Raw genomic sequence first — 288,358 nt, 5'->3', positions numbered from 1 at the left:
TGTTTGTTTTTGTTACGATAGGCAGATTTAACAATAGATCTTTCATTTTCTGAGAGTGAAGAAGTATTTTCCCTCGACATCCTCCGTTCCCAGTGGCGACCTGACGACCTCAAAATAAAATAAGGTAACATTTTCCCCAAACTGTTTTGGGAGGAAAAATGAGGGAATACACATAAATAAGGAAATAAAGGAGAATGAAATGAATATTAATAGCTTTTGAATAAAGAAAAGCTATTGAATTGAACTGCCAATTTTTCTTAAGAATAGACTTTTGAAAACTAACTTTTGACTAAAAATTGCGACACTGTATAGCTCGGTGCAAAGAATTAAATTAATTAGAACAAGTTGAAAGAAAGAACTAAAATAATAAAAGAACTAAAGAGTACTTAAAGAATAAACTAGATATTGCTATTTATCATTATTAAAGATAAAAATAAATATCCTTAGAAGAACTAACTATTATTCTTGATGAATACTCCTCTTTTGATCCCCCTCTTCCCAGTTTGACAGATTTGCAGGCACCTAGTTTTTGAAAACCTCATTCTCAAAAGTTACTTTTCTTGTGCTTAATGCTTTAGTACCAATTCAGACTTCAAGGTGTCAACATCTAAATTGGATATTGCACGGATATTATTAACTCAGAAAGTTTTATGTGAAGAAGAAAAACAAAATTTCACAATAGGGATTACAGAGACGTATAATCCCTACATATACTTATTGACCTACATATTAAAGATATCGCTCGGACATTATTAATTCAGTAGATTTTTTACTTTAAGATTTATAACATGTTGCAATAAGAATTATAGTGACTTGGATCATGATTTTCGTTTGAAAAGCGACAGGCTTTATTTTTGTGTTTTAATTTTTTTACCGCGGTATATAGCGAAAGGTAATGATTCAATAATTTAAATAGCTAAAAAATTTGTTGGACAAGATGCAATTAAGTATGTGATTGAGACGTGCACAAATGCTTTTTAAGTGGACATTTTCGAAAAGCGAAGAGGTTCGCATCCTGGTATGTTTTTCCTGTCAGATTCGTATGAATTAATTAGCGACTTATTGCAACACGATGAGCCTCCACCACTTTTTTTCATCGTAGACCCTTCAGATGCACCATCATTTCCAAGCGATACGCCTACAATTGTGGCTTCGCGCTTAAACGAGTGTATCCGTATGCTGAATTTCTTAGTGGAAAAGCAAGAAACTTGCTCACAAGTTCCACTCTCAACTGTCTGGCTATCAGCGTCACCGCATCAGCCGTTCCTGTCGTGCTAACAAATATTTCTGCAAATATTAGCGTGCATAACCCGAAGAACCAGCGCGAATTTGTGCAGAAAGTTGCCTGCACAGATAAAGTAAAGCACGTAGTTAGTCGAAAAGTGGACTGGTCATTCATTTGATCGATTAAGAGTCGGCCACTGTAGCAGCTACAGCCACCACCCCCCATTAAAAGTTCGTGCCAGAGTTATTAAAACGGAACATACCAATATTATCAAGACTGATCCCGGTTATGATGTCTCTCAGATTCCAGGGCTTGATAGCACCGTTGTAAGTGCGAAAAGGTACGGAAGCTCTGAATAGTGCCACTGAGCTTTAAAACTAAAGAAAAGTGCCACTGAGAATAGTGCCACTGAGCTTTAAAACTAAAGAAAGTGCCACTGACCTTTAAAAGTAAAGCTTGATATCGCAATCAAGTATGGCATCAAGATTGAAAATCGCCTATTCCGAATGACTCTGCCGATTAAGAAGTCTAAGAAGTTTCGGCATTCGGGCATTTCGCAAGGGACTTTAAGAACCCTTTTAAATGTAACACATGTGGAGGTGATTACACTAACAAGGACCAAGCATGTTCAGCTCATATCGTTGAGTCGCTAATTATTGAGGGATAGGCCGTAGGAATAGCTTGGTGTGTCCGTAGCTTAAGAAGTACCTCCCCGTTCAAAGGCCCCAGGAAGATTTAATTCATCTGCCCGTGTTTAATCTTCAAGTGATGATGATTTCTAACGCACTCGTACCGTTATTTTATCAAAATATTAATGGTTCTCTTGAAAAGCTTGGAATTCTCGAAAGGTTTTTTAGTAGTTACGAAATTGTGTGCATCAGTGAACACCTTCAAAGTGCTTATAATGTCTCACAGCTAGAGCTCTCACGTGACCGCATGCTCTTTTTTCGGCCCACCAAACTGACATCTGGTCGTTCTTCTGGCGGCCTAGCAATTGCAGCGAATAAGAAGTTTTTTTACTCTCTTTTTGAATCTTCCGATGTATATATTTCAGTTCATCTTGCTTCCCTTGTTTTGATGTGTGTGCATATGCCAACGAACAACCGAAAGGAGTCCTCTTATCATAAATTCGCAACAGCTTGTGCTTCGCTTTCTAAATCCGTTCATAGGGTTCGATCATTAATTAAGTCAATATTTACTTGTGGTGATTTTAGATCGGATCTAAAAAAATGTTTATGATCTTGATCTCTCAATGTTTAGGATATTTTTAGGATTTTGAAATCACTACAGTATGGTTCTCAGATAGGCCAAATTAAACTTAATGAGATTCAACTATTTGAAATCAGCCTAAAAAACCTATTTTGATGCAGCGATTGTTATCAGTTCTATTATTTAGAGTTTCGGTTGGAAATCCTCTTTTCCAATTAAACAGGCTTCCTTTATCGCTTTTTTATTTTTGTTGTATATTGCGACTTCTTGTATTTAATGTATATTTTCGTTTTTTTTTTTTTTTTTTTTTTTTTTTTTTTTTTTTTTTTTTTTTTTTTTTTTTTTTTTAATAGAAACCAGTACTGAAAAAATATGGTTCTTTCGTCTCGTTTTTATTTTTGTCCCAGTAACTATTCTGCTCGTCTGCAAAACACTGAAAACTATTTTTTTTCCAAGTTTTCAGTTCTATGTTTTATTTCTTTTTGTTTCTATTTATCATTTTTTTTTAATTGTCTCTTTTATTCTTACTGATTTTTGAGACGCCTATAATAACGAAAATGTCTGAACGATGCGATGGCTAATACCATCAGCTATTTTAGATATTGCTAGTATTTCCTTTACACAACCAATTAAGAAAAAAAGTTTTTTGATTGTGTTTGTCATTCTTCTTTACATTTACCTAAGGTTTAACCTTAATTCTCTGTGATTTTTTTTAATTTATAGGATCAAATATACTCTCTTTTCTTGATAAATTTATTTAAGAAAACTTTTTCCACAAAACAATTTTTTCAAAGAAAAGTGAAGAGCTCCATAAAGCCAAGAACTAGCAAAAATAAAGTCAAATAATCTTTCGAGCGTAAAACTATCACAAGTTGCTATCAATGAATAAGTGGAACTCAAAACGAACTTGAAATTACAATAAATGACTGAGTCAAACTCAAAACGAACAGAAATTACAATAAATGGCTGAGTCAAACTCAAAACGAGCAAAAATTAACATGATTAGGGCTGGTAACCCCCATACCTTCTCAAGACCAGAACACAATTTGCTCTTTACTAAAAAAAAACAAAAACAAATGATTTTGAATTGTCGGCTTAATTGACATACACATATATTTATTTCTTAAACTTCTGATAATTTTTATAGGATCTTGATCTCTCAATGTTTAGGACATTTTTCGGATCTTGAAATCACTACAGTTTGGTTCTCAGATAAGCCAAATTAAACTTAATGAGATTCAACTATTTAGAATCAGCCTAAAAAACCTATTTTGATGCATCGATTGTTATCAAAGTTCTATTATTTAGAGTTTCGGTTGGAAATTCTCTTTTCCAATTAAACAGACTCTTTTCTATTTTTGTTACATATTGCGCCTTCTTGTGTTTAATGTATATTTTCGTGTTTTTTTTTTATATAATAGAAACCTTTACTGAAAAAATATGGTTCTTTCGCTTCGTTCCTATTTTATTTTTGTCCCAATGACTATTCTGCTCGTCTGCGAAACTCTCTGAAAACTATTTTTTTCCAAGTTTTGAGCTCTATGTTTTATTTCTTTTTGTTTCTATTTATCATTTTTTTAATTGTATCTTTTATTCTTACTGATTTTTGAGACGCCTATACTAACGAACAACATCTTTAGTTCCGTTAGTATCCGCCGATAGCAGTTCATATTTGTTCGGATTTTGTGCAAATCACGGATATTGGCGAATAACTCACTTTTGGTATTTGATTTAGCTATTTGATTTAATTCTTGTCATTTTTGTTTTTTTATTGAATTTCATTTATCTTTAATTTTTTGCGATTTTTTTCTTTGATTTTGTCGTACTTTCCGCATTCATTTTTCCGTTTTGCTTTTTCTTTTATTATAATATTTTGTTCACGCTGAAGAAGAGAGGTGGTTGTTCTCTAGAAATATTTGCTTTCCTTGTTTTCTTCAATATATTCGTTTGGCCTTTAAAACCCCCATTTTTGATCGTTTTCTTTCTTCATTTTTTTAACTGTCTCTTTTATTCTTACTGATTTTTGACTCGCCTTATACCCACTATTCATGCTTCAGTCGTAGCATTAACTGGCTATTTTTTTTTTTAGCTTAAGACAATTTTAATATACAAAATTATATCAAAATGAAACCCATTTTTGATCGTTTTCTTTCTTTATGTTTTTTACTGTCTCTTTTATTTTTACTAATTTTTGACTCATCTTATGCGCACTATCCATGCTTCAGTCGTAGCATTTTTTTTTACATATTTATATTTTTTATATTATATTTATATTTTATATTATTTTTTTTTATTTTTTCTATTATTTTTTTAGCTTAAGACACTTTTAATAAACAAAAGTCTATCAAAATGAACTTAGAGGATATAATCGAATATCTTACCCAGCTCTGTGCAGTTGGCAAAGTCATATTTATAGATCTTGAAATCTTCTCCGCCACAGACAAAATAGGTATTATCAGGCTCTAATGACGCCGAGTGAATGCGAGTTGTAAATGTAACTTCTTTTACCTTTTCGAATCTAAAAATTAAAATTAAAATAACAGAGGCTAGATACCTGACTGGAATTGGATTTTTGAGCGAGTAGGATGGCATTTTTGCAAGAGAATGCCGATTCAAAAAAAAAACAACATAGAAAGCAGGGTAGTATTGTGAAACAAAAACAACAAAATATAACATAAAGAAGAGAAAAAACATTATTTTTCTTTGGGGTGGGAGTCTAGACTTATTCTCACAGCGAAGTCGCTTATCTAAGAATTTAGCAATTAACGAAGGGCATTTGACTCTATTTTAGTGTTAGTCGATAATTTGATTAAACGATATATCGATATTTTTTTTCTTTCGACATTCGATAATCGATTTCGATGTTTCTGATCAATTTTCTTATTATGATTAACTCTTGGCTTTGCCGAAGCTAAATGAAATATTGGCTACGTATCCGTTAGCCAGTACACACTCTAGGATTTGGATCTATAAAATCAGACAATAAGTGGTTTATTGCTGCTTGTATACGGAGACAATTAGCTTCGTCTCAGTGAAAACTACATTGTAGCTTTATTTTAATATATATTTAGTTGATATTTTGGTTAGGGTTATATATTACATGCAGCCCTGCTATACTTACCCCTCCCCCCCCCTAATGCGCAAATATACAGCCCAAATTGTATATATCCTATCCATCTCCCAAGCATCTCAGTTGTTTTAACCCCATACCTGTAGGTCTATATTCTCGAGTGTGTACTGGTTAAGAGATAAGTACCAAAAATTAAAGAAGTTTATTTTTGTACAAGTTTTTTTTTTCAAACTTTGAATAATACAAAATCAAGAAATAAAAACAAACTTCTATTTCATAAAAGGATATCATAGAAATCTAGATTTGAAATCACATGGGCTCAGGATAAAGAAAGAAAACCTATAGGCTACTTTCGGCTTTTCAAACTCAGTACAATGTCAATGTTTTCCCCCGAGATTTAGTTCTACCTTCCAGTGATTAAACAAAAAAAAAACCGGATTTTTTAAACTAAAAGTAAGGTTCACCATTAAAACTTCCCTGTGTTTCAGGAGTTGTTTTTAAAGAATTGGGACAAAAAGTTAAAATTTAGCGTATAGAGCAAAGTATTGAGGAAAGGGTATCTCCCCTCATATACAGTATGATTTTTTGTTTTGTCTTAAGTCTCAACATTTCTCCCTAGATTTAGCCATAAAAACTCATTTTTTACTTAATTTTTTATCGTTGTCAAGGAATGCCAGGAGCTTGTTTTTCATTTAATTTCGAATCTCTTTTCAAATCATGCCAGAAAAACCGCTCGATGGGACATTTTCCCTTGAATTTCCATCCTCCGAATGGAAAGTTTCTCCCACGGAAAATTCTTCCTTGAAGAATTTCTCCCGCGGAAAATTTCCCCATGGAGAATATCTCCGGTGGAAAATTCCGCCATGAAGAACTTATCCCACTGAAAACTTCCCTGTGGAGATTTTCTGTTCATATTTAGTGTTTATTTTGTTCATTGCATTTTGTGTATTGTAGTTGGCTGTGTCTTTTACTTAGTTTTCTAGTCTGTTACTAACCGTTCCGTGTCAAAAAAGCTGACATGTTTTCCTTCAGCTACAGTAACATGTTTCTCATCCACGCTAACTTCAATATCTTCCACCATGGCTGTAAACTCCCGCTTCGTCACTGCCTAAAAGGACAGAAATAACGTCAAATGAGACGATTTTGTATAAAATCACACAATTTCATATAAAATTAGTCTTATCCTAAGAAGCAACATTGTTTGTGGAGAAAGCAAAATATTACTGCCCATCTTGTAGACTATAGTATCTGCAAAAGAATCTACAACTATAGTCTACATAGACTGCAAAGAATCTACAACTATAGCGTACATAGACTGCAAAGAATCTACAACTATAGTCTACATAGACTGCAAAGAATCTACAACTATAGTCTACATAGACTGCAAATAAATGCAAAGAATCGGATTCACTAGCTTTTGATAAGCCACAAATCTAGTTTAATGTCATTCAGACATTTTAAGAATACTCAGAATTCTTCCCAGAACCCTGAACCTGACAAATCAGGAAACATCGAACAGATTTTGAAGTGAATTCTTTATTTACTCCAAGTAAAGCAATTCGAAATCATTTTCTGCCAGATCAGATGGGAGAAAATACAAACATAATATTGTAAGTTTAAATACTAGTGTCATAAGAGCCAGAACATAAGGGTTAGAGTATCAAAACATTAGACATTTTTTTGGCATTTAGCCAAACGTGTCTTTTGTTTTTCAATTTTATCAGCGGGTCCCAGGACACAATAACTGGTAAGACAGGTGTGGGTCAACATCTTTCGCTTACAATATGGGGCAAATTAGCTGCATATTGTTGAGGATATTATAAATTACGCCTATATTTCTCGCTTATTAATTATATACTCAAAAATTGAGCCTGAATGAACATGAGTTATTTCTTAAAAGGTTATATTTTGTCGAAAGGGCTTTTAAATGGTTGAGGTAGGTGAGCAAACATTTTTGGGAACCAACAGCTTAAATTATGTACTATGGCAATTGAAAGCACTTACATTTATACCATGGAAAGAAAGCCTTTTTAACAAAAAGCACCATAGGTATGGTAGGCTGTTAACAGTATTGCCTTCTTATTACATACAACTTATTATTTTATATATATGAGTTTATGATTCCATTGAATGGATTAACTATCCATGCAAGTAAATTTTAAATGATACAGGCCTACAACAAATCCTTGAACCACTACCAAAACTGATGAAGCTAAGCTGTCTAAGGAAGTCCCACCAGCTGACCAATACCTAAGCAGTCAATCAAAAATCGTTCAAGCAAAGAATAAGAGAAGGAGTGGAAACAAAGCTAAAAAAAATACAGCAAGCATAAACTCTAGAGCAGTACAGGTTTAGCTAAACTTGAAGCTTTTGAATTAAGATACTTGCTTTCAGTGGGAACCTGACAAAGAACTTTCCTACCCAGCACGATCAGATCTCGTATTTACTTCCAACAGCCATTTCAATCTGTCGGCTTCAGGTCTTCAGACGAACTTGCCTCCTATTTCGACCCTATCCCATCTATCCCTGCTTATCCCTATATCTATCTATCCAATCTCAACCTTGCCTCCAGAAGCCTCCTCATGGTTCTAAGCCCTCTTTGAATTTTTACTAAGGATTCTTCTTCCGTTTTCTCGGCCGTCGTCTCTGTGAGGATGCTAACTCGCAGATGAGGGCGTTTCTACATATCGTATCTTTGGAGCGACGCAAGTTGTGTTCAGGGACCTTGATGCGGCGTCTTTTGATAAAAAGAGATATCTATATATGTTTGCCACAATAGCTTCTTACTTCACTATTAGGAATTCCAGACAACCTCATGATTTGAAGAGCATAACGAAGGCATCGTGATCGAACGTTTCCAAGGCTTTCGCCATTTAATCCCATTACAGAAAACAAGAAAAGGCAAGTCTACATACAGTATAACGCAATAAACACAATATAACGAAGGATCAGTGATCAAACGTCTCCAAGGCTTATCAGTGATCAAACGACTCTAAGGCTCTCGCCATTTAATCCCATTATAGAAAACAAGAAAACGAAAGTCTATACTTAATACAACGCAATAACAAAGGCATCTGTGATCAGACGTCTCCGAGGCTTTCGCGATAGAACACAAAAAAACAAAAGTCTATGCATAATATACCACAATACGCACGATAAACGCAATATAACGAAGGCATCAGTGATCAAACGTCTCTAAGGCTCTCGCCATTTAATCCCATTATAGAAAACAAGAAAACGAAAGTCTATACACAATACAACGCAATAACAAAGGCATCTGTGATCAGACGTCTCCGAGGCTTTCGCGATAGAACACAAAAAAACAAAAGTCTATGCATAATATACCACAATACGCACGATAAACGCAATATAACGAAGGCATCAGTGATCAAACGTCTCTAAGGCTCTCGCCATTTAATCCCATTATAGAAAACAAGAAAACGCAAGTCTATACACAATACAACGCAATAACAAAGGCATCTGTGATCAGACGTCTCCGAGGCTTTCGCGATAGAACACAAAAAAACAAAAGTCTATGCATAATATACCACAATACGCACGATAAACGCAATATAACGAAGGCATCAGTGATCAAACGTCTCTAAGGCTCTCGCCATTTAATCCCATTATAGAAAACAAGAAAACGAAAGTCCAGACACAATACAACGCAATAAATACAATATAACGAAGGCATCGGTGATAAAACGTCTTCGAGAAAAATCTTCAAATAAACTTACCATGTCACACCTCCTATCATGAACTCTGATAGTAGAATCATCGCTGCAGCTAAGAACTAACTGGGAATGTTTCAAAAAGCAAACCCTCTTGACGGTTCCAGTGTGGCTTTCAATTGTACAAACAGCTGAAAGAAATGAAATTTATAAAATAAATAAAATTAAATAAGAAATTCAATAAATAAAAAACAATTTAACAGAGTAAAAATGAATCCTAAAAAAGGCACTTGAAGGTCCTTTGCTGTTTCTGATCACCTTTTAGTGCCTTAATAAAATTCCCCTGTTCTGTAATTTCCCTAAAACTATGCAATCCTTTTTTTTTCAGTGCTTACCATTTCCGAAAGGACATCCCCTATTTAAATCTCCTATACATTCTGTCTTCTTATGTTCGGGCTTTCTAGCCTTTTTCTAATAGATACATCCATTTGAAACATAAAGAATATTTACAAAACAAAAACTGCATGAACAATCAAACAGGGTGTTTCCCCAAGAATTCCCATCCTCCCATTTCCCTTCTAAGAACACTCCTTAATCAGTCAACTATAGAAAGAAAGAACTACGGAGAAATTGAAAGAGTACGAAACTAAACCATTTATCAAGACCAGAAAAAAATTTGAGCTGAATAATAGTCAGTGCAATAGTAAACATTATTGTAGTAAAGCTCATACATAACATTTGTTTTCGGTTCGGGGAAGGTTGAGAAAAACCTTATGTTTATAGCTGAAATCTTTCTCTAAGAGTCGAAAACTATCATAGGGCAACGATTCATCTATCATAGGGCAAACATTCATCTATCATAGGGCAACCATTCAGCTATCATGGGGCAAGCACTTGTCTAGCCCTTTTAAATAACCATTGAGGAAAATTTTATAATGGAATTTTCGACAAAATAGAAAAACATAGGTACAAATTTAGCCCTGGAGAAAGCATTAACCATACAAATTCAGGGGCAAGAATCTCAATTTAAAATAAATTATATAGAACATACTTTTCATATAAAAACTCTAGTAACACTCACAACCACCTAACACCTCACGCAGACACGTTATACCTCTTCTGACTTAGATTGATCTGAATGGTCATATATGACAAATTATTAATCCAAGGAGCATAGGTAACTTACAAATGGGAGCTGGCGCTAGTGCAAAAAACTATCAGTGCCATCTACCGTTAGGTGTGTCTTGCAATTGTTTTAGTGTTGTAATAAAACAAAATCAGGGTAATTAGTGTCACTCGCAAAATCGGTATTTAAATAACTGTCTGATCTCAGTATCTGAGAATGAAAAAATGACTAGAACTCCAAAAATGCCAAGAAACACTAAACACTAGATGGCGTTTGTGGTTTTATTGTTGATACAAGTACCAGTTTCTATTCGACGATACTCTTTGTATTAAATCATTTTATCATAAAGATTGGAGAGTAACTGCAATAAATCAAAATAAAGTAAGTAACCTTAAGTTTTCACCATGTTTTTTTTTTCAAATGATATCTAAGCAACCTTAGTATTCAGTAACCTTAAGTTTTCACCATGTTTTTTCTTGTTTTTTTTTCAAATGATATCTAAGCAACCTTAGTTTTCAGTAACCTTAAGTTTTCACCATGTTTTTTTTTTCAAATGATATCTAAGCAACCTTAGTTTTTAGTAACCTTAAGTTTTCACCATGTTTTTCTTTTTTTTTTCAAATGATATCTAAGCTTGCTTATTATAGGTCAGGGACATATTTCGCAATATGAAAGTCCAATGTTAAAACTAGTAAGTAAATATATCAAAAGTAGTGTTTCATAGTGACCAAAGGCTGTATTGAAGGATTTTAGGATTTTTAAAGTCATTAATTACAAAACAATCGGCTCCAATTGCAATACTAGAATCGTAAAACAAAAGACATCATGTAGCTTATGTTTCCCAAGACTGAAATCCCACATCTATCACATTTCTATCCAATTTCTGGAAAACTGGGTTTCTGGTTTTATTTCTTGTTGATTACAAGACTAACATCGCAATATGGAAGTCCTGAATGAAAAGATGGGACGGGTTTATTTCAAAAAAGGGAATTTTGGTTTTCACGTATCTCCATACAAAATGGTTTCAAAATTAGTTTTATGAAAATCGAACTTCTTAAGTTATGAGTAATTTGTACGGATGAACAGGTCATGTTAGATATTTACTACTTACATGTACTTGGATCAGGGAGAATGGCCTAAGTGGTTTCTTAGGCCACTCTCCCATTCGATTTATAATTAGAATGAAATGCAAATATGTAATAGCGGGTGAGATTTTGCTTGATCTTCGTTGAAAATCCTGATCCCCCATTTCTGTCAAGCGGTAATTTATGCACTGTAAATCAGGCAGAAGTAGAGAAGTGGGAATGATTAAAAGTGAATGATAAAAATAATTAGACGCTCATTGAATGTTAGTATTTGATAAAATTTGTGGATCTTTAATGTTCGTAATGTTCAATAAACTGAAAAATGTGCAGAGTTTGTGTTGTTCAGTAATTTTCATGACGCGGTGCGAAGATAAGCCAAGTCCTGAAAATCTGCCAAGTCCTGACTGAGTAGAAAACGATTTCCAAGTGCAAAAACGAGCCAAGTCTAAGCTGTAGACTGACTCAGTCGCCATCAAAAGGTGGAAATTTTCTGCCTCAAAAGTTTGAGGAAAACTTTCCTCAAAAGTGTGAACCTACTACAAAAAAAACTCTCCCTGGCGACAGGATCTGGCAGACTGTTGAATTCCACAGGTTACACTCTTGGGTTAATGGGGCGACGATTTCGAGCCATGATGGGTCCCATCTGCGACCATGTCTCCAGAAGCCACCAATCGGCTCGAGGTCAGATTCGACACAGTTGAATCAAGTTTTGGGTTGTCCTCCGTGTCGTTTCCTCCAATCATGTGCTGGTTTGCGTCGTAGGCTTTGATTTGTAAAAGACTCGGCTGGTCTTCGGCAAACATGGCCGAACCAGGACAAGCGGAGGCGTCGAATGATAGTTGTGATTTCGTATTTCTGGTCACATTTGGCGGATGATCGTATTTGAGATGCGGTCGCTGAGACGTAACCCCAGTATGCTCCTTAGGCATCTGTGTTCAATAGCTTTGAGGGCGTGTCCTTCAGCGACCTTTAAGGGCCACGTCTTACGGCCGTACAGTAAGACCAATCGGACTAGGGTATCGTCAATACAAATTTTTGTTTTCTGGTAGATTTCCTTCCCTTTCCATAACAGCTTCCACATTAGTGCGAAGACAGCAGAGGCTGACACAATACCACATTGGATTTCTTCACAACATCCACCGTTGATGTCGACGTGCGATCCGAGATACTTGAATTTATTGACAACTTCAATGTGTCTCTGGTTAAGGGTTAGGGGGTAGAGTTTATTTCTGGGGCATAAGACATAGATTTATTTTTGTCAATATTAATCTTGAGCCTCACTGGGGCAGCAACTTCGGAGACTTTTTGTGTGTTATGTTAGATAATAAGACAATCGATCGAGTTGATAATTTCACTTAATGTACTATTATATAACACACCCATAATACATCATCTAGCCATATTCTATTTAAACCAATTTTGAAAAAGACAATATTTTCCTGAAATAGAATATTACCATCATCTACCACAGTTTGCTCCTATGTTGTTTTTTTCAGTTTAATGATTTCAAGACTAATATTAGAATGCGGAAGTCCTGAATCAAAAGATGGAAAGGAGTCTCAAAAGCAAATCTCTCGAGTTAGGAATAAATAATGAGTATGAGCAGATCAAATATCGATCGATTGTAGCCATCGGCCGTTGAAATGCCTAAGACAAATTCTGCGGATGAAGGATAGAAGATTCTCCGAACTTATCTTTTTCGGCTACCAGACGCAGTTTTAGGGAAGGGACTGAGGGAGCATTTGCCCCGAGTACAGAAATTTTAGGGGTACAAAATCTAAAGTAAATAATCTAGCGAATATAGTCATCTTGTACTTTTTTCAGTTTTGTTTTTATTGAAATTAAAGTGGAGGGCATAATTCATAAATGAAAATAATTTGAATAATAAACTTAAAATAATTAAAACATAAATTACTAATTTATCAATAACTTGAACATAATTTTGTAAATAATTTAAAATTTTGTTTATATCTGGCCTAGCAATTTTGTGGGAGAAAGAAGGGTGGGGGAATCAAGATAATGCCTCGGGCGCAAGAGAAGCTGGAATCACCACTGTCAGCCACATATCTAGGGCCAAGAAAAAAGCGAGTCATCACCAAATTGGATGGGAGGACGTCGTAAGGATGGATATAACGGAAATCAGAACTTCTTGGAGAGGTGTAAAGAGGGAGACTTTAAATGGACTGGGAGGGAGGACAATCTTACGCAGCTGGATTGGACTCAAGCATCTTGGTTCTGCAGTGAATTGCAATTAGTAAGGTATTTTTGTTTTTTCGTTGCAGTTGAAAAATATTTATAAGGATGGGAAGATATGTAATGGAACTAAATACGATACTAGAAGCATCAGTGATGACAGTGGTCAAACATAGCTCTGCAAAGAGGTGACACGGTATGCTAGATGTTTTCCTGAAGAACTGTCTAAGAATAACACCATCAATTAAATCTATAGGTATAATAAAGAAAAGTTAAGATGGTTAGGTTACGCTTCACGGACGAAGGATGGTCTCAAAGGTTGCCAGAAATAATGCCATTTTGGCAATACAAATAAGTATTATCGAATAGTACGAAATCCTCGAACGCAATGAGAACAGATCCTAAAAAATGATATAAAGCAAGTAGCAACTTTTCAGGAGGAAGTAAATAGCGAAATTCTGAACAAAGGCGGTTGAGGATTGTCTACAGTTGTGACAGCAAGTTGCTACTGAAACTTGTAAAGACTCGACGAAGTAGTGTTTGGTTATCACCAAATTACCCTGTCAAATCTTATTTCAACTGGAACCCAGCAGGTAAAGGTTTCAGGGATGAATCGCACCTCACTGCAGATACAGCTTATCATCTGAATAATAATAACAATAAAAAAAACAACAACAAAAACCAAAGGAAAACAATTTCTTTCATATACTTCTAAAACAACCCCCTCCCCCCGGAAAAAATAATAATAAAAGAGAGGCCGAGCCTAAACTTTCGCAGAAAGGAAAAATAAAATAAAATCAATATTTAAAAATCAATACTAAAATTAATATTTACGGACTTTTGAAATAAATCATTACAAACATGAAGCGACAATTGCCATATGAGCGTCCTCGAAATAAAACACAATATGTAGCATCACAATATGTAGTAAACACAATATGTAATATCTATTTTTTATACTATATATCGTATGATTGTATATGAGCGTCAACGATGCAATATGAGCGTGTTTTAGCCAAGACAGCATCGCTTGACATCTCATGATTTTTCTGTATCAATCTGGGCACAGTAACACATCTTCAGTTTGATTGGAATTATGGACACTGTGTTTTCAAATATTCGCCCTTCGTCTTTCTCTCTTTTTTTCTTCTTCAAGTTTTCATCTTTTTATATTACTTTCCAGTAGGTTTTAGCTATTTATTATAGTTTCCTTCTTCTTTTGCTGACAAATATTTGCAGCTATGAAGCCAAAATACTCTTTCTTGATCCCCTTTACGAAAATTTAGACGAATTATTTACGAATATTCTCCATATTAGCCGGCATATAGAGTTATATAGAGTTATATAGTTATATAGAGTTATTATAGTTATATAGAGTTATATATAGTTATATATAGTCATATAGAGTTATATAGTTATATAGAGTTATATAATTATATAGTTATATAGAGTTATATATAGAGTTATATATAGTTATATAGAGTTATATAGAGTATATAGAGTTAGTTCTTTTTTAAGAAATGGTAGAAGAAGCCTTGCCTGAGCTAAGAAAATTTTTTGCACTAATATTAACTCCTCTCGCTAAAAGAGTTTCAGTTGAGAGTTTTATCTAAGGAAGTTAGATAAATCAGCTATCTAAAAAATAAAACACAATATGTAGTCCAAAAGTTTCACAATAGGCAGTTAATCCCCTCACAGTTTGAACCAAAGGATTTTAGAGCACGTTTCATATAGATTAGAAACTAGTACTGTAAAAGCAAAAGCCCAAAATACAGTAAATAGATACACATTTCGTGCTAGTACAATAAATACGCAAAATACAATTTGCCGTATTTACAGTACATATATATTTTAAAAATGTTGTAGTTTGAAGTTTAATAAAAAAATTGTTAGATTTTTTTTTAATAATGCTCAAACCTCCAGATCTGTATTTTCTTTTGTATTTGTAATAAAGTTACTTAGTTAATAGCTCTAATAGCCTAATATACAACTAATTTTCATTAATATTTTCTTTCTCTTAAATGCATTCAACTGGCCAATCAACTGGCTAAAAAACCTTCAATTTCAGAACTCTAATCTAAAGTACAAATATATCTCCAAGCCAATCCTAGGTTTTCAGTAAAATAAAAACATCGGTCAAGCCTTTTATGGGGGCAGGGGTGTGAACAGGTAGAACCACCAAACTTATTTGGATAATTTTTTTTCTCATGATAAGTTTTAAATTCACATTTTATGAATCATGCTTTGTTTTTTCTTTTCTTACTGCAAGAGAACCAAATTAAAGTTACAACGCTTATATTTTCTTCTTTTTTATTATTTATCAATTTTGTATTTTACCTATATTATATTTATAATTATTTGTCTGTTTTTATCTATTTTGTAGATCTATTTTTTATACTATATATCGTACGCAGAATAAAGTTTACCCTCTCCTGGGCCGGGCTTCATTCCCATAAGATTATATTAAAGCAAAAATCCCGATTTCTTTTGTTTTCCTATTTTCTTATTTTTCTCATACATAGTAGATAAGGATTTGCTGCAAATATCAGAACGCCATTCATTTAGAGAGAATAATACAAATACCATATCGCTACTTATTTACAATGATTTTTTTTTTGTCAATATATAATATAATCCAGATATTTAGTAAAGTTACATGTGTAGCTTGAGGAACAAAAAACACTTACATTACGTTTTCAATTGCTTTAGATGGCAATGCCGCTGAATTTAATGCTCGCAATATTCCCAAAAGACACTTGAATTTGTCCTTAATTGCAATAATTAGTTGTCAATTCAAAAAATTAGAACTACGAGTATATGACTTGATGATAGTCAATATAAGAGCAACTGCGGCGACTTGACTGTTTACTAAGGATGGTCTTCCTTAGACCATCATTCCCGTCCATCCTTCCTTCCCGTCACATTCCTTTCCACTCTTACAACCACTTTCCCGTTTTTTTCCTTAATTGCTATGGAGTTGAACACTGAGCGAAGTTGAACTACGTGAATAAATACCATTTACTTACTATACCATGTAAAATTCTTTTCCAGGACAAACTCTATTTAGTACCTTTAACGGTACTCAAGACGGTACTTAAAGACTGCATTCCTTAACCCGTTGACTGCATCTACTAAATAGTCACCACGAAGGTGTAAAATGGCAACAAAGACGCCCCACAATTGGCAAGGGTGAAATCATAAAAAAACTTATCAATGGTTTCTGGGAAAACGATCAAAGTAGAAACTTTAAATATGGGGAGACAGAAAAAAAGCAAGGAAAAAGCAAAGAAAAAAAAACAAGTTTTTCGAATTGAAATAATTTATTTTCAACTCAAAGGTACATATACTATGTTGCGACGAAAGACAAAAATACAATTATTTGGACATGCGTGACTAACATGGATTTATTAACGTATTCACCACTCCAAAGCTACAGTTTCTTGTGCTAAGTCTTTTACAATTAAGAGAACAATTACTGTTTGCATTAAGGGGTGCACATAGCTCCGAGTATAGAGGTAGGGGAAGGGTTTATTGAGGTGAGGAAGGGATGTCGGAATCACTGAATACGTAGATGTTTATGTCAACATCTTCAATCTTCCCGAAGGGGGAATATAGTGCGTCAAGACAACTTGAGTTCTTACGTGTTAAAAGACGGTGACATTTAATCCCATGGTTCTAGGACTATTGGCTTAAAACTGCACGAAAACCTTTGAAAAACATACTGAAACACTTCTGGAGGTCTAAGATTTAAGGGAGGGCAAGAGGGATCAACACAAATAATTTTTGACACAATATTTTAACATCTTATATTAATATATTTTTTAATCTAATATTTTTCAATCATGACACATATGCCAACACAAATATTTCAATACATAGTTTTGGAAAGAAAGGTTACTTTATAAGATTTTAGTGGACCATTATACTGTGTCCACTTATAAATCAGTACCTTAGAGGGATGGAAGGTAAAGAGTGGCCCTGGGGGGAGGTGGTGCTCAAAATATCAAAATTGGTATTACACTTTTTCTGAGAAGATGGGTCTTTTGGTTCAATCTCAGGTAGGATACTCCAACCCCTATCTCCCTTTCTATGATGCAGATATAGTGTGAAAAAAAATATCACAAATGTTGCAAGGAAAACGCCGGTATTTTTTTTTTTTTTTTTTTTTTTTTTTGATTAGCATGGGAGCTTTGAGGCAATAAAATAAATGAAGAGATAAAACAAATTAGGCAATTAATGAATGAAAATGAAATTCAAAATAAATAATATACATTGAAGAAAATGAAACTAAAATTAAACAAAATAAATGAAATTGAAATAGTTCCATTCTGTTATGAAAAAAAAAAAATGATGAAATTACTTACGAGTTGCATCAGTCTTGTTGAGATCAAAGACACGAATAACTTTGTCAACTCCTCCAGTTGCCAATTCAGTTCCTTCCGGTGAGAAGCTAACAGTTTTGACGATATGAGGATGATTGAACGACTGCAACTCCTCCCCTGTTGATGCGTTCCAAACCTATAAAATATTACTTCTACTATCAACTGGTTTTCGACTAGTTGGCATTCTGGAGGATACCCAATTTTTTTTGTAAGTTCTTGGATATGAATTAAAAACAAATATAAGTTGAATATCAAAGCTCTAATAGTTTTATCGCGTATATCCAAGGTAAAATTTAAGAAGGAAAACTAAAATTAAATTAACTTTATTAATCTTAAATTAAATGAAAGAGGAGAAAGAAGGAAAATGAAGAAAGAATGAAGAAAGAAAGATTGTTCATTGACCACTGATGATTAAACATTAAAATATATTGTATGTTTGACGGCATATTTATTTTTGTGCACTCATTTTGAGATGGATTCCCAAGCCTCTCCTGCCCAGCATTTCTTTGTATTGAATATTTTTTGTTGTTTTTTCTCCACTATTATTGTGATAAATTTAAAATATTTACAAAAAAAATTGTTTTAGACGCATTTTTTTATATGTTTTAGATATATGTCCTACTATTTATACGCCAAACTTTAGGAGTCTTAGTCTCCGCTATAGATCAATACTCTTTGTAGTTATAATGAATTAAATAAAGCAGTAAAGGACTAAACTGATCAGCTTTGATTAAGTTTAAATAATAATACATATAATAATATAATAAAAATTATTAAATATTAAATAATGAAATTATTAAATAATAATTTTATTTAATAATTTGCTTAAGATTTGATTAATCATTAACTGATCAGCTTGATTTTTGTTTTTTGCCTTAGTTCTCCGTTTTTCGGTTTTGCAAAATTTGTCGTTTTCTTTGCTGATAACAATTCCAGGGCTCGGAGTGATTCCAGCTCATTGAAAAAGGGACCTTTATGGGCGAAAAAAGAGACCAAAGTGGGAAGAGATTTTGGTTGCCATTCACGGTCAAAAGATTACTCTGCTCATGAGTCAGAAACGGTGGCCAGGTCATCCTAAGAATCATCGTATTAGAAAAGCAATTTCGAGACTATTAACAAGTAAAAACAATCCATAAGACTTCAGTTTACGAGATAATTCATTCGCTTCTTCTATTTCTTTGAGAGATTAGTGAGCTTGCTTATCAGGTCCAACTTCCTCTTTTACATCTCCTTTTCAGCCCGCTCTTTTTCCTCTGTTTCGTTTTCTTCGGCTTCTCACTTTTTCATGGCAGCCTCTAGTAAGAAATTGACCAAGGCAATGTACACGAAACCATTTGAAGCCACCGCTCTCTGTAACCGATCAGTGGCCTATCAAAAGCACACCAAAAATAGCTCGTATTTGTTTTTCAGAGGCCCAATTTCCTTGCAATTACTCCTCAAGTCTATCTGGCTCTTTTTTTGCTAGAGATGTCAACTAGGTTCAGCTCCCATTCCTTCTATTGGTCTACAATGTTTCGTTCAGCAGCTTGTTCTTTTGCCTTGCTCTCCACATAGTCTTGGCATTTTGAGCAGGCCGACCTAGCTAAAGTCAAAAATTCTTTTGAGAATAGGAAACGTTTCGGGCTTGCCTCTATATATTTTCAATTCGTCAATCACACACAGTTTCACATTCAGGACTCTTTATGACGTGGAGGCTCTGTCCGATGGAAGAAGTCTTATTGAGAGCAAAAAGCCTCTCTCTACGTCGGCACTGCCGTGAGGTAGTGTCAACGCGGCTTTTACAAGCTTCAACAAAAGCATACACTTTTGCCCACCAAAAGAATCCATCATTGGGAAGATTTGATACCAGTAATGACCGACGTGTGATGATGTTGATTTTGCTGAGTTCTCGGCTTGCAGCAATAATCACTCAATTCTAATACCGTCAACACTTACTCCTACAGGGATTTCTCAAGAGAATTTCCGTTTATTCGATGGCACGTAACGCAAAAAAATACTCCAAGAGTACCAGCCACCAATCAACAGCTTAGCGAACAGCAGGACCTAACGTCAGCCACCGTGTTGGGACGTGCTGAATGAAGCTATTTTTTGCGACGCTTTTCTTTTTCCGGCATTCTAAAAAATCCTGACATCATGCAGGCTAGCTAAGTAAAAAATGCCTCAAGATGAAAACAAAGTCAAATGATTCCTCACCGAATTTCTGGAGCCCATTCATGAATGCAGTGTACACACATGGATGTTACGCGTTACAATATCAGCACGCTCTTTTGAAGGCTTTTTCTTCTTATACACCACCAGATGGCGTATGTATTGTGTATTATACACAATACACGCATCTACTATTCTATATACGCCACCAGATGGCGGCTCATAGCTTGATATCTTAAAGAGGACCAAAAGTACACTCTAATCTGTAGCTCTTTTTTTCTTCGCTCTTTGTTGTTTTGTTGTATTCAAGAACAAAGTAAGCTTCACCTATGTCCTTCATAAGATTCTGTTTACGGTGTGGATGAGGTGCATCATTTACATAACCTTCTTCTCACTAATCAACATCCCAGGCGGTAGCTTACCAGGGAATATGGCTTCAAAGACATCAACGATTTCGTCACATGAAGCTGCCGATATAGAAGCTTGCAAGAACCTTAGCACTCATATGATTTCTACTTTGTATGCAGAATTTTTGTCACAAAACATCTCAAGAGTTTTATTTCCATTGCTATATAATGGCTCTTCCCATTAGAACTGTTGCCTATTACATCCAAACAATCATAACTGTAACGGATTGAAATGGATCGCAACCTGTTTCTTGTGCTCGTCCGATGAAGCATACTGATTCCAGGTGCAAAAGCCTTTATGGTAGCTACGGTTATTCCTACATATTTTGCAGTAAAAAAATCTCATCATCAACAATCTGCCACCTATTGTATATCTTTCTGCCGCTCCTGTCTTCGTTAGTTAATCAGGAGCGTCAAAATTTATATTGCCCATTGTCTTTCCTAAATACACTTGGAAGACCTGAAAGACAAGTAGGTTCCATCAAAGCTGGAAAAACATTAAGATTTTTGCCATCTGAATATTCTATTCATGGCATTCTTCTCACTCAACCTGCTATTAGAGCATTAACTAACCTCAAGGAGATAATATATAATTTGTACCATTGGAATACAAGTCAAAAGTCATATTAGTATGGTTCATTTATGAGGCTATAGGAAATTATCTATCCTTGAATGTTACCAAAATATGAACAATCCATGCCACCCACCTTATAGGTCTATGCTCCTCTCTTTCAAACAGTTGATGGTAACGAACTATAATTAAGATACGAGGCAGCTTAATAGTAACCGAAACTACAAGAAACTAGTCTTGATAATAATAGATACATCAAAAGAATCGAATTTTGATGCTTATTTAAGATATATAAAAGACATGAAGTTTAATGTTACCCATCAAAAATTATAAGCCTGAGAAAATTTGCCTAATTTTTGAAGAAGGGGGAGAAATACCCCTAAGAAATGGAGTGATTTTAATGAAAATCGCTCCATGAGATTCAGAATATCAGAGAACCCTACAATACAGGTTTCAAGCTCCTATATACAAAAAAGTGGAACTTCTAATTTTTTTTTGCCCGTAGCAAGATCACACATGCGTGTTTTCTCTTTTTTTTTCAGGGGTGATCGTATCGAACCAGCGATCCTAGAAGATCAGGATAGGGCTCATGTGATCAGAAATCAGAAGTTCTAGTGCCCTTTTTTAGTGACCAAAAATATTTAAGGGCAGCTAGCCTCCCTCCTACTCCCTTTTTTACCCAAAATTGTCCGATCAAAACTTTGAGATAACCATTTTCTTCAGCATGGGCGAAAGATCTAACTTGGCGCAATGCTTACATATAGTTTTAGCTATTGGGAAGATCTTTCCATAGTTGAGTTTCAAAGGGGATTTTCCATGAGAGGGGGAGCTGGATTTCCCGGTATTAATTAAAAATGATCAGAAACTATATAAAAGAAACAAGATTTTTTCAACTGAAAGTAAGGAGCAACATTAAAACTTAAAAGGCATATAAATTATTACGTATGAGGGGGTCACCCCCTCCTCAGTACCTCGCTCATTATTCTAAAATGTTTATTACGTTATCATTATGACAAAACGTGTTTTAAATTATTTGGATTATTCTTATCCATCATATATTTATATTCTAGTTGACTTAAAAACAAGTCAGCTATAAATTGGCTGGCATTCCCCCCCATGGGAATTCCCACGATTTGCTTGTACAAATCACCACCAAATCTTATATAAGTATTGTATAAAACAAATTCTAATAACTCAAAAATCATATCCAAGCTGTAACATCTCAAGTTAACTGTGGTATTAAAGTAATTTGTCCATATAGCTTTTTTATTATAAGTGTCTATTTTTAAGAACCTTTTACTAGATAAGAGGAAAGATTTCTTGATAACAGTTTTTAAATTATCTAACACTACATTAAGTGGTAAATTAGTATACATTGTCGCAAAATCGAAAGACTCAATTCTTTTAGCTGAAACCAGTGTTATAATTTTACTAATTTATGGTCCAAACACTGCATCATAATACATACCCAAATACACTGCTTTTATACCCAAATTATCCTTCTCCATCCCTGAATTTCATGGCTACTTTAGCCACTTGTTTGATCGACTTTTTTCGCGAACATGCAGCAAAAAGAACATAAAAATTTGGCTAAAGTCCCCATACTTAAAATACCTAATACTTAAAGAAACAAATACTTAAGAGAAGTATTTGGCAGAGCTCCAAATACTTAAAAGAAACAAACATTAATATAAAAAAATAACACCTTATGTTTTTAGTTCCATTTTAGCGTGAGAGGGAGGGAAAAGAAGACGTCTAAGTTTAAGAAGAGACAGAAATATTATCGATTTTTTCTCTGAGACAAAATTCTTGATATCAGGATGTTTAAACCTTTTAAATTCAATATCTATAAAAGCCTTCACCATACTCCAAATAGGGAGACATCTAATATTTACAAAATTAACAGTACAAATAACGCAAAATTTTTTAGGCTTTTCTAAAGAATGACTCTTCATCCAAGATCAGATCAGATCCAAGACAGGATCAGAATATTAGGACTTGCATTTTGAGTTTTTTATATTAATGATTAGAAGTTTGTGTCAAGGTCACAGAAATATTCAGTTTGCTTTAGCCACTTGTTTGATCTACTTTTTTCGCGAACATGCAGCAAAAAGAACATAAAAATTTGGCTAAAGTCCCCATCCCTCCCTTTGCTCCAAATACTTAAAAGAAACAAACATTAATATAAAAAAATAACATCTTACGTTTTTAGTTCCATTTTAGCGTGGGAGGGAGGGAAAAGAACACGTCTAAGGTTGAAAAGAGACAGAAATATTATCGATTTTTTTCTCTGAGACAAAATTCTTGATATCAGGATGTTTAAACCTTTTCAATTCAATACCTATAAAAGCCTTCACCATACTCCAAATAAGGAGACATCTAATATTTTCAAAATTAACAGTACAAATAACGCAAATTTTTTTAAGCTTTTCTAAAGAATGACTCTATCCAAGATCCAGATAAGCCAAAATTTTTTTAAATCATTATTAAACCCATACTCTTTGGTGTGGGGCACATTACGCTATGAATTGTCGCCCTTGAACTAGAAGCACTGAAATATTTGTTGCCTTAATAATGACCAGTTCTCCCCCAGTTTTACCGGATGCCTGGTGAAAGACACCGTAGCTAGAGCAGATTTATTAGGGAAAATTCACCGAGGGTACAAATATACCCAAACGCTTATTTGAAGAGTTCTACCCTAAGAAAACCATCTTAGAGTCCAAATGTCTCCCATCTACCAACAATCCTGTCTTTCAAATATCTGCAAGTTTCTTCAAGTAAGCCATGCAGATTCCAATGAGAATCACCATTACAACAAAACTGGGACAAACTTGGAGTAGGGGGTCAATTTATTGCAAGAATATTTGCCCTTTTAGATTTTGGCATACTTTTTTCTATATTTTCATTAAAAATTAACTTTAAAAAAAATTTCATTGGAAAAACATCCTTTTCGTATTTTCATTGAAAATAAACGAAAAAACAAAACAAAATTATGGTCCCCCTACCTACACTATAAAAAATATATTTTGTCGCTCTACATATTGGTGAATTGGCACCCAATGCTTAGGTACCAAAACAAGATAGATTCTAAGTCTTCCTCCTCCACACGTTGGACAGGCCACATTACATTATCAGCAAAGATACAACTAGCATTATAGTTTAGAGAGAATACCAATTCTAGTTTCAATGCTGCAGCTTATCAAATGCTTTTACCAGCACCTGCAAATGTATAGATTGATGCCCCTGATTCTCAACTAGCCCAGCGAGGACACAATGTAAAGCGCGCTTTTGATTCCCTAATTGCGACCTTTCTTCCTTCGAGAGAATCAAGTGTGCTTGTTTAAGAATAGTGATTGTTCCCATAATTAAAAGGGGCAAAAACTTCAGGTTCAACTTTAACGCGGAAATAAAAGATGATTCACCTTTGCGGAAGCAGATCGTTCCTGATTGGGATAGGAGAGAATGCTAAGGAAGGACTTAAAGGAAATTGGAACTTTATAAGTGGGGATTTAGAGTGAGGCTTTGACTAAAGTAGGATGATGGAGAAGCGTGCGTGGTGGTATTGGCTTCAGACGATTCGGTGCTGCAATTAGTTGTTACCAGTACTAATTTTAATTACCTTTGCACAGAGGTCGGCAGCTCCAGTGGCAGCTCTTGTGGCATCTGCATTCAAAGAGACTCCCCAAACAGCACCTTTGTGACCTTCATAGGTCCCAATCCAGTCACCTGTGTGTCCTTGCCTTAGCATAGGTTTGCCATCTATAATAACAAAACTGTGACAATAATTATATCTTAAGAGAAATATAAGGCAGAAAAACTCTTTCTGTACAGAGCTATAGCTGACAGAATAATTTGACTAATTGTCCTAATGTTGCCCAAAAATTGAAGAATAATACAAGATTCCAGTTCTTAAAAGAAACTGAAGAACTTAAAAAGATATTTCACTAATAAATCAATTATAAAATTTTGCCAATTAAAAGAATTAATATATAAAAGAGTAAAAAAAAGTTTTTCCGAGTAATGTAAAGTCAAATTAAAATTAAAACATGCAGATATTACCATGAATTAAAAAATGAAATACAAAATGTATACATATTAAAATAAATAACCACATCAAACATGAAAACAACTGACGCTGCTATGGATGAATAGAAGAATACTAAAACGAACAGAAACTAAATTAAATAATCAAGCCGAGCTTAAAACGAACAAAACTACCACAAAATAAAAGAAGAGCTAACCCCCCCCCCCAGTCCTCGAAAGGCCAAAGTGTTATTTACGTTTTTATTTGTAAAAAAAAGAATGAGCATCCTCTAGAGCCGTAATTCCCAAAGTGGGGCGCAGGCCCCATTAGTGGGGCATGGCAATATTTTATTGGTCATGGGAAGGACGTGCACCCTTAAGCTGACTACTTTAGAGCCTTGATTCTGAAAAAAAAAAATTCACGCGAAGGATGTCGCAATTCATATGCATTTAAAGAGTGAGAAAACATATGATAGTTTTGCAATGATATCATACATTGTATAAAAGGTGTTGTATTCAGACAATACTTTTCATTAGCATAAAATATGCCTCAAGGACAACCCAAAAAAGATACCAAGTTAATGGCCTTTTAACCATCCTGCAGGTAGCACGTAAAATCTCGAATAAAAAATTTTAATATTAGATAAGGGATCAGGAATTAAAAAATTACCAGGTGGGGCATAACCCCAGATCGGATTTGAACCACTGCTCAAGAGCCATGGATATTTCAGTCGCGGATGGTTTTTCCCAGGGAGCAGTTAGATTCACATTAGAAACGACAACAAAATCACAATAATGATCAAAGTTACAGGAAAGACGGAAATACTACTTAGAATTATAACATTCTATTTACCACAACTATTCTTTTGGTTTCTTTTTCACACAAACATATCAAAGTTGATGCCTAAATAAAACTTTCAAATAAACGTTGGGAATGTTGTAAACAATGGGTATAGTTTGTATATAGGTAATTGATAGATATAGATAATACAGATAATTGATGCCAAAATAAAACTTTTAAACAAACGTCGGGAATTATTGAAACAGTCTGTCTGTTGAAGCAACATACTGAACTGATAAACCAATAAACGAGCTAATATTTGATTTTATATATTTTTTGATGAAATGTGTTTCATTGTGTGCAACACAAACAAATGTTGACTTATAGCGCATTCAAGAGTAGATATTTTGAAACATATACTCCCAACCTCCAAAGATTACCCCCAAAGATACCCCCTGGTATCCAATTGGGGGTATCCAAAGATACCCCCTCCAAAGATTGACGAAATTTGATGAATTCAACAAATTTTGAGTGACAGAGGTGAAACTTCTCAACACACCAAAGCCCATGAAATCAAAGCCATGTCTACAAGATAAACAAAATACGAATCTTAAAAATTTTGACGATGAAAGTATTTTGAGACTCGTGCGTTTACTAACTCATGATTTACACGATTTATAAAATTTGTAAAATGTATTCTAAGAATTGAGTTAGAAATCCTAATTTGGCTTAAAATCTGAATCCAACGCAAATCAGTAGAATTGTATTTTAAAACCTTAAGTAAAAAAAAGTAGATTCGAATCAAACTTGAAGGTGAATTTTATGTTGCCAAAATTCAGACTTCCAGGAAATATTCAAAGCCTCAAAAATGGGGAAGTTGTAGACATAGGGACTTGAAAAATTCTTTTCGTGGGATAATCCAAACTCTAAATCTATGCCTAAAAGTTTCATTGGCACAACTCGAGCTGCTTTTTAAAATCACTAAAAATCAATCATATTAGACCATCACATAATACTGCCTTAAACACGGTTGTGTTATTACACCTCTAGATTGTGTGAAAATCGTAAAACTGTATTACATTGGCAACATTGGTTAGTATACTGATTCTAATTCCTGGGAGTCTCCGATTTTTTTCAGTAATTTTTTTTCAGTAAAGCACAAATCACACTCTGACCTTGTTTTTTTTTTTTTTTTTTTTTTTTTTTTTTTTTTTTTTTTTTTTTTTAATCTTACTTCATTTCAATGTATCGCCGTTTTAAGATTCGTCAAGTGATCCATGGCAATATATAGTCTTAATGCATGATGTGAATTTTCCATTTTAACATATTGCTCATTTTTTGTTTTACTTATTCATTAATAGAAAATTTCAACTCGTTTTAAGCTTTAATTATTATGTGACTATTTCTGTTTTTATTATTATGTATTTTATTAAAAATAAATTCATTATTATGTACTTTAACATGTTATTTTATTATGTGTTTTATTGTCATTTCTAATTAATATGAGACTCTTTTCTACCCGTTTTAGGTCCTAATATGCTTCTATTTTTCTTGGGGGAAAACCTTTTTTTTAGAATTTTTTTTTTAATTGATAGAATTTTATCATTGGTTAATTGCATGATTTCTTGTGAGATTTTCTGCTTGAAAACTAGTACCTTTATATTTTGTACGAAGTTTGAGCTTCGGCAGTCACAAATCAATACAGCTAAGATTAGTTTCAAATCTATGAATCTATAAATTATATTTGATTTCTTTATCTAAAATTCTTTTCGAAAGTAAAACAGTTCAAAATAGGGATTTTGAAAATAGGGAATTTTCGAAGTTATCTAAAATTCTTTTCGAAAGTAAAACAGTTCAAAATAGGGATTTTGAAAATAGGGAATTTTCGAAGTTATCTAAAATTCTTTTTCGAGTACAACCTGTATCATTATATTTTTTCTAGGGAGGGGAGGTTTCAGAAAAGAAGATTAAGTTAAAATTTGCATTATTAGTAAACTAAAGCTGTTGCAACTTGTGTTGTTCTTGCACCAGTGGAGAAATTTATAACTTTACTATAGGCAAAACTTCCTCTGATACTAAAAACAAAAATTTTTAAATGAGAATTGTTAAAAACCCTGAAGTTATAAAAGGCATTTCTAAGTTTAAGAACTAAAAATGTGATTTAGAAGGCGTTAGAAGGTTAGTGCAATAATCTGCAAATGCAACCTCTCTCCAATGCAGTAATCTGTAAGTGCAACCTCTACAGTGCAATAATCCGCAAAACCAACCTCTCCAATGCAACAATCTGCAAATGCAACCTCTCTCCAATGCAATAATCTGCAAATACAACCTCTCCAATGCAATAATCCGCAAAAGCAATCTCTCCAATGCAATAATCTTAAAATGCAACCACCCCAATGCAATAATCTGCAAATGTAACCTCTCTCCAATGCAGTAATCTGTAAGTGCAACCTCTACAGTGCAATAATCCGCAAAACCAACCTCTCCAATGCAACAATCTGCAAATGCAACCTCTCTCCAATGCAATAATCTGCAAATACAACCTCTCCAGTGCAATAATCCGCAAAAGCAATCTCTCCAATGCAATAATCTTAAAATGCAACCACCCCAATGCAATAATCTGCAAATGCAATCTCTCTAATGCAATAATCTCACTGGCTCGTAGGAATTTTCAATTGCATACAAGGTGCGGTAGAAAAGCAATGAGCCTGATTTTTTCTTAATAAATATTTATTAAATTCACACACTAACGTTGTCACCTTCAAAGTAGTTTTCTTGGGCAGCAGCAAACCGCTGGAGACGTTTTTCTCACTCTTTGTAGCAGCACAGAAAGTTCAACTGTTATGGTCTTAAGCATGTCTGTTACATCCTTTTGGATGGTTTCGAAAGTTACAAATGAGGGAAAATTATTTTGGTTACTTCAAAAGGGTACTAGAATTTTAATTTTAGTTTGAATGAGCCTTCTCCTAATATTCTAAGACCATTGGTTTGATACTATTACCCCTGGAGCAAACACACAAAACAACACACTTCCGTGATTTTTCTTCAGGCAAAAGATACAAAATTTCACATTTTTGAAGATGAGAGCTTGAAATCTATACAGTAGGGTTCTCTAATAAGCTGAATCTTATGGGGGATTTTCATTAAGATTGCTTGACTTTTTGGGGATATTACCTCACTTTTTCAAAAATTAGGCAAATTTTTCCAGGTTTATAGTTTTTGAAACTTAACAGTTTTGTATATTTGGAATCCATATAGAAAGCCAATTCTTTTGATGTATCTATTGATGTTAAAATTGTGTTTTTTAGAGTTTTGGTTGCTATTGAGATATCCGATGACGCACAACTTCACTAATCACACCCTTACAAACCACGTAGAAGACGGATGGAGTACAAACTCGAACAGAGCTATGGACGAGTCCTGATACACGTGCTGTTGCCAGATTACTTATAGTATCGCCAGTCTCATTACTTTTCTACCGCACCTTGTAGAATTGATCAATACTTTATATTACAAGAACAGACTCTTGAGAAGAGCCAAAACCAAATAATGCTAATTTGATTGTCATGATTATTCAAGCTAGTCATCATTTTGAACAGACATGGATTAACTGATAATAGACCAACGTTTCTTAAAGTAGAATTTCAAGAGAAAGGAAAAACTAGACTTTTTCTATGTCCAAAATATCACAAGACCTGTAATACTGGTACCAAGTGTATTCCTTTTTATATACACTTTTTACGTTAAAAAAACAGAAAAAGATAGCTTAAATTTTTTTGTCACCTATCTTGCACTTCTGCTTATTCTTTCCACCAAGTTTCATCCACATCTCAGTTTCGAGGTCAAATTATTATTCACTCGCCTTGAGAAACCAAAGTATCGGTTTTAGTCAAATCTCATACTCAAAAAAAAAGAAAAGAAAAAAAGGTATCCCCTCCCCTCCTGGTAGAATGGGTACCTGCTTCATAAAGTGTGTTTAGTGGGTCACCACATCACACAATCGATTTGGGGACCCGGAGTTGCTTGTGTGGTAACGATAAGCAGTCACAAGATATTGTCCATTTTGTTCAGTTTTATCCCTCTTATTTCGGCCAAAACATATCGCCTGTCTTCCTCAAAAATGATAACCTGATAACCTGATAAATGATATGATAACCTGATATTAAGACTTAGGCTTACCTTTGCAGGCAGAAATCAGAAAATATTCATTATTTCTAACTTTGCTGAATGCTAAGTCCACAACAGGTCTCGTGTGGCCACTACAAGTTAAAGGAGTTTGGCGGAGCATGGTATTTTTACCAAAATGAATTGCCGACAGCCAGCAAATGATCTGTAAGTTAAAGCTATAGAAAACAAATGCAAATTAAAACAAATACAATACATGGGTTTTTAATTGCCTTACATTATAGGGGTTTTCCACTGACAAACAAGAATCTTAAAACAAGATTGTTGAATTACAACACGTGGAACACCTAAGTTTACAAAGTCATCTCAGGACTAGGCAAAATCAACAATCCAAATCCACAATCTTCTTTTTTTAGTGTCGTTGTCGAAGTCACATTTTAGATTTTAGAACTCAGAATCACATGTCTTATCCATTAGTTATTGAAAAAATTATGAGTTTGAAAAAAATATTAACTTTTTTTAAGTATTAGGGTCAGCCAAGGCTGAACCGGGGGGGGGGGGAGGGGGTTTGATTCCCTTCCCACAAAATTTTTTGTCCGACTCAAAAAAACATAACAAAGTGCATTAAAACAAATTTTAGATGCATTTTCAAAAAAAAATTTCAAAGTTTAAAATCACATTTTAGAACTTGAAATCCTTTTTGTCAGTGGAACAGAATTTTTATAATCTCGATTATCAGCAGAATGGCGAATTTACAATTCATATTGTGATTTTACAATTCGGTTTGTCAGTAGGAAAGGCCTTACAACTCACCTCAAACCATGTTCAAATTATATTTTATATTTTTATTATATTATTATATTTTTATAATCTCGATTATCAGCAGAATGGCGAATTTACAATTCATATTGTGATTTTACAATTCGGTTTGTCAGTAGGAAAGGCCTTACAACTCACCTCAAACCATGTTCAAATTATATTTTATATTTTTATTATATTATTATATTTTTATAATCTCGATTATCAGCAGAATGGCGAATTTACAATTTATATTGTGATTTTACAATTCGGTTTGCCAGTAGGAAAGGCCTTACAACTCACCTCAAACCATGTTCAAATTATATTTTATATTTTTATTATATTTTTATAATCTCGATTATCAGCAGAATGGCGAATTTACAATTCATATTGTGATTTTACAATTCGGTTTGTCAGTAGAAAAGGCCTTACAACTCACCTCAAACCATGTTCAAATTATATTTTATATTTTTATTATATTATTATATTTTTATAATCTCGATTATCAGCAGAATGGCGAATTTACAATTCATATTGTGCTTTTACAATTCGGTTTGTCAGTAGGAAAGGCCTTACAACTCACCTCAATCCATGTTCAAATTCAGCTATTTTGGCACAAACATGACACCATCAGGTTTAAGTGAGGTATTAAGCAAGAGCTAAGTCAAACTTACGGCATTTATGACAAAAAAATATTACTATTCACAGTTTCATGCTTAGGGTTTCAAATGCTCAAGAACATTGCTAATGTGTTGGGATAGCAAGAAATAAATGGTCTACAAATATTAAGGAGAGCTTACCTTACCTTACCAACCTTACCAAGCTTGGTGTTTCAAACTGGCCTGTGGGTGCATGAATTATCAGTAGGGATGAACAAATCATTAAAATTTAGATGCAAATTATTAAGGTATGTTCATAAACACGTTTCTTTTTCTTTCTCCTTTATTCTCTTTCTTTATATTTCTAGTTGTTCTATATTTCCAGTATGTTTCTTTACAATTTAATATTTTCTGTATATTTCCAGTTTCCCTATTTCTTTACATTTCTACTTTATTCTTCATATTCCTAGCTTCTCTATTCCTTTCTTCTTACAAAGATATTCCAAAGCTCTTTCAAAGGAGATTAACAATGACAATCTAGGGATAAACTTCCCAAAGAGAGAGAGAAAAAAAATTATTCAAACAAACAAACAACAACTAAGTTTAACGCATACCTCAAGATGTGGGTGGTAAAATATGCAACCCTCTTTTCTAAATGGGTGGTAAAATATACACTAAAATAAAACAAGAAAAATAAACGGAAAATTTACAATATAATTCCTAATCAGCATCACAGACCTTATAACAAACAATTTCATCAAATGTACTATCCTATTTATACCCCAAGAGTCATCAATTACCGATTTATTTACCAGGGTGGTGATTCAACAGTGCAATTTTTTAACCACTGTCGAAATTTTACTTCAAAACGGAATAGCTCTGCTTAGCCGTGACTTGGAGCGCCGTCTCTTGAAGCCGTGTTTGTATTTCAACGATAGGAAGCGTTGACACTATATCCAGTACAACCAGATCACAGAACGTTCAATTCAGTCAGTTATTCTTTTTTCGACAAGAAAAGAGATCCCAACATTTTTTCAGCTATGTCGAAATTTTCCTTCAAAACGGAATAGCTGTGCTTAGCCGTGACTTGGAGCGCCGTCTCTTGAAGCCGTGTTTGTATTTCAACGATAGGAAGCGTTGACACTATATCCAGTACAACCAGATCACAGAACATTCAATTCAGTCAGTTATTCTTTTTTCGACAAGAAAAGAGATCCCAACATTTTTTCAGCTATGTCGAAATTTTCCTTCAAAACGGAATAGCTCTGCTTAGCCGTGACTTGGAGCGCCGTCTCTTGAAGCCGTGTTTGTATTTCAACGATAGGAAGCGTTGACACTATATCCAGTACAACCAGATAAGAAAAGAACATTCAATTCAGTCAGTTATTCTTTTTTCGACAAGAAAAGAGATCCCAACATTTTTTCAGCTATGTAATGTCCAAACTTTTGTTACTTGGTTATTTGTTGAAGAAAAAAGTTGGGATTAGCCCCAATGTATCAAGATACATCTGATCTCATCTGAATTCTAGCCACATTAGCTTTTTCTTGATGAAATTAATTGAAAATGGCAACAAATATTACATTGTCGAAACTAGGTTCCAAGTGTCGAAAATTCTTGTTAATGTAGTGGAATACAAGGCGCACTAAAAATGTTCCTTCGGCCGAATTCAAACGTAGATAATGGCTTGTATAGATGGATTTATTTCTTTTGAGAATATCTTGTAGCAACCCGGTCAAAATTTTCGACAGACAGCAACAGACCTTGTCAAAACTTTCCTGAATATGTAAAACAGGTGAGAAATAACTGGTGTCAAAATTCAAGGGTCCACTGACGGAACTTTAGCTGTCAAACTTGTGGGTGCCTGCAACTGCCAAAAATTTCAGAGGTTCACGTGGAAGTCATTTTCCCCTTTCCTTAGCACTTATCAATGCAACTAAAAAAAATTCTCAAATTTGGAAAACCTTATTTTCTGGGGGGGAGGTTAACGCCTAAAACCATGTCATAGAAATATGAAAAGTGACCCCTCCAAATCCTAACCTTTGTTTTGGATGAAGCTATGAATTTACACATGAAAATAACATCAATTAAATCAAATGTAATGACAATAAACTTCTAAAATTTCCTGAAATCCACTCCGGTTTTCCTAGACCTTATCCCTTCCGAAATGCCAGTGAAACATGTTGAACTCCTTGGTGTCACAATTTCTGATAATCTTAAATAGGAAATATGGCTCTAGGCGTTTACCCCCTCCTCCGTGGACGATACCCTCACAGAAAACACCCCCACCCGTGGACAATACCCTCACAGAAAACACCCCCCCCCCCGTGGCAAACAAGGCTTTCTGAATTTTTGAGAAATTTATTTGAGTTTTGTTTTATTTATTTTCAGTAAGGGGAAGACATTTTGATACTCGTGTATTATATGCCACTCACTCAAGTTTACACTGTGTAAAACTCGAGAACAGACTGGTTTCTTTCATCTTAGCGTGAGACTGTGGCACAAGTGGCACTGAAAGCAGCGACTTCTGGAACAGTTGGGAGGAAGTTTTATCACCATTTATCAATCTTGACTATCGCCATGCAAAAGCCAAAAGACGAAACAAAGTTCATAATGAGGCGATAGTCAAGGATGACAAGTCACAACCATATTCTGGATTCGACTCCAAAATTCCGCCACCTGTTGGCGGAATTTGGCAGTATCCAGTTGGCGGTAATCCAGAGCTGAAAGTGAATCAGAGCAGACAATATACTTCTGATGTTTGCTCTCTGTTTGGCTTGATATGGCTAGAAGTGAAAACTTAATTGCCATAAGCTTTGCAGAGAAAATTGTCAGGTTAGAGGGTAAATGGTATGAAAGAGACAGGCTCTGGGAGGGTAAAACTACTACACAAATGCATTTTGTTACTGCCTTTAAGCCATCTGTATAAACTTGAATGTATTCCTGATATTCTGCCAGCTTTCCCAGGAATGATTTTCATCAGTGCTTGGGGGAGGCCCTCCTTTTTTTGATGGTGATCTTAGGAATAATCAATTTATTAATTCCTTTGGAGGCACTAGACGAATCATCATCCAGAATCATGCCACTGACTCCCGTTCAAATCAAATAACCAGCAACATTAGGATTCGAACCTCCATCCTTGTGGTCAAATTGCTACATATCTTGTCGCAATACATTTTTTTTCCTCGTCTTTCAGCCTGGACAAGTGTTTTTTTTTCTAATGCTAAAAAAGCGGTTTTTTGTGTGTTCTAGCGAAATATTCCTTTTATTTTTTTTATGTTGGTTCTTGAATGTTGGATCGGAAGTTGAACTACAGCTTGGCGAATATTATGCCGTTTTCTTTAGCGAGAAAAAAAGCACGGTGCTATATTTTGTTGTTAGGATTCTGGACTTTCCTGACAAAGGACAGTCCAAACTAAAAATTTTCAAGTAGGTTGGAATCGCAACAGCTTGGCGAATACTATGCCGTTTTCTTTAGCGACAAAAAAAAGCACGGTGCTATATTTTGTTGTTAGGATTCTGGACTTTCCTGACAAAGGACAGTCCAAACTAAAAATTTTCAAGTAGGTTGGAATCGCAACAGCTTGGCGAATACTATGCCGTTTTCTTTAGCGACAAAAAAAAGCACGGTGCATTATTTTGTTGTTAGGATTCTGGACTTTCCTGACAAAGGACAGTCTAAACTAAAAATTTTCAAGTAGGTTGGAATCGCAATAGCTTGGCGAATACTATGCCGTTTTCTTTAGCGACAAAAAAAGCACGGTGCATTATTTTGTTGTTAGGATTCTGGACTTTCCTGACAAAGGACAGTCTAAACTAAAAATTTTCAAGTAGGTTGGAATCGCAATAGCTTGGCGAATACTATGCCGTTTTCTTTAGCGACAAAAAAGCACAGTGCATTATTTTGTTGTTAGGATTCTGGACTTTCCTGACAAAGGACAGTCCAAACTAAAAATTTTCAAGTAGGTTGGAATCGCAATAGCTTGGCGAATACTATGCCGTTTTCTTTAGCGACAAAAAAAGCACGGTGCATTATTTTGTTGTTAGGATTCTGGACTTTCCTGACAAAGGACAGTCCAAACTAAAAATTTTCAAGTAGGTTGGAATCGCAGATCCCACTTTGAAATGGACAAGTGTTGATGACATTTACACTGTCAACAATGAACAAATCTTTGCTGGACCATTAAAACTGACAGGAAGATGGCCATTCCAGATAGCTTTTGTAGATGCTCCTCCTGTGGCATATTTGCTGGACTGTTAAAACTGACAGGAAGATGGCCATTCCAGATAGCTTTTGTAGATGCTCCTCCTGTGGTATATTTGCTGGACTGTTAAAACTGACAGGAAGATGGCCATTCCAGATAGCTTTTGTAGATGCTCCTCCTGTGGCATATTTGCTGGACTGTTAAAACTGACAGGAAGATGGCCATTCCAGATAGCTTTTGTAGATGCTCCTCCTGTGGCATATTTGCTGGACTGTTAAAACTGACAGGAAGATGGCCATTCCAGATAGCTTTTGTAGATGCTCCTCCTGTGGCATATTTGCTGGACTGTTAAAACTGACAGGAAGATGGCCATTCCAGATAGCTTTTGTAGATGCTCCTCCTGTGGCATATTTGCTGGACTGTTAAAACTGACAGGAAGATGGCCATTCCAGATAGCTTTTGTAGATGCTCCTCCTGTGGCATATTTGCTGGACTGTTAAAACTGACAGGAAGATGGCCATTCCAGATAGCTTTTGTAGATGCTCCTCCTGTGGCATATTTGCTGGACTGTTAAAACTGACAGGAAGATGGCCATTCCAGATAGCTTTTGTAGATGCTCCTCCTGTGGCGTATTTGCTGGACTGTTAAAACTGACAGGAAGATGGCCATTCCAGATAGCTTTTGTAGATGCTCCTCCTGTGGCATATTTGCTGGACTGTTAAAACTGACAGGAAGATGGCCATTCCAGATAGCTTTTGTAGATGCTCCTCCTGTGGCATATTTGCTGGACTGTTAAAACTGACAGGAAGATGGCCATTCCAGATAGCTTTTGTAGATGCTCCTCCTGTGGCATATTTGCTGGACTGTTAAAACTGACAGGAAGATGGCCATTCCAGATAGCTTTTGTAGATGCTCCTCCTGTGGCGTATTTGCTGGACTGTTAAAACTGACAGGAAGATGGCCATTCCAGATAGCTTTTGTAGATGCTCCTCCTGTGGCATATTTGCTGGACTGTTAAAACTGACAGGGTAGATGCTCCTCCTGTGGCATATTTGCTGGACTGTTAAAACTGACAGGAAGATGGCCATTCCAGATAGCTTTTGTAGATGCTCCTCCTGTGGCATATTTGCAGGACTGTTAAAACTGACAGGAAGATGGCCATTCCAGATAGCTTTTGTAGATGCTCCTCCTGTGGCATATTTGCTGGACTGTTAAAACTGACAGGAAGATGGCCATTCCAGATAGCTTTTGTAGATGCTCCTCCTGTGGCATATTTGCTGGACTGTTAAAACTGACAGGAAGATGGTCATTCCAGATAGCTTTTGTAGATGCTCCTCCAGTGGCATATTTGCTGGACTGTTAAAACTGACAGGAAGATGGCCATTCCAGATAGCTTTTGTAGATGCTCCTCCTGTGGCATATTTGCTGGGCTGTTAAAACTGACAGGAAGATGGCCATTCCAGATAGCTTTTGTAGATGCTCCTCCTGTGGCATATATGCAACACTTGGAAAGAAGAAGATTTATGTGATCTAAGTCACAATATCACACTCCTTTAATACTAAATACTACATACTTGAAACAATTTTGTTAGTTTTATTACTTCCAATTTTTGAATAGTATTTTATACTTCTATACATTAAATGAAGTTGAAGAGAAAAAAAAAACAAGAATATACATGTCAAATACACCAAGTTCCGCCCACAGGTATTCCCTAAGCATTTCGACACGTGTCGAATTGGGTTCCAAATTGCATCGAAAACAGGTAACTTTTTTGTTGTGTCGAATCTGTAGGTGAAGATGCTCTAATTTCGGAAAATCAGAGTTTTGTATCCTTTTCAGATAAAACTTCAAACTTCTCATCAAACATTTAGATTCCTAGATGTTTTTCCTACACACTGAAAACCTTTTCAAACCAAAAGTCTTCATATTAGGACTTCTGGAATAAAAAAAGTGTTTTTTTACAAAAACTGTCGAATCATTGGTACCTTTACCTGCTCTTCAAATTTAGTGATAAAGACAATCAGAAAATAAAAGGCTAATATTATTTGATTTCCTAATTCCAGCCCTAGGCTGGAAATCTCGCAAAAATTCTCCACAAAATTCTGCATAATATACCTGTTCACTGACAAAACCCGCAAAATTTTTCCGCACAAAATCCATACACATATCCTTTACATATTAAATCCCTCTTGAATTAACCAGGTTATTTACTAGGCTATGTTCAACAGCTGGCCTGCTTACAGCAAAAATTGTACTTGATCCAGTGAAGAAGTTTTTTGGTTTATGATTCCTTGTATTTCTTTGACCAAGCTAAATTGTGCATATTGTAAACTTCTCTTAATTCACTGACCTCTTTGAAATAATGGAAATTGTATTTCTTTTTCAGGAAGTAGATTTGAATAAAGGGGCGACATTGTCAAAAGAGAGAGAAGTAGAAGTGATACTTCTACTGAAACACTGTTGCCACATTGTTTACTACGGGAGAGGGAGTAAACAATCTAACTCTACTTATAATGGCATCAATTCTTATAATGGAGGGGGGCAAAATCTATTTTTTTAAATCCAGGGGAGGATGTAAATTTGCGGTTTTCTTTCAATTTTTCAATGGAAACACAAAAGAAAACAGCATTTTTGAATAAAACACTGACGTCACTGTTATTATACTACAGCAATAACTGAACAAGCTAAATTCAGTTTCAATTAATTTGCCTGCGCTAGCTTTCTCTTTGTAGCATCAACAAGATTCCTAATTGGAATTTTCGAACCCTTTCAACACAAAATGTTCATTAAACACATTTAATCTAATTTAACTAAACATATCTAGTATTAAAAAAGTATTTTTCAATGAAAACACAAAAAAATTATTTTTTTCAAAATCAGAGATCAGATAGTTGTTCCATATTCCTCCCCGAATTGGTGCCCCTGCATAGGCCTAATGATTCTCAATAGCCTAAAAAAATGTTGATACCAGAAATTATTTGATTAAACAGAGTCCCCTTCATTCAGGATTTTCACTTTGAGAGCTTTGGTTTATGTTTCTTGAGTGAGTTTTAACATATTACCAACCAAAGTTGTTTTGTTAATTAGTCTATCCAAAAATAAGCTATGTTTCTTGGCTAATTGGTGAATTTGAGTTAATTACCAATTACGTTGTATTGCATCAAATTACATTTTAGATCTACAAAAAATCTATAACTAATTTCAGAGCTAATTTTAGCAATTCACTTTGTTATCATGTGACTATGGATTTCATGCAGTGATTTCTTATGTTTCTCAAGAAATATTTTCCTTATTTACGTGCTAATAATTTCCAGCAACTTTGAGTCATTATGAATAATTTTTAGGTTAGAAATAAAAATATAAGCGATCAGCAAAAGAAAAACTTTTTCCAATATTACTATCTATCTCATTGTATACAAATCAACAGGAAAGGATTTACCAGAAGGCCCACTGTAAAATGACAGGGGGAGGCAATGAATTGTCACTGAGTGATTTTTTCCTTAACAAAACATGACTGATTTGATGTATTATCAAAGTGACAGGTAGTGTTGGGCAATATTGAATATTAATATTGGTATAACGATATATCCCACTAAATATCGATATCAAAACGTAAGTATCGATATCGAAACGATATTCTTTCGGCTTTCTTTTAATATCCACCATATTGATCAGCATAGTTGAAAAGTGAAGTAATTATACCATTGGGGATGACACAGCCCTGCAAGTCCCAGGGGGGAAAGGTTGTAAGTTACAAAATATGTCTAGTGTCTAGCCTACATTTAGTATTTGTTATTGGGAAGTAAACAGATATTTTTTGGGAGGAGAATTTTCTGCAGTGGGGATTTTCCAAGAGCAGATTTTTCTATGGAGAGGGAAGTTTCCGGGATGAACTTTCACAAGGAAACCATGCATGGAAAAATTTACCAGAATTCTTATACTAAGTTCTCTTTATTTGACTTACTTTCTTTTTGCCAATTTAATTTTACATATGGAGATATACCAGGAGAACTGCCCAAGCAACATTTTCAAAGGATTTGAAACTATCCGGGGGATTCTTCTGTGAGAGAGGGGGGATTTTTTGCTTGAGAGATTCTCTGTGGGGGAATTTTACGCGGGAGAAACTTTCCATTGAGACATTGAGAGTAGAGTTTCCAGGAAACATTTTCAATGGAGGGAGGATTTCTGGCATGATTTGAAAAACAATTAGAAATTGATTTTCCATGGAGAGAAAAGGAGGATTTTTCAGCATTATTTGAAAAACAATGCAATAAAAAAACTATTTTTTTCAACTAAAAGTAAGGAGTAACATCCGAAGTTAAAACGAACTAAAATGGTCTCTTGTATGAGGAGCAAGTCCTTCTCTTCAAAACCTCATTTTCTATGCTAATTGTAACTTTTCCCCCTATTATTTAGGAACTACTCCTGAAACAAAAGAGCCATTTAATTAGAGTAGGCCTAGGGAGATATTGAAAATACAAAAAGGAATTTTTGTGTGAAGAACAATGTATTGAGGAGGGGTTATCCCCCTCATGCACAGAGCAATTTTCGTTCTTTGAGTTTTAATGTTGCTCTTTACTTTCAGTAGAAAAAAATTATTTAATCACTGAAAGGCAGAACCAACTCTCAGGTGAAACTATTAACGTGCAGCTGATTTTGGATAGTCAACAACAGCTGGTACCTTTTTTTTTCCTGAGCCTCAGTAATTCCAAGCCAGGGTTTTTGTAAAATTCATTCATATAATGGAAGTTTTTTTGCATTTATTCAAAAGCTGGAAAACATTGCACAACATACTCTTTTATTTCAATTTTTGTTATTTTCAGTTTCGACAAAACCTAAACTTAATCTGAGCAAAAACAACTGATCAGATCAGAAATATCAAAATTGATATATCGATTATTGAAAGTAAAAATATTGATATATCGTTTAATCAAATTATCGCCCAACACTAGTGACAGGTGCAACACTAGTGACAGATGACCTTGGCATCAAAAGTCCTCCCTAGTGACTGGAAAAATACCTGTTTTACACTCTCTTTAAGAAGGGAGAATAGGACCTAGGTAGCGAATACCAACCCATCAGTTTTACCTCTGTACTTTACAAAACTCTGGGAGGTATATTAAATGATAAGTTGGCCAATCATCTAGATAATAATCAGTTACTCAGCAAAAGTCAGCATCAGTTTTGCAGAGGTCACTCCATTCAAACTAACTCCTTTGAGTCTTGATATTGTAATTAAATTTCTTGACAGAGATCTTCCTGTGGAAATCACCCTGCATGATCAGCCAAAAGCTTTTAAAAAGGTGCAACACAATCTCTTGCTCCTGAAGCTAAGCGCTTATTGAGTCATGCTGAGCTTATAGGCTGGATTGAGGCTTTCTTAACAAATGGAACATAGAAGGTTCTCATATATACCAAAACAATACCATCTTCTGTGAGTCAGCTGTGGTTCTCAGCAATCTCCCACAGGGAACCATCTTGGGGTTTATATTGTTTAGTATGTATGTCAATGATGTTCAGCAAACCTAAAGAATCCTCTGACATTGCATGCTGATGACTGTAAGCTGCTAGGGCTAGCCAGATGTAATGAACAACCATGCTGAGCTTATAGGCTGGATTGAGGCTTTCTTAACAAATGGAGCACAGAAGGTTTTCATACATACCAAAACAATACCATCTTCTATGAGTCAGCTGTGGTTCTCAGCAATCTCCCACAGGGAACCATCTTGGGGTTTATATTGTTTAGTATGTATGTCAATGATGTTCAGCAAACCCAAAGAATCCTCTGACATTGCATGCTGATGACTGTAAGCTGCTAGGGCTAGCCAGATGTATTGAACAACCCTTAATTGTTCATGAAGACCTCAACACACTTTCAAGATGGTCTGAAGACTGGGACTGCATATCAATGCATCCAAATGTAAAGTTCTTCATCATAGCCAAAAAAAAGAACAACTGATCATATACCTTTGGGAACAACCAACTTAAAGTGGCAACTGAAGAACTGAACCTAAAGTGGCAACTGAAGAACTTAAAGTGGCAACTGAAGGTATTATTAATGACAAGCTGCAAAAGCAAACTGGGCTCTTGAGCTCAAGACAGAGTTAACCACAAGGAAGCTCTGTGTGGTAAGGAACCTATATGAGGCATTAGCCAGCTCTCATTTACAATTCAATATGATTTTGGCATTTCCCTAATGGATGCTAAAGGGTTTGAGAATGTTCAACACCAAACCAACTAGCTTTTACCACACCTGCAACTTATGAAGATCATCAAGGCACACCCTCTTCCTGAAATCCTAGACTATTAAAGACATTCTTTTAAAATAAAAAATCTTAAAACCAGTAGTGTATACAATACAGGTGTTTAGTTTTTGAAGAACATTTTACAAAATATTTTCAACATTTTTTAGCCAGATAGGGCTTATAAAAAGATTACTGCACCAAATTTATGAAACATTATTCTTGACATTTGCCTTTTACGTTTTAGTCCCTTCCAGTTCAACTGTTTACCCTCCCCCTCCCTAACTTAATGCTTTGATACAATCAAAGGCCATAAGTAAAAGTTTGTTGCTTTTATTTGGCACTATGAGTAGCAACTTGTGAGTAATATGCTAATACCAAAATGGTGGAAAACTGTTAAAACTATTTTTTATTTATAGAAAAGGATATATCCAGGAATCAATCATGTAAATGTTAGAACAGGCTGTCCGTTCTTGCTTCTCTACATCCTTAGAACAAACAAATAGAACAAACAAAACAAATAGATAGTAATTTTTGCATGTAAGCATGTAATTGGGAATATTTAAAAGGAAACAAATTACATTACACATTTTCTGCATATTGTTGAGCATGAATGTTCCCTTTTCAACAGCCTAAATTCTAAGCTTACACAATTTCTTGAATGGAAAGGAATTATAATTTTGTTTGAATAGTTTTTTGTTCAGAATGATGCATAAAACAGAAAAGTAGGACTATCCTCTTTTAAAAATTAATGGGCTTGCATTTATTTATGGGCAACCACAGGAGGAGGGGGGGGGGGGCTTTGGGTTTGAGAACCCTAAAACTCTAAACTTTTGAACTTTTTGAACTTCTCAACAAATTATCAGATTTTTTTATACATTTTTTCCCCTCCCCTTGTCTGCAAACAAAATTCATTTATGACTTGACACAATTCCTCACTACTTAATCTTTCAACTGCAAATGGATAAAAAAGCATGTACAAAATTAGTACCCTACTAGTTATTATCCCTAATAGCTAAAAATTCTCTAACCGGAATTTTTAGATGACATACTTTAGTGTGTCCCTTGCTAAATTTAGTCCCATTTTGGAGAAAATGGTAGCGTGGACTGCTTTCTTTGGAAAAGTACCAAAAAAACAACATTAAGCAATAAATAAAACAGCTTTTTGGTGTTGTTTTGTCAGAAACAATACCATCATCGTTGGGAACAATGAGTCCTACTGTCCACAGGCATTCAGTAGGCACATCATAGGCATACATAACAAGAATGGAACGATGCTAATCAACTTTGCAATGGCTAATGATCTAGTCATAGGAAGCAGCCTTTTTCCTCATAGAGATGTCCACAAGTATTCATGGATATCCCCTGGTGATGCAGTTAGAAACCAGATTGACCACTGTCTAGTCAGCCAGAAGTTCCACTCTAGTATACCAGATATGAGAGCATATAGAGGCGCCAATGCTGGATCAGACCACAGCCTGCTAGTAACCAAATTCTCCCTGAAGTTCAGGAAAGTGAGAAAAAGACACCAAAATCAAAACCCCAACTTGATTCTGACAAGCTCCTAAACAAAACGACCAGGCACAAGTTCATTACCAAACTTAGCAACAAGTTCAAAGCACTCTACATCAATGACCAAGACAGCCTGGAAACAGTATGGGACCAGATAAAGAACCTCTACATTGAGTCAGCAAGCAAGACGCTTGGGCACTGCAGGAAACCAAAGGACCGGTGGCTATTGGACCACACTTCGCAGCTCATACAAGAGAGGAAAGATGCAAAACTTCAGATCCTTGCCTGTCATGACGCAAATCAGACCTACAAGACCAAGAACTACAGATGGATTGATAAATCTGTCAAAAAGAGTACATGCTAAGACAAACGCCACATATATAAAGCAAAGGCCATGAAAGCTGAAGAAGCTCCTAAGAAAGGAGACAGCTGGCTGGTATACAAGATAACAAATGAGATTATTGGGAAGAAGTGAGTCATCAATGGCCCAGTGAAGGACAAAAATGGCATACTGGTTACCAGTCCCAAAGAGAAGAAGGAGGTATGGGCCAACCACTTAGACAAAATCCTGAACAGACCATCCCCAGATAAGCCAATCTCCATCCCCAAGAATTCTCAGATTAAAGAATTCTCGTTAGACATCAACACCAAGCCCCCAACTGAAGACAAAATTCTGAAGGCAGTCAAAAAGCAGAAAAACAGCAGATCACCAGGAGACAACTGCATCATGACAGAAATGCTCCATGGCCACCTGTGTCACCTATTGGAAAGACTTCTTTGGAACCACCTGGACAACAGCAAAATTACCCACAGGATGGCACCACAGTACACTCATGAAGGTCTTCAAAAAGGGAATGCCATGCTCTGTAATAGCTAGCAAGGCATCAGCCTGCTCTTGATTCCTGGCAAACTGGTGTCCCGCATTATCCTATCCCAAATACAACATCACCTAGATGAATACCTGCATGATGAACAGCATGGCTTCCACCCAAACCACTCTTGCACAGACCTGATATTCACCCTGCAAATGCTCACAGAGGAGAGCTGTGAATGGTGCAATAGACTCTTCACTAATTCATGAGCAGATTATTTTAGATATGGGCCTAGCAGGTGTTGACCCAAGTATGTTACTTGGTGTTGACCAAGTATGTTGACCCAACCCGATGATGGGTTTCGTCAAGATTTCGTCAAATTTAGGGAGTGTTTCAGCCCTATTTCAAAAATCAGGCAAATTTTTTCAGGCTTTTAACGTTTGATGGGTAAAAATAAACTTGATGAATCGTGTATATTTGGAAGCAGCATAATATGCTGATTCTTCTGATGCGTCTATTGCTATCAAAATTCCGTTTTTTTAAGTTTGGTTACTATTGAGCCGAGTCACTCCTTACTTACAGATCGTTACCACGAGCTGTTTGAAAATCTATTCAGGTCATAGTTAAAGGTTATTTAAAAATGGCACTAAGCGATATAATTAACCAGTATCAAGGAGGCACACTCGTGCCTCTTTAAAGAGGCGAACCACGACAATGTTAAGCGATCTTCGGTTCCAGTGGTCGCAGAGGGATGGGGAGGGATGCATTTCGTAGCCCGAGCTCCAACTAAGAAACCTGCCAAATTTCATCCCCCTCCGACTTTTCCTTCATGGGGAAAATCTGGCCGAAAGTTTCGACCCCCCAACCCCAGCCCCAACCCATCCGATAACTCCTTCCCTGTTTTCCAGAAACTATGCATAGCCACTTAATGTTCATGTTCTCCTTTTGTTTTTTTCTGCCACGCCTACAGGTCACAGCCGACATCGGATCTGGGTGTACGAAGACTCATTCGACGTGGAATTCTCCGAGTAATTTTCCTGGAAAGTTTCGTCGGAAAATCTTAACCCCCCGATTTTCTAGCTTAGAAAAACCCATTTCCCCATAAGAGCCCATGTTAATTTTGAAATTCTTAAAAGTTATTTAAAAGTTATATTTATACACATGCAGGTATTTCGACTTCAAACATGCCCGGTTAGCTCAGTCGGTAGAGCGTGGGACTTTTAATCCTAAGGTCAAAGGTTCAAGTCCCTTATCGGGCGGTTTTTTTTTCACAAAATATGAAAAAAACTTTGTTTTCTTAAAGAGTTAAAGAGGCTGCGTCCCAAAGTCGAACCTTAAAACGTACAGGAATTAGGAGAGGCAGTCCTAATTCCTGTACGAGGAGTACAAGAATTATTAAATTACATCCACCATGGATTGTAGAAAAACGTACAGAAATAATATGAAAAAAACTTCGTTTTCTTAAAGAGTTAAAGAGGCTGCGTCCCAAAGTCGAACCTTAAAACGTACAGGGGGGCTGCCGCATCTGGCGGCAGCCCCCCAACTGCCTCTCCTAATTCCTGTACGTTTTAAGGTTCGACTTTGGGACGCAGCCTCTTTAACTCTTTCTATTTTTTCTACTACACCTTAAAATCTTCCTTTTAAGTTTGTTGGCGATATAAAATGCATTTGCGAATCTGTTCAAAGGTGTTGTTCAGTTTGGTTAATTGCTTAAGTTTTTTTTATAGGGACCAAGCTTTTTAATCCGGGACGAAGTGCCTTACTTTTTTCGTGCAATTCTAAGTTAACAAAAGCTGAATCATGTACCGTCATCATATCTATAGACTATTCATATCAAAACAACGTCTTTTCAAATAGGATTTTGTCATGAGTCTTAATACTGACATTGCTACCTGACTGGATTCACTATACTATCCTTAAGGACAAAACTAAAAATATGTCCAATTCGAATGGATCACAAAGAATCATTCTACAGCTGAAGGCATGGTTAAGAGCTTGTAACCAAAATTTTCAAAGTATAAGAACTATGGAGTCACACTACAAAATATCACTATAGCTGAAGGTTAAGGTTAAATCGTTTTCCCTAGTCGGTTATTCTTATATTCATCAAGACAATGGAATCACATAGAATCACTCTATAGCTGAAGGCACGGTTAAGAGCTGATCGTCTCCCTTCACCGGTTTATTTTTTAATTCATAAGAAAGATAGAAACACTCTATATAGAATCACTCTAAAGCTAAGGTATGCTCTCTATAACTAGAATCAATATATAGCTGAAAGTATGTTTAGGAGTTGGTCATTTCACTTAACTGGTTTATTCTTAAATTCACAAGAAAAAGAGCATTACTCTATAACAAGAATCACTATATAGTTGAGGGTATGGTTAAGGGATGGTCTTTCCCTTAGCCGGTTTTCTTTTAAATTCGCAAGAATTAGGGAATCACACACTAAACAGAATCACGAAATAGCTGAAAGTGTGGTTAAGAGTTTGTCGTTTCCCTTAGACAGTTTATTTTTGGATTCACAAATATTAGGGAATCACCCTATAACTAGAATCACTAAAGCTGAATTGGTTAACAATTGGTCGTTTCACATGGTCGGTTAATTTTAAGTTCATAAAAATCATGGAATCACTATATGGGATCACTCTATAGCTGAAGCTTTGGTTCAGAATTGGTCTTTTTCCTCAATTGGTTTATTTGTAACTTCATAACCATTATTAAATTTTACATAAAAAGGGAGGGATCCTCAAAGTTTATGAATAGAGACACAAAGGTAAAAAAAAGAGAAACAACAGAAACAAGACAAAAGAAACAAGACAAAAAGGGCAAGCTATATCACAGCAGCTTCGGCCTTTTGGGCATCGGGTTTTTCCATGCCTTCAACAGCTTTCCAGAGTCCGTAGCTCTTTCCTATATGAGACTGCCAGAGACGAAGAGTGCCATCTTCACTGCCACTAGCATAAATCTCTCCATCGGGTGAATACCTGACACAATGAACCGGGCCAAAATGCCCTTTGTAGGACTCTGAAAGAAAAAGCAACAAATTATTATACTTTCATACTTTAAACAAAACTGGAGCGAAGTCTCCCACCCCTCTAGATAAAAACAACATAGATTTAAAAAATCCAAGAACTACAAACAAACATCATTTTAGTCATGCTTCATATATTAGATGGCGTTCCTCGTATCAAACAAGATGAAGTCATTAAAATGGACCAGGATCAGTGGCGGTCTAGGCCTCACAATCCGAGGGGGGAGGGGGTATATCACAGGAGTGTAAAATATAAAATAAAAAGAATTTATTGTCAGAACCTGAGGAGGGCAGCTATTCTCCTCAACCCATGCCAAGAATTGCCGCTGTCCAGGGTCGTCGAGATTTCAGCAAACAATTGTATACCACTCTATGCTGGGCCATGAGCTACAAAGGTAAGTTTTTTAATTAAGTCTAAATGTTATTGCATGTTGTCACGCAGGAGATCTCACAGAATAGGTTCTAAGATACTGACTAGAAAAAAAATTAATAAAAAATATATGTTATTATTATAGTCCTTTTGTGCCAGGTTTAGTAAGTGTTAAAATCTTTTAAGCCTAGATAATTAAGCGTACAAAAAAAGCTTGCATATGTCGAAATATCTTGCTATAGGAACGATACTGCGAGAATGCAGGAACTGTTGAGTGAGTTGGGGAGCCAAAAAGAAAAGAAGAAATGTAGACAACTCTAGATAAGATTTGAATAAAGGACCACCAGCCCCTTCCCCACAAGAAACGTTATGTATATACTTCTCTAGTCTTATGGTCCTCCCCCCCCTGGAAGTACGAGCATATAGATGCTGCATCTCTTTTGAGTTATTACTAATCAGAATTTGTTTTAGATTTTTTTTTTTTAACCAACTGAATACTAACCGCGAAAATTAATCAAGATCACGATTTTTACTTCCTAAATCAAGAAACACTGAAAGTGTATTTCCCTAAATGTTTTTCAATTCGACCGAAATTAGACTTCAAAGATTTTAAAGCGTGTTGCATAGAAAACTGTGGCAAATATTCTATAACTGAAATCCAAAATCGCAAAAAAAGCACATAATTCACAAATATTTTTTTCTTTCTTTCTATCATATGATGCAACCCCGAAAGAATCAAAACAGAATATTCAATAACCACTAAATCTTAGACCATAGAATAAGAATGTACAATTAATGAGCTACTCAGTTGGTTTTAAGTTGAGTAGCGCACTGACTATATATTCCAATTCCGTTTCTGGGCCAGATTCACAGTTAATTCGTATTAAATTAGAAGAGGATACGAATTAAGTTGCAAATCCCACCTGGAAGCAATGGAAGAAATCAAAACAATGCATTAAATTAAATCTTAAGACCACAGAATGAGAATGTACAATCAATGAGCTACTAAGCTGGTTTTGAGTTGAGTAGCACACTGACTATATATGTCAATTTTGTTTCTGTTCCAGATTCACAGTTAATTCGTATTAATTAGAAGCACATCGAATTAAGTTACGAATTCCACCTGGAAGGCACCATCAATACTTACGAATATTTACATAATATTTAAGAATACTTAATGCTTAGAGTACTTGAGAAGAAAATCAGCAGATGGTCTTTGAGAATAAAGTTGCGTCAGTTCATTTTCTAGTAATGCACTGCAATAGGTTTAAACTTTTTTTATGGTCTTCCAGGAGAAAGTTTCCTCGATTTACTTCTCCGGAATTCTTTCAGGTTCTTGCAAACTGTTTCTTTCAATTCTGTCAACGTTCTCGGGAATGTTGTGTACATTGGTACCATTTTATTTTCCCTTTTGATTTCAGGTTCTTTCCTATTTAAAGACTTTTATAGTTAAAATTTTTCCCTTTTTCAGCGGCAAGGAGGCCTTGTACTGTTTAAGTGAGATATTTGTTTGATTTTGTTACGATAGGCAGATTTAACAATAGATCTTTCATTTTCTGAGAGTGAAGAAGTATTTTCCCTCGACATCCTCCGTTCCCCGTGGCGACCTGACGACCTCAAAATAAAATAAGGTAACATTTTCCCCAAACTGTTTTGGGAGGAAAAATGAGGAATACACATAAATAAGGATATAAAGGAGAATGAAATGAATATTAATAGCTTTTGAATAAAGAAAAGCTATTGAATTGAACTGCCAATTTTTCTTAAGAATAGACTTTTGAAAACTAACTTTTGACTAAAAATTACGAGATGGTAGATTTAGCTCGGTGCAAATAATTAAATTAATTAGAACAAGTTGAAAGAAAGAACTAAAATAATAAAAGAACTAAAGAGTACTTAAAGAATAAACTAGATATTGCTATTTATTATTATTAAAGATAAAAATAAATATCCTTAGAAGAACTAACTATTATTCTCGATGAATACTCCTCTTTTGATCCCCCTCTTCCCAGTTTGACAGATTTGCAGGCACCTAGTTTTTGAAAACCTCATTCTCAAAAGTTACTTTTCTTGTGCTTAATGCTTTAGTACCAATTCAGACTTCAAGGTGTCAACATCTAAATTGGATATTGCACGGATATTATTAACTCAGAAAGTTTTATGTGAAGAAGAAAACAAAATTTCACAATAGGGATTACAGAGACGTATAATCCCTACATATACTTATTGACCTACATATTAAAGATATCGCTCGGACATCATTAATTCAGTAGATTTTTTACTTTAAGATTTATAACATGTTGCAATAAGAATTATAGTGACTTGGATCATGATTTTCGTTTGAAAAGCGACAGGCTTTATTTTTGTGTTTTGATTTTTTTTACAGCGGTATATAGCGAAAGGTAATGATTCAATAATTTAAATAGCTAAAAAATTTGTTGGACAAGATGCAATTAAGTATGTGATTGAGACGTGCACAAATGCTTTTTAAGTGGACATTTTCGAAAAGCGAAGAGGTTCGCATCCTGGTATATTTTTCCTGTCAGATTCGTATGAATTAATTAGCGACTTATTGCAACACGATGAGCCTCCACCACTTTTTTTCATCGTAGACCCTTCAGATGCACCATAATTTCCAAGCGATACGCCTACAATTGTGGCTTCGCGCTTAAACGAGTGTATCCGTATGCTGAATTTCTTAGTGGAAAAGCAAGAAACTTGCTCACAAGTTCCACTCTCAACTGTCTGGCTATCAGCGTCACCGCATCAGCCGTTCCTGTCGTGCTAACAAATATTTCTGCAAATATTAGCGTGCATAACCCGAAGAACCAGCGCGAATTTGTGCAGAAAGTTGCCTGCACAGATAAAGTAAAGCACGTAGTTAGTCGAAAAGTGGACTGGTCATTCATTTGATCGATTAAGAGTCGGCCACTGTAGCAGCTACAGCCACCACCACCCCCCATTAAAAGTTCGTGCCAGAGTTATTAAAACGGAACATACCAATATTATCAAGACTGATCCCGGTTATGATGTCTCTCAGATTCCAGGGCTTGATAGCACCGTTGTAAGTGCGAAAAGGTACGGAAGCTCTGAATAGTGCCACTGAGCCTTAAAACTAAAGAAAGTGCCACTGAGAATAGTGCCACTGAGCTTTAAAACTAAAGAAAGTGCCACTGAGAATAGTGCCACTGAGCTTTAAAACTAAAGCTTGATATCGCAATCAAGTATGGCATCAAGATTGAAAATCGCCTATTCCGAATGACTCTGCCGATTAAAAAGTCTAAGAAGTGTCGGCATTCGGGCATTTCGCAAGGGACTGTAAGAACCCTGTTAAATGTAACACATGTGGAGGTGATTACACTAACAAGGACCAAGCATGTTCAGCTCATATCGTTGAGTCGCTAATTATTGAGGGATAGGCCGTAGGAATAGTTTGGTGTGTCCGTAGCTTAAGAAGTACCTCCCCGTTCAAAGGCCCCAGGAAGATTTAATTCATCTGCCCGTGTTTAATCTTCAAGTGATGATGATTTCTAACTCACTCGTGCCGTTATTTTATCAAAATATTAATGGTTCTCTTGAAAAGTTTGGAATTCTCGAAAGGTTTTTTAGTAGTTACGAAATTGTGTGCATCAGTGAACACCTTCAAAGTGCTTATAATGTCTCACAGCTAGAGCTCTCGCGTGACCGCATGCTCTTTTTTCGGCCCACCAAACTGACATCTGGTCGTCCTTCTGGCGGCCTAGCAATTGCAGTGAATAAGAAGTTTTTTGCTCTCTTTTTGAATCTTCCGATGTATATATTTCAGTTCATCTTGGTTCTCTTGTTTTGATGTGTTTGCATATGTCAACGAACAACCGACATCGATTTCGATGTTTCTGATCAATTTTCTTATTATGATTAACTCTTGGCTTTGCCGAAGCTAAATGAAATATTGGCTACGTATCCGTTAGCCAGTACACACTCTAGGATTTGGATCCTAGATCCCCTGTTCTGTAATTTCCCTAAAACTTGTAATCCTTTTTTTCAGTGCTTACCATTTCCGAAAGGACATCCCCAATTTAAATCTCCTATACATTCTGTCTTCGTATGTTCGGGCTTTCTAGCCCTTTTCTGTAATAAATACATCCAATTGAAACATAAAGAATATTTACAAAACAAAAACTGCATGAACAATCAAACAAGGTGTTTCCCCAGGAATTCCCATCCTCCCATTTCCCTTCTAAGAACACTCCTTAATCAGTCAACTATAGTAGAAAGAAAGAACTACGGAGAAATTGAAAGAGTACGAAACTAAACCATTTATCAAGACCAGAAAAAAATTTGAGCTGAATAATAGTCAGCGCAATAGTAAACATTATTGTAGTAAAGATCATACATAACATTTGTTTTCGGTTCGGGGAAGGTTGAGAAAGTTGAAATGTTTCTCTAAGAGTCGAAAATTATCATAGGGCAACGATTCATCTATCATAGGGCAAACATTCATCTATCATAGGGCAACCATTCAGCTATCATAGGGCAACCACTCGTCTAGCCGTTTTAAATAATCATTGAGGAAAATTTCATGATTGAATTTTCGACAAAATAGAAAAACATAGGTACAAATTTAGCCCTGGAGAAAGCATCAACCATACAAATTCAGGGGCAAGAATCCCAATTTAAAATAAATTATTTAGAACATACTTTTCATATAAAAACTCTAGTAACACCCACCACCACCTAACACCTTACATAGACACGTTTTACCTCTTCTGACTTAGGTTGATCTGAAGGGTCATGTATGACAAAATATTAATCCAAGGAGCATAGGTAACTTATAAATGGGAGCTAGCGCTAGTGCAAAAAAAACTACCAGTGCCATCTACCGTCAGGTGTGTCTTGCAATTGTTTTAGTGTTGTAATAAAGCAAAATCAGTGTAATTAGTGTCACTCGCAAAATCGGTATATAAATAACTGTCTGATCCAGTATCTGAGAATGAAAAAATGACTAAACTCCAAAAATTCCAAGAAACACTAAACACTAGATGACGTTTGTGGTTTTATTGTTGATACAAGTACCAGTTTCCATTCGACGATACTCTGTATTAATCCATAAAATAATAAAGATTGGAGAGTAACTGCAATAAATCAAAATAAGGTAAGTAACCTTAAGTTTTCACCCTTTTTTTTTTCAAATGATATCCAAGCAACCTTAGTTTTCAGTAACCTTAAGTTTTCACCATGTTTTTTCTTTTTTTTCAAATGATATCTAAGCAACCTTAGTTTTCAGTAACCTTGAGTTTTCACCATGTTTTTTCTTTTTTTTTTTTCAAATGATATCTAAGCTTGCTTATTATAGGTCAGGGACATATTTCGCAATATGAAAGTCCAATATTAAAACTAGTAAGTAAATATATCAAATGCGGTGTTTCATAGTGACCAAAGGCTGTATTGAAGGATTTTAGGATTTTTAAAGTCATTAACAATTGGCTCCAATTGCAATACTAGAATCGTAAAACAAAAGACATCATGTAGCTTATGTTTCCCAAGACTGAAATCCCACATCTATCACATTTCTATCCAATTTCTGGAAAACTGGGTTTCTGGTTTTATTTCTTGTTGATTACAAGACTAACATCGCAATATGCAAGACCTGAATGAAAAGATGGGACGGGTGTATTTCAAAAAAGGGAATTTTGGTTTTCACGTATCTCCATACAAAATGGTTTCAAAATTAGTTTTATGAAAATCGAACTTCTTAAGTTATGACTAATTCGTACGGATGAACAAGTCATGTTAGATATTTACTACTTACATGTACTTGGATCAGGACACAAGTTATGTTACTCTCCCTGGCGACTGGATCTGGCAGACTGTTGAATTCTACAGGTTGAACTCTTGGGTTAATGGGGCGACGATTTCGAGCCACGAAGGGTCCCATCTGCGACAATGTCTCCAGAAGCCATCAATCGGCTCGAGGTCAGATTCGACACAGTTGAATCAAGTTTTGGGTTGTCCTCCGTGTCGTTTCCTCCAATCATGTGCTGGTTTGCGTCGTAGGCTTTGATTTGTAAAAGACTCGGCTGGTCTTCGGCAAACATGGCCGAACCAGGACAAGTGGAGGCGTCGAATGATAGTTGTGATTTCGTATTTCTGGTCACATTTGGCGGATGATCGTATTTGAGATGCGGTCGCTGAGACGTAGCCCCAGTATGCTCCTTAGGCATCTGTGTTCAATAGCTTTGAGGGCGTGTCCTTCAGCAACCTTTAAGGGCCACGTCTTGCGGCCGTACAGTAAGACCAATCGGACTAGGGTATCGTAAATACAAATTTTTGTTTTCTGGCAGATTTCCTTCCCTTTCCATAACAGCTTCCACATTAGTGCGAAGACAGCAGAGGCTGACACAATACCACATTGGATTTCTTCACAACATCCACCGTTGATGTCGACGTGTGATCCGAGATACTTGAATTTATTGACAACTTCAATCCGTCTCTGGTTAAGGGTTAGGGGGTAGAGTTTATTTCTGGGGCATAAGACATAGATTTATTCTTGTCAATATTAATCTTTAGCCTCACTGGTGCAGCAACTTCGGAGACTTTTTGTGTGTTATGTTAGATAATAAGACAATCGATCGAGTTGATAATTTCACTTAATGTACCTTTATATAACACACCCATAATACATCATCTATAAAACCATCAATTAAATCTATAGGTATAATAAAGAAAAGTTAAGATGGTTAGGTTACGCTTCACGGACGAAGGATGGTCTCAAAGGTTGCCAGAAATAATGCCATTTTGGCAATGCAAATAAGTATTATCGAATAGTACGAAATCCTCGAACGCAATGAGAACAGATCCTAAGAAATGATATAAAGCAAGTAGCAACTTTTCAGGAGGAAGTAAATAAATAAAGTATATACGGGTGTATAAGACAAAAATAAAGATGCCGGAAGACAGATTTAGGAGACAAAATGTTATACCAAGATTTCTTGCCAACATTTTACTAGTTAAAGTTACATGCTGCTTAAAAGGTAAAGTTTCATCAATTACAATCCCAAGGTATTTAAAAGAAACAGTCGGTTTTATAATTCCATTAGACGTATTTAACTCCTTCATTCATGGGTAAAAGTCTGGCGATTGTGAGAAAATGACATAATTAGACTTGCATATATTTATCCTTAGTTTATTTACCCTCAGCTAGGTTACTATTTCATCAACTGATTCCCTTTAATCAACTGATTTCTTTGTTCTCCAGTTTCGTTTTGAATTGTTGTGATTGCTGTTTTCGGTTTCGGACTCTACCAACAAATTATGGTTCAGATATTTTTTTCAATTTCCTTCTCTGTAACTTCTTAAATTATTCCTGTCACAATTGATGGACCAGTTTGTTAATTTTAAGCAATTGTTAATGTGCATTTTTGTCCTCAAGGTGTTATGAAACTGCTGAAATCTACTTTTGTAAATAGATGTATTACACTTGGTATTTTATACATAGCTATATTTTTTTGTATCTCTGTATGTGCAATGGACAATAAAATAGTAAAACAATTCCCGAGGCAAAATGACATACATGTGATCATGAAATATTTTTATAAAGATGACGTCACTCAGGTGAATCTTTTTCCCTAAAATTAAGGCTCTTAATGAAATTTCTCAAACTTTTGACTTGTCTAGATCGTTTTTCAAGCCAAAATATCCTAGGATACCAATTTTTCAAAAAGAAAGTAGAGCCGTTTTTGAGGTGAAATAAATTGAATGAACATAAATTGTGCATTGAGATAAACGCTAATCGTACGTGCCTACAATTATCCAGCCAACGAGACAGATACGAAGGTACTCATCTCTCGAAAACGCTTCAAAAGTCATCTAAAAATCCTATATAAAATCAGATATTTCACCGCACCTTGCACCGTGAATTAAGATGATAAATAAGAATGAAAAAAAGTGAAAAAATTGAAACCCGCGCTTTTCAGTTCGTGATTTTTCAATTTATTTCTAGCGTATGGTTTGCCGGGTTTTGATTTGTTACATTTTTTTGTTTGTTAATAGGATTTATTTGTAATGCGTATTGAGTAATGTAATGCGTAATGTGTAATGTAATGCGTAATGAGAAATGCGTATTGTAATGGCTTGCGAAACAATGCGACATCAATTTCAATTTTTGTTACTTCGCCAGCCTGTGAATTGAATTTATTACGTATAATAAAGTTAAAATCTTCAATTTGTAGCAAAAACACTACCAAAGTTAAGACCGTAAGTGGTATTATCAAATTTGTAACAGTACTCTGCTAAATTATCTGGAATGGGTCCAGGACCTCTTTGTCTCCCCTAAGCTCGTTTTTCTTCCTGTAATTTTGTAACCCTTCTAGATTTTTATATTCCACCGCTGCAGACTGAAATTTTATCTTTTTTTTGCATTTGTGTTTTCATTTTTACTTTTCTCAGCATTGTCAGTCGCGCAAAATCAATTATCATTAAAACTTAATTGGACTTTAAGAGTTCCCCATTTTTCACTGTAATTCTTTATTGTATTTGCGTTTAATTTTTCTTTTATCATTGCTTAGTTTTGTTGTTCTTTTGTCGTTTTAAATAGATCTTCGGAATGGAACAAGATAACCACAAAATATAATTGAATGAACTAAAACAGCTTGTAGAAAGAATGGGAGATACTGAATTTCGGGTTGGACTGAAAAAATTTGGGAAGAAGTCTGGAATTAGCCTTGTAAACTCTAAGGGAGATTTGGGCTCTTTTGGGGCAAGGGCCCTCCAAGAAGGAGTTATGAATGACTGACGATTTGCTCAACTGACAATAGGTTGGCCAGTCATAACCCTGTTATCGAGGTTTTGCCTCTCTAATCTATAATTTTACGGAGATATTCTCTCCTAGTAACTTCATATTTTGACAAATTCTTTGCCTAGTATACCAATTTTCTATCTTGGATCGAAATCAACAATTACTTCCTATATGCCTTATTCCGTGAGCTGCATATCCATATTTTATCTTCAGTTGGCATCGAAAAGTTTGTTTTTTATTCGGTTATCCCAGGGGATGAGACCAAGAATAAACTGATTAATGATTAGCTAAGATTTTTACCTGATATTCCAGTGCTCCTATCATTTTCGCGGGCCTTTGTAGTTTCGGCCATAGATGATTTCAGACTAACCCAAGGGGTAATTCATGGTTCAATTGAAAATTTTCTTTGTTTTCATCGTTGGAGATTAACAGGCTAGTTTAGCTAATCCTTTTTTGGTCATCTGGCATCGACGCTTATGCTAGAAGCGGATTCTCCGCTTTTCTTTAGTGAAAACTTTATGAGAGCACGAATATTCTCGTTTGTTAAGCTTTGATTTAACAAGCGTTTATAAAGCTTAGATTAAAGGTTGAACCAAACCTAGAAGATTAGTATCCCGTTTGGGATGGTTCCACTATGTTTATGGATTGATTGGTTGCATTTACTCTGGCTATACGAATATTTTTTGCTAGTCTTTTGGATTTCAATTTTTCAAAACGTCAAACCTCATGCCTCAAAACGTCAAACCTATACAGGTTTGTATAGGTGTTATTATTATTATTATTATTTAAATATAATATTTAAATATTATTATTATCTAAATATTATATTATTATAATATAATAATTTAAATATAATATAAATATTAATATAAATAATATAATATATAATAATAATATAATAATAACAATAATATATGATAATAATAAATATAAAATATAATAATATATTATAAAATATAAATATTTTAATTATAATTTTATAAATTATAAAATGTAATAATATATAATAATAATAATATAATATATAATATAAATAATAAAATTTTTATAATAATATAAATATTATATTATTAAATATTATTATTTAAATATTTATATTATTTAAATATAAATATTATTATTTATTTAAATTTTTCAAAACGTCAAACCTATACAATTTAGACACTATGATTTATGTTCTACAGCGGAAATATATGGATGGTGACACATCCAGAACCAAGTTGTGGAAACAGCTGTGCACACATTGGTCAGAGATGGAAGAAAGAAGGCAAAAGGAGATTGTAAAAGTTAAAGTTTATAAGGTTGGACCAGCTCGGCACGTGATTGGTCATTTATCTTACGGGTGGTGGTGATGGGGATCTGTACCTTTTTGTTCTTCGCATAAATTACCTGTTTCCGGTTGATCATATTTGTTTATAGTATAATTGCAGAGGACAGGCTAATTTCTCGTTGCCAAGTCACTAAAATATATAATATATAAAATATATATAAAATATATTTCTGTCTGTCTGATATAGGCGATTTATAGATAATATAATTCAGAGGAAGTTATTGGTTTGAACTTTAATTTATCGGATTGGCTAGAGTCATTCTGGGACACCCGCCCCCCCCCCCAACACAAGCTTTCTTTGGGCTAATATAATGATTTTGTTTTAATCGGTTTTTAGACTGCAAAGTTTGCTTTAAGATTCTGTTTTGAGAGTTCGAATTTTATCTTTTGATTGAATTGACATAAAAAGTCATTTTCTCCAGGTTTGGAGAAAAAAAAAACTCAAAGAGTTTTTGAGAAGTACTGTCATTAATGTTTCGACATTAGGGTTTATTTAACCTACAAAGAGATAGTTATAGAGATATTAGAGGCAACACAGGGTGTGGTACCCTTGGCCAATAGTCTGGCCCTTTAAAACAATACACGTTTCATACACACGCTGGTTGCAAAAGGTATTGTGAGCCAAAGGTTACTGTTTTAAAAAGAAGAGTTGAGAGAAAGAGTCAAACTTTAGCGTAAAGAGCGGGGCGTTGATGAGGAACCAGCCCCTTTCATATACGAAGTAATTTCTGTTCGCTTTAAGTTTTAATGTCGCTCCTTACTTTCAGTTGAAAAAACTTGTTTTTTTATTTAATTACTACCTAAAACGACCGGATTTGTTGTCGAATCAAATAAAAAAACAATTTTTTTTTAACTGCAAGTAAGGAGGGACATTTAAACTTAAAGCGTAAAAAGCGAGGCATCGAGGAGGGGACAACCCCTTTCATATACGGAGTAATTTCTCTTCGTTTTAAGTTTTAATGTCGCTCTTTACTTGCATTTAAGAAAAACTTTTTTTTTAGTTTAAGTTCTGAACGCTTTTGAATTTATGTATGTTTTGATTTTGGCTCACCGCACATGAATAAATAAAACTAAATTTGCATATTAATTTTTTTTTTGCTAAATGGCTTTCTCATAGTTTTGATTTGACGATTTTGATAAAAAAAAAATAGGGGGTGGAGGAGAAGGCCTAGTTGCCCTCTGATTTTTGGTTACTTGAAAATAAAATTAGATTTTTTTATTTTTTTTTACGAACTTTTTTGTTAATGATAAACATACGTACCTTACGAATTTAGTTCTATAGCGAACTTCTATATTTGTGTAGTTTTATTACGTATATGAGGGGTTCGCCCCCTCGTCAATACCCCGCTCTTTAGATTAAAGCTTGAATCTTGTCCCAAATCCTTGAGAATGACCCCTGAATCACAAAGGCCGTAGAATAAATAGTTGAAGTTACTAAAAATACTTTAGCGTAAAGAGAAAGTTATTCCGGAGGAGACGAATCTTCTTATATACGTAATTAAATAAAAAAAAACAAGTTTTTTAAATGAAAGTAAGGAGCGACATTAAAACTTAAAACGAACAGAAATTACTCCGTATGTGAAAGGGGCTTTTCCTTCTCAACGCCCCGTTCTTTACGCTAAAGTGTTTTACTGTTTTAAAATGTAGAGTTTTAAAATGTAGAGTTAAGAGAAAGAGTCAAACTTTAGCGTAAAGAGCGGGGCGTTGAGAAGGAAAAGCCCCTTTTATATAAATCAGCATTAAAATGCGATTCTTTTTATGTAGCTATTGGTACCAAAATTCTATTTTTTAGACTTTTGGTTACTATTGAGCCGGGTCGCTCCTTACCACCAACTGTTCGTTACCACCAACTGTTTGATATGTTATGTTCGTTTTAAGTTTTAATGCTGCTCATTACTTCAAGCTGAATTTTTTTTTTCATTTATTTTGAAATAATGCTAGAAAATCCTGCGCCCCCTTCATGGATATTCTCTTCCCTCATGAAAAATTTATCCGTGGAAAGATCCTCCCGCGTAACCCCCGACCCACCCCAACCCCAACGTGAAAAGTCCCCCCTGAAAACGGTTGTACAATTCATAGTAACCATTACTATATGTAAACAATGGTCAAAGTTTGTCCGAGGAGTAGACGTGAAATAAAAATTGACGCTGCGGCAAGAAAATTCAGGGTCAACCGTGACGTTGGGTGACGTTGACGTCAGGGTCAACCGGAAAGAAAGGCATATAGAATGTGTGGGTGGGCACGTGTTCCTAATTTACAGCTAGCGCGATTTTGCGTCATACATCTGGGAAAAATTCCAATTGTAGCAGAGACGAGTTTTATTTAGTCCCATTTGTTCACTTGACTTGGAGCCAGTGTCTTCTCCGATTACAAAAATTGTGTCTAGATTGTTAGTTTGACTGTTATTTTTAAGTACATATTTGAAGAAGAAGAAGAAGTTTATTCAATAGAAAATGGAAATACAACACATTTATTCCCCTTCGAAAGGCTCCATGGCCAGGGATATTAGTTATATAATTGTAATATAATTGTTTTTGCTTAGTGGCAAATGAAGAAAAGCTGATTTTGTACTTTTCTTATGTAAAATTGGTTGTCAAAATGAGTACCATTAGCGTGTTAAAAGAATGTTTGTTTAGCGCGTTGATTCATTGGTTTTGGAGCATTATTGGTTTTGATTTTGGAGCATTGGTTTATTGGTTTTGGAGCATTGGTTTTGGAGCCTACGCCGTGACTCGGACTAAAAAAAATAGCGTGTTGAAAGAATGTTTGTGTTGCGGGGAAGTCAAACTCCCAGGAGAATATAAGGCCAGGCCGTTTTTGCAAGCATCAGAAATGAAATTACTAGAACTAATCAGTCAGAAATCTGTTTTTATGGCACTTGGTATTAACCAAGTGACATATAGCAGTCGCCAATTCTGTCGGTCTGTCGGTCTGTCTGTCGGTCTGTCTGTCGGTCTGTCTGTCGGTCCCGGTTTTGCTACTTTAGGCACTTCCAGGTAAGCTAGGACGATGAAATTTCGCAAGCGTATCAGGGACCGGACCAGATTAAATTAGAAATAGTCGTTTTCCCGATTTGACCATCTGGGGGGGAGTGGGGGCCCGGTTAATTCGCAAAAATAGAAAAAAATGAAGTATTTTTAACTTATCAGCGGGTATTTGGATCTTAATGAAATTTGATGTTTGGAATGATATTGTGTCTTAGAGCTCTTATTTTTAATCCCGACCGGATCTGATGACATTGGGGGGAGTTGGAGGGGGAAAACCTAAAGTCCCGGTTTTGCTACTTTAGGCACTTCCAGGTAAGCTAGGATGATGGAATTTGGCAAGCGTATCAGGGACCGGACCAGATTAAATTAGAAATTCCCGATTTGACCATCTGGGGGGGGGAGAAGGGGCCGGTTAATTCGGAAAAATAGAAAAAATGAAGTATTTTTAACTTATGAGCGGGTGATTGGATCTTAATGAAATTTGATGTTTGGAATGATATTGTGTCTCAGAGCTCTTATTTTAAATCCCGACTGGGTCTGATGACATTGGGGGGAGTTGGAGGGGGGAAACCTAAAATCTTGGAAAACACTTAGAGTAGAGGGATCGGGATGAAACTTGATGGGAAAAATAAGCGCAAGTCCCAGATACATGATTGACATAATCGGAACTTATTTGCTCTCTTTGGGGTAGTTGGGAGGGGGGAGTAAGTCTTAAAAATTAGAAAAATGAGGTATTTTCAACTTACGAACGGGTGATCAGATCTCAATGAAATTTGATGTTTAGAAGGATATCGTGTCTTAGAGCTCTTATTTTAAATCCCGACCGGATCTGGTGATGGGGGCGGGGAGTTGGGAGGGGGAAACCTAAAACTTGGAAAACACTTAGAGTGGAGGGATCGGGATGAAACATGGTGGGAAAAATAAACACAAGTCCTAGATAGATGATTGACATAAACGGAACGGATCCGCTCTCTTTTGGGTTTTTGGGGGGGGGGGTTAATTCTGAAAAATTAGAAAAAATGAGGTATTTTTAACTTACGAATGGGTGATTGGATCTCCATGAAATTTGATTTTTAGAAGGATATCGTGGCTCAAAGCTCTTATTTTAAATCCTGAACGGATCTGGTGACATTGGGGGAAGTTTGGGGTGGGGAGACCTAAAATGATGGGAAAATCTTAGATTGGAAGGATTGGGATGAAACTTGGTTGGAAAAATAAGCAAAAGTCTTGCATACGTAATTTACATAATTGGAACGGATCCGCTCAATTGCGGGGAGGGGGGGGGGTAATTCTGAAAAATAAGAAAAATAGCGTATTTTTAACTTACGAATGAGTGATCGGATCTTCATGAAACTTCATATTTAGAAGGACCTCGTAACTCTGATATCTTATTTTAAATCTCAACCGGATCAAACGTAATTGGGGGGGGGGTCAGTTGGGGGGACCGGAAATCTTAGAAAATACTTAAAGCGGTGAGATCAGGATGAAACTGGATGGGAAGAATAGAAACCTGTCTAAGATACGTGACTGACATAACTGGACCGGATCTGCTCTCTTTGGTGGAATTGGGAGGGGGGAGGTAATTTTGAAAATTGAGGTATTTGTAACTTACGAAAGGGTGACCAGATCTTAATGAAATTTGATATTTAGAAGGATCTTGTGCTATAAAGTTTAACTTTAGGTTCTGACCTTCTCACAAGTGCCAAATGAGCTCTTGGCTCTTGGCTCTTCCGACCTCGTCCAAATGAGCTCTTGGCTCTTCCGACCTCGTACCATATGAGCTCTCGGCTCTTCCGACCTCGTCACAAGTGCCATATGAGCTCTTAGCTCTTGTTGATATTGAAAAGCCTTTTGTATTCCCAGAAGTTATCATAAGAGCTGGAGACCAAGAACAGAAAGGTTTTGAGGCAGAATATAGAGTTTATGAGGAGTTAAAAAAATCAAATCTCCACATGTATGTCTTTTATAGTCTTAAAACAAAAAAGAATGAAGAGCTTGGGGATTTTCTGCTGGTATCAGAATCGTCAGTAATTATTTTGGAAGTAAAATCGTTTACATTAGTTGACAATCCCACAGTTAAGGATTACGAAACATTGCGAAAAAAACTATCTGACTGTAAGGGACAAGAAGAGCGCGTTATTCGGAATATTAAAGAATTTATGAGTAACCATGGCTGTGAGAATAATGTGGATTTGTTTCTCTATTTTAATTTGTTTCAAAACACAAAGCGAAGCCAATTACCCAAGGATACGGATTGGCTGCCTAAGAACGTATTATTCAAAGATGATTATTTGAAAGTAATTGAGGATATTATAAACAGTTCGAAAAAGGTTGATGAAAACGGTGAATACACACTGAGAATATTCCTATCATGGTTAGTAATGTTCAATTGGTACTTATGTATTATACTGTCAACACTCAAGAAGCGAAGTTAGGTTAATCCTAATCCAGAATACCAAAACATGAGGAAAATATAATACTTTAGAAATAAATTTGGTCTATATATTTTAACAGCAAAGAGGGTAAAATCTGTTTTTTCTCGAGTTTTACATGGCATAAACTTGCGTGTTGGCGGTATTAATGTTTTGAATTACGATGAAAAGTTACACATTCAAGAAAATTTAAGGGAAGGGGGGCTGATTACGTTTTTCCATTGCGTCATTGCAAAATATAGAACTACCGCAGTTACAGGCCTGTGGGTATAGTGGTGATAGCTAACAAGGGAAAAAAGAAATCTAAAGTGATTTAAGTCGTTAAAACCTCCAGAAACGTAAATAGAATGTAAAAGTATGACTGTCTTGATGCAAGATACTTTTTATTAACTAGCAAAAATACGAAAAAGAAAGCAATTTTGTTGCCACAATGTAAATTCAACGCTTTTCTGAAGTTTGTGCCTAATTTTTTACTACCACACGGTAGCTGTCTCTGAATCCCTCTTTTAAAGTATGGATATTCACAACACGCAAATTCACACAAAAACAACACACAAATTTACACAAGCAATACGCACAAATTCTTTTTGATTTTGTTGGATTGCATTATTTTGTATAATCTTCTTATTTCTCGTAAACTGTTCGTTCATATTGCCAATTAATGTAAAAGAAAAATCTCGTAAACTTTTATATATAGTCTTAGTATTGGCGCTTGTGAGGGGAAGCAGTTGTTATGAGTAAACCGTAGAAAGAATTGTTTGAGATTCAACAATTGAGGTTTGTACTGCTTATCAACAACAAAATCTGAATTTCAACCTTCGAAATTGTCGAATTTAAATATTAAAGACCTTATAGGAATTCCGTGACAATTATTAAATTTTCAACTAGTTGAATACCCTCCCACACTATTGGATTTTCAATTTGTTGACATAACAGCATGATGTATTTTGAGATATTTATTGGAATTCCATCTTGGTTGTTGGATTTCCAGTTCTTTCATCGGATCTCCATCACTAGATTTTCTTTGGCCTACAATAAAATTTCTAGGTCTCATTATTAGGCTTCTCTTCCTAGTTTTGAAATATCGATGAATACCAAATAATAAAACATTTATTTTGCAAGAACAGAAAACTGCAACAACAAATTTCTCACACTAAGAGGAATCCGTGCAAAGAGGAATTTTTTCCCTGCAAATTCTAAAAGGCATCTGCAAAATCCTTTTATCGTCAATGCTTGAAATCACGTGGGTGTTGGTGTTGCGTTTCAGTTAAGCCAAAGGGACTCAGAGGCCTTTTAAAATGATGGTTTCAAATAGCATTCAGATTAGCGGCTGGAAAAAAAGAAGACAAGCGGTATTAACAGCTAAAACAGAATATATATTTATATATATATATATATATATATATATATATATATATATATATATATATATATATATATATATATATATATATATATATATATATATATATATATATGTATATATATATATATGTATATATATATATGTATATATATATATATATATATATATATTATTTATATATATATATAGATTTCCCTCCCCGGAAAATACTCCTCCTGAATGACTGGTCTTACAATGACTTTCAACTTACAAAAAAGACTAGAGTGCTAAATTTCTGATTTAATGAGCACCCTCTGAAGTTTCTGCGGCTATGATTTGGAGGTTTGGGACGAGAAAGGGGCAATCAGTCTCCTATACAGAATAAGTTCTGCTCATTTTGTAATTTAATGTTATTCTTTACTTTCGTAACAGCGTACACCAGATATATTCCTATAAATCAAAAGCGATTAAAGATCAATTTCTTTTGATGCATGTTTAATTTTTTTTTTGCCCTCCCCCAAAAAACAGAAGTCCTACGGCCACAGATATTATACATTACTTTTTACTTCCACCCTTCTCTCGTCTATCTTAGAACTCATTCTGTATTTATCTGAAGGCTCAATGACAGCTTGCTCCTTACTTTCAGTAGAAAAAAACTTGTTTTCGTTAATTTAATTGATCCAAAGGCTCAGTGAGAGCTGGGATGTTTTCGCATGAAAATGCAAGGTTTAAGGTATCTCCCTCCCTCCATAACTATAAAACTATCAGAGAACCCCCTTGTGGAAGTTTAAGTGCCCTCTTGATTTTTGTAAGTTAACCATTGTTTACAAATAACTATTTGTTTCTGGGAAACATATGGACATTTTTTCGGGGGATTTTCTGCGGGGGGTGGAGATTATCTGGAGGAATTTTCCAAGTGGAAAAACTTTTTTGGAAGAATTACCCTGAATTCTTTCAGGGTAATTTTCTGCGGGGATCAGATTTTCTGGCAAGATTTTTTTCTCTGAAAATCGTGGCTAGTGTCCAGAATGATACTGCAAGGTGACAACTCCCTTCTTGTGGCACAAAAATATTTTTGGTGTTTATTTTAATTCATCGCCTCAACGCCAATAACAAAGTCATAGACTGAACGTATATGTAAAAACTAAGAAGAATTAGATAACAAGTACCAAAAACTCATTTAGTTTTCATCTGAAGGTTCAATGAGGCTTAGAAAATTAGACCATTGAAACTTCTTCTATTTGGTATCTTACCAAACGTTGCCATTGGTATTTAGGGAGCTCATTTTTTTAGATGGGTTGAGGGAAGAAAAACATTTAAAAAATGTAACAAAAATGTAAAATTGATATTTACTCTCTTATGATTTTTGGGAATATTTCGGTCAATGCTGCTTTTATGGAAGATAAGAGTAACATTAAACCCCAAAATAAGAAGAATTGCTTCCGTTTTTAAGAGAGACATCCCCTTCCTCATCCACATCCCCCTTCATGGTCGCAGAAACTTTGGAGGATGCTCATCAGACCAAAAATTGAGAGATCTAGTCCTTTTTTTGTAAGTTGAAAGTAATTGGAAACCAACCAGCGACTTTTTTGGGGGGCGGGGGTATCATCCGAGTGAATATTTTCTGAGGGGTAAACTCCGTTCCCAAAGGGTTATGGGTTCCTATTGCATCTATTCAAAGCCATTCAAAGGGGATGGGTTCAACCAGGGAAACTGCCTCAGGTACCGCTACCAAACGTTACCTTTTGTATGTAGGGGGTTTTCTTTGGATGGGGGGAGGGTACAAAAACATTTAAAAAATGTAACAAAAATTTAAAATTGAAATTTACTCCCTTATGATTTCTGGGAATATTTTTGGTCTACGCTGCTCTTATGGAAGATAAGAGTAATATTAAACCCCAAAATGAGCAGAATCAATTCCGTTTCGAGGGAGAAAGCCTCTTCCTCATCCACATCCCCTTTCATGGTCGCAGAAACTTTGGAGGGTGCTCAGTAGACCAAAAATTGAGAGATCTAGTCCTTAAAAAAAAATCCTAGATACTCTCTCGGCATTTCGGAAGAGACTTCTAGCTATTCTAATGATTTCTTTGTTCTTGCTAGCACCTTTTATCTGTAAAAAAAAAAAAAAAACATTTTCCTCCATAAATTAATTGTCTAAAATTCAATTCAACCACTGTTCCAATTCTCCAGATCTATCTCTCTTCTGATTCAGAATCCCTGAATCCCGGAAAACTCACATGCTACGGTCTTTTACTAACAAATCCATACTAGGCACACTGGATACAGGACTGCAGCTTGGATTTTAAATTTGGGGGAGAGATTTGAAGAATATGTCAACAAAATCATCCAGTATGCCGACAAATTTGGACACAAATAAGCTAGTTTTCCCAGGTAACTAGGTGAATTTCCAAAAGTGTCGGCACACGGTGCTTGCACCTTAGAACTTCCCTCCTCCCCATCTTACGACATCACCCCTTAACTGTACTCCTGACTGGATATAATGGTTTTAATGCATTGAATATTGAATTTTTCAACCAGTCAATTGAACATTCATTATAGAAAAATGTATGGTTTATTGTATTCTTTTTAGTTATTTCGGTAAAATTTGTCTGTTCTTGAACTCATCATACATTTAGAGCATTGGTGCATCAGGTGTGTTTTGACAACAAATATACTTAGACTTGATTTGACTCAGCACTGCTTTTCTGTCGACTACGGTCAGGTTCGAAGGGGGAGTGTTCTCCTCCAAACCTCCGCCGGTATTGGAGAAATCTCTAGTGCCACCAGAGTAACCTGGCGGTACTTCACGAGTCAGCGTAACTTCTACGCGTCACGGATTTCTACATGTCTCGTCTCTGGCGGTTTCCAAACCGTCAGGGCTCTGACAATGGTACTTTTCCCGTGGTATAAAAGTTCCAAATTCTGAGGCCACAAGCACCATAAAGATTGAACTCCCTAATTCCTCTTTCATTCCCTCGAGGAAAGATCGCTTGCTTCTAATAGGATCCCCTTCCTATACCAAGCAAATCTAATCTGAGAACCAACTTCGAAATCACCAAACTTATTTATCTTCTCTTCTTTCTTCTTTTGTACCTGTCCGCTGCAGCTGCCCGTTGGCTTATGAATTCACGACTATACCATCCGCTTGGCTTGGATCCATATCCATTCCGTATCTCTGTCCAACCAACCAAAGCTATTCCAAGTACAGCCCTCTTCATTAAGCACTTATATTTTAAACTTCAAAGAAGGGAGAATCCATACGATTTGTGGAGCTTGATCGTGCTAAGCCTGATTAAATAAAAAATATCTCACTCTCACGAAATTACTGTTACCCATTAAAACTTTTCCCTCTCATATTTTAAATTTCAAAGAAGGGAGAATCCACGCGATTTGTGGAACTTAATCGTGTTAAATATGATTAAATAAAAATTTTCTTGCGCTTACGACATTATTGTTACCGATCAAAACTTTTCTCTCCCCGTCAATCTCGACCAGAATTGCTATCCAAAAATATAGTTTTAACGAGGGTGAGTCACCGTTGTAATTGCGCAGTTACAATCCGTAAACTTAACTGTCTACGCAATCAAAGTAAAGATGTCATTACTATTATCAAGAGAAAATTAAAGATTATCACGGAAAAAAGGGGATAATTAACAGAAAAAAGAGAAAAAAAGAAAGGACATTTATCTTTAAAAAAAGAACCGAAGGTTCCAACAACCAGGCTTAGATGATGGCTTCGCTCCTAAGGACTGGAAAACCAAAATTACCTAATGAAGTCTTGTGCCATCATATAGATGAGCTGTGCGTAAAAAAGGGAAAAAATCACCGATATCCGATATATTTTTCCGATATTCGATAATGACACCGACTCCCATATTGGCCCGGCAATATTGGCTGGCTGAAATATCGGTTAGGCCGTGGTCATAACCAAGAGAATGTAATATGTACAGAATTCTTTATTTCAAATATGGTAATAAATTTTTGTAGCAACTAGACCCCCAAGGGAGTTCGTTGCCCTTCAATCTTTTTGGTCACTTAAAAAGGGCACTAGAATTTTTAATTTTCGTTCGAATGCACTCTCTACCGATGTTCTAAGACCATTATTTTGAAACGATCAGCCCTGGGTAAAAAAAAAAAAAAAAAAAAAAAAAAAAAAAAAAAAAAAAAAAAAATAGGCATCTGTTTTCTTTCTTCTGGCATAAAATATAAAGTTTTCCATTTTTGTGATAGGACTTTGAAACTTCTACAGCAAAGTTCTATGATACGTTGAATCTGTTGGTGTGATTTTCATTAAGATTCATTGACTTTTAGGGGGGGGGGGGTTCCCTATTTTTAAAAGACATACAAATTTTCTCAGGCTCTTAAGTTTTGATGAGTATCAGTAAACTGGATAAATCCCATACATTTGGAATCAGAGAGATAAAATGATTCTTTTGATGTGTCAAAGTTTCGTTTTTTAGCGTTTTGTTTACTATTGAGCCGAGTTATTCCGTACTGACAGTTCGTTGGCATGAAGTGTTTGATGCAGAATTCAGACAAGGGGAGGATGGAGGAAGAAATTGTTGCATAATCTACAGGACCGTAACCAGAAATTGTGTTTAAGTGGGTCTTTTCCAGGGAGGGGGGTACAAAAAAAGAAGCTTTATCAAACATCAAAAATGTGAAATTCATATATAATCCCTTTTGATTTCTGGGAATATTCCTGGTCTACGCTGCTATTATGAAAGTAAAGGGTGGCATTTAACCTCAAAATGAGCATTCCTTATATGAGGGGGAATCCCCCTTGTATCCTTGGCCTTGGAGCCTTTCGAGGGGAATAAGTGTATTGTATTGTATTGAATAAACTTCTTCTTGGTCCTCATGGTCGCAGAAATTTTGGAGGGTGCTCCTTATATCAGAAATTGAGAGTTCTAGTTCTTTTTTTATAAGTTGGAAGGGGTTGGAGATCAGCTATCCGTGGGGTGGGGGAAACATCGGCTCCCTTCTATTAGGTGCATTCTTATACTTTCTCTACAGCCGTCAAATACGCACTGAAATCAAGTTGAAGTCAAGTTGCATTAAAACTAACCTATTAGGAATAATCTTCCACATTTCAAATTGTATCAAGCTGTTCGTCAAAGTTGCGATGGACAGGGGTTTTGACAGAATTGAACGTAGCCATTGAAAAATTAAAGAAGCCATAGAACAGTTTCTTATGTAATAAAAAAGTCAGTATCTTTTCTGCAAATACATATAAAATCTATTAAACTCCCCCTGGGTATTACTAGCTTTATAAGCCGTAATCTGACCAGAAAAGCAGCTGTAAAGTAGATAAATAATACATTGAAGGCCTTTACTACAGGGATCTTTGGTAAGATCCCTTTTGTATACCCCTTACAGAGATTCTACAGGGAAGGCCATTGAAGGGATCTTTACTACAAAAATATTCAAGTTTGAACTTGATAGTAATCCCATGTTCAACTGAGAATATTTCAATCATTACGATAATTTATTGAATAAAAGTAATTATTGTGCTCTGTTGAGTGCGAAATGAATATCAAATGAATAAAAGAAAGAACATTTTAGAAACGGATAGAACATTTGAAATCTACCCAAAATATTGTTAGCTTATACCAACGTTTTCCAAACCAGGAGGCGCAGACCAGTCTAAAGGGAGCCGCGATAATTAGTCCCAGTGAACGATTTTCAAATTATTGCTGAAGTTTTGTACGCAAGAAATTTAGAGCAAAAACACCATCGCGCATAGTGCAACTAAACGTTTCGTAACTTTGCACCCCATCCCGTATCTTCATCAACATTTCTTCAAAATAAAAGTTTACCCTCCCAATAAACATATTGGGTATTTATCGGTTATATAATAGACACTATACAATTTCGATCGCGAATGATGCGAGCATGACACAAGAATCTAGTCAAGCAACTTCTAATATATACACATAATACCCTGACACCTTTCTTGTGAGCATTGCCAGATGCAAGACATCGCATCCTCATTGTGTTGCGAGAGCAACACTTTGGTTTTGTCCCGTTTTTTTTTCCTATGCCGCCGATGTCGGCTTATTCCTGGAAACTGGTAAGGGTCTAACCTGTGCGGTTATTACGGAAAGTGTGGACCTCAGGCCGGATTGATGAATATGGTATTATATTTTGGAAAGCTCCGCAGAACTCATGCCTTGGGCAGAAAGGATGGTTTTTTCTTGTCCACCAGCCAGAGCCTATGGTGTGCGAAGTGAAGTGGAGTTACGTAGCCTGTGTCAGAGAGGAGTATCTGAAGTTGTGCAGCCAAGGTTTCGTTTCATCAAACCATGTTTCTGCTTCCGAGTGGAAAGCTCCGTTCTAGCAGGCAAGCAGGCAGGCACCACTTTCAAGTTGAAGGTGGACTAAAATCTATAAGTTTTAAATATATGCGGCAGTTACCCGGCCCCACAGCCAATATATCTTCTTTGAGCGATAAATAGAAAAATTTACAGAAGTAAAAAAGCGGCATTTTCCCACGGGTCCGAAAGTGCTGCCGTGATTTTGGCTGGGTTTATCATTTGTTTTTTCGGACTTGGGATTGAGGCAGAGAAATATTATCATATGTACCTCTTAAACTTTAAAATTTTTGTCATTGCTAAAGAAATTGGAGCTTATCCTTTGCTCCTTTCTAAGTGGTGACGTTAGAAAGTTGGCCTACGGCAAAAAAAATCAACTTTTGAACTAAGACAGATAGAATTTTTTTTTCGACGGCAATCGATAGTTCTTGATGAGGTGATCAAAGTAAATGTCATCCATTTTTGGTACAAAAATTCCTTCATAAGATATACTAGTTGGAAAGTTTCAAGGGATTGACAACTTCAGTAGTAGGGTACACACTGAAACAAAAAATAAGCCGATGCCAATTGCGAGACATGTAGGGGACTTGTAAGGAAAGATCGGCTGTTAGCTCATAATCATATTCGGCAGTGAGGGGTTTGTAAATTTTGCTAATTGGTGTACCTATTATTTGTTTCCAGTGTATTTGATGGTAAGACCGAGTTGGTTCCAGTGGTAAGACATGTAGGGGACTTGTAAGTAATAATCGTCTGTTAGGCTATAATCATCTTTAGTTAAGAGGGGTTTGTAACTTTTGCTAATTGGTGTAGCCTACCCATACTCATTATAACCTAGAATTAAGTGTTTACGCAACGGGTACAAACGATAACGTAAAACAACGAGTCAGTTTTGTAATAATTAATAGAGTGTCATCTATGGTATTTTGATTCTGAAAAGTTACGGATAGTTTTATAATATCAACTAGATTATATAAGATATTGTTCCAAGTCTTGATCCGTCACGATGTCTACGATTGAAAAGGATAAAGCTCAACTGGCTGCAAAGTCAATTTAGTCCCTTCTTTCGATATTCTTTTGTTATTGTTGTTTTTTCAACGCTGAGGAATAGCCTTTGATCATGTGATTACTGATCGCGTTCTTCTTTGAACGTAACGACTTAAACGCTTCGATAGGCTGACAACTTTAGCGTTCAACCGATAGCAAAGAAACAAAACCAAAGTGTTGCTCTCGCAACACTTTATTCGGCGAAGCCGGACAAAGGTTGCCGCAACACTTCACGTTGCTCAGGCAACGTAGGTCTAGTTTAAAACTCAGATTGAAAAGTTAACGAAAAATATAATGAAACATCGCTTATTCTTTGGATCACAACGAAAGTAGCCAAGGAATCGAATCACAACGAAAGGAATCACAATCTTGGAAAAAGTAGCAAGCAGACAGGGTGAATTTTGTTACCTTGAAAAGTTCAATCAAGAAGAAGGATCTTGTAGTCAGACAGAAATAGATCAGACAGAAAAGACTGTCTTATCTATGTACAGAAATCAGACAGAAGATAAGGTAATTTAGCTTAATTGTAACTGTACACAGAGCCGTTCAATGGGTTGGTGGTGTCTGGGAAAACATAATTGTGTTGCGAGAGCAACACTTTGGTTTTGTCCGTTTTTTTTCCTATGCCACCGATCTCAGCTTATTCCTGGGGCCAAAAAGGATGGTTTTTGCTTGTCCACGAGCCAGAACCTATGGTGTGCGAAGTGAAGTGGAGTTACATAGCCTATGTCAGAGAAGAGTATCTGAAGTTGTGCAGCCAACCTTTCATTTCATCAAAGCATGTTTCTACTTTCGAATAGCCTTTGATCATGTGATTACTGACCGCGTTTTTCTTTGAACATAACGTTTTAAAAGCTTCGATAGACTGACAACTTCAGCGTTTAACTGATAGCAAAGAAACAAAACCAAAGTGTTGCTCTCGCATCACTTTATTCGGCGAAGCCGGACAAAGGTTGCCGCAACACTTCACGTTGCTCTGGCAACGTAGGTCCAGTTTACAGTGATATTGCCACTAGGCTGTGAAAGGTAATAAAATTATTTATGGCAACTATATAAATAATAAATTTGCTCCTGTGCCGGAGATTTGGGACTTTGATATGGAAAAGGAGATCAGTGGCTCTCGACAATTATGCATTTCCACCCTGCTCTCTCCAAATGGCACTGTCCTTTGTTGACCTTGGAAGTTCTGATTTTAGAATACGTTGGAGTGAAATTATGGAACAGTATACCACCGGAAATAAAAGATTATGTTTCAGTTCCGTCATTTCGATATAATTACAAAAAACATCTACTTTCTTAAAAATGAATAATGTTTAGGAGGATTCTCTTTTTTTTCTTTTTTATGTAGTGTACAGTGACTTTTTCAGTATTCTTTCTGTTTCAAAGTTTAATACTTTGTTGTTCTGTCAATAATCAGCGATATTTATATGAATACTCGATACTCTACAGGGGCTATATTTAGGCCCTAGGGATCATTGACCAGCCCAGTGAGTTGTGTTTTATTTGTGTCTTTATGTTAATTAATCAAAGTCACTTATAAACTATTAGACATCTCCAAAAAATGTCATCTGGGAGTTCGATATTACCTCTTTCTTTCATTGCATTTCTCAAGACAAAGATATACGACTTTCCTAGCTATCGTTCGGACTTACTAATATTATTAACGATAATGTGAAAAAACCAATGTGTTTGTTGTGTTCCAAAGTTTTGGCTACTGATAGTATGAGACCCGGCAAATTGAAACCGCACCTCGGAACTATTCATTCTGAATATGTTGGTAAGCCCCCAGAGTTTTTTTGAAGAAAATTGGATGAGATATCTAGAAACAATCAAAATTTCAAAAAAACCGTTCATACCTAGAGTTGTACAGAATCGCGCAATGTAAAAAAAAACCCACAGAATAGCAGAAGTAAAACAGTTCTGAATGAATGTAAAACAGCTGATGATGAATACTGTATATGTGTTCGAAATATCCAGTTAAATAATCTTATATCTATTCATTGTCAATAAAAAGGTTTCATCCCTATTTTGAACTGTTTTACTTTCGTCATGGAAAGGCAGTGTTGTCTTCGAAGTTATCTACAGAATAGCAGAGACTTTAGTTTCTCCAGCAACTATTGATACGGTCAAAACAAAGTTTGGCCAATCTTATTCGAATCAGCTTTGAAAATACCACTTAGTGTCAATACAATCGGCTGAGGAATTAATGATATATTTGAAAATCTTTGTGACCAATTGGTTCCTCGGATGCATTATTCTGAATTTTCCCTACAAGTAAATGAAGCTACTGATGCAGCTAAAGACGCACATTAGACAAACAACATTGCGTATGTTTCAAATGTTGACGATACAACTATAATTGAAGATATCTTATTTTGCAGACCAATTCCTGACGGAGTGACATCCAATGAAATTTTGAAACTAATCACAGCTTAGATACCAATACAGTTATGAAAACTCGATTCATCTTTGGGACACAGTGCGCGGTAGCGATGCTAGCGGCTGGAGACAGGAAACTCACAGTCTGTACCAAAAGCTTCTCATGGACAAGATAGGAGTTTTCATAACTGTATATTGGTATCTAAGCTGTGGTCCCGCCTATGGCGTTGTAGTACGATCTACGCGTCGGAGAGCGGGCTTGGAGGAGGTGCCAAGTTCAGAGCTCTGTAGCAAAAGGTTCTCATGGGCAAGATAGGAGTTTTCATGACTGTATATTGGTTTCTAAGCTGTGCAACTAACTGACAGACTTTTCAATGAGAACGACATAATGTGAAATAATTGCATTGGGCTATCTACTGACGGTGCGCAATCAATGGCGGGACACAAAACTGATTAACTAATCTTCAACTCGAACCTAGTTAAAATGAAAACACTCTGGACAAACTGCATGCTCTGGACGAACTGCATGCTCCACAGAGTTGCATGCTCCAGAACTGCATGCTCCACAGAGGACGAACTCTTCTCTGGACGAACTGCATGCTCCACAGAGGACGAACTCTTCTTTGGACGAACTATATGCTTCACAGAGGACGAACTCTTCTCTGGACGAACTGCATGCTCCACAGAGCAGCTCTCGTATCAAAAACTATAAGCGAGCAACTTCGCAATGTTTTGCAAAAGTAACGAAAGTTATAAATTAAATTAAAAACAGCCCAATAAAAGCAAGGTTGTTCGCAAAACCGTGTTTTGATATGTGAGGGCCGCATATTTTATTCTTATACTGCATTGCGAGCTTATTACACGTCACTTCTGTGCTATTAAATAAAAAAAAAAAGTTGTTTAACTAAAAGTAAGGAGCAACATTAAAACTGAAAACGAACATAAATTATTCCGTGTATGAAAGGGGTTGTCCCCTCTTCAACGTCCCGCTCTTTACGCTAAAGTTTCACTCCTTCTCACAACTCTACTTTTTAAAACAATGAAAAACTTTAGCGTAAAGAGCGGGGGGGGGGTTGAGGAGAGCACAACCCTTTTCATAGACAGAATAATTTTTATTCCTTGTAAGTTTTTACGTCTTACTTTCAATTAAAAAAAACGTGTTTGTTTATTTAATTTCTGAACGTTTTTGAATTAATGCATGTTTTGATTTTGGCTCACTGCAAATGAATAATTAAAACCAAATTTGCATATCAATTATTTTGGCTAAATGGCTTTTCACAGTTTTGATCAGATGATTTCTATAAAAAGAGGATGGGGGAAGATAACTAGTTGCCCTCCTAGTTTTGGCTACTTAAAAAGACAACTAGAACTTTTTATTTTTTACAAACTTTTTTATTAGTAATAACTGTACGTAACTTATGAATTAACTTACATAACGAACTTCTATATTTGTATATTTCTGTTATGTATACGAGTGGGTCCAGCCCTCGTCAATACCTTGCTCTTTACACTGAAGCTTTAATTTTGCCCCAATTCTTTAAGAATGACCTCTGAATCAAAAAGGCCGTTGAATAAATAGTTGAAATTCCTGAAAATACTTTAGCGTAAAGAGCAAGGTATTGAGGAGACGAACACCCTTATCTACGTAATAATTTCTATTCGTTTCAAGTTTAATGCTGCTCCTTACTTCCATTAGATTTGTTTTTTATTTATTTCCTCATTGTTTTTTTAAGATAATGTTAGAAAATCCTACACCCCCTTCATGGAAATTCTCTTCCCTAATGATAAATTCATCCATGGAAAGATCCTCCAACGTTAATTCTATCAGATAACTTTCATCGTACGACTTTAGGAGAAGGGGGCTAGCTGCCTTCCGATTTTTTGGTCACTTAAAAAGAGCACTAGAATTTTTAATTTCCGTTAGAATGAGCCCTCTCACAACTTTCTAGAATCACTGGTTTGATACGATCACTCCTGGGAAAAAAAAACAAATAAACCCGCATCCGTTATCTGTCTTCTGGCAAAAATAAAAAACACCACATTTTTGTAGATAGGAGCTTGAAACTTCTACAGTAGGATTCTCTAATACGCTGAATCTGATGGTCTGATTTTTGTTAAGATTCTACGACTTTTAGGGGTGTTTCCCGTATTAATTTCCATTATTATAGCCTAGTTTCTGTTTGTTATGAATTTGACTTGTTTTTTTTTTGCAATTTCTCTATATTTTTTTCTAAATTTAGAGCTACTCTACTCTTAGAGCTAGAAGACAACACTCATAACCTTGAATTTTCTATATATATCCACCCACAATGATCGTTATCTGTATTTCTTGTCAAACCACACTTCTACTGTAAAAAGTGGGATAGTAATGTTTATAGTCGACACAGTTCCAAAGATTTCTTCACACAATCATGTACAAACGGAATTAAATTATGTTGAAGATGTTTTATTCTGTAATGGTTACCCAATTAAACTTATTGAGAATAGCGTAGATAGAAGATTAAAAATAGGCAAAATAAGAAAATAATGAACCCATCCCCCTTTCTTCAGCTACTCTGGCAAGTGAAAACAAAGCTTTTATGACTATACCCACAACTCAGCAACAAACATGAAAAAATTCCAAAAAAACATAACATCTCTCATTCTTTCAAAGTTGAGCCAAATGTTGAACGTTTTCTTAATTCTGGACCCTATAACTAACCCTATTTTGTGTAGTGATGTCTACAGAGTCCTGTGTTGATGTGGGAAGTTTTCACATTGGCAGATCCCTTCGACAAATGGGGGACAGACTGCATAAACACAAGATTTTAATAGATAAATCCCTGAGATGTGAAAATAAAAGTGACAATTTTGATTTGGCTTTGGCCCGCCACATATATTGGGATGGAGGAGAAGCGTGCGTAGCAGTGTTTAATTCAGGCGGGTTGGTGCTGCGGTTGTTTTTTAGAAGTAGTAGTAGTAATAAATGTTTCATTTTGACCAGGAACCAGGTTGCAAGACTTTTGGGCTCTTTTGAAAATTTAAAAAAAATCTCAATATATCTTTAGTATTAAGATTAATCGAAGAAAAAGTTATCATTCTTAAATGAGCTCCAAAAGGTAATTTTGTATCACTAAATAGCCTTTTAAAATGGGTTTTAAATCCATTCGTTACTATGGGCAGTGGTCCGCTCTTAACCAGTTTATAGCTATCGCTCTTGCAATAGTTACAACTGCTACAAGGTCACAAGCTATGTATATTTCCATAATAAATCTTTAAAGAAAGTCTGTTCTTTTCAAAAGACTGGTCAGTGTTTGGGGCACATTTGACACTGACTTACTGCAAGTCATTTTTGCCATAATTTTTTACAAAACTCAAAACTTGTATCTTGGACTCAAACAGCGTTTATAGTTTTAACTCATTTGATTATTCTTTCTACATCATACAATTTTGTTACATGAGAGGCCCTGTTAGGAAAGTAATGTTTTTAACAGGATTTCTAGAGGAAATTTCTTAGAAAAAAATAGTTTTCCATATTTTTTTCATTATTTTTTCCTGTTTTTTTTTGCGTTCTATTTTTTAATTAAAATTCCGTTTTTGGTTTGAGAGACTGTATGACTGTTCAAACATTAGCGTCTGTTTCAAAATGTAAAGCCATTGGTCTAGTTGTAACTATAATTAGCTGTAACTGCATTAATTATAACAGCCTGACAATAATAGTTGACTGAAGTTGAGTATAATAGTTGATTATCAATTAATAATAGGTTATTTTAAATTTGACTTTAAGAGAGCTGCAATTTTACTTTCCTCTTTAATCTCTTTTTCAGGCTCTATGGTTTACACATTAGTTACTTAAAAACTAAATACCAGTGGGATATTATGAAGCCAGGACAAATTGTAAAGAAACAAATCGACGAAGAGTATAGAAAGAAGAAAAAGAAAGATGAGAGAATGAATAAAGGGGTAGCAGATGTATTCTTGACCCCCGCGCAGAAAGTGATTGTAGAGTGTGATCATCCCGTTTTACGCATCATAGGTCTACCAGGGACCGGAAAAACCTACTGCTTAATACTGAAGATGGTCAATATGTTTTTTGAACTTTGGCAGTTACACATGAATGAACCTCACCGAACAAATGAATTAATAATAGTGTTTCATAGGAACGAGGACACACTACATTGGATTAGAGGAATGTTTTGGCAAACCCTCGAGAAACAGATTGAAAGACAGAATAATAACAAAAAGAAAATAAACTGTTTGGAAAAAATTCCAAAACTAATAAAATTCATAGGTGGCAGTAACGTCATTGATATTGAAACGCAGCAGCTGTTTCGCGTTGGAGAATATCGTCGGAGAACAAACTTTAAAGTGTTTTGTGATGATTTAAATTGGGACTTCGGAGCATTTGATACCGGAAATGGATATGTTGAAATTCAAGATGTAATTGACAGGTCTAATTTCTGGTGGTCGACATCGTATTCAGAAATATCAGCAGTTTATTGCACTACAAATAAGACATTTGATTCTTGTCACTCCGCATATCTTACAGATAGTCTAAGGTATACAGGCAGCATATACAGCCTTTTAAAGCAACTTTGTGGGACAGATCCTTTGAGGCATGGATGGATTTCTGGAATGGATTTTAACCCAGGAACACGAGTTATTGGAGAAAAACCTCAGTTTATTTGTGTAAAAGATTGTAACACAATGAAAGATAAGGTACAGATGCTACTTCAAAAAATGGAGGAAGAAGGAATTAGGAGAGATAAAATAGCTGTTATCAAAACTGGGGTGTCGAAGGACATAATAAAGGATATTTTGCAAGAGGAATGTATAACCAAACATCTGTAAGTAAACATAATAATTAATTTATAGATTAGATATTGGAGGCTCCATAATGATCAATACGAAGAATATATTCTCATCTATGAGGAGTAAGAAGGAATGGTTGTAGGGCGATAGTTCAGTCACTGTTGGTTCTAAAGTTTGACTCTTTCTCTTAACTCTACATTTTAAAACAGTAAAAAGCTTTAGCGTAAAGAGCGGGGCGTTGAGAAGGAAAAGCCCCTTTCATATACGGAGTAATTTCTGTTCGTTTTAAGTTTTAATGTCGCTCCTTACTTTCATTTAAAAAACTTGTTTTTTTTATATTTAATTTCTGAACGTTTTTTAATCAATGCATGTTTTGATTTTGGCTAAATGGCTTTCTCATAATTTTGATCGAATGATTTTGAAAAAAAAGAGCAGGGGAGGAAGCCTAGTTGCCCTCCGATTTTCGGTTAATTAAAAAGGCAACTAGAACTTTTAATTTTTTACGAATCTTCTTATAAATAAAAGATATAGCCTACGTAACTTATAAATTAGCTTACGCAAAGAACTTGTGTATTCTTATGTTTTTATTACATATATGAGGGGGTTCGCCCCCTCGTCAGTACCTCGCTCTTTACACTAAACCTTAAATTTTGTCCCAATTCATTAAGAATGACCCCTGAATCACAAAAGCCGCAGAATAAATAGTTGAAATTACTAAAAATACTTAAGCGTAAAGAGCGAGGTATTAGGAGGAGGTGAGTCCCTCATATGGGTAATAATTTCTGTTCGTTTTAAGTTTTAATGCTGCTGCTTACTTCCAGCTGAAAAAAACTTTTTCATTGTTTTTTTTAAGTAATGCTAGTAAATCCTGCGTTCCCTTCATGGAGATTTTCTTCCCCCATGACAAATTCATCGATGGAAAGCTCCCCCAGCATATCCCCATCGTCTCAACCCCTGCCTCCAACCAAAAAATCCTCCTGAAAACGACTGTACACTTCCCAATAACCATTACTATATGTAAGCACTGGTCAAAGTTTTGAACTTGTAACCCCTCCCACGGGGACTGTGGGGGAGTAAGTCGTCCCCAAAGACATAGTTATAAGGTTTTTCGACTACGCGAAATAAAATGGCTATCTCAGAATTTTGATCCGTTGACTTTTGGAAAATAATTAGCGTGGGAGGGGGCCTAGGTGCCCTCCAATTTTTTTGGTCACTTATAAGGGCACTAGAACTTTTCATTTCCGTTAGAATGAGCCCTCTCGCAACATTCTAGGACAACTGGGTCGATACGATCACCCCTGGGAAAAAAACAAAACAAAAAAAACAAAAAAACAAATAAACACGCATCCGTGATCTGCCTTCTGGCAAAAAATATAAAATTCCACATTTTTGTAGATAGGAGCTTGAAACTTCTACAGTAGGGTTCTCTGATACGCTGAATCTGATGGTGTGATTTTCGTTAAGATTCTATGACTTTTAGGGGGTGTTTCCCCTTATTTTCTAAAATAACACACATTTTCTCAGGCTCGTAACTTTTGATGGGTAAGACTAAACTTGATGAAACTTATATATTTAAAATGAGAATTAAAATGCGATTCTTTTGATATAGCTATTGGTACCAAAATTCCATGTTTTAGACTTTTGGTTACTATTGAGCCGGGTCGCTCCGTTACCATGAACTGTTTGATAGGGTAGAGAGGGGCTTGAAAACGTGGGCTTAAAGCGTGGTTTGATGAAACTTATATATTTAAAATCAGCATTAAAATGCGATTCTTTTGATATAGCTATTGGTGCCAAAATTCCATGTTTTAGACTTTTGGTTACTATTGAGCCGGGTCGCTCCTTACTACAGATCGTTACCACGAACTGTTTGACAATTATGAAATGCCCTTTTCACATCCAAAACGACAGTCAATTATTCAACTGAGCTCATTGTGCAGAGATGATGCCAAATTAAAAAAAAAAAAAAAATAAAGCAACAATAAACGAAAAAAAAAAAAACAATATAAAAATACTTTTCTTGTATACTGTTAAAAATGTCATTAAATGGTTTATATATTACCGTACCAAAACTTCTATATTGTTTTTGTTTTAGTAAAGCGCTAGTTTTCTATAGTCCTAGAAACGTAGGGAAATATCACCAGTTGATTTATTTGCACTAGTCTTATTGATATATGCTAAATAGGCTGTGAAGAAATAATTTTGTTCGTTTTAAGTTTCAACTTCGCTCTTTACTTCCCTCGGAAAAACTTTGTGGGTAAATACTGGATGATATCAGTTGTTAGCTGGATGGATTTAGTAGTTTATTAAATAAAAAAAAACTGATTTTTTTAGCTGAAAGTAAGGAGCGACATTAAAACTTAAAACGAACAGAAATTACTCCGTATATGAAATGGGTTGTCCCCTCCGCAATCCCTCGCTCTTTACGCTAAAGCTTTTAATTGTTTTAAAAAGTAGAATTGTGGTAAAGAGTCAAACTTTAGCGTAAAGAGCGAGGGATTGCGGAGGGGACAACCCATTTCATATACAGAGTAATTTCTGTTCGTTTTAAGTTTTAATGTCGCTCCTTACTTTCAGCTAAAAAAATGAGTTTTTTTTTATTTAATTTCTGAACGTTTTTGAATTAATGCATGTTTGGTTTTGGCTCTCCGCACATAAATTATTAAAGTGAAATTCGTATATTAATTCTTTTTTTGGCTAAATGGCTTTCTCTTAGTTTTGATCAGACGATTTTGAGAAATAAGGGGTGGAAAAGGAGGCCTAGTTGCCCTCCAATTTTTCGGTTACTTAAAAAAGCAACTAGAACTTTTAATTTTTAACGAACGTTTTTATTAGTAAAAAATATACGTAACTTAAGAATTAACTTACGTAACAAACTTTCATAACCTTATATTTTTATTATGTATACGAGGGGGTTTGTACCCTCGTTAATACCTCGCTCTTTACACTAAATCGTAAGTTTTGTCCCAATTCTTTAAGAATGACCCCTGAATCAGAAAGGCCGTAGAATAAATAATTGAAATTACTAAAAATACTTTAGCATAAAGAGCAAGGTATTTATCTCCTCCTAAATACCTCGCTCTTTATGCTAAAGTATTTTTAGAACCCCTCATATGCGTAATAATCTCTGTTCGTTTTAAGTTTCAATGCTACTTCTTTCTTTCATTTGAAAAAACGTTTTCATGTTTATTTTTCATTGTTTTCTTATAGTAATGCTAGAGAATCCTGCGCCCTTTTCATTGAATTTTTCTTCCCCCATGACAGATTCCTCCAAGGAAAGATCCTCCAACATAGCCCCCTCTCCTCAGCCCCACCCCCAAATAAAATAAAATCCCCCTGAAAACGTCTGTACACTTCCCAATAACCATTACTATATGTAAACACTGGTCAAAGTTTGTAACTTGCAACCCCTCCCCCAGGGATTGTGGGGGAGTAAGTCATCCCCAAAGACATAGTTATTATGGTTTTCGACTATGCTGAACAAAATGGCTATCTCAAAATTTTGATCCGTTGACTTTGGGAAAAAATGAGCGTGGGAGGCCTAGATGCCCTTCAATTTTTTTGGTCACTTAAAAAGGGCACTAGAACTTTTCATTTCCGTTAGAATGAGCCCTCTTGCGACATTCTAGGACCACTTGGTCGATACGATGACCCCTGGGGGGAAAAAAAACAAAAAAACAAAAAAACAAACAAATAAACACGCATCTGTGATTTGTCTTCTGGCAAAAAATACAAAATTCCACATTTTTGTAGATAGGAGCTTGAAACTTCTACAGTAAGGTTCTCTGATAAGCTGAATCTGATGATGTCATTTTCGTTAAGATCCAACGACTTTTAGGGGGTGTTTTCCCCTATTTTCCTAAATAAGGTAAATTTTCTCAGGCTCGTAACTTTTGATGGGTTAGACTAAACTTGATGAAACTTATATATTTAAAATCAGCATTAAAATTCGATTCTTTTGATGTAGCTATCGATATCGAAATTCCATTTTTTAGAGTTTTGGTTACTATTGAGCCGGGTCGCTGCTTCCTCACCAACATCCCGCTCTTGACGCTAAAGTTTGACTCTTTCTCTCAACTCTTCTTTTTAAAACAGTAAAAAACTTTAGCGTAAAGAGCGGGATGTTGGTGAGGAAGCAGCCCCTTTCATATACGAAGTAATTTCTGTTCGTTTTAAGTTTTAATTTTGCTCCTTACTTTCAGTTAAAAAAACTTGTTTTTTTTTATTTAATTTCTGAACGTTTTTCAATCAATGCATGTTTTGATTTTGGCTCTTCGCAGAGGAATAATTTAGCATAACGAAAATATACTCTACGAACATATAGTTTCTGAGGTTCACTAAAAAACTGCCAAACCGGACAAAGAGAAAGGAGATGAGGTACAACTAGGCTATTATAAATTTTCGCAAGATTTAATTTATCAATATGTTTAATATTAGATACTTTTTTGCTAAATGACTTTCTCATAATTTTGATTGAATGTTTTTTAGAAAAAAGAGCGGGGGAGGAAGCCTAGTTGCCCTTCGATTTTTTGGTTAATTAAGATAAAGGCAACTAGAACTTTTAATTTTTTACGAATCTTTTTTTTAGTAAAAGATATACGTAACTTATAAATTAGCTTACGTAAAGAAGTTTTGTATTCTCATGTTTTTATTACATATATGAGGGGGTTTGCCCCCTCGTCAGTACCTCGCTCTTTACACTAAAGCTTAGATTTTGTCCCAATTCATTAAGAATGACCCCTGAATCACCAAAGCCGTAAAATAAATAGTTGAAATTACTAAAAATACTTTAGCGTAAAGATCGGGGTATTAGGAGGAGGTGAGCTCCTCATATGGGTAATAATTTCCGTTCATTTTAAGTTTTAATGCTGCTCTTTACTTCCAGCTGAAAAAATCTTTTTCATATTTCTTTTTTCATTGTTTTTTTTTTAATAATGCTAGTAAATCCTGCGCTCCCTTCATGGAAATTTTCTTCTATCATGACAAATTCCTCGATGGAAAGCTCCCCCAGCCTATCCCCCTACTCTCAACCCCTCCCCCCGACCAAAAAATCCTACTGAAAACGCCTACACAGTTCCCAATAACCATTACTATATGTAAGCACTGGTCAAATTTTGTAACTTGTAGCCCCTCCCCCAGGGACTGTGGGGGAATTTCCGTTAGAATGAGCCCTCTTGCGACATTCTAGGACCACTTGGTCGATACGATGACCCCTGGGAAAACAAAACAAAAAAACAAACAAATAAACACGCACCCGTGATTTGTCTTCTGGCAAAAAATACAAAATTCCACATTTTTGTAGATAGGAGCTTGAAACTTCTACAGTAGGGTTCTCTGAGACGCTGAATCTGATGGTGTCATTTTCGTTAAGATCCTATGACTTTTAGGGGGTGTTTCCCCCTATTTTCCTAAATAAGGTAAATTTTCTCAGGCTCGTAACTTTTGATGGGTAACACTAAACTTGATGAAACTTATATATTTAAAATCAGCATTAAAATGCGATTCTTTTGATGTAGCTATTGATATCAAAATTCAATTTTTTAGAGTTTTGGTTACTATTGAGCCGGATCGCTCCTTACTACAGTTCGTTACCACGAACTGTTTGATTAGTGGAGTTTTTAAAGGAAGATTAGAATGGTGTCTAAAGATATTGTAAGGGCACAACATTTTACTCCTTTTAGGTTTAATAAGGGTTTTGAGAGAAGATCGGGAGGATGGAGGATGATGTAGAGTTGATTAGGAAGAAGGTTTCAATAAAAAATATTTTTGAGTGTATTATTAAAATATTTCCACGGTGAAAGGGATGCACTATGGCAGAAGGGCACGCTTTAAAACGGAGTATGGTATGTTTTTATGATTTGGTCATTTATAGTAGAATATTTTGTTTTCATCAATTGTCTTTGGCTACCGAAAATAAAAACAAAATTAAAAATATAAAAGTTTTTAATTATTATAGGTGAGAATAAAGATTGAAATTTTAAGTGAAAAATGTATTATGTCACCGAGAGGAGAGAAGATGGGATTAATTTAATTATTAAAAAAAATGACAAAAAAAAAAAAAAAAGGATGGTTGTAGTCTGTGTAATTAATTTTTGCTCAGTTTTACTAAAGTTAAGTGCACCCCTGCTTCCATCTGACAACCTAGCGTGGTGAGCAGAGACATTTTTAAGCCCCACCAAGGTATGGTATAGCATTCACAATTTTATTTTCAAAGAGATTTTTCAAGCTTAAACTTTTATTTCAGCAATCTGAATTTTGTTGTTGGTTCCTATTTCAAGCGAAGTAATCAGAGCATTTTTAAACTGTTGCTGAAATGAATCTTGTTGCACCACAACAGCGCAGCAAAGGAAGTAACTAAGACTATTATCAACGTTTGGATAGATGGTATTCAAGCCTAGATAAATATGATGTAGGAAAAGAAGACAATAATCGCTAAAGACTGTTGCAATTTTGTATAAGGCTAATCGTCTTAATTTGTGTCCAATGCTATTTTTCCTATGATAGAAAATCATGAATAACTTCTGCGATTTAGGTGATTTTGAGCTGATTTTTTTTTATGACTCTCGAGTTAAAAAGGAAAAAAATGTTGGTTTCACTTTTTCTGTATATGCTTTACATACTGTGGAAAAAAGAAATCAAGTTATTTTAGTTTGTTGAATAAAAATTTAGTGGATGGGAAATGACAGTAGATTTTTTTTTTTAGTTCATCCTGCCAGTATTTTAAAAAAAAATGTTGGTTGCAGAATTGTTATGTTTTTATTTTTAATGGTGCAAAAATTATTTTTAATTTTCAACATTTTTCTTGCTAGAAGGTATGATGTCGGCTCCAGAGGGTAGAATTTTGGATTATGTGTAAATCTTATAATCTACAACCATTACAGCAAATTTCTGATGTCTATCACAAATAGTTTGAAAGCAAAATCAGAAAAATACACTTTCAAAATGTGCTTGCATTTTATTTTATTTTACCCCTGTTTCCGGCTTAATAGCGTTGTTCATCAGCCAATAGAAAAAAAGGCGGGATTCTTTCAAACAGTTCGTGGTAACGAACTGTAGTAAGGAGCGACCCGGCTCAATAGTAACCAAAACTCTAAAAATTGAATTTTGATATCAATAGCTACATCAAAAGAATCGCATTTTAATGCTGATTTCAAATATATAAGTTTCATCAAGTTTAGTCTTACCCATCAAAAGTTACGAGCCCGAGAAAATTTGCCTTATTTAGGAAAATAGGGGGAAACACCCCCTAAAAGTCGTAGGATCTTAACGAAAATGTGGAATTTTGTATTTTTTGCCAGAAGACAAATCACGGGTGCGTATTTATTTGTTTGTTTGTTTTTTTTCCCAGGGGTCATCGTATCGACCAAGTGGTCCTAGAATGTCGCAAGAGGGCTCATTCTAACGGAAATGAAAAGTTATAGTGCCCTTTTTAAGTGACCAAAAAAATTGGAGGGTATCTAGGCCCCCTCCCACGCTCATTTTTTTCCTAAAGTCAACGGATCTAAATTTTGAGATAGCCATTTTGTTCAGCATAGTCGAAAACCATAATAACTATGTCTTTGGGGATGACTTACTCCCCCACAATCCCTGGGGGAGGGGCTTTAAGTTACAAACTTTGACCAGTGTTTACATGTAGTAATTGTTATTGGGAAGTGTACAGACGTTTTCAGGGGGATTTTATTTTGTTTGGGGGTGGGGCTGAGGAGAGGGGGCTATGTTGGAGGATCTTTCCTTGGAGGAATCTGTCATGGGGGAAGAAAAATTTAATGAAAAGGGCGCAGGATTCTCTAGCATTACTATAAGAAAACAATGAAAAATAAACATGAAAACGTTTTTTCAAATGAAAGGAAGAAGTAGCATTGAAACTGAAAACGAACAGAGATTATTACGCATATGAGGGGTTCTAAAAATACTTTAGCATAAAGAGCGAGGTATTTAGGAGGAGATAAATACCTTGCTCTTTATGCTAAAGTATTTTTAGTAATTTCAACTATTTATTCTACGGCCTTTCTGATTCAGGGGTCATTCTTAAAGAATTGGGACAAAACTTACAATTTAGTGTAAAGAGCGAGGTATTAACGAGGGTACAAACCCCCTCGTATACATAACAAAAATATAAGGTTATGAAAGTTTGTTACGTAAGTTAATTCTTAAGTTACGTATATTTTTTACTAATAAAAACGTTCGTTAAAAATTAAAAGTTCTAGTTGCCTTTTTAAGTAACCGAAAAATTGGAGGGCAACTAGGCCTCCTTCTCCACCCCTTATTTCTCAAAATCGTCTGATCAAAACTAAGAGAAAGCCATTTAGCCAAAAAAAGAATTAATATACAAATTTCATTTTAATAATTTATGTGCGGAGAGCCAAAACCAAACATGCATTAATTCAAAAACGTTCAGAAATTAAATAAAAAAAACTAATTTTTTTAGCTGAAAGTAAGGAGCGACATTAAAACTTAAAACGAACAGAAATTACTCCGTATATGAAATGGGTTGTCCCCTCCGCAATCCCTCGTTCTTTACGCTAAAGTTTGACTTTTTGCCACAATTCTACTTTTTAAAACAATTAAAAGCTTTAGCGTAAAGAGCGAGGGATTGCGGAGGGGACAACCCATTTCATATACGGAGTAATTTCTGTTCGTTTTAAGTTTTAATGTCGCTCCTCACTTTCAGCTAAAAGAATTAGTTTTTTTTTATTTAATTTCCGCAAGGCTCGACTGAAACTGTCAACTTGTTACAAGACATTTGAGCTATGAGAAAGAAAACTATCAACAAAAGGTGGCTGAGTTTAAAATACCGGTAATTGAAAATTAGATATACAAGTTTCAAGCTCTCTTTTCCAAAAGCTTGTAAAATTGCTTCCGATGGGTTGCAAGTTCTGCATGTTCATGATTTGGAAGGACATTAACTTTTCGTCTAAGAGATATTAAACAGATGAGAATTTTTTTTGAGGGAAGGGGTGCTGGATGTGGGATTTTATTTCAGACAGGGAACACCTTTTATAAAAGGCTGATAACATAACAAAAAAATTAATGAAAAAATCACAAGAATACAAATATTTCCCAAGGGAGGGGTATCAAACTGTGCCACCCACACGTGTGCATATCTGAAAAGATCTAAATCAACTAAACTTCAAGATAAGTAGAAATAAGTGTCATATTTTACCTCTGATGATCTTTACCTTATACCTCATAAGCTGTATAAGATCGCCCTTCCAATATGGTAATAATTACCTGTATTTCCCTTATGTGTGTATGTTTCACAAATGATTGGTTTATCAGCAACTGTTTTGTTTTTCTATGGTTCTTTTCATTTTTTTTTATGGCACTTGGTACCAACGGTTAATTCGGAAAAAATAGAAAAAAGGAGGTATTTTTAACTTACGAACGGGTGATCAGATCTTAATGAAATTTGATATTTAGAAGGATATCGTGTCTCAGTGCTATTATTTTAAATCCCGACCGGATCCGGTGACACTGGGGGTGGGTTGGTGGAGGGGGAAACCTAAAATCTTAGGAAACTTTTAGAGTGGAGGGATTGGGATGAAACTTTGTGGTAAAAATAAGCACAAGTCCTAAATACGTGATTGACATAACTGGAACGGATCTTCTCTCATTGGGGGAGTTGGGGGGAGGGTTAATTCTGAAAAGTTAGAAAAAATTTGGTATTTTTAACTTACGAAGGAGTGATCAGATCTTAATGAAATTTCATATTTAGAAGGACATCGTAACTCAGATCTCTTATTTTAATTCTCGACCGGATCCAGTGTTATTGGGGGAAGTTGGGGGAGGGAGAACCAGAAATCTTGGAAAACGCTTAAGAGTGCAGAGATCAGGATGAAACTTGGTGGGAAGAATAATCACAAGTCAAAAATAGTTGACTGATACAACCGGATCTGATCCACTCTCTTTGGGGGAGTTAGGGGGTGGGGGTAATTGCGAAAAATTAGAAAACATGAGGGATTTGTGACTTCGAACGGTTGATCAGAACTTAATGAAATTTGATATTTAGAAGGATGTTGTGCTTCAGAGCTCTTATTTTAAATCACCACCAGATCCGATGACATTGGGGTGAGTTTGAGGGGGCAACTGGAAATCTTGGAAAACGTGAAAATCGAGGTTTCTTAATCTTACGAATGGGTGATCAGATCTTAATTTAACTTGATATATAGAAAGATATTATGTCTCATATGGTTCATTTTCATTTTGAATCGGATCCGGGGACATAGGGGGTTTGAGGGGGAAAACAGAAATCTTGGAAACGGGAAATCTTGGAAAACACTTAGAGTGGAGAGATCAGCATAAAACTTGATGGGAAGAATAAGCACAAGTTCTAGATACGTGATCGAAATAATTGGAATGGATCCACTCTCTTTAGGGAGTTGGGGGGGGGTAATTCGGAAAAATTAGAAAAAAATGAGTTATTTTTAACTTACGAGTGGGTGATCGAATCTTAATGAATTTTGATATTTAGAAGGACCTTGTGTGTCAGAGCTCTTATTTTAAGTCCCGACCGGCATTAGGTATAAGGACCGGCATTAGGTATAGGTATAAGGACGACTCATACTGGACAAAAGTGATATGCGATGGAGGCTGGAATAAGCGTAGCAAAGCACATGATTATTCGGCCAAAGGAGGTGTTGCAGTTATCATAGATACATTTACGAAAAAACTGTTATATGTTGGCATAAAATATAAATACTGTTCTATATGTTTTTCTTCTGCAAACGCCAAAATAATACCCAAAGATCATTTATGCTTTCTGAATTATAACGGAAATTATGGAAACAGATATTCTAGTTGAAGGCTTTCGTTCCAGTAAGGAGATGCACGGATTACAGTTTTTAGTTTTTATCGGTGACGGCGATTCTAGTGTTTTTTATAAGCTGAAACAAAGTGTTTCCTACGGTTCCAACATACGGAAACATGAATGTGCAAATCACATCAAAAAAATTATAGCCTATAACCCATCTATATAATTTGTGCAAAAATAAAAAAGGTTTTTACGCAAAACTTCTTCCCAGAGAAATTATCCAGCAACTGACAAAAAACTTAAGGGGTGCGATAAAAATAAATTCTGAAAATAATGGAACAGCGGAAGCTGGCACGTCTGCATGGGGGAGGTCTTTGGGACCTCCCCCCCCCCCCGAAATTTTGTGAAATGTTTAATTTCCCCATGGTTTCTTGGGATTTCTGGCAAAAGTAGGACATTTATTAAGAATTCTAGATACATGTGTGAAGCCTTTTTTTTAGTTTTATAGCATGCAATTATCCGATCAAATCACTGTCCAATTATTAACCCATTTTCTGTCTAAAATTTTTGCCCTCTTTGAAGTAATTAGCGATTGTACATTTATTTATTTATTTTTGTAAAGAGAGTTTGCTTTCCACAGCAAAATAGAACTATCCTTGATATTAGGGCGTTTATCCCCCCTTTTGAGGATAAAGTACAGCTTTTAATGGATCAATTTTGGAAACTATCATTTTTCATTAAAATCGACGTTTTCGCAGTAGAAGAACTACCCCACACAGCTCCCATATTGCACTGTTAACCCTAAAATCTTCCTTTCAGTGGGATATAAAAGATTAATCACTAGTTCTAAATCGCTATGAACATAACCTGAGCCTAAAACGTGCTTTTGAGGCTTCAGTCTTCTTCCCCCCATCGGCTACAATACTACAGATTAAAGTTAATCTGTATTTTCCGATATACGTGCTTTTTGCATTTATTTAGTTACTAAATAAACAAAGTGCTATTTTATTTCTGCCGTTTCGAAGGTTTTGCCCCCCCCCCGCAAAAATACCTGCGTACTCGCCTGAACGGAAGAATTGAAAAACTAGTAAAAAAGAGGTCCGTACCGTGTTTTCGGAAACCATACAAAATGTGATTCTGGCTGTCCTAAGATTGCTGAATTGACCGTGAACGGTAAAATAGAAGGTCGGTGGAATACTTCTTCCCTGTACGTGTTTGAAGATGTTATGAGAGGGGTTGATATTGTGTGTCAAAAAGCAGAGCAGCTTTGAAATGAGGCAACTACAAACTTACCTGAAAGCTACATGTCAGTTGTTGCTAAATTCATCGGAGGAAAGCAAATAAGCCGGTCTAAACGAGGTCATACCATGCAAGAGTTAATGGAGTATGTCTTGCTTATAATTCAGGTCCAAAATGGCATCAATTAGCTTGGAAAAATATTTTTGGGCTTAGTCCTTCTTGCGTAACAAAAAAAATATTGCAATGAAACGGCTAAACTTCGTGTAAGATCTAAACGTAATTTGACCAGTTATTATAGTGCTCTTGGAGGAAAACACGTTGCTAAGTTAAAAAATAGAAATTATAACGTCGGTGATCGTGACTATTTATCAAATTGCAATAAGCCAGACGTGACTTCTGATGAAATAAATTTGGCCATACGAAAATATACTGACCAGTATTTAAAATTGGATTTTACCAGTATAAGCTTTTGTTCAACATTACCAAGGGCCAATCCAAAAATGAAAATTGTGTTGAAGAAAGATCTGAGAGAATAACTAGTAGTTACTTCCACAGAATTGCAACCAGAAAAAATAGCACCAGAGTTGCCCCATTTGTTAAGCAAATTCGAAACTTGGGACCTAGATTCTACTCTGCCTTAATGAAAAAGGGCTTAGATTTAGAATTAGTGGCAGTAGAAGCAAATGACAACAAATTCAACCTAAAAGTCATAAAGGGAGATGAAATAGAACTCAGTGTGCATCCACAGCATCAGTATCTTGCTGTATCTGTAGAAGGATTGCTCCCTAATGGCAAACCTATAGAGATAAAAACTATGCATAATATACCAGAGTTCAAAACCATTTTTGATGTGGCTCAGTCAAAAAATTTAGTTAAAGGATTTTTTCTTGAATCATCCAGTGAAGGTCTTCAGCTATAAGAAAATCACAGGTATTTCGCCCGGATACATGGCCAACTGGAGATACTGGATAAGATGATATGCCACTTAGCCTAACTATTGACGATTGGGAAATAATTACAGTTCAACGATCCAAAAAATACTGGGAAAAAATATTTCCGAAGCTTGAAGCCTTTTGGAATGAATCCTTACCTCCTGAAATTTTTAGACTCAAGGGTTGCAAGGAATATGGAAATCAGAGAGCCTGTGTCTGTAAAATGTACAACAGCCCACCAACCGAAGGACTCAAGCTTGTCTCAAGAAACAAAAAGAGGAAAAATAAGAAGGTTGAGTCTAGTTGAAGTGAACAGCAAGAAACAAAATTCACAGAAGGGATCGGGAGAAAACAGAGAATTTACCTGGAACTCTATGCATGAAAACAATGATTTTGAAGAGATAATTTGGTCTGATTTGGAATAGATAAATCTTCGTGTTTGATAAGAAAAAAATGTGTTAAAAAATGTTGGCAAGGAAAATTCTTTTTTCCTCCATAAATTTCTATCTCATTCTTCGTCAATGTGCAAAAATAATGAAGTTTCTTATCTGGTCTGAAGTATATTAAATACATTTAATACAAACAATTTTAGTTTTTCATAAATTTCTTTTATGTTACTTGGGATTAATATTTTGATTTTTATAGTTTGTTCTACAATTCTTAAGTTTTTTGTACAATTCGTTCAATTTTGGTATTTAATTAAAGCATCATTAAGTCTCTTTCCCAAATCTTGTGCATCTCGCCCTAACACAAAATAATGTTAATGCCCTAATCTTATTATACGGAAAATAGCTTTCATCTTATTAATATTTATATCTTAGATAGTGCAGTTGATTGGCTAAATGAAATTCATGTTAAATTCTTCGTTGAAGTGGCTGAACTTGTACCGTTACTATTCCACGAGGGGTGCCCACTTTTCACCACCTGCTTGACATATTGGAACCCCACGTGTGCCGAACAGTTTTGCCGCTCTTGGTGCAGTTCCGCCATGCTTGGTAGTTATACTACTCTTGGCACACTTGGCCCATTTCTACCACACTTATAACACTTGTTCAGCGCATGGTACGATTCCGCCATAAAATTATCTGCAATAATTTTTTTGTTTCTCTACGCTTTACATTACCGGGTTATTCGAAAAATTTAGGATCCTCAGTGCGCGAGATATCACTAGCTAAGCTTAGTTTTCAAACAAAAAAGTGTGTTAGTTTCCGCACAAATGAAGTACAAAAAATTTATGGACATAAAAAAATATCCTAAAAGCCCCTCGAAAATGGTGTCAAAAATGGTGGAGTTTTCGCCCGAAATGAATGAAACTATTTGTCTTTTTGTCTGAAACAGTGTGCTTCAGTTTCCAAAATACTGACAAAAAAAGAAGAAAAAAATCCCTATAAAAATCAAGGTGACTGAAAAAAACTATTGAAAATGAACTGAATGTTTAATGTATAATTGTTTAATGTTTAATATACTAATTACAGGAAACATCAACAATTAAAGCTTACAGATCAAGGAGGCACACTCGTGCCTCTTTAAAGAGGCGAACCACGACAATGTTAAGCGATCTTCGGTTCCAGTGGTCGCAGAGGGATGGGGAGGGATGCATTTCGTAGCCCGAGCTCCAACTAAGAAACCTGCCAAATTTCATCCCCCTCCGACTTTTCCTTCATGGGGAAAATCTGGCCGAAAGTTTCGACCCCCCAACCCCACCCCCCCTTTAACGTTGTCCGATCAGGCTGAAATTCACAAGTTAAGGTCCCCTAGGGCCCAGGAGCTTATCCGCGAAATTTCAGCTCGATCCGATAACTCCTTCCCTGTTTTCCAGAAACCACGCATAGCCACTTAATGTTCATAAGAACGTAATAGATGTTTTCGATTGTATTACGTTGTATCGATTCAATTGTAAAGATCAAATCATACTAATTACTAATCAAGTGGTTCAAGCCCACTGAGTATGTGTATCATGAAAAAGCGACTTACATGGCTTCGACACGTGCTTAGTTCTTTTAGAATAGTTTCATAAGAGCATTAAATTTTATATTGGAAAATATAAAAATAAAAACTCACCATCATCCGGCAGTTTCCTCTCGGCTTCTACGAATGCTTCGTAAATTTTTTTTTTATTATACTTTGGCTTAGTGTCGAGGATCTCTGTCATGAACACAACAAAAAACCTGTACAAAAGAGTCTTTAAAAGCGGGGGGGTCGGGGGGCGGCAGCCACCCAACTTCCTCTCTTAATTCCTGTACGAGGAGTACAGGAATTATTAAATTACATCCACCATGGATTGTAGAAAAACGTACAGAAATATTATGAAAAAAACTTCGTTTTCTTAAAGAGTTAAAGAGGCTACGTCCCAAAGTCGAACCTTAAAACATACAAAAATTAGGAGAGGCAGTAGGGGGGCTGCCGCCCCCCAAACCCCCCGCTTTTAAAGACTCTTTTGTACAGGTTTTTTGTTGTGGGGGGCTGCCGCCCCCCTAACCCCCCGCTCTTGGCTTCGGAAAAGCCCTCTTTTAATTAACAAAGAATACAAAACAGGTTTTTGTTTGCTACCCTACCCCCGCCCCCAGCTCTTAGCTTGTGTGCTCTGTGTCTGGGAAACAGTTTCAATAATTATGTTAAAATGTAAATGGAGTGGTCAACTTCATTGTTACTAATTACTAGTTTCGGCGCAATGGTTCTCCTGTCCTCTTGTGTTTAACATTTTTCGAAGTTATTCCATTATTCATTCATTTCAATTTTTTGTTAATTAAAAGAGGGCATTTCCGAAGCTTACAGTTCCAAACTTACAGGGTTGGAACGAACATGTTGAAGAAATGGTAAAAGAAAGACGGAGACTTAAAGGCAACTGAAAGGGAACTTTTCAACAGAACTATTAATTAAATATAAAAGTATTGAGGCCAAAGTCAAACCTACTATCCTGCAATTAAAAAGAAAAACATGGAGATTGTATTGTGAAAATAAGCTGAATAGGTTCACCCCTATCAAACTTGTTTGGAATACTTTAAATGCAATCTCAGGTAAATTTAGTAAAAATAAAGACTACATTCTGCAAGATGAAATTAATGATTTACTCTGGGATCCTTCGGATAAAGCCAATCTATTTGCAAAGAAATTCCTGGCAAAAAGAGAGAACTTGCCAGATCTCACTCCAGCAGAAAAAGAGACAATCCAATGTAAAATAACAAACTTAATGATGGAAATAGATCCAAATGATACCGAATTCACCGAGGAAGAGTTAGAAAAGGTTATTCAATCATTACCAACCAATAAATCGCCTGGGATGGATTGTGTTACTTATGACATAATCAAGATCCTTGGACCAACATCCAGAGTGTTCCTACTTAGATTATACAATACTTGCTTGAATACCGGTAAAGTGCCCACTGCTTGGAGCACAAGTGTAATAATCCCAGTTTTAAAACCAGGAAAGCCTTCCTTAAACCCAGATAACTACCGGCCAACATCACTAACTAGCAGCTTTATTAAAATAATGGAGCATATGATAAAAAATAGAATCAAATCAGTCTTTGATAAAACATTAATAAATGAACAAGTTGGTTTCAGAAAAAGAAGATGCACAATGGATGCCATCGTCACCTTGGAGAATGATGTAAAGACTGCAATTGGGAGCAAGAGCTGTTTGGCAGCCGTATTCTTTGATCTTAGTTCAGCCTTTGATTCAATTCCTTGGGAAGTGATTATGACTAAAGTTTCAGATTCAGTTAAGGGAAAGATGTTAAGACTTATATATGCATTACTACAAACAGAAAAAGCATATGTAAAATCATGTGATAAATTTTCAAATAGCTTTCGTTTCAATCGTGGTGTCCCACAAGGAGGTGTTCTGAGCCCAACATTATTTAACCTTTGCATGAGTGATTTTCCTTTAGATAATATAAAGGGGAAAATATTTGCAGATGATATTGCAGTTTCGGCCACTGATAGTAGTCCTCATGGAGCATACAATAAAATAAAAAAAGCAGTTGAAGATGTTGTAAAATGGTCTTTAGAAAAGAAACTACAATTTTCAAGCAAAACAGTAGGCGTTATTTTTTCTCCGTATAGAAGTCAACACCAAAATAGTTTAACCATCCATGTAGATAATTTAATTGTTCCGTTTGTCAATCAAACAAAGTATTTAGGTGTTCTGCTAGATTCTTCGTTCATCATGAATAACCACGTGGAAAATATAGTGAGATCAGCTAATCAACCACTAAATATTATGAAATGTCTTGCAGGTAAAGACTGGGGTGCCGATAGAAAGATTCTGAGGTTATTCTATGCTGCAGCTGTCAGATCGAGAATTGAATATTCTTTCCCAGTCTTAAAGGGAATTTCAGCAAAGAACTTTAAAAAACTTGAAGTTGTGCAAAATCAAGCCTTGAGAATAATGACTGGAGCCATGAAATCTACCCCTATTCCCGCATTAAGAATGGAGACTGGAATTATGTCGATCAAGTCTATACTACACCATTTAGCTCTTAACTACATATTAAAGGTGATGGAAATTCCTAATCATCCAAATCAACAACTAATAGAGATAATTAAAGCTTATGTAGATACAACAAGTAATTGGGAAAACAAACCTCCAATGATACCGAAACTGATAAATATGATTGAGGGGTTTGGACTGAATTTAACCTTCCTGGAAGCAAAAAAGACAACCTCAAATCAGAAAGCTAAAAATTTAAGAATTGAACTCGAAACAGAACCTAAATGCTCCAGATCAGATTTAGCTCCCCTTAAAAAATTGTGTTTATTACAAACTCTGGATTCCCTTTATAGTAATCATTTCCGTTATTATACTGATGGCTCAAAAATAGGAACAAAAGTTGGTTTTGCTGTCTGGTCAGAGAAAACAAATGAAATATTACAAGAACGTCTTGATGAATGGGCATCTGTTTTGCAACTGAAATACTAGCCATCAAAAAAGCTCTGATGCAAATTGAACTAGAATGTTCCAATGGAGAATATGCAGTGATTCTTTCAGACAGTAAATCAGCAATAATTGCCATCCATAGTAGAAAAATTTTAGACGTAGAAACTTATGAAAGTGTCCTATCATGTAATTCTAAGAATATAGGGGTGGCTATTCAGTGGTGCCCGAGCCATTGTGATATTCAGGGTAATAATACAGCGGGCTTGATGGCAAAAGATGCCGCCTTTTTTGGACCACTGAACACGGAATACAGGTCATATTTAAGTAAAACTAGAAGAGTAAAGTGGGAAATTAAAAAAAGTGAAATAATATATAACAGTGAGCATTCATCAAATAGATACGTAACCTCCTAATAAACCGTCAATACCTGATAATAGAAAAGGCGCAAATCTGTTATTCAGATTAAGAACTGAGCATGCTAGGTCAAACCAACACCTCAAAAGATTGAAATTATTGAGAAATGAAAATTGTGATTGTTCTAACGAACCATGTTCTATCAAACACTTATTGGAACGGTGCCAAAATACGATTAACCTGAGAAAATCCCTCATTGAAGTGTGTACCAAATATGGTTGTGACTACAGTGAAGATTCAGTGTTGTTTCCAAATTTTAGTTTAGATAAATATAGTGACTTTATTAATGAAGTGGCAGATATTATCCTGCACTCAACAATATCTTATCTATAGACGGCAACAATAGAAGATTGTTGTAGAAGTTAGTGAATTGCACGGAGATTGTGCGATAGTGTCTCCAAATAAATCAAACAACAACAACAACTAATTCCAACGAATGAAATTTTTGAGACTGTGACAGAAGGTGAAAAGGAATTCTAATTCTACTGAGAATATCATCTAATATGCACTGGTAGAAGTTTACGTCTATTCTATCCCGAAGCTGCTTCTGAAACCATTTTGGACTACAACACCTACGGCAAAACACATTTAAAACAACAGACACTTCAAGGTTAGAATGATCACTAATCAAAATTTCTTCTGATACTTTAACAAGAGACTTTTTTAAACATTCAAGATCTAAAATTATAAAGTCCAAATTTGCCACGCTACCTGAGTTGTGAACATAAGTAAAATTTTTGCTATTCACTGCCACTGATAGATCTTTCAGAAGTGATGATAATAATATATCATCAAATAATAATATCTGGGACCACGGTAAACTAGGAATAGTGAGGTCAGTGTTAACAGAGTAAACACTGACAGAGTAAAATGGCTTTGCCAGACGCTCATATTTTATGAGAAATTTTTGAGACTCTTGCACATGCTTTAGCAAAACGTTCGTTGGATTGTTCATTTCTGTAATTAGTAGGCATATGAACTGCAAGAACAACGGCATGGCCTAGATCAACTGCAACAAAAGTATCATTGATTTCAAGTAAAACACAATTAAGGCTCTTTTTTACTCCAATCATAATGCCGCCAGAGGGACGACCTCCTGTGATTTTTGCAGAACGGACGAAGAACTCGTGGTCACAAGAAACTTCCAACTGGTTACTATTAACGCAACTTAACTGGTGCTCAACTACGCACACTACATCGAATGACTTGAATATTTCAGCTAAAATTATTAGCTTATCTCTTGCTCCATTTATGTTTTGAAAATACATGGTTACACAATCAGGTTCGGTGCAATGGTCCATACATGTAGAGGGAGGAATATGAGAGTCTTTTGGTGCTTCAGAAGGTTTCATTTGAGAAACTTTCTTTTTTAAATTTATTTTCTTTTTGTTGTTCATAGTATACCCAGGGCTACTCTAAGTACAAAGAAGGCTATATATATATATATATATATATATATATATATATATATATATATTCACTTCATAAGAGATAGGATAAATTTCATGTTTGTTTCACAATTTTTTTCCCTCAAAAATTTCATATAAATTTTGTATGTAATTGAAAATAATATTTTTCTGCATTAAGAAGGGAGCTATTGCCCTCATTCAGCCTTTGTCTAAACAGAGGGAGATATGAGATTAATTCCTACCCCTCCTCTACCTTCTAAATTTATATGAAGGTCCCTGGAGAACTAGACAATTTGGGTATTGAAATGGACTCTTTGAGACATCTCGCCTCAAAAGTCATTGCTTACAAAATAAACCACCACCCCTTTTCATAATAGCTGATACACAATCATACATCACAGAACATATTTTTATTGAAAGCTAGCTGAATCAACTTGGTTTAAAGAAGCATTAAAGTAAAAAAAAACAACTATATTATCCATTGATCTTGTATGGAAAAATTAAATAAAAAAAAATAATTTTTTTAGCTGAAAGTAAGGAGCGACATTAAAACTTAAAACGAACAGAAATTACTCCGTATATGAAATGAGTTGTACCCTCCGCAATCCCTCGCTCTTTACGCTAAAGCCTTAAATTGTTTTAAAAAGTAGAATTGTGGCAAAGAGTCAAACTTTAACGTAAAGAGCGAGGGATTGCGGAGGGGACAACTCATTTCATATACGGAGTAATTTCTGTTCGTTTTAAGTTTTAATGTCGCTCCTTACTTTCAGCTAAAAAAATTATTTTTTTTTATTTAATTTCTGAACGTTTTTGAATTAATGCATGAATGGTTTTGGCTCTCCGCACATAAATTATTAAAATGAAATTTGTATATTAATTATTTTTTTGGCTAAATGGCTTTCTATTAGTTTTGATCAGACGATTTTGAGAAATAAGGGGTGGAGAAGGAGGCCTAGTTGCCCTCCAAGTTTTCGGTTACTTAAAAAGGCAACTAGAACTTTTAATTTTTAACGAACGTTTTTATTAGTAAAAAATATACGTAACTTAAGAATTAACTTACGTAACAAACTTTCATAACCTTATATTTTTACTATGTATACGAGGGGATTTGTACCCTCGTTAATACCTCGCTCTTTACACTAAATCATAAGTTTTGTCCCAATTCTTTAAGAATGACCCCTGAATCAGAAAGGCCGTAGAATTAATAGTTGAAATTACTAAAAAATACTTTAGCATAAAGAGCAAGGTATTTATCTCCTCCTAAATACCTCGCTCTTTATGCTAAAGTATTTTTAGAACCCCTCATATGCGTAATAATCTCTGTTCGTTTTAAGTTTCAATGCTACTTCTTCCTTTCATTTGAAAAAACGTTTTCATGTTTATTTTTCATTGTTTTTTTATAGTAATGCTAGAGAATCCTGCGCCTTTGTCATTGAATTTTTCTTCCCCCATGACAGATTCCTCCAAGGAAAGATCCTCCAACATAGCCCCCTCTCCTCAGCCCCACCCCCAAACAAAATAAAATCCCCCTGAAAACGTCTGTACACTTCCCAATAACCATTACTATATGTAAACAATGGTCAAAGTTTGTAACTTGCAGCCCCTCCCCCAGGGATTGCGGGGGAGTAAATCATCCCCAAAGACATAGTTATTATGGTTTTCGACTATGCTGAACATAATGGCTATCTCAAAATTTTGATCCGTTGACTTTGGGAAAAAATGAGCGTGGGAGGGGGCCTAGATGCCCTCCAATTTTTTTGGTCACTTAAAAAGGGCACTAGAACTTTTCATTTCCGTTAGAATGAGCCATCTTGTGACATTCTAGGACCACTTGGTCGATACGATGACCCCTGGGAAAAAAAACAAAAAAAAAACAAACAAATAAACACGCACCCGTGATTTGTCTTCTGGCAAAAAATACAAAATTCCACATTTTTGTAGATAGGAGCTTGAAACTTCTACGGTATGGTTCTATGATACGCTGAATCTGATGGTGTCATTTTCGTTAAGATCCTACGACTTTTAGGGGGTGTTTGCCCCTATTTTCCTAAATAAGGCAAATTTTCTCAGGCTCGTAACTTTTGATGGGTAAGACGAAACTTGATGAAACTTATATATTTAAAATCAGCATTAAAATGCGATTCTTTTGATGTAGCTATTGATATCAAAATTCAATTTTTTAGAGTTTTGGTTACTATTGAGCCGGGTCGCTCCTTACTACAGTTCGTTACCACGAACTGTTTGATATATGGCCGTCCAGGACTGAATGCACTATTGTGTGACCCTACTTCCTCTGTAACTAGGAAGGTCAAGATTTAATTTTCTGGCATTTTGAAATCGATTGGCCATTTCAGAATTGGTCCTATTTGGGGTAAAATCATAGCTTAGTGTCTCAAAATGACAGAGAACACCACTTTCCTGTGGCACAATTATTTTGGCCACTTAAAAGGGGACTAGAATTGACAATTTCCATTCAAATGAACACTCTATATTCTAGGATCATTGGTTTGATAAAATCACCCTTAAAAAACATACACACACACATAAAAAAAATAAAGTTACAAATGTGATCTTTCTTCTGGTAAAGAAAAAATGAAAAATTCTACGATTTTTTAAATAGGAACTTAAAACCTCTGCAATAGGGTTCTCTGATGTGCTGAATGTGATGGTGTGATTTTCACCAAAACCAATTGCATTGTTGTGGATATTTCCCCCCTTTTTTGCAAATAAGGCAAAGTTCTGAGGCATGTAGCTTTTGATTGGTAACTTTGAAGTTAAAAGTTTTTACATATTTGTAATCAGCCTGAAAATTCTATTCTATTGATGTTTTCATTGTCACCATTCTTTTTTTTTGAGGCCTGGCCACTATTAGCCCAAGTCACTCCATAATCACATTTTGTTATTACAAGCTGTTTGATTTTCAGTCCTTAAAGTCTCAGGGATATTAAGTTTATCACTGTTACAAAAAAAGAAAACATCTCAATATAAAGCTAAAAAGTAAGTAGGGGAGGGGTGGGTGCCCTCCAATCACTCGTCTCTAAAAAAAGGGCACTGGAACTAATTTCAATTAAATAGGCCCCTCTCTAAATGAGTCATTTTCCCTTCTTCTACAAGTGCTGTTTTAGGGTAACTGCTGTGAGTCCAATTCTCTTAGCATAATCAGTTATTTTTTTTTGTTGGCTATTGTCTAAGCTGACTCAGTATATCAGATTGTTGGTATTTCAGTTGTTTCTCTCAGAAAAAATTAAGAAAATTGAGTCTAGCTTTTTCCAATTGCTAAAAATAACAGTAAATATAATACACAAAGTTAAAATATAATGCATGAGATGGCTATTTATGCTATTTGAACTAATATAATGTTTAAAAATACTTAGAGACAGGATGAGCTTGTCTGTGATCAGCATTTTTAGGGATGGGAGATGAAAGGCATTTCCATTCACGAGGACACATGAATTGGGGTAGGGGTGGGTATCAATGAGTATTTTGCCAGGGAAGGAATGTCATGACAAAAAATGGTGCATTTCTTAGCCTCTATATTCCAAGTTCTAAAGGGGAGCTCCCCAGTCATGACTATCCTTTAGTTTAATTTCTTGTTCAATTCCATTGCCTGTTTGTTTAATTTTTATCCCTATCTGTTTTTATAGATAGATATATAAGTGTATTTCAAAAACCCGTGGGCCATATACACACAAAAATATAAATAAATAACAAACAAGCAAGGAAATTAACAACAGTACGAACACGCACAAAAAAACAGAATTCAACGCAAAAAGTACCTAATCTAACTACAAAAGAAATTAATCATATAAAACTTTTTCTTCTTATTAAAGATTTATCTATATATACTCCCACTCGAAATATTGTGGTTGGGTTACTATTTTGTAGAATACCCGGAAGCATCAAATTAATCCCATGCAAATAAATTTCCCGTAAATCCAAGAGCACCGGCATTTCCAGAGAAAATGATCCAAGTCTTCATCATCATCTTTACAAAGGGGACAAACATACCGCCTATCAGGACCAACTATCATTTTATTTTTGTCGAACGTTTTTTGTCTGTTCTGGATTGAAAGACAATTTGCCCTAAGCTGAATCCAATGACGTAGAATCATAGCCGGTAAATTAAATTTAAAATAAACTTCCTCCCCAAAACTACGTTTTGCCTGATTATAATGTTGTAGGGTTGTAGAATCAAGAACCAGCCCTTGCCAATGCTGAATTTCCTGACTCTCTAATATAAATCGTACCTGGCTTTCTAAATTTGTTGGTACATCGCGAGAGCAAAGACCATTATTCCATAAATAAGGCATTCCTACTTTTTCTAGTAATGATTTAATTTGGGATGGCCACGAGGTTTTTAAACCACATTTCAACATATCTTCATATGCCACTCTTACTAGTCTATCTTCATTAATCTTAGTTAACTTCAACCAGAATCTAAGCATTAAAATATACCTACGTAGCTTTAAAGAAAACAGGCCCATATCACCTTTCAGAATCTGTGAATGAGTTGTCTGATGTAGACCAAACACTCTTTTATAATACTGGAGCTGAAGGGACTCCAGTTGCTGCACCGTTTCTCCACCCCATATCTCTGCTCCATATTCTATCATGGGTAAAATTTTTGTGTTAAATATTCTTTTATGCATTTTTAGGTTTTTGATCCCCATTATCGTCGGGTTTCTAAATATAGCTGACATGGCCACCCTACCTCTCTTAATTATTTCATCAACATGACTCCTCAGGCTTCCATTTTCCGATAAGATAAAGCCTAAATATTTTATTCTTTTACTTATAAATAGTTCCTTATTATTAAATTTAAATGTATATTTTTCATCGTCCCCAACCTTCCTTTTTTTAAAAATAACAACTGCGCTCTTTTCAGTATTCAGCCTTAACTTTTTTACATGCAAATATTCTTCTATGAGATTCAAAAGAGTCTGTAGATCTTGCGGTTTATTAGCCACCAAAGCAATATCATCTGCAAATAATAAGAGAGATAGTTTTTGAGTCCCTAGGCTAACTTTCGGAGCCCATCTATTCTCTAGAAAATTAACAACATCATTAATAAAAATATTAAACAACTTAGGTGAAAGGGTGCTGCCCTGTTTTACTCCCCGCTTAATATCAAAAAGCTTCGAAAACCTATTACCAACTTGAATGATTCCACTCACACAAGTATACATGCTCACTATCAATCTAACAAATGAATGGGGAAGGCCAATATTTAGCATGGCATCCATCAATAACTCTCTGTCGACCTTATCAAAAGCCTTATGGAGATCAAGATATCCCATATAAAGTCAAGTTTTACCCTTTCCATATTTATCTATTAATGCCTTTAAAATAAACACACTATCTGTCGTCTCATACCCTGTCCTGAAACCTCCTTGTTCCTCATGTATTAAATTATTTTTATTTAACCAATTGGAAAGCCTGGTATCTAATATTTTCTCCAAAACCTTACTTAAAGCAGGGACAAGTGCTATTAACCGATAATTTTCATGAGCCTTCGGGTTTCCTCTCTTAAAAAGTGGTATAAACAATGATGTCTTCCAAGCGCTTGGCCATTGCCCTGACCTTAACACCTTATTACAAAGAAGAACAATTATCGGTATCAAAATGGAAAGAAAATTCTTAAATAACAATATTGGTATACCATCAACACCCGCAGAAGTACCACCTTTTAAATTCTTAAATATTGACTTAATCTCTTGGCCATTCACATCACCCACTAAATCGTAATCATGTTCTCTCATGGGATAAATAACCATCTCTGGGGTATGCGCTACCTCCTGAAGATCTGCACAAACACCTTCTAAATTATTTAGGTAATCAGGCCATGAATCAGCTTCCGGAACAGCCTGGGTATTAACATTTCTCCTTCCACTATCATTCTTTATATAGCCCCAAAACTTTTTAAAATCTTTATTTCTAAAATCATCAGCAATATCCAGTTTCTTCTTATTCTCGTAATCTTTTTTTTCTTTTTATTAAACTTTTATATTCTCTTCTTTTATCTTTATATTTAGCCAATTTTAGACTTTGATCTTCCGCGCTATCAAATTCATTCAAACGATTTAATAAATATGTTGCTTCTTCTTTCGTTAACTTGCAATCCAAGTCAAAATATCCCTCATTCTTTTTTAATTTTTTAAGTCAGGCCACATGATTCTGCACAACTGCCCATTATTTCATTTAACATCATAATTACACTATGTGCATCTTTTTCATTGTCTTCTAACGCTTTCAACTTATTTTTTACATGCGAGTCCAAGAGCTCCCTTCTAAATGCCTCAATATCTTTATCTGCAGCCCTTTTGTAGGGCTGCATCTAAAACCAAAAGTTCAAGTTCCAGCAGTAGTGGATCAGGCTTTGTTACAAGTGAAGATGCAACGAAGAAAAAGTTCAGATTTGTGTTAAACAAAAGTTGAGGACGAAAAAGTTCAGATATTTGAAGACTTTGAGAACTTATGAAGGATTTCTCAGGAAGAAGATAGGTTTAGATCCAGAAAAGAAACCAAAAGACAAGGATGATAAGAAAAAACGCGGAAGATCTAGCTCTGTGTCTAGCAGCAGGTCTGACTCTGAATAGTCATTGGTTGTAAAGTATGATTATATATATATATATTATATATATATATATATATCTATATATATAAAAATAAGTTGTCTGTCTGTGGATGTGTGGATGGATGTGTGGATGGATGTGTCAGGTGACGTCACCTGAAAAAACTGGATTAGGTGACGTCAAAACTGAAAAAACTAAAAAAAGGCAAAAACTACAAAAAAAACTAAAAACTAATAAAAAAAATAAAAAAGCTAAAAAACTAAAAAAACTATAAAGGTAAAAACCAATAAAAAACTAAAAAAAAAACTGAAAAAACTAAAAAAAGGCAAAAACTACAAAAAAAAACTAAAAACTAATAAAAAAAGTAAAAAAGCTAAAAAACTAAAAAAACTAAAAAAACTAAAAAAAGGTAAAAAACTAAAAAAAATAAAAAATAAAAAAAAACTAAAAAAAAGGAAAAAACTGAAAAATAAGCTAAAATAAAGGTAAAAACCAATAAAAAACTAAAAAAAAAAAGGAAAAAACTAATAAATGACGACACTCAAAGAGAAAGCGACCAGGACAAAAAACTAAAAAAAAAGGCAAAAACTACAAAAAAACTAAAAACTAATAAAAAAAATAAAAAAGCTAAAAAACTAAAAAAACTAAAAAAAGGTAAAAAACTAAAAAAACTAAAAACTAAAAAAAAACTAAAAAAGGTAAAAACTAAAAGAACTAAAAAAGAAAAAAATAAATGACGACACTCAAAGAGAAAGCGACCAGGACAAAAGGAATGTTCGATTAGCAATCAACAAAGCACCGGGACACAGGGAGTATAAATGACGACCAGGACACAAGTAAAAAAAAAAATTAACAAAACTAAAAAGAAGGTAAAAACTACAAAAAAACTAAAAAGAAAAAAAAACTAAAAACTAATAAAAAAACTAAAAAATCTAAAAATCTAAATAAACTAAAAAAGAAAAAAAAGGAAAAAAATAAAGGAGAAAAACAAAACTAAAAAACGAATGTATATACAGACCGGTACACCGGGATACAAATGACGACCGGGACACAGGGAATATAAATAACGACCGGGACACAGGGACACAACTACAACGGGGACACCGGGGGAAACAGGGGGATATAAATGACGACCGGGACAAAAAAACTAAAAAGAAATAAAAACTAAAAACTAATAAAAAAAACTAAAAAATCTAAAAATCTAAATAAGCTAAAAAAGAAAAAAAAAGGAAAAAAATAAAGGAGAAAAACAAAACTAAAAAACGAATGTATATACAGACCGGGACACCGGGATACAAATGATGACCGGGACCCGGGACACAGGGAATATAAATGACGACCGGGACACAGGGACACAACTACAACGGGGGAAACAGGGGGATAACCTGACAATCTATTTATATGCAAAGACAATGGGACAGCAAAGAATGTTGTATATTCGCAAGTTTTACGTAGTTAAAACCATATATATATATATATATCTATATTCACAGGTGGGACATAGGGACACAACTACAATGGCGCGTAACTATTATGGCGAGTAACGACTTACGCGCGCGGGGGGGCTTGGGGGGGGCGCGAAGCGCCCCCACCAACTAGGTGTTGGGGTGGCGCGAAGCGCCACCCCAACAGCTAGTATATATATATATATATATATATATATATATATATATATATATATATATATATATATATATATATATATATATATATATATATATATATATATATATATATATATATATATATATATATATATATATATATATATATATATATATATATATATATATATAAAGACAAAGGCGATAAGAAAAACTCGGAAGATCTAGCTCTGTGTTGCTGTATAGCTATATGTTTAATGCAAGGTTTGATAATGACAGATTAGGATAGATTAGGTTTGGTCAGGTGAGATTAGGTTAGCTTAGGTTTTTAATCCACTAATGATATTTAGAACCACATTTAACCTACCATAAACTAACATAATATAATGTAACCGAATTTCAACTTTTACCATCATAGCTTGCATAAGACTGAAAAAGATGACTCGCAAAGCTAATTTGATTTAAGCAGAGAAGAAGGAATTTTGAACATTCCTGGTAACATATATACAAAATATTAGTTTTGTATCCAGGCAGGATCAATACAAGTCACTATTGTAAAGGGGTGCGGTTATTCAGGTTAAAAGTTAAGATCACCATCTAGTGTTACTAGAATTACTTTGGAGCTGAAAAAAAAATATGAAGTAAAATCATAATCACACAGTATGATTTTAACCAATATTTTAGCCCTTTTCTATAGCCAAAAATAAGAGGGAAAGGGATCATATTTAAGGGTCAACTTAATCTTGAGTAAAACGACTATTATATTCAGAAAGAGCATACAAAAGGCATCAATTGGTATGTTCGCCTGATTTGCAGCTCAGTAATGAAAGCGTCTCTAAATTTACCATGAGACCCCCCCCCTTCCTGTGTAGGTATGATGCTTTGATTTTACAATGAACATGAAAAAAAATGCCTTTTTCATTGTAGGAAGATTTTCTTTCTCCAACTGAAATCCCTTGTATTTTCTGACTTTTAAAAATTAAACAGAATAGCAGTAGAAAACAAAATTTAACCTCATAATCCAGCTGTCAAAATACCCTTTTTCTATCGATGTTCAAAATTCAAGCGAAGAAAATCTTATGAACACGATATTTTTACTAAAAAATAAGGAAAAGTTTATATTTCAATGGGATCTGTCTGGTTTTTGATCGGTAGTAACTAGTCAAACAGTTCGTGGTAACAAACTGTAGTAAGGAGCGACTCGGCTCAATAGTAACCGAAACTCTAAAAAATGGAATTTTGATACCAATAATTACATCAAAAGAATCGTATTTTAATTCTGATTTTAAATATATACGTTTCATCAAGATCAGTAATACCCAAAGTCATGAGCCTGAGAAAATTTGCATCATTTTAGAAAATAGGGGGAAACACCTTCTAAAAGTAATACAATCTTAACGAAAATCACACCATCAGATTCAGCGTATCAGAGAACCTTATATTAGAAGTTTCAAGCTCCTGTCTACAAAAATGTGGAATTTCGTATTTTTTGCCAGAAGACAGATCACGGATGCGTGTTTATTTGTTTTGTTTTTTTGTTTTTTTTCCTAGGGGTGATAGTGTCGACTGAGTGGTCCTAGAATGTCACAAGAGGGCTCATTCTAACGGAAATTAAAAGTTTTAATGCCCTTTTTAAGTGGCCAAAAAAATTGGAGGCCACCTAGGTCCCCTCCCACGCTCATTTTTTCCCAAAAGTCACAGGATCAAAATTCTGAGATAGCCATTTTATTCACCATAGTCGAAAAACCTAAGAACTATGTCTTTGGGGACGACTTACTCCCCCGCAGTCCCCGTGGTAGGGGCTGCAATTGATTGCAATTAATTAATATGCAAATTTTGTTTTAATTATTTATGTGCGGAGAGCCAAGATCAAAACATGTATTAATTCAAAAACGTCCAGAAATTAAATTAAAAAAAGTTTTTTTAAATGAAAGTGAGGAGCAACATTAAAACTTAAAACGAACAGAAATTAATCCGTATATGAAAGGGGATTTTCCTCCTCAATGCCCCGCTCTTTATGCTAATTGTTTTTACTGTTTTATAAAGTAGAGTTAAGAGAAAGAGTCAAACTTTAGCGTGAAGAGCGAGGCGTTGAGGTTACCCTTTTGTTAAAAAACAAAACAGCTGACTTATCCACATAGCCGCAGACCTAATAGCCGCATAGCTTTTTTGTAAGCGGTCAAAATTTATTTTCCAAAGACGTCAGTAATCGAGACAAATTTAACAGGTCATCCGCAAAACCTAAAAGTGATACATCACTAATGTGACCGCAAAACCTAAAATGTTTAAAAAAATATAACTTCGACGACATGACCTCCTGTGCATCATTGACACTGTTATTATATCAAATCGGAATACTTGTAGCCCCTTGCCAAATTTCGTTATGTAACAGAGACATCCTCGCTTAGATCTCCCTCTTGCTAACGAAAACGATTCTTATACATATTGTATATATACATATTGTATTATACATATTGTATGTATAAGATTCTTATACATATTGCGCTGTGATAGCACGATAGAAGAATCCATATCTCGCTTACGCATTTCAACTAATATTTGAGCCTAAATTCCAGAATCAAAGGCTCTTCTAACATCGTACTGGTCCAAAATCAAATTTTCCTGCGAATGAGGAGCCTCAAGTAATGTATTAGCAAGAATGTGAAGTACATGAGTGCACCCAAGCCATTATAGAAACGAAACTGATGCGGAAGCATTTTACACTTATCATAAATCTCACCAAACAGTACGATTTCAAATAACTGACAAAACGATCACCTGTGGGGAAAGAAAAAAAACAACAAATAAACACGCATCCATGATCTGTCTTCTGGCAAAAAAAAATACAAAATTCCACATTTTTGTAAATAGGAGCTTGAAACTTTTACAGTAGGGTTCTCTGATACGCTGAATCTCATGGTGTGATTTTCTCTAAGATTCCATGACTTTTAAGGGGTGTTTCCCCCTATTTTGTAAAATAAGGCAAATTTTGTTAGGTTCGTCACTTTTGATGGGTAAAACTGAAATTGATGAAACTTATATATTTAGCATCAGCGTAAAAATACGATTCTTTTGATGTAACTATTGGTATCAAAATTCCATTTTTTAGAGTTTCTGTTACTATCGAGCCGGGTCACTCCTTACTACAGTTCGCTACCACGAACTGTTTGAAAGAGCTTTGGAAGAATGAAATATTGCTATTCTTTTGTAATTATAGTATTTTCTTCAGAAGAACTACTTTCCTATACTGTTACCCTGTCTTCTAAACAATATTCTAAGCCTTAGAAAATTGGGAGGGACTATGTAGTCCCTCCCAAATGTAAAAAATGTAGAATGTAAATGTAGAAAATGTAAATGTAGAATGAGAATGTAAATGTAGAATGTAAAAAATATAGAATGTAAATGTAGAATGTAAAAAATGTAGAACGAAAATGTAAATGTAGAAAATTTAGGAGCTTGAAAACTGCTTCTTGAAGCAGAGTTTGGTCTCTGAATCCAATCCTGAAAGTTTCATTATCATAACTCCTTTTCTTAATATAGAAAAAAACGCTTAGGAGCTGTATGAGGAGCAAAGGGCTAACTGGTGATCTATGTGGTAAGGATCACCCCTACCAAATCATTTATATGCTCCTTCTTGAAATTAAAGGCGATGTATCAGCTTTTATTTTCTGTTAGAAGGTTATTTCTAATAACACACACATTAGGAATCAATTTTCTACTTTTTTTTATTACTTCTCACCATCTTTTTATAAAAATGTGCATCTTGTTTGAGGGATCATTTGATTCAATTTCTAACAAAAAGTCTTTTCATGGCAATCGTTTTCCCCTTCACCACAGTCTTCTTTACAATTAACAACAAAGAGATAAAAAACTCAATAAAAAAAAAAAACTCAAACGAGACTGCAGCCAATAGAGAGAAAAGAGATGAAAGACTAAAATAACGCGGGTATTTCGCCTGTAGCTAAACTAAGCGTCCTCAGCATAAGATAAAAAGAAAAAAAATCCACTTAACTAAAAACAAAATCTAAGAGCTCATATGGCACTTGTGACGAGACTGGAAGAGCCAAGAGCTCATAGGGTATGAGCTCTAGCAAAATTCTAAGAATCAATAGATTGATTTAAAAAGAAAATCAGAGGCTTAATGCCAGTCGGGATTTAAAATAAAAGCTCTGAGTCACGAGGTCCTTCTAAATATAAAAATTCATTAAGATCCGACCCACTCGTAAGTTATAAATACCTCATTTTTTCTAATTTTTCCCCTCCCTTCAGCCCCTCATATGGTCGAATCGGGGAAAACGACTTCATCAAGTCCATTTGCGCAGCTCCCTGACACGCCTACACATTTTCATCGTCCTAGCACGTCCAGAAGCACCAAACTCGCTAAAGTACTGAACCCCACCCCCTAACTCCCCCAAAGAGAGTGAATCCAGTACGGTTATGTCAATCACGTATCTACGACATTTACTTATTCTACCCACCAAGTTTCATCCCAATTTCTCCACTCTAAGCGTTTTCAACGATTTCCGGTTTCCCCCTCCAACTCCCCTCAATGACAACAGGTCTGGTCGGGATTTGAAATAAGAGCTCTGAGACATGAGTTCCTTCTAAATTTTCATTAAGATCCGGTCACCCGTTCTTAAGTTAAACATACCTCAATGTTTCTAATGTTTCCAAATTAATACCCCCCAGCTCCTCCAAAGAGGATGGATAAGTTACAATTATGTCAATCACGTATCTATAACTTGTGCTTATGCTTCCGATCAAGTTTCATCCCGATCTCTCCACTCTAAGCGTTTTCCAAGATTTCCAGTTACCAATATTTCTGTTTCCCCCCTCCAACCCCCTATGTCCCAGATTGAATTCGAACTGAAAATTGAGCATCTGAGACGTAAGATCCTTCTATATATTAAGTTTCATTAAGATCCGATCACCCATTCGTAAGATAAAGATACCTCAATTGTCAAGTTTTCCAAGAATTTCGGTTTCTCCCTCCAATTCCTTCCCAATGTCACCAGATCTAATCGGGATTTAAAATAAGAGCTCTAAACCACAAGATCCTTCTAAATATCAAATTTGATTAAGATCTGATCACCCGTTCGTAAGTTACAAATACCTCATTTTTATAATTTTTCGGTATTACTCCCCCCCCTAAACCCCACAAAAGAGAGTGGATCCGGTTATGTCAGTCACGTATCCTTGACTTGTGCTTATTCTTCCCACCAAGTGTCATCCTGATCTCTTCGCTTTAAGCGTTTTCCAAGATTCCCCCCCCCCCCCAATGACACTGGATCCGGTCAGGATTTAAAATAAGAGATCTGAGTTACGAGGTCCTTCTAAATATGAAATTTCATTAAGATCCGATCACTCCTTCGTAAGTTAAAAATGCCTCATTTTTTCTAATTTTTCAGAATTAACCCTCCCCGCCCCCAACTCCCCCAAAGAGAGTGGATCTGTTCCAGGTATGTCAATCACGTATCTAGAACTTGTGCTTTTTTTTCCCACCAAGTTTCATCCCGATCCCTCCACTCTAAGCGTTTTTCAAGATTTTAGGTTCCCCCAAGTGTCAACGGATCCGGTCGGGATTTAAAATAAGAGCTCTGAGACACGATTGTCGCTACTGATCCACGTAGGGAAAAAAAGCTATTCGAGTTACTTCAATGAGAACATCAAAGCAACATATAGGTGAAATATCCGCGTTATTTTAGTCTTTCATCTCTTTTCTCTCTACTGGCTGCAGTCTCGTTTGAGCTTTTTTTTATGTTGAGTTTTATCTCTCTTTATTGTCATGTCTTGCCAGTTCGGCTGAAGAACTTACATTCTCTACAATTGCCTCAGCATTTCTCAAACTTAGAAGTTTTTCACAGCAATGACAGTTTGTGGCCTTCTTCATTGCTTCTACAGCTCTCTTACATTCTTCATTCCACCACATTTTTGCCTATTGTTTCAAAGAGACAAAGGTGATTTGGTCTGACACCTGTGGAATTGCTGATCTTGCTGCAAATATAAGAATAATAATAATAATAAATTTATTTATTTATGCCCTCTTTACATACAAAAGATGTACACAGAGGAGTATGAAAAGAAAACTGAAAAATAAAAATTACACTTCGAATGAAAATCAGTAGATCATGGCTTTTACAAGGTGAATGGTGTGAGGTCTTTGAATATGAAAATAATATTTGAATATTAAAATATGAAGTATCGTATAAAGTTATAATTAGCAAGATTCCCTTTTTATTAAGTAAAAAATAGAGTCTAGGTAAAAATTAAAACTGAAAATGAACCCCCCTCAGCCTCTCGCTGTTTACATTTAAGCTCTACTTGTTTCTTTATAGTTCAGGAATGACTTTTGAAAGAAAATTGGAAACAAAGAATTGGAAAAACCAAGAACTAGAGCAACTATTGACAATTGAAAATAGTAGAAGTAATATAGTAGTAGGAAATACTATTTTAATCTTAAAATAGTGAAGACAAACTTGATTACCCGAAAAATATTTGCATTAAATATTTCTTCCAACTCATTTGGTACGAGAATGTTTCTTTTCGTTTATTTATTTTAATTGAAAATTATTCTTTTTCAAAATATATTCTAAAACTATCATATCAGCAAAATTATGTATCTATGATCAATTTTTGTCTTAAAAAAAACAAAAAAAACAAGAGACATTTCTCTTTCAACGGCTTAGCCAACGATTAATTCAGGGTGGGGGGCGGTGGTAGTTCTACGCTTTAAAACTGGTATTAGGATTTTTTAAGAATTGATAAAGTTCTATATTAATATCTATTCTAGGGCCGGAGAAGTCGATTTTCAGAGCGAGGCAAGTAACCTTATGAGTGCTTTAGGAATTGGTGATGACAATCTAGACATTAAAGATGCTCATTTGGTAAGTTTTGTCCATGAGTCTGATGGTCAAATGAATTTTTCACTAAGAGGGATGGAATTTTACCACGTTATTGTATGTGTTACCCAAATGCCAAACTCATTTTCAGACAAGAAAAAGTTGGCAGTTATCAAAGAAGGACTGATGAACAAAGAATACAGCCAGACATTTAATTGCATACATCTGATTCAAGATAAAATCGAAGAAGGTTGGAAAACATATATTACACTTGACCTTGTGGAAGCAATAAGTAGGGCAGTAGTTGGTGCTACCATTGTCTACATGGAGGGAGATTCTTTCCTCAGTAAAATAGCAGAAGAGTTTAAAAGTGTCTCTCCAGAAATTAGTCAGAATGATACTTGCAACAAAGCATACAAAGTGGAACAATTTATTAGAAAATCCAATTCGAAGTCAGCTCTGCGCGCTTTACGTTATCAACGGAGAATGCGGTCAAAGGACTATGCCGGAATAAGATCATACAGATTTTTTAGCTTGGTAATACGGGACCCAGAGATCGAATCACGCTGCAGGGACCATAGTAGTCAAGAAGCGTCGTTAATTCTTCCTTCAGATTTTTCCTTCAACTTGCCCTGTTTGATTTGATTATTTGATTATTTTATTTGATTATTATTTTGATATTTGATTATTATTTGATATTTGATTATTATTTGATATTTGATTATTATTTTTGATTATTATATTATTTGATTATTTATCTGTTTGATTTGATGTTGAATAGTACTTGTTATATAGCGGAACTGAGAGCACCGTAACTTGATGCTTTGTTGACATTTGAGGTTCTCGAGAAAATATATTTCAATGGTTGGTGTAAACAATATTTTGTTGGTGTCACTTAAAACTACCTTGGGGCTATTAGATAACGAAAACGCTTCGTTTTAAGGAATAACAAATTCAAGCTGAGCTTAGTGAGTAGCTGAGCAAACTTATAATTGAATTCCAACTAACAGCTGCACAGTAGTATTCTCAAGGTGTCAACTTTTTAATTCTAAAAAATGACTTTTTCAGACCTTTTATGCATATTTTCAGCATCTATTAGCAGTTGACACTGAATAATAGCTTTGATGAGAAATACAAAAGTTAAGTCCAATACAAAAGACAAGACAAAACAAAAGCCAAAACACTGAACAAACTTTTCAGGTATATGGAAAAGGCGAAATCATAATGAATTCCAAAAATAAAACACAGGAGGCTTACCTGATCTCCAGATCTGGGAACAAAGATCATAGTAGAATCACCAGTAAAGAAGTACTCCTGTATTGTAGCTGCACCAGCAAAGCAAATGACCGAAAAGTCTTTGGGTCCTGAATATAGTTTCATTTCCTTTTCAGCCTCAGCTAAACCAGAACATTTTTTTACTCCCAAATTCAATTACTTATGCCTTTACACATTTGAATTTGTATTTATTGGCTCTAAGTGATACTTATTCTAAAAACAGTAAAAAAAAAGAAAGATGTTTTTAATGAAAGGTAAAGACCCAAATTAAAGCTTAGGATGGTCGTCCTATAATTTTTTAATTTTAATGCAAACACGATTCAAATTCAGTTAATAAACAATTTCGAAGGTCATCAAAAACAAAAATACTGAATCAAAAAATCAAAAGTGGGTATACCAAATACGGCTATACGTTAAGATTCTTTCCTCAGTAAAATAGCAGAAGAGTTTAAAAGTGTCTCTCCAGAAATTAGTCAGAATGATACTTGCAACAAAGCATACAAAGTGGAACAATTTATTAGAGAATTCAATTCGAAGTCAGCTCTGCGCGCTTTACGTTATCAACGGAGAATGCGGTCAATGCGGTCAACGGCCGGAATATTTTTGCGGTCAACGGACTATGCCGGAATATTATTATACAGATTTTTCCAGTCCTGTGGTGGCGCAGTGGATTTGACCTTAGCTTGGTAATACGGGACCCAGAGATCGAATCACGCTGCAGGAATGAAGGTAAATGATCTTAATCCTACTGACCATTTTATTTGCTTTTAAAAGGATTTAATCATCATTATAATGAGGCTTTATTATGAGTTAGTGTTAGTTTTTTACTTGTTCATTCATTTTGACTAAGGTATAAGTTTGGTTGTACCATTTGCAAAGATTGATGCAGTTTTTAAGAGGGGAAGGTAGAAAAGAGTACGATTCTCGGGGCCTTAGCCGTCAAGAAAACTCATTCTGGGATTTCTCCAATGTAGTATACGATTCATTATAGCTGGTTCGAGTCAGCTCTGCGCGTTTTAAGCCGGAATATAATTTTTAGGCGTTTTGCCGGAATAATATGCCGGAATATTTTTGTTGTGACAGATTTATTGTTGTGACAGATATTCTGCTGAGAATATCCCGAAGTTGATTAAAACCGCTTGTTGAAATTCAAGATTTCAGTGCATTGCAACAGCTTAATAGTTTTTGTTTGTTTGGTACGTTTTTCACTCAAGATGACAACATCATACCAGCGGAGGTAGAGTCCATCGGTTCTACCAATAGAGGTGGAGGCAAAGATGACCTTACAATAAGCTAGAATGATCAAACCTTAGAACAAGCCTTTTCAAGTAAAAGACTGTGCCCCACTAAGGACTCTTTTTCACCTCTTAGTCCCACAAATATGTTTTATGCATTTCAAAATTTAAGTGAAGATTATTTTTCCTACATACCCTGGTACTCTTGCTCAAGCTTCCTATTCTAATTAAACGGTCCCGAATTTCTGGTCGTTGCGAGTTTTAATGTTGCTTCTTACTTTCAGCTAAAAAACGTTTCTTTAAATTTAATTTCTGTTCTTTTTTCAAATAATGCAGGTAAATCTTGCTCAATCTCCATGAAATATACACCCCCCCCCTCTCTCTCTCTCATGGGAAACTCCTCGGTGAAAATTTCTTTCAACGTAAAGTACACCACCCTCCATCAAATTCCCCTCAGACAGTTCCATCCTCGCTGACAATCTCCCCCCTTACCGTAAAATATCTTTTGCCTACGATCCAGCCTGAAAAATTATACTTAGCTTATTTTCATTTGAAAAAAAGATTTTAATCTCTAATCGGTTTCCCGATCACTCTGGAAATACCCCCTTTCGTGGAAATTTTTTCCCGGAAATCAAAACTTGCGAAAGATAGTTCCCGGATAGTTGGAACACCTCCAGATGCAAAATTGAGCTGGCAAAGAGAATGTAAGGCAATTAAAAAGAATTTCGAATAAAAATTCTGTCAAAACCTCCCAGTGTAGAATTTTCTTTGGAAATCCACCCCCCCCCTTCCTGGAAATTTCCCTCCCCAGGAAAGATTTTCCGAATGGAAATTCATCCCAATCACAAATCCCCCTCCAATAAATGTCTTTTTTCTTCCCAATAACAAACACTATACGTAAACAATGGGCAAAAATCATAGCTTACAGGTCTCTCCCCACGGACTGTGGGGGGTCATTTTGCCCCTAAAAACGGTTATTTGATCTTTAAATATATTAAGAAAAATGGTCATCTCAAAATTTTGTTATTTAACTTTGGAAAATAAATGGGCGTGGGATGGGCAGTTGCCTTCCAATCTTTATTCACTTAAAACGGGCACTAGAACTTCTAATTCTCGTTCGAATACGGCATTTCCTGATCTTCTAGGACCATTGTTTCAATAAGATTACCCCTGAAAAAATAAAAACGAAATAAACACGCATCTGTGATCTGTCTTCTGGCAAAAATAGTAAAATTCCACACTTTTGTGCATACGAACCTGAAAGTTAGTAGGGTACTCAGGTAGTGAATCTGATGGTGAGATTTCGTCAAGTTTCGTTCAACTTTAGGGAGTGTTTCAGCCCTATTTCAAAAATCAGGCACTTTTTCTCAGGCTCTTAACATTTGATGGGTAAGACTTAACTTGATGAATCATGTATATTTGGAAGCAGCATAATAAGCTGATTCTTATGATGTGTCTATTGCTATCAAAATTCCGTTTTTTAAAGTTTGGTTACTATTGAGCCGAGTCACTCCTTACTTAGAGACCGTTACCACGAGCTGTTTGAAAATCTATTCAGGTCATAGTTAAAGGTTATTTAAAAATGGCACTAAGCGATATAATTAACCAGTATTCTTCCTAAGAGCTACTCAATTCATATTCATAAAACAGTATAGAAAAACTCAATTTTTTCTACTACACCTTAAAATCTTCCTTTTAAGTTTGTTGGCGTTATAAAATGCATTTGCGAATCTGTTCAAAGGGGTTGTTCAGTTTGGTTAATTGCTTAAGTTTTTTTTTTTTTTATAGGGACCAAGCTTTTTAATCCGGGACGAAGTGCCTTCCTTTTTTCGTGCAATTCTAAGTTAACACAAGCTGAATCATGTACCGTCATCATATCTATAGACATATCATATCAAAACGTCTTTTCAAATAGGATTTTGTCATGAGTCTTAATACTGACATTGCTACCTGACTGGATTCACTATACTATCCTTAAGGAGAAAACTAAAAATAGGTCCAATTCGAATGGATCACAAAGAATCATTCTACAGCTGAAGGCATAGTTAAGAGCTTGTAACCAAAATTTTCATAGTATAAGAACTACGGAGTCACTCTAAAAAATATCACTATAGCTGAAGGTTAAGGTTAAATCGTTTCCCCTAGTCGTTTATTTTCATATTCATCAAAACAATGGAATCACATAGAATCACTCTATAGCTGAAGGCACGGTTAAGAGTTGATCGTTTCCCTTATCTGGTTTATTTTTTTAATTCATAAGAAAGATAGAACCACTCTATATAGAATCACTCTAAAGCTAAGGTATGGTCTCTATAACTAGAATCACTATATAGCTGAAAGTATGTTTAGGAGTTGGTCATTTCACTTAACTGGTTTATTCTTAAATTCACAAGAAAAAGAGCATTACTCTATAACAAGAATCACTATATAGTTGAGGGTATGGTTAAGGGTTGGTCTTTCCCTTAGCCGGTTTTCTTTTAAATTCGCAAGAATTAGGGAATCACACACTAAACAGAATCACTAAATAGCTGAAGGCGTGGTTAAGAGTTTGTCGTATCCCTTAGCCAGTTTATTTTTGGATTCACAAATATTAGAGAATCACCCTATAACTAGAATCACTAAAGCTGAAGGTTAACAATTGGTCGTTTCACATGGTCGGTTAATTTTAAATTCATAAAAATCATGGAATCACTATATGGGATCACTCTATAGCTGAAGCTTTGGTTCAGAATTGGTCTTTTTCCTCAATTGGTTTATTTGTAACTTGATAACCATTATTAAATTTTACATACAAAGGGAGGGATCCTCAAAGATTATGAATAGAGACACAAAGGTAAAAAAAAGAGAAACAATAGAAACAAGACAAAAAGGTAAAAAAAGGAGAAATAAGAGAAAAAAGGGCAAGCTATATCACAGCAGCTTCAGCCTTTTGGGCATCGGGTTTTTCCATCCCTTCAACAGCTTTCCAAAGCCCGTAACTCTTTCCTATATGAGACTGCCAGAGACGAAGAGTGCCATCTTCACTGCCACTAGCATAAATCTCTCCATCGGGTGAATACCTGACACAATGAACCGGGCCAAAATGCCCTTTGTAGGACTCTGAAAGAAAAAGCAACAAATTATTATACTTTCATACTTTAAACAAAACTGGAGCGAAGTCTCCCACTCCCTCTATATAAAAACAACATAGATTTAAAAAATCCAAGAACCACAAACATGCATCGTTCGCCAGCAGAATCAAAGAAATTGAAAACAAACTTCATTTTAGTTATGCTTCGTATATTAGATGGCGTTCCTCGTATCAAACTAGATGAAGTCATTAAAATGGACCAGGATCAGTAGCGGTCTAGGCCTCACAATCCGAGGGGGAGGGGGTATATCACAGGAGTGTAAAATTTAAAATAAAAAGAATTTATTGTCAGAACCTGAGGAGGGCAGCTATTCTCCTCAACCCATGCCAAGAATTGCCGCTGTCCAGGGTCGTCGAGATTTCAGCAAACAATTGTATACCACTCTATGCTGGGCCATGAGCTACAAAGGTAAGTTTTTAATTAAGTCTAAAAGCTATTGCATGTTGTCACGCAGGAGACCTCACAGAATAGGTTCTAAGATATTGACTAGAAAAAAATTAATAAAAAATATATGTTATTATTATAGTCCTTTTGTGCCAGGTTAAGTAAGTGTTAAAATCTTTTAAGCCTAGATAATTAAGCGTACAAAAAAAGCTTGCATATGTCCAAATATCTTGCTATAGGAACGATACTGCGAGAATGCAGGAACTGTTGAGTGAGTGGGGGAGCCAAAAAGAAAAGAAGAAATGTAGACAACTCTAGATAAGATTTGAATAAAGGACCACCAGCCCCTTCCCCACAAGACACGTTATGTATATACTTCTCTAGTCTTATGGTCCTCCCCCCCCCCTGGAAGTATGAGCATATAGATGCTGCATCTCTTTTGAGGCATTACTAATCAGAATTTGTTTTAGAATTTTTTTTTTTTAACCAACTGAATACTAACCGCGAAAATTAATCAAGATCACGATTTTTACTTCCTAAATCAAGAAACACTGAAAGTGTATTTCCCTAAATGTTTTTCAATTCGACCGAAATTAGAATTCAAAGATTTTAAAGCGTGTTGCATAGAAAACTGTGGCAAATATTCTATTGCTGAAATCCAAAATCGCAAAAAAAAGCGCATAATTCACAAATATTTTTTTCTTTCTTTCTATCATATGATGCAACCCCGAAAGAATCAAAACAGAATATTCAATAACCACTAAATCTTAAGACCATAGAATAAGAATGTACAATTAATGAGCTACTCAGTTGGTTTTAAGTTGAGTAGCGCACTGACTATATACTCCAATTCCGTTTCTGGGCCAGATTCACAGTTAATTCGTATTAAATTAGAAGAGGATACGAATTAAGTTGCAAATCCCTCCTGGAAGCAATGCAAGAAATCAAAACAATGTATTAAATTAAATCTTAAGACCACAGAATGAGAATGTACAATCAATGAGCTACTAAGCTGGTTTTGAGTTGAGTAGCACACTGACTATATATCTCAATTTTGTTTCTGTTCCAGATTCACAGTTAATTCGTATTAATTAGAAGCTCATACGAATTAAGTTACGAATTCCACCTGGAAGGCACCATCAATACTTACGAATATTTACATAATATTTAAGAATACTTAATACTTAGAGTACTTGAGAAGAAAATCAACAGATGGTCTTTGAGAATAAAGTTGCGTCAGTTCATTTTCTAGTAATGCACTGCAATAGGTTTAAACTTTTTTATGGTCTTCCAGGAGAAAGTTTCCTCGATTTACTTCTCCGGAATTCCTTCAGGTTCTTGCAAACTGTTTCTTTCAATTCTGTCAACGTTCTCGGGAATGTTGTGTACATTGGTACCATTTTATTTTCCCTTTCGATTTCAGGTTCTTTCCTATTTAAAGACTTTTATAGTTAAAATTTTTCCCTTTTTCAGCGGCAAGGAGGCCTTGTACTGTTTAAGTGAGATATTTGTTTGATTTTGTTACGATAGGCAGATTTAACAATAGATCTTTCATTTTCTGAGAGTGAAGAAGTATTTTCCCTCGACATCCTCCGTTCCCCGTGGCGACCTGACGACCTCAAAATAAAATAAGGTAACATTTTCCCCAAACTGTTTTGGGAGGAAAAATGAGGGAATACACATAAATAAGGATATAAAGGAGAATGAAATGAATATTAATAGCTTTTGAATAAAGAAAAGCTATTGAATTGAACTGCCAATTTTTCTTAAGAATAGACTTTTGAAAACTAACTTTTGACTAAAAATTGCGAGATGGTAGATTTAGCTCGGTGCAAAGAATTAAATTAATTAGAACAAGTTGAAAGAAAGAACTAAAATAATAAAAGAACTAAAGAGTACTTAAAGAATAAACTAGATATTGCTATTTATCATTATTAAAGATAAAAATAAATATCCTTAGAAGAACTAACTATTATTCTTGATGAATACTCCTCTTTTGATCCCCCTCTTCCCAGTTTGACAGATTTGCAGGCACCTAGTTTTTGAAAACCTCATTCTCAAAAGTTACTTTTCTTGTGCTTAATGCTTTAGTATCAATTCAGACTTCAAGGTGTCAACATCTAAATTGGATATTGCACGGATATTATTAACTCAGAAAGTTTTATGTGAAGAAGAAAAACAAAATTTCACAATAGGGATTACAGAGACGTATAATCCCTACATATACTTATTGACCTACATATTAAAGATATCGCACGGACATTATTAATTCAGTAGATTTTTTATGTTAAGATTTATAACATGTTGCAATAAGAATTATAGTGACTTGGATCATGATTTTCGTTTGAAAAGCGAGAGCTAGATGCATGGTAATTAAGCAGTGACAGGCTTTATTTTTGTGTTTTAATTTTTTTTAAAGCGGTATATAGCGAAAGGTAATGATTCAATAATTCAAATAGCTAAAAAATTTGTTGGACAAGATGCAATTAAGTATGCGATTGAGACGTGCACAAATGCTTTTTAAGTGGACATTTTCGAAAAGCGAAGAGGTTCGCATCCTGGTATGTTTTTCCTGTCAGATTCGTATGAATTAATTAGCGACTTATTGCAACACGATGAGCCTCCACCACTTTTTTTCATCGTAGACCCTTCAGATGCACCATAATTTCCAAGCGATACGCCTACAATTGTGGCTTCGCGCTTAAACGAGTGTATCCGTATGCTAAATTTCTTAGTGGAAAAGCAAGAAACTTGCTCACAAGTTCCACTCTCAACTGTCTGGCTATCAGCGTCACCGCATCAGCCGTTCCTGTCGTGCTAACAAATATTTCTGCAAATATTAGCGTGCATAACCCGAAGAACCAGCGCGAATTTGTGCAGAAAGTTGCCTGCACAGATAAAGTAAAGCACGTAGTTAGTCGAAAAGTGGACTGGTCATTCATTTGATCGATTAAGAGTCGGCCACTGTAGCAGCTACAGCCACCACCCCCCATTAAAAGTTCGTGCCAGAGTTATTAAAACAGAACATACCAATATTATCAAGACTGATCCCGGTTACGATGTCTCTCAGATTCCAGGGCTTGATAGCACCGTTGTAAGTGCGAAAAGGTACGGAAGCTCTGAATAGTGCCACTGAGCTTTCAAACTTGAGTACCACTGAAGTACCACTGAGCTTAAAACCACTGAGCTTAAAACTAAAGTAAGCTTGATATCGCAATCAAGTATGGCATCAAGATTGAAAATCGCCTATTCCGAATGACTGCCGATTAAGAAGCCTAAGAAGTTTCGGCATTCGGGCATTTCGCAAGGGACTGTAAGAACCCTGTTAAATGTAATTCATGTGGAGGTGATTACACTAACAAGGACCAAACATGTTCAGCTCATATCGTTGAGTCGCTAATTATTGAGGGATAGGCCGTAGGAATAGCTTGGTGTGTCCGTAGCTTAAGAAGTACCTCCCCGTTCAAAGGCCCCAGGAAGATTTAATTCATCTGCCCGTGTTTAATCTTCAAGTGATGATGATTTCTAACTCACTCGTGCCGTTATTTTATCAAAATATTAATGGTTCTCTTGAAAAGCTTGGAATTCTCGAAAGGTTTTTTAGTAGTTACGAAATTGTGTGCATCAGTGAACACCTTCAAAGTGCTTATAATGTCTCACAGCTAGAGCTCTCGCGTGACCGCATGCTCTTTTTTCGGCCCGCCAAACTGACATCTGGTCGTCCTTCTGGCGGCCTAGCAATTGCAGTGAATAAGAAGTTTTTTTGCTCTCTTTTTGAATCTTCCGATGTATATATTTCAGTTCATCTTGGTTCTCTTGTTTTGATGTGTGTGCATATGCCAACGAACAACCGAAAGGAGTCCTCTTATCATAAATTCACAACAGCTTGTGCTTCGCTTTCTAAATCCGTTCATAGGGTTCGATCATTAATTAAGTCAATATTTACTTGTGGTGATTTTAGATCGGATCTAAAAAAATGTTTACGATCTTGATCTCTCAATGTTTAGGATATTTTTAGGATTTTGAAATCACTACAGTATGGTTCTCAGATAGGCCAAATTAAACTTAATGAGATTCAACTATTTAGAATCAGCCTAAAAAACCTATTTTGATGCATCGATTGTTATCAAAGTTCTATTATTTAGAGTTTCGGTTGGAAATTCTATTTTCCAATTAAACAGGCTTCCTTTGTCGCTTTTCTATTTTTGTTGTATATTGCGACTTCTTGTATTTAATGTATATTTTCGTGTGTTTTTTTTTTTCTTTTTTTTTAAATAGAAACCAGTACTGAAAAAATATGGTTCTTTCGTCTCGTTTTTATTTTTATTTTCGTCCCAGTAACTATTCTGCTCGTCTGCAAAACACTGAAAACTTTTTTTTTTCAAGTTTTGAGTTCTATGTTTTATTTCTTTTTGTTTCTATTTATCATTTTTTTAATTGTCTCTTTTATTCTTACTGATTTTTGAGACGCCTATAATAACGAAAATGTCCGAACGATGCGATGGCTAATACCATCACCTATTTTAGATATTGCTAGTATTTCCTTTACACAACCAATTAAGAAAAAAGTTTTTTGATTGTGTTTGTCATTCTTCTTTACATTTACCTAAGGTTTAACCTTAATTCTCTGTGATTTTTTTTAATTTATAGGATCAAATATACTCTCTTTTCTTGATAAATTTATTTAAGAAAACTTTTTCCACAAAACAAGTTTTTCAAAGAAAAGTGAAGAGCTCCATAAAGCCAAGAACTAGCAAAAATAAAGTCAAATAATCTTTCGAGCGTAAAACTATCACAAGTTGCTATCAATGAATAAGTGAAACTCAAAACGAACTTGAAATTACAATAAATGGCTGAGTCAAACTCAAAACGAGCAAAAATTAACATGATTAGGGCTGGTAACCCCCATACCTTCTCAAGACCAGAACACAATTTGCTCTTTACTAAAAAAAACAAAAACAAATGATTTTGAATTGTCAGCTTAATTGACATACACATATATTTATTTCTTAAACTTCTGATAATTTTATAGGATCTTGATCTCTCAGTGTTTAGGACATTTTTCGGATCTTGAAATCACTACAGTTTGGTTCTCAGATAAGCCAAATTAAACTTAATGAGATTCAACTATTTAGAATCAGCCTAAAAAACCTATTTTGATGCATCGATTGTTATCAAAGTTCTATTATTTAGAGTTTCGGTTGGAAATTCTCTTTTCCAATTAAACAGACTCTTTTCTATTTTTGTTACATATTGCGCCTTCTTGTATTTAATGTATATTTTCGTTTTTTTTTTTTTTTTATAAAATAGAAACCTTTACTGAAAAAATATGGTTCTTTCGTTTCGTTCCTATTTTATTTTTGTCCCAATGACTATTCTGCTCGTCTGCGAAACTCTCTGAAAACTATTTTTTTCCAAGTTTTGAGCTCTATGTTTTATTTCTTTTTGTTTCTATTTATCATTTTTTTATTTGTCTCTTTTATTCTTACTGATTTTTGAGACGCCTATACTAACGAACAACATCTTTAGTTCCGTTAGTATCCGCCGATAGCAGTTCATATTTGTTCGGATTTTGTGCAAATCACGGATATTGGCGAATAACTCACTTTTGGTATTTGATTTAGCTATTTGATTTAATTCTTGTCATTTTTTTTTTTTTATTGAATTTCATTTATCTTTAATTTTTTGCGATTTTTTTCTTTGATTTTGTCGTACTTTCCGCATTCATTTTTCCGTTTTGCTTTTTCTTTTATTATACTATTTTGTTCACGCTGAAGAAGAGAGGTGGTTGTTCTCTAGAAATATTTGCTTTCCTTGTTTTCGTCAATATATTCGTTTGGCCTTTAAAACCCCCATTTTTGATCGTTTTCTTTCTTCATTTTTTTAACTGTCTCTTTTATTCTTACTGATTTTTGACTCGCCTTATACCCACTATTCATGCTTCAGTCGTAGCATTAACTGGCTATTTTTTTTTAGCTTAAGACAATTTTAATATACAAAATAATATCAAAATGAAACCCATTTTTGATCGTTTTCTTTCTTTATGTTTTTTACTGTCTCTTTTATTTTTACTGATTTTTGACTCATCTTATGCGCACTATCCATGCTTCAGTCGTAGCATTTTTTTTTTACATATTTATATTTTTTATATTATATTTATATTTTATATTTTTTTTTCTATTATTTTTTTAGCTTTAGACACTTTTAATAAACAAAATTCTATCAAAATGAACTTAGAGGACATAATCGAATATCTTACCCAGCTCTGTGCAGTTGGCAAAGTCATATTTATAGATCTTGAAATCTTCTCCGCCACAGACAAAATAGGTGTTATCAGGCTCCAATGACGCCGAGTGAATGCGAGTTGTAAATGTAACTTCTTTTACCTTTTCGAATCTAAAAATTAAAATTAAAATAACAGAGGCTAGATACCTGACTGGAATTGGATTTTCGAGCGAGTAGGATGGCATTTTTGCAAGAGAATGCCGATTCGAAAAAAAAACATAGAAAGCAGGGTAGTATTGTGAAACAAAAACAACAAAATATAACATAAAGAAGAGAAAAAACATTATTTTTCTTTGGGGCGGGAGTCTAGACTTATTCTCACAGCGAAGTCGCTTATCTAAGAATTTAGCAATTAACGAAGGGCATTTGACTCTATTTTAGTGTTGGTCGATAATTTGATTAAACGATATATCGATATTTTTTTTCTTTCGACATTCGATAATCGATGCATCGGTTTCGATGTTTCTGATCAATTTTCTTGTTATGATTAACTCTTGGCTTTGCCCAAGCTAAATGAAATATTGGCTACGTATCCGTTAGCCAGTACACACTCTAGGATTTGGATCTATAAAATCAGACAATAAGTGGTTTATTGCTGCTTGTATACGGAGACAATTAGCTTCGCCTCAGTGAAAACTACATTGTAGCTATATTTTAATATATATTTAGTTGATATTTCGGTTAGGGTCATATATTACATGCAGCCCTGCTATACTTACCCCTCCCCCCTAATGTGCAAATATACAGCCCAAATTGTATATATCCTATCCATCTCCCAAGCATCTCAGTTGTTTTAACCCCATACCTGTAGGTCTAAATTCTCGAGTGTGTACTGGTTAACAGATAAGTACCAAAAATTAAAAAAAAGTGTATTTTTGTACAAGTTTTTTTTTCAAACTTTGAATAATATAAAATCAAAAAATAAAAACAAACTTCTATTGCATAAAAGGATATCATAGAAATCTAGATTTGAAATCACATGGGCTCAGGATAAAGAAAGAAAACCTACAGGCTACTTTTGGCTTTTCAAACTCAGTACAATGTCAATGTTTTCCCCCGAGATTTAGTTCTACCTTCCAGTGATTAAATGAAAAAAAAGACGGATTTTTTAAACTAAAAGTAAGGTTCACCATTAAAACTTTCCTGTGTTTCAGGAGTTGTTTTTAAAGAATTGGGACAAAAAGTCAAAATTTAGCGTATAGAGTAAAGTATTGAGGAAGGGGTATCTCCCCTCATATACGGTATGATTTTTTGTTTTGTTTTAAGTTTCAACATTTCTCCCTAGTTTTAGCCATAAAAAAAAATATTTTTTACTTAATTTTTTATCGTTGTCAAGGAATGCTAGGAGCTTGTTTTTCATTTAATTTCGAATCTCTTTTCAAATCATGCCAGAAAAACCCCTCGATGGGACATTTTCCCTTGGATTTCCATCCTCCGAATGGAAAGTTTCTCCCACGGAAAATTCTTCCTTGAAGAATTTCTCCCGCGGAAAATTTCCCCATGGAGAATATCTCCGGTGGAAAATTCCGCCATGAAGAACTTATCCCACTGAAAACTTCCCTATGGAGATTTTCTGTTCATATTTAGTGTTCATTTTGTTCATTGCATTTTGTGTATTGTAGTTAGCTGTGTCTTTTACTTAGTTTTCTAGTCTGTTACTAACCGTTCCGTGTCAAAAAAGCTGACATGTTTTCCTTCAGCTACAGTAACATGTTTCTCATCTACACTAACTTCAATATCTTCCACCATGGCTGTAAACTCCCGCTTCGTCACTGCCTAAAAGGACAGAAATAACGTCAAATGAGACGATTTTGTATAAAATCACACAATTTCATATAAAATTAGTCTTATCCTAAGAAGCAACATTGTTTATGGAGAAAGCAAAATATTACTGCCCATCTTGTAGACTATAGTATCTGCAAAAGAATCTACAACTATAGTCTACATAGACTGCAAAGAATCTACAACTATAGCGTACATAGATTGCAAAGAATCTACAACTATAGTCTACATAGACTGCAAAGAATCTACAACTATAGTCTACATAGACTGCAAATAAATGCAAAGAATCGGATTCACTAGCTTTTGATAAGCCACAAATCTAGTTTAATGTCATTCAGACATTTTAAGAATCCTCAGAATTCTTCCCAGAACCCTGAACCTGACAAATCAGGAAACATCGAACATATTTTGAAGTGAATTCTTTATTTACTCCAAGTAAAGCAATTCGAAATCATTTTCTGCCAGATCAGATGGGAGAAAATACAAACATAATATTGTAAGTTTAAATACTAGTGTCATCAGAGCCAGAACATAAGGGTTAGAGTATCAAAACATTAGACATTTTTTTGGCATTTAGCCAAACGTGTCTTTTGTTTTTCAATTTTATCAGCGGGTCCCAGGGCACAATAACTGGTAAGACAGGTGTGGGTCAACATCTTTCGCTTATAATATGGGGCAAATTAGCTGCATATTGTTGAGGATGTTATAAATTACGCCTATATTTCTCGCTTATTAATTATATACTCAAAAATTGAGCCTGAACGAACATGGGTTATTTCTTAAAAGGTTATATTTTGTCAAAAGGGCTTTTAAATGGTTGAGGTAGGTGAGCAAACATTTTTGGAAACCAACAGCTTAAATTATGTACTATGGCAATTGAAAGCACTTACATTTATACCATGGAAAGAAAGCCTTTTTAACAAAAAGCACCATAGGCATGGTAGGCTGTTAACAGTAATGCCTTCTAATTACATACAACTTATTATCTTATATATATGAGTTTATGATTCCATTGAATGGATTAACTATCCATGCAAGTAAATTTGAAATGATACAGGCCTACAACAAATCCTTGAACCACTACCAAAACTGATGAAGCTAAGCTGTCTAAGGAAGTCCCACCAGCTGACCAATACCTAAGCAGTCAATCAAAAATCGTTCAGGCAAAGAATAAGAGAAGGAGTGGAAACAAAGCTAAAAAAAAATACAGCAAGCATAAACTCTAGAGCAGCACAGGTTTAGCTAAACTTGAAGCTTTTGAATTAAGATACTTGCTTTCAGACGGAACCTGACAAAGAACTTTCCTACCCAACACGAGCAAATCTCGTATTTACTTCCAACAGCCATTTCAATCTGTCGGCTGCAGGTCTTCAGACGACCTTGCCTCCTATTTCGACCCTATCCCATCTATCCCTGCTTATCCCTATATCTACCTATCCAATCTCAACCTTGCCTCCAGAAGCCTCCTCATGGTTCTAAGCCCTCTTTGAATTTTTACTAAGGATTCTTCTTCTGTTTTCTCGGCCGTCGTCTCTGTGAGGATGCTAACTCGCAGATGAGGGCGTTTCTACATATCGTATCTTTGGAGCGACGCAAGTTGTGTTCAGGGACCTTGATGCGGCGTCTTTTGATAAAAAGAGATATCTATATATGTTTGCCACAATAGCTTCTTACTTCACTATTAGGAATTCCAGACCACCTCATGATTCGAAGGGTATAACGAAGGCATCGTGATCGAACGTTTCCAAGGCTTTCGCCATTTAATCCCATTACAGAAAACAAGAAAAGGCAAGTCTACATACAGTATAACGCAATAAACACAATATAACGAAGGATCAGTGATCAAACGTCTCCAAGGCTTTCGCCACTTAATACCATTATAGAACACAAGAAAACACAAGTCTCTACACAATATACAGCAATACGCACGATAAACACAATATAACGAAGGCATCAGTGATCAAACGACTCTAAGGCTCTCGCCATTTAATCCCATTATAGAAAACAAGAAAACGAAAGTCTATACGCAATACAACGCAATAACAAAGGCATCTGTGATCAGACGTCTCCGAGGCTTTCGCGATAGAACACAAGAAAACAAAAGTCTATGCGCAATATATCGCAATACGCACGATAAACACAATATAACGAAGGCATCTCTAAGACTCTCGCCATTTAATCCCATTATAGAAAACAAGAAAACGAAAGTTCAGACACAATACAACGCAATAAATACAATATAACGAAGGCATCGGTGATCAAACGTCTTCGAGAAAAATCTTCAAATAAACTTACCATGTCACACCTCCTATCATGAACTCTGATAGTAGAATCATCGCTGCAGCTAAGAACTAACTGGGAATGTTTCAAAAAGCAAACCCTCTTGACGGTTCCAGTGTGGCTTTCAATTGTACAAACAGCTGAAAGAAATGAAATTTATAAAATAAATAAAATTAAATAAGAAATTCAATAGATAACAAACAATTTAACAGAGTAAAAATGAATCCTAAAAAAAGGCACTTGAAGGTCCTTTGTTGTTTCTGATTACCTTTTAGTGCCTTAATAAAATTCCCTTGTTCTGTAATTTCCCTAAAACTATGCAATCCTTTTTTTTCAGTGCTTACCATTTCCGAAAGGACATCCCCTATTTAAATCTCCTATACATTCTGTCTTCGTATGTTCGGGCTTTCTAGCCCTTTTCTGTAATAAATACATCCAATTGAAACATAAAGAATATTTACAAAACAAAAACTGCATGAACAATCAAACAAGGTGTTTCCCCAGGAATTCCCATCCTCCCATTTCCCTTCTAAGAACACTTCTTAATCAGTCAACTATAGAAAAAAAGAACTACGGAGAAATTGAAAGAGTACGAAACTAAACCATTTATCAAGACCAGAAAAAAATTTGAGCTGAATAATAGTCAGCGCAATAGTAAACATTATTGTAGTAAAGATCATACATAACATTTGTTTTCGGTTCGGGGAAGGTTGAGAAAGCTGAAATGTTTCTCTAAGAGTCGAAAATTATCATAGGGCAACGAGTCATCTATCATAGGGCAAACATTCATCTATCATAGGGCAACCATTCAGCTATCATAGGGCAACCACTCGTCTAGCCGTTTTAAATAATCATTGAGGAAAATTTCATGATTGAATTTTCGACAAAATAGAAAAACATAGGTACAAATTTAGCCCTGGAGAAAGCATCAACCATACAAATTCAGGGGCAAGAATCCCAATTTAAAATAAATTATTTAGAACATACTTTTCATATAAAAACTCTAGTAACACTCACCACCACCTAACACCTTACGCAGACACGTTATACCTCTTCTGACTTAGATTGATCTGAATGGTCATATATGACAAATTATTAATCCAAGGAGCATAGGTAACTTACAAATGGGAGCTGGCGCTAGTGCAAAAAAACTATCAGTGCCATCTACCGTCAGGTGTGTCTTGCAATTGTTTTAGTGTTGTAATAAAACAAAATCAGTGTAATTAGTGTCACTCGCAAAATCGGTATTTAAATAACTGTCTGATCTCAGTATCTGAGAATGAAAAATGACTAAACTCCAAAAATGCCAAGAAACACTAAATGACGTTTGTGGTTTTATTGTAGATACAAGTACCAGTTTCCATTCGACGATACTCTTTGTATTAAATCATTTTATCATAAAGATTGGAGAGTAACTGCAATAAATCAAAATAAAGTAAGTAACCTTAAGTTTTCACCATGTTTTTTCTTGTTTTTTTTTAAAATGATATCTAAGCAACCTTAGTTTTCAGTAGCCTTAAGTTTTCACCATGTTTTTCTTTTCTTTTTCAAATGATATCTAAGCAACCTTAGTTTTCAGTAACCTTAAGTTTTCACCATGTTTTTTCTTTTTTTTCGAATGATATCTAAGCAACCTTAGTTTTCAGTAGTTTTTCAAATGATATTTAAGCTTGCTTATTATAGGTCAGGGACATATTTCGCAATATGTAAGTCCAATATTAAAACAAGTAAGTACATATATCAAAAGTGGTGTTTCATAGTGACCAAAGGCTGTATTGAAGGATTTTAGGATTTTTAAAGTCATTAATTACAAAACAATCGGCTCCAATTGCAATACTAGAATCGTAAAACAAAAGACATCATGTAGCTTATGTTTCCGAAGACTGAAATCCCACATCTATCACATTTCTATCCAATTTCTGGAAAACTGGGTTTCTGGGTTTATTACTTGTTGATTACAAGACTAACATCGCAATATGCAAGTCCTGAATGAAAAGATGGGACGGGTGTATTTCAAAAAAGGGAAATTTGGTTTTCATGTATCTCCGTACAAAATGGTTTCAAAATTAGTTTTATGAAAATCGAACTTCTTAAGTTATGAGTAATTCGTACGGATGAACAGGTCATGTTAGATATTTACTACTTACATGTACTTGGATCAGGACACAGGTTATGTAACTCTCCCTGGCGACACAATCTGGCAGACTGTTGAATTCCACAGGTTACACTCTTGGGTTAATGGGGCGACGATTTCGAGCCATGAAGGGTTCCATCTGCGACCATGTCTCCAGAAGCCACCAATCGGCTCGAGGTCATATTCGACACAGTTGAATCAAGTTTTGGGTTTTCCTCCGTGTCGTTTCCTCCAATCATGTGCTGGTTTGCGTCGTAGGCTTTGATTTGTAAAAGACACGGCTAGTCTTCGGCAAACATGGCCGAACCAGGACAAGCGGAGGCGTCGAATGATAGTTGTGATTTCGTATTTCTGGTCACAGTTGGCGGATGATCGTATTTGAGATGCGGTCGCTGAGACATAACCCCAGTATGCTCCTTAGGCATCTGTGTTCAATAGCTTTGAGGGTGTGTTCTTCAGCGACCTTTAAGGGCCACGTCTTACGGCCGTACAGTAAGACCAATCGGACTAGGGCATAGTAAATACGAATTTTTGTTTTCTGGTGGATTTCCTTCCTGTTCGAAGACAGCTTCCACATTTGTGCGAATACAACAGAGGCTGACACAATGCCACATTGGATTTCTTCACAACATCCACCGTTGATGTCGACGTGCGATCCGAGATACTTGAATTTATTGACAACTTCAATGTGTCTCTGGTTAAGGGTTAGGGGGTAGAGTTTATTTCTGGGGCATAAGACATAGATTTATTTTTGTCAATATTAATCTTGAGCCTCACTGGGGCAGCAACTTCGGAGACTTTTTGTGTGTTATGTTAGATAATAAGACAATCGATCGAGTTGATAATTTCACTTAATGTACCATTATATAACACACCCATAATACATCATCTAGCCATATTCTATTTAAACCAATTTTGAAACAGACAATATTTTCCTGAAATAAAATATTACCATAATCTACCACAGTTTGCTCCTATGTTGTTTTTTTTCAGTTTAATGGTTTCAAGACTAATATTAGAATGCGGAAGTCCTGAATCAAAAGATGGAAAGGAGTCTCAAAAGCAAATCTCTTGAGTTAGGAATAAATAATGAGTATGAGCAGATCAAATATCGATCGATTGTAGCCATCGGCCGTTGAAATGCCTAAGACAAATTCTGCGGATGAAGGATAGAAGATTCTCCGAACTTATCTTTTTTGGCTACCAGACGCAGTTTTAGGGAAGGGACTGAGGGAACATTTGCCCCGAGTACAGAAATTTTAGGGGTACAAAATCTAAAGTAAATAATCTAACAATTATAGTCATCTTGTACTTTTTTCAATTTTGTTTTTATTGAAATTAAAGTGGAGGGCATAATTCATAACTAAAAATAATTAAAACATTAATTATTAATTTATCAATAACTTGAACATAATTTTGTAAATAATTTTAAATTTTGTTTATATCTGGCCTAGCAATTTTGTGGGAGAAAGGAAGGTGGGGGAATCAAGATAATGCCCCGGGCGCAAGAGAAGCTGGAATCACCACTGTCAGCCACATATCTAGGACCAAGAAAAAAGCGAGTCATCATCAAATTGGATGGGAGGACGTCGTAGGAATCACCACTGTCAGCCACATACCTAGGACCAAGAAAAAAGTGAGTCATCATCAAATTGGATGGGAGGACGTCGTAAGGATGGATATAATGGAAATCAGAACTTCTTGGATACGTGTAAAGAGGGAGATTTTAAATGGACTGGGAGGGAGGAAAATCTTACGAAGCTGGATTGGACTCACTGACCTTGGTTCTGCAGTGAATTGCTATTAGTAAGGTATTTTTGTTTTTTCGTTGCAGTTGAAAAATATTTATAAGGATGGGAGGATATGTAATGGAACCAAATACGATACTAGAAGCATCAGTGATGACAGTGGTCAAACATAGCTCTGCAAATAGGTGACACGATATGCTAGATGTTTTCCTGAAGAACTGTCTAAGAATACCACCATCAATTAAATCTATGGGTATAATAAAGAAAAGTTAAGATGGTTAGGTTACGTTTCACGGACGAAGGATGGTCTCGAAGGTTGCCAGAAATAATGCCATTTTGGCAATACAAATAAGTATTATCGAATACTACGAAATACGCGAACGGAATGAGGACAGATCCAAAAAACTGATATAAAGCAAGCAGCAACTTTTCAGGAGGAAGTAAATAGCGAAATTCTGAACAAAGGCGGTTGAGGATTGTCTACAGTTGTGACAGCAAGTTGCTACTAAGAGTTGTGAAGACTCGACGCAGTAGTGTTTGGTTATCACCAAATTACCTTGTCAAATCTTATTTCAACTGGAACCCAGCAGGTACAGGTTTTAGGAATGAATCGCACCTCACTGCAGATACAGCTTATCCTCTGAATAAAAAAAAACAACAAAAAAACCAAAGGAAAACAATTCCTTTTATATACTTCTAAAACAATCCCCCCCGGAAAAAATAATAATAAAAGAGAGGCCGAGCCTAAACTCCCGAGCCTAAACAATATTTAAAAATCAATACTAAAATATATATTTACGGACTTTTGAAATAAATCATTACAAACATGAAGCGACGGTTGCAATATGAACGTCCTAAATAAAACACAATACGTAGTCCAAAAGTTTCACAATAGGCAGTTAATCCCCTCACAGTTTGAACCAAAGGATTTTAGAGCATGTTTCATATAGATTAGAAACTAGTACTGTAAAAGCAAAAGCCCGAAGTACAGTAAATAAATATACACATTTCGTGCTAGTACCAAGAAATACGCTAAATACAGTTTACCGTATTTACAGTACATATATATTTTGAAAATGTTGTAGTTTGATGTTTAATAAAAAAATTGTTTGATTTTTTTTTAATAATGCTCAAACCTCCAGATCTGTATTTTCTTTAGTATTTGTAATAAAGTTAATTAGTTAATAGCTCTAATAGCCTAATATATAACTAATTTTCATTAATATTTTCTTTCTCTTAAATGCATTCAACTGGCCAATCAACTGGCTAAAAAACCTTCAATTTCAGAACTCTAATCTAAAGTACAAATATCTCTCCAAGCCAATCCTAGGTTTTCAGTAAAATAAAAACATCGGTCAAGCCTTTTATGGGGGGAGGGGTGTGAACAGGTAGAACCACCAAACTTATTTGGATAATTTTTTTTCTCATGATAAGTTTTAAATTCACATTTTATGAATCATGCTTTGTTTTTTCTTTTCTTACTGCAAGAGAACCAAATTAAAGTTACAACGCTTATATTTTCTTCTTTTTTATTATTTATTAATTTTGTATTTTACCTATATTATATTTATAATTATTTATCTGTTTTTATCTATTTTGTAGATCTATTTTTTATACTATATATCGTATGCAGAATAAAGTTTACCCTCTCCTGGGCCGGGCTTCATTCCCATAAGATTATATTAAAGCAAAAATCCCGATTTCTTTTGTTTTCCTATTTTCTTATTTTTCTCATACATAGTACATAAGGATTTGCTGCAAATATCAGAACGCCATTCATTTAGAGAGAATAATACAAATACCATATCGCTACTTATTTACAATGATTTTTTTTTTTTTTGTCAATATATAATATAATCCAGATATTTAGTAAAGTTACATGTGTAGCTTGAGGAACAAAAAACACTTCCATTATGTTTTCCATTGCTTTAAATGACAATGCTACTGAATTTAATACTCGCAATATTCTCAAAAGACACTTGAATTTCTCCTTAATTGCAATAATTCTTTGCTAATTCAAAAAATTAGAGCTACGTGTATATGACTTGATGATAGTCAATATAAGAGCAACTGCAGCGACTTGACTGTTTACTAAGGATGGTCTTCCTTAGACCATCATTCCCGTCCATCCTTCCTCCCCGTCACATTCCTTTCCATTCTTACAACCACTTTCCCGTTTTTTTCCTTAATTGCTATGGAGTTGAACACTGAGCGAAGTTGAACTACGTGAATAAATACCATTTACTTGCTATACCATGTAAAATTCTTTTCCAGGACAAACTCTATTTAGTACCTTTAACGGTACTAAAGACGGTACTTAAAGACTGCATTCCTTAACCCGTTGACTGTATCTACTAAATAGTCACCACGAAGGTGTAAAATACCATTTACTTGCTATACCATGTAAAATTCTTTTCCAGGACAAACTCTATTTAGTACCTTTAACGGTACTCAAGACGGTACTTAAAGACTGCATTCCTTAACCCGTTGACTGTATCTACTAAATAGTCACCACGAAGGTGTAAAATACCATTTACTTGCTATACCATGTAAAATTCTTTTCCAGGACAAACTCTATTTAGTACCTTTAACGGTACTAAAGACGGTACTTAAAGACTGCATTCCTTAACCCGTTGACTGTATCTACTAAATAGTCACCACGAAGGTGTAAAATACCATTTACTTGCTATACCATGTAAAATTCTTTTCCAGGACAAACTCTATTTAGTACCTTTAACGGTACTCAAGACGGTACTTAAAGACTGCATTCCTTAACCCGTTGACTGTATCTACTAAATAGTCACCACGAAGGTGTAAAATACCATTTACTTGCTATACCATGTAAAATTCTTTTCCAGGACAAACTCTATTTAGTACCTTTAACGGTACTCAAGACGGTACTTAAAGACTGCATTCCTTAACCCGTTGACTGTATCTACTAAATAGTCACCACGAAGGTGTAAAATGGCAACAAAGACGCCCCACATTTGGCAAAGGTGAAATCATAAAAACCACTTATTTATGATTTATGGGAAAACGATCAAAGTAGAAACTGTAAATATGGGAAGACAGAAAAAAGAGGCTTTGCGAATTGAAATAATTTATTTTCAACTCAAAGGTACATATACTATGTTGCGACAAAAGACAAAAATACAATTATTTGGACATGCATGACTAACATGGATTTATTAACGTATTCACCAGAAAAAGCTACAATTTCTTGTGCTACGTCTTTTACAATTAAGAGAACAATTACTGTTTGCATTAAGGGGTGCACACAGCTCAGAGAATAGAGGGAGGGGGAGGGTTTATTAAGGTGAGGAAGGGATTTCGGAATCACTGAATACGTAGATGTTTATGTCAACATCTTCAATCTTCCCGAAGGGGGAATATAATGCGTCAAGACAACTTAAGTTCTTACATGTTAAAAGATGGTGACATTTAATCCCATGGTTCTAGGACTATTGGCTTAGAACTGCATGAAAACCGTTGAAAAACATACTGAAACACCGTTGGAGGTCCAAGATATAAGGGAGGGCAAGAGGGATCAACACAAATAATTTTTGACACAATATTTTAACATCTTATATTAATATATTTTTTTAATCTAATATTTTTCAATCATGACACATATATGTCAACACAAATATTTCAATACATAGTTTTGGAAAGAAAGGTTACTTTATAAGATTTTAGTGGACCATTATGCTGTGTCCACTTGTAAATCAATGCCTTAGAGGGATGGAAGGTAAAGAGTGGCCCTGGGGGGAGGTGGTGTTCAAAATATCAAAATTGGTATTACACTTTTTCTGAGAAGATGGGTCTTTTGGTTCAATCTCAGGTAGGATACTCCAACCCCTATCTCCCTTTCTATGATGCAGATATAGTGTGAAAAAAAATATCCCAAATGTTGCATGGAAAACGCCGGTATTTTTTTTTTTTTTTTTTTTTTTTGATTAGCATGGGAGCTTTGAGGCAATAAAATAAATGAAGAGATAAAACAAATTAGGCAATTAATGAATGAAAATGAAATTCAAAATAAATAATATACATTGAAGAAAATGAAACTAAAATTAAACAAAATAAATGAAATTGAAATAGTTCCATTCTGTTATGAAAAAAAAAAAAAAATGATAAAATTACTTACGAGTTGCATCAGTCTTGTTGAGATCAAAGACACGAATAACTTTGTCAACTCCTCCAGTTGCCAATTCAGTTCCTTCCGGTGAGAAGCTAACAGTTTTGACGATATGAGGATGATTGAACGTCTGCAACTCCTCCCCTGTTGATGCGTTCCAAACCTATAAAATATTACTTCTACTATCAACTGGTTTTCGACTAGTTGGCATTCTGGAGGATACCAAATTCTTTTTGTAAGTTCTTGGATCTGAATTTAAAACAAATATAAGCTGAATATCAAAGCTCTAAATAATTTATCGCGTATATCCAAGGTGAAATTTAAGAAGGAAAACTAAAATTAATAACTTTATTAATCTTAAATTAAATGAAAGAGGAGAAAGAAGAAAATTGAAGAAAGAATGAAGAAAGAAAGATTGTTCATTGACCACTGATGATTAAACATTAAAATATATTGTATGTTTGACGGCATATTTATTTTTGTGCACTCACTTTGAGATGGACTCCCAAGCCTCTCCTGCCCAGCATTTCTTTGTATTGAATATTTTTTTTTGTTTTTTCTCCGCTATTATTGTGATAAATTTAAAATATTTATTAAAAAAATTGTTTTAGACGCATTTTTTTATATGTTTTAGATATATGTCCTACTATTTATACGCCAAACTTTAGGAGTCTTAGTCTCCGCTATAGATCAATACTTTTTGTAGCTTTAAATGAATTAAATAAAGCAGTAAAGGACTAAACTAATCAGCTTTGATTAAGTTTAAATAATAATACATATAATAATATAATAAAAATTATTAAATATTAAATAATGAAATTATTAAATAATAATTTTATTTAATAATTTGCTTAAGATTTGATTAATCATTAACTGATCAGCTTGATTTTTGTTTTTTGCCTTAGTTCTCCGTTTTTCGGTTTTGCAAAATTTGTCGTTTTCTTTGCTGATAACAATTCCAGGGCTCGGAGTGATTCCTGCTCATTGAAAAAGGGACTTTTATGGGCGAAAAAAGAGACCAAAGTGGGAAGAGATTTTGGTTGCCATTCATGGTCAAAAGATTACTCTGCTCATGAGTCAGAAACGGTGGCCAGGTCATCCTAAGAATCATCGTATTAGAAAAGCAATTTTAAGACTATTAACAAGTAAAAACAATCCATAAGACTTCAGTTTACGAGATAATTCATTCGCTTCTTCTTTGAGAGATTAGTGAGCTTGCTTATCAGGTCCAACTTCCTCTTTTACATGTCCTTTTCAGCCCGCTCTTTTTCCTCTGTTTCGTTTTCTTCGGCTTCTCACGTTTTCATGGCACCCTCTAGTAGGAAATTGACCAAGGCGATGTACACGAAACCATTTGAAGCCACCGCTCTCTGTAACCGATCAGTGGCCTATCAAAAGCACATCAAAAATAGCTCGTATTTGTTTTTCAGAGGCCCAATTTCCTTGCAATTACTCCTCAAGTCTATCTGGCTCTTTTTTTGCGAGAGATGTCAACTAGGTTCGGCTCCCATTCCTTCTATTGGTCTACAATGTTTCGTTCAGCAGCTTGTTCTTTTGCCTTGCTCTCCACATAGTCTTGGCATTTTGAGCAGGCCGACCTAGCTAAAGTCAAAAATTCTTTTGAGAATAGGAAACGTTTCGGGCTTGCCTCTATATATTTTCAATTCGTCAATCACACACAGTTTCACATTCAGGACTCTTTATGACGTGGAGGCTCTGTCCGATGGAAGAAGTCTTATTGAGAGCAAAAAGCCTCTCTCTACGTTGGCACTGCCGTGAGGTAGTGTCAACACGGCTTTTACAAGCTTCAACAAAAGCATACACTTTTGCCCACCAAAAGAATCCATCATTGGGAAGATTTGATACCAGTAATGACCGACGTGTGATGATGTTGATTTTGCTGAGTTCTCGGCTTGCAGCAATAATCACTCAATTCTAATACCGTCAACACTTACTCCTACAGGGATTTCTCAAGAGAATTTCCGTTTATTCGATGGCACGTAACGCAAAAAAATACTCCAAGAGTACCAGCCACCAATCAACAGCTTAGCGATCAGCAGGACCTAACGTCAGCCACCGTGTTGGGACGTGCTGAATGAAGCTAGTTTTTGCGACGCCTTCTTTTTCCGGCATTCTAAAAAATCCTGACATCATGCAGGCTAGCTAAGTAAAAAATGTCTCAAGATGACAACAAAGTCAAATGATTCCTCACCGAATTTCTGGAGCCCATTCATGAATGCAGTGTACACACATGGATGTTACGCGTTACAATATCAGCACGCTCTTTTGAAGGCTTTTTCTTCTTATACACCACCAGATGGCGTATGTATTGTGTATTATACACAATATAATACACAATACACGCATCTACTATTCTATATACGCCACCAGATGGCGGCTCATAGCTTGATATCTTAAAGAGGACCAAAAGTACACTCTAATCTGTAGCTCTTTTTTTCTTCGCTCTTTGTTGTTTTGTTGTATTCAAGAACAAAGTAAGCTTCACCTATGTCCTTCATAAGATTCTGTTTACGGTGTGGATGAGGTGCATCATTTACATAACCTTCTTCTCACTAATCAACATCCCAGGCGGTAGCTTACCAGGGAATATGGCTTCAAAGACATCAACGATTTCGTCACATGAAGCTGCCGATATAGAAGCTTGCAAGAACCTTAGCACTCATATGATTTCTACTTTGTATGCAGAATTTTTGTCACAAAACATCTCAAGAGTTTTATTTCCATTGCTATATAATGGCTCTTCCCATTAGAACTGTTGCCTATCACATCCAAACAATCATAACTGTAACGGATTGAAATGGATCGCAACCTGTTTCTTGTGCTCGTCCGATGAAGCATACTGATTCCAGGTGCAAAAGCCTTTGTGGTAGCTACGGTTATTCCTTTTGCAGTAAAAAAAACTCATCATCAACAATCTGCCACCTATTGTATATCTTTCTGCCGCTCCTGTCTTCGTTAGTTAATCAGGAGCGTCAAAATTTATATTGCCCATTGTCTTTCCTAAATACACTTGGAAGACCTGAAAGACAAGTAGGTTCAAACAAAGCTGGAAAAACATTAAGATTTTTGCCATCTGAATATTCTACTCATGGCATTCTTCTCACTCAACCTGCTATTAGAGCATTAACTAACCTCAGGGAGATAATATATAATTTGTACCATTGGAATACAAGTCAAAAGTCATATTAGTATGGTTCATTTATGAGGCTATAGGAAATTATCTATCCTTGAATGTTACCAAAATATGAACAATCCATGCCACCCACCTTATAGGTCTATGCTCCTCTCTTTCAAACAGTTGATGGTAACGAACTATAATTAAGATGCGAGGCAGCTCAATAGTAACCGAAACTACAAGAAACTAGTCTTGATAATAATAGATACATCAAAAGAATCGAATTTTGATGCTTATTTAAGATATATAAAAGACATGAAGTTTAATGTTACCCATCAAAAATTATAAGCCTGAGAAAATTTGCCTAATTTTTGTTGAAGGGGGAGAAACACCCCTAAGAAATGGAGTGATTTTAATGAAAATCGCTGCATGAGATTCAGAATATCAGAGAACCCTACAATACAGGTTTCAAGCTCCTATATACAAAAAAACGGAACTTTTAATTTTTTTTTTGCCCGAAGCAAGATCACACATGCGTGTTTTCTCTTTTTTTTTTCAGGGGTGATCGTATCGAACCAGCGATCCTAGAAGATCGGGATAGGGCTCATGTGATCAGAAATCAGAAGTTCTAGTGCCCTTTTTAAGTGACCAAAAATAATTAAGGGCAGCTAGCCCCCCTCCTACCCCCTTTTTTACCCAAAATTGTCCGATCAAAACTTTGAGATAACCATTTTCTTCAGCATGGGCGAAAGATCTAACTTGGCGCAATGCTTACCTATAGTTTTAGCTATTGGGAAGATCTTTCCATAGTTGAGTTTCAAAGGGAATTTTCCATGAGAGGGGGAGCTGGATTTCCCGGCATTAATTAAAAAAAATGATCAGAAACTATATAAAAGAAACAAGATTTTTTCAACTGAAAGTAAGGAGCAACATTAAAACTTAAAAGGCATAAATTATTACTTATGAGGGGGTCACCCCCTCCTCAGTACCTCGCTCATTATGCTAAAATGTTTTTTTTTTTTAATCTTTGAACAGAACTACAATGTCACCCGTTTATCCAACCCACAATATAAGCCCACGTTGTGCCGTTATAACCTTCCTATGTTCGCAACAGTTAATAGACACTTTAGCGACGGACAAAGTTCCAACTGTTTTGTAACTTCTTTCTGAACTGCGACCGCGTAACCAAGAGACCAGTACAACCGGATTTGTGGAAAGCCTATACTATATAAAGGGGTTTTTTAAATATATCATGCTTCGGTTTTTAAATATATCATGCTCCTAAATAGGGACTTTCGGGGGAGTTAAGGGACATTCTGCATAAAAAGGGACTTGGAAGGGACTTATAGGGACTAATATCGAGCTCTGCAGTTCTGTTGCCACTACTTTTAATTTTTTTTTTGCCCGAAGCAAGATCACACATGCGTGTTTTCTCTTTTTTTTCAGGGGTGATCGTATCGAACCAGCGATCCTAGAAGATCGGGATAGGGCTCATGTGATCAGAAATCAGAAGTTCTAGTGCCCTTTTTAAGTGACCAAAAATATTTAAGGGCAGCTAGCCCCCCTCCTACCCCCTTTTTTACCCAAAATTGTCCGATCAAAACTTTGAGATAACCATTTTCTTCAGCATGGGCGAAAGATCTAACTTGGCGCAATGCTTACCTATAGTTTTAGCTATTGGGAAGATCTTTCCATAGTTGAGTTTCAAAGGGAATTTTCCATGAGAGGGGGAGCTGGATTTCCCGGTATTAATTAAAAATGATCAGAAACTATATAAAAGAAACAAGATTTTTTCAACTGAAAGTAAGGAGCAACATTAAAACTTAAAAGGCATATAAATTATTACGTATGAGGGGGTCACCCCCTCCTCAGTACCTCGCTCATTATGCTAAAATGTTTTTGTTTTTAATCTTTGAACAGAACTACAATGTCACCCATTTATCCCACCCACAATATAAGCCCACGTTGTGCCGTTATAACCTTCCTATGTTCACAACAGTTGACGGACAAAGTTCCAACTGTTTTGTAACTTCTTTCTGAACTGCGACCGCGTAACCAAGAGACCAGTACAACCGGATTTGTGGAAAGCCTATACTATATAAAGGGGTTTTTTAAATATATCATGCTTCGGTTTTTAAATATATCATGCTCCTAAATAGGGACTTTCGGGGGAGTTAAGGGACATTCTGCATAAAAAGGGACTTGGAAGGGACTTTTAGGGACTAATATCGAGCTCTGCAGTTCTGTTGCCACTAGAAAACTGATAATTACATTTGAAAAATCAAAAAATACTGAGACGCGAACAATCAGTATGCTAACCAGCGTTGCCAACACGGTACGATTGTACCGCGATAGGTCCTGATACAATTCGGTATATTTGGATATTTTTTGGTACAAAAAAATTTTCTGGCATATTTTGGTCTTACTCGCTCCTTTCTGAGTCGGATATCTGTTCATGTTTTAGTTTATCGAAAATTTTCAACTTCCCTTAAGTGTCGTCCCACCCTAAAACTGGTTAATATTAGTCTCAACCTAAAAAACTGAAAAATGATAGCATAAAGAGTATTTTATGCAGATAAGACTGATTCATTCACAGCATCATTTTTCATAGGAAAAGGTATTGTGACCCCCCCCCCCAAACTGCTATACCGCTAATGTCCCAACTAGCATCCTCTACTACCCTAAAGATCGGATTTTTTTTGTTACAATAATAAAAATAATTTTAAAAAATACAGAATTATTCATCCTGCCGACGACCTAGTGTGAAAACATTAGGAAAAAATTAATACAATGAAATCTCTGATTAAAATCGAAATAGTGTCTTTGTAAAACTCTTATATATCTCCTTAAAACAGAAGTGTAAAAGCAGATATATAATCAAAAATATATCAGACTTAGGGCAGAAATATAATAGTAATTAATACATTTAATGGAATTTTAAAGGATATCTCAAAATTCCCTAAAAACATATAATACCCTTAGCCTTGCAAAGTTCGGTTCCCTTGTACTTTTCTTAATACATGGATGATTAAACGTTACGGTTCATAACGATTAAAAACTATTATAAATCCATAAATAAGCAGAGACCACCAGCCTTGGCCACGGGAGGGCAGGGGGCTTAGAAAGCTGGATCCCCCTTAGCAGGCTCCTTTGTCAGACACAACTCTAGTCCTCTAGATAAAAGAAAACTACTTTACAAAACAAAATAAAATTTCTCATTTTTTCCCACTATAATGAGTTTTTGCTGTTAATTTGGTGCGCTGGATTTAGGATCCTTTGTCTGAGAGGGCGAGGGTTTGAATCCAAGTGTACCCAATTATTTGGTTTGATACGGGAGTCAGTGGCATGACTCTGTAAGCTTAGCCAGAGTCGACCCAGCTTTAAATGGGTACCTAAAGAAATCTGGAAAAGGTAAACAGGAAAGGTGTGCGAAAGCACAGGATGTTTGGCCCGCATCCGCCATTGCAATTCCTGGCTGAAGGGCCATGAGACGGAGGTATATTTGAATATTTGATAATGCATAATACATATTTATAGTAAATTATAAGCTACTTTTATTTTTGTTACATTATACGATATATTTTATGATAAAAATGCTTATTAATATTCTTTATAATAAAAAAAATTATCTTTATAATTTTACTAATTTATGCTCCAAACACTGCATCATAATACATACCCAAATACACTGCATTTATACCCAAATTATCCTTCTCCATCCCTAAATTTCATGGCTGCTTTAGCCACTTGTTTGATCGACTTTTTTCGCGAACATGCAGCAAAAAGAACATAAAAATTTGGCTTAAAGTCCCCATCCCTCCCTTTGCTCCAAATACTTAAAAGAAACAAACATTAATATAAAAAAATAACATCTTATGTTTTTAGTTCCATTTTAGCGTGGGAGGGAGGGAAAAGAACACGTCTAAGGTTGAAAAGAGACAGAAATATTATCGATTTTTTTCTCTGAGACAAGATTCTTGATATCAGAATGTTTAAACCTTTTAAATTCAATACCTATAAAAGTCTTCACCATACTTCAAATAAGGAGACATCTAATATTTTCAAAATTAACAGTACAAATAACGCAAAATTTTTTAAGCTTTTCTAAAGGATGACTCTTTATCCAAGATCCAGATAAGCCAAAAAATTTTAAAATCATTATTAAACCCATACTCTTTGGTGTGGGATACATTACGCTATGAAATGTAGCCCTTGAACTAGAAGCACTGAAATATTTGTTGCCTTAATAATGACCAGTTCTCCCCCAGTTTTACCGGATGCCTGGTGAAAGACACCGTAGCTAGAGAAGATTTATTAGGGAAAATTCACCGAGGGTACAAATATACCCAAACGCTTATTTGAAGAGTTCTACCCTAAGACAACCACCTTAGAAGAGTCCAAATGTCTCCCATCTACCAACAATCTCCTGTCTTCCAAATATCTGCAAGTTTCTTCAAGTAAGCCATGCAGATTCCAATGAGAATCACCATAACAACAAAACTGGGACAAACTTGGAGTAGGGGGGCAATTTATTGCAAGAATATTTGCCCTTTTAGATTTTGGCATACTTTTTTCTATATTTTCATTAAAAACTAACTTTAAAAAAAATTTCATTGGAAAAACATCCTTTTCGTATTTTCATTGGAAAAAAAAAACGAAAAAACAAAACAAAATTATGGTCCCCCTACCTACACTATAAAAAATACATCTTGTCGCTCTACATATTGGTGAATTGGCACCCAATGCTTAGGTACCAAAACAAGATAGATTCTAAGTCTTCCTCCTCCATACGTTGGATAGGCCACATTACATTATCAGCAAAGATACAACTAGCATTATAGTTTAGAGAGAATACCAATTCCAGTTTCAATGCTGTAGCTTATCAAATGCTTTTACCAGCACCTGCAAATGTATAGGTTGATGCCCCTGATTCTCAACTAGCCCAGCGAGGACGCAATGTAAAGCGCGCTTTTGATTCCCTAATTGCGACCTTTCTTCCTTCGAGAGAATCAAGTGTGCTTGTTTAAGAATAGTGATTGTTCCCATAATTAAATGGGGCAAAAACTTCAGGTTCAACTTTAACACGGAAATAAAAGATGAGTCACCTTTGCGGAAGCAGATCGTTCCTGATTGGGATAGGAGAGAATGCTAAGGAAGGACTTAAAGGAAATTGGAACTTTATAAGTGGGGATTTAGAGTGAGGCTTTGACTAAAGTAGGATGATGGAGAAGCGTGCGTGGTGGTATTGGCTTCAGACGATTCGGTGCTGCAATGAGTTGTTACCAGTACTAATTTTAATTACCTTTGCACAGAAGTCGGCAGCTCCAGTGGCAGCTCTTGTGGCATCTGCATTCAAAGAGACTCCCCAAACAGCACCTTTGTGACCTTCATAGGTCCCAATCCAGTCACCTGTGTGTCCTTGCCTTAGCATAGGTTTGCCATCTATAATAACAAAACTGTGACTTATTCTGTGTTATAAGGCAGAAAAACTCTTTCTGTACAGAGCTATAGCTGACAGAATAATTTGACTAATTGTCCGAATGTTGCCCAAAAATTGAAGAATAATACAAGATTCCAGTTCTTAAAAGAAACTGAAGAACTTAAAAAGATATTTCACTAATAAATCAATTATAAAACTTTGCCAATTAAAAGAATTAATATATAAAAGAGTAAAAAAAAGTTTTTCCGAATAATGTAAAGTTAAATTAAAATTAAAACATGCAGATATTACCATGAATTAAAAAAATGAAATACAAAATGTATACATATTAAAATAAATAACCACATCAAACATAAAAACAACTGATGCTGCTATGGATGAATAGAAGAATACTAAAACGAACAGAAACTAAATTAAATAATCAAGCCGAGCTTAAAACGAACAAAATTACCACAAAATAAAAGAAGAGCTACCCCCCAGTCCTCCAAAGACCAAAGTGTTATTTACGTTTTTATTTGAATGAGCATCCTCTAGAGCCGTAATTCCCAAAGTGGGGCGCAGGCCCCATTAGTGGGGCATGGCAATATTTTATTGGTCATGGGAAGGACGTGCACCCTTAAGCTGACTACTTTAGAGCCTTGATTCTGAAAAAAAAAATTCACGCGAAGGATGTCGCAATTCATATGCATTTAAAGAATGAGAAAACATATGATAGTTTTGCAATGATATCATACATTGTATAAAAGGTGTTGTATTCAGACAATACTTTTCATTAGCATAAAATATGCCTCAAGGACAACCCAAAAAAGATACCAAGTTAATGGCCTTTTAACCATCCTGCAGATAACACGTAAAATCTCGAATAAAAAATTTTAACATTAGATAAGGGATCAGGAATTAAAAAATTACCAGGTGGGGCATAACCCCAGATCGGATCTGAACCACTGCTCAAAAGCCATTGGATATTTCAGTCGCGAATGGTTTTTCCCAGGGAGCAGTTAGATTCACATTAGAAACGACAACAAAATCGCAATAATGATAAAAGTTACAGGAAAGACGGAAATACTACTTAGAATTATAACATTCTATTTACCACAACTATTCTTTTGGTTTCTTTTTTACACAAACATATCAAAGTTGATGCCTAAATAAAACTTTCAAATAAACGTTGGGAATGTTGTAAACAATGGGTATAGTTTGTATATAGGTAATTGATAGATATAGATGATACAGATAATTGATGCCAAAATAAAACTTTTAAACAAACGTCGGTAATTATTGAAACAGTCTGTCTGTTGAAGCAACATACTGAACTGATAAACCAATAAACGAGCTAATATTTGATTTTATATATTTTTTGATGAAATGTGTTTCATTGGCAACACAAATAAATGTTGACTTATAGCGCATTCAAGAGTAGATATTTTGAAACATATACTCCCAACCTCCAAAGATTACCCCCAAAGATACCCCCTGGTATCCAATTGGGGGTATCCAAAGATACCCCCTCCAGAGATTGACGAAATTTGATGAATTCAACAAATTTTGAGTGACAGAGGTGAAACTTCTCAACACACCAAAGCCCATGAAATCAAAGCCATGTCTACAAAATAAACAAAATACGAATCTTAAAAATTTTGACGAATTATTTTTTATTTTTTTTTTTTTGAAAGTATTTTGAAACTCGTGCGTTTACTAACTCATGATTTACAAGATTTATAAAATTTGTAAAACGTATTCAAGATTTGAGTTACAAATCCTAATTTGGCTTAAAATCTGAATCCAACGCAAATCAGTAAAATTGTATTTTAAAACCTTAAGTAAAAAAAAAAGTAGATTCGAATCAAACTTGAAGGTGAATTTTATGTTGCCAAAATTCAGACTTCCAGGAAATATTCAAAGCCTCAAAAATGGGGAAGTTGTAGACATAGGGACTTGAAAAATTCTTTTCGTGGGATAATCCAAACTCTAAATCTATGCCTAAAAGTTTCATTGGCACAACTCGAGCTGCTTTTTAAAATCACTAAAAATCAATCATGTTAGACCATCACATAATACTGCCTTAAACACGGTTGTGTTATTACACCTCTAGATTGTGTGAAAATCGGAAAACTGTATTACATTGGCAACATTGGTTAGTATACTGATTCTAATTCCTGGGAGTTTCCGATTTTTTCAGTAAAGCACAAATCACACTCTGACCTTTAGATTGTTTATGGAGACGATAGGCCTAATTTATAGTCTTTTTTTTTTTTTTTTTTTTTTTTTTTTTTTTTTTTTTTTTTTTTTTTTTTTTTTTTTTTTAATCTTACTTCATTTCAATGTATCGCCGTTTCAAGATTCGTCAAGTGATCCATGGCAATATATAGTCTTAATGCATGATGTGAATTTTCCATTTTAACATATTGCTCATTTTTTGTTTTACTTATTCATTAATAGAAAATTTCAACTCGTTTTAAGCTTTAATTATTATGTGACTATTTCTGTTTTTATTATTATGTATTTTATTAAAAATAAAGATATTATTATGTACTTTAACATGTTATTTTATTATGTGTTTTATTATCATTTCTAATTAATATGTGACTTTTTTCTACCCGTTTTAGGTCCTAATATGCTTCTATTTTTCTTGGGGGAAAACCTTTTTTTTAGAATTTTTTTTTTAATTGATAGAATTTTATCATTGGTTAATTGCATGATTTCTTGTGAGATTTTCTGCTTGAAAACTAGTACCTTTATATTTTGTACGAAGTTTGAGCTTCGGCAGTCACAAATCAATACAGCTAAGATTAGTTTCAAATCTATGAATCTATAAATTATATTTGATTTCTTTATCTAAAATTCTTTTCGAAAGTAAAACAGTTCAAAATAGGGATTTTGAAAATAGGGAATTTTCGAAGTTATCTAAAATTCTTTTTCGAGTACAACCTGTATCATTATATTTTCCCTAGGGAGGGGAGGTTTCAGAAAAGAAGATTAAGTTAAAATTTGCATTATTAGTAAACTAAAGCTGTTGCAACTTGTGTTGTTCTTGCACCAGTGGAGAAATTTATAACTTTACTATAGGCAAAACTTCCTCTGATACTAAAAACAAAAATTTTTAAATGAGAATTGTTAAAAACCCTGAAGTTATAAAAGGCATTTCTAAGTTTAAGAACTAAAAATGTGATTTAGAAGGCGTTAGAAGGTTAGTGCAATAATCTGCAAATACAACCTCTCTCCAATGCAGTAATCTGTAAGTGCAACCTCTACAGTGCAATAATCCGCAAAACCAACCTCTCAAATGCAACAATCTGCAAATGCAACCGCTCTCCAATGCAATAATCTGCAAATACAACCTCTCCAGTGCAATAATCCGCAAAAGCAATCTCTCCAATGCAATAATCTTAAAATGCAACCACCCCAATGCAATAATCTGCAAATGCAATCTCTCTAATGCAATAATCTCACTGGCTCGTAGGAATTTTCAATTGCATACAAGGTGCGGTAGAAAAGCAATGAGCCTGATTTTTTCTTAATAAAGTTTTTATTAAATTCACACACTAACGTTGTCACCTTCAAAGTAGTTTTCTTCGAAGAAAACTACTAAACCGCTGAAGACGTTTTTCTCACTCTTTGCAGCAGCACAGAAAGTTCAACTGTTATGGTCTTAAGCATGTCTGTTACATCCTTTTGAATGGTTTCTAAAGTTACAAATGAGGGAAAATCATTTTGGTTACTTCAAAAGGGCACTAGAATTTTAATTTTAGTTTCAATGAGCCTTCTCCTAATATTCTAAGACCATTGGTTCGATACTATTACCCCTGGAGCAAACACACAAAACAAAACACTTCCGTGATTTTTCTTCAGGCAAAAGATACAAAATTTCACATTTTTGAAGATGAGAGCTTGAAACCTATACAGTAGGGTTCTCTAATAAGCTGAATCTTATGGGGGATTTTCATTAAGATTGCCTGACTTTTTGGGGATATTACCTCACTTTTTAAAAAATTAGGCAAATTTTTCCAGGTTTGTAGTTTTTGAAACTTAACAATTTGTATATTCGGAATCCATATAGAAAGCCAATTCTTTTGATGTATCTATTGATGTTAAAATTGTGTTTTTTAGAGTTTTGGTTGCTATTGAGATATCCCATGACGCACAACTTCACTAATCACACCCTTACAAATCACGTAGAAGACGGATGGAGTACAAACTCGAACAGAGCTATGGACGAGTCCTGATACACGTGCTGGTGCCAGATTACTTATAGCATCGCCAGTCTCATTACTTTTCTACCACACCTTGTAGAATTGATTAATACTTTATATTACAAGAACAGACTCTTGAGAAGAGCCAAAACCAATTATTGCTAATTTGATTGTCGTGATTATTCAAGCTAGTCATCATTTTGAACAGACATGGCTTAACTGATAATAGACCAACGTTTCTTAAAGTAGAATTTCAAGAGAAAAGGAAAACTAGACTTTTTCTATGTCCAAAATATTACAAGCCCTGTAATACTGGTACCAAGTGTATTCCTTTTTATATACACTTTTTACGTTAAAAAAACAGAAAAAGATAGCTTAATTTTTTTTTAGAGCCTTTCAAATATATTCCCAAGAGCAAAAGCAAAATGTTCTATATTGATGAATAAATAACTTGATTATTTATTAAGTATTAGTTCCTAATACCGATTTAATTTTCGTTTTTTTTTTCAGAAAATGGTATCAAGAATCTTAAATTGGTCTAAATATAAATCTACATATCTAAAATTTAATCAAACAGTTATGATGACCGTTCCCTCCCCCTCATTATTGTTACCCTATTTATCTCTTAAATTGTGCCTCCCACTACAAGTAGTCCCTCTATGATAACATACAAGTTAGGGGAACGGAACTTTTTAAGAAGATTCATTTATGTCGTTTTTTTTTTTTTTTGCTAACGCCTTGAAACTTTGAACTTTGAAACAGTTCCCGCATCGCCTGGAAATCATTTCCTTCATTTTGATTCCCTGAATATCGTTTGGATAAATTCTTTCTCTCCTTGTATTCCTGGGCTTAGAGTAATGCGGCGGGGTATTTCATATTTTATGTGCTTTTGTTGTTTTAAGTTCATTATTGAGTTGTTGAATAAATCCATCTTTCTATCTATCAAGAATGGCTGAAAGTTCTTCTTCACATCCATAACTTCACAGATATCGTTATTACAATAGTGAACGAAGTACTGAACAGAAACTGTTGGTACAGAAACGCTGTTGTTGAACAGAAAGGTAAGTTACAAATACCTCATTTATTCTAATTTTTCCGTATCACTCCCCCCCCCCAACTCAACCAAAGAGAGCGGATCCGGTCCGGTTATGTCAGTCACCTATCTTGGACTTCTGCTTATTCTTTCCACCAAGTTTCATCCAGATCTCAGTTTCGAGGTCAAATTATTATTCACTCGCCTTGAGAAACCAAAGTATCAGTTTTAGTCAAATTTCATACTCCAAAAAAAAGAAAAGAAAAAAAGGTATCCCCCCCTCCTGGTAGAATGGGTAACTTCTTCATAAAGTGTTTTAGTGGGTCAACACATCACAAAATCGATTTGAGGACCCGGAATTGCTTGTGTGGTAACGATAAGCAGTCACAAGATATTGTCCATTTTGTTCAGTTTTATACCTCTTATTTCGACCAAAACACATCGCCTGTCTTCCTCAAAAATGATAATCTGATAACCTGATAAATGATATGATAACCTGATATTAAGACTTAGGCTTACCTTTGCAGGCAGAAATCAGAAAATATTCATTATTTCTAACTTTGCTGAATGCTAAGTCCACAACAGGTCTCGTGTGGCCACTACAAGTTAAAGGAGTTTGGCGGAGCATGGTATTTTTACCAAAATGAATTGCCGACAGCCAGCAAATGATCTGTAAGTTAAAGCTATAGAAAACAAACGCAAATTAAAAAAATACAATACATAGGTTTTTAATTGCCTTACATTATAGGGGTTTTCCACTGACAAACAAGAATCTTAAAACAAGATTGTTGAATTACAACATGTGAAACAACTAAGTTTACAAAGTCAACTCAGGACTAGGCAAAATCAACAATCCAAATCCACAATCTTCTTTTTTTAGTGTCGTTGTCGAAGTCACATTTTAGATTTTAGAACTCAGAATCACATTTCTTATCCATTAGATTTATTGAAAAAATTATGAGTTTGAAAAAAATATTAATTTTTTTTAAGTATTAGGGTCAGCCAAGGCCGAATCGGGGGGGGGGAGGGGGTTTGAGTGAGGTATTAAGCAAGAGCTAAGTCAAACTTACGGCATTTATGGCAAAAAAAATTATTACTATTCACAGTTTCATGCTTAGGGTTTCAAATGCTCAAGAACATTGCTAATGTGTTGGGATAGCAGGAAATAAATGGTCTACAAATATTAAGGAGAGCTTACCTTACCTTACCAACCTTACCAAGCTTGGTGTTTCAAACTGGCCTGTGGGTGCATGAATTATCAGTAGGGATGAACAAATCATTAAAATTTAGATGCAAATTATTAAGGTATGTTCATAAACACGTTTCTTTTTCTTTCTTCTTTATTCTCTTTCTTTATATTTCTAGTTGTTCTATATTTCCAGTATGTTTCTTTACAATATAGTATTTTCTGTATATTTCCAGTTTCCCTATTTCTTTACATTTCTACTTTATTCTTCATATTCCTAGCTTCTCTATTCCTTTAAATTTCTTTCTTCTTGCAAAGCTCTTTCAAAGGAGATTAACAATGACAATCTAGGGATAAACTTCCCAAAGAGAGAGAGAAAAAAATTATTCAAACAAACAAACAACAACTAAGTTTAGCGCATACCTCAAGATGTGGGTGGTAAAATATGCAACCCTCTTTTCTAAATGGGTGGTAAAATATACACTAAAATAAAACAAGAAAAATAAACGGAAAATTTACAATATAATTCCTAATCAGCATCACAGACCTTATAACAAACAATTTCATCAAATGTACTATCCTATTTATACCCTAAGAGTCATGAATTACCGATTTATTGATTTATTTACCAGGGTGGTGATTCAACAGTGCAATTTTTTAACCACTGTCGAAATTTTCCTTCAAAACGGAATAGCTCTGCTTAGCCGTGACTTGGAGCGCCGTCTCTTGAAGCCGTGTTTGTATTTCAACGATAGGAAGCGTTGACACTATATCCAGTACAACCAGATAAGAAAAGAACGTTCAATTCAGTCAGTTATTCTTTTTTCGACAAGAAAAGAGATCCCAACATTTTTTCAGCTATGTAATGTCCAAACTTTTGTTACTTGGTTATTTGTTGAAGAAAAAAGTTGGGATTAGCCCCAATGTATCAAGATACATCTGATCTCATCTGAATTCTAGCCACATTAGCTTTTTCTTGATAAAATTAATTGAAAATGGCAACAAATATTACATTGTCGAAACTAGGTTCCAAGTGTCGAAAATTCTTGTTAATGTAGTGGAATACCAGGCGCACTAAAAATGTTCCTTCGGCCGAATTCAAACGTAGATAATGGCTTGTATAGATGGATTTATTTCTTTTGGGAATATCCTGTAGTAACCCTGTCAAAATTTTCGACAGACAGCAACAGACCCTGTCGAAACTTCACTGAATATGTAAAACAGGTGAGAAATAACTGGTGTCAAAATTCAAGGGTCCACTGACGGAACTTTAGCTGTCAAATTTGTGGGTGCCCGCAACTGCCAAAAATTTCAGAGGTTCACATGGAAGTCATTTTCCCCTTTCCTTAGCACTTATCAATGCAACTAAAAAAAATTCTCAAATTTGGAAAACCTTATTTTCTGGGGGGGGGGGAGGTAAACGTCTAGAACCATGTCATAGAAATATGAAAAGTGACCCCCTCCAAATCCTAACCTTTGTTTTGGATGAAGCTAAGAATTTACACATGAAAATAACATCCATTAAATCAAATGTAATGACAATAAACTTCTTAAATTTCCTGAAATCCACTCCGGTTTTCCTAGACCTTATCCCTTCCGAAATGCTAGTGAAACATGTTGAACTCCTTGGTGTCACAATTTCTAATAATCTTAAATAGGAAATATGACTCTAGGCGTTTACCCTCCCCCCCATGGACATTACCCTCACAGAAAACACCCCCCCCCCCCCCCCCCCCCCCCCCGTGGTAAACAAGGCTTTCTGAATTTGAGAAATTTATTTGAGTTTTGTTTTATTTATTTTCAGTAGGGGGAAGACATTTTGATACTCGTGTATTATATGCCACTCACTCAAGTTTACACTGTGTAACACTCGAGAACAGACTGGTTTCTTTCATCTTAGCGTGAGACTGTGGCACAAGTGGCACTGAAAGCAGCGACTTCTGGAACAGTAGGGAGGAAGTTTTATCACAATTTATCAATCTTGACTATCGCCATGCAAAAGCCAAAAGACGAAACAAAGTTCATAATGAGGCGATAGTCAAGGATGACAAGTCACAACCATTTTCTGGATTCGACTCCAAAATTCCGCCACCTGTTGGTGGAATTCGGCAGTATCCAGTTGGCAGTAATCCAGAGCTGAAAGTGAATCAGAGCAGACAATATACTTCTGATGTTTGCTCTCTGTTTGGCTTGATATGGCTAGAAGTGAAAACTTAATTGCCATAAGCTTTGCAGAGAAAATTGTCAGGTTAGAGGGTAAATGGTATGAAAGAGACAGGCTCTGGGAGGGTAAAACTACTACACAAATGCATTTTGTTACTGCCTTTAAGCCATCTGTATAAACTTGAATGTATTCCTGATATTCTGCCAGCTTTCCCAGGAATGATTTTCATCAGTGCTTGGGGGAGGCCCTCCTTTTTTTGATGGTGATCTTAGGAATAATCAATTTCTTAATTCCTTTGGAGGCACTAGACAAATCATCATCCAGAATCATGCCACTGACTCCCGTTCAAATCAAATAACCAGCAACATTAGGATTCGAACCTCCATCCTTGTGGTCAAATTGCTACATATCTTGTCGTAATATATTTTTTTTCCTCGTCTTTCAGCCTGGACAAGTGTTTTTTTTTCTAACGCTAAAAAAGCGGTTTTTTTGTGTGTTCTAGCGAAATATTCCTTTTATTTTTTTTATGTTGGTTCTTGAATGTTGGGTCGGAAGTTGAACTACAGCTTGGCGAATACTATGCCGTTTTCTTTAGCGACAAAAAAAGCACGGTGCTATATTTTGTTGTTAGGATTCTGGACTTTCCTGACAAAGGACAGTCCAAACTAAAAATTTTCAAGTAGGTTGGAATCGCAACAGCTTGGCGAATACTATGTCGTTTTCTTTAGCGACAAAAAAAGCACGGTGCTATATTTTGTTGTTAGGATTCTGGACTTTCCTGACAAAGGACAGTCCAAACTAAAAATTTTCAAGTGGGTTGGAATCGCAGATCCCACTTTGAAATAGACAAGTGTTGATGACATTTACACTGTCAACAATGAACAAATCTTTGCTGGACCATTAAAACTGACAGGAAGATGGCCATTCCAGATAGCTTTTGTAGATGCTCCTCCTGTGGCATATTTGCTGGACTGTTAAAACTGACAGGAAGATGGCCATTCCAGATAGCTTTTGTAGATGCTCCTCCTGTGGCATATTTGCTGGACTGTTAAAACTGACAGGAAGATGGCCATTCCAGATAGCTTTTGTAGATGCTCCTCCTGTGGCATATTTGCTGGACTGTTAAAACTGACAGGAGGATGGCCATTCCAGATAGCTTTTGTAGATGCTCCTCCTGTGGCATATTTGCTGGACTGTTAAAACTGACAGGAAGATGGCCATTCCAGATAGCTTTTGTAGATGCTCCTCCTGTGGCATATTTGCTGGACTGTTAAAACTGACAGGAAGATGGCCATTCCAGATAGCTTTTGTAGATGCTCCTCCTGTGGCATATTTGCTGGACTGTTAAAACTGACAGGAAGATGGCCATTCCAGATAGCTTTTGTAGATGCTCCTCCTGTGGCATATTTGCTGGACTGTTAAAACTGACAGGAAGATGGCCATTCCACATAGCTTTTGTAGATGCTCCTCCTGTGGCATATTTGCTGGACTGTTAAAACTGACAGGGTAGATGCTCCTCCTGTGGCATATTTGCTGGACTGTTAAAACTGACAGGAAGATGGCCATTCCAGATAGCTTTTGTAGATGCTCCTCCTGTGGCATATTTGCTGGACTGTCAAAACTGACAGGAAGATGGCCATTCCAGATAGCTTTTGTAGATGCTCCTCCTGTGGCATATTTGCTGGACTGTTAAAACTGACAGGAAGATGACCATTCCAGATAGCTTTTGTAGATGCTCCTCCTGTGGCATATTTGCTGGACTGTTAAAACTGACAGGGTAGATGCTCCTCCTGTGGCATATTTGCTGGACTGTTAAAACTGACAGGAAGATGGCCATTCCAGATAGCTTTTGTAGATGCTCCTCCTGTGGCATATTTGCTGGACTGTTAAAACTGACAGGAAGATGGCCATTCCAGATAGCTTTTGTAGATGCTCCTCCTGTGGCATATATGCAACACTTGGAAAGAAGAAGATTTATGTGATCTAAGTCACAATATCACACTCCTTTAATACTAAATACTACATACTTGAAACAATTTTGTTAGTTTTATTACTTCCAATTTTTGAGTAGTATTTTATACTTCTATACATTAAATGAAGTTGAAGAGAAAAAAAAACAAGAATATACATGTCAAATACACCAAGTTCCGCCCACAGGTATTCCCTAAGCATTTCGACACGTGTCGAATTGGGTTCCAAATTGCATCGAAAACAGGTAACTTTTTTGTTGTGTCGAATCTGTAGGTGAAGATGTTCTAATTTTGGAAAATCAGAGTTTTGTATCCTTTTCAGATAAGACTTCAAACTTCTCATCAAACATTTAGATTCCTAGATTGTTTTCCTACATGGATGAAAACCTTTTCAAACCAAAAGCCTTCAAATTAGGACTTCTGGAATAAAAAAGTGTTTTTTTTTTTACAAAAACTGTCGAATCATTGGTACCTTTACCTGCTCTTCAAATTTAGTGATAAAGAAAATCAGAAAATAAAAGGCTAATATTATTTGATTTCCTAATTTCAGCCCTAGGCTGGAAATCTCGCAAGAATTCTCCACAAAATTCTGCATAATATACCTGTACACTGACAAAACCCGCACAATTTTTCCGCACAAAATCCATACACATATCCTTTACATATTAAGTCCCTCTTGAATTAACCAGGTTATTTACTAGGCTATGTTCAAAAGCTGGCCTGCTTACAGCAAAATTTGTACTTGATCCAGTGAAGAAGTTTTTTGGTTTATGATTCCTTGTATTTCTTTGACCAAGCTAAATTGTGCATATTGTAAACTTCTCTTAATTCACTGACCTATTTGAAATAATGGAAATTGTATTTCTTTTTCAGGAAGTAGATTTGAATAAAGGGGCAATATTGTCAAAAGAGAGAGACGTAGAAGTGATACTTCTACTGAAACACTGTTGCCACATTGTTTACTACGGGAGAGGGAGTAAACAATCTAACTCTACTTATAATGGCATCATTTCTTATAATGGAGGGGGGCAAAATCTATTTTTTTAAATCCAGGGGAGGATGTAAATTTGCGGTTTTCTTTCAATTTTTCAATGGAAACACAAGAGAAAACCGCATTTTTGAATAAAACACTGACGTCACTGTTATTATACTACAGCAATAACTGAACAAGCTAAATCCAGTTTCAATTAATTTGCCTGCGCTAGCTTTCTCTTTATAGCATCAACAAGATTCCTAATTGGAATTTTCGAACCCTTTCAACACAAAATGTTCATTAAACACATTTAATCTAATTTCACTAAACATATCTAATATCAAAAAAGTATTTTTCAATGAAAACACAAAAAAATTATTTTTTTCAAAATCAGAGATCAGATGGTTGTTCCATATTCCTCCCCGAATTGGTGCCCCTGCATAGGCCTAATGATTCTCAATAGCCTAAAAAAATGTTGATACCAGAAATTATTTGATTAAACAGAGTCCCCTTCATCCAGGATTTTCACTTTGAGAGCTTTGGTTTATGTTTCTTGAGTGAGTTTTAACATATTACCAACCAAAGTTGTTTTGTTAATTAGTCTATCCAAAAATAAGTTATGTTTCTTGGCTAATTGGTGAATTTGAGTTAATTACCAATTACGTTGTAATTGCATCAAATTACATTTTAGATCTACAAAAAATCTATAACTAATTTCAGAGCTAATTTTAGCAATTCAGTTTTTTATCATGTGACTATGGATTTCATGCAGTGATTTCTTATGTTTTTCAAGAAATATTTTCCTTATTTACGTGCTAATATTTTCCAGCAACTTTGAGTCATTATAAATAATTTTTAGGTTAGAAATAAAAATATAAGCGATCAGCAAAAGAAAAACTTTTTCCAATATTACTATCTATCTCATTGTATACAAATCAACAGGAAAGGATTTACCAGAAGGCCCACTGTAAAATGGCAGGGGGAGGCAATGAATTGTTACTGAGTGATTTTTTCCTTAACAAAACATGACTGATTTGATTTATTATCAAAGTGACAGGTAGTGTTGGGCGATAATGAATATTAATATTGATATAACGATATATCCCACTAAATATCGATATCAAAACATAAGTATCGATATCGAAACGATATTCTTTCGGCTTTCTTTTCATATCCACCATATTGATCAGCATAGTTGAAAAGTCAAGTAATTATACCATTGGGATGACACAGCCCTGCAAGTCCCAGGGGGAAAAGGTTGTAAGCTACAAAATATGTCTAGTGTCTAGCCTACATTTAGTATTTGTTATTGGGAAGTAAACAGATATTTTTTGGGAGGGGGAATTTTCTGCAGTGGGGATTTTCCAAGAGCAGATTTTTCTATGGAGAGGGAAGTTTCCGGGATGAACTTTCAAAAGGAAACCATGCATGGAAAAATTTACCAGAATTCTTATACTAAGTTCTTTTTATTTGACTTAATTTCTCTTTGCCAATTTAATTTTACATATGGAGATATACCAGGAGAACTGCCCAAGCAACATTTTCAAAGGATTTGAAACTATCCGGGGGATTCTTCTGTGAGAGAGGGGGGATTTTTTGCGTGAGGGATCCTCTATGGGGGAATTTTACGCGGGAGAAACTTTCCATTGAGACATTGAGAGTAGAGAGTTTCCAGGAAACATTTTCAATGGAGGGAGGATTTCTGGCATGATTTGAAAAACAATTAGAAATTACAAGATTTAAGTCTTTTTTCAAACAAAAGTTAGCTTAAAAGAATTTTCTAGGCAGAATTGTCTGGAACAAGTTTTCTGGGGGGGGGGGATTTCAGCAGTGATGAAATTGTCTGGGGGAAGGGGGATCTTACTCGAGAGGAACTTTCCAAGGAGAGAAAAGGAGGATTTTTCAGCATTATTTGAAAAATAATACAATAAAAAAACTATTTTTTTCAACTAAAAGTAAGGAGTAACATCCGAAGTTAAAACGAACTAAAATGGTCTCTTGGATGAGGAGCAAGTCCTTCTCTTCAAAACCTCATTTTTTATGCTAATTACATAAAAAAAACTAGTTTTTCTAACTGAAAGTAAGGAGCGACATTAAAACTTAAAACGAACAGAAATTACTCCGTATATGAAATGGGTTGTCCCCTCCGCAATCCCTCGCTCTTTACGCTAAAGTTGGACTCTTTGCCACAATTCTACTTTTTAAAACAATTAAAAGCTTTAGCGTAAAGAGCGAGGGATTGCGGAGGGGACAACCCATTTCATATACGGAGTAATTTCTGTTCGTTTTAAGTTTTAATGTCGCTCCTTACTTTCAGTTAGAAAAACTAGTTTTTTTTATGTAATTTCTGAAAGTTTTTGAATTAATGCATGTTTGATTTTGGCTCTTCACACATAAATTATTAAAATGAAATTTACATTTTAATTCCTTTTTTGGCTAAATGGCTTTCTCTTAGTTCTGATCAGACGATTTTGAGAAATAAGGGATGGGGAAGGAGGCCTAGTTGCCATGCAATTTTTCGGTTACTCAAAAAGGCAACTATAATTCTTTTATTAGTAAAAAATATACGTAACTTAAGAATTAACTTACGTAACAAACTTTTATATTCTTAAATTTTTATTATGTATATGAGGGGGTTTGTACCCTCGTTAATACCTCGCTCTTTACACTAATCGTAAGTTTTGTGTCGATTCTTTAAGAATGACCCCTGAATCAGAAAGGCCGTAGAATAAATAGTTGAAATTACTAAAAATACTATAGCATAAAGAGCGAGGTATTTATCTCCTCCTGAATACCTCGCTCTTTATGCTAAAGTATTTTTAGAACCCCTCATATGCGTAATAATCTCTGTTCGTTTTAAGTTTCAATGCTACTCCTTGCTTTCAATGGAAAAAACTTCTCCATGTTTATTTTTTCATTGTTTTTTTTATAGTAATTTTAGAAAATCCTGCGCCCTTTTCATTGAATTTTTGTTCCCCCATGACATATTTCTCCAGGGAAAGATCCTCCCACATAGCCCCCTCTCCTCAACCCCACCCCCAAAACAAAACAAAAAAATCCCCTGAAAACGACTGTACACTTCCCAATAACCATTATTATATGTAAACACTGGTTGAAGTTTGTAACTTACAGCCCCTCCCCCAGGGACTGTGGGGGAGTAACTCATTCCCAAAGACATAGTTATCATGGTTTTTGACTATGCGGAACAAAATGGCTATATCAAAATTTTGATCTGTTGACTTTGGAGAAAAAATGAGCGTGGGAGGGGGCCTAGGTGCCCTCCAATTTTTTCGGTCACTTAAAAAGGGCACTAGTACTTTTTATTTCCGTTAGAATGAGCCCTCTTGCAACATTCCAGGATCACTTGGTTGACACGATGACCCCTGGGAAAAAAAAAAAAAAAAAACAAACAAATAAACACGCACCCGTGATTTGTCTTCTGGCAAAAAATACGAAATTCCACATTTTTGTAGATAAGAGTTTGAAAATTTTGCTATAGGGTTTTCTGATACGCCGAATGCGATGATGTGATTTTCGTTAAGATTGTGTGACTTTTAGGGGGTGTTTTCCCCTATTTACTAAAATAAGACAAATTTTCGCAGGCTCATAACTTTTGATGACAATAACCAAATTTGATGAAACTTATATATTTAAAATCAGCAGGAAAATCCGATTCTTTTGATGTATATTTTAGCATCAAAATTCTATTATTTAGAGTTTCGTTTACTATTGAGCCGGGTCGCTCCTTACTACAGTTCGTTACCACAAACTGTTTGATTGTAACTTTTCCCCCTATTATTTAGGAACTACTCCTGAAACAAAAGAGCCATTTAATTAGAGTAAGGAGATTTTGAAAATACAAAAAGGAATTTTTGTGTGAAGAACAAGGTATTGAGGAGGGGTTATCCCCCTCTTGCACAGAGCAATTTTCGTTCTTTGAGTTTTAATGTCGCTCTTTACTTTCAGTAATTATTTAATCACTGAAAGGCAGAACCAACTCTCAGGTGAAACTATTAACATGCAGCTGATTTTGGATAGTCAACAATAGCTGGTACCTTTTTTTTTCCTGAGCCTCAGTAATTCCAAGCCAGGGTTTTTGTAAAATTCATTCATATAATGGAAGTTTTTTTGCATTTATTCAAAAGCTGGAAAACACTGCACAACATACTCTTTTATTTCAATTTTTGTTATTTTCAGTTTCAACAAAACCTAAACTTAATCTGAGCAAAAACAACTGATCAGATCAGAAATATCAAAATTGATATATCGATTATTGAAAGTAAAAATATCGATATATCGTTGAATCAAATTATCGTCCAACACTAGTGACAGGTGCAACACTAGTGACAGATGACCTTGGCATCAAAAGTCCTCCCTAGTGACTGGAAAAATACCTGTTTTACGCTCTCTTTAAGAAGGGAGAATAGGACCTAGGTAGCAAATACCAACCCATCAGCTTTACCTCTGTACTTTACAAAACTCTGGGAGGTATAATAAATGATAAGTTGGCCAATCATCTAGATAATAATCAGTTACTCAGCAAAAGTCAGCATCAGTTTTGCAGAGGTCACTCCATTCAAACTAACCCCTTTGAGTCTTATGATATTGTAATTAAATTTCTTGACAGAGATCTTCCTGTGGAAATCACCCTGCATGATCAACCAAAAGCTTTTTAAAAGGTACAACACAATCTCTTGCTCCTGAAACTAAGCGCTTATTGAGTCATGCTAAGCTTATAGGCTGGATTGAAGCTTTCTTAACAAATGGAACACAGAAGGTTTTCATACATACCAAAACAATACCATCTTCTGTGAGTCAGCAGTGGTTCTCAGCAATCTCCCACAGGGAACCATCTTGGGGTTTATAATGTTTAGTATGTATGTCAATGATGTTCAGCAAACCCAAAGAATCCTCTGACATTGCATGCTGATGACTGTAAGCTGCTAGGGCTAGCCAGATGTAATGAACCACCATGCTGAGCTTATAGGCTGGATTGAGGCTTTCTTAACAAATGGAACACAGAAGGTTTTCATACATACCAAAACAATACCATCTTCTGTGAGTCAGCTGTGGTTCTCAGAAATCTCCAACAGGGAACCATCTTGGAGTTTATATTGTTTAGTATGTACGTCAATGATGTTCAGCAAACCCAAACAATCCTCTGACATTGCATGCTGATGACTGTAAGCTGCTAGGGCTAGCCAGATGTACTGAACAACCCTTAATTGTTCATGAAGACCTCAACACACTTTCAAGATGGTCTGAAGACTGGGACTGCATATCAATGCATCCAAATGTAAAGTTCTTCATCATAGCCAAAAAAAAAGGAACAACTGATCATATACTTTTGGGAACAACCAACTTAAAGTGGCAACTGAAGAACTGAACTTAAAATGGCAACTGAAGAACTTAAAGTGGCAACTGAAGGCATTATTACTGACAAGCTGCAAAAGCAAACTGGGCTCTTGGGCTCATTAAGACAAAGTTAACCACAAGGAAGCTCTGTGTGGTAAGGAACCTATATGAGGCATTAGTCAGCCCTCATTTAGAATTCAATATGATTTTAGCATTTCCCTAATGGATGCTAAAGCACTTGAGAATGTTCAACACCAAACCAACTAGCTTTTACCACACCTGCAACTTATGAAGATCATCAAGGCCCACCCTCTTCCTGAAGTCCTAGACTATTAAAGACATTCTTTTAAAATAAAAAATCTTAAAACCAGTAGTATATATAATACAGGTGTTTATTTTCTTGAAGAACATTTTACAAAATATTTTCAACATTATTTAGCCAAATAGGGCTTATAAAATGATTACTGCACCAAATTTATGAAACATTATGCTTGACATTTGCCTTTTACATTTTAGTCCCTTCCAGTTCAACTGTTTACCCTGGCCCTCCCTAACTTAATGCTTTGATACAATCAAAGGCCATAAGTAAAAGTTTGTTGCTTTTATTTGGCACTATGAGCAGCAACTTGTGAGTAATATGCTAATAACAAAATGGTGGAAAACTGTTAAAACTATTTTTTATTTATAGAAAAGGATATATCCAGGAATCAATCATGTAAATGTTAAAACAGGCTGTCCGTTCTTGCTTCTCTACATCCTTAGAACAAACAAATAGAACAAACAAAACAAATAGATAGTAATTTTGCATGTAAGCATGTAATTGGGAATATTTAAAAGGAAACAAATTACATTACACAAACACATTACACATACAAAATGTAGTGGAAGTGTATTCAAAATTTTTTAACAACATTTTTCTGCATATTGTTAAGCATGAATGTTCCCTTTTCAACAGCCTAAATTCTAAGCTTACACAATTTCTTGAATGGAAAGGAATTATAATTTTGTTTGAATAGTTTTTTGTTCAGAATGATGCATAAAACAGAAAAGTAGGACTATCCTCTTTTAAAAATAAATGGGCTTGCATTTATTTATGGGCAACCACGGGAGGAGGGGGGGGGGGCTTTGGGTTTGAGAACCCTAAAACTCCAAACTTTTGAATTTCTTGAACTTCTCAACAAATTATCAAATTTTTTTATACATTTTTTCCCCTCCCCTTGTCTGCAAACAAAATTCATTTATGACTTGACACAATTCCTCACTACTTAATCTTTCAACTGCAAATGGATAAAAAAGCATGGACAAAATTAGTACCCTACTAGTTATTATCCCTAATAGCTAAAAATTCTCTAACTGGAATTTTTCGGTTCAAGGTTCAATCAGGTTTAATTAAAAAAAAGGAAATAACTAAACTTAAAGTACACTGCTCTGTGACAATAACTCACGTTGAGACCCATAAACATAAAAGATTCTTCACTAACACGCAGTACGGCTTCCACTTCACTCTTCAACACAACCACACGCCTCCTCATTATATATTTTTTTTATCTTAACCATAGGGTTCCTCCCTCCCTCCCTGGACGCTACATCCAGGGAAAAATCTGAACGTACTGTTGGAGTTTGTCTCACTTGAAGGTCAAAGGCAGAGCGCGTGTTTCGATTATGTTGTTCAGATATCAACCAAAACAGATTGTGGAAGGGAGATGGAAGTAAACCAGGTAAAAATTTAAAAACAAAAAATGAGCACAACAGACGGTAAAGGGAACCAAGGGACAGATAGTCGTCTACATTTCCAATAATTGTCAATGCATGCTTGTGGATTGAGTCAAGTCTTTTCAGGTGTGATTTGAAGGTTGACTGACATACTTAGATGATATGCTTTAGTGTGTCCCTCCCCGAATTTAGTCCCATTTTGGAGAAAATGTAGTGTGGACTACTCTCCTTGGAAAAGTACCAAAAAACAACATTAACCAATAAATAAAACAGCTTTTTGGTGTTGTTTTGTCAGAAACAATACCTTCATCATTGGGAACAATGAGTCCTACTGTCCACAGGCACTCAGCAGGCACATCATGGGCATACATAACAAGAATGGAATTATGCTAATCAACTTTGCAATGGCTAATGATCTAGTCATAGAAAGCAGCCTTTTTCCTCATAGAGATGTCCACAAGTATTCATGGATCTCCCCTAGTGATGCAGCTAGAAACCAGATTGACCACTGTCTAGTCAGCCAGAAGTTCCACTCTAGTACACAAAATATGAGAGCAGATAGAGGCGCCAATGCTGGATCAGACCACAACCTGCTAGTAACCAAATTCTCCCTGAAGTTCAGGAAAGTGAGAAAAAGACACCAAAATCAAAACCCCAACAATTCTGACAAGCTCCTAAACAAAACGACCAGGCACGAGTTCATTACCAAACTTAGCAACAAGTTCAAAGCACTCTACATCAGTGACCAAGACAGCCTGGAAACAGTATGGGACCAGATAAAGAACCTCTACATTGAGTCAGCAATCAAGACACTTGGGCACTGCAGGAAACCAAAGGACCAGTGGCTATTGGACCACACTTGGCAGCTCATACAAGAGAGAAAAGATGCAAAACTTCAGATCCTTGCCTGTCATGATGCAAATCAGACCTACAAGACCAAGAACTACAGATGGATTGATAAATCTGTCAAAAAGAGTACATGCTAAGACAAACGCCACATCTATAAAGCAAAGGCCATGAAAGCTGAAGAAGCTCCTAAGAATGGAGACAGCAGGTTGGTATACAAGATAACAAACGAGAATGTTGGGAAAAAGTGAGTCATCAATGGCCCAGTGAAGGACAAAAATGGCATACTGGTTACCAGTCCCAAAGAGAAGAAGGAGGTGTGGGCCAACCACTTTGAAAAAATCCTGAACAGACCAGCCCCAGATAAGCCAATCTCCATCCCTAAGAATTCTCAGATTCAAGAATTCTCGCTAGACATCAACACCAAGCCCCCGACTGAAGACAAAATTCTGAAGGCAGTCAAAAAGCTGAAAAACAGCAGATCACCAGGAGACAACTGCATCATGACAGAAATGCTCCATGGCCACCTGTGTCACCTATTGGAAAGACTTCTTTGGAACCACCTGGACAACAGCAAAATTACCCACAGAATGGCACCACAGTAAACTCATGAAGGTCTACAAAAAGGGAATGCCATTCTCTGTAATAGCTAGCAAGGCATCAGCCTGCTCTTGATTCCTGGCAAACTGTTGTCTCACATTATCCTATCCCAAATACAACATCACCTAGATGAAAACCTGTATTATGAACAGCATGGCTTCCACCCAAACCACTCTTGCACAGACCTGATATTCACCCTGCAAATGCCCACAGAGGAGAGCTGTGAATGGTGTAATAAACTCTACATGATCTTCATAGACTTCAAAAAGAGATGTTTGACTTATTAGACTGCCAGTCTCTCTGGAAGCTCCTTTGTGACTATGGTATCCATGACATGATAGTAAATCTCATCATGGCAATGTATGATGATACAACCTGTTGAGTGAGGACAGCAGAGGGAAATTCACGTAAATTTGCCATCCTCTCCAGGGTGAAACAAGGGTGCGTGCTATCTCTGCAACTGTTTACAGTTGTCACCAACTTTGTGTTGAGGAGTGTTGACTCAACTGGGCTACACCTAAATGAATGCCTCCCAAGAGACCAAGATTTTGCTGACAATATTACCATCCTTGAAGCATGCAAATCATGGCTTCAAGCACTGTTCATGAGCATTCAAGAAAAAGCATAAGGTTCTGGACTCAATATTAACACCAGTTAAACAAAAGGCATGGTAACTAGCAATTTGGCTATGAACATCAAATGTGATGAAAACAATGTGGAACAAGTAGTCCTTTTCAAATATCTTTGCAGCCCCATCAAGAACACAGGATCCACAGCCAAAGAAGTCATCACCCAAATTGGACAGGCTAGCAGCACCTTAAACAGGCTAAAATAAGTTTGGAGGTCAAGTACTTTCCCCTCCAGCTTAAGCTCTGCCTGTTTAACAGCATGTCCTGCCCATCCTCCTCTATGCATCTGAAACATGGCATCTCAACAAAGAACAAGAGAGGAGATTCAGTCTTTTGAAAACATGTGCCTACACAGACTTCTTGGAATCCACTGGTCCCAGAAGGTGATGAACAAGCACATTAGAAATATCACAACTCATCCATCCTTCATTGAGACCATACAAAGGCATAACAAACACATGCTGTACATGGATGATTCCAGAATCCCTTATCTACCTTTTCCTGGTTACCTAAAGGCACCCACCACAGAGGAAGACCCAAAAATACACTCCATTGTACCTACAACAATAACCTGCTGCACCTTCACACCTAAATACAGCCAGAGTGGGAAGACATCATTGCAGCTGCAAGATTCAGAGACAACTGGAGACTCTTGTTGGATGCCTCTGGAGGCACAGGAGGATCTAAGGTTTAAGGTAAAGTTCATCAGAAAAAGGATAAATTGTCTAAATGGTACATACTTAAATACGTTTTTTAATAAGTTACACTTTAGAAAAAAAAGCTTTGCTAAGATCAGCCAATAAACATGTACATTTATATTAAAAAAAAAAAAATGCACACCCTGACTGGATCTACTTTTACTAGTTCCAGTTTTTTGCCCCTTCTTTCTAGAAAATAGGTAGTCTGAATGCAGTGTTACAACACTAGGTATCCATGATCCATTGAAAGCAAAAATCCAGAGATCAGACAATTGAGGAGATCGTTGTACTGAGAGATGTTTCATTGCTCCTTTTAAAGCTCTTTGTCATTTCTCTCTGTTATTTGGAAATTTGTCCCAATAACTCTATATTAAGTGTCATACATCACCAAAAATGGTCATTTTTGATGGTATTGAAGTTTATAACAAATTTTTAGGAAGGTATTACTTTTTACTACCTCCCCCTGATAGTACTTTTTAGATACCCTGAGTAGCATCATTAATTTTATTGGAGTGGCAACCAGGGTTGCCATCTTGCACACTTTTTGTGAGCAATGCACTTTTTTTTATTGTATTCTTTCCCTCCATGGACTAGATTTGCACTCTTTTCACCAATTATTTGCTCTTTGCATTCTTTTTACAAAATTATGATAGAAAAAGCATTAGCAAAATAAAAAACTTCAAATTAAATTATTTGAGTGCAAAAGATAGAACATCTAGCTGGTATGATCTCTGTTATCTTGGCCTGTACTGTCTTTCCAGTATCTCTAACCATTCAAAAAGAAGCAAATCAAAGTCTAAATAACAAGTGAAAACATCAGAATTCAAAATCAAATTCATAAAAGGAAGTTAAAAGCTGTTGGGCACAACCATTCTTTTTGGAAATGTAAATGCAAGTATGGAACTTACAGTAAGGTGATGGAGAAGCAAAAACCAAAACAAAACTTTTTGAAGGTCTACTATCAAACTGATAAACATTTGTAGACTTTAAGCCTATGCACTATTTTAAATTGAAAATGATCTGATTGCTGCTTGTAATAGTCATTTTTCTCAAATAAAAATCTTATCTTACCAGCTAGGGGCTCAGGAATTTTCTTTGGATGGGACCCATGCTATCAAAATGACAGAAAAGGATACATTATGAATATACTGGGTAGCCTGTGGTTAAGGAACTTTTTGTTAGCTTGGAAAGCTGTTGAGTTTGATGAATGACACTTTCAAAAATCAATCTAGGGCCAAAAATATTGGAACCAATTGAAAATGACAATGAAAAATGAACCTTATAGCACCAAAAAAACAAATGTATACTAATAAAAGACTCATTCTTTTTCTGTGGATGCTTGAATTATTTTGGCCAATCTTAGTTTTAACAATATTTTTGAAGACTCTGAACTTCAGCTGGGGGAGGGGACAAACTGTGGTGAGGCATAAAAACCATCCACATTCCTTGCACTTGCTGAATTTTAAGCAGGAGTGATGGTTGAATAGCTGTGTGGTTACCAAACTCTGCATATGGATTAAGTTTGTATTATGTTTACTGATTGAAGGATAGCTGATGATTATATGTGAATGATGTAAGAGTGGTCAGATTTGTGGAAGGGGCCTTGCATATGGTGGCAGGGTACATTTTTTGCAGTTCATATAATTGACTTACTAATAAAGTGAAAATGTCACTCAATACCTTTTTTTGTGTTTTTTACAAATATTATAATCACTTCTACCACAAATTTTTGAGCTTCCACTTTTTGGGCTCTTAAAAATGATGATTTTTCAACTAAAGTATACGTTATCAGTCATTTTCAACAAGATAATACTATATTTTTTCAGTGTATAAAATTATTTATAATAAGGTTAGTTTAGGTTATGTCAACAAGTCCTTAAATTGGAATTTGAGGTAGAAGCAATTATTATATTTGTAAAGAACATTAAAAAGGCATCAAGTAGTATATTCACTTTATGGGTAAGTCAATAATATGAAGTGCAAAATATTTACTGGTGGCAGCTGCATGCATGATGGCAGCCATGTGCACACAAATTCTTTGACTTGCACTCTTTTTTAACAACTTGTACTCTTTTTTGGCATTGATTCATACTCTTTTTAGACATCAGCAGTTGGCAACCTTGTTCAGTAGGCAATTTTTGCATATATGATGCTAAAATTTTGGCAACAAAAAGGTTATTTACCTTTTGAGGCAAATTTGGGTTTAAAACAAGGTAAATTGTTGATAAATTTATGACAGTTCATATAACTAGCTTACCAATAAAGTGAGCATACTACTTGAAGCCTTTTTTTTATATTCTTTACAAATATAATAATTGCTTCAACTTTTAAATTCAAATTGAGGCACTTTTAACCTAACCTAACCTTATTATAAATAATTTTATCACTAAGAAAATGTAGCATTATTTTTTCAAAAACAATGAAAAAAGTTGGCACTAACAAAACATACTATTATCTTGAGGAAAATGAGTGATAACCTATACTTTAATTGAAAATTTTTCATTTTTGAGAGCTCAAAAGTGCTGAAAGTTGAATTTGTGGTAGAAGCAATCATTATATTTATAAAGAACTTAAAAAAAGGCATCAAGTGGCATGTTCACTTTATTGGTAATTCAGTTATATGAACTGTCATAATTTTTTGAAAATTCATCATTTTTAAGAGCTCAAAAAGTGCTTATATCTGAATCTTATTATTAATAATTTTAGCACTGAAACAATATAGCATTATTTTGTCAAAAACAACCAAGAAAAGAGCACTGAGAAAACATAGTATTACTTTGTCAAAAACAAGCAATAACTCATACTTTAATTAAAAATTAGTCATTTTTAAGAGCTCTAAAAGTGCTTAAATTTGAATTTGTGTAGAAGCAATTATTATATTTATAAAGAACATAAAAAGAGCCATTGAGCAGTATATACCTTCACTGGTAAAATTCTAATCCATTTACTTTTTGCTATCTTGGAAAGTTGTTGGGCTAGAGAATTGAAACTTTCAGGGATGTGTCTACAGGCTAAAGTATATCCCGGGAAGTTATTTTGAGATCCCTAACTATACCCCTTCCCCCTCCTCTATATAACGTAGTTTTTTGTGCATTACAGCTTATATTTTGGTCAAATTTGATCCTATATTACTATTCAAAGTGTAAATCCTTGCTTACCTTAGAAAAATTCAACTTTTCACTGTTTTTTAAGCTACTATATTCCATAATTACTCATAATTACTTCACCTGCATTGAAAAACAATTATCACCTTTTATGGTATAGTTAAGACTGGAATTTAGGTATTTAAACTGTTTGAAACTCTTATCTTTAAAGGGGTGTTGTCAGGGGAAATACAGATAAGACTTTGAACTTTTAAGGGGCTTCTCACTCAAAATTATGATTCGTTTCTACAATTGGGTAAGGTTATTATGTTATATTAATTTGAAAAAATTAGAAAGATGTATTTGTAACTTACAAATGGGTGATCACATCTGAATGAAGTTTGATATTTAGAAGGATATTGTGTCTCAAAGCTCTTATTTTAAATCCCGACCAGATCTGATGACATTGGGGGGAGTTTGGTGTGGGATAACCTAAAATCATGGAAAACGGTTAGATTGGAGGGGTCAGGATGAAACTTGGTGGGACAAATAAGCAGAAGTCTTACCAATCCCCTCTCTCTCTTTCTCTTTCTCTTTCTCTTTCTCTTTCTCTCTCTCTCTCTCTCTCTCTCTCTCTCTCTATCTCTATCTCTATCTCTATCTCTATCTCTATCTCTATCTCTCTCTCTCTCTCTCTCTCTCTCTCTCTCTCTCTCTCTCTCTCTCTCTCTCTCTCTCTCTCTCTCTCTCTCTCTCTATCCTGCACCCCCTTCATGGAAATCTTTTTCCCCGTGACAAATTCCTCCATGGAAAACTCCCCCCGCATAACCCCATCCCCTCAACCCCTCCCCCAGCCAAAAACATCTCCCTGAAAGTGTCTATACACTTCCCAATAACCATTACTATATGTAAACACTGATCAAGGTTTTTAACTTGCAGCCACTCCCACAAGGACTGTCGGGAAGTAAGTCGTCCCCAAAGACATAGTTATTAGATTTTTCGACTATGCTGAATAAAATGGCTATCTCAGAATTTTGATCGGGATTTGAACTGGGAGAAAAATGAGCAAGGGAGGGGTCCAATTTTTTGATCACTTAAAAACAGCACTAAAACTTTCAATTTCCATTAGGAGGAGGCCTCTCACGACATTCTAAGAGCACTGGGTCAATACAATCACCCTTGGGGAAAAACAAACAAACAAAAAAAACAACAAATAAACATGCATCAGTGATCTATCCTGTGGCAAAAAATGCAAAATTCTACATTTTTGTTGATAGGAGCTTGAAACTTTTACTGTAAGGTCCTTTGATACGCTGAATCTGAAGGTGTGATTTTTGTTAAGATTCTATGACTTTTAAGGGGTGTTTTCCCCTATTATCTAAAATAAGGCAAATTTTCTCAGGCTCGTAAGTTATGATGGTTAAGTCTAAACTTAGTGAAACTTATATATTTGAAATCATCATTAAAATGCAATTCTTTTGATGTAACTATTATTATAAAATTATATTTATTAGAGTTTAGGTTACTATTGAGCCGGGTCGCTCCTTACTACTGTTTGTTATCATGAACTGTTTGATTTGGTCTGTTTTTTTTGTTTTTTTTTCAGCTATTTATAATTAACATTTTAAATGGTACAGAACAAATAGAATTCACAAACTTTTGCATAGTAGATTTATTTAGATTAATGTCCACCTTCTGACCAAAGTAAGTTTTTGATATATAAATTGTCTTCATTATCCTTACATGTTCTATCTTTGTATGTTTTGTATTTTGGCCAACTTGATTAGGACCTTAAAAATTATAGCAAAGTGAAGTTTTGATGAGCTAAGTATTAATTACATATAAAAACTAGTTTTTTTTAACTGAAAGTAAGGAGCAACATTAAAACGAACAGAAATTACTCCGTATATGAAATGGATTGTCCCCTCTGCAATCCCTCACTCTTTACGCTAAAGCTTTTAATTGTTTTAAAAAGCAGAATTGTGGCAAAGAGTCAAACTTTAGCGTAAAGAGTGAGGGATTGTGAAGGGGGACAATCCATTTCATATACGGAGCAATTTCTGTTCATTTTACGTTTTAATGTTGCTCCTTACTTTCAGTTAAAAAAACTAGTTTTTTATGTAATTTCTGAATGTTTTTGAATTAATGCATGTTTGATTTTGACTCTCCACACGTAAACTATTCAAATGAAATTTGCATATTAATTCCTTTTTTGGCTAAATGGCTTTCTCTTAGTTTTGATCATACAATTTTTAGAAATATGGGATGGGGAAGGAGGCCTAGTTGCCATGCAATTTTTTGGTTACATAAAAAGGCAACTATTAATTTTAATTTTAACGAATTTTTTTATAAGCAAAAAATATACATAACTTTAGAATTAACTTACGTAACAAGCTTTTTTATTCTTTAATTTTTATTATGTATATGAGGGGGTTTGTACCCTCGTTAATACCTCCTTCTTTACACTAAATCGTAAGTTTTGTCCCCATTCTTAAAGAATGACCCCTGGATCAGAAAGGCTGTAGAATAAATAGTTGAAATTACTAAAAATACTTTAGCATAAAGAGCAAGGTATTTATCTCCTCCTAAATACCTCGCTCTTTATGCTAAAGTATTTTTAGAACCCCTCATATGCATAATAATCTCTGTTCGTTTTAAGTTTCAATGTTACTTCTTCCTTTTATTTGAAAAAAACGTTTTAATGTTTATTTTTCATTGTGGTTCTCTGATACGCTGAATCTGATGGTGTCATTTTCGCTAAGATCCTACGACTTTTAGGGGGTGTTTCCCCCTATTTTCCTAAATAAGGCAAATTTTCTCAAGCTCATAACTTTTGATGGGTAAGACTAAACTTGATGAAACTTATATATTTAAAATCAGCATTAAAATCCGATTCTTTTGATGTAGCTATTGATATCCAAATTCAATTTTTTAGAGTTTTGGTTACTATTGAGCCAGGGTTGCTCCTTACTACAGTTTGTTACCACAAACTTTTTGATAGAAAAATGAATTAATATTCTGAAAACAAAATTTTGGTTTGTTTCCTTGAAGAGGAGATATGTTCAAAATCTCAGAAGAAAGCTATATTTTCGTCTCAAAGTGCTTCAATTAAACTGATATTTTTTGTCTATTCTTTACAACAAGCTTTTTATTCTTCTTGTTTCTGAAGAGACAAAAATACTAATAAGAGTTGAGAGAAAGAGTCAAACTTTAGCGTAAAGAGTGGGGCGTTGAGGAGGGAGCATCCCCTTTCATGTGAAAATTAATTTCTGTTCATATCTATTAGCATGCTTCCTTTGGAAGAACCCTAGCTCTTCCATATCACCCAATCATATAAACCCCAGAACAAGGTAATAATAGCCTAATGATAGGCCTAGTAAGCTTGTTTTATAGGACCTTTCTGAGTAAGGTCTTTAAAAATGTCATCCACCTAACTTGGCTACTTTTTAAGATTGTGAAAAGCCTTTTGGGTATGGGAGATGAAAACTAGCCTATTTTTCACTTCTGCCAGCAGCCACAAATCTTTTTTTCGCTTTTTGGGGATTTTACCAAATGTTTTGGTCAGTGCCTCCCATTTCTGTAGTCCTCTTACCTTCTACCAGCCTCAAAAGTATTTTTATGTTTCTTCCGCTTCTTCCTAAAGTTTTAACTCAATCGATTATTTTTAGACATATGTAGAGGGCTGTAAGAATTAAGGACGGCTCAGACGGCGTTCGTAAAGTTCGTAAATTTGTTCGCAAAGTGTGTTTCCGGAAAGTTTTCACCGCTCATATAAGCCTAATACTTTACGCGCGTTTCGAGCAGCAAACTATTCAAATTTATGAGGCATTCTATATTTCAGAGGAAAACTCTTGAAGAAATAAGGAGCTTGGGGCGTTTTTCTATTAAGCATAAGCATATCAAAGTGTCAAACATATCAAGATTCCCTGGTTTTTCATATTTCATTGTGAAGTTGACAGTGGTGCCAGAAATCCCGGCAAGAATTCAGTCCTAGAGCACCCTAGATATTTAGTGCAAAATATTGAAACTAAGTTTCAGACCACTAATGTCTACTACTCTTGGCCATGCTCAAGTGAGACTTCCTACCATTCTTCCTAGTTAGCTCCTAGTCATGTCAAAGTGTTGTCAAGCTATCATCATAACCTTCAATTTGCTGTTGGAAAAATAGGCTTATCATCTGAGCCCAACAACGTCAGATCATAGAAACTAGGAGGATTCATTCAAATAGTTATCTGGTTTATTTTCCTTTGAGTTTTTCAATGAAACCATATAAGCTAGTTGATCATTTTTTTGGAAAATCTTAGTCTTTACGCATCAAGCCAACTCCAGCTTTATCTTCTTTCATTTCTAGGTCAAGAAGGAAGAAGAGCTATTGCTACTTTTAAACCTGCAGTTGCTTCAGCTGCTTCTTTTGAAGAAGAGAGAGAAAACCAGAAAAACAAAAAGAAGTGTGTGGATTAGACAGATTTTTGATGTTTCAAAGAGGATAGATCAAAGACCAGCCTGATGAAATAGCTAAACATCTCAAAAATAATGTGATTTTGTTTGCTAAATATGTCAGAATGACTCTGAAAATTTGGAATTACCTTCTTGGCAAGGCATTCAATAAGTTGGAAAAGACTACAACGAATATGAGAAAACCCATATCTCCTGCTGAACGATTGTGCGATACAATTCTTTGATTAGTAGATGGGAGAACCCACAAGTCTTTGATGTATGAGCACCCTTATGGGCATTGCACAATTGTTGGGATTACCACGCAAACTATGGCTCCTACTATTGATGCAAAGAAAAATAACTATTTACTAAACTTGTCAACTGAGGACATGAAGGAAGCTGCTAACTACTTTTACTTCCGCTGGAACTCACCAAACTGCTATGGTGCAATTGATGCAAACATATTCGTGTGGCTGCTCCTTACAAGTCTTAGAGCACTTACTACGATTACAAGAATTTCTTCAACATTGTCCTAATGGTAGCTTGTGATGCTGATTACAATTTTTTTTTTTGTAGACATTGGTGCGCCTTGTAGTGGAAGTGATGGGAGAGTTTTCTCTCATGCTCAGTTTGCCCGAGATCTTGACAGTGGTGCTTTCCGCCTACCACCTGCCTTTCTGCTAGGATCAACAGCACTGTTTCTTAACTTTATTTTGGAGGATGAAGCTTTTCCCTTAAATAGCTACATTTTGAGGCTATAACCCTGGACAATATTTGGACCAACAAAAACGGGTTTTAATTAGAGATTATCGCGAGCCAACAGAAATAATTCAATACTGCTTTGGCATCATTGCCAACAAGTGGCGGATATTTTTTACACCAATTCCTGCTTCAATTGAAAAAGGAAACCTGATATTGATGTCTTGTATTTGCTTGCATAATTTCCTGAGAGTTAGGGATGAAGTGACAATGAGTACTGCAAAGTATATTAATGTTGGAAATGTGGATCAAGGTGATGAGGACAATGGCCAGTTGAGGAATGTCCCAGCCCCAACTGATACATGGGACAGAGGGAGAAGGCTTGAGGCAAATAACTATACTGTTGAAGTGAAAAAACTTCGTGATACCCCATGCATTTACATCAATGGTACTGGAAAAGCACCTTGGTAGAATGATATTGTAAATAGACAGTAACTGTTCAACCCTTATGTAGTATTATATTGTTGCCTAGATTGTACACGTTATAATAAAAATGTTTGCTAAACAGACTAAACAGATCGTCCTGTCTTTGGAGGCCCACTTAGAAATTTTTAAAAGGACAAAAGCTACATTAGAAGGATAGTTACTTGCCCTCAAATTAATTTTGCCCTTAAACAAAGGGTAACATACCTCAAAATTTGAAATCAAATTCTAAAAGTTTCTAGATGCTCTATTGTAAATAGTGATGGCAGGAAAATACTAACTAATTCGTAAGTTAAAAATACTTCATTTTTTCTATTTTTTCCGAATTACTTGGCCCCCCGCTCCCCCATGATGGTTAAATCGGGAAAATAACTATTTTCTAATTTAATCCGGCCCGGTCCCTGATATGCCTGCCAAATTTTATCGTCCTAGCCTTCCTGGAAGTGCCTAAAGTAGCAAAACGGGGACCAACAGACCAACAGAATTTGCGATCGCTATATGACACTTGGTTAATACCAAATGCCATTAAAAATGTTAACTTGGCTGAAAAAAGCGGTAAAGTTTCAACTTTTACATAAGATCAGGTGTTATATAATCATGGAGCAAGGATTAATAAATTATCAACCATGAAAAATTTATATCATCTCACGTATTTTGAAAATAGTATGTCAAATCATACTTTTAGTAGAGCAAGTTTTTTCTCTTGTATAATTTCTTATTTTATCCAATCATCTTTACAGTCATAGCCAATGAATTTCTTGTTCTAAGGGAATTCTTTCAAATTAGCACAAACGAAGTAGGGATAAAACTACTGAAACTTAAATTTTGAATGTTTTTCTTCATTCTTGATCAATGTTCTCTGTTTATCAGCAAATGAGACATCAAAGTAGAAATTAATAAATATATATTTAGAAAAATGCTAATATTATATTAAATATTTTGCATTAGTATTTTGATTATTATATTTTCTCTTGTAATTGTAATATTATTACAACATGGATTAATTGTCAAAATGTCTGTTTATATTAATTCTAACTGGAGAAGTACGAACATAATGCATTGTATCTGTAGCTAATGTTTGACGCCAACGACATGTTTTTTTTTTTTAGCAGAAACAGTATTTCTTTTTTAGCTTTGTTTCAGTGGCAAAACTTCTATTACTTGACACTTATCTGAAATTACTTTTGAATTCAGTAGCTATACTCTCGAATTCTGAAAATGGAGCATCTTAAATCAATTTTAACCAAATCTGGTTTGGTTACAGAAGAATGTTTTGCCACAATATTCTATGATTATGATATTCTAAATACATCATGTTTAAAAGGAATAATCAGCAAATGCCTTGGTTATGGCATCATTGCCGGTAAGTTAAATTTGTAGTCAAAGCATAGGCTAGGCTAATAGCAATCCATTATAAAGTACTTGAAGCTAACATCAGTGCACATGCTTATCCTCAATTTCAATATATTCAAATTTCCAGCGTATCTCATCCCAAGTAGGCTATGGATAGGGCCAGGCCAAGGAAAGAGAATAGTAAAGCCTACAATTTGATTCTAGCCTAAATTCAATTGTCTTTTATAAATATAGGGTAAAATTCTAGTTAATTGACTTCTTAGTATCTCGGAAAGGGTTTAGGTTAGGAAAATGAAACTTTCAGGGATGGGTCTACAGGCTAAAGGATGTCCCGGGAAGGTATTTTAAAGTACCCACCTCCACTCCTTACCCCCCCCTAGAGGGCCATGGAATTTGCCTACATGACAGGTCCCATACCTATTGAAATCTTGACAAAACAACATTTTACCTTAGTTTTCAGTTACTAGTTGCTTTTTCTCTGCCTTTAGTTCTGAAAATGCAATTTCTGTTATTTGAGTTGAATTTTGAGCCATATCAATGTTTCTTTTTCAAAATTTAGGAAGTGTATATGCATATCTTTAAAACCTTATAAAACGGAATTGAGCAAAGTTATGAAGCTGAAAACAATTTTGTTGTAGGCTGCTTCAATTAAGCAGAAAATCTATTTTGCAAGGTTTTACTTTTATAACACACATATTTTTAAAGGTCATCAAAGGTCAGGGCCTTCTAGAGGGAGAAGGAGTGGAGGTAGGCCTAGTTGCTTCAAAATACCTTCCCGGGACATACTTTAGTCTGTATATTCATCCCTGAAACTTTCATTTTCCTAACCTAAACCCTTTCTGAAGTAGCAAGAAGTCAATTAACTAGAATTTTACCCAAATATAGAAGTTAATGTGTAATCCCTTTTGCAGCCCTTCAATAGGATAGCTATGATTGGTTGATAGCAAATAGTTAGGCTACCAGCCATGGTTGGTTAGGATCAGCAATAAATTTTCAAAATAACTCACTAATGATATAGCTAAGAAACAGGTTAACATCCAATGATGTTAAAAAACAACTTTATCTCCAGTCCCCTAGTGTTCAAACATAGGCTATAGGCTACCCTAAATTGGGTAATTTTTTTACAGTTCATGTTATTAACTTACCAATAAAGTGCATATGTCAATTGATGCTTTTTTTGTGTTCTTTACAAATATAATAATCACTTCTATTGCAAGTTCAAATTTAAGCACTTTTTGAGCTCTTAAAAATGACCAAAATATAGGGAATAACAAGGCTTAAAATATTGGTCTCAGACTTTAAAAGATTGGTCTCAAACTTACTGTTTCATAATAAATCTATTTTTTTTAATATTATTAATCCAAAAGCACTGATTCTCCACAATTAAGTTGGATAAATAAATCTTATTTTGCCATTTTTGCTGTTTTCTTCTGCCTTGATACCAGTGCTGCAACAAGTACTCCAAATTTTTACTTACATATCAAGTATTAAGTACTCATTGTTTTTTTTACTTAAATATCAAGTAATAACTACTTTCCTAATTCTTACTTAAGTATCAAATATCAAGTACTTGCCAAAATTGTACTTAAGTATTACTTCAAGTATTTATTCTATATATATATATATATATATATATATATATATATATATATATATATATATATATATATATATATATATATATATATATATATATATATATATATATATATATATATATATATATATATATATATAAATATTTCTGATATCAAGCCCATACTACCTTTTTTAAAGCCATTCTGAAGTCTTCTTAGCCCCTTCCCTTGCTTATAAAATGTCCCCTGTCATTCCTCTCTTGGAAATGTTAACCAAGAAGCAGAATTTCCATTTTATCATTTTTAACCATTTCCCTTGTTTGGCTAGTACACACCCAATGAAGTCCAAGAAAATAATCTTAACCAGTTTTCAACACAACGGCTTGAAAGGAAAAGACTATCAAAACAGTTAAGTGCAGTCAGAAAACTCTTGATTGGATCAGACATATCACATGACAGGATTAACACAGCACACATAGAGTTGAACTTCTGGTGATTACTGTTCAGTCAGATCTGGCACGTTTGAAAAAATACAGGGTTATTCTGAAACATGTCAGAATGGTGGAAAAAATATTGAAAATAGAAAAATCAACTTTGGATTGGCTTTAACACAGATAAAAGGTAATAAAGTAGTTCATTCTCTGATTCAATAAGTAAAAACCTTAGCAAAAAAAAAACTGTTAGTATAGTAAAACTGGAAAGCAATCCACAGCAAGTCCAGGCAACAAGAAGAACATTGTCTGCATTTGCAATAGAAGACAAACCAATATTATTGTAAGAAACAGAACTTTTAAGGGGATGCAGGCACAATGCAAGCACACATTCAAATATACTAGAAGACATTATGGCAGATGTTGCAACCTATCTATTTCTAGCAGCAGTTTTCATGCCATGAAGTGGCAAAAACCATGACACTAAGTTGAAAATCTTCTGAGAAAAAAGGAATAAAACAAGAGCTAAGAGCTCATATGGCACTTGAGACAAGGTTGGAAGAGCCAAGAGATTATATGGCATGAGCTCTAGCAAAATTATAAGAATCAATAGATTATATTAAAGAAAAATCAGAGCCTTAATGCTGGTTAAATAAGAGCTCTGAGACACAAGGTCCTTTTAAATATCAAAATTCATTAAGATCTGATTGCACACTCGCAAGTTAAAAATACCTCATTTTTTAATTTTTCCTCTCCCTTCACCTTCCCTAATAATTTTTTTATGGCCCTAATAATTTGTTCTTTATTAGATTAATGTAGTCATGCATTATAGGCTAGCTCCCATGTTAGTCCAGTTGCTTTCTTGGTCTACAAGTTTATCTCCATTTGTGGTTGTATACTTAATCCACCAAAATATTATTTGAAATGACTTTAAAATGTATATAATTATAGAAGTAAACATAATATTAGGATTAATAGCAACAACCTGAATATTATGAACTAGGAGTTTTATTGTCTTAGTGCTTTGTTGTAGTTTTTTTTTATATTCCTTGGACTATTTATAAAACTATCACCTTAAATTGCAGCTTGGAGCAATTAGGGAGATGGAAGGATTTTTTTTATTTGTAAAGAACATAAAAAGGAATTAAATAGTAAGTTCATATTGTCTCTATGTCAAACATGAAATCCTGCATGTATTGACCAAAAAATTATGCCTATTGCCTAGTCTATTGAAGTAAAATTATTCTGCTCACAAAATTGATCTTACTGGTTTTGTCCTGAAAGTAATAGGACTGATTTTCTTCTAATGCAACTGTACTTTGGAGTGTGCCAGTACAGACTGGATCCAGTTGAGGACATTCTTAGCTAACAAACAAGTGGCTGGCCAGTTGCCTCCAAGCACGTGGTGAGTCAAGACAGGCATGTTTGTGTGACATGTTTCTTTGAGTCAGAACAGAGGTTTGCAATTAAACTTTGCAGGAAACTCAGTGAATCTCCAACAGAGACATTTGATGTAATCAAGCAGACTTACCCAGAAGTTTCTTTAGCAAGAAGTGATGTGTTTTGGTGGCACCTGGCCTTTTTGGAGTGCTGGGAAAAGATTGCTGATGAAGATTATGCTGGAAGACCTTTAACTTCAACAAACACTAACAATTTGACTTGTGTGCACAAAGTTTTGAATTCAGACCATCAACTATTTTTTTAATTGCCCAGATGTTAAATTTATCAAAATCTGTTGTTCATGACATTGTGATGGTGCATTTGAAGGTGTGCCCAAAGAAAATTTGAACATTTGTTGAAGTAACCCCAATTTTTTAGTTACATAATTGCAGGCGACAAGTGCTGTATCTTTGAGTATAATCCCAAGACAAAGAGGCAATCTTCTGAGTGGAATATTTGGCAATGAACTGGAAGTTGCACCGCGACAGTGCCTCAACTCACACCACCTGACCAGGGCCAGCATCCCAATGTAGCCCCCCTTGGACTTTTTTTTGTTTCCTTGCCTGTAAAGGCTGATAATAGGCAAGCATTTTAAGGTGACAGTGGGGATCCAAGCAGCATGCACTGCAGCTCTGAATGCTATTCCAGATAATGCATACCTCAATGTCTTCAATGCTTGGAAATTGAGCTGGCAGTGCTGCATTGATGCAGAAGGAGCCCATTTTGAAAGTTTATAAAGAATTGTTGTGATTGGCTCAATAAATGTTTTTAAATTGACTAAGTCCTATTACTTTCTCAACAAACCATGTAGATCAAATCTGCCCAAAATTTAGTCTGTCTGTGACTAGGTACTTTGTTTTTACTTTGAGATTTCATGTCCAGGATTAGACAGTATTTTTTAAGATTAGCCTCAAGCTGTAAGCATGTGTTCAAGATTAGGCTCTACTGTTGACTATCAGTGTATTTAAAATATTTAGTAGCCTATTGCTTATTGTTAAAATATTCAAGCTAATCACAAACAAAATCATTGGTAAAATAATTAAATTTCTAGGCAAAGTAATAAAAGATTTAACATGGATATAATTGATGAAGTGATAATTAGATGCCTGACTACTGAGTATCTTACCCCTAAGAACAAAGGTAACACAATTAAGTTAAGCTTCTCTGAAAAAAAACTAGTATTTTATATAAGTAATAATAAGTAGTGCAATTTTATTCCCCAATATAGCCTAACATTCATCTCCCCAACAATGCACCCCCCTAATGGCTCTATGTATAGGCCATCATTACAGGGGTGGGGAGGTATTTAAAGAAGTGATATCAAAGGGGGTTTATTTTACAGGCATGGTTGAATGAGTGAAAGATTAGGTAGCAGTATACTGTTGATAATATCCAATATTTTTAACAAGAGAATCATATTAGAGTTGAATGGGTCTTATTATATTACCTTTATTGCACAGATTCCCTTCTGAGCATTCCTAGAGGTCATGAGAATCATACCTGGTATCCGGATACATAAACAAAGGTGATATAACAAACAATAACTTTATTTTAGTACTTGCATACAATTTATCTGATAAATGCACTTCAATAGACTGAGTATACAGACAAGCATAAACTCAGGTTTAGAGATATGTCTATATTGCTATAAAATCCTCAAAAAGCTGAAACTTGATTAAGATACTCAAGTCCTCTGTCTCACATACATATATATATATATATATATATATATATATATATATATATATTCTGCCCTTTGTGTTGTTTGACCTCCTACTAAATAAGCATATCAGGACTCCACAATATCACAGGTATTTTCATCTTGATAAGATGTTGTCCTCTTATGGAATTGACAAGATATATATTCGAATATATTCAAATTTATGCAATTAACATTTGCTTTGAATCAAAACTTTGTTCTCTTTATCTTGACAAGATGTCAGTTTCTTATGGAGTACATTTAAATAAGGCTAGTTTTTTTTATCATACTTATTGGCTAATGTATTGAATACTTCAAGAAAGAATGTTTTTCACTATATCAAAATTAGATTACAAAAATAACAAATTTCAAAACCTTGGATTTTACAGGATTTTATAGGGGAAAATAGGGCTGTATGTCACACCAGAATATATACAAATCTAAAGAAAACACTACAAGGTCTAATGTAAACCTTACTTCATAATCTGCAACAAGTTTCTATTAACCACATTTTCATGTTTCTTTCCATTTTCAGCTGTTTTCAATCATTTTATGATTCTATAGCTTTATTATAATTCATAAAAATCTTATCAACAAGATTTCAAAAATATAGTAGCACAATTATTTTGATATTCATAGGTATGGTTTTTTTTGCCAATATAGAAAAGAAACATGTTTAAAAATTTTAATAAATACACATAGCAAACTTATTGCCTGTTCATCTTTTTTTGAAAGATTGTCAATGAGATTTTCTATGAATTCAAATAAAATTGTATCTTTAAGAAATTATTTAAATACATTAGTAAAAAGGAAAAAAAATGAAATGTGATTAATATAAACTTGATGCTACTCTCAATTCACATATATACTACAACCATCCCACTCACATAAAACACACTCATAATTACTATTCTTTTGCAAGGAAAAATCTTTTTGAGCTATTGAAGATTAGACGTTGAAGGATACTAGATAACTTGTATTTTGTATTGCAACCAGTATTATATCCCATACACAGGGAGAAAAATATCTCATTACAAAAGAAGCTCTAGTTGTATTTCTAAATTGACTTGCTAGATTGGATGCTCTTCATAAATTATGACTAGGATCCACCAATATATTGGCTGACCCATATTATCAGGTCAGTATGAGGGGCAGTGACACTATTGGTTATCAGCCATTATATTTTTTAATGAGCAACTTAACCAGAAGATGGAACCACATTTCCTCAGGTAATTTTGCTTGTTCGGTCATTGGGGGTCGAGCCACCAGCTAATTCTGACCAAGGTGGAGAGACCAGCAGGGATGAATCATAGTATATTTGTTGTCAATACACACCTGGTGCAGCAATTTTCTAAATGTATGGTGACTTCAAAAATGTACATCTTCTACCACAACAACTAAAAAAGAATACAATAAACCATACAGTTTCTGTTCAATGAATGTTTACTTGCATCAGTAAAAGATCCAAGATTCAATTAGTTAAAATATCATATTCAGCCAGGGGTATAGCTAAGAAGGAAAGGGGGTTCTGTAAGTAGGGGGAGGGTAAGTTCCAAGGTGTTGCTGATGTGTGCCAACACCTTAGAAAATTTACCTATCAACCTTGAAAATTTAGCTTATGTGTCTGCATTTGTCAGTATACTGGACGATTTTGTTGACCCATTGTCCCCCCCATCCCAAATCTCTTCTCCAGACGCAAAACTCTTGCTGCCCTATATTCAGTATGATTTTATGGGTTTATTAGTAAGAGACAGTATCATATGAATGTAAAGCAAATTTTTCACATCAATATATGAATGATTAAAATTCAAATTCTCACTATTGAAACTTGGACTTGAACAATCAGTTTCGATAAATTTTTTACACTTCTTTCAATCAGATTTTCATGTATTTGTGATTTTGTAATAAAATGGCCCAAATTAAATGGCTTTGATTAAATTTTTTGTCACTTCTGCAAATATCTGCCATTTTTTGGGGTGCTCAGAAGCTGCTGATCAGAAAAGGTAAAAAAAAACTTAACCAATCTTGTAAACGGGCTTTTTTTTTTTAAATCCAAAGTGAATTATTGAGGCTGTTCTTTGGTGTATAATAGACCAGGGACAAATACATGAGTATGAATATGGGCATATGGGGGGGGGGTTAAACTTTAGGAAATATTTTTATTTTGGAGGGGAATTTATGGGCAAATTATATTGGTATCTTATTGATACAATACCAATATATTGGTATCAGTATTGGACCCCAAAAGTCCATAATGGTCAGGCCCTAGTTATGACTGCGTAATTGTGACCAAATTATGAGTGGAGATAAATTTGATGAAAAAATATTTTCGAAAATAGAGGGAAGTACATTATTAAGATAATTATACGTGAAAATACTAACTTGATAATCTTTAATTTGAAATATCAAGAAGTTGACTCTTAATGTAACATTCATTAATGTTGTGTGTTTTATGATGTCCAAGAAAATGAATGTAATTAGTTTTGGTAGAATTTAATGACAAAAGATTAAAATATGCTCAATTAATAAACATGGCCAAGCCTTTCTGATTCTACTAAACAGTAGATTACCTTATGGGGCAGCAACAGCTAAAGAGTATCATCTGCAAAAAAGGATTATACCAGCCTCTGATAAATAATATTTAATGTAATTAATGAAAATTTAAAATAAAAAAGACCTAGTAAATACCCTTGAGGTCCTCTGCATATTATCCCATTAGCTACAGAAGTTGAATAGCTATTCACCATGATCAAGTAAGATCATCTAAGATTTAAATCTTAAGAAGCTCTTTTCAGTCACACCTTTTTTATCCAGCTCAAGTAGTAATTTTTTATGGTTGACTGTGTCAAACATTTTCTTTAAATATAGAAATAAAACAGCTGGAAAATCTAGTAAAATCCGCAGTATGGATTGGCTCGTTTATGCCAAGTAAACTCCTCATTTCTCAGGATCAAAGAGTTGCTGTTAATTCTATAGTAAAGAATATTGTCTGCTTTTGACGGAAATGAGGATGGAAGGGGTATTTTTGTTTTTGAAGTAACTCTTCTTTTGAGTATGTCTCTGAAGGTCTGAGGTTCCAAATTGATAAAGTTATACCAACTATTCAAATAGGCCATAAAAGGTAGGCATAGGATTTGCCGAATGCAAAGCCATTAATGTTATAAGGCATTTCACAATTGGTAATGTCTAATTTATTCACAAAAAAATTTGAACAAGTTTTGTAAAAGATGAATGTATGCGACCTTATGTAGACGAATGTCTTTGCAGTGATTGATGTCAAAACGGATAAGTGGAATAAAAAAAAGGTGGAGCTGAATACAGCCAATAGAAAATTTACCAATATCCAAGGAAATATATATCCAAAAAGTAGCATATAACTCTGTTGTGTTAACTTGTCAAAAACTGAATTCTTAACAGCGTTTTCTTTAATTTTTCGTAAAGCTTAGAGCTATATATGAAACAAATAGGTTGATAAGGTGTTGTACATACTCAGATTTGCAAATATTGTATTTGAAGAGAACATCAAGAGCCATAACGTTGGTACCGAGCAGATAAGATAATGAAAAATATTGACTGATGTTAATATTTATTGAAAACATCTGTAAAATTATCTGTACAGTTTCAACTCTGACCCCATTATTTGGGTTTGGACACAATTGTGATGGCAGCAAGTATTGTGGTAATATGTGTCTCTGTCCAACAAAAAACAATATAATAATTATGATATATGACAGTGTCATGTCTCACCACTTCTAATAAAAAACCACTTAACTTTCAAATTTCCTACTTTATACTATGCAGATAATTAACAATAACCTAAAAAGGGCTTACGCCAGGTTTGCCTCTCACCCGGACTATTTGTCTTATATATTTAATATGTAGAGGTGATTTGGTCCAGTTAGGTATTTAGTATAATGCATTCTGAGTGGCCTGCTTTCCCATAATTCTCTGTCGTATTTTCTTTAATTTTGTCGCTAAAACATAACATTTTCGGCATATTTCATTATAATTAACCCAACTTCACTTCTTTGGTTTGGTTGCTATAACAAGTAACTACCATGAATGTTTCACAAACATGGGTTCCAAAGATTTAAGGTGAATCATTTTTTTGCTTTTTTATTATGATAGGCAGTATAAACATCATTGTCTTTAAAAACAATAAATTATCTTTTTGAATTCAATGTTTAGTTTAAAAAAAAAACTTTGTGATGGTTTTTCGTAAAAAAGTTTATTTCTACCCCCCTCAGTTTAATGACGTTTATAGAGTCTAACTGAATACATAACAGAAAGAATATTTTCTAAGCTTACCTTTTGCAATAGTACTTGATTAAATTGAGCATTTCTAGTAATTATGTAAATCTAGTAAATGGGAAAATTATGGTGTTTTGTTTTAGGTCAGTGTTTTTTTTAGCTTTAACAAAAACATTGTAATTTTTGTCTGTTCTTTTCCTGTTAGGGGGGAGGGGAGAAGGGGTTTTTCAGTGTCCGAGGGTGCTGCCCAATGTTATGCCTCTTCATTCCTAGCAACTTAAGTGGGTTTTGTCTTTTGTGAAGTGCCTAAAGGGTGCCTGGGGACAGCTCTGCCACTAAATGTGGTTCCTGATATGTGCAGGCATGATATAAATCTTAAAAATCAACTTACATCTCAAACCTACTGGTGTGTTATTCTTTTTTTTTGCTTTCTTCTATATCTATGACTCTTGTAAATTTGCCACTTATTTAAGCGTGTTCTATCTGGGGTTATAGCCTGTTTAGACCATCTGGAAATACATCCACGAAATAGGAAACCCCCTGAAGCCCAAACATTATAAAAAGAGACTGCAAACCAGGAAAAAATGGACTGATATGGAGTGCTTCAAGAGTTTTCCAAAGCCCCCCCCCCCTATGGAAATTTCCTTCCAAAGGGTAATTTTTTGTTGCAACCATGCTTACATAATATAAGATTTTTCGTCATGTTTTTGAAAGGAGCTATTTACCCAAGGTAGAAAGGGGCAGCTTTTTCTCTACCCCTCTTTTGAATCCCCCCTTAATTTTATGAATTGTATTTTAATGAAGAAAAAGAATTTTCAAGTGTGCAGATCAGTCATCCACACATTTATAAAATCAGTAATATAATTTTTTATATATTTTAAAGATTGTTATTGCCTTATTATATGAAGTAATTCTCGTTCTTATAATCCCGCTCTTATCTAGAAACTTTTTCTAACTATAAAATCGTACTGTGGAATTACCTCTACAAGTCATTAAGTCTACAAGTATTAGATACAAGTCTACAAGTATTATTACTTATATACATATTATTATCTATAAGTACAAGTATGTATTACATACAAGTCTACAAGTATTAGATAAAAAATTGACCTTTATAATGCACAGCTTCTTATATGAGACGTCACAAGTTTATATTTGGTTTGGAGATACCAACAGTAGACGGGTTTTTGAGTGGTGGCTAATAAAACAGTCTAGAAAATTCAAAATCAAAACATATGAAGTGTATATTTGTAAACTTTGACATCTCTCGCCTCTCCAAAGCAATCTCCCAATAATTTATGTTTATTAGGACTGAGGTGGCCAAGCCAATCTAATTCGTTGTTATCGGAGGGCGAGTCGATACGGAGATTATCACGAAGTTGTGCTGGTGGTGTCAATATAGGTATCTCCATTCCCTCCAAGAGGTTTTATGTCCCCTGAGTTGGCGGCGACAGTATAGCTAGGTTAATCTAGAATAAAAATAATATAAATCTGTTTTTTAATGTTACGGTTTTATAAAGCTGAAAAAGAATATTTTCATTGGGATTAATAACCTGTATTTTTCTATCATTTAAAACCATGCACAATAAATAAATAAAAACTATTAATGCATACACACACCGAGTCAGACACATAAACCCACGAATACACATACACACACACATGCAAGAGATGGGGTTGAGAAGATAAATTCGATTTTTCTTACTTTTTCAACGGGAGAGCTGATCAATTCCTGAGGATTCTAGATGCTTTCTATCATGTTCAAAAAATTGCCGAGCACTTAACAATTAACAGGGCCAGGATACTGCATGTCTTCCCATAAAAGTCTTCAAAATTTGTTTATCATCTTTCCTTGGTCTTTGTGGTGATTATGAAATCCTTTGACCTACAATAAAAAATGTTTAAATATTCATTTATGCCCCCCTCATCATCTGTGTAAATGAAAGGAAATAGAATGCATAGGGAGAAAATAACATCTAACAATATTAAAAAAATAAGTAAGAAAAATGTCATTCCAGATATTGTTTTCGTCTAAGAGAAAAAAACCACAAATAGTATATATATATATATATATATATATATATATATATATATATATATATATATATATATATATATATATATATATATATATATATATATATATATATTTGACCTATATGTATATATATATATGTATATATATATATATATATATTATATATATATATGTTTATATATATGTTTGACCCATGTGATTGTATGGATGAGTAGGGTTAAGGCCTCATTCAAGTGCTGGTCTATATTAATCACTAATTTAGGAAAACAGTCTTCCTTTTCTCCTTCTGTCTTTTTTTTTTGTGTTTGTGCTATTGCATTGGTGATTTCTCTTTTCATGATATATATATATATATATATATATATATATATATATATATATATATATATATATATATATATATATATATATATATATATATATATATATATATATATATATATATATACACACACACACATATATATATATATATATATACATATATATATACATATATATATATATATATATATATATATATATATATATATATATATATATATATATATATATATATATATATATATGTAAATATTTAAAAGCATACAGATCAATAAAAATTTATTTTAAAATACCATGGTGAAATCATGTTAGCTGTCAGATTGACATTCAAAATTTTAATTTCCTGATGGGTCGTTTTGAGTAAGTGCACAGAGCTAACTTTGAATAATAATTAGTTTAAAATTGTTTGTTGAACAACAAACCATGAAAGTGGATTTATATTGTTTGTGGTATGATTTTTTTTTGTATAAAAAACACATCTTCCTTAAAGGAGAAATTGTAAGTAAAATTTATTAATCTATTAGACTATGAATTCCAGTAACTAAATAGAGTTTATAAATACACTATGATAATAGAAAAACTATTATGGACCAATCTCCCCAGTAAACATATGTTAAAAAATTCGAAAGTACTCACATTTGAAGTAGATGGCATGTCTTGAATTCGTTCACTTATTTTATATCCAATTTAAATTCAACAATGTTAATAATCTTCCATCCTCAAGGTCCTTTTATACAAAAATTGTTTCAATAAAACGTGCATTTTAAGTTCTTTGCGTCCGCACTCTTAAATAGTACGACCTGAGTATGCCAATTATTTCCCCGGTTCAATATGCGAATTTTGTATCTGTTGAACTCATTCAGGCTATAGCGATGGAATAAATTATATATATGTTCGAATATAGGGGATACGTACCGGCTGTAATATGTAAATCATGTGCCGCCCGTTTTCATAGAAGATCTTTAGACCCTCAGGCGTTCCTGTTGGATCATTTTTTATATTTTTTTTTTTACTGCTTTGTCGGAATTAAAACCCGTTTTCTCTTGTTTAATTTTTCGTAAATGGAAAAGCAGTGTGGTCTAAGAAATTATTGACTGTTTATTTATTAAAAATAAAATAAAAAGGTGAACTGAGACATATTGCTTGTATCAAACTCAATCCATCTAATCGAAGAAACTAAAAGTAGGCAATGTATTGTCTGAAAGGTTTTTAACCCTGAGCTGCAGACACATACAATTCACTATAAAATAGATACATCAAAATTATCCTTTAAAAATTAAAATCATGGAAGAATGACATTTTAAGGCCCAAAAAGTACAAAAAGAAAGAAAATTATAAAGCTTTGTCTTAGTCTTTTCTTAGTTGGATACGCCTATAGATGTAGTTAAGAACTCGTGGCATTCACCCCGACACACAAGCAGGGTTTTTGTCGAGGGGGGAGTAAGACAATTCCATAATGTGAATTCCATAAACGAAAGTACTCACATTTGAAGTAGATGGCATGTCTTGAATTCGTTCACTTATTTTATATCAAATTTAAATTCTGGCCCCCGCTTCAACCTCCTCTTAGAGATGAATCAATTTTGCTCAGTAGGCAAGCCAAGTAGTCAAGTAGCCGCAAATCACATGCAGCTAAGATATGCACCCGTTTGATTTTCTGTTTTCGGCACTGCAAAGTAGGTTTTGGCAACGCTTAACAGGTGAAAACAGCATGCAGATAAGACATCCATCCTTTAATTTTAGAGATATGTATTAATATAACCCTGTAAACATTAAAATGATAAAAGAAACACAATTTTGAGGCCTAAAAATCGTATGAACAAAACAGGCGTATTTGTTTCTTTAAGAAAGAAGGGGGTCAAAACACTGGGTCTAGTCCTCTTCAATTCCATCCTAGGGAAGAGAACGTCTGTTGGGTATGAAAGCTTACTAGTATTCAACTGCACGCAGTTGAAGGAAATGCGCCTCTGTATATGATTTCCTGTTGCAGGAAATGAACCTCTTTTGTATATATGATTTCCCTGTTTGATATTACTGAGTAGGTTTTGACGGGAACTGAGTGCTATGGAAACGAGAATAACAACTAAACTCACGAACTGCTGGGTAAATATGTGCCATTATAGAACACAATATGTGCCATTACAGGTGCCATTACTATATGAAATTCGGGATTATGGGCACTGATCTGAAGCCCCATCCCCTTACGCGCCTGTATAGCAAAAAGCTTAAACAGTAACACAAAGCTTGAAATTTCCAAATATCTAAAATTTTAGAAATCATTAAATGTTAGAAATAAGATTTTTTCCTTTAGGAAGCAGTGTTGTGTGGTTTTATCTCTTTTACCCCATTGAGGTTACACCTATGACTATCATGCTACAACCAACACCCCCCCTTCCACATAGGAATATATTAGCAACTGAAATTGAGGTTCCTAATGCTGTACATTTTTTTCAGGATCACTTATGGTGAAATTGCCCCAGATTATCAAAATCAGTGGTAACAAAAGTGGAAAAGGAATCAATATGCTCTCCATATGCTTAGAAATTTTTTGCATTACTGCAACAATGGCATATTCATTCCGTAATGAGTTTCCCTTTAGTGCTTGGGGGGAAAGTCTTTTCCTTGGACTTCAGACTGCAATTGTTGCTGCATTAGTCATTTTTTATGGTGAAGGACCTAGTAGTCCTAACAAAGGAAACGGATACTCTGCAATAGGTTTTTTGGCTGTTTATGCTTTATTTCTAGCAATTCTACTTGGCCCACTTGCCCCCTTAGAAGCCCTGTGGGTAATGCAAGCCGCCAATGTTCCGTTGATCCTATTGGCTAAGAGTATACAGGCAAAATCAAATTTCCAGGCAAAAAGTACTGGGCAATTATCTGCTATTACTATTTTTATGTTATTTTTTGGTGCAATAGCTCGTGTTTTTACGTCAATTCAAGAAACGGGTGACTTGACCACGGTTGCTGTATACATAACGTCTGTTATAGCTAATGGTGTTATAGCATTTCAAATGCTGCTTTATTGGAATGCTGATTCTAAGGATGCCAAAAAAAAGAGAAAAACAAAGAAACTGGCATAAAAGCAAATTTGCTTTTAAGTCTGGTACTTCGTACATAGCTTTTTTCTGCCGTCCTTAAAAAACCTGTTAGCTAACAATTTTGAGAAGAAATGTGTTTCTGCGTGCCAATAAAGCGAAAGCTGAATGTTCAAAACTGATAATGTAGCAATGTAGGATGACCAGTGTCTACACTTAAAACTGAGGTTAAGAAAAACTTTTGCATGCTGACCAAAGGTCTGCGTGTCGCAATTACTGGTCTTTTGAATCTGTGCCTTCGGCCGGGAGTGCAATGCGGGGTTGGGGGGCAATTGATTCGACCCATGTTTCCCCCCAGATCCCCCCCCCCCCATTTGAAGCTGCGTTGGCTCTGGTTGAGTTTACAAAGTTACACCGTTGATCTCCGTTCGAGACCAAATAATCAACAACACCAGGACTCGAATCCCTATTTACAGGATTGCAAGTCTGTAACGCCAAAAACTCGGCTAAAATGGCCTAACTGCCGGGCTAAACTTGAAATCAAATCGTTCATGAGTTTAAAATCTCGAGACATTATGAGTTAGAATATATTTTAAATCTATCTCGAGGGGAAAACCACAAAAAAAACTGTTTTGCATTCTGGTCAATGAGCTGGTACCGATTTTCTGATCCGACGCTACCCACGTTTAAAAACCCTTTTTCCTCATGGACAAAGGATTTCAAGTCTAGAGTGCTAATCGCTTGACTAGGACTAGGCTACACTAAAAAAAACTGATAGAGTAAAAGTGCTTATTGTTTCTTACAGTTTTTATTTTGCTGCATAAGATTATATTAAGGGATAGGGTAGCCGAGTAGATTGTGCTGAGATTTTTCTTCGAAGCTTTTTTTTGTGTATTCTTAAAATGTATTCAGGATTTTTTAAGCTAACAATATGTTTTCTAGAGCTAATAAAAAATTGTTTAGTAAAAGGCTGGACTGCTGAAAAAGTATTATTTGTGGTACTAGATTTTTTTCAAATGTATTTTTTCCTTTTTATCAAATAAATGAAATGTTGGGATTTATTAATATTATTGTAAAACAAATTATTTGTTAGGATCGCACTAAAGCAGGGATGTACGCCTGGGGTTGGGCTTGTAAACGGAGTCCCAACCAAAAATTCTATATTATGTCGAATTTCTTGGCAACTTATAATCAAATTATGCAGTTGTTTTTTTTTCCTTCGTCCCCCCACGACAAAAAGCTACGTATTTGCCTGTACTAAGAGTTTGGAAATCTAAGTAACGATTTTTAGATGTCTTATTACCGACGGATCGACAACAATATTACATGGTTCTGATACTCGTTTCAGTCCTACTTCATAATGCCGATACCGATTCTACTTCTGATTCTTGACAAATTTAAATGTATTATTGTTACTATATGTAAACAATGGGCAAAGTTCGAAGCTTGCAGCCCTTCCCCCGGAGACTATGGGGGATTAAGTCATCCTCAAAGACATAGTTGTTAGATTTTTACTATTATGAACAAAATACCTATCTCAAAATTTTGATCGGTTGACTTTAATAAAAAAAATGAGCGTGGGAGGGGGCCTAGCTGCTTTCAATTTGATGGTCACTTAAAAAGGGCACTTAAACTTTTAATTTCCGTTCGAATGAGCCCTCTTGCGATATTCTAGGACCACTGGATCGACACGATCACCCTTGGGAAGAAAAAAAGATAAATAAACACGCATCAGTGATCTTTCTTTTGGCAAAATTTTTTTCAAAATTCCACATTTTTGGAGATAGTACCTTGAAACCTCTGCAGCAGGGTTCTCTGATGTGCTGAATCTGATGGTGTCATTCTCTGACTTTTAGGGGTTGTTCCCCTTTTTTTCGAAAATAAGGCAAATATTCTTTTATATATGAAATCAGAAAAAAAGTCCGATTCTTTTGATGTATCTATTGGTATCAAAATTCCATTTTTTAGAATTTTGGTTACTGTTGACCCGGGTCGCTCCTTACTTACTGTTCATCACCACGAACTGTTTGAAAAATCGAGAACAAATGCCTTAAGTGGAAGGCATCGTACAGACTGATTACTTTCAAGAGGGGATCCCCCGCACTGAAATGATTCAAGAACAGCTTCATATAAGTCAGTATCTCTGTTTGAATGAAACCGAGGGTAGCTGTCCATGAAAATCTGTCTGATTCGTTCAAAATGAAACTTGACAGACACGACAGTAGTAAGAAAATCTTGGTAAATAAATCACTTCAAAACCTAGGTTTTTAGCAGCCCGGTACCGTGAATTTTATAAAAAAAATGTGAAGATAAACAAATAAAAAACTATAACGATGTTTTTTCCAGTGAAACATTTAATGCAAGCGTAGATATTTCGTTAAATGTGAACAAAAGTAATAGGAAATTAAAAACTGTGAGAAGTTAAAAAATGCAAACCCTTCGGAGAAAAAGTAAATATAATAAGAGTTTCGAACAGTTAGTGGTGACAAACTGTAAGTAAGGAGTTATTCGACTCAATAGTAACCGAAACTCTAAAACATGAAATTTTGATATCGCTAGATATATCAAAAGAATCGGTTTATTACTATGATTTCAAAGATATAAGATTCATTAGGTTTAGTGTTATGCATCAAAAGCTACGAGCCTGAAAATGTTGCCTGATTTTCCATACAGGGAGAAACAACCCCCAAAAGTCAAGGAATCTTAACGAAAATCACACTATTAGATTCAGAGACTCAGATAACCTTATTGTAGAGGTTTCATGCTCCCATCTGCAAAAATGTGTAATTTATATTGTTTGCCCGAAGAAAGATCACAGATTCGTATTTAAATGGGTTTTTTTCCAAGGGTGATCGTACCAAACCAATAGCTTTAGAATATCGGGAGAAGGCTCAGTTGAACGGAAATTAAAAGGTCTAGTACCCTTTTAAGTGACCCAAAAGATTGTAGGGCAATTATCCCCCTTACCACGCCCCCTTTTCCCAAAAGGCATTTGATCACGATTTTGAAATTCCTATTTTGTTCAGGATAGTTAAAAGGGCTAGTAACTATACTTTTGACTATGACCTCCAGATGACGCTGATACCCCCAGAGCCCCTAAGGAAAGGTCTGTTAGTCATGAGACTTGCCCGTTAATTACGTATAGAAGGAAGCGTAGAGACATTTTTTTTTGGGGGGGGAGGGAGAATTTTTTACTGGGAGGGAAATTTCAGGGGGGGGGGGGGATGAACTTCCAGTGGACATTTTTTCACGTTGTAATTTGCCAGAATTCCTATACGAAATTCTTTATTTGTATTAATTTCTCTTTACCGAATCAAATCTAGATATGGATATCTTAAGGGAATTGTTCGGGGAAAATTTTCCCTGGGTTGGAATTGTCAAAGAGGATTTTCTCGTAAGGCAGGTTTTCCGTGGGATTAATTTTCAACAGGAAGTTTTCCGCCGAAATTTTTTCGGATGGGAAGGGAGATTTTTGGCAAGATTTGAAAAACAGTCCAAAATTAAAGTCTTTTTCAAATAAAAGCGTGCTAAAAAAAAAAAAAAATAATTTAGCCGGAATAATACACAGGAAATTTTCCAGAGGAAATATCAGCGAGAATGGAATTATACGGGGGTCTTCTCTTGGCGAGTGGGGTATTTTATGAGGTTAAGAGCTTTCCATGGAGGGATTTTCCGTGGGGGGAAGACATTTTCCATGGAGGGTTAGCTCGATTGCCCAGCATTATTAAAAAAATGATCAGAAATTTAATTGAAAAATATATTTTTCAACTGAAATTAAGGAGCAACATCAAGACTTAAGACAAACATAAATTATTACGTATATGAGGGGGGTTATCCTCTTCTTAATACCTCGCTTTCTACGCTAAAGTTTGACTTTTGGTCCAATTCTTTAAGAAGCACCAGGGCCGTTTTATTAGAACATTAAGTAAGTTTTTTTTTAATTTTGATGATGCGTCTTTCTTTCGGTTGAATTTTATTTTTATATATATTTAATCATAGGCAGCGCTGCATTAGTAAAGAGCGATGTGGGCACACGTGTTGTTTTCTTTATTTTATTTATTTATTTTGGGTGGGGGGGGTAGACCAGAGCCCTTTGTATAGATGCAATTGTCATAGAAACTTTAAAAATTGCTCATTTGATTAGAAATTGAAAGGACTAGTGCCACTTTGATAGTCGAGAATGATTAGAGGGCAATCAGTCTCAACGGCCATCATTTCCCCAAACACGTCAAATTGGAGTTTTGAGGTAGCTATTTTGTTTATTAGAGTTTTTATGTAGCTATATTGGGTCTTTTAGCATAGTTGAAGGACCATGGAATTATGTCTTCAAGGATTTCACCCCCCCCTCTCTAAAGCCCTCGGGCCAAGGGTTATAAGTTATGCCCTTGGTGCATATAAGGTTCTTATAGAAAGGATGGTCGTATAAACTTCAGAGGTGGCTCTGAAGATTGGATTGGTACTCGGAAGTTATACTGCCCTTTTTAAAATTAAAAGTGATTGGAGCGCAGCTATCCCCCCCCCCACATGACGTCATGTTCTCCCGAAACGTATCTGACAGAGATTTTGAAATAATATTTGTGTTCAGCGAAGCGAAAATGTCTCCATAGACTGGAACCCCTCCTACGGCCCTTAGGACAAGGGTTGTAAATTACGCCCCGTGGGTATATAAGATTTTATTTATGGAAAGGGTGGCCTTATGAGCTTTGGAGGGGGCTCACTGGATAGGAAATCAGAAGCTGTAGTGCGTCAGAAATGATTCGAAGAATAATCAGCCCCCCCCGCCACGTCCATCATTTTCTAAATACATCTAATCACGGCAATTGAAAGGTCCAGTAATTATGTCTTTGAAGATTACAACCCCCAAAGCTCTCAGGGCAAGGGTTATAAGCTTCGCCCTGGGGGTATATAAGGTTTTTATAGAAAGGGTGGTCGTCTAAATTTCGAAGGAGACTCATTGGACTCTAAATAATAAGTTTCATTGCCTTTTTTAAGACTTGAAAGTTATTGGATTGCAACCAGCCCCCCCAATCTTCCACGCTCATCATTTCCCTAAATACATCCAATCAAAATTCAGAAATAGGCATTTTGTTAAGCATAATTTAAAATGTCCTGTAATTATGTCCTTGGGGATGACATCCCCCATGGCTCTCATGGCAAGGGCTGTGAGCTATACTATTTGGCCATCGTTAACATTTAAGGTTTTTTCCGGATTAGATGGTCATATAGACTTTGGAGAAGGCTCATTCAATGTAAAATCGGAAGTTCTAGCTCCCTTTCTAATAGTCAAGTGTGATCAGATGGCGAACAGCCCCCCTCCCCTATGTCCTCTTTTCCCAGATGCTTTGGACCACAATTTGAGATAGCCACATATGTGTATAAAATCGGATTTGGCTCATTCAATTGGAGATCAGAAGTCCTTTTGGCAACAAGGCCTCCCTCTCGTCTTCTTTTCCCTAAATGCATCTGATAAAAATTTTGATACAGCCGTTTTTTTTTTAAATAGTCTAAACATCATATAACAAGGTCTTCTGGGTTAAACCAACCTCTCAGAACTTGGGGACAAGGAATGTAAGTTTGCCCCAAATGCATATAATGCTTATATGGAAGGCGTGGTCGTATAGACTTTAGAGATGGCTCATTTAATTGGAAATTGAAAGTTCAGATTCCCTTTTAAGAGTAAAAGTGGTAGAATGCAACTCATCCCTCTCCTCCTGACGCCTTCTTTTCCCTAAGCGTATCTGATCGAAATTGTAAGATAGCCAATTTGTCAAAAATAGTCCTAAGAACATATAATAAAGATTCCAGGTTTGACATAACCCACCAGAGCCCTGAATCATGGGTTGTAAGTTATGCCTAGGGGGCATACAAGGTTTTTATGGAATGGGTGGTCACAGGAACTATGGATAAAGCTAATTTTAATCGAAATTGGAAGTTATAGTGGTCTTAGACCACTTTAGTGGTCTAGAGTGGATGTTATAGTGGTCTAATAAAGTGGGCAAAATTTTTAGACCTTCATATTCTTGAGCATTATGAAAGATCCAATAGTTATGCCTTTGGGGATGTCAACCTCCTCACAGCCCCTATGTCAAGGGATGTAAGCTTGGTACTTCGTTCACTATTTACAGATAGTATATGCTATTGAAAAAGATATGCATGTTCGACCTTTACTTTTCTAAAAAAAAGACCATTCAGGTGAGCTTTTCAGAGAAGATTGAGGGGAGTGTTGAATTAAATCAAAACACGTTATGTATATACGGGCTGTCAAAACAGCTTAACTCAGGAATGACTGGGTGTATTAATTTGGAACTTTCAGGAAATGATAAGGGAGATGATCAATTGATCAAAAAGGCAATAGTTTTCCGCTTCTGCTACTACTACTACTACTACAACCATAATATTACATTTTTAAATTTTGAGAGGAAGTTTGAACTAAATCAAACGACACTGTGTGCAAGCAAATTTTCAAAAGAGCGTATCTCAAGAAAGAATTTTACCATTAAGTTGGAACTTTCAGAGAATGCTTAAAGGAGAAAAATAAATAGAGCAAAAGGCAATATATGTTTGCTACTATTAATGCTACTACCGTTGCTACATTTAGTACCACTACTGGTACTTCAGCTACTAACTCTGATGCAACTAATTGTAAGGCTAAGAGTATTAAGATGGAAATCACATAAAATATATGAATATACAGGCTATCAATAGGATTTATCAGCAGTATCAAAGCAACGGCTAATTGTATTAAGGCAAGACAGTGCCGCGCTATAATAGCTGTCAATTTCATTGAAATTTCTGAAGGAGCTAATTTGAATAGAAACTAAAAGTTCTTGTCCTGTTTCGTGATGTGTGGGCTATCTGTAATGTATAGCATCATATGCAGATCACGTCAGTAATTTGGTCAGAAGTTGTGCCAAATATTTTTTTTACACAAACTGACACAAATTAAGAGACAAGATCAGTCAATATACTTAATTGACCTAGAAGACAACCAATACTACCATGATTGGCAAAAATATAAAAAAATAATTATTGAAAACCAGCAGTAATATAAACAGTATTCTATTCAACATTTAAATTTTCATAGATGACACGAATTAACAGACAAAACTAGTCAGTTTGCATAATTGACAGTTGACACAAAAGACAACCGATGCTACTCACAAAAGACAACCTGATTGATACTTAGCAAAGACTACAACTTTTGAAAAAAAAATTCACAACATACAGGAAATCAGAACATAAAATGGGAACGATATTTTATTTCGCTCCTTTATGGGCTCATTTTTTGAAAAGCGATTAATAAATGTTCCTTATGAACAAAGTAAACTTAGACGCGTGAACTTGAACTGAACTTGCGTGAACTTAGAATGATGTTTCATTTATGAAATCAAAGTTGTCGAATCAGTTTGCCACTTTAACTGTAGAAATTTGTCATTTTTTAGGTAAAGTAGTAATAGTAGTAAAAAAGCAATAAATGTCATCCTGTAGCTACGTACTGGACTGATAAACAGAAAAAAAAACCGTCAAAACTTATAAGTCATTTACTTAAAAACCAACTAAAGTCACAATAGTATGGTAAAGAGACAATAACAAATAAGCTACTAGAAATGCTATTTTCAAAGCTTGTTCCAAGTTTACCCTGAGCTTCAAGCATGAAATGAAGAGTTCTGGCCTAGTTTACTTAAATTTACTTTAACCTTAGAAAAAAGGCTTAGAATGGCCTTGGAGTTTTCAACTGGAAAGTGAACGCAAGACAGATATTTTTGTTTGGCAAAAAAATAAATCGTAATACCGATTTTGCACGCACGATAAAAACGGCACAAAAACATTTAAGCTCAAAATGAAAGGCTCTTACTATTAAGTTATCTTAAACAATTCAAATGTCTTATGGCTTTTGAATTTTATTTTAAATATAACCTTATAGCTACGTATTGGATTGATAAAGGTAAAATAGACAACAAAAGTTAAGGTATTAAAATATCAGTTAGAATTAAACCCAATTTCAGAAGTTTGTTGCTAGTTTTCTCTTCTTTAATTTCCAGCTCGAAGTGAAGAGCTCTGGCCTAGTGTATAAAATTTACTTTAACGTTAGAAGAAAGGGTCAGGATAGCTTTGATTTTCAATGGAAAATTGGACGCAAAACAGGACATGATTATTTGACAAAGAAATAAATCGTAATATTAATTTTGCATATATGGTAAAAAAAGGCAAAAAAATAATTACGCTATCTAATGCTAGAAAAGACATATCTGTTCTACAAAAGATAAACTGCAATAGAAACTTAATTTTTAGGATAAAAAAATGAAAATATTAGAAAAAGCGATTAAAATCGCTTTGAGCTAGAAAAAGCCATTCCTTATTTGCGATTAAATAAAAAAAAAAAACAAGTTTTTTCAACTGAAAGTAAGGAGCGACACTAAAACTTAAAACGAACAGAAATTACTTCGTATATGAAAGGGGCTGCTTCCTCATCAACGCCCCGCTCTTTACGCTAAGTTTGACTCTTTCTCTCAACTCTTCTTTTTAAAACAGTAAAAAACTTTAGCGTAAAGAGCGGGGCGTTGATGAGGAGGAGCCCCTTTCACATACGAAGTAATTTCTGTTCGTTTTAAGTTTTAATGTCGCTCCTTACTTTCAGTTGAAAAAACTTGTTTTTTTATTTAATTTCTGAACGTTTTTGAATCAATGCATGTTTTGATTTTGGTTCTCTGCAGAGAAATAATTAAAACGAAATTTGCATATATTTTTTTTTTTTTGGCTAAATGGCTTTCTCATAATTTTGATCGAATGATTTTGAGAAAAAAAGAGCGGGGGTGGAAGCCTAGTTGCCCTTCAATTTTTTGGTTAATTAAAAAGGCAACTAGAACTTTTAATTTTTACGAATCTTTTTATTAGTAAAAGATATACGTAACTTATAAACTAACTTACGTAAAGAATTTTTTATTCTCATGTTTTTATTACACATATGAGAGGGTTCGCCCCCTCGTCAGTACCTCTCTCTTTACACTAAATCTTAAATTTTGCCCCAATTCATTAAGAATGACCCATGAATCACAAAAGCCGTAGAATAAATAGTTGACATTACTAAAAATAATTTAGCGTAAAGAGCGAGGTATTAGGAGGAGGTGAGTCCCTCATATGGGTAATAATTTCTGTTCGTTTAAAGTTTTAATGCTGCTCCTTACTTCCAGCTGAAATAAACTTTTTCATATTTATTTTTTCATTGTTTTTTTTTAAATAATGCTAGTAAATCCTGCGCTACCCTCATGGAAATTTTCTTCCCCCATGACAAATTCCTCAATGGAAAGTTCCCGCAGTATATCCCCCTTTTTTTAATCCCTCCCCCAACCAAAAAATCCTCCTGAAAACACCTGTACACTTCCCAATAACCATTACTATATGTAAGCACTGGTCAAAGTTTGTAAATTGTAGCCCCTCCCACGGGGACTGTGGAGGAGTAAGTCGTTTCCAAAGACATAGTTATAAGATTTTTTTATTGCGCTGAATAAAATGGCTATCTCAGAATTTTGATCCGTTGACTTTGGGAAAATAATTAGCGTGGGAGGGGGCCTAGGTGCCCTCCAATTTTTTTGGTCACTTAAAAAGGGCACTAGAACTTTTCATTTCCGTTAGAATGAGCCCGTTAGAAAGTTTTTTCAACTGAAAGTAAGGAGTGGCATTAAAACTTAAAAAGAACAGAAATTACTTCGTATATGAAAGGGGCTGCTTCCTCATCAACGCCCCACTCTTTACGCTAAAGTTTTTTACTGTTTTAAAAAGAAGAGTTGAGAGAAAGAGTCAGTTTTTAACTGACTCTTTCAGTAGAAGGAGTAGTAGTTCAGTTTTTAACTTCCATCTAAATTATGTACAAAGAATAATCTATTTAAAGTATAGAACTTTTACCCTTTTTGTTTTTATTTCTTTGTCCTTTCTGGCAATTAAATAAAAAAAAAGTTTTTTTTTAGCTGAAAGTAAGGAGCGACATGAAAACTTTAAACGAACAGAAATATTCCGTATGTGAAAGGGGTTGTCACCTCCGCAATCCCTCGCTCTTTACGCTAAAGTTTGACTCTTTGCCACAATTCTACTTTTAAAGAAATTAAAGACTTTGACGTAAAGAGCGAGGGATTGCGGAGGGGACAACCCATTTTATATACGGAGTAATTTCTGTTCGTTTTAAGTTTTAACAACACTCACTTTACGCTAAGGTTTTACAACACTCTGCTTTTTATAACAGTAAAAAACTTTAGCGTAAAGAGCGGGGCGCTGATGAGAAAGCAGCCCCTTTCATATACGAAGTAATTTCTGTTCGTTTTAAGTTTTTAATTGTTTTAAAAAGCAGAATTTTGGCAGAGTCAAACTTTAGCGTAAAGAGCAAGGGATTGTGGAGGGGACAACCCATTTCATATACGGAGTAATTTCTGTTCGTTTTAAGTTTTGATGTCGCTCCTTACTTTCAGTTAAAAAAACTAGTTTTTTTTTATGTAATTCCTGAACGTTTTTGAATTAATGCATGTTTGATTTTGGCACTCCACACATAAATTATTAAAATGAAATTTGCTGCATATTAATTCCTTTTTTGGCTAAATGGCTTTCTCTTAGTTTTGATCAGACGGTTTTGAGAAATAAGGGGTGGGGAAAGCCTAGTTGCCCTACAATCTTTCGGTTACATAAAAAGGCAACTATAAATTTTAATTTTTAACGAATGTTTTTATTAGTAAAAAATATACGTAACTTAAGAATTAGCTTACGTAACAAACTTTTATATTCTTAAATTTTTATTATGTATATGAGGGGGTTTGTACCCTCTTTAATACCTCGCTCTTTGCACTAAATTGTAAGTTTTGTCCCAATTCTTTAAGAATAACCCCTGAATCTGAGAGGCCGTAGAGTAAATAGTTGAAATTACTAAAAATACCATAGCATAAAGAGCGAGGTATTTATCTCCTCCTAAATACCTCGCTCTTTATGCTAAAGTATTTTTAGAACCCCTCATATTCGTAATAATCTCTGTTCGTTTTAAGTTTCAATGCTACTCCTTGCTTTCAATTGAAAAAACTTTTCTATGTTTATTTTTTCATTGTTTTTTATAGTAATTTTAGAAAATCCTGCGCCCTTTTCATTGAATTTCTGGTCCCCCATGACATATTTCTCCAAGAAAAGATCCTCCCACATAGCTCCCTTCCCTCAACTCCACCCCCAAAACCAAAAAAAAATTCCCTGAAAACGCTGCACACTTCCCAGTAACCATTATTATATGTAAACACTGGCCGAAGTTTGTAACTTGCAGCCGCTCCCCCAGGGACTGGGGGAGTAAGCCATTCACAAAGACATAGTTATTATGGTTTTTGACTATGCAGAACAAAATGGCTATCTAAAAATTTTGATCCGTTGACTTTGAAGAAAAAATGATCGTGGGAGGGGGCCTAGGTGCCCTCCAAAATTTGGGTCACTTAAAAAGGGCACTCGAACTTTTCACTTCCGTTAAAATGAGCCCTCTTGCGACATTCTAGCACCACTTGGTCGATACGATGACCCCTGGGAAAAAAAAACAAATAAACACGCATCCGTGATTTGTCTTCTGGCAAAAAAATACGAAATACCACATTTTTGTAGATAGGAGCTCGAAACTTCTACAATAGGGTTCTCTGATACGCTGAATCTGATGATGTGATTTTCGTTAAGATTCTATGACTTTTAGGGGCTGTTTCCCCCTATTTTTTAAAATAAGGCAAATTTTCTCAGGCTCGTAACTTTTGATGGGTAAGACTAAACTTGATTAAACTTATATATTTAAAATCAGCATTAAAATGCAATTCTTTTGATGTAGCTATTGATATCAAAACCCCATTTTTTAGAGTTTTGGTTGCTATTGAGCCGGGTCGCTCCTTACTACAGTTCGTTACCACGAACTGTTTGAAAGAAAATAATTCGGTATTTCGGGGCTTCTGACATTATTACTCCTTTGCAGAAATTAGGCTCAAAATTGGAAAAGGATTATATTTTTTCTCTGGGCCCCTTCCGCCTCTTAGTTCGTTTATTTTCCCGTTAGTTTTCACCTGTTTGCGCTTTATAGTTGTGTTATCTCTTAGCAGTTCTTTCGTTAGTTGAGTTATGGTTGTGGTATATATGTTTTATCGCTCGTATAGTTGTGTTATTCTCAAATTATACTCCATAATAGAGAGGCTCCGAACACCCAGCATTGTATATTAAGCTCTGAATTTGACGTTTTTTTCTAACGTGACCAGATTCGTCCTGTGCCCTTTTCATTGAATTTTTCTTCCCCAATCACATATTTCTCCAAGGAAAGATCCTCCCACATGGGGTGTTTCCCCCTATTTTCCTAAATAAGGCAAATTTTCTCAGGCTCGTAACTTTTGATGGGTAAGACTAAACTTGATGAAACTTATATATTTAAAATCAGCATTAAAATGCGATTCTTTTGATGTAGCTATTGATATCAAAATTCAATTTTTTATAGTTTTGGTTACTATTGAGCCGGATCGCTCTTTACTACAGTTCGTTACCACGAACTGTTTGATAAGCACTGGTCAAAGTTTGTAACTTGTAGCCCCTCCCAGGGGAACTGTATGGGAGTAAGTCTTCCCCAAAGACATAGTTATAAGGTTATTCGACTACGCTGAATAAAATGGCTATCTCAGAATTTTAATCCGTTGAATTTTGGAAAATACTTGGCGTGGGAGGGGGCCTAGGTGCCCTCCAATTTGTTTGGTCACTTAAAAGGGCACTAGAACTTTTTCATCTCCGTTAGAATGAGCCCTCTCGCAAGATTCTAGGACCATTGGGTCGATACGATCACCCCTGGGAAAATAAAACAAACAAACAAACAAATAAACACGCATCCGTGATCTGCTTTCTGGCAAAAAATACAAACTTCCACATTTTTGTAGATACGTACATTTTTGCATGTATGATGAATCTGATGGTGTGATTTTCGTTAAGATTCTATGACTTTTAGGGGGTGTTTCCCCCTATTTTCTAAAATAAGGCAAATTTTCTCAGGCTCGTAACTTTTGGTAGGTAAGACTAAACTTGATGAAACTTATATATTTAAAATCAGCATTAAAGTGCGATCCTTTTGATATAGCTATTGGTATCAAAATTCCATTTTTTAGGGTTTTGGTCACTATTGAGCTAGGTTGCTCCTTACTACAGTTCGTTACCACGAACTGTTTGATAAATGGCAAATAAATTACACTTTTATGATAAAAAAACAATAGTAAAAACCATTAGAATCATTTCTCCTTTTATTTTAAAGGTTACAAGCCAAAATTAATTAGCAAGAACAATGGAAATTTGATCGATACGAACGAACTGACGGCAGCGAAACAAGCGGAGAGAAATTGGGCTTTGGAGTCGTTGTCATAGGGAAAAAGGACGCAAGAACAGATAAATTTGTTTTAAACTGATAGAAATAGCAATTTTTATACATGATAAAGATATAAGAAAATAAGCTATTAAAGAAGCAATTAGAATTTAATTCTATTTTTAAAAGCTTCTAAGTGTTCTATCTTTAGTTTCAAGCTCGAAATGAAGAGTTCTGTCCTAGTTTACTTAAATTTACTTTAACCTTAGAAGAAAGGTTTAGAATCGCTTTTGAGTCTTCAACGGGAAAGTAAACACAAAAAAGATATCTTAGACAATTAAGCTATCTTCGATGGCTTCTGAGTCTTTCTTAAAATGTCACCTTGTAGGTACGTACTGAACTGATAAAAAGAAAATGAAACCAAAAAATAAGGTATTATAAAATCAATTAGAATTGAATCCAATTTTCAAATTTTTTTTCTAAGTTTTTCCCTCTTTAATTTCAAGCTCGAAATAAAGAGTTCTGGCCTAACTTACGGAAATTTATTTTAACCTTAGAAGAAAGGCTTAGAATAGTTTTTGAGTTTTTAACAAGAAAATAAAGGTAAAACAGATATTTTTAATTTATTTTTCACGCAGTTTAACGGCTTCTCCTTTTTTGAATTTTTTCCTTTCAAACTATAAAGTTAAAATTTTTTTAAAGATTCATCTAAGGAAAGATAAGATTTATTTGTCTTAGTAAATGACAAATCGCAATAAAAAATAATTAAAAAAATGAGAACAATAGAGAAAGCAATTAGAATCATGCCCTACCCCCAAAAAAGTTTAGATTTGGCCCTATTAGATATTAATCTCAGTTCAGATGGAGGGAGAGCCTTACCCAGTACCTCTCCATGATCGGTACTGATCTTCAACAAGCAGTCACGCTTGCGCAGGACTGTTAGGAATGGAGGCAAAGAGTCACGTCTTTCTCTACATTAGGCCACCTGTAGGAGCTTTAAAGTAAAATAAAAAACTGTTGGAAAAATTAAGAAATAAGTATGTTTACTATGATTGTAAAAAGTACTTTTATTTAACGAAGTAAAAATTCATGGCCAACTTAAATATCAGTTCTAATTAAAGTACTTTAAGTTTCAATTTATTTCGTATTATTATTTTGTTACTTTTATTTCTTTTTGTATCTATTTCTCCTTTTTTACAGAAATGAATAAAAAGTTAACAGAAATTAAATAAAAAAAGTTTTTTGTAGCAAAAGTAAAGAGCAAAAATATTTCTTCAGCAGAGTAAAAAAAACAGCTTTTGTAAAAAGAACAAGTAAAAAACCAGTCCAAATGCTGCTACATTGAATAAAAAAAAATCAATCTTGTTAACTGAAAAATTATGCATCACTAAACACAATTTCATATACTATTTTTCTTGTATTGACTATATGAATTTTCAGGAACGAATACGTCACCAGGCGATATTGCTTACTCTGCAACAGGGAACAGTTTGTTCGCCCATTCCTAGCGCAGCTGACAAGATATTGTCATTCTAAAACCACAGATGTTCCAACTGACAGAACTAAAAAACCACAATAGGTAAATTTTTAAGAAATTGGCAATTTCTTTTGAAAATTATGAAAATAAAAATCAGGTTGATTTTCCCACAATTTGGTTGCATGAATTTCAAAGATTGAACATGTGAAATATATACACATAAACACGTGTTTACGTGTTATGTTTATTGTGTTTACGTGCCTGATCCTTCAGTTTAAAATGATACCTTGGTCATATTTAATGACAACAGTACTGGGGTCTTGTTGTGTCCATTATGCGTTAAACATTTCAGATAGAACAGAAAAAACCTAGCAAATTGGGCCGAAGTTATACCCTTAAACATAAGAAATATTGTTTCAGAATTAAATATACGTCTTTATTGCTCGAGTGACTTTTACACTCACTTGGTCATCTATGATAAATTAGATTTTATCTACTAACTGTAGACAAGACCATAGATAATTTCTCGTTTATACCTAATTCCAACAAATATGAAAAACTGACGATTTTCACAAAACCATTGGTTTTCTGCTTGGTTTTCCTCTAGGTACGACGGGATTTTTGGCTTGACTTCTGTTATAGAAAAACCTATGGTCAGTTTTCATCTAACCTGCACAGAAATTGCGTGAATACTTTTAAGGAAGAATAAATATAATAATACTGTTTTTCAACTAAGGAAAATACATAGAACTAAGAAAAATATATATTTTTTGAACTAATGAGAAATTTGTAGGCTTAAAATGATATTTAACAGAGGTGAATGTAAAAAGTTTCCGTTTAAATAAGTATTGGATTTTTCCTTTTGGTTTTCTGATGGGAAATTCAATGCGTGTGAATCTGGCATAATATGAACTTGGAACCTCTTTCATAAGTCCAACGGTCAACGGTCCTCGGTTTCAACTGGAAAAGAAGCCTAGATAACTTCGAAGACCACACTGCATTTCCATGGCGAAAATATAACAGTTCAAGATAGGGATGAAACCTTTTAATTGACAGTGAAACAAATATAAGTTTTTAACTGGATATTTCGGACACATTTACAGTGTTTATAATCAGCAGTAAAACTCTGTTATGGAACAGAGTTTTACTGCTGATGATGGACATCATCATGTATTGGCAGTAAAGTAGTAATTTTACTGTTGATGATGGATAAATTTCCGAATTCTTTATGTTTTATTCCACCTTGAACTCAACTTCCTTTCTCGTTCATTTAGTTAGTAATTTCTACTCGTTTAGAGTTTGAGTAGTTTTTTTTTGTAAATTATAAGTTCATTATTAGTTTAATTTTTTAAATTTGTTTCTTATAACTTTTAGTTGATTATTTATTATAAAGTTTGGTATTTTTTTACTCTGCTGAAAACGTATTTTCTCTTTTTACTTTTGTTGAGAATAACTCGTTGTTTTTTTTATTAATATCTCGATTAAATAATTTTGTTCATGGCTTATATTAGCAGGGCCCATCAATAGCCCAATATTATGCACTTCACACAGCTTTATCGTAGGCTTTACAAATACTCTGAATCTTTTCTTGAAGGAATCAATAGATAATTTCGAGGAATCAGCTATCCCACATCAGGGATAGATGATTCCCCTATCGATATTCCACTATCGGAATCACTATCGATTCCACTATCGGAATCAGGGACTGATTCCACTATCGAGGAATCAGCTTCACACAGCTTTATCGTAGGCTTTACAGATACTCTGAATCTTTTCTTGAAGGAATCAATAGATAATTTCGAGGAATCAGCTATCCCACATCAGGGATAGATGATTCCACTATCGAGATTCCACTATCGGAATCACTATCGATTCCACTATCGGAATCAGGGACTGATTCCACTATCGAGGAATCAGCTTCACACAGCTTTATCGTAGGCTTTACAAATACTCTGAATCTTTTCTTGAAGGAATCAATAGATAATTTTGACCTGATAACTCCTTCGAGGAATCAGCTATCCCAGCTGGATGTTAAAGACCAGACAATGCTGTTCTTTAAGTAGCCTTGCCTAGAAGTTTCTTTCGGGCAATTTCTTCTAGTTGTGTGCCTTGAGGTTTTTCCTATTGCCTTGGCATGATAGCATATTGTTAAGAGAAAACTTGTCGGAAGGAGGTGGATGCTGCACTCTCAAATACATTGAGAATGAGATATATGACGACAATTCAAAAGCTAATGTTTATAGCAAAAAAACATTAATATAAAATCTTCTTGAAATCTTCTTAGATTTGGCACCAACTCGTTTTTATTCTCTGTACGTCTTAACTGTATTATCCAGCCCCTGTAGTCTTAGAGCTTATGGAATAGGATTGCGTAGTCAGTCAGTTTCGCTTTTAAATATGTTTATAGTTTCATGTCCCAAAAGAAGGGCATATCTGATTCTTTCCTAAAAGGGTTATTGTGGTCCTAAGACCCTCGCAATATTTGGGACTCCAACGGCGTCAGTAACGCTTATAAAGCTGTCCAAAAAGTTAATAAATCATTTTTCGAATATAGCTTTGTCTACTTTATTACAGTTGGAACTATTTAGTTTCAAGTTTCGGTCTTCCGTGCAGTAAAAAAAAATATATAATTTGTTTGGTCAATCCTTTGAAGTTATCTAAGCTCCGTAAGTAAGTAGTAATCAGATTAAGGACGCTTCTTGACTACTAAGGTCCCTGCTTCGGCCCGGCAGTGCAGTGCTGCAGCATGATTCGACCTCTGAGTCCCGTATTACCAAGCTAAGGTCAAAGCCACTGCGCCTCCACAGGACTAAACTAAGCTCTAGTGCAGACTGGCTGTAAATTTGAAAAGCTTGCTGTATAGTCGAAAAAGTGAAATTGTTTTAGGAGTAGAAAAAATGTACGTTATTAAAATTGCGGAAAAGATTTATTAGCTTTTGTATCGATGTTAAAGTATGCGTAACGTCAACAGTTACGCTAAAGTATCAACGTTGTAGAAACTCCGCAAAACGGTCTTCTGTCTAAGATTTTTAAAGGGAGACGCTCTCAATTCACTTGAATTGGATAAACTGACCAAAATGCAAAATAAAACAGGAAAATTACGTAAAATATGGACAATTATTAGGGAAATCGCAAATCACATTACGCTACCTAAGTAAAGAACAAAGTGTACTCTTATGCCTAATTGATTAGTTTTTTTTTTCATCAAGTTACTTCATATGGAATTAGTTATTGTAGCAACTTTGGAGGAAGCTCATTCAGTTGGAAATTGCAAGTTCTAGTGCCCTTTAAGAACTAAAAAATGATTCAAGGACAACCAGTCCTCTTTCTACGCCCTGCCAACCTCTGCTGCCCTCCCTCCTAAGACATCCTATCGAAAATTAAAGGTAACTAATTTATTCAGCCCAGCTGAAATGTCGAGTAACTGTCTTCCTGGGGATGACATGAACCCCCACAGCCCAAAGGATAATGGCTGTAAGTTATGTTCTTTGCCGTTTGTTTCCGTATAGGATTTGTTATAGGAAAAGGGGGTGGGGGGTGTTTGATCCTAGGTCTTCAAAAAAGCTAAGGGTATTTAGCTGAGGCTTTTAGGAATATTCAAGAGAATTTAAACTGAATCAAAAAACAGTATGTACATGCAGGTTTTCAGAAGGGCGTATCAGCAATACCTCAGGAATGAGCTTAGGGTATTAAGTTGAAACTTTTTGGGCTTGTTCAGGTGAAAGTTCGACTAACCAAAATGCACTGTGTACATACTACTACCCCAACTAATACTGCTACTAAGGCTAGGGGTATTAATGTGAAACTATCAGGGAATATTAAACTAAATTAAAAGACTCGATGTGTATGCTTGTCAAAAGGGCGTATCGGAAATACCTCAGAAGAGAGTTGTATTATTAAGTGGAAACTTTCAGAGTATGTTGAGAGGACATTGAAATAAGCAAAAGGCACTATGTGCATAATACTACTACTAAAGCTAAAATGGCTGCCAAGGCTGTGTATTGTATTTAGCAATTTTTTAGTGTGAATTGCGTAGTTTTCTGGTATAGATTTGGGTTTATGGTTAGAACCTACAATGTGATAAATTTGAGTAAAAGTAATACAGCTTTGTTGAGTGAATAACGCGTTTACTGGCGATTCACTTTCCATGTTGTATTTATTAGTTTTTTTTCTGCTCTTGGGAATATTAATCTTTAATTACCATGCACTAAAAGAAACAACATACACATGCAAGGATGCAAGGTGCCACTTATATTTGTCCAAGTTTAGGGGGCGTGCTATTGTTTAGCAACCTCTGACCTCGTTATTTTTTATAAATTTAGCGACACATACGGAGATGATATTACCCTGCCTTCGGTAAATTCTTGGTGAATTTTGTTAACTTACGTTTCGATGCAAATTTTGCTCTTCAGTAGGCTTTAACTATCACGATTCGAAATTTATCACGAGCAACAGTTATATAATTTTTTAATAATCAATGCAAAGCAACAAAAAAAAGGAACAAAAAAAATGTCAAAGATAACTATCATCTACTTCACCAGGGTCTTCTAAGTCAGCTTTACGGTCTGCAATGGCTTTAAGTAGTTTCTTTCTCGGTCCTGAAAAATAATTATTTTTTAACAGGATATAAAGAAAAGAAAATGGGAACTTTTATATTATAGTGTGACCCTTCTCAAATAGTGAGACGTGCACCCATAGGCCTACACGATGAATCAGTTCAAAGTGCATAAAAAGTGTTGGTAAAGGCCGAATCGGCCACTTTGACAATAAGAAAATGGAGAAAAACCCCCTCCCCCATCCAATTTTTGGCTAATGAGTAAAAAATTCGCTAGTATTTGAAAAATTTATTTGATATTCATTTTTTCACCGTGCACTCCCAGCCAGTTCAGGCAGAAGCTTAGACCTTCTGGTACTGCTATCGTAACTAGCCTCACACTCCGCATGTGGGTCTCTGGAAAAATTTGAGCCATGGTTTAAATTTCAGAATCAAGTCGTCAATGCGAAAAAAAACGATTGAGGCGGAGAAACATTGTTTAGTTTTTCAGGAGTACTAGTATTTTTTTTTTGTATTTTACAACCGATTTCTGAGTTGGAGAACAATTTTTTACAGGGTGAGTGAGGGGGGATACATCCTCTCTGGTTACAGTCCTGCTATTTGGCGAAAACAAAAATGGATTTCAGATGTTTCTCAAAAGTCTAACTTGTGATTTGGGAATAAATTCCTGTAGCTTATATACTGGCATCTATTTTTGTTTTCTAATAGATAGCACTGCTTTTGACTTTTTCAGAAGAATGGTTTTTATCATTCGAAGAATGACTGAGAAAGAAGTTAAGGCGCTTATAGAAGAAATAAGTCGGCCCATAAATTGTCAGATATTGTTTACATAAATTTATATTTTTTAGGGCTCTGTTTGTCCATAAATTGGACAAGTAATGTTTTCATTGATATAGTTGTCTTAGCAATTTTTTGTATATTACCAATTTGTCAATAGGATGCATACTTTTATAAGAATTTGTTTTTTTTAATTAGAACACGGTAAAAAAGAAAAAGGTTAATGTTTACTTTTGCCACAGCCTTTTAATTAAAATATGACAATTTTCGGACAAAAAGTACGGACATCCAAGGGGCCTACTCTGCAATGCTAAATACAGATGTCGGGCAGTAGTCTTGCCTTGAAGCTATCCTTGATGATGATGATGATGATGTATGCTTGAATGCATAGTTGTTGCCTTATTTATTCAATGATCAGTTTATTCAAATTATCAATTCATGTTTTTAAACAGCATTTATCAACCTATCATAGGTTTAAAACTGACGATTAATCACAATAAAATTTTTGATTTTTAATTTTTACATTTAATTTTGACCAGGTGTGGTTCTTGTGTTTTTATTTTTTATTTTTAGAAGCTTGATCCTAACAGGCAACATTTATGAAAACATTTTCTGGAAGAAACTGAAGAGACAGGAACAAGCACAACGTTTATTTGTTTCCAAATTACTCAGTTTCCAAAAAAACTCAATTACTCAAATTACTCATCTGTATTCTATACTTTTTGTCTGTGGTCAAAATAAACCAATATTTATGATGGACTATTTATGATAAAATGGTTAAGTAACGTAATAACTTTATAGTATTATAACAGAAGACGTAGAACCCTAGTTGGCTAAGGTGGAAGCTTAGACCTTCTAGCCCTATCATCGTAGCTGAGTGTAGACACTATATGTAGGTCTTCGCCAGATTTGAGCTTGTGGGTAACTATAAACAACTGAGCAACAGGGCATGTTCCACAATTTAAAAGGAAATTTAGCCATTTTTTCCCGAAGGATCATGAACCGTATCTTTTCAAAATTTCAAACTGATAATTTTCTGAGTAAGCAATTCAAACAGATTTGAAAGAAAACGGAACTTCGTGGGAGGGGTGAAGAGCGAAGCTTTGAAAAGTTGGGAGGAGGAAGGAGTTTGAAGGAGGAGCTTGTGCTGCTGTGTTGGCCTCAGGTGACTTGGTGCTGCAACAAGTTGTTGGTAGTCAATTATGAGTTGAATTTTGCAACAAGTTAATTATTATACACTCAAATCGTCTCTTGTCTTATGATTTAATAACGAAATTTGTGTAATCAGGGAATATGGTGAGGAAAGGGGAATCAGGAGGAATTCATCAAACTGAAATATGAGTCCATTATTCAAAAAAAATGTGTTGTACAATTGTTGCTTGAAGCAAGGAGACATGGACAATTCAGTGTGTCTTCATTTCACACTTGCAGGATAGGTCTAAAAAAGGATAAAGGTCGTTCAGAGCAGTTGCCGGCACAGAGGGCGTCAAATCGATGGTTCAGTTGCTGGGTCTTTTTACAAGGAAAAGGAGCAAGTCGTCAAGGGATTCTTCTACAGCGTATTATCTTCTAAAAGGACGACCAAGCCCCTCCCTCTTTTCTCTGTGGGTGACCATATGAATATGATCTGACATTTATCCTAAAAATATTTTGCACTGATAGGGAGAGTGCCGTCTCTTAAAATCGATTGCTATATGCCACTTGGTTAATACCAAGTGCCATAAAAGGTGCTAAAACAGGCAAATGATCAAAAAATAATTTTTTCAATTTGATTGAATTTCTTATGAGTTTTTTATGCTTAACTCATTTGAATTGCTGAGAATTGATTGTGTCACAAAGCTATATTTTTTAGTTAAGCTCATCCGGTTATATGGATGATTTTAACGGATGGGGTTTAATCAGTATGTCTTACAGCCTTACAAAATTTTGTCTCTTTTTTTGCTTTGATATTTTATTTATAGACTCACCTAGAGGAATATTCATGCTGGTAAGGTCTGCTTCCGTCAATAACATTGCAGTATCTAAATCAATTTGCTCTTTCGCAAAACTGGGCAACAAGTCAATAAGGCCAGATGCAGCCAGAAATAGAGCCAACTGGGACATACTGGGTGAATCCTCATCTAGAAAACAGTTGAGAATACATGTTAAGATTAATAATTTGTATTGTATAAAGCAGACATCAGTCATGTAGAGCCATCTGTAATGGCCCGTGAATTTACACGAAGCATGCGACAAATAACTAAAAAATAAAAACCCTTGAAGTGTGATTTTCAGCCATTGAATAAAACCAAAATAATCAGAAGATATTTCGACTAAAATGCCCACTAAAGCGTTTTCAGTGCAAAATAAAAAACCTGCCTTGGTTTTTTTAAAGAAAAAAAAAACATTTTACTTTATGGAGAAAAAATGCTTTGAAACTAGCCCCGACTGAAAGAACTATACGAGTGACAAAAACACAAGCCGTGAATGAAAAATCAAACACAAATTAAATTGGGCAAGGACTTTTTCCCTGTCATGAATTTCCCTACGTCATAAAAATTCTCCACTATGTCTGTTTAAGTCTAAGCCTTTATGTTTGTTTTTAGTTCAGTGTTTTCTCCAAAAACAGCGGTAAACACCTTTCTGTGGAAATTAATGTTGTCTCATTTAGAACAACTATGTGCTCTCGATATTTAAAATTGTTGATGGGCAACACAAAGTCAAATCTTCACTTTTACTTCTGAGTTTTAGAGATTCATATTTTGAAAGTTTGTGATCGCCTTCCCCTCAACTGTCATCGGGCTTTTCCAATGTAGAGCATTATGTATACGCCACTGCCAGGAATAAGATATTCATTAATTCGATAAGAGTAATTCGATTTTGAATGGTGGTTTTGATCGATTGTATCCCCATGTAAGAATGGGTTGCAAAAACTTCAGTCCAAAAAAGAACATCGGTTTACAAAATCTATTTTAAGTACTATTATTGAAAAGAATCTCGTTTATGTTATAAAATTTTAACACTCCATCTGGCTAATATTGTAAAATAATTCTTCCAAATGTAAAGTACTCTGTATACGCCACTGGCAGGAATAAAATAAAGTCTGTCTTTCCACTTCAACCTAATTTCAACCCAATTTTTCACCTTCAACCTAAGTTCATCCCAATTTTATATGAGGCAGTAAGATTACAGAAAATCTAGTAAGACTACGCACACATTTTCCAAGTTTATCACAGAGTTTGCGGATTCATGGTAATGTTGTGAGATTGTTATAGCAGATTGGCTGGAAAATCGGGAATAAATCAAATTTTTGTTGGCTTTTTTACTCTTTGGTCTACAATCTCATTATTATTTTTCTTCGTTCTTCGTTTTTGTGTCCTACGTTGTGTCCTACGTTATTTTTATGGATATCCTCTTTGCATCATTATACTGTATTGCGATCGCTCTTTGTATTGCGGTGAACGGCTATAAAGCATTGCTATCTATTAAAATTTTCCAAAGTTCGTTATTGAAGTTTCGATAATCTTGGGTTAGAATTTGTTCTTTATTAGGCTGCGTCTGCCGCTGCAATCATGATGATTTTACAAAGATAGTCTTGGCATTCTTCATAATGCTTTTTTGGGCATTTCACCATGCCTAAAAAAGAAATTAATTTGCACTTTACTGGAAAAAAAGACCGTGGATTCTCAATTTAACATACATTTGCTGATGTTTATTATTTAAAGTCTTAATTATGTTTTACATATTAAATTAAAACTGTAAAAAAATTGAAATTGTATCTTGTTTTCAGTTAAGTGCAAATCATGTTCTGGCCTTGAGAGGGATGAGGGTTGTCATCCCTACTCATCTTAATTTTTGCTCGTTTTTTGTTCAACTTGGCTGTTTATTGTAATTTCTGTTCATTTTGAGTTTCATTTATTTATTGATTTGCGCTAGCCTTACGTTTGGAGCATAACTGCTCATATTTGGCTTAATGGAAGTCTTTACTTTCTTAGAAAAACTTGTTTTATGTATTTTTTTAAAATTAATATACTATGAAAATTAAAAGAAAAGAAAATTTAAGATGGAGTCAAATGCTTGCAAATTTCAAGGGTCGGAACAATTATAGTAGCTTATAATTACGTAACGTCACTTGGCATGCGCATAAGCGGTTAGCTGAACAGTTCTGAAGCACAGATGTTATTTAAAATGTTTAAGCTAGATACTACTGCTGTTCTTACTAGCAAGTCACTGGAGCAATAAACCACCCGCCATGCACACTCTTCCTCAAAACCGGTCTATTCAAAGCCTCCCTCTTTACTCCCTGCCAATAAGTTCTCATTTCCCTTAAATCGTTTCTTATCATATCCTTCCACCCCATTCGGGGAAGACCTTCTTTTTGTTTGGTCCTAGGTGGTTGGCCAATAACAACGATATTTGACCATCAGTCATCCGTCCTCCTCAGAACCTATCCTCGACTTTTCCTCGACTATCTCCGCTATCTCAATTTTTATCTTATTATATCCCTGGAAAGCGAGATTAAAACACATTTATGTACCGTTTAAAATACGGTCGTTTAGACGGATACCCAAACAATCCGTAGGCAATTTCACTTAAAAACATCTAAAAAATCTTCCTCCCTCTTCTGGAGCACCCAGGCTTCAGAACCGTAATTAACCACCGTCATCACTGTAGCTTCCAATATTCTCGGATCGACGACTTATCATCCTATTCTTCCAAACTTTTTCAACTTTGAAAAAATGTCTATTGTATTTAAATATAAATGCCATCAAGATCTTTTGATTACTAACCCCCAATAATACACTGTCTTTTTTTATCAACCCTGACTATAAACAATAAAAATCTTTAAATTTTCTAAATGATTTATTTCATTGAAAAAAAATCAAATTTTTACATATTTTAGGGAGAAGGATGTGTTTAATCCCACTTGGAAAGAATTTTGCACTCTGTTAGCTTCAAAAGTAAGTCACCTTGTAGCTCCATATGCCATAAGATAAAATTTTATTTTAAAAAAGCTGCTATCACAAGCCCAAAAGGGCCGAATTCGCACTTTAGTGTCAGTACAAAATTATAGAATTGCAATTAATAAACAGTCAATCGATAAAAACTCGTGAAATTAAAGCAGGGAAAAACAAAATTAAACAAAGCCTATCTAGCAAGTATTTCAAAGTACGTAATTGAAAAATTAACACTAAAAATCTAAGATAAAAGTAAAGTGAGAAGGGGTGAGGGGTTATTGATTTAAAATTCAACTATATAGGGATGAACGTTCTTCTATATCTTTCAGTGGAAACTTTTATTGGGGGGAGAAGGTGGATTTTTCTTGGAGCAAAACGTAGGGGGCGAGTTCGGGGCTGGGGGGTAAATGATCACTAGGGAAAAGAGAAGTAGTACGAGGGTTATGCACAAAACACAACGAAATTTGTGCTCTCCTCTCCTTAAGGGTGACTAAGGCAAAGACTTAAACTACATGTGTGGATAAAAACTTCCCACTAATTTCCGCTAAATACAATTTCCCACTTAATACCTATATGCCCTGAGTACCCAAAAGGGTAAAGGTCTAGATTAGGGGCTATTAAGAAGGCAATACGTTAAGGAAATATTTCTTACATCGTAAATTTACAGAATAGCTGTAGTTAACGGATTTTACACGAAGCTCTACTATACTTACCCCCCCCTTCACTAATATGCGAATATATAGCCCAAATTATATATTTCTTAGGAATTCTGCCACCCATCACTCTTATTTTTTCTGGCTTTTGTTTTGTCGTAGTTGAATCAATTTACCGGTATATGGGGTGAAACAAGAGAGAATTATTGCCAAAACGGATAGAAAATATGTAACTGGAGTATATATTTGCACATTAGGAAGGATGGGGGGTATAAAACATCTGTGTGCAAAATTTGTTTACTTTTTTGACTTTTAGTCAAAACATCCCCCGTAAATGACTTTAAGGGGGCGTTTCCCCCTATTTTCTAAAACAGGGCAAATTTTCTCAGGTTCGTAACTTTTGATGGGTAAGACTAAACTTGATGAAACTTGTATATTTAAAATCAGCATCAAAATGCAATTCTTTGGATGTAACTATTGTTATCAAAATGTCGTTTTTATGGCACTTGGTATTAACCAAGTGACATAAAGCAATTGCAAATTCTGTCGGTCTGTCGGTCCCTGTTTTGCTACTTTAGGCACTTCCAGGTAAGCTAGGACGATGAAATTTGGTAGGCGTATCAGAGACTGGACCAGATTAAATTAGAAATAGTCGTTTTCCCATTTAACCATCTGCGGGGGTTTGGGGGGCCCGTTAATTCGGAAAAAATAGAAAAATAGAAGTATTTTTAACTTACGAACGGTTGATCAGATCTTAATGAAATCTGACGTAAAGGAAATAGTGTATCATAGGTGTTATTTTGAATCCTGACCGGATCTGGTGATATTGGGGGGGATATGGGAGGGGAAACCTAAAATCTTGGAAAACACTTAGAGTGGAGGGATCGGGATGAAACTTAGTGGGAAAAACAAGCACAAGTCCTAGATACATGATTGACATAACCGGAACGGATCCGCTCTCTTTGGGGTAGTTGGGGGGGACGGGTTAATTCGGAAAAATTAGAAAAAATCAGGTATTATAACTTACGAACGGGTAATCGGATCTCAAGCTCTTATTTTAAATCCCGACCGGATCCGGTGACATTGGGGGTAGTTTGGGGGGGGGGAACCTAAAATGGTAGAGCTTTAATTCTGAAAAATTAGAAAAAATGAGGTATTTTTAACTTACGAACGGGTGATCAGATCTCAGTGAAATTTGATATTTAGAAGGATATCGTGTCTCAAAGCTCTTATTTTAAATCCCAACCGGATCCGGTGGCATTGGGGGGGGGGGGGGTTTGGGGTGGAGGGGCGTAAAATCATGGAAAACGCTTAGATTGGAGGGATCGGGATGAAACTTGGTGGGGAAAATAAGCAGAAGTCTTAGATATGTGATTTAAATAATTGGAACAGATCCGCTCTATTGGGGGGTGGGGGTTAATTCTGAAAAATTAGAAAAAATGACGTATTTTTAACTTAAGAAGGAGTGATCGGATTTTCATGAAACTTCATATTTGGAAGTACCGTGTAAATCAGATCTCTTATTTTAAATCTCAACCGGATCCATCGTAATTGGGGGGGGGCAGTTGTGGGGACCGGAAATCTTAGAAAATACTTAAAGCGGCGAGATCAGGATGAAACTGGATGGGAAGAATCAAAAACTGTCTAAGATACGTGACTGACATAACCGGACCGGATCTGCTCTCTTTGATAGAATGTGGGGGGGGGGTAATTTTGAAAATTTAGGTATTTGTAACTTACGAAAGGGTGACCAGATCTTAATGAAATTTGATTTTTAGAAGGACCTTGTGCTTTAAAGCTCTAATTTTAAATTCTAACCAGATCCTGTGACATTGGGGAGAGTTGAGGGGGAAACTGGAATTCTTGGAAAACGTGAAAATTGGGGTATTTTTATCTTACGAATAGGTGATCGGATCTTAATGAAATTTTCATGTTTAGAAGGATACCCTGTCTCAAAGCTCTTAATTTAAATCCTGACCGTATCTGGGGACATTTGGGGGGGAGGTAGTTTGGGGTGGGGGAACCTAAAATCATGGAAAACGCTTAGATTGGAGGGATCGGGATGAAACTTGGTGGGAAAAATAAGCAGAAGTCTTAGATACGTGATTTACATAATTAGAATGGATCCGTCCTATTAGCGGGGGGGGGGGAGAGGGTTAATTCTGAAAAATAAAAAAAAATGATATATTTCTAACTTACGAAGAAGTGATTGAATCTTCATGAAACTTCATATTTTGAAGGACCTCGTAACTCAGATATCTTATTTTAAATCCTAACCGGATCTAGCGTAATTAGGGGGGCAGTTGGGGGGACTGGAAGTCTTAAAAAATACTTAAAGCGATGAAATCAGGATTAAACTGGATGGGAAGAATAAAAACCTATCTAAGATACGTGACTGACATAACCAGAACGGATCTTCTCTCTTTGGTGGAGTTGGGGGAGGGGTAATTTTGAAAATTGAGGTATTTGTAACTTACGAAAGGGCGACCAGAGCTTAATGAAACTTGATATTTAGAGGGATCTTGTGCTTTAAAGCTCTAATTTTAAATTCCGACCAGAATTTGTGACATTGGGGGGAGTTGGAGGGGGAACCGGAATTCTTGGAAAACGTGAAAATTGGGGTATTTTTATCTTACGAAATAGGTGATAGGATCTTAGTGAAATTTGATATTTTGAAGGAATTCATGTCTCAGAGCTCTTATTTCAAATCCCGACCAGATATTTTGACATTGGGGGGAGTTGGAGGTGGAAACCTTGGAAAACATTTGGAGTGGAGGAATCGGGATGAAGCTTGGTGGATAGAATTAGCAAATGTCCTTGATACGTGATTGACGAAATCGTACTGGATTCGCTCTCTTTGGGGGAGTTGGGGGGAGGTAGTCAGTGATTTGGCGAGTTTGGTGCTTCTGTACGTGCTAGGACGATGAAAATTTGTAGGTATGTCAGGGAGCTGTACAAATTGACTTGATAAAGTCATTTTCCCAGATTCAACCATCTGGGGGGCTAAAGGGAGAGGAAAAGTTAGAAAAAATTAGGTATTGATAACTTACGAGTGGGTGATCGGTTATTAATGAATTTTGATATTTAGAAGGGCATCGTGACTCAGAGCTATTATTTTAAATCCTGACCGGCATTAAGCCTCTTATTTTCCTTTTAAATCAATCTATTGATTCATAGAATTTTGTTAGAGCTCATACCATATGATCTCTTGGCTCTTAGCTCTTCTTGCCTCGTCAAAAGCGCCATATTAGCTCTTAGCTCTTGTTTGGAGTTTTGGTTACTATTGAGCCGGGTCTCAATTCTGCCACCCATCACTCTTGTTTTTTTCTGACTTTTTTTTTGTCGCAGTTGACTCAATTTACCAGTATATGGTGTGAAACAAGAGAGGATTATTGCCAAAATGGATAGAAAATATGTAACTGGGGTATGTATTTGCACATTAGGAAGGATGGGGGGTAAAGTATAGAACATCTGAATGCAAAATGTGTTAGCTACAATTATGAATTAAGAATTATATTCTTAACATTTAGGGTATTACCCTCCCCCCCACAAAAAAAGAAGTAGACTGTGCGTCTTATTTTTTTATCTTATTTTCAATGTTGTCCATACTATTGTTAGTATGTATAACATTCTCAATATTATTATATTTCCGGTTTCTACTCACCACGTTTCCTTGCCCTTTTTTTCCTTTCTTCGTACTTTCGCCAATTAGCTCATAAGAGAAGGTTTAAATATTGTTTTTTTTTGTTTGTTTTTTAAACAGGCTAGACTTTTTTCACTCACTTGGCGATTTATTAATCCAATTTTTTTCTCATTTTGTTTTGTTATCAAGATGCTTAGAAAATTCTAAATTTTGAGAATATATTATTTCTCCTTCACTCAGTTGTAGAAAACTGGAAAACTAAAAGCAGAAGATTAGAGCTTTTTGGTATCATAGAAACATTTTTTGTCAACCCCTCCTTGTGCAAGCAGCTGGTTGTTAATAGTGGTCAAAACCAGAAAAGAATTTTCCTGTCGGAACTTTTGCACGAGTTATCCAGGTGCGTTTCAAATTCCCTGTTTTCTGTAAATTTATCTGACATTAAATGACATGTTTTAAGTTACCCCCCCCCCCCCGCCCTTCTTCCCAATATGTTCTGCCAGCCTGTAGTAAAATTTGAGACAATAAGATTATGCTGCCAAGTGTTGTTATTTTAAAAATTTAATTAACTAGACTTTATTATTTTATCTAGTTTACATTTATTTACAATTTTATTACACTTGGACACCAATTTTTTTTACACAGTTGTTTTTAGATCTTATAATTTTAAATCCTAGTCTGTAAATGATCTGCCAGTCATCAAAGTACCTCCCCCTCCTTCCACCATAAATGGGTAGGTGACACCAACATTTTTAGTGATTTTCATGTATATAATTAGTTTACAATAATAGGTTTTATAACGAAACAACAATATTATAATACGTTATTATAAAAAAATAGTAATATGAGTTATTCTTATAAATTCTTACTATTTACAAGCCATTTAAAAACTCTATATAAATAAAAATAGGGATGTGATAGTTGCTGTTGAAAAAAAGAAGAAAAGATAAAAAAAGACAACTATTTACCACTTTCTCCATCTTCATTTTCCCAATTCCTTGTACTGTCTTTCTGTTTTAGACTTGTTTGACTATCGGCTGCTATAGATGTAGAGTTTGAGGAGCTGTCTTGGTCGCCATTCGTGAAGGCATTTAACGTCGCAGTTATGGAGTTTCTTCAATAAAAAAAATAAAAATATTAGTGATATCTAAAGTAAATTGTATTTTTATGAATACGTGTATTTTTCCTATTTATCTCCGCCAGAGGTGCCAATTAGATGGGAGAGGCAATATCCCTAATTACATTTTTCAAAATACCTTTTTTGAGTAAAACTTAAAAGGGAATCGCAAAACCCAAAAATGCTTCTCTACATTCTTAAAGCTATCTTTTTTTGTATCTTCATTTAAAATAATAATAAAATCCTTGCCCCCCCCCTACGTGTTCATGAATTGGCATCCCTTCTGTCCCCTTGCCCTACTGCCTCGTTAGGCTTTTGACGAGAGTTTTATTTTATCTCCCTCCCCCCCCCCCCCCTATTGGGAGATGAAATAAGGAAATTACACTTCTAAGCCAAAAGTTTGCTCCAGGGGGGAGCTTTGAGAGTAACCATGGGAAGGAGGGTGTCTCAAATCCCCATCGTTTTAATGTATCCATTATATTTTCATTAGATCGCTTTCGCTACATAGACTAATGTTTTTTTTCAAGGTCTTCTGTTGTAAATTTTTTGCAATGTTTTCAAACAGTTATTTAGCTGCATAAGTATCTCCTATTTAAATCAAACAGTTCGTGGTAACGAAGTGTAGTAAGGAGCGACCCAGCTCAATAGTAGGCCTAACCGAAACTCTAAAAAATGGAATTTTGATATTAATAGCTACATCAAAAGAATCGCATTTTAATGCTGATTTTAAATATATAAGTTTAATCAAGTTTAGTTATACCCATCAAAGGTTACGAGCCTGAGAATATTTGCGTTATTTTAGAAAATAGGGGGAAACACCCCTAAAAGTCATAGGATCTTAACGGAAATTACACCATCAGATTCAGCGTATCACAGAACCCTACTGTAGAAGTTTCATGCGTGTTTATTTTTTTTTTATTTATTTTTTTCCCAGGGGTGACCGTATCGACCCAGTTGTCCTAGAATGTTGGAGAGGGCTCATTCTGACGGAAATGAAAAGTTCTAGTGCCCTTTTAATTGACCGAAAATTAGAGGGCACCTAGGCCCCCTCCCACGCTAAATATTTTCCCAAAGTCAACGGATCAAAATTCTGAGATAGCCATTTTATTCAGCGTAGTCGAAAAACCTTATAACTATGTCTTTGGGGACGACTTACTCCCCCACAGTACCCGTGGGAAGGGCTACAAGTTACAAACTTTGACCAGTGCTTACATATAGTAATGGTTATTGGGAAGTGTACAGGCGTTTTCAGGAGGATATTTTGGTTGGGGGAGGGGTTGAGAAGAGGGGGATATGCTGGGGGAACTTTCCATCGAGGAATTTGTCATGGGGGAAGAAAATTTCCATGAAGGGAGTGAGGATTTACTAGCATTATTTAAAAAAAAACAATGAAAAATAAATATGAAAAACTTTTTTTCAGCTGGAAGTAAGGAGCAGCATTTAAACCTAAAACGAACAGAAATTATTACCCATATGAGGGGCTCACTTCCTGCTAATACCTCGCTCTTTACGCTAAATTATTTTTAGTAATTCAGGTTTTCAGTTAATTTTGTGATTCAGGGGTCATTCTTAATGAATTGGGACAAAATTTAAGATTTAGTATAAAGAGAGAGGTACTGACCAGGGGGCGAACCCTCTCGTATATGTAATAAAAACATGAGAATAAAAAGTTCTTTACACAAGCTAATTTATAAGTTACGTATATTTTTTACAAATAAAAAGATTCGTAAAAAATTAAAAGTTCTAGTTGCCTTTTTAATTAACCAAAATATTGGAGGGCAACTAGGCTTCCTCCCCCGCTCTTTTTTTCTCAAAATCATTCGATCAAAATTATGAAAAAGCCATTTAGCCAAAAAAAAAAAAAAAAAAATATGCAAATTTCGTTTTAATTATTCCTCTGCGGAGATCCAAAATCAAAACATGCATTGATTCAAAAGCGTTCAGAAATTAAATTAAAAAAAAACAAGTTTTTTCAACTGAAAGTAAGGAGTGACATTAAAACTTAAAACGAACAGAAATTACTTCGTATATGAAAGGGGCTGCTTCATCATGAACGCCCCGCTCTTTACGGTAAAGTTTTTTAAGTTTGACTCTTTCTCTCAACTCTTCTTTTTAAAACAGTAAAAAACTTTAGCGTAAAGAGCGGGGCGTTGATGAGGAATCAGCCCCTTTCATATACGAAGTAATTTTTGTTCGTTTTAAGTTTCAATGTCGCTCCTTACTTTTAGTTGAAATAACTTGTTTTTTTTTTATTTAATCATAAATCAAGGCCATTCCTCAATCAACTGCAATGAAATGATATTTTTCGACATTTCCCAAGTGCTGGCCTCCTTTTAGTGCTAACAGATAAGGCTGATTAAACAAGTTGGGCCGGTAAAAATTACAAAAATAAACTTTCAAAAGTAGCCCATGTTTTAGGCTAAAAAGCTTAGGTTAACAAAAATGAAAATAGTGCACTTGGGCTAATAATTATGCCCTTTATATTAGCATGAATAAAAAAACTGGCAAACAGGGTTGTGATGTTTAGGTACTCGATATACTGTTTGAAATAGACATCTATCTTTGAGCACTTAAAACTTATTAATGAATGTTAAAATTTTCAAATGCAGCATTTAGTTTTTCAAATTTTGAAGAATAAAGCATTAGGTTTCACCACTTTTGATATCGTTGGCTATATTTCAAAATCAAAGTTAAAAATAAATCATTCTTGTAAATTTGGTTCAATAGGTAGTCGAACTCGAAATTTAAGGTATTATGGGCTCAGCATGAGATATTTTTATTTTATTTTGAGTTTTCTACTAAATTAGAAATAATGTAGAAATTTAAAAAAGAGACAAGAAAATCAATATTATCAAAATTTTGGGAACTAATTTGCTTGGAAACTAATTTTTTGCCATTGTTATACTTCTTTTTCTTGTTTTTCTCCTTGTAAACGGGGAGCAATTCTGCATTGCACTATATTTGGAGCAACAAGAAGTAAACGGGGAGTAATGGTGCAAATTTGTACCATTACTCCTTCTCAGTAATGGAAATGCAGAAATAATACCAAAGGTCAATGCTCTTCAGCAGAGGAATGCGAGGAGATGAGTACTTCAAACACATTCAAAGCCTCCTAAATGCCTATATGCCCTGAGTAATGCCCTGCGAACGGGCATTGTTGAGGCTTTAACTTCATTGCTGAGTTTCACACGCCTTTCTCAACTGCTTTCCATTAAGGACAAAAGTCCCTTGTCTACAATGTTACTTTCTCTCCCTATTTGTTTTTCCCCTTGTTTCTTGATGGAAACAAGGACAAAAGTCCCTTGTCTACAATGTTACTTTCTCTCCTTATTTGTTTCTCCCCTTGTTTTTTGATGGAAACAAGGACAAAAGTCCATTGTCTACAATGTTACTTTCTCTCCTTATTTTTTCTCCCCTTGTTTCTTGATGGAAACAAGGACAAAAGTCCCTTGTCTACAATGTTACTTTCTCTCCTTATTTGTTTCTCCCCTTGTTTCTTGATGGAAACAAGGACAGAAGTCCCTTGTCTACAATGTTACTTTCTCTCCTTATTTGTTTCTCCCCTTGTTTCTTGATGGAAACAAGGACAAAAGTCCCTTGTCTGCAATGTTACTTTTTCTCTTTATTTGTTTCTCCCCTTGTTTTTTGATGGAAACAAGGACAAAAGTCCCTTGTCTACAATGTTACTTTCTCTCCTTATTTGTTTCTCCCCTTGTTTTTTGATGGAAACAGGGACAAAAGTCCCTTGTATGCAATGTTACTTTTTCTCCTTATTTGTTTCTCCCCTTGTTTCTTGGTGGAAATAAGGACAGAAGTCCCCTGTCTACTATGTTACTTTCTCTCCTTATTTGTTTCTCCCCTTGTTTCTTGATGGAAACAAGGACAAAAGTCCCTTGTCTGCAATGTTACTTTTTCTCTTTATTTGTTTCTCCCCCTTTTTTTTTATGGAAACAAGGACAAAAGTCCCTTGTCTACAATGTTACTTTCTCTCCTTATTTGTTTCTCCCCTTGTTTCTTGATGGAAACAGGGACAAAAGTCCCTTGTCTGCAATGTTACTTTTTCTCCTTATTTGTTTCTCCCCTTGTTTCTTGATGGCGAACCAATAGTTTGTAAGAAAACCTTTGTTAGCTGACCTTTGGTAGTGCTGTTTCTGAAATGCGCGAGGCTTTGTGAACCCCGTTCCATTTATTATCTTACTATTTAAGTAAAATCATTTCATTTGCATAGGAAGATTTGTTTTGAAATCTTTCATGAAACTAGAAAAATTAGCCATGCAAACGGTCGAAAAAACCCTATTTAGAATTCCGCAGCTAAGGTTCTTACCAAAAAGTTATGAAAAGAGGCCATAAAAAATGGACACATGGAAATGGCCATAGCTAAAAGGTTTGAAAAAGCATACCTAAAGGCCATAGTTCCAAATCCAGGTCTCTCAAATATTGACTGCCTGCTTTTGTACATTTCTTCACCAAAACCAGAATCAGTAGAATGAAGGAGATTAGAGTTGATTTGATTTCCTGAGGGACCGTCATACAAGATGTCTGAAAGTTTTCCTCGTTTTCCTTAAATATAATACAAACAAATTAAATAATATAAAAGAATTATTTATAATATCAATATAGTTTAATATCAAGTTTTTTTTATATCAATATAAAAATATATTGATATTTTTTAATATCAATAGTTTTAATATCAATAAAAGAAAATAGGGTTCGGTTTTTAGGGCAGGGCCATGTTTTTTTTCTGTCTTGCCACGTTGAATCTAATTAATAAATAAATCACCGAAATGAAATAAAAATAAATAAGCAAAAGTAGTCAATAAATTTAATAGCATCTCTCATCTATAAGAATCGTCCGTTCGTTGACTCCCGATGACAATCATATGTTCAAAAGAAAGCTACATTTGCTTAAACTGATGGATGTCATACATTTTTGCTGATTTTAACCCTTTTTTTATTTGGTTTTTACATTTTTTTTTATTTGGCTAAAAACTGCATATGAAGGTGTTTAAAAAAAACCAGTTCCCCATTTTACCAAGGTATGAAAATACGTATATGTCGTGTGATTTTCCGCTTAACCAATTTAAATAATCAGGCTTCATTTTCAATTTCTTGGGTACTTTAAATCACTTTAGGTACAGTAGGTGTTTTTAACCATAGTTTTAGACTACATTTTAAGGTCCTTGGTTACACTAGCAGGGACGCACTTTAAACGTATCAGAAACGAACTGAGTCTCCTTTTCATTTTGCGCTTTACGGCCAAACGGAAAGCAAATCAATCAATAAAATTTCGAGAGCCTGGTTTTTTCAATTCACCATAGGAAACGGTTGCTTTGAACTGACTGATTTGTTTAGCACTTATTTTTATTATTATGTTCTTGCTATTGCTATATTATTATATCTATTACTTTTACTATTACTATTATTATTACTATTACTAATTACTATTAATTACTAATTACTATTACATTAATTACTATTAGTTAATTATTTTATTTTAATTACTTATTAATATACTTATTATATTAATTAGTATTTACTTAATTAATTACTTATTAATAATTACTAATTAACTATTTAAGTAATATAAAATTTCAAGAGCCTGGTTTTTTCAATTCACCATAGGAAACGGTTGCTTTGAACTGACTGATTAGTTTAGCACTTATTATTATTATTATGTTATTACTATTACTGTATTATTATATCTATTACTTTTACTATTACTATTATTATTACTATTACTAATTACTATTAATTACTAATTACTATTACATTAATTACTATTAATTAATTATTTTATTTTAATTACTTATTAATATACTTATTATATTAATTAGTATTTACTTAATTAATTACTTATTAATAATTACTAATTAATTATTTAAGTAATATTATTATATTACTTATTACTTATTATTATATGTAAAAAAAAAGTTTAATGAAGTATGAAACCGAATATAAAAATTATTAAGAAAAACAAGAGAACAAGGGTGATTTATTATAATTATTAATAAATAATTATTATTTCTTTTTTCATCAAAATCATGCACAGTCTTGCTAATCAGTCTCAGCAGTACAGCCTCAGCCGTGGTCTTGGAACATATTTAAACAGAAAAAAAAAGCCAAATAAAGTATTTTGATTAAAAGCACCAAAAACTTTTAAGAAAGGAAACATGAGCTAATCTGTGGGATAAAAAACAACCAATGACAATGGGTTTAACCCGTAGACCAATTAAATTAATTATAAAAATTTAAATGGATAGTTTTTAATTCTTTTAATTTACTGTTTTACTTTTGCTTAACGTAGGGCATGTAAAAGAACCATTATTGTGAAATAAATAGAATAAGTACCTACTGATAGCCGTTAGTAATAATAAATAGAAACGTATTATAATATTTGCTACTTGCTGGTTCATTTGAGTAAGTTAAAAGTTTAAACTTTCAATTTCAAAGTTTTAAATTTAAATGAACTAAACTTTCTCCATAAATACTTGCTATTAGAAAATTTAGCATTAAGCGAAACTAAACAAGGGAATAGATGCATATTTTCAGAGAATGGGGTCCCGTATAAATTTTATAGAGAGGGGTCCGTGAAGTCAAGGGTCTACACAAATTCCTCTAGTGGGAAGAAGGGGCTCAAAATCATGAGTGTACAAAGGGGCAAGAATTAATTTTTAATGAGGATGTAAAAAAAAAAAATTCATAAATTTTTGTGGGAAGGGGGTGGCGATTTGGTGTTGTTTGCAATGAAAATATCAAAAAAATCATCATCACTATCATTATAAATTTTGACACGTTGTGATTCCCGCTGGCCAGGTCGATTTATATTGATTCGCTCACACGTATGGTGCTCATGTCTTCTAACTGCGTTTCTTCTTGCTTTTCATTTTTGACTTGTAGACATACTCGGCGTTAGATGTCTTCTAACTGCGTGTGTCTTTGCTCTTCGTTTTCATTTGTGACTCGCCGCCACTGTTTTTCTAACCATGTTTGTATTTGATCTAAATTTTTATTTTTGAATCGCTCACATGCTCGAGTATCACATGTCTTCTAACTTTGTGTGTCTTTGCTCACATTTTTGACACGCCACCTTTTTTTTCTAACTGCGTGTGTCCTTGCTCTTCATTACTATTTTTGACTCGCACACTTGCTCGGTGTCACATATTTTCTAACCGTTTATCTTTGCTCTTGATTTCATTTTTGACACACTCTAATTGATGTTTTTGCAAATATTCTAACCCTCCGTATCTTTGCTCTTCATTTTCATTTTTGACACATTTTCGGATTTCAATTACTTCAGACAATTTAGCAATGACTTTCGCCTTAGATACCCGTATTCCAAATCCAAAAACCCAGTTACCATCCCTACCATTGTCACTTCGTTTGGTTCGTTTTGCCTCGGCTTGTCCTTCGTCATTATGAAATACATATTGCCAAACCTCTGTTTTTTAACAAAGTTATGTTAGGTATTGACGAGCTTATGCATATCAAATCCCAAATCCGATCATGATCGCTATCATTATCAATTCCAGCGCAAGCATATCTTTCCAGCTTGATTCTCATTGACTTGCTCATATGTTTGGTGTCGTATGTCTTCTAACCGTGTGTGTGTCTTTGCTTTTCATTTTTGACTTACTCACATGCTTGGTGTTGCATGTGTTCTAACTACGTGTGTCTATTTGCTTCCAACTAAGTGTGCCGCTGTTCTTCTAACCATGTATATATTTGATCTTCATTTTTATTTTTGACTCGCTCACATGCTCGTTGTCACATGTCTTCTAACTAGCACCACCTCACCATTTAAATGGGAGGGGAGAGGGTTGCAGATTTTGGATTTTCAGATTGTAGGAAAAGATAAACAACGTGTATACGTCTTTTGTGCTCTAGAAGATGTAAACTTTTTTAAACAATTGTGCTGCTAATATCTATGTTTTAAGTAACTTTTTTTCTCAATCCGAAAGAAGAACCCAGATTGTCAATTGGAAACACCTTATATGATAAAGTTGTTGCTTTTAGATAATGTTCGATATGGCGATTCAAGAACAACATAGACCCATTAGCATCATCAACATTAGCATCTATAGTACAAAACGCCAGAAAAGTGTATTCTCGGAGTATTGAGATTTTACTAATGGTTTTCACTCAAAATTGCGTTCTCCTCCCTATCCCTCATTTCTTTTTTATTTTAGAAATGTTGCGTTTTGTTTCAACACTAGTTTTATCTCATTGACGTGTCCGATTTTTATTGAAATAGTACTGCACATCCCTGAATTTTAATTTTTTTTTTTTTAATATTAAAAAAATTAATGATAATTAACCCACTCTAAAAAAAGCTATTGATTCTTTAACTCTATTCAAAAATCAGTAAGAATAATCAGCTTCTTTCGACGGACAAGGCTTAGAAAACACGCTTTCAAGCAAAAATACTTATTTTTTATGTACTTTTTTCGGCTGAATTTGTCTGCAACATCAATCATTCTATCGCCCATCAATATTCTATTGCTCCAGAAAACTGATTTTTCACGAAATGTGAAATTGTTTTCAGGCGCTTTTATTTAGTTCATACTACTAAGAAGGCTGACATGCTTAAAAAGAAACTCCATGATAATTTAAAGTAATGGCCAAATACGGAATTAGCCTCAATGCGCAAAAAAAGGTATTAATGTCTTACCTTCAACTTCTTCGTTTCTTTTGAACATAACTTCAGAATCTCTTCGAAGTCCTGATATGCTTCGCACTGTCCGACTTCCGTCGGAGTCGTAATCTCCAACTTTGAAATCAGCATCTGATAGCTCACCAATAACGCTTCGTAGGCTTCCACTCGCGTCATTTGTTCTTGACGTCCCTTTCTTTGCCTGGGCCTGGAAAATTAAGGACTAAAATGACCTGGGATACGAGAAAACTGTTAATTGCATTAAAATTTTCTAATATAATGATGATCTTTGAGTATTAGTAAAAAGAATGATTTTTTCAGAGGTTTGTTTTGAAAACCAACTTGATATTAATGACGTTCGCTGTAACCATCGATAATACCTATCAGAGCTAACCATGGATTGACTGAAAAAAAGTATCTTTTTCAAAGCTAATGCATCACAAGTGTTGGGAGGAAGGGAGGAGATATTTACAAAAATTTTAGGTTTGTGAAAATTTTACCGTCAGGCATTGTGAGAAATTAAAATATTTTGAAAATTGAGAGAAGCCTCGTTAATTTTTTTTTCTACAACTCTTGTTAAGCGACTCAAACGAACTCCAGTAACTAAACCGGCTCCCATCTTGTTTTCCATATGATTATCCGACCCTCAGCTCCCATTCTAGTGAGAAATTACACGGTTCCCATCTTGTTTGCTACATGACTATCTGGCTCCCATTATAATGAGAAATTATCTGGCTCTCATCTTGTTTGCCATATGATTACCTGACTCCCGGCTCCCATTCTAATGAGAAATTAACCGACTCACATCTTGTTTGCCATATGATTACCTGACTCCCAACTCCCATTCTAGTGAGAAATTACCCGGCTCCCATCTTGTTTGCTACATTACTATCCGCCTCCCATTCTAATGAGAAATTACCCGGCTCTCATCTTGTTTGCCATATGATTACCTGACTCCCGGCTCCCATTCTAATGAGAAATTACACGGCTCCCATCTTGTTTGCCATATGATATGACGTCCACCCAAATTTAGCAAGGATTTTGTAAGATTTACAATTATCGTATGACAATTTCAAAATAGTAAGCTTTTCAAAAGAAAATTAGCGAGGTGCATTAAACCGAAGACGAGCTCAAGAATTCAAGCTTAAGACGAATAGAAATCACTATCAATAAACAAACAAGAACCAAAAAGAACAGAATTTACAATGAATGGTTAAGGCAAAGTTAAAAAGAACATAAATTACCATAAATAAGAGTACGGCTACCCTTTGCTTTCTTAAGACCTGGGTGTCATTTCTGCTTCACTAAAAATAATTGTTATTTTGAGCAGTTGTTGTTATTTGTCATAGCATCAACAACAAATCAAAGAACGTCACCATAATAACCAAGATTAATGAAAAGAACTAATGAATGTAGATTGACAGTTAAATATATAATTATATTCCTGAAAATCTCAGCTATTTTTGTTACAAACACTTTATAAAAAATAAAGCATTTAAAATATAGTTTTTACGATCAGTAAAGAACAAATGACACTCTGGTCTTTAGAAGGCATTGGGGTCACTAGCCCCAGTCTTATTTATGGTAACATGTGTTCTTTTTAAGTTGGACTTGACTTTTCATTAAAATGCTTTCATAGCTGCTTAAAATTATTGGAATAAAAAACTAAATTACTATGCGGTAGTTTCGTTATAATATCAGTAACCTTAAATATGTAGTTAAGGTTACTTAACTAATTAAGGTAATTTAATAAAGGTAATTCAATTCAATTAAGCAATTTAATTTAATTATTAAATTATATTTTATTAAGTATAATTTAATAATTTTTAATATAATTTTAGTATAGTTTTTTTTTTACAATTTAATTTAATTTAACTAGTTTAATTAAGGTAAATATGTGGGATTTCTTCTAGGAAGAAGAGCATGGCACAACGTTAATTTTGCAGGTGAGGGATTTATGGTTCATTATTATGGTGACGCAGCGTTAGTGCTGACAATATATCACATTAGTTGCCAAATTTTTTTTGTTAATTGTTGTTTTGTTGTTTGTTAGTTGTTATGTTAGTAAATTAATTTATTAAATATAATTTAACAATTTTTAACATAATTTTATAATTTTAGTATAGTTTTTTTTTACAATTCAATTTATTAAGTTATGTTTACTAAGTAATTTAATTTATTTTAACTAATTTAATTAATCTAAATATGTAGGATTTCTGCTGGAAAGAAGAGCATAGCACAAAGTAAATTTTGCAGGTGAGGGAGTTGTGGCTCATTATTATGGTGATGTAACGTTACTGTTGACAATATATCACATTAGTCGTCAAAGTTGTTTTTGTCAAAATTAATGTTAATCAAACAAATTATATTTTTAGGATTTATAAATACAAATTTTTATGACACATGGAAAGCGTCGGATGATTTGTTTCCAACTGCACAATGCACTCCTGGCCAAAGGCAGGTAATCAAGAGATCAGTACCTGTGGTACGCAGGGAATTGGTAAGCATGCGAAAAAGTTTTTTTTTTCAAACAGTTCGTGGTAACGAACTGTAGTAAGGAGCGACCCGGCTCAATAGCAATCGAAACTCTAAAAAATGGAATTTTGATACCAATAGTTACATCAAAAGAATCGCATTTTAATGCTGATTTTAAATATATAAGTTTTATCAAGATTAGTCGTACCCATCAAAAGTTACCAGCCTGAGAAAATTTGCCTCATTTTAGAAAATAGGAGAAAACACCCCCTAAAAGTCATAGGATCTTAACGAAAATCATACCATCAGATTCAGCGTATCAGAGAACCTCATTGTAGAAGTTTCAAGTCCCTATCTACAAAAATGTGGAATTTCGCATTTTTTGCCAGAAGACAAATCACGGATGCGTGTTTATTTGTTTTTTTTGTTTTTCTTTTTTTTCCCAGGGGTGATCGTATCAACTCAGTGGTCCTAGAATGTCACGAAAAGGCTCATTCTAACGGAAATTGAAAGTTCTTGTGCCCTTTTTAAGTGACCAAAAAGTTTGGAACCTAGGCCCCCTCCCACGCTCATATTTTCCCCAAAGTCCCCGGATCAAAATTCTGAGATAGCCATTTTATTCACCATAGTCGAAAAACCTAATAACTGTGTCTTTGGGGACGACCTACTTCCCCAATGTCCCCGTGGGAGGGGCTGAAAGTTACAAACTTTGACCAAGTTACATATAGTAATGGTTACTGGGAAGTGTACGGACGTTTTCAGGGGGATTTTTTTGGTTTGGGGGGAGAGTTGAGGGGGTGGGGTTACTTAGGAGGATCTTTCCATGGAGGAACTTCTCCTGGGGGAAGAGACTTTGAATGGAGGGGGCGCAGGATTTTCCAGCATTATTTAAAAAAAACAATGAAAAAATAAATATGAAAATTTTTTCCACTGAAAGTGAGAAGCAGCATTAAAATTTATAACGAACAGAAATTATTACGTATATGAGGGGTTTACCTCCTCGTAGTACCTCGCTCTTTACGCTAAAGTATTTTTAGTAATTTTCAACTATTTATTCTACGGCCTTTGTGATTCAGGGGTCATTCTTAAGGAATTGGGACAAAATTTAAGCTTTAATGTAAAGAGCGAGGTATCGACGAGGGGTGAGCCCCCTCATATACGCAATAAAAACATACGAATATAGAAGTTTGCTACGTAATTTAATTCGTAAGTTACGTATATTTTTTACTTATGAAAATGTTCGTAAAAAATTATAAGTTATAGTTGCCCTTTTAAGTAATCAAAAATTGGAGGGCAACTAGGCCCCCTTCCTCGCTCCTTTTTTCTCAAAATCTGCCGATTAAAACTATGAAAAAGCCATTTAGCCCAAAAAAATTAATATGCAAATGTCGTTTTAATGATTTATGTGCTGAGAGCCAAGATCAAAACATGCATTAATTCAAAAACGTCCAGAAATTAAACAAAAAAAACAAGTTTTTTAAAATGAAAGTAAGGAGCGACATTAAAACTTAAAACGAACAGAAATTACTACGTATATGAAAGGGGCTTTTCCTCCTTAACGCCCCGCTCTTGACGCTAAAGTTTTTTACTGTTTTTAAATGTAGAGTTAAGAGAAAGAGTCAAACTTTAGCGTAAAGAGCGCAGCGTTGAAAACATTGATATGTTTTGTTTTTCAATTAAGCTCCAAAACATGTTTCTGTGTGCAATACCAAGTGCATGATTAATTAGGAGATAGTATGACCTTTTAATAGCTATTTAGCAAATTTCAATGTAAATACATTGAAATTTGTGTGCTTTTTTTTTATCAATTTGTTTGAAAGTTAAAGATTAAACAAAATAAAAAGCCCCGTCATATTTGGAATTTAAACTTACCTTTTGATCAGAGGATTAGATTTATCTGCTATTTCGTTTATGATAAGAAAAAAGGATTATAACTGAAAAAAAAAGATAAGGACCGGATAAAAAAAGATAAAAACTGAAAAAGCAATAAATCTCGAAACATAAGCCAAGTACTCCTTGAACGTGTTTTCTATTATGGCAGAAGGTCTTTGATCAAAGCTGTATCCAAGGAGGGGGTAGGAGGTTTGACCCGCCCCCCCCATTTTGTTAGCTCTCAAAGACGTATAGAAATGCATATAAGCAAGCTCCTTTTTTGTAAGCCCCCCCCCTCTCTGGACAAAATCTTGGATATGATGTTGTCTATGATACAGCAATATGAGTTTCTTTCTCCGACTTTATGCATAGACAACGGCGTAAGAACTATTTTTTATTGTATTTATTTCTATAAGAATACGGTGAAACTAAAGTTAATTTCTAATTTCAAGTTTCTAAGTCAAAATTCAGTTACATCATCAATTTACTTAATCTGTTAAATTTAATAGATAAATTTATTGATTATAAATAAATTAATAATAATTTATTACAAACTAATTTATGAGTTAATTAAATTCACTGATTTAATTATTAATTAATTCTAAGTTATTTTTTTTTAAATATCGTTAACCAGTAAAATAGCTTCAGTAAACTTAAAATAACATGTCTTTTAATTTGTTTGTTTCTGTGCTACAAAAGCATTAGTGATTAATATAGTGGATGAAAATTTGGAACGAATCTTTTTGGTTGTACAACCTCCATCCCGTTAGCGCCATGAAACAAACATTTAAAGTCATAAACTGTAAAAACTACAATTATACAATTTTTTTAAAGTGTTCATGGCTCTTATAACGAAGATAAAACAGGATCAAGTTTTCCAGAAGCCCCACTCTTTGTATCCAAATTAAAAACAATATGACAAATATAAAAACGATTAAAATTAAATTGAGTAAACAATTAATTAATGTCTACGGTACGTACAGTGTTCCTCGTACAGATAGTATTTTGTTTTAGTGTTCCATATGATACTGGAATTAGAAATACTGTAATATTATACTGATATTATACCGAATATTATATAATTATATCGATTTTATACACCAATTTTATATACGAATTATACCGATATTATACCGAATACTATATAATCATACCGATTTTAGAATTATACCGATTTTATACCGGATATTATATAATTTTACCGATTTTATATACGAATTATACCGATAGTATACCGAAAATATTATAACGACTTTCGATGCATTTACGTCACAATATTAGATAACAGCTTCCCCGATCTTATATCCCAAGAAGCCGCAGCCTGGAGGCCAAAATACCAATTTTTGTAATAAGAAGAGCAACTTTTTGCTTTTATCATCTTAGTAAGTTTTAGTTTTTGCCTTTCCCCTCTCCTCTCTAATTGCCCCTCCCTCTAGTACCCCGTCCCCTCTGATTGCACAGTTTATGGCTTTAATCTTAACTTATTGACCAAAAAAAATTCGAGAAATAAAATCTAGAGACACAAACCAAGGACCAATGAAACGTGGATTATATGATGAAATAGATCTATGATACAGCGATTTGGGTTTATTTTTTCAAGTTTATGAATGAACACTGGCCTAGCAACTCTGTCTTTATAGCTACGATTTTCTCTCTTAGCACCCTCTTGGTAACTTAAAATCATATAGGTTTTATTTAATCTTGTTAACCGAAGACAAATTCTAAAAATTAATTAGAGTTTATTTCTCGAATTTTATGAATACAGGATCAGCCTACCGACTCTTTTTTGTACGGCTAATGGGTTTCTAACCACGCTGTTTGTCAGAATTTACCAATTCTGAGAATTTTGGCGTGGCACCGTAAACTTGACGAGAGTCATGACGCAACCCCAAAGCGGCAACAGAAGGGTAATTTTTTGCCTCTTTTTAGCGTACCGTAGCAGTTTTGGTTTGTTCTTTCAGCCTCCTCGGGCTTATTTAGTGTATAGTTTTTCTTTAAATTTGTTAGTCGAAGACAAATTCTAGAGATAAAACATTCCTATTATGTTCATTTGGAATGCACTAGGACTCACTAGAATGCCCTAAAAAATTATTCTACTGATTGATGACATAATATATTTGCTATATCTTCTAATCTGTATATTCTAGTATATATTCTAATATATTCTATCTATAGAGTACATTCTAAAGTGCATTCAGAATGTAATTTTATACTCTTGGAATATATTAGAATACGCTACAAAAATGATTTAGTGTTTGATGAAATATATTAAATTTTATGCTTTAAAAGTATCTTGCGACTGCTAAGACCTAACAGTAGATTAGTCATTCAAAAGCCAATCAAAAATGTAAAGTGCCCTTAAATGTAAATGTAAATTGCCCTTACATGTAAATGTGCCCTTAAACGTAAAGTGCCCTTAAAATCAAAGCCCTCAAATAGTTCAATTGGTAAAGCCCTATTTTTCTTTTGAAGGGCTCATCAGTCCTTTAAATTTCTGTTCATTTGCAGATAACAGCGAGGAAATAGGAACAATTAATAGGAATAATTACAATAGGAATAAAAATAAAAAATAGTAATAAAATAGGAATAATTAAAATAGGAAATAGGAAATAGGAATAATAATAGGAATAATTGGAATTAGTTTACAGCTTCTTGCCAAATTTTCTACTGTGATATGTATAGAAACTTCCTAGGGACGTTATTTTGGGTGTATAAACCTCCTTTGGAATACTTGTGGCTATTTTCCTGTTCAATTCTCTATCAGTAGATTATTTGAAATATCAGCTCTGGTTTGAGGAACTCAATCCACCATGTGAGCAATATTTCGACTCGTCTTTTTGCTTATCTATTATTATGATGTTTAAGATCATATGGAGAATAATCTGACTTTTTTATTTTACATTATATCGCTTTTAATGTGAAAAGAAGGAACCTCCTTCATTTCAACAACAAACATAGACTAAAGGAGGGGATGAGGCTTAATACGAGAGCTACTCTTAAAACACTCGTGGGAAAGAGGGAAGCAATAAAACCTCTAAAGATTATCCATAGGAGATACCTTTAGTTTTGTGATAATAGGACTAAAATCAGTACGAGCTACACCTCTACAAAAAAAATTATACCTGTGGTTACAACTTACCTTTTTGAAAACACTACTAATGGGTTTCTTTCCAGGCTGTTTGTCAGAGTTTACCAATTCTGAGAATTTTGGCGTGGCACCGTAAATTTGACGAGAGTCACGACGCAGCGCCAAAGCGGCAACAGAAGGGCGACTTGGAGGTATGGGGTTTGAGTAAGTTGTAGTGTCCATTTTCTTTCTAATCTAAATTATAACAAGATATTGAAGCTATTGTACTTTTTATATCAGCAACTACATTTTGTCTGATACTATCCTGATACTATCAACATAAAAATAAGATAGAGAAAATAAATTCTTTGAGAAAATAGTCTGTGTTTGTACACTTGAAAAAAATAGAAGTCGTTTAAAAAAAAAGCTGAATTTAGATTCAAATTTGCCAACTAAGGACTATTTTTATACTGATAATATGTATCTTTTTCAAACTAAGCACAGCACGAAGCCATCTGATGGTTACACTTTTCTCGTACGATTTGAATTTTATTGCCAACCGAGTGAGAAATACTTAAGAAAGTTGAATCAAAGTCTAAAATCAGACATCCTATGTTTCTTATACTATATTGACTCTATGGTCACTATGGTTTTAGCTTCTGCCACTGTGGCCGTAGTTGCCAATCTGGTCACTATAGGCTTTGCGGGTCAATCCACTTTGTTCATGCAGAACATTGTTTGGCATCTTCTTATCTTACCCCAACTTGCACCTCGAAGTGAGTTAGTTGCAAGAAATTTGGTGTTAACCACCCATGATGTTGATGGATTTAGTCGCTGTGTCAAATCCCGTGGTATGCCGATAATACTTGGAGAATGAGAAATGGAGAATATGTTTAATTAAAGCCAAATTGAAATAAAATTGAACTGGCTTTGATTTCAATTTTTTTTATGTAGATTTGTTTGGTAACATTGCGCTTTTTGTGACTCTAGTGGTTTGCAGTTCATATTGAACTCTTGTTAAAGTTCTCAACTTCTTCATTTGTGAATTTCTTATACAGTTTGGTTTTTATATTACACGGATCCACTTTGTGTTTACATGCAGAGGTATCAGCAAGAGAGACCCAGGCAACTGTCGTTTTCTACCTCCTCCTGAGAACAATATTTCACAAGATTCAGATCGGCCTCCTCACGAGTTTACTCTGCCTTGGTAGCTAGCATTAGGCTGTACTCATCAGAGACTTGGCCCATTCCTCAGGCCCAAATGACTAAGGTAAATGTTGTCCAGATGATACACCTTCACGTAGTTTAACGCGATAGATGGTCTGGCAGAATAAGGAACTATGATATCTTTTGGTCCTATAAATTGCCATCTGTCTCTTAGCAGCTGGAGTCTCACTCGCTGTGTCTTTTACGTCCACTCCCTGCTCAAGCACTGACCAACTGATCTTTGACATTAATCCAACTGACAACAGTTGGAAGCGCCCTAGATTTACAGTGCGCACAGAAATGAGCAGACGTCATCTGCAGTCGATTTACCTTCCCAGTGTATTGACCATAATAAAGATTCACGCCTCACACAGGAGAGACCACTCAGGAAAGATATAAGGCACTGAAGTCTTGTCTCCTCTATTCTGGTGATGCTTCCGAGCAAGACTTTTAATTCAATGCGAATCCTCTTCCTCGCCTATACTTTCCTAATTTGAGCTAAACATACATCGAAAAGTTCGTGGTAACAAACTGTAGTAAGGAGCGACCCGGCTCAATAAAAACCGAAACTCTAAAAATGGAATTTTGATACCGATTGGATGAGCTAAACGTATGTCGATTCTGTATGTCTGTACAAACGTATGTCGATCATCAGTGCCTTATCACCTCTTCTGGTGACATTCTGATGATGCTTCTGAGCAAGACTTTTAAGTCAATACGAATCCTCTTCCTTGCCTGTACGTTCCGTACAGATTAACGTTAAGAACTAAATTAAAAGTCAAGACAAGTATCTTCCTGTTTTCACCGAGCCTTTCCAGAGTTATAAGAATGTACATTGAGCTAATCGTATGTTCTTCACAGAATCAATCCCTAGCTGTACCACTGTCCATATTTTCGAAAGGAAATAACGAATCCACCTTTTCAATCACTATGCCAACTACCTCTGTATAATCTTGATTTAAAAAAATTATTTATATAATTAAAATATTTTAAGTATTTTGAATGTTAATCAAATGAAAATTGTATTAATTAAAATATTGTGTTTTTATTCTCTCCTAAATATTCTGTCATCTTACTTTTATTCTATGGAAAATTATCATGTGGACGAGAAAAGTTGTTAACATAACATTTAGGTATTAAATTAACAATATTCAAAATATTCTTTTCCTTTCCAGTGAAAAAGAATATGTCAAAAAACGAACAGAAATTAATTAAAAAAAACATTTTCCATGAACGAAGTTTTAGAAAGAAAAGTAATGAGCTACACTGAACCAAAATGATAAGAAATAAAGTCAAACAATTTTCAAAGCATACTTGTAAAATTTCCAAAAATAACCATCAATAAATAAATGAAACCCAAAATGAACAGAAAAAACAACAAATAACCGAGTCAAACTCAAAACAAACAGACAGTATGATGATTGGGGTGGGTATCCCCATGCCTTCCAAAGACCAGAACATAATTTGTACTTTACTGAAAACAAACTACATATTTAAACGTTCACACTTTTTTTTTAACTTCATTGAATCAAAAATTATTAAGACTCTAAGGAAAAAATATCAGTATATGTAAATTAAACTGTCAATCCACATTCATTTTTTCTTTGCTCAATAATCTTGTTTATGATGGTTCCTTTTTCGATATTATTAAAAATAGGAACATTTAGCTCGAAATAAAGGTTATTTTCAGTAAAGTGCAAATTATCCCGGTCTTCAGAAGGCATAGAAGGCCTCAGCCCCACTCATCCTAATTTCTGCTCGTTTATAGTTTTATTTATTTATTGATGGCTATTTTTTGGTTGTCTTACGCTTGGAAAATGATTTAAATTTATTTCGCCTCATTTTTGCTTTAATATAGCTTTTTTTTTTATTGAAAAACCTATTCCGGAAAAAAGTTTTTAAATTAATCTTAAGGCAAATGGTAAACCAGAAACTTCATTGATGAATATTCAGGTATTAAATTAATTATATGACCTTGTTGTGGCACAGTGATTGGTGCTCTGCTTAGGAATATGTGGTCGAGGAGTTCGATCCACGCCGCAGCAATGCTGGGCGACAAGTCCCTGTAAAAAATACCCAGTAACTGAAACGTCCATTTGACACCCTGAGTGCCAGCAATGGCCCAGGTGAATTTTTATCCTTTTTTGAAATTAACAATATAGAATGAATTAGTAAGTTGGATTATACCTCTTCAAGTCTCTTCTGTTCCTTTGCCGCTTCTTCTTGAGCTTTCTTTTGCACCTTTTCAAAATCTTTCTTTAACTTCTCTCTATGCTTGACTGCCTTTTCTTTTTGTTGCTTCGCTTCTTTTTTGTCTTGTTTTGCGATGACATTATCAAGGTAGTTCAAAATTTCGTCTTTTTCGTTCATTGCCGCCAATTCTATAAAAAAATTATAGAAATTAAAAGTGGGAAATAATTAGTTGTTAAATTATTTTATTTGCATCCTGTTTGAGAACTTCTTTTTTAAAGAGTTGGGCTGTTAAAATGAATGAAAAAGTGTTTGATCTAATTAGAGATAAATTGGAAAATATAATATGATCAGTTGAGCCCTATTGACTGTACCTGGTGGTGCATTTTGCGTCAAGCTTCTCCATGTGAAATAAGACAACTACTCTTTCATTCACTTTGCATTTCACCTATTCTTCTATCCTTTCTTCTTTTCATCTATTCTTTCTTTCATCTATTCTTCATTGCATTTCTTCTATTCTTCTATCCTTTCTGCTTTTCATCTATTCTTTCTTTCATCTATTCTTCATTGCATTTCATCTATTCTTCTATCCTTTCTTCTTTTCATTTATTCTTGCTTTCATCTATTCTTCATTGCATTTCATCTATTCTTCTATCCTTTTTTTCTTTTCATCTATTCTTTCTTTCATCTATTCTTCATTGCATTTCTTCTATTCTTCTATCCTTTCTTCTTTTCATCTATTCTTTATTTCATCTATTCTTCATTGCATTTCATCTATTCTTCTATCCTTTTTTCTTTTCATCTATTATTTCTTTCATCTATTCTTCATGCATTTCATCTATTCTTCTATCCTTTCTTCTTTTCATCTATTCTTTCTTTCATCTATTCTTCATTGCATTTCATCTATTCTTCTATCCTTTCTTCTTTTCATCTATTATTCATTGCATTTCATCTATTCTTCTATCCTTTCTTCTTTTCATCTATTCTTTCTTTCATCTATTCAGAACTGCAAGCTGTTCTTTTTTATTTATCTCTGAACCTGACTATCATAACATCAAAGAATTGTTTTTCCACTGTCTTTTTAATGGTATATAGCCTTATTTTACTTCCAACAATTGCACAAATTTTACTTTATTTTTGCTCGTCTTTGGTTTATTCATCATGAAAAAGATTCTATTTATCATGAAACGCACATACAATATTACATTTTACTAATTACCCAATGGATCTTTGGCCTGTAAAGAAGGGGGAAGATGAACGGTCACTTACTCCGAGAAATATTTTTTTTTTTTTAAACAATCACTTACTTACAGAGAGAAGTGCAAAAAGGAGAAGAAAAGAAAATAAAATAAAATAAAAACTATAGAAAACAAAACTAAATAGACTAATAGATTGAATTGACTAAATTAATTAAGTAGATCAGTAACCCCAACCCCCCGCCCTCCATCTTCGCGTCGCCCAACCCCCCCCCCCCCCCCCCGCGCGCGTACACACACAGACAGCTTATTTATATATATATATATATATATATATATATATATATATATATATATATATATATATATATATATATACATACATACATATATATATATATATATATATATATATATATATATATATATATATATATATATATATATATATTAGAAGTTATTAAAGCAAAAGAATTTTTAACAATTTTTTTTTAACAAACCGAGTGGCACCTTCTAGCTGATTCGTGCGACTTATTCTACACAATGTGATTCGCAATTTAAAGGATTAAAATCTGACCTTAGACAAGGAGTAAAAGGAACTTGAATATGATTTTTGTTATTGCGAATATTATGAATATCCTGATCAGAGGTGAAAGATGGCGGAACACTTAGAAGATGGGGGAGGTCACTATGAAGCTGAGAAAAAGTAAAACATACACACGAAAGAATATAAAATGACTTGAGATTAAGTAATGGGATAACTCTTGAACGGTTAGTTTCCTTAATGAGGTTTCTAGCTTTATTTTAAACCTTAGAAACTGGTTTTAAAAATGAAGGAAAGGTTGACATCTATACTATTGAACAATAAGAAATGTAAGGTTAAATCAAGCAGGAGAAAGGATTCTCAAAATTAATCCAGGGCAAATATATTTAACTTTCCTCGAAATACCGAGACTCCTGCATATCTTTATTTTGATCAAATCAATGTGACGTTTGAAATGCAAGTTTTCAAACAGCTTGTGGTAACGAACTGTAGTAAGGAGTGACCCGGCTCAATAGTAACTGAAACTCTAAAAAATGGAATTTTGATAACAATAGTTCCATCAAAAGAATCGCGTTTTGATGCTGATTTTAAATATATAAGTCTCATTAAGTTTAGTCTTACCTATCAAAAGTTACGAGCCTGAGACAATTTGCCTTATTTTAGAAAATAGGGGGTAACACCCCCTAGAGGTCATAGAATCTTAACGAAAATCACACCATCAGATTCAGCGTATCAAAGAACCTTATTGTAGAAGCTTCAAGCTCCTATCTACAAAAATGTGGAATTTTGCATTTTTTGCCAGAAGAGAGATCACGGATGCGTGTTTATTTGTTTGTTTTGTTTTTTTTCCCAGGGGTGATCGTATCGACTGAGTGGTTCTAGAATGTCGCGAGAGGGCTCATTCTTACGGAAATTTAAATTTCTAGTGCCCTTTTTAAGTGACCAAAAATATGGGAGGGCACCTAGGCCCCCTCCCACGCTCATTTTTCCCAAAAGTCACCGGATCAAAATTCTGAGATAGCCATTTTATCCACCATAGTCAAAAAACCTAATAACTATATCTTTAGGGACGACTAACTCCCCTGCAGTCCCGTCGGAGGGACTGCAAGTTACAAATTTTTACCTGTGTTTACATATAGTAATGGTTACTGGGAAGTGTACAGACGTTTTCAGGGGGATTGTTTGGTTTAGGGGGTGATTTGAGGGGGGGGGGGTACGTGGGAGGATATTTCCATTGAGAAACCTCTCATGGGGGAAGAGAATTTTAATGAAGGGGGGCAGGATTTTCTAGCATTATTTGAAAGAACAATGAAAAAATAAATATGAAAAGTTTTTTCTACTGAAAGTAAGGAGCAGCATTAAAACTTAAAACCAACCAAATTTTATTACGCATATGAGGGGTTTACCTCCTCGTTATACCTCACTCTTTACGCTAAAGGATTTTTAGTAATTTCAACTATTTATTCTACGGCCTTTGTGATTCAGAGGTCATTCTTAAGGAATTGGGACAAAATCTAAGCTTTAGTGTAAAGAGTGAGGTATCGACTAGGGTTGAACCCCCTCATATACGCATATACGCATTCGTAAGTTACGTATATTTTTTACGAATGAAAACTTTTGTAAAAAATTAAAAGTTCCTGTTGCTTTTTCAAGTAATCAAAAACTTGAAGGGCAACTAGGCCTCCTCCCTCGCTCGTTTTTTCTCAAAATCTTCCGATTAATTGCATTAATTAAAGTGCAAATTTCATTTTAATTATTTATGTGCGGAGAGCCAAGATCAAAACGTGCACTAATTCAAAACGTTCAGAAATTAAATAAAAAAACAAGTTTTTTTAAATGAAAACAAGGAGCAACATAAAAACTTAAAGCGAACAGAAATTACTCAGTATATGAAAGGGGATTTTCCTCCTCAACGCCCCCCTCTTTACGCTACAGTTTCTTGCTGTTTTAAAAATAGAGTTAAGAGACAGAGTCAAACTGTAGTGGAAAGAGCGAGGTTTTGAGGAGGAAAAGCCCCTTTCTTATACGGAGTAGTTTCTGTTCGTTTTAAGTTTTTATATTGCTCCTTACTTTAATTTTTAAAATTTTGTTTTTTTAAATTTAATCATCAACAACAATGCCCAAAAAACGAACTTATCGATCTTTAAATGCATAAATTATCCCATTTGGCTGATGAATTTCTGATAACTGGGGATAAATCTGGGAAACATGCGAAAATATAAAAAATACTGGACGTTTAGACTCCAGTCTAAAAGACGTTTCTACTCCAGAAACTGGAGTAGTTTCTGTTCGTTTTAAGTTTTAATATTGCTCCTTACTTTAATTTTTAAAATTTTGTTTTTTTAAATTTAATCATCAACAACAATGCCCAAAAAACGAACTTATCGATCTTTAAATGCATAAATTATCCCATTTGGCTGATGAATTTCTGATAACTGGGGATAAATCTGGGAAACATGCGAAAATATAAAAAATACTGGACTTTTAAAAATTTAGGGTAAGATAATTAGCATCAAGCCATAAAATTACTCTCTCAAATAAATTTTCCAAATTTAATCAAATCTCAGATTCGCAATTTCTCGAAGTGCCAAGTGTGCTGTCATCAGCAAAACAAACAAGGACATCAGAAGGTTTAATGTAGCTCTCTACTTTTCGCTTAAAACCTTGTTTTGTGGAGAGTTTTTTTACGTTAATCAACTAAAATCATAAAAAAAAGTGACATTAAAATAGAGCTAATGGTAAAAATCATTTTTGTTATGATGTCCTTTGCACTTCAACTGAAAATTGTATTTATTTGGCTATAAAATTGTATTTATCTTTTATTACGTGTATTCAAAGATTGTCCACGAAAATTGTGCAACTGTGTTCAACACGTCTTGACAATGTTTCTTGAGAAAATCATGCCACGAATATTTGGAGGCACCACAGAAACAGAGGCGGATTGGCGAGCTGGTGCCAATTGCCAGAATAATTGAATTTTAAGGATAACCAAATACTGGCGGATACGTACGACCCTTGTTGTTGGCTCCCTCCCTCTTCGGCTTGTTTTTTGAGACATCTGTTGAGCACAGGTGATGTATCTTAATTGATAGCCTCGGATTGACTTCTTCTTTGATGATGACTAACGCACGCCCCCGGACAGGATTCTTGAAAACGACCGAGTGTTTTCGTATTGGATACTGGAATGTTAGAACAGTTAATCAAGAAACACAGCCAGGAAAACTCAACAGTGTTATGAGGACCCTTGATAAGTTCCGTATTGACATTGCTGGACTCTCTGAGACCAGACTTACCGGTTTTGGTACTTTGAATAGTGAAACATACCATATTTTGTATTCTGGACTTGAAACTAGAAAAGAGGCAGGTGTTGGAATGGCATTAAGTAGTCGGGCCAAAAAATGCCTAGTGGACTGGGAATCTATTAACGAGGGAATCCTTCGTGCTCGCTTTGCCACTTCTCAGGCCAAATTGACAGTTATTGTTGTGTATGCCCCAACCAATGATACCGTTGATCAGACCAAGGATGATTTTTATCGCGTGTTGTCAAATGTTGTTGCTAAAGCGCATCGGCATGATATTGTGACTTTGTGTGGGAACTTTAACGCTAAAGTTGGAAGTGATGCCTCCTATGCCCCAGCTATCCTTGGTAGGCATGGACTGGGGGAAATCAATGATAATGGCGTACGTTTAATTGACTTTTGTGCGACTCATGAACTTATCGTCGGCGCATCATGGTTCCCTCATAAACAAATACATAAATATACTTGGAACTCGCCTGATGGTGTAACAAGAAATGAAATAGACCATATTTTAATTACCAAGCACAGGCGACGTTGTTTAGAGGATGTTAGGACCTTTCGAGGTGCCGACTGCTATTCCGACCATCAACTTGTTGTTGCTAAGTTTAAGCTGAAACTGAAAACTGTCATAAAGCCCCAGCGGTCAGTAAAAAGGTTTAATGTAAGAAAGCTGCAGGACCCTTATGTATTACAAAAGTATACATCTACTTTGTCAAATAAATTTTCCATGCTAAGGGACGAGTTGTCAATTGATAATCAATGGGAAAAGGTCGTCGAGTCCCTGAAAGAAGTGGCACAAGAAGTTGTGGGATATAGCAGGAAGAAGAAAGAGCAGTGGATATCTGAAAGTACCTGGGATATCATTGATCAAAGGGCAGAAGCCAAAATTCTCGTAGATAGACATGAGCATAATAGGACATGCACTAGAGAATATCTTGATGATTTAAAAGCGCAGTATAAGCGTCTCAATAAACAAGTCAAAACACGGACAAGGAATGATAAGAGGGTGTTCCTCGAAACTATGGCTGATCAGGCTGAATTAGCCGCCAGGCGAGGAGATAGTCGTACTGTGTACGCTATTACGAAGGAGCTTGCGGGTATTTCGAAGGCTTTTTCAACCCAAGTTGAAAACAAAGAAGGCATCTTATTAACCCAGACGGATGACATAAACTGACGTTGGATGGAACGTTTCACCGAGGTATTAAATCAGGTGCCTCCCACGACTTTTTTAAATATCCCTGAAGAAACACTGTTTGATCTTGGAATATATTCCGGACCTCTCTTGCTGAGTGAAGTAAAAGATGCTCTAATGACTTTGAAAAACGGAAAGGTAGCCGGTAACGATGGCATACCCCCAGAACTGTTGAAATTTGGTAGAAGCGCCCTAGCAGTGCCCATGTTTGAACTTTTGTCATGTATTTGGGAAGATGAAAAAGTCCCGAGTGAATGGTCTAAGGCAGTAATTATAAAACTCTTCAAAAAAGGACAAAAGACTAAATGTGACAATTGTAGAGGCATCGCTTTACAATCAGTAGGCAGCAAGGTTTTGTGCCAAATTATTCTCAGTAGAATTCAAAGTAAAGTGGAGAGAGTTCTGAGAGATGAACAACATGAATTCCGCCAAAACAGATGCTGTTGTGACCTAATATTTAGCCTGAGAATCCTGCTCGAAGAATCTAACGAATGGCAGGTTCAATTACTCGTAGTATTTATTGACTTTCTCAAGGCCTTCGACTCGATACACCGCGAGACCATGTGGAAAATCTTAATACATTACGGGATCCCGATTAAAATTGTAAATATAATTAAAGCGCTTTACCTCGATATTAAGTGTGCAGTACGAACCGAGGGTGGCCTAACGGACTGGTTTACCGTTCAGTCGGGTGTAAGGCAGGGCTGCATTCTATCGCCACTGTTATTTGCCATAGTCATAGATTTTGTGCTTCGTGGATGTAGCTTCAGTGGGGGTCTACAATTAAACCCACTAAGAACCCTTCATGATGGTGTTTTTGCGGACGATATTGCACTCTTCGCTCACGAATCAGAATAAATAAAAAAATAAAAAAAATAAATATATTCGCAAATTTGATGGCAGGCCGTTAAGCCTCTACAAAACAATCTTAATTTGCATTTCTTCTAAATTTGCATAAGGAGAAAATGTCACTTGAATAATATTCATCAACTTCCTTCTTGAATGTCCGTAGGTTTGTGGAGCAGATTACTCTTTCTGGTAAGTTGTTCCAATGCTGAACAACTCGGTTGCCGAAAGTCCATCGGCCCATGTCCTTGTAAAAACGTTCCATACTCACTTTGTACTGATGTCCTCGGAGATGATTTTTATTGAACTGCACGATTCTCTGGGCTGGTACGTTATCATAGGCTCCATTGCAGAGCTTGTACATTTCAATAAGATCACCACGATGGAATCTATAGGCGAGGGTTGGGATTTCAAGCTTTCTAAGCCGCTCTTCGTAGGGAAGGAAGCGTAACCTGGGAGAGAATTTAGTTATCCTCCTCTGAACATTTTCGAGAGCATCTATGTCCTTGTTGTAGTATGGTCTTGTAGAACAATGTCCATACTCAAGAATCGGGCGGACAAGGGACTTATAGAGCGTAGCAAGCATTTTGTCGTCCTCGCACGAGAAGTTTCTTCTGATCATACCAGCAACTTTGGAAGCCTTCTTGACGACAGCTTCATAGTGGCTACTGAAGTTCAGTTCAGAATCCACTAAAATGCCTAGGTCTCTTTCTTCTCTACTAAGAATAAGTGTAGCGGAACCAAGAAAGTATGAGGACGAAAAGTTTTGTGGACCCAGAGTGAGGATATATGACTTTTCTGGGTATTGATTTCCATGATCCACTTCTTCATCCAGTCATCGATTCCTTGGAGATCCGCCTGCGGGTGGTGAATGTCTTCACATGACGAGATGACGCGATAGAGCTTTGTGTCGTCCGCGTAGAGAAGGATGTCAGATTTGATGCCCTCAACTAGGTCGTTGATGTAGAGATTAAACAGAAGGGGGCCGAGAATTGACCCCTGGGGTATTCCGCTAAGAACTTCTTCTTCGGAATTGCTGAGACAACCTTCTACGCACACAACTTGCTATCTGCCAGTTAAGAAGTCCGTAATCCATTGAAGAAGACTGAATGAGGACCCGGATGAGAAGAGACCGTGTTTCCTGAGCTTCTTGACGAGACGCTTATGGGGAACTTTGTCAAAGGCTTTCTTGAGATCCAAGTATATGAGATCAATCTGGAACCCCTTGTCGATGTTTTTCTTCCAATCATCTGTGGCACAAAGCAGTTGGATATCTGCAGATCGTTCCTTAAGAAAACCAAACTGCTTTTCGGTAAGTATTTTTTCTCGTTTTAAGTGTTCTAGGGTGTGGTCTGCAATGAGAGACTCAAGTACTTTACACGTATTACAAGTGAGGCTTATCGGTCTGTAGTTTGATGGGTCTTCTCGTTTCCCTCCTTTGTATATTGGGACGACAATAGCTTTTTTCCAAATAGTGGGAAGCTCACCGAGTTCAAGAGACTTTCTGTAAATGTAGACTAGCGGCTCTGTTATTGCCGTTGCAAGTTCTTTGAGCAGTTTTGGATGTAGATTGTCTGGGCCTGTGGACTTGCTTTGGTTAAGTTCTCTGAGTTTTTTTAGAACATCGCTATGTTTGATCTCTATCGGTCTTATCAATTCGCTTATACCCTGAATTGGTTCCTCGCGGCTAAAGTGGTCTTCGTTCTCAGGTTCCTGAGTAAAAACAGAAGAGAACTGGCTGTTGAGAAAATTTGCCTTGTCCATGGGGTCGTGTACCAGCTTTTGTTTCACGGGATCGTAAAGAGATGAGACTCCACCTTTGTTTTTCCTTTTGCTGTTCACGCATTTCCAGAAAATTTTTGGGTTTTCTATCAAGGAGAAAGCTAATTTACGTTCTCTAAGCTTTCCTTCTCTTCTTGTTGCTTTTCGAACCCTGTTGCGGAGCCTCTTGAATGTTTTCTCTCGGTCGTTACTTAGTCGATTACTTTTGTAGTCTCTCCATGCTTTTTGTTTTGCTTTAATCAGTTCAATATTGGCTTTAGGTAATGCAACACGGGTGTATTTATTGTGCATAGGAATAAATTGTTCTTCCATTGAGGCTACAATCTTAGTGAACCTTGTGTAAATGGTGTCTAACGACTCCAACCCACTGAATTCTTCAATCCAGTTGACATCCGAAAGCTCTCTTCTCATAGCAACGTAATCTCCCTTGTAGTAGTTACGTTTCAGTGCCACACGTGTCCTCAAAACCTCCGTTTCCAAGCTAAACACAATTACCGAGTAATCCGATTTACCGATTTGTGACAACTGTTTAATATCTGATACCAGGTCTCCATCGCTTACCAGTAACAAGTCGAGGATACTTGGTGTGTCAGATCCCCGCATCCTTGTTGGCTCAGATATTAGCTGCTCTAGAAAGTGTTCGTTAATAACGTCCAGGAATTTACTCGTCAAGCTTGCGGTAGATTCCGTGGTGTATCGCCTATTCCAGTCTATCTTAGGGAGATTGAAATCTCCTATAATAGCAAGCTTTTGGTTGGTGTTCTTAGCGAATGCTGCTATTTGCGAGAACAGAGCTTCGTCGGATGTGTCGGTGTTGTTGGGGCTACGATAACAGATCCCAAGAACAGTGTCGCTGGTCGTTTTAGACTTAATGCAGATCCACAGACTTTCTTTGGGCTCAATCGTGTCGGTTGGCCTCGATATTGGATGCACGTTGAAGCCTTTTCGACAATAGCAGACTATCCCTCTACCTGTATTCTCTTCCAGATTTTGTTCATACAGATAGTAATCTTCGATACTGAGCTCTGTGACGGTAGGTAAGTATCTGTAGTTTTTTGGTTTAACTTCTACTATTGCCACAATATCCGGATTTTCCAGTTTGATAACCTGCTTTGCTTCCTCCATTTTGTTTAAGAGAGAGTCAGCTTTGAAATAGAGGCATTTTATTTTTTTTTCGGATTCATTTGTATGGCTTGGGCCTTTTCCTCGTCAATTTTGGGGCTGTCGTTGGTTGGGACCATTTGATGGTCTCGCTTGTTGTCTCATTCTCTGGTTCCCGTTGGACCTGGAATTGGTGCTTCCAGTAACATTAGAGTGTTGCTGTGCTTGCTGACCTTGGCTCGACTTTTCTCGACGCTGTTGTGCCAGTTGTGCCCTTTGCATATGTGTTCGATCAGGGTTTATGTAGACCTGGTTTTTTACAAGTTCGTTGGTCGATTTTCTTAGATTTGGGGCTGCGCTGAGAATCTTCTGTCGCTTCTTGACTGTGTCGATTGAGTCCTTCAGTTCGACTACTAAGACGCGTGGCTTACTGCCATTTATTTGACTTCCCACGCGTACGACCTCACGAATGTCGTCGTCCTGCAGGTGAGCTCCCAAATCATTCTCTGTAGTTAGGTTAATCACCAAGTCTTTGTCAGAGGTGTCTTCTGACTCCGGGAGACCAAAGATCGCAACATTTGTCCGTTTTCCTTCTCTAAGTTGTTTTTCCTTATCAGCCTTCAGTATCACATCAACAGTAGTATCATAGCTTTGGATGGTGCTTTCCGTTGGAACAGGAGCTGGGAGCGAAGGACTGTGTGCATTTAACTGGAGCGCTTCCCTCAGTTTTAGCTGCAGGAACGATACGTTTCTTTTGTTGCAGCTCTCGCATTCGTATTTGAAAAGACGTGAATCAGGATCTAGGCTCTTAATTGTTAGGAATAGATTGGCGTTTAATTGTCTACATCCCGCGTGCTCGTATTCACCACAGAAAAAGCATTTGATGGCCGTGGAATTTTCTGTCGGTAGATGACAGTAGCTGCATAGTTCATTTGCACCGCTGAGCTCGACCGCTTCAGGTAAGTTGGCCTTTCCCTGTCCCAAGCTCTGATCCGAGATGTTGTTGTTGCCTCTCAATGTTGTTGGCATATCGTTGTTTGTGCTGATCGGAGTTGAGTTGTTTTTCGGCGGTAGATTTGGACTAGGGGCTACTTCTGGGTTCGATCGGGTTTTGACTCCCGATGCAGGTGAGCTTGTATTTGCAGGCTTGCAGCTAGGGCAAACAAAGATGCTTGCTAGTTCACGTGAGTATTTTGTCTTTCCGCACGTCAGATGGCACCACTTATGGCATTTCGTGCATTTTGCACCGCCGCTGCTTTTGGTTACATTTTGACTGTAAACAGAACATGGTGGTTGGTTCATTTGTTTAGTTGCAAATCAAGTAGTAGCGCCGAGTGTTTTGAGCTCGAAATTTCGTCTGGCTATTGAACCCTTACCCCGCAATTAAGGAAGGTGGGCCAAAAAGATGTCCGAATCACTTCGCCGCGATGCTCTGGCAACAATGAATAGAAAAGTAAGGGAAGTGTTGAGGGTTGGTTACCTTGTCCCCGCAATTTAAGGGGCACGCCCGGCGGGTACCACGGCTCTTGCTACCAGCTCACTCACCCCCCTTCTGCTTACCTTTCTCTCGCCACCTCTATCGCAGCGTGATTGCCATTAAATTTTGGAATTTCCAATTATATTCACTACTTGATGGCTAAATGAAATGTCTTTCTTGCTAAAAACTAGTCAGATGTAGTTTAGATCGTAACAGCATCAGAATTGATTGTATTTGTTGGAAAATAAGTACTTAGCAACTATCGACCAGTGTTATATGAAGAGCAACAAAAATGGTGCCATATGATATAGGCGATGTAGATGGCGACCTAATTAACATGTGAAAAAAGATGGCGCTGATAGAAATTTCTAGAGAAAATACCTATACTAAGAATTGAAAAGGGTTTCTCAAATTCACCTTAGCTAAAAATCTATCTCTAGAGTATATAAATCAATATGAAAATAACCTAAAAATAATGCAGAAGCTTTATCCCATTAACAGCAAAGAGTCGAATTTAGCCACAATAAATCAAGATGTAGCATAGATGGCGAATTATGTTTTGAAGATATACAACACAATATAAATGAACTTGAGCGTGTGGCAAATGCTGTTGGACTCTTCATAAACGCTAGCAAGACTAAATCAATGTCAAATGCAGTCATTCCTGACTTAGCTGAGGGACTTTTGGTCAACAATGAGGAAATTGAAGTAGTGAGAGAGTTCAAATATCTAGGCAGCATTCTTACGCAAGATGCCAATCCTGAAAGAGAAATTTTGTGCCGAATAGCATTGGCTGGCTCTGCCTTCAATTGTCACAGAAATGTTTGGAGAAATAGTAAATATTTCCAGAAGCTAAAACTCAGAACTTATAATAGCAATGTCCTCTCCGTCCTTACATATGGTTGTGAAACTTGGAGTATCACTGCGCAACTAGGAAAACGACTATGGGCATTCGATAATAACTGCCTAAGATATATTTTGAATATACATTGGACTGAGAGAATAAGAAATGATGAGATTTATACCATAACAAATCATACCCCCATCCTTGATAACATTAGAAAGCGACGATGGATGTATTGGGGGCACATGGTGCGAATGGGGGATGGAAGGCTACCTCATGACATATGGTGTTGGATACCCCCAGGCCTCCGCAAGTCAGGGAGACCCAAAATGACAGTTGGCAGGATGTTAGAGAAGGAGGCGAAGCTGGCGAGGTCTTCGATGGAGGAGCTTTGGTCGAAGGCTCAGGACAGGTCGTCGTGGCGAACCACTGTTGCTGCCTTATGCGCCCTCAGGCGTGGGAGGACCTAAGTCTAAGTCTAAGTAAGAAATATATCTTTCTTGAACAATGTAAGTGGAAGCACATTCCGTAAACAGAAATATTTCCGTAAATAGAAATACGATTGTCAACATTAAATTTAGAGATTGATAGAACTGATACAATCTCCCCTAAAAATAATCCTTTTAACTCTTTTTAAACTGGGGTACGTATTTCGCCACCCTAATTTTTACAATTTTTACAAATTTATGCCAAAATTGTAAAATATAAAAATTGTAAAATATAAAATTGTAAAATGTAAATGAAAAATTGTTAAATGCAGAATATAGTAAATTTTCACAAATTCGTGAGTTTAATGGTCTTTCCTCAAGTTTTGTCAGAAATTAATGAGATACTACCAGAATTGAAGAAATCGACCAATCGAAATACAGCTTTTTCGAAAAATAAAACGGAAGCACATTTCTGTAAACAGAAAGCTTTCCGTAAACAGAAATACGAATGGTAACATAAAATTTAGAAATCATTAGAGACTGATAAATCTACCTTTTGGTGAATGGCCGTCTATATCTTCAGCCCAAATATTTACACCAAAATTGACTAGAAAAGTAACGCATGGCATGTGGCCTCTTGCAGCTGAAAGATGAAGAGCAGTGTTTCCATAATGGTCAGTCTTGTCTGGATCACCCCTAAAAATGGTAGAGACGCATAAGACATAGGAATGATTTGGCCTGCCAAAAGTCATAATAGGGTCAAGGAAAAAAATATATTTTTCTTTTGTTACTTCCGCTTTTCTTAGCTTTGAGTCCGTTTCGTAAGGCAGTTATTTTTTAAATCTATTTTTTAATTTTCACTTAATAAGGAGGCCTAGGGGAGGGGACTCAAGATGGATTTTAAGCATTCAGATAAAAATTTAAATGGTAAAGTGTTCATGCTTCTAAGCCTTTCAACTCCAAAAATAACACAAAACTCCAATTTTCAGTGTTATATACACTTTATCACGGCAATGCCAAGGCTAATCTATGCTAAGCATGTAGATAAAGGTATTAGATTTAGATTCAGCATGTAGACAGCTTTCTACGATTTTTCAGTCTGCACTAGTGGCGAAGAAATAAAAAGAACATTAAAAGAGAACATTAAAATACATTAAAATTCTTCTCGTAAATAAGTTCGACAAACATAAATAGTAGCTGTTCTTCCTCAACTAGTTTAGATGATTTTCTTCCTTAGGCACTTAGAATACAAATAGTGGCATTAACTAACAAAATTTGGGGAGGGGTAAATTATTTTTCAATGCATCAATGTAATTCAATTTTCCGTATTTCTGGAAAAATACAGCAAAAGGTATTTTCAAGGAAAATATTTCAGAAAATATTAGATTCTATGCAAAATTTAGGGAATTTTGAAAAGCTACGTAGAAATGATCAAGAGTTTTTAATTGAGCCATTACACACTATTCTACGGTCTTGCAGAAGCCTGTTAGCCCTGGCTTAAAAAAAGACGTCACTGTTTCCTACGCAAAAAGTGATTTTCCCTGTTTTTCAAGTTGGGTGCTTCAAAGCTTCAGACAAAGGTTTTTCAAACAAAGGTTTTCAGACAAAGGTTTTTCAAACAAAGGTTTTCAAACAAAGGTTTTCAGACAAAGGTTTTCAAACAAAGGTTTTCAGACAAAGGTTTTTCAGCTATAATGACTCCAATACGATTTTCCATTTCGAGCAGCCACCATTTTTATGGAATTTAAAGCCCTTTGTGAAAATTCCTAAAAATGAGTTTCCGCAATCAACTTATTCTTTTAAGATGAATCTATGTGATAGTCATCATCCCTAAATTATTTTAAAATTAAGGATGTCCAAACCCATCCAATAAAAATTATTAGATAACCATATTGTTGAAAATAGCTCAAACATCAATAACAAAAACATCAAGGTCACACAAAGCCCCAAAGCCTGGGGGCAAGTGTTTTAAGTTATGCCCTGGGGCCATATAAGGTTTTTATGTAAAGGGTCGTCGTATAAACTTCGAAGATGGCTCATTTTATCGGAAATTAAAATTACAATTACCTTTTTACGAGTAAAAAAGGATCAGAGGGCATCTACCCCACCCCTTCCATACTCACATCCTCTTTTCTCCAAATGTATCCGATCAAAATTTTGAGGTTGCCAGTTTGTTTCAAATAGTCCAACGATCAGACAACAAAATCTTTGGGGTCAACATAATCAAAATAGCCTCACCCCCAGAGCCCAGGGGAAGGGTTATAACTTGTGCCCTGGGGCATATAAAAATTTTATGGAAGAAATGGTTATATAAACCTTGGAAGGGACTCGAATGATTAGAAATTGAAAGTTCCAATTCCCTTTTTAAGAATCAAAAGTGATTTGATGGCAACAAGCCTCCCCCCTCCAAACATTCTTTTCCCCAAATGGGTCCGATAGAATTTTGCATAAAAGTATTCTGTTCAAAATAGACCAAAGATCATATAAAAAAAAAAAACTCCAGGGATAACACAGACCCCAATAACCTGGAAGCAAGTGTTGTAAATTATACCCTGGGGACATATAAGGATCTTATGGAAGAAATGATCGTATAAACTTGGAAGGGGGTTCATTTGATTGTAAATCAGTATTCTTAGTGCCCTTTTTAAGAGTCAAAAGTGATCTGAGGGCAACTAGCCCCCCAGGCCCTTTTCGCTAAATGCATCCGATAAAAATTTTGAGATAGCCATTTTGTTCAAGATAGTTCAAAGACCAAATAATACGACCTCAGGGGTCGATACAACTGCCCAGAGCCCAGGGGAAGTGTTGTTAATTTATGCCCCGGGGCCATATAAGGCTTTATGTAAGGGGTGGTTTTATAAACATCAGAGATGGTTCATTTAGTTGAAAATCGAAAGTTCTAGTTACCTGTTTAAGAATCATCAAAAGTGATCGTAGGGCATATACCCGCTCCCACGCTCAAATCCTGTCTGTTTTCCCCAAATACGTCTAATCAAAATTTTGAGATAATCATTTGTTTGAAATGATCCAATCATTAGATGACAAAAACTTCAGGGTCAACAAAACCCCCCAAAACCCTGGGAAGGGTTGTAACTTACGCCACGGGGGAATATAAGGTTTTTATGGAAGAACTAGTCGTATAAACTTCTTAGAGGACTCGAATGAGTATAAAATGAAAGTTCTAGTTCCCTTCTTAAGAGCCAAAAGCGATCCAATGGCAACTAGCCTCCCCCACCAGCCCTAAGGCCATGATGCTCAAATGCTTTATTTTCTTTTTCCCAGAGGCACTTTATGTGGAATGGATGGTCGTAAAAACTTCGGAGTTGGCTCTTTCAATTGAAAATCAAAGTTTATAGTGCTCTTGTTAAGAGTCAAAAGTTTACGGAGGGCAAATAGCCCCCCCACGCCTTTTTCACTAAATTAATGCGATAAAAATTGAAAAATACCTTCAAAGATGAGGTAAAAAAAACTCCTCGATAAAACCCCAAAGGCTCAGGAGTTACCATTGTAAGTTATGCTCTAGGAGCATATACCGTTCAAGTGGAAGGACTGCTCTTTCAAACTTCCGAGAGGGTTCTTTTAGTCGGAAATTGAAAATTCTAGCTCACTTCTAATGAGTCAAAATAAGTCAGACGTCAACTAGCCATCCCCCATGCCTTTCCCCCCAAAATCCATCCGATAAATAATTTGGGATAGCCACTTTATTGAAAATAGTTCAAATATCAGATAACAAAAACTCCGGGGTCGAGAAAAGCCCTCCGAGCCCAGTGGCACGTGTTTTAAGTTATAAACCAGGGCATATGAGGTTTTTATGCAAGAGGGGGTCATATAACAGCTTCAGAGGCAGCTCATTTAATTGGAAATTGAAATTCTCAGTTACCGTTTTAAGAGTCAAAAGTGATGGGATAGCATCTACTTCCCCTCTCACACACAGACACCCTCTATTTCTTAAAAGCATCTGATCAATTAGAGATAGAAAGTTTCTTTAAAATAGTCAAAAGATCAGATAACAAAAACTTCCTGGTCAGCATACCCCCTAGAGTCCAGGGAAACTCAGGGTTTTTAGTTTCGCCCAGGTGGCATATAAGGTTTTTGTGGAAGAGATAAATATAGTTCAAAAAATAAATCTATTTTGAACAGAATACTGCTCAAAATAAATATAGTTGCACTACAAACGAGAGTTTGAATACTGTCCTCTTCCACAACTGCAAAAGTCTAAAGCCTACTGTGTCTTCGGTGCTTCACTGAAAACGAATTATATTACAAATGTTTTCTTTTTCCAGTTATTACAGCACTGAAAGCACCAGGGAAAGGAAAATTACTTTCCCAGAAGGGAAAGTACCAGAGGTGTCGTTGGGGGTGGTTGCCCTTAATAATTTGAAAAGGTCCAGATGTGGACACCTCTTGCCCCCACAATAAAAATACTAGAGCTACGCCCCTAGGAAGTACCATTAAGAAAACCATTAATCAAAGGTTTTAGCCATCAATCTTAAAAAATTAAATAACATTACATTTTAACTAAGGTGGAATTGATGTCCTTTCCCTTTTTATTCTTTGTAACAGCAGTTAAGAAAGCTCGGGTTGCATCATTGTCACACTTGTGGAAAAAATCAAAATTATGCATGATTACAGCGCCAACTATATATCCTGTTCCAGTTTTCAACTTTAAAATTTATGAATGACCAATCAGGGTATAGGTGTCGGGCATAGTTCTTCTTTGAAGTTAGAAAAGGTGGAAGCTTGAACAGTTTTCTATACGACTTAGTATATTAGTAAGCGATAGATGTTAGCCAATTAGTGTTGATTTTTAGTTTTGTAATTATTATTGTTGGAATTATTGTTGATAACGAAATTTAATTAAAGTTAGCCACCTGAATAAATTAGTACTGAATGTAAACTACTGTTTTTTCAAGGCAATCTCTTGCCATTATAATGTGTATTATACAAGCGTGATGATAAATTCAAGGAGAATGACGTACCATTGATAAATCTTGGCTTTTTTTATGGAAAGGCGTGGCTCGGGCATAAGTTTTATTAGCTTCAAGCAGTGGTGTTAATCTACATAAATTAGAAGGACAGGCATAATGTATTTTTTCAAAATCTAAGGGGGCATTTTTGTTTTTTCAATGCCTATAATGAAAAAAAAAAAATGACAATTTTCAACGAACATGCTGAAAAAAAAATCTTTATCCATGGGAGACTAGGGGATTTGATCCTCCCACCGAAAAAATCGTTTTGTAACCCCCTAACTCCGGAAAAATCTAGATACGACCCCTGGAAAGTGGATATAAAATTTTAAAGGATAGGCTACATGCCCACCCCCTCCTAACTGACGCCAGTGGCTAAGAGTTTATTAGCCTGGCTAGTTCAACCAGTCATCAGGGACTAAAAAAATATGTCTTTAAAAAAAAATTAAGCACAATTTTTTTTCTTTTACGAGAAGGCATTACTGTTAGTAAATAAAAATACATTAAAACACCAAGATTTAAAATATCTAGCGTGTCTAGCCTTTTTATTATGGTTATGCTTAATAATATGGCTTAAGGACGTAATTCGCCTGTTTTACCCTAATTTATATTACATACTGTAGTTAGAAAATATCAAATTACCCTCTTCCGACTAGAATTCTTAAGGCCTCAAGATGACCTTCAAAAGCAGCGCATAATGTCGGAGTCATTCCGTCCTCGTCTCTGGCATTGCAGTCTCTTTTTGTTGCCTCTTTGAGTCTGCTCAGGTCATTGTCACGTGCCGCTCTGTAAAAATAAATTGACGAATTGAAATATTGATGTGTTCAAAGTAAATATGTTACATGTGGTCTGTAGATCAGGCGACAAAAGTGCATTTGTGATGATTCATTTAGATTTACATTGTTTTAGAGGAAACTGTTTTTATCACTATCTGTTTTATTCCTAGGCGGGCTTCGGAGGGCCCTTGATCCCAATTTTTTGGGCAGTGAACCCACACTCCGATTATCGAAAATTAGTCAAGATAAGGGACTTGTGACAATAGAATATTTAGCACGTATCATAGGCAACGCTCTAACATTGCCTATTGTTAAGAACCATTAGGCTTCCATGTATTCTTATTACAATACATACTTAAGACTACAGTAACTTGAGATGTTACAGCTTGGATATGATTTTTGAGTTATTAGAATTTGTTTTATACGATACTTATATAAGCTTTGGTGGTGATTTGTTCAAGGAAATCGTGGTAACTCCCACGGGGGGGGGGGATGCCAGCTCATTTATAGCTGACTTGTTTTTAAGTCAACTATAAATATAAATATATGATGGGTAAGAATAATCCAAATAATTTAAAACATGTTTTGTCAAATAATTAAAAATATCTAGATGATATTTTGGTCTTAATTTGTAAGGATTTCATTGATATTTCTAAAAATATATATTCATTAGAGCTTACTCTTGAGCCTAGTCATGGCGCTGATCATGAAGATCATTTCTTAGATTTAAATATTAATATTTCTGATAATAATAAATTAAGTTTTAAAATGTATAATAAAACGGATGATTTTGATTTTGAAGTGATTAGTTTCCCATTCCCTGAAAGTAATATGCACTCAAATATCACATATTCGGTGTTTTTCGCACAGTTACTTCGTTATGCAAGGGTTTGTAGTAATTATATTGATTTTAAAAATAGATGTAAAATCTTAAGCCACAGATTGATATTAAGAAGTTTTTCTGCAAATAAATTAACTTGGCAACTTAAAAAATTTAGTTTTCATTATAACGAACTTTTAAATAAATATCAAAAGAATTATCCGGAAATACTTAAAGAAATTTGGTTAATTTCGGAGGTTCGCGAAAAGATGATGCAGCGCCATTTATTTTGAATTGTGTTTCTAGTAGAGCGGATTTTTTTTTTAAATATAGCCACATGGTAAAGATGAATTCTATAATTGTATAGTTCATTCAGGTTTTTTGCAAAGTGTTAATATATGTGATTTGGTAAAATTTATCATATTTAGTTTACCTATTGTTGCTAAAAAAAAAGGAATATATTAACATGATAAGCTTGTTTTGGTGTTACTTGGTTGTTCTACATTTGCTGTTTTTTTTTCATAGGCATGTATTTTGGGGGTAATACCTGACACGAGGATGCCATGGATATTCTGTGGTAGGCACAACACTTGACTAGGTAGAGAATTTAAAGTGCCGAAACCCTACAGGCAAGTGTATTCTCCTGATGAGCCCTTGTGTTGGGTTGTTGCCTCTGAATTATTTGTCTTTATTGTTTCTATTGTTTGGTAAATGACGCCTTATACTTATTGACGACCTGACTGCCTGTCCATGGATTATTCTTTATGGTTGATTGTGTATTGCTATGCTGTTTGACCTATGTGATTGTATGGATGAGTAGGGTTAAGGCCTCATTCAAGTGCTGGTCTATATTAATCACTAATTTAGGAAAGCAGTCTTCCTTTTCTCCTTCTGTCTCTTTTTTTTATATGTTTGTGCTGTTGCATTGGTGATTTCTCTTTTGATAATATTATTATTTATTTTTTGCTCCAGAGCTGCTTCATATTCAAATGGTGGTGATATAAACTTCGAACGGGACTCATCCGATTAGAAATCCAAAGTTATAGTGCCCTTTTAAGACTCAAGAGTGATCAAGGGACAACCCTTCCTATGCTTTTCCCCCCAAAGACATCCAATCAAAGTTTTGACATATCCATTGTGTTCAAAATAATCCAAAGGTCAAATAACTATACTCCGGAGTTAACAAAAACCTCCAAAGCCCCTGGGGCAAGGGTTGTAAGTTGTACAGGTCGTCCATTCTTTACATATAAGGTTTTTTGTTGGGAAAAGGGGGACATATTGAATCATGCGTCTCCAAAAGATTTAGGGCATTAAGGTGAAACTTTAAAGAAATGTCAACAGAGTTGACATTCAAACAAAATCAAACCGGACTATGTGCATGCTGGTTGTCAAAAGTGTATATTAGCAATATCCAAGGAACGACTAAGGGGAATAAGTTGATACTTTCAAGATATGTTATTGATATTGAATAGTGATTGGAAGGCAACAAGTATCCTTGCCCTTTCTAGATACCATCAACTTTCATTGAGATTTCGAAAAATCCGTTTTGTTCAAAATAGTAGAAAGTTCTAACAACTATGCATCTGGTCATGTCATGCCCCAACAGCCCCCAGAGAAAGAATTGTAAATTATACAACTCAAACGTTGTTTACCCGCAGGATTTATCATTTGCAAAAAGGGTAAATATTCGAGTCTAGGTGTATCGGAAAATGCTAAGCTTTTGGGGAATGCTGAACATTGTATTGAACTAAATCAAATTTTTTTATGCAAATCCAATTTATCGAAAAAGCGTGTCGGCTGTATCTTAATAACAGCTGAGGCTATTACGCTGAAACTTTCAGGGCATGTTGAGGAGGATTTTGAAAAGTGGTTGGAGGGCAGCCATCCCCACCCCATGCCTTTTTACCTGCACCTACCATAAAGCTTTATATATAAGCTTTATATATAAAAGTTTGTTATCGGAAAAAAGGGAGCATGTTTGACCCGGGGTTTTCATAAAGGCTTACAGCATCAAGGGGAAACTTTCTGGGAATGTTGAGGTGGATGTCAAGCAAAATAAAAACACGCTTTATGGAGGATGAGTCTTTAAAGGGTGTATCAGCAATATCTAAGGAACAACTGAGGTTATTAACTTGAAACTTTTAAAGACATGGTGAGAGAAATGTTGGAGTATGATCGAAGGGCAGCCAGTCCCCTTGCCCTTTTTAGATGCCTCCTCCCCCGTAGTAACTGATGCCTAACTGATGCCTCCTCCCCAGTAACTGAAGTTGCGTTTTCATTGAAGTAGTTCTGTTAGCTTTTGTGACGCTAAGTCACAGTAGCGACAATGATCGATATTGGTTATTTGTTTTTAGGTTATTTTAGTTTTTATCATTTTTTTATCAGCAATGGAGACGCCTCGTGTCATAGAGGTGAAATATCGGTGTCGTTTCAGTTTTTATCTTTACTTTCTATTGGCCGTAGTCTCGTTTGTTTCTTCATCGTTGAAATTTCTCTCTCTCTTTTTTTTTATTTTTATTTTTTTTTTGTCATATCTGGCCAGTTTGGCTTTAGATCTTTCAGTGGTAAACTATTTAATTTTCCCATTGTTAACATACGGGGTTTCTCATTGGGAAAGGATAAATGTTTGAACCAAGGTGTTTCTGAAAAAGCTAAGGGTGTTGAGGTGAAACTTCAGGGAACGTCGAAGAAACTGCTGAACAAAATCAAAAAACACTGAGTGCATCCAGCCTATCAAAAGGGGGAATCTGTATTATCTTAGGAAGGGTTAATAATATTAACCCGAAACTTTCAGAGCCACTACTGTTATTATTACTACTGCTACTTCTACCACTTCGGCTGCAATCACGACTAGTTCGACTGCGACCTTGCAATTGCTTGCAACTGCAGCTACTTGTGACAATGGATGTGACTACGTGCAACTGTGGGTACTTGTGACTTCGTTTGCTCGCTCAATAATTTGCTCAAAATTTGCTATCTACTCAATAAGATACTTTTTATTTAATTTTGTTCGGAACGAACTTAGCGAAATTGATTTCTTTATGTAGTTGGACAACATGTTCCACACCTTTACACCAACATGTCGTAATGACTGTGCAACTCCATGGCTGTGGCGTATTTCTGATGCGAGTAAATTATTTTCAGATGAGTTTGTTGGGTATGAATGATATTCGGAATCATCATAGTCGAAATCACTTACGACTATGCCTGCTTCTCCTTGAGACTACTTTAAATGCTGAGGGGGATGCTGGAATGCAATCAAAACACACTATGTGCCTGCTGGTTATCCGAAGGTGCCTCAGCAATGTCTCAGGAATAGCTGATGGTATTTAGTTGAACCTTTTAGGCGTGTTGCAAAAATTCTTTAAGGGCAAACAACCCCTTATGATTTTTAGATTCATCCATCCCCCCATCAATACTGATTAAAATTGAGAAATTCTGAAATAACCACTGCTCAAAATAGTCAAAAGTATAATAACTATGCTTCTGTGGATTACGAGCTTTCTACAGCCCCAGGAAAAATGGTTTAAAATTTTTCAATCTGCCCTATTTTTAACGTGCAGGATTTATTTTTGGGAATGGGAGGGGTAATTTAAATCCTGGGTGTGTCAGAAGGGTAATGAGTTGAAGTTTGAGGGAATGTTGATAGGGTTGTTAAATTAAATCAATATATACTATTTGGATTCAAGTTGTCAAAAAGGCATATCTACTATACCTATACCGTATTAACTTGAAACTTTTGGGATGGCCATTGCTACAGCTACTGTGACTTCTATTGTCATAGTGTCTATTTGCAACTATGACTGCTTGTTACTGCTTGTTAGTGTGGCACCTTTCCATTCAAACTGCGATTACTTTAAACTGGGACTCTGGCTAATTGTGACCGAGGCCACTTATGACTACTACTGCGACTACTTGCGACTGTCACAGCAATTGCAACTGCTTGCAACTGCAACTACTTTTGACAATGGATATGACTACGTGCAACTGTGGCTACTTGTGACTTCGTTTGCTTGCGACTGTAGCTACTTGTGAATGCCAACACTAGCAACTGCAACTACTTGGGACTGTGACTGTGACTAAGGCTATTTGCAATTACGACTGTTACTACTTGCCACTACGACAACTTGCGACTATAACTACTTGCGACTTTGACTATTTGTGACTACTTAAGACTGTAAATATTTGAATTGAATTGAATTTATTTATAACCCGTTATAATACACATGAAAAACGGTGTATAATGTGAATAAAAGAAAAGAGGAAAAAGGAAAAAGGTCAGTCACAAAGGAATTTGTGACTGAGACAACTTATGTATGCAATTGCAATTTCTTGTGACTGCAAATACGAAGGCAACTCAACTGGTCCTGTGGCTTCTTTTGACTGTGACTACTTACAACTGCAACTACTTGCGACTGTGAGTGCATCAGCTTGTAGCTGTAAATATGACACCTCGTGACTGCAACTACTACTGCTTGTGACTATGGCTACTGCTACTAGTACTGCTACCACTACTGGGGTTGCAAATGTGACTGCGAGTTCTGCTGTAATTTCTACTATTAGAACTAAAGCAATTAATATAATTCAAATGAGTTTAGCTGTATCATACTTCTTTATTATTAGCTTATATTATATTAGCTTATACTTCTTTATATTAGCTGCATCCAAGTTTTTAAGAAGAGTGTATTTGGGCGTATCTATATAGATCTCTGGAACGGCTATGGGTGACATTTCGGGTAAATTACGGATCGAACCTTTCGTAGAATACTAAGAAGGATGCCAAACCAAATCGAAGTACAATTTATCATCTCTAGGCCTCTAGGTGGTCCAACGACATTTTCTCAGTATTTCAAGGACAGTTAAATAAGATTATTCAGTTAAAACCTATGTTGAGTGGGATTTTGTCTTAAATGAAGAGAAACTAATTAAAACAAGCAAATTATAATAATATATTTCAGTTCTTAAGCCAAAGACATAAAAAACTAGAGAAATTTTCATAGTATTGGTCAATAATAAAACTTTAATAAGCAAAAACGAACAGAAATTAATTTTTGGAAAATTTTCCAAAAAGACATTTTTCACCAGAAATAAAGTTCAATAACTATTCCAACTCATAATAACCGAAAATTCATATAAAGAAATAAAGAAAAACAAAATAAAACGAACAGAAACTAAAATAAATGATCAGGTGAATTATAAAGATAAGTTATACTCATATAAATGAAAAATTAGGTTTCATTACCAGTAGAGATTAAATTAAATATTCAAGTTAAAGTTAAAAAGAACAAAGATTACTACAAACAGGAGTTTGGCTTCTGTTCCCTCCCCCCTTTCAACTCAAGATAAAATCCTGAATTACAAAAAATTCCATGAATTATTATCATTGTAATGAAAAATTCAGTTTATTTTCATTAGTTCTTTCCACTCATCTTGATTATAATACCGATTTATTTTTTATTAATTTGATAATATTTGATAAATTAAACCACAGTGCTTAAATACATTTATTTTTCAACAAAATCTCACACAAATATCGCGTTGTGTTAGAATTTTCGATTACTGTTTTTTTTTCTTTCATAGGCATATATTTTGGGGGTGATACCTGACGCGGGGATGCCATGGATATTCTGTGGTAGCCACAACACTGTGCTGGGTAGAGAATTTAGAGTGGCGAAACCCTATATAGGCCAGTGTATTCTCCTGATGAGCCCTTATGTTGGATGTTGCCTCTGAATTATTTGTCTATATTATTTTTTCTATTGTTTGGTAAATGACGACTTATACTTATTGACGACACGACTGCCTGTCCATGGATTATTCTTTATGGTTGATTGTGTGTGGCTATGCTGTTTGACCTATGTGATTGTATGGATGAATAGGGTTAAGGCCTCATTCAAGTGCTAGTCTATATTAATCACTAATTTAGGAAAACAGTCTTCCTTTTCTCCTTCTGTCTCTCTTTTTTTTTCTTTTTTTTTGTGTTTGTGCTGTTGCATTGGTGATTTCTCTTTTCATGATGTTATTCCAGGTTGGATCCAGTGCTGGTGGAGAAATTTTTATTTTAGTTTTCTCCCCGACAGACCTTTACCCTGGTCCAGGTTTTTAACCTGATATTGTTAATTATTGGTAAGATGGCACTTATGCAAATTTCATGTTCTTTCATGTTTTTGTTTATGTATTTATTGACCTATTGACCTATTAACCTTGGCATATTTTTTGGACTTTGATTGTTGGATTTTGATTTGGATGTTGGTTTGTTTTGGATTTATTTTCAATAACTTTTTATGCAACAAAACACAAATATTAGCCTCGGAACTCGGAACGATTTTTTGAAAGTTAGTAAGTGTAAAAGTCGTTGTTTTCTTTGCCAAGATCATTTTGTCCCACGGACTTCTGTTAAGAGTACATTGCATAATAAAAATTTTGCATGCAAGTTACGTGGTAATGTTAAATGTAGAACAAGCAATGTAATTTACCTATTAGAATGTAATAAATGCTACCTACAATATGTGGGGGAAACAACTAATAATATATAAAAAAGATTTTCTGGACATAAGACAACAGTTAATAATGAAAAAACTAATAACTATCTAGTTCAACATTGTAATAATGGTAAATGTTCCATATCAGATATAACTGTCACAATTTTAGAAAATTTAGAATTAGAAAATTTAAATAAAGAAGAGAAGAATAATAGACTACGTAAACAGGAGAATTTCTGGATCCATACTCTTGGTACAGCTTATCCTTTTGGGCTAAATGATCGTGTAGCAAAATATGGTGACATGTCTCATGTTGTTGTTAAATGTATTGATGGTTTTATGGACCATCCTTCTTTTACTTGTCCTACTAAATGTAAAAAACGATCGAGAGGACATAGGAAAAATAATAGAAAAAATGAATCAGATGTACATATGCTTTCTATAGATCTATGCCAGCTACTTGAATCTAGGGGTATGATTTCTGTAATAAAATGTCTAAATAATTTATCCAAGAGGAATTTAATCAAACTTTTCTGGATTGTTAAAATTAATACAGCTCTTGATTATAATTTTAAAGTAATATGTGATACAATTTGCATTCTAACTAAAACGAAATTTATTTCAAAAAAGAAAAAGTTCGATAAGATTAGTAATAAGGATAACAGATTATATTTACCTATTAATTTTACTTGTAAGCAGATTGAAGATATTAATTTACCAGAAATTTTAAATCAGCGGCGTGTGAAACAGGCCCTTCTTAGTAATTTGAATTATAATGATAGTCCAGTTTTAACTTATAAATTTTCAAAAACTATTGGGCAAATTATTTTTAATTATATTTTAATACTAAAAAGACTAGATAGTGATATAAATTGGAAACCGGTTTGTAATTGTAAGCAACTTGGCCCATTTGTAAATCCTACTTACAAACATGTTATAACAGGGGACTTGTCAATAATAAAGCAAGATGATCTTCAAATTATAATGAATAAAGGGGCTAATTTCCGTCTTTATCATCATTTGAAACCATCGAGTGTTCTTGATGGCTTGGAAAATGATTTTGATTTATTTATTGATAAGTGGTGTAAGAAGAGAATAAAAATAAAGAGAGTTCTCAAAGTTGGAAGAATTTATTATTAGTAGAATAAGAAATAAAATATATTCTAACTTAAAAAATAGTAACACTAAATCATTATTTTATAATACGAAGATTAAACAAGCAATTGCTAATCTAAAGAATGAATTTGTAATTGTGCCAGTGGATAAAGCTAATAATAATTTTTCCATAATTTGTCAGAAGCTGTATTGTGATATCTTAAAAAGGGAGTTATGCACAACTAATGTTTACGAAAAGGTAAACATAGAGGATGAGAATTTAATTGTAAAGACTGAAGAAATACTTTTTAAAAATTTTAATATTAAAATAAATGACAATGATAAAAAGTTCCCTTTCCTATATTGGACTGTAAAATTTCATAAGAATCCCCCTAAACCACGGTTTATTGCTGGAGCAGCTAAATGTCCAACTCGCATTGCTGCTACTGACCTTTCTTTAATTTTGAAGGAAATTGTAAATAAACTTAAAACCTATTGTTCTGGTATTAAAAAATTTTCGAATTTTAATCCATATTGGAGTGTTCATAATTCACTGCAGGTGATAGATTCTTTAACAATGGTTTCAGCTAAAAGAATTGAGTCTTTCGATTTTGCGACAATGCATACTAATTATCACTTAATGTAGTGTTTGATAATTTAAAAACTGTTATCAAGAAATCTTTCCTCTTATCTAGTAAAAGGTTCTTAAAAATAGACATTTATAATGAAAAAGCTATATGGACAAATTGCTTTAATACTACAGTTAACTTGAGATGTTACAGCTTGGATATGATTTTTGAGCTATTGGAATTTGTTTTATACAATACTTATATAAGATTTGGGGGTGATTTGTACAAGCAAATTGTGGGAATTCCCATGGGGGGGAATGCCAGCCAATTATTGCTGACTTGTTTTTAAGTCAACTAGAATATAAATATATGATGGATAAGAATAATCCAATTAATTTAAAACATGCTTTGTCAAATAATAAAAGATATCTAGATGATATTTTGGTCTTAAATTTTAAGGATTTCATTGATATTTCTAAAAATATATATCCATCAGAGCTTATTCTTGAGCCTAGTCATGGCGCTGGTCATGAAGATCATTTCTTAGATTTAAATATTAATATTTGTGATAATAATAAATTAAGTTTTAAAATGTATAATAAAACGGATGATTTTGATTTTGAAGTGATTAGTTTCCCATTCCCTGAAAGTAATATATACTCAAATATCACATATTCAGCGTTTTTCTCACAGTTACTTCGTTATGCAAGGATTTGTAGTAATTATATTGATTTTAAAAATAGATGTAAAATCTTAAGCCAAAAATTGATATCAAGAGGTTTTTCTGCAAATAAATTAACTTGGCAATTTAAAAAATTTGGTTTTCATTATAACGAACTTTTAAATAAATATCAAAAGAATTATCTAGAAATACTTAAAGAAATTTTCAACTAATTTCGGAGGTTCGAGAAATGTTGTCGCAGCGCCATTTATTTTAAATTGTGTTTCTAATTGAGCGGATTTTCTTAAAAATTAGCCACATGGTAAAGATGAATTCTATAATTGTTCAGTTCATTCAGGTTTTTTTGTAATGTGTTAACATTTGTGATTTGGTAAAATTTATAATATTTAGTTTACCTATTGTTGCTAAAGGGAGGGATATATTAACAGGATAAGCTTGTTTTGGTTTTACTTGGTTGTTTTACAATTGCTGTTTTTTTTTCTTTCATAGGCATATATTTTGGGGGTGATACCTGACGTGGGGATGCCATGGATATTCTGTGGTAGCCACAACACTGTGCTGGGTAGAGAATTTAGAGTGGCGAAACCCTATATAGGCCAGTGTATTCTCCTGATGAGCCCTTATGTTGGATGTTGCCTCTGAATTATTTGTCTATATTATTTTTTCTATTGTTTGGTAAATGACGACTTATACTTATTGACGACATGACTGCCTGTCCATGGATTATTCTTTATGGTTGATTGTGTGTGGCTATGCTGTTTGACCTATGTGATTGTATGGATGAGTAGGGTTAAGGCCTCATTCAAGTGCTGGTCTATGTTAATCACTAATTTAGGAAAACAGTCTTCCTTTTCTCCTTCTGTCTCTCTCTTTTTTTTTTGTGTGTTTGTACTGTTGCATTGGTGATTTCTCTTTTCATGATATATATATATATATATATATATATATATATATATATATATATATATATATATATATATATATATATATATATTTATATATATTATTTTTATAGGAAAAATAATAATAAGCCACAAATGTAAAATAGAATTTCTCGAAGTGACAACGCCTACCATCGTTGCAAAAAATAAAAACAAATATTGATGGAACAGCAAATAAAAAAAAGAAAAATACAAACGATCACACAAATTAAAAATTTATTAATATTTAAAAAAAAACATTGCCAATTATGTAAACTTTATCCAAAAAACTTTGCTTGAGCATAAAGACTTTACATACTAGGCAAACAAAATGCATTATGAAGATAAGACAACGATTACACCTATAAAAAAAAACTAAACTATCTAAACATAAATACAAATAAGAGGAAAAAGAGGATAGTTCATCCAATTTTGTGACACAAAATAATCTGCATTTCTCAACGATAATTCCTTTTTCAAACAGTTCGTAGTAACGAACTATAGTAAGGAGTGACCCGGCTCAATAGTAAACAAAAGTGTAAAACACTGGATTTTGATACTAATAGATATATCACAAGAAATCAATTTTTATGCTGATTTTAAATATGTAAGTTTCATCCAATTTGGTCTTACCCATCAAAAGATACGAGCCTGAGTAAAATTTGCCCTATTTTGGAAAATAGGGGAAACACTCCCTGAAATTTATAGAGTCTTAACGAAAGTCTTAACGGGGTGGGAGTGGGTCGGGGGGGGGGGGTTACGTGGGAGGATATTTCCATGGAGGCATTTTCATGAGGGAAGATAATATCCATCGGCGCAGGATTTTCTAGTATTATTTAAAAAAAGAGAAAATAAATACATTTTTTTCAACTGGAAGTAATGAGCAGCATTAAAACTTAAAACGAACATAAAATATTACGTATATGAGGGGCTTCGTCTCCTCCACAATACCTTGCTCTTTACGCTAAGATATTTTTAGTAATTTCAACTATTTTTTCTAAGGTCTTTGTGATTCAGAGGTCATTCTTAAAGATTTGGGGCAAAATTCAAGCTTTATTGTAAAGAAAGGGTATTGACGTGGGGGCGAACCCCCTCATATACGTAATAAAAATACACAAATATAGAAGTTCGTTTCGTAAGTTAAATCGTAAGGTACGTATGTTGATTTCTAACAGAAACGTTCGTTAAAAAAAATCTAGTTGCATTTTTCAGTAACCGAAAATTGGAGGACAACTAGGCCTCCATCCCCCCTTTTTTTAATTGAAATCGTCCGATCAAAACTACGAGAAAGCCATTTTGCAAAGGAAAAAAATAATATACAAATTCGTTTTGTTTCTTCATATGCGGTGAGCCAAAATCAAAACATGCTTTAATTCAAAAATTTTCAGAAATTAAATAAAAAAAATAAGTTTTTTAACTGCAAGTAAGGAGGGACATTAAAACTTAAAAGGAACAGAAATTATTCCGTATATGAAAGGGGTTGTCTCCTCCTCAACACCTCGCTCTTTAGATTAAAGTTTGACTCTTTCTCATAGCTTTGATACAAATTTTGAGATAGCCATTTTGTTAAAAATAGTTCAAAGATCAAATAGTAAAAAATCTGTGGTCGACACAGCCCCCCAGGGTCTGGGGAAAGGCGTTATAAGTAATGCCCTGTGGGTATATATGGTCCTTATGGAAGGGATGCTAGTATACTCTTAAGAAAGGGCTCATTCGATTGAAATTTAAAGTTGTAGTTAACATTTTAAGAGTCAAAAGAGATTCGATGGTAACTAGGCCTCCCCACGACCTTTTTCCCCAAACCTATCTGATAAAAATTTTGAGATTACTATTTTTTTTAAATATTTCTAAGGTCAGATAACAAAACCTCCGTGGTTGACAGAGCCCCCCCCCCCAGGGTCCGGGAATAGGCGTTGTAAGTAATGTCCTGTGGGTATATTTGGTCTTTATGGAAGGGATGCTAGTATATTCTTCATCATTTGATTGGAAATTTATAGTCCTAGTTTACTTTTTAAGAGTCAAAAGAGATCCGATGGTAATTAGGCCTCCCCACGAACTTTTCCCCCAAAACTATCTAAAAAAAAAAATTGAGATTACTATTTTGTTAAAAATATTTCAAAGGTCAGATAACAAAACTCCGTAGTTGACAGAGCCCCCCCCCCCAGGGTCCGGGATAGACGTTGCAAGTAATGCCTTGTGGGTATATTTGGTCTTTATGGAAGGGATACTAGTATACTCTTCATCATTTGATTGGAAATTTAAAGTTCTAGTTCACTTTTTAAGAGTCAAAAGAGGTCCGATGGTAATTAGGCCTCCCCACGAACTTTTCCCCCAACACTACCTGATAAAAATTTTGAGATTCCTATTGTTTTAAATAGTTCAAAGGGCAGATAACAAAAACTCCGTGGTCGACACAACCCTCCGGGGTCCGGGGACAGGCGTTGTAAGTAATGCCCTGTGAGTATATATGGCCCTTATGGAAGGGATGCTAGTATACTCTTCAGAAAGGGCTCATCTGATCGGGCATTTAAAGTTCTAGTTCACTTCTTAAGAGTCAAAAGAGATCCGATGGTAACTAGGCCTCCTCACGACCTTTCCTCCCAAACTTATCCGATAAAATTTTGAGAGCCATTTTGTTAAAGCTAGTTCAAAGGTCAGATAACAAAAACTCAGTGGTCGACCCAGCCCCCCAAGGTTCGGGAACAGGCGTTGTAAGTAATGCCCCGTGGGTATATACGGTCCTTATGGAAGGGATGCTAGTATACTCTTCAAAAAAGGATCATTTGATTGGAAATTTAAAGATCTAGTTCACTTTTTAAGAGTCAAAAGAGATCCTATGGTAGCTTGGCCTCCCCAGGACCTTTTTCCCAAAACCTGTCTGATAAAAATTTTGAGATAGCTGTTTTGTTAAAAATAGTTCAAAGGTCAGATAACAAAAACTCCGTGGTCGACACAGGCCCCAGGGTCCGGGGACACGCGTAGTAAGTAATGCCCTGTGGGCATATGTTGTTCTTATGGCATGAATGCTAGTATACTCTTCAGAAAGGGCTTATTCGATTGGAAACTTAAAGTTCTAGTTCACTTTTTAAGAGTCAAAAGAGATCGAAGAGCAGCTAGCCCTTCCCCCATATCCTTTTCCCCCAACCCCATCCGATACCAATTTTGAGATAGCCATTTTGTTAAAAATAGCTCAAAGGTCAGATAAGAAAACTCATGTGTCGACGCAACCCCCCAGGGCCCCGGGGTATGTGTTTTAAGTTATGCTCTGTTAGCAAATATGGTTCTTATGGAAGAGATACTCGTATAAACTTCGAAAAGGGCTCATTCGATTGGAAATTTGCAGAAAACATTTAAGAATCGAAAGAGATCCGAGGGCAACTGGCCCCATCCCCTTTTCCCCCAAACCCATTTATTACAAATTTTGGGATAGCCACTTCGTTAAAAGTAGTAAAAAAAAGATTCTGAGTCGACACTACCCCCTGGAGCTTAGGAGCAGGTATGTCAAGTTAAGCTCTAGGGCAAATAAGGTTTTTGTGTAAAGAGTTGACTTTTAGTCCCGCTAGGATTATATTTGAAGTTTGGAACAATTCTTTTTAAATATATTTATTATAATAGAACTTTGGCATTACTAGGAACTAATCTAAGCAAAAATTTAATCTGTTTAAGGGGTTAAGTAAGAGATATTAAAAGGTCTTTCAGGTTGGTCAATAGTAACAGTATTTTTTCTTTAGCAAATTACAATTGATACAACCTTGTAAAAACTGTGTTCTTTTAAACAACAGACAAAGTACAGTGTTTTTTATTCTTTAGTTATATATCATAAAAAATATTGGATATTCATAAATCAAAATTTGCTTTTTCGTCTATTAATTGTAAATTTTTGATCATAAGAATATTTTATGTAAATGTAAAAGAAAAAGTTAGTAGATGACTTCCAAGGAGATATTCAATAAAGTAATAAACTCACTAAGGGGTTGACTACTCCTAGTTGAAATTCATAAGTTCTTGCGTGTCAATGTTTTTGAAAATTAAACCGGGCTCAGCAGACATTGATAACATAAAAATTTCTTGCAGAAGAGAGGGGGGGATTTAGTTCACCAGAAATTTGATTTTCGAACAAAAATTTAATTTTTGGAAAGTTTCTCAAAAAGAAATTTTTCACTAGAAATAAAGTTCAATAACTATTCCAACTCATAATAACCAGAAATTCATATACAAAACAAAATAAAACGAATAGAAACTAAAATCAATGATCATGTGAAGCATAAAGATAAGAAATACTCAAATAAATGAAAAATTAGGTTTCATTACGAGTAGAGATTAAATTAAATATTAAAGCTAAGGGTAAAAAGAACAAAGATTACTACAAACAGGAGTGTGGCTTTTGCTCCTTCCCCCCTTCCAACTCAAGATAAAATCCTGAATTGCAGAGAATTATTCCATGAATTATTATTATTGCTATTAAAAATTCAGTTTATTTTCATAAGTTCTTTCCACTCATCTTGATTTACTGATTTATTTTTTATTTCTTGATAATATTTGATAAATTAAACCACAGTGCTGAAGTACATTTATTTTTCAACAAAATCTCTCACAAATTTCGCGTTGTGTTGGAATTTTCGATTTAAGTAAAAGTTTCACTTTGATGTTTCTTAAGACTTTATTATTCCTATAAAAACAGCTAAAAGTGACTCATACTTGATTTCATCAAAATGTTATATAAGAGATAAAAATCTTTATATATATATATATATATACATATATATATATATATATATATATATATATATATATATATATATATATATATATATATATATATATATATATATATATATATATATATATATATATATATATATATATATATATATATATATATATATATATATATATATATATATATATATATATATATATATATATATATATATATATATATATAAATGTATTTCAGCACTGTGGTTTAATTTATCAAATATATATATATATATATATATATATATATATATATATATATATATATATATATATATATATATATATATATATATATATATATATATATATATATATATATATATATATATATATATATATATATATATAAAGATCAGCCTTCAAAATTAGGAAAAATAATAATAAGCCGTAAATGTAAAAAAAAAATTTCAAAGTGACAACGCCTTAAAACTTGGTAGTATTAATAATTTATGTCTACCCTCGTTGCAAAAAAAAAAAAAAAAAAAATATTGCTGGAAAAGCAAATAAGAAAAGAAAAATATAAACGATCACACAAATTAAAAATTTATTACAATTTGAAAAAAAAACATTGCCAATTATGTAAACTTTATACAAAAAACTTTGCTTGAGCATAAAGACTTTACATAGTAGGCAAACAAAATGCAATAGGAAGATAAAGCAACGATTATACCTATAAAAAAATACACTATTTAAAAATAAATACAAATCAAAGGAAAATTAACTATACATTCGTATCGATACGTATTTTCGAGAATTATCGATAGTTCATCCAACTTTGTAACACAAAATAATCTGCATTTCTCAACGATAATTCCTTTTTCAAACAGGTCGTAGTAACGAACTGTAGTAAGGAGCGACACGAATCGGGGAAACGACTATTTCTTAATTAATCTGGTCTTGTCCCTGATACGTCTGCCAAATTTCATCGTCCTAGCTTATCTGGAAGTGCCTAAACTAGCTAAAAATTAACTTTTCTTAATTTGTTATACTCAGTCACCAATTTAAAGACTTGAAATTTACCAACTAGCCGGCTCAATAGTAAACAAAAGTCTAAAATGCGGGATTTTGATACTAATAGATATATCACAATAAATATATTTTTATGCTGATTTCAAATATATAAGTTTCATCTAATTTAGTCTTACCCATCAAAAGATACGAGCCTGATAAAATTTGACCTATTTTGGAAAATAGGAGGTGAAAATATAACACCCCCTAAAATTTATAGAATCTTAAATAGAATTATATTTAATATATAAATAGAATTAGAATTATAAATATAATTATATATAAATATAAATAGTGAATATAAATATAAATAGTAAATATAAATAGTATGTATAAAATAGAACATTTATATTTATATAGATATAAATATAAATAATTAAATATAAATAGAATCATATTATAATCGAAAATATTGCAGTACTAAGTCTTCCCAGGCACCATTTGTCAAACTCCCCCTTCATTTTGGCAAGCATAAAATAAGTCTTTCGAAGTTTGTCCTTGATAGCTTGAATAGCAAGAACCAACGGGGATATCTTGATAATTCACAGCATTTCTACGCCTAGTTGAAGTTGATCCAGCTAGAATGACCTCTCTCGCTTCAATACTTGGATTAGTTGCGGTCAAGGTTCCCATCTGGTGAAAAATCACTAGATTTTAGTGATTTTTTGGTTGGTTTAGTGATTTTTTCAATATCTAGTGATTTGTGTGCTGATTTAGTGATTATTTAGGCAAATATATAAAAAAAACTAGAAATAGTGATAAATCACTAGGGATGGCAATGCCGACTATGGATGAAGAAACTTTTAAGGAAAGACCTATGGCTGAAAGCCTTAATTGTGACAATAAAAGCCATTTGAAGCGATTCAAACCGTTGTTAGCAAGGGTTTATCGTCAGCATAAGAACGATAGCTAATATCAATTAAACGATGACTCAGAAAGGGGTGAATAAATCCAGTGGCCGTTTGAATAGTATTATTCGATTTTTGACTTACTAGACTTAAATCTCTGCTGACTTTGCACCAGCGTTGAGAGAGTAGACACTCCCTCTTCAATAAAAACGGTCTTAAGCCGCCAAGGGTGCATTCTTGCTTGTTCTTGCCTGGTGTCATACAGATAAAAAAAACACTTCTGAACCTCTTCCGAAATATAAATTAAACGGCAAAATCACCCTCAATAACTTGCTACTTTCTCCTCAGCCTTTTTCATTACTAGAAATAAAAATTCAAAAGAAAAAAAAAATGGGGAGCGGAAGGCTCAAAATATGTTTTTGCAAAAAAGCTATTTCAACCTCTTGGAAGCTATTCCAAACGTAAAAATCTTTGCTCATAACTGATCAAATGACTCCTTCCATGGAGACTATGGGACCATTTTGTTTTTAGGCAACCGCGTGGTCGTTCCTATCCAGTGACCACAGGGTTCAAATCATATATGATGTGAACAGGGGTTTCTTCTGACATTCGGAGGAGGTGGCCATAAAATCTCAGTATACTTTGTACAACTTGCTTAGAGAATGGAATATACATCATGCGGGACAGGAGGTTAATGTTGCTAATAAAGTCGTACCAGTGAAGTCCCTCTATCTTTTGGATTTCCGTGCTTTAGATTACACCCAGCTTCCGCAAAGTCATGGTGGTTGTCGGCCAATTTTCTGTGCCATACAGTATTATTAGATACATTTGGAATAATAACCGATCCTTGTTTTATCCCTCTCTTTAAAAGAAAATATTTGAGGTAACATGTACGAAACCCCATCCTAACATCAGAATTCAAATACCACTGCCATAGACTTGAGCAAATGAAAGTGTTTACGGCATTGCAATGGAGTGCAAGCACAGCATGGGACTGAAGGACAGAGTCAAATACCCTGAAAATATATTTATACGTAATATGTGTGAATATACGTACGTAACTTATCGAGAATATACGTAAAGACTTTATCGAAAATATGTAAAGACTTCTCTTAGGCAATTGATACCATACAGTAATGAATACGTAAACACCTTGTGCTCCAATGTCCCTTCTGGAATAAAACTGATTGCCACGAAAATTCCATCAATCACTGAAAGGCGGAAGGCATTGGAGCCGTTTAGAAAGAAAAGCGGGAGGAGTACTTTTTTGGTAAGTATGCTAATTATCGAGCCAATACTAATCGGTCTATAAAATACCAAACCAAAGGCCTTTGTTGGGTTTTCTAGTATAAGTTTCAACATCTTCCTAAAGTATCTTGCGTGCATATTTTTGTCATATAATTACCAGGAATAAGAGAGAAATGTCATCTAATAGAGCAGTCATTTCGCGTTTCTGGTATTCATCTTTTAGATCGTTCATACGAAGATGTTTTCGCGTATATAGCGATGGCATTTGTTTAACTACAGAAGATTACTAATTATCACAACAAGTAGACTTGAGAGGTGACAGGTCGGCTGAAAAGAATGAGGAAAAGAGAGCGTAAAAGGGACGTTGTTTCTTTTTTTTGGGTGGTGGTGGTGCTAGTGGAGCGGTACCCCCCAATAATTTGGAGAAAAATTATTGTATATTCCATGCCCCTTGACTATCCAGATATGGACCTTCTTTCCCCACAACAAAATACTTGAGATTTGCCCCTGAAGCGGGCCAATCAGAAATGCTAACTTTTTCAAATTCAAGAGAATATGAATGAATAATCTTGTACAGACAAGGAACTCATTTGTGCTTTACTGAAAACATTTCTTTTTTCGGAACTGTATGTTTTTTCTTTGTCAAAACATCAATAGAAAAAGAAATAAAATTGCCATAATAACCAAGATTCATGAAAAGAATAAATTAAATGTTTATTGGCAGTTTAAAATAATCTAATGCATGAGTTTAGTTTTCTTAAAAAAAGAAATATAAAAAAAGTAAAGTGAAAGGAGCAATAATGAGACCTCTGAAATCAAGGACTCGTTAAACATTATAACGATTATTAACCATATTTTCTGGGTTTTGGTCAATACAAAGGCCTACAACTATGTCTGTCAGATTGGGCAAGGGCCTCCCTCCCATATCCAAAAAAGGGCTAAAATCTAGGTTCTAATCCCCACCGAATTAAATTTAGATCTAATAAATGCTTCCGTTGATAAGACGGGAGCACAAAAAGTGGCATTGCCCTGGGGGTTGAAGAACCTAGCTTCACATCTGGAGAGCTGCTCGCAAAATTTTTATCATGGCAACATCTAATAGAACGAGTGGTTGGATCTGAATCATGATTCGTGGAAAGTAAGTGTCAGTATTCTGTTTCTGCCTTTTTGGGGTGCGGACCTGCTTCCTTATTTCCCTCCAAGTTTACTTGATATCCAGCAATCACTTCTGTTAAATAACGTAACGTCAGTAGTCTAGGACCCCTCCTCCTCGCCACAATGATTATGTCGTGTTTGAACACACCAAAGACACACTAGAACACTATATTTTACTTCTCATCTACCTATTTTGAGATTTGGCAACCCCTTCTGGTAGATTTGTGAATGACAAGGCTCCACAAATACCCTTCCCCAAGACCTCCGAGTCAGATGGCAGTTTGAATTTTTTTCAGCCTACTTCTGGGCCCAAGGTCCACGTGTGTGGGAAATTTAGAAAATTTTTCAAAAATTAAGAAAAAACACTAATCGTAATTTGGGTGATTAGTTTTTTGTCTTAATAATCGATTGTTAATAAAGCATTAAGAAAATTATCATTTCTAGGTGATTCAAAAATCGTGTCTTGTACTTCCCATCTAGTTTTATAGAGATCTGGCAACCCCTTCTGATAAATCTGTAAATTAAAAGTTTCTGCAAATGTGTTCCCCTTCCCCAAAACCCCCGAGTCAGGTCGCAGCTTGATTTTTTTTTTAGCTTACTTTTGACCTAATTTTACATGTGCGTGAAATTTAGGGAAATTTGGTCGAAATCAAGAAAAAGCAACACAAATCGTCATTTGAGTTTTTAGGTTGAGATCTCTAGGATAATTTTCTAAGTATCTGGAAGAGACACATATTTCTACCGAAAGAAGAAAACATATATGGAAAAAAATTATTACGGCGCTAAGGAAGTTTTAAGTTGTTTCTTGTTTACATATTTAGCGTGCTAGGAAAAAAAATTCCTGCAAAAATTCCAAGAGTTTTTGCAATATAGGATCAAGAGTATTTCTTCTCGATTTCAAAATCTCAAAATATAAGACAAATTTTGGATTTCTATATCTTACCGACAAACCAATTATCAGAAAAAAATTGTAAAACTGCGATGACGTTAGTGTTGCTTCCAAAAATAACCATAATATGTAAATTGTATTAGCAGGGGAACACCCGAGAATTTGGGCTGAGTTTTGGAACTAAGGCCGAAGCTTTAGCATGCTGTTTTGTAGATTGGCATTTACACAGTCTATCAAACAACAGGTAACAAACCGCATTAATTATGAATTTTACATCAGTAAATTGCGATTTAAAAATTGTTCTTGGTCACTTTGTCTTATGGCCACCATACTCAAGATCTTGTATCGCGAACATGAAACAATAGCCGGTTTTCATGGTCTTTGTATCAGACAATATTAGCTTCGGCTCGGTAGGAAACTACATTGTAGCTATATTTTAATCAAATATTTAATCGGTATTTTGGTATATAATGCGGTCTGGGCAGCCCCTCCCATATTTGTTTTGTAGTTTTCACAATTTTGTTGATAAAAGTATTATATTTTCATCATATTTTGTTTATTTGATTAGTGTTAACTAAACTTTCTTTCTCGACAGAACTTGAGTGTGGTGGTTATACCCTTTTCTTTTATTAAAAATCAGAATATAAAGTCAGAATGAGCAGTCAGATTCTTCACATTATTGGGGGGTAACTACCCCCCCCCTCTTGCCCGTTTAAACGACAACCCTCCATTAGAGTATTTACTGGAAGGGGATTTTGCACATCCACTAGAGGTGGTGGGAAGTAAGAGTGGGTATCCCAGTTGTATCTTTTGGGGGTTAGCAACTCAGCATCCGATTCTATTTCTGACGCTTGAAGGTTAGTGGTGTAGTTAGGGAGTGGAGAGGCAAGAGGGAACAGGTGTCCCTGGGTGACTAGTGGGCCAGAACATAATAAAAAATTGCAGTATTCGTTTAAAAAAAAATAAGTTTCACACTTTTTAGAATGGTTCTTATCTGTTATAACACTCAAATTCTTAGTCAGATGTAGCTGTTTTCTTTCAGTTTAGCGTATGAGAGTGTATATACACTAAAATGTAGATATTTAAATTAAATATTTTAGTTGGTAGTTTGGTTAGGTTAGTTTAGAAACCATTAAATAATCCGTTGTAGGGGCCTGATTTCCATAATTCTCTTTATAGGTTCCTTAATTTTGTTACAAAAACATTAATTTTCATCATACTGTGGTACATTTCATTGGGGTTAACCTAACTTCATTTCTTGAGTGTTGTAGCTATAGCATATAAGTACTTACATTTCTATTATTTCAGAGGGGAGAGAGAGTACTTCAAGTAGTTTTGTTGTACCATAATTTAAATAGCTAGCCTTTCAGGAACTTACTCAGTGGGTGAGGGGAAGTTCGAATCCCCGTCCCCCACCCCAAATTCTTAGATTTTCTCAAATTTCTTGGCACTTTTTATTCAGATTATCACATTATCATTTTGTATTATCCCCCCTCCCATATGGAAAAAATTATGATTGTTTGCCTCTGGTATTTCTCGCTCTCCTCTTTTGGAGCAATTTTCAGTGTCTCCCTATTTCCTTTTCCCCGGGGGAAGTCATGACAACCTGGTCCTCCCTGGCAGTATCCATGAAAGAGGAGGCCCCCCAAGGTGACTGTGCTGCTAAAAAGATCAAATAAAAAATAAAATGCTTAATTAAATTAAATTAAATGCTTACAGAAATGAACGAAAACGTACCAATAGCAAACGGCATTGATAATATCCTTATTACTACTAACAGCTACTTTATTACTTATATTATATTACGTAATGTTACTTACATTATATTACTTATATTAATATATCACTTATATTATTATATTACTTATATTACGTATTACTACTTATTACTACTAACAGCTAAGTCTATCACCAAGCCATCTAAGACCAGCACAGGTGTAAACCCCATCTCAATACATTCAGAGCCTCGCCCTTAGCCCCCTTCCATAAAGGTAGATATTACGGGGGAAAATTAGGTTGCTACGAACTTGGAAACTAGAAAAAATGGTATAACTTACCCATGGAATCTATTGGCCATTTTGTATCAAATCAATATCACGAGATGAATATCAATCAGATTTGGTCACTGAACCAATGGGTACTATCATTATTTTGATCCCAGAACACGGAACAGTCTATTCAATAGTACAACCGGAAGCAGCTGATCTTTAAATTAACTTCCTGTTCAGACCCTCCTTTTTATGTCAATTAGTTATTATTGATCAAAAATAATATACATATTAGTTTTACAGTAGAAAACAGTATGTCCGAAATACTTGAGAAAAAGAACTGATAAGCAATTCTTGGCAGGGCCTGTGATCTATGACGTTTCGATAAAAGAAATTGATTCTTATCTGTTTTGAATAAAAATGACTTTCAATTAAGTTTATTGTAAGGCATATATTTTGATGATAGCGTATTTAGTAATTTAAGTAACTGTATATTAGTTTATTCGGCATGGTAAAATAGAAAAAAATATATACTAATGCCATACATACTATATATATATATATCTCTTTTAATTAAGTATACTATTAGGTATATATTTTAATGACATTTAATGACAATATGCTTTATCAAGGGTCACCAAATTCCGAAAATCTCAAGTGGGTAAAATGGTGGCCAGCGTTTACTCCGGGAGGTCGAAAACGACCTCCTGCAAAATACCCTTCCTCGGGAAAGTTACCTCCCGAAAAATGCCCCCTCCCGTGGCTGGTTGGTCTTCAGTCACTTTCGACATATTAAAAAAAAGATTAGAACTCTCCATTTCTATTCTAATGAGTACCCTCCAAAGTTCATGTGACCATAAGGTGGAGGCGTGGATGAAGAAGGGGTAGTTTTCCTCCCATGCAGAATAAATTCTTTTCATTTTGAGGCTTGATCTTACTCTCTACTTTCGTAATAACAGCGAAGACCAGAAATATTCCCAGAAATCATACAGGAGTAGATATCAAGTTCACATTTTGAGGCGTTTTTTAAAGTTTCTTTTGTAATGAGGCAGGACATGGCCAGGGGCGAGTCTCCAGAACTTTTATTTGGGGGGGGGGGGAGTAAGAGGTGTCTATATGCGAATATTCAACGGACATGTTATATATAATAATTATTTCTTCACATTATTGAGGGGCAGCTACCCCACCTAGTAAAGAGTAAACCACGGTCCATAATAGCCAAAAGTTTGAAAACGCGTTTGAAAAAAATTACCCAGTAAGAAAATTGGCATCTACACTGAATCAGGTATGGTAACTGTTGTTCGGTTAATCTTAAAAGTAATAGTTATTGCGAAAACAATTTTATGGTGATTTCAAAAAATAGCGTTAAACCCCTTGAAATCGGCCTCAGATCAAAATAAAATGTGCGTCATTGGATTCAACATGGTCGAAAACATTCCTAAAATAATTACAGTCCTCTACCTTGAATACCAAGGAAAATCACTTTTTTGCATGGATAGCACGGATCTTTCACCTTTTTTCTCTTTTTTTTTCAAGCAGTTCTAGCGAGTTACCATAATATCATAGAGATATGTTTAGAAATTAAATTTGCTAGTGCCCTTTTAAAGTGACAGAAAAGATTGGAGGGCAGCTTGCCCCTCTCACCCCAAAGGCCTTCTCTCCCCAAAGTCCTCCTATAAAAAGTTTAATATAGCCATTTTGTTCAACATAGTTCAAAGGCTCAATAACTATGGTTTTTGTGATAATATGACCCTCCATAGTCCCTGGGGAAGGGCTGCGCGTGGTATCGGAGGTATCAGTGTCGGGTGTATCGGTATTGTGCGTGTTGGTATCGGGCGTATTGGTCTTGCGTCTATCGTATCGGTATCGGGTGTTTTCAATCATTGTTTTGTGCCTTTTATCATGGTTGCAGTAGTAGCTGCAACCTAGTAAAGAGCAAACCACAGTTCTTTGGAATTATTATGGTCAAAAACCTTGTATTGGGTAATTAGAGTCACCCACCTTGAAAAACAAGGAAAAGCACTTATTGGCGTGGGTAGCACTGATGCGTCCCTTTTTCCTTTTTTTTTATCCAAGGCTGTTACCAGAACTACATAAAGAGATGTTTAATGGCTCATTCAAACGGATATTAAAATTGCTAAGTGTCCTTTTTAAGCGACCACAAATATTGGAAGGCAGCTAGCCCCTTCTGTTAAATTCGTCTGATGAAAATTATGTGATAGCAATTTTTCAGCATAGTTGAAAGGTCCAATAACTATAACTTTGGTGATAACCTGCCTCTCCATAGTCACTGGGAAAAGAGCTACAAGTTACACAATTATGGTCCTTCACAATCCAACAGATTAAATTAAAATAATAGAGTTCCTAGTTCAGTCAGTAGAGCTTGGACATTGAATTAGGACCTCAAAGGTTCAAGTTCTTAAAGGGCGTTTTTTTCAATCTTGGTTTTGTCCCTTCTCTATGATTATGGATATTCTATATTTTGTATATCAGACTACGGTAATTCTTAACCAATGTTGTTTTTCCTTCTGCGCCAAAAAATTAAGACTACTCCACCAAAACTTTACTTTGGGCTTGATTTCTTTTTCTGATAATTTCTGGATGAAGAAAAAAAAAATCATTTTTGTTTTACATTTTTTTCTATTATTTCAGAAAAAAATTAATCGAGTTATTCGAATTCGTCAGTTCATTGTTTTTTGGTTCTCACAGTCCCCAAAGAAAGGCTTTAAGGACGTGATTAAGTGAACTTGAAAACATCGAGCTTCAGAATTGAAGTTAGGTTAGCCTTTTGTCTTTTAATTCTCTAGAAACCGTCGATTGTTAAAACTTCAAGTAGCACCAATTATCAAGTCTTGTGAAAGGTTTTGATAGACAGCTTCCTTTGGCGAGATGCTTCAGCCAAGAAATAGTAATATATTTGGCTGGGTCTTTCAAAGCTTGGTTACCAACCAAGGGAGAAAAGCAAATGAGCAAAAGAGCACTATCATTCTCAAACACAAAACGCCCATGTATATGAAGCTGGGACGGCATGCATAGAGTGCATTTTAAAATTTATTGTTTTTTCCACCTTTTTTTCCTAGAGATAGGCTGTTTAGAATACCTCAGTTGATTAATTCGAAACTAAACAGCAAACTTTGTTGAAAGCTTTCTTCGAGGATTCTTAGAAAACCGAGGTTTTCTTACGAATTAAATTGAAAAAAAAAAAATAACTGAAAGTAAGGAGTGACATTCAAACTTAAAACGAACAGAAATTACTTCGTATATGAAGGGGAATGCTTCCTCGTGAAGTTTTACGCTAAAGTTTTTTACTGTTTTAATAATAGAATTAAGAGAAAGAGTCGGACTTTAGCGTGAAGAACGGGGTGTTGATGAGGAAGCAGCCCCTTTCATATATGAAGTAATTTCTGTTCGTTTTATGTTTTAATGTCACTCCTTACTTTAAGTTAAAAAACACTTGTTTTTATTTAATTTAATTTCTAACCGTTTTCGAATCAATGCATGTTTTAATTTATGCTCTCCACACATGAATAATTAAAACGAAATTTGCCTATTTTTTTTGGCTAAACGGCTTTCTCATAGTTTTGATTGAATGATTTTGAGAAAAAAAGAGCGGGGATGGAGGTCTAGTTTCCCTCTGACTTTTTGGTTACTTAAAAAGGCAACTAGAACTTTTAATTTTTTATGAAAGTTTTTATTAGTAAAAATAAATTTTATTAGTTAAAGATATACGCAACTTACAAATTAGCTTTCGTAACGCACTTCTGTATTCTCATATTTTTATTACATATATGAGGGGGGTCACCCCCTCGTCAGTACCTCGCTCTTCACGCTAAAGCTTTAATTTTGTCCCAATTTTTTAAGAGAAACCCCTGAATCACAAAAGCCGTAGAATAAATAGTTGAAATTTTTAAAAATACTTTAGCGTAAAGAGTGAGGTATTAGGAGGAGGTGAGCTCCTCATATGCGTAATAATTTCTGTTCCTTTTAACAGAAATTGCTACGGAATATTTACAGGAAAATAATAACTGGAATATTCTGTTCCTTTCAGTTGAAAAGACTTTGTCATATTTATTTTTTCATTGCTTTTCTTAAAATAATGCTAGAAAATCCTGCGCTCCCTTCATGGAAATTTTCTTCCCCCGTGACAAATTCCTCCATTAAAAGTTCCCTCAATATATCCCCATCTTCTCAACCCCTGCCCCGAACCAAATGAAAACGTCTTTACACTTCCCAATAACCATTATTATATGTAAGCACTGGTCAGTGTTTGCAACTTGTAGCCCCTCCCACGGGGACTGTGGGGGAGTAAGTCGTCCCAAATGGCATGAATAAAATGGATATCTCAGAATTTTGATCCGGTAACTTTGGGAAAATAATTAACGTGTGACCGGGGCCTAGGTGCCCTCCGATTTTTTTTGGTCACTTAAAAAGGCCACTAGAACTTTTCATTTCCGTTAGAATGAGCCCTCTTGCAACATTCTAGGACACCGGGTCGATACGATCACCCCTGGAAAAAAAAACAACAACAAAAAAACAAACAAATAAACACGCATCCGTGATCTGCCTTCTGACAAAAAATACAAAATACCACATTTTCAAACAGTTCGTGGTAACGAACTGTAGTGAGAGGGACCAGGCTCAATAGTAACCGAAACTCTAAAAAAAGTAATTTTGATACCAAAGAATGACATTTTAATGCT

General features: G+C 35.0%; 5 protein-coding genes across 6 annotated transcripts in view; 2 read left to right on the top strand and 3 right to left on the bottom strand.

Moving 5' to 3' along the window:
* LOC136040133 (serine-threonine kinase receptor-associated protein-like) overlaps positions 1–30,254 on the bottom strand; it is a 32,900-nt gene extending 2,646 nt beyond the window's left edge. Inside the window, exons 1-6 of the mRNA XM_065724245.1 lie at positions 30,071–30,254; positions 24,707–24,846; positions 17,944–18,097; positions 9,242–9,366; positions 6,500–6,612; positions 4,816–4,952 (exon numbers count right to left, since the gene is read on the bottom strand). Coding sequence (XP_065580317.1) covers positions 4,816–4,952; positions 6,500–6,612; positions 9,242–9,366; positions 17,944–18,097; positions 24,707–24,846; positions 30,071–30,179 — 778 coding nt within the window. The 5' untranslated portion in view covers positions 30,180–30,254. The remainder of the gene's footprint in view (positions 1–4,815; positions 4,953–6,499; positions 6,613–9,241; positions 9,367–17,943; positions 18,098–24,706; positions 24,847–30,070) is intronic.
* A 29,763-nt stretch (positions 30,255–60,017) lies between these two features.
* LOC136040131 (uncharacterized) lies at positions 60,018–114,380 on the top strand. The gene is made up of 4 exons (XM_065724242.1): positions 60,018–60,558; positions 62,508–63,054; positions 78,001–79,020; positions 113,575–114,380. The coding sequence occupies exons 2-4, from the start codon at positions 62,633–62,635 to the stop codon at positions 114,266–114,268; spliced, it is 2,136 nt and encodes a 711-aa protein (XP_065580314.1). The 5' UTR covers positions 60,018–60,558; positions 62,508–62,632; the 3' UTR covers positions 114,269–114,380.
* A 3,885-nt stretch (positions 114,381–118,265) lies between these two features.
* Positions 118,266–174,705, bottom strand: LOC136040132 (serine-threonine kinase receptor-associated protein-like). 2 transcript variants are annotated; one of them, XM_065724244.1, is made up of 8 exons: positions 174,624–174,705; positions 152,334–152,484; positions 146,454–146,593; positions 138,025–138,178; positions 130,011–130,135; positions 127,597–127,709; positions 125,908–126,044; positions 118,266–119,232 (listed from the first exon to the last, which is right to left on the bottom strand). In XM_065724244.1, the coding sequence occupies exons 2-8, from the start codon at positions 152,440–152,442 to the stop codon at positions 119,039–119,041; spliced, it is 972 nt and encodes a 323-aa protein (XP_065580316.1). In that variant the 5' UTR covers positions 152,443–152,484; positions 174,624–174,705; the 3' UTR covers positions 118,266–119,038. The 2 variants fall into 2 exon arrangements, with proteins under 2 accessions (XP_065580316.1, XP_065580315.1); XM_065724243.1 differs by lacking the exon at positions 174,624–174,705 and adding an exon at positions 153,032–153,109.
* Positions 174,706–177,805: 3,100 nt separating this feature from the next.
* On the top strand, positions 177,806–193,857 carry LOC136040128 (mannose-P-dolichol utilization defect 1 protein-like). Its single transcript, XM_065724235.1, has 2 exons — positions 177,806–178,013; positions 192,218–193,857. Exons 1-2 carry the CDS (start codon positions 177,869–177,871, stop codon positions 192,841–192,843), a joined length of 771 nt encoding a protein of 256 aa, XP_065580307.1. The 5' UTR covers positions 177,806–177,868; the 3' UTR covers positions 192,844–193,857.
* Positions 193,858–212,052: 18,195 nt separating this feature from the next.
* On the bottom strand, positions 212,053–284,000 carry LOC136040127 (pre-mRNA splicing regulator USH1G-like). The gene is made up of 10 exons (XM_065724234.1): positions 283,728–284,000; positions 261,060–261,203; positions 256,004–256,146; positions 242,739–242,932; positions 239,418–239,600; positions 231,950–232,139; positions 227,682–227,841; positions 223,133–223,278; positions 214,902–215,054; positions 212,053–212,200 (listed from the first exon to the last, which is right to left on the bottom strand). Exons 1-10 carry the CDS (start codon positions 283,745–283,747, stop codon positions 212,115–212,117), a joined length of 1,419 nt encoding a protein of 472 aa, XP_065580306.1. The 5' UTR covers positions 283,748–284,000; the 3' UTR covers positions 212,053–212,114.
* Positions 284,001–288,358: the final 4,358 nt, after the last annotated feature.

The sequence above is a fragment of the Artemia franciscana genome, chromosome 20 (assembly GCF_032884065.1).
Source record: "Artemia franciscana chromosome 20, ASM3288406v1, whole genome shotgun sequence".
NCBI lineage: Eukaryota > Metazoa > Arthropoda > Branchiopoda > Anostraca > Artemiidae > Artemia > Artemia franciscana.
This window is presented reverse-complemented; position numbering and strand designations above follow the sequence as displayed.

What these genes read in the sequence shown, in the direction of transcription:
- LOC136040132 (XM_065724243.1), bottom strand. Translation starts at nt 153,094, where the DNA reads ATGATTTGTTCATCCCTACTGATAATTCATGCACCCACAGGCCAGTTT. An exon ending in AGTTTGAAACACCAAGCTTG is followed by an intron (nt 152,485 to 153,031) that starts GTAAGGTTGGTA and finishes TTTAACTTACAG; the next exon opens with ATCATTTGCTGGCTGTCGGC. An exon ending in CTGCCGACTTCTGTGCAAAG is followed by an intron (nt 138,179 to 146,453) that starts GTAATTAAAATT and finishes AATATTTTATAG; the next exon opens with GTTTGGAACGCATCAACAGG.
- LOC136040128 (XM_065724235.1), top strand. Translation starts at nt 177,869, where the DNA reads ATGGAGCATCTTAAATCAATTTTAACCAAATCTGGTTTGGTTACAGAA. An exon ending in TGGTTATGGCATCATTGCCG is followed by an intron (nt 178,014 to 192,217) that starts GTAAGTTAAATT and finishes CATTTTTTTCAG; the next exon opens with GATCACTTATGGTGAAATTG.
- LOC136040127 (XM_065724234.1), bottom strand. Translation starts at nt 283,747, where the DNA reads ATGGCCAATAGATTCCATGG. An exon ending in AGAATTCTAGTCGGAAGAGG is followed by an intron (nt 256,147 to 261,059) that starts GTAATTTGATAT and finishes TACCATTTTTAG; the next exon opens with GGGTGATCCAGACAAGACTG. An exon ending in AGACGGCCATTCACCAAAAG is followed by an intron (nt 242,933 to 256,003) that starts GTAGATTTATCA and finishes ATTTTTTTATAG; the next exon opens with AATTGGCGGCAATGAACGAA.
- LOC136040131 (XM_065724242.1), top strand. Translation starts at nt 62,633, where the DNA reads ATGTATGTCTTTTATAGTCTTAAAACAAAAAAGAATGAAGAGCTTGGG. An exon ending in CTGAGAATATTCCTATCATG is followed by an intron (nt 63,055 to 78,000) that starts GTTAGTAATGTT and finishes TCTCTTTTTCAG; the next exon opens with GCTCTATGGTTTACACATTA. An exon ending in GAATGTATAACCAAACATCT is followed by an intron (nt 79,021 to 113,574) that starts GTAAGTAAACAT and finishes TATCTATTCTAG; the next exon opens with GGCCGGAGAAGTCGATTTTC.